General features: G+C 33.8%; 7 protein-coding genes and 2 long non-coding RNA genes across 17 annotated transcripts; 7 read left to right on the top strand and 2 right to left on the bottom strand.

Moving 5' to 3' along the window:
* The first annotated feature begins 11,350 nt into the window (after positions 1-11,350).
* On the top strand, positions 11,351-19,715 carry LOC149424967 (uncharacterized). 4 transcript variants are annotated; one of them, XR_016305658.1, is made up of 9 exons: positions 11,351-11,700; positions 11,785-12,058; positions 12,674-12,872; positions 13,067-13,240; positions 13,696-13,903; positions 14,542-14,712; positions 15,099-15,288; positions 17,262-17,412; positions 19,496-19,715. XR_016305658.1 is itself a non-coding variant. In XM_089650879.1 (9 exons), the coding sequence occupies exons 1-9, from the start codon at positions 11,563-11,565 to the stop codon at positions 19,633-19,635; spliced, it is 1,641 nt and encodes a 546-aa protein (XP_089507005.1). In that variant the 5' UTR covers positions 11,351-11,562; the 3' UTR covers positions 19,636-19,715. The 4 variants fall into 4 exon arrangements, 3 of the variants coding, with proteins under 3 accessions (XP_089507005.1, XP_089507008.1, XP_089507007.1); XM_089650879.1 differs by having other exon boundaries at positions 13,696-13,899; XM_089650882.1 differs by having other exon boundaries at positions 11,351-11,680; positions 13,696-13,899.
* A 1,616-nt stretch (positions 19,716-21,331) lies between these two features.
* LOC149424968 (uncharacterized) lies at positions 21,332-40,530 on the top strand. Its single transcript, XM_089650883.1, has 9 exons — positions 21,332-21,639; positions 21,738-21,996; positions 22,352-22,568; positions 22,994-23,170; positions 24,721-24,927; positions 25,057-25,227; positions 25,312-25,501; positions 39,257-39,407; positions 40,253-40,530. Exons 1-9 carry the CDS (start codon positions 21,493-21,495, stop codon positions 40,384-40,386), a joined length of 1,653 nt encoding a protein of 550 aa, XP_089507009.1. The 5' UTR covers positions 21,332-21,492; the 3' UTR covers positions 40,387-40,530.
* Positions 40,531-45,140: 4,610 nt separating this feature from the next.
* On the bottom strand, positions 45,141-50,592 carry LOC149424969 (uncharacterized). Its single transcript, XR_016305659.1, has 5 exons — positions 50,334-50,592; positions 49,786-49,869; positions 48,139-48,207; positions 47,810-48,040; positions 45,141-47,725 (listed from the first exon to the last, which is right to left on the bottom strand). It is a non-coding gene; the product is annotated as an uncharacterized LOC149424969 (long non-coding RNA).
* Positions 50,593-53,000: 2,408 nt separating this feature from the next.
* LOC149424970 (uncharacterized) lies at positions 53,001-62,590 on the top strand. 3 transcript variants are annotated; one of them, XR_016305660.1, is made up of 9 exons: positions 53,001-53,344; positions 54,387-54,660; positions 55,406-55,617; positions 55,706-55,882; positions 55,993-56,199; positions 56,339-56,509; positions 61,368-61,557; positions 61,652-61,802; positions 61,937-62,590. XR_016305660.1 is itself a non-coding variant. In XM_089650884.1 (9 exons), exons 1-9 carry the CDS (start codon positions 53,216-53,218, stop codon positions 62,071-62,073), a joined length of 1,644 nt encoding a protein of 547 aa, XP_089507010.1. In that variant the 5' UTR covers positions 53,001-53,215; the 3' UTR covers positions 62,074-62,590. The 3 variants fall into 3 exon arrangements, 2 of the variants coding, with proteins under 2 accessions (XP_089507010.1, XP_089507011.1); XM_089650884.1 differs by having other exon boundaries at positions 55,406-55,613; XM_089650885.1 differs by lacking the exon at positions 53,001-53,344 and adding an exon at positions 53,455-53,904 and having other exon boundaries at positions 55,406-55,613.
* Positions 62,591-65,456: 2,866 nt separating this feature from the next.
* Positions 65,457-82,013, top strand: LOC149424971 (uncharacterized). Of its 2 annotated transcripts, XM_089650886.1 has the most exons (9): positions 65,457-65,703; positions 71,105-71,369; positions 73,290-73,533; positions 74,304-74,477; positions 76,989-77,189; positions 79,307-79,477; positions 79,865-80,057; positions 81,051-81,201; positions 81,677-82,013. In XM_089650886.1, the coding sequence occupies exons 1-9, from the start codon at positions 65,581-65,583 to the stop codon at positions 81,823-81,825; spliced, it is 1,671 nt and encodes a 556-aa protein (XP_089507012.1). In that variant the 5' UTR covers positions 65,457-65,580; the 3' UTR covers positions 81,826-82,013. The 2 variants fall into 2 exon arrangements, with proteins under 2 accessions (XP_089507012.1, XP_089507013.1); XM_089650887.1 differs by lacking the exons at positions 65,457-65,703; positions 71,105-71,369; positions 73,290-73,533 and having other exon boundaries at positions 74,440-74,477; positions 77,027-77,189.
* Positions 82,014-87,160: 5,147 nt separating this feature from the next.
* LOC149424972 (uncharacterized) lies at positions 87,161-97,684 on the top strand. The gene is made up of 9 exons (XM_089650889.1): positions 87,161-87,504; positions 87,592-87,877; positions 89,328-89,517; positions 90,831-91,007; positions 92,915-93,115; positions 93,419-93,589; positions 93,724-93,913; positions 94,842-94,992; positions 95,601-97,684. Exons 1-9 carry the CDS (start codon positions 87,385-87,387, stop codon positions 95,771-95,773), a joined length of 1,659 nt encoding a protein of 552 aa, XP_089507015.1. The 5' UTR covers positions 87,161-87,384; the 3' UTR covers positions 95,774-97,684.
* Positions 97,685-97,826: 142 nt separating this feature from the next.
* LOC149424973 (uncharacterized) lies at positions 97,827-101,817 on the bottom strand. Its single transcript, XR_016305661.1, has 2 exons — positions 101,603-101,817; positions 97,827-98,256 (listed from the first exon to the last, which is right to left on the bottom strand). It is a non-coding gene; the product is annotated as an uncharacterized LOC149424973 (long non-coding RNA).
* Positions 101,818-108,269: 6,452 nt separating this feature from the next.
* nmdyn-D7 (nucleoside diphosphate kinase homolog 7) lies at positions 108,270-124,156 on the top strand. Of its 3 annotated transcripts, none has more exons than XM_089650890.1 (7): positions 108,270-108,324; positions 108,998-109,281; positions 109,705-109,893; positions 116,765-116,963; positions 120,758-121,003; positions 121,656-121,766; positions 123,870-124,156. In XM_089650890.1, the coding sequence occupies exons 1-7, from the start codon at positions 108,322-108,324 to the stop codon at positions 124,005-124,007; spliced, it is 1,170 nt and encodes a 389-aa protein (XP_089507016.1). In that variant the 5' UTR covers positions 108,270-108,321; the 3' UTR covers positions 124,008-124,156. The 3 variants fall into 3 exon arrangements, with proteins under 3 accessions (XP_089507016.1, XP_089507017.1, XP_089507018.1); XM_089650891.1 differs by having other exon boundaries at positions 109,705-109,866; XM_089650892.1 differs by lacking the exon at positions 109,705-109,893.
* A 1,996-nt stretch (positions 124,157-126,152) lies between these two features.
* On the top strand, positions 126,153-223,840 carry LOC149424975 (uncharacterized). Its single transcript, XM_089648235.1, has 11 exons — positions 126,153-126,548; positions 181,999-182,247; positions 183,914-184,068; positions 190,709-190,905; positions 198,370-198,961; positions 200,050-200,256; positions 204,559-204,755; positions 205,644-205,807; positions 212,453-212,656; positions 214,789-214,956; positions 220,983-223,840. The coding sequence occupies exons 2-11, from the start codon at positions 182,151-182,153 to the stop codon at positions 221,519-221,521; spliced, it is 2,520 nt and encodes an 839-aa protein (XP_089504361.1). The 5' UTR covers positions 126,153-126,548; positions 181,999-182,150; the 3' UTR covers positions 221,522-223,840.
* Positions 223,841-240,444: the final 16,604 nt, after the last annotated feature.

Here is a 240,444-nt window from a genome sequence, read left to right on the forward strand (position 1 = left end):
AGGAAAAAAAATACAATTTATGTAAAATTATATACTATATAAATTTCCAATTATTCTGAGTAATACATATTAGAATGTTTTGTGAATATGCCGAGTCCTCTTATTACATATTATTAGGGGTACGTAAATTTCGTTTTTACGAAATAGATGCGATAAAAGCGAAATCTGCATTTTATTTGCGATAAAAGCGAAATTTGAAAATTAAATACTTTCGCACCTTTTTACGTTACGTGCTTTCAAATGTTACGCGCTAACAATTATTACAACTATGTTCAAAACAGACAGAGACGGCACGAGGTGTTGCACGAGATGAGGAGCGAGCGTATTTCTGGATCGTGTTTTGGTAGACGCGAGTCAATTGCGCCTTTTTTTAAAAAAAAATTTTTTATTCAGTGAATTTTATGTATTACAATTTGTGTGTACTTAATAACTCCCACACTAGGCTTATGCCCGTGTTGTGGTAGTCATAATACTATAAATTACAATAAAACCATATGTTGTAGTAATAAAAGGTAAAACATAATATAGAAGAAAAAAATAAATAAACATATTTAAGAAAATATAAAACAAAATATATATTTTTTATACATGCTGACATACATACATATACATATATAAATGCTCAGATATATATACATATACATACATACATAGACATACATACATGCATACATAAATACATTCATGTACAAAAAAAAAAAATATATATATATATATATATATATATATATATATATGTAAAAAAAATATGTATATATATATATATATCAGTTATCTGTTATGTCTTCCATTATTTGTTTTTTTTGTTTTGCATTAAATTTAACGTTCTTGATTTTAACAGTAGCTAAACATGTGTGATAATTCAAGGCATAAGCGATACTATAATTATAGAACATAGTAAGAGATTTAAAGTTGGTTATGTTACGACAGTAAATGTTGTTTAACAAAGCAATAGATATAATACAAAATACAAGGTAATTGATTTTGACATCAGTAAAATATTTGTGATGCTTGAGTGCAAAAGGAATAATAAAATAGTACAATACAATAATTGATTTAAAATTGGACATGTTAAAACTGTAATTATTGTTTAGAAAGGCAATGAAAAGATTGAAAACTTTTGAGTTATTTATGTTGACACCAGTAGAGCGTTTCTGACATTTTAGGGATAAATTAATAATACAAGAGCTGTAGTTGTGAATGTAAAAATTAAATGTACTCTTTGATCAATAGCTATTTTATGATGAGCTTAAGGTTTGATATAATGTAAGATAAGAAGAAAAAAATTCCAAGTAATGTGGGGAAAAAACAATGTTTCCATAAGTGTGTGATTTTAGTAGAACTAGGAAAAAATAAATTAAGAAAAATTAAAATAATTGGTAAATCTAAATAGTTATAATAGTTACTAAAGTAAATTCTAAGCATGTTGATTTTAAATGTTTTTGGTTTCTGAGAGAAGTGCCAGTTTTTCCGCATTAGAAACAAGAATGGCAGCTGTTCCAATGTCTCGACGTACATATATCTGCCCCCCTTTGATCCAAGCATATTTAAATTTTTTCTCTTTTGTCGCCTGGCGGGCCAGATACCATAAGTGGTTTCCGCGAAATGTCAGATGCTCTGATATGTACACTGGTGAGCTCGAACCGGCAATCCCCATGTTCAACGTAATAAGTTTCTCTTCAGGACAGGATGCTTGTTTGTCTAAAGCCTTAAGGTCCGATAATAGTTGGTCTCGGTAGTAGTTAGAGGTGAATTTGAATATTATCGGTCCATTTTTATGTTTTTGCGTGGTCCTGTAGGCCGCTTCAATGTTCGAGGTATCCACTTTTGAATTGATAGTTTTACATATGTTGTGAAATATGTTTTTCAAGCTTTAAAATTCGAGTTCAGGTTTGCTGCTTAGCTAAGAAGTAGTGTAGATTGCGGGATCGTGTTTTGGTAGGCGCGAGTCAATTGCGCCTTTAAGTTCGAGTTCAGGTTTGCTGCTTAGCTAAGAAGTAGTGTAGATTGCGGGATCGTGTTTTGGTAGGCGCGAGTCAATATCGCCTTAATATTCGAGTTCAGGTTCGCTGCTTAGCTAAGAAGTAGTGTAGATTGCGGGATCGTGTTTTGGTAGGCGCGAGTCAATATCGCCTTAAAATTCGAGTTCAGGTTTGCTGCTTAGCTAAGAAGTAGTGTAGATTGCGGGATCGTGTTTTGTTAGGCGCGAGTCAATTGCGCCTTTAAGTTCGAGTTCAGGTTTGCTGCTTAGCTAAGAAGTAGTGTAGATTGGTAGGCGCGAGTCAATATCGCCTTAAAATTCGAGTTCAGGTTTGCTGCTTAGCTAAGAAGTGGTGTAGATTGCGGGGTCGTGTTTTGGTAGGCGCGAGTCAATATCGCCTTAAAATTCGAGTTCAGGTTTGCTGCTTAGCTAAGAAGTAGTGTAGATTGCGGGATCGTGTTTTGGTAGGCGCGAGTCAATATCGCCTTAAAATTCGAGTTCAGGTTTGCTGCTTAGCTAAGAAGTAGTGTAGATTGCGGGATCGTGTTTTGTTAGGCGCGAGTCAATTGCGCCTTTAAGTTCGAGTTCAGGTTTGCTGCTTAGCTAAGAAGTAGTGTAGATTGCGGGATCGTGTTTTGGTAGGCGCGAGTCAATTGCGCCTTAAAATTCGAGTTCAGGTTTGCTGCTTAGCTAAGAAGTAGTGTAGATTGCGGGATCGTGTTTTGTTAGGCGCGAGTCAATCGAGTCCCCACCTTCCTCTTTCCCTTCCCCACTTACCTTCAGCCTCACAACACCCCCCAATTGGGGATGCCATAGTCTCACTGGCTCCAGACCGGAGCAGTTGGGACTCTTGTGAGGTAATCACTATAAAAAAAATAAAAAAAAGTAGTGTAGATTGCGGGATCGTGTTTTGGTAGGCGCGAGTCAATTGCGCCTTGTCAAAAAGTTCAAAGAGGATGGCTTGTATTTAAGCGATACTAACATCGTAACGTGCAAATACTGCAACGTGCGTTTGGAAGGAGAGAAGTTAGATACTTTGAAGAAGCATACGACTTCTGTTACTCATTTAAGAAAGAAATCTGATCCTGATCCTCAACCAGGGTCCTCTGGAATAAAAAGGAAATCCACAATAGTTGGTGCTTTTGAAGTGCAAAAGCGTGCCAAAACGGAAAAAGAGGAATTTGTGCTTGGCACTGTGAAAATGTGTTTGAAAGCAAACATTCCGTTGAATAAACTAGATCATCCAGCTGTTCGCAGTTACATGGAAAAATATGTGCCTGGCTCGGGTAACCTGCCTTCTGGAGATAATTTGAGACGTAAGTACGTACCACAGTGCGGTGTTTCGGAGAAAGATGAAGTGAAACAAAAACTAAAGGATCAGCCTGTAGTTGTGGTGGCCGACGAAACTTCTGACAAACAAGGCAGATGTGTCTTTGCAGTTTTACTTAAAACTGTCTCTTCAGAACCACAGCAGTCTTGTTTCTTAGCAAATGTAAATTTTTTAGACACTGCCAATGCTTCCACTTGTTCTCAAGCAATAATTGATACTTTGAAAGAATACGAAATTCAATACTCTCAAGTACATGGTTTAGTGTCTGACTCTGCAAGGTACATGGGTGCATGTTTCAACTTGCTAAAAATACTCCTGGGTGACCATGCACTGCACTTTCAATGCTGGGCGCACAAAGTGAATATTGTGGGTGACATTTTTATAAAAGAATTTAAGGAACTGAACTCCATTGTGGCCAAGACAAAGTCAGCCTTTTTGCATCCTAGAAAAATGAAAAGTTCCTATTTAAACTTTCTACGACAGCATACTCCACAATTAACTCCAAAACTTTACCCTACGCCTGTTGTAACCAGGTGGAATTCTTGGTTTAAATCTGTGATTTATTTGAATGAGTATATGCAGCAAATTATCGATTTTCTTAATGAATACGAAGACGACAATTCTAGCACTATTTACCTCAAAGAATGTTTTGAAAATGACATTCTAACCAGTAAAATTCAAGTTCAACTTACATTCGTATCAGAATTCTGTCCGAAAATTATGAAACTAATTGATAATTTAGAAGGTTAAAACTATTCGTTTGCACACATTTTGTGGAGTAAATTAGAATATTTGAAGTCCTCTCAATGTGAAGGCTCTTTTGGCGAAAAAACAATGAATATTTTATCAACCGAAAATTCTATCGATCACAGCATGATGTTGAAGACAGCAGCTCAAAAGAGAAATTGTTGGTACACATGGGGGGCCGAATCCAACAAATGAGTGCTACAAGCACATTGTTGGTACACATGGGGGGCCGAATCCAACAAATGAGTGCTACAAGCACATTGGCATTGTTATCGGAAGCAGAAAATGTGCCCTCTTCTTCTGTCAATTCAAATTCCATAGTGGAAAGCTTCGCAAAAATTCAAAGTGTACCACAAGAAGAACTAATTGACGAGTACTCTCATTTTCACAGACAATTACTTCGATTGGTCAGCCAAGAAGCTCCTGTGGATGTAATGCAAGTTTTAGTTACATCAAAATCTGTCTACCCTGGATTTGCAAAAGCAGCTATTCAATGTCACAATTGCCCTGTCAATAGTGTTGATGCCGAGAGGTACTTTAGTATCTACAACATTGTCGTAACTGATCGCAGGCAAACAATGAAAGATGAAAATGTAGAAATTACAACAAGGCTAGCCTTTGAGTTTTTAACACTGTATTTTTTTTTGCGAAATAAATGCGAAATTTTCTATTTTGAGTTTTTTCAACTGCGAAATCACGATTTTTTATTTGCGAAATTTACGTACCCCTACATATTATGCAATATGTATTACTCAGAATCAGACGCGGCCCGTGACTGTAATTACCAGCAGTGCATTTCACTTTTAAAATGTACCTAGTCTGTAATTTAGGTGAAGCAAATTAAGAATGGGAACACCTACTGCAATTCATTCTATCTTCTAAGTTGTATTTGTAAAATAACTGATTAAATAATACAAAATTATCTTGAAAATAAAGGACACTCAATTCATCGTTGAAAATATAGCAAAACCGTTTGATTTCACCGCGAACGAGTTCCAATGTGTTAATGTTGTTGCGTTAACATTGAACATTAGTATTTCTAAGCGACTCCATTCCAAACGCATTGGATTACGCATGATCAAAGTGATGCGAAATTCACTCGTCGTCAAAGCATTTCGATAATGCACGGATTGGTTATGTATCTGCACTGCTCTAACACGTAATTTGACGTTAAGAGTGTAATCTGTCTCGCTCATGTCACCGTTTCGGCTACTTCGGGCTGTCTCGATACTGCCCGACGCTGTTTTAGTAGTATGGTAAAAGTTGGTTTTGTGCATATCTGGGTATGCACGGAATGCGCGGAATTTTTTTACTAGAAGATAGCTCAAATAATGACCTGACGGGAATTACGAATTTCTTACATCGATCACTGGGGCACAGATGTCGTTGTAATTTGTTATGTGGAGATTGAAGACAAGCAGTGCAATGCACAAATGCACGTACCAAGGAACCGCCTCTGCTCAGAATATTTGGAAATTACTTGCATAATTTCTTTTTTGCACTTTATCAAATTAATTTTCTATATATTTTTCAAATCAGCATACAGTGAATTGCAAAAATTTTGCAATTAATTTTCTTCCACACTCAATGTGTTTTTGTCCGTTACAAACTTTTTGAAAACATCTATGGGCCCGTTCCCACTTCCGTTTTTAAAACGGAGGCGGGTCCCGTTTTAAAAACGGATGCCCTGGCGGCTGTAGTGGATTTATCGAGCTGTTCACACTTGTCCGACACGATTTGAAAACGGATCCGACATTTTTTGTCGGATGGATCGCTAGCGCAGCGCGTCCGTTTTCAAATCGTGTCGGAACTCGCTCGCTCATAGTTTTGTATGGAGCTGTTCACACTTGTCGTATAGTCGTTCCGGCAGAGTCCCCGCCACACCCCGACCCCTCCCCGCCCGCTCCCTGTCGCAAGGAAGCAGGCACGCTGCGTGCTTGTATTTGGTTATTTTGTTAAGTAAATAAATCAAAACTACAATAATGGTTAAGGAAATAAATCCCGAAAATTTAAAACCACTGGTCGAAGAAAGAGTATAGTAATATTTTATTTTTAACTAAATAAAAACAAAACACTTGGTGTACACAACTTTTGTATATCAAAATGTATATTTTAATTTTTTAAAGTTTACTTTTTTTTAAATTTTAAAGCTTTAATGAGATGCACGATTCACGGAAGAGCGTATTAGTTTAATAAACACATAATAAAAAATATTTGAGTTGTTATTGTTTTCTTACTTTAAAATATCGATAGCCTTTCTTCAGGACAAATGCACTCTCTCAATTTTGTATTTTGATATGTTAAGCTCTCTGAAACTCATTCCAGTAGGTGGTTAAAGGAAGTGATAGACATTCTCTTAAGCCATTAAGCGCCCTTGAGGTGATTTTATCACGGTGAAAACGGCGCTATATAAATAATCCAATCATTATTATTCTAAAATAATTAAAGAACTTTAGTTCATCACTTCTCAACTCACCAATTAACACTTGGAAAATTCCTACAGAAAATCTTTCAGCTATGATTGGGTGTACCCAAAATTTTCTTTTCTCTTTTTTCCTTCTTTTTAATAAGTACCACATGACAACAAGAGCTTCATCGTCGTCCATTGCGCACCATTACTAAAGAATGAGCAAATAAAATGTTTTGGTTGAATCGACAATTATTTGTTTTCGTAGAGTATGATCCGGTTTTAAAACGGATCCGTTTTTAAAACGGAGGTGTGAACAGGGCCGTAAAGCATCCGTTTTAAAAACGGACCCGCCTCCGATTTGAAAACGGAAGTGGGAACGGGCCCTATGGCTTCATCCATTTTGGCTTGGACGGATGCTTTGTTAGGATTTTGTTCATTTAATGGCGTGGATCTGGAGTGCGGGCGTTTTGTTGCTCTCGGAGTGCAGCCTACAGATTCTACTGTCTCGTCCATTGATATGACACCAAAATCCTCGAGCGTAACTGAAAATTTAGTTAGTATTATTATTATGTTTATAATCGAGACAAATCATTATAGATGGAAGAATCACTCATCAGCTGTATAAAATCATTCTCAATTTTACTTTATACATTCAAACATAAACATAATTTCTACAACCGAAAGTGTCTGATGATAGTATCTATAAAGCCATATTATAAAATTTTGAAATAAAATCACAAACCAGTTTGTTCGTCCAGATTTTCCACATATTCTTTTGATGTTCCATCAAGGTACTGAACGTCATCATATGTAAGTGATTCATCACAAAAATCTGGAGAATCATTTTCAGTGTCATTGTTTGGTAACTCGACGTTACCAAATGTTTTCCATCGTTTTACACATTCGTGTAAAAATGATAAATTTTTCATTAATGGCCATTCTTTGTGACCTGATGCTCCTGATCCAGATCGTTCAAATTTGCATCGTTCTTTTGCAAATCGACTCCGCAAGGCAATCCAACGCAATCTAAATTTAAAGTTGGCCTCGCCTCGGAAGAACTAGCGCTATTGATCCCTTCGGCACCTGTGCGTAGTCGGGATACACGCCAAACGCGCGCCCAACATTTGTACACGGTTGACATTTGTCACATGAGAAAGGGTCGCTTCTACGATTCGTTCTTAAGTTCAACAGCTCGGCTGTGGAACGAACTGCCGGCCTCTGTGTTTCCTCCTTCCTACAACATGGGACTCTTCAAGACCCATGTTCACTCCTTCCTCTCCACAAAAAGACCCTCCACACAGCATCCCCAAAGATGACATAGGCCCTGAGGGAAATTATTTTCTTCAGGGCCTCCTGTGTGGAGTTAATATGAAAAAAAAATCAAATCCTAGAAACAATAATTATAACTGTTTGTACAACTGTATTCCATCCAGATTATTTTATATAAAATTGTAGTGACGTGTATTCAGCGCACTACTAATTGAAAATTATATAAACATATGTAAAAAAAAGTATCAATTGATTCACATTTAAAAAGATAAGGAACTAGAGAGCCTTTCGATAGTTAGATTATTACTACAAAACGCAAATTCTTTTAAATGTATAAAGATTGTATTCTCTGTTAAATTGTGACGAAGTCACTTTGAACATTTTTTTCGTGTCAAATTAATTGATCATTAAACAGAATTCAAACATTCTATATGTACTTACGTATCATCTTCCCTAACAAAATAACCTAACTTTTTATTTGCGCATACAAAACGATGAAAAAATGGGTAAATCTCTGATGTTAGTAATGATATATAGAAGTATTAATATTTATCAAACATATTGTATTACACTCACTTGATGCTTTCAATTTGTTACCAATAAATAACCAGGAGTTTTCTACGACATTTCGGTCTTTATAATCTTTTTCTTTCTTGTCATATAAATGACGAAATTCCTCGACCCAAGAAATCAATTCTGCCTCATTTATATTCATTATTTTTATCTCTTTCGTCTTCAGCAAATTTATATATAAAATTCGGTAAAATATCTATTAACTCCGCGTAAATACTTGTTCACAAAATTTTAGTTCGATCCATGTTCGATCGAAAATACAAAAATCTCGGTATGTATGTCAGCTTTCTGGATAAATAAACCCATAAATAAACCAATCACAAACCACTCTCGCTTCCTGTAATCCGTAACCGTAAAAGATAAAGTTGGACCATCTTTTCGGTTATGGAAAAAAATAAGAGATTATTGCCATCTATTATAAACGGATACACAGGTTTCCTATATTCCAACTTCTACGGCCTAGGGCTTTACGGCTTAGGCTCAGTTGCATCGAAAATAGTTAAAGTTACTTTTTAGTTAAGGTTAAATAAAAGTAACTTTTTTATCATTTCTTGCTTAAATGGGTTGTTTCAACTTCGTTTAAATAAAAGTTAACTAAATTGTTACAAAATAGTTACTTTTATTTAACCCAGCGATGTTGAGAGTTTAAAGTTAGATTTTGGTCAATTTTAGTTCAGCTGTCATCCGTCACCATCTTTCAAGGAACGAAATATTGTTTGAAGAAAAAATAGTTGAAAAAATGTCCCACAATCCGGGTTTTGATAATCGATTGATTTTAGAATAGGTGGGAAATAGAAAAAAGAAACAATTTAAACCACGAACCGATCATTTTCTGTGGGAAGAGTTGGATTTTATCGCCAGATTTCGTATGTCGAAAAGTATGGTTAGGCAATTAACATCACTCATTGCTAATGACATCACAACGTCTACAAACAAGTAAGTTTATTTAAACTAATGTATCTACTAAGTTCTATTGATAATATACTAGCATAGTTATATTGTATGTAACTGACAAAATAATTTTTTTGTCATTTCAGAAATCATGCTGTTTGTGCTGTGGACCAGGTTCTAATAACATTGCATTTTTATGCAACAGGAACGATGCAAAGATGCACAGGAGACATCTCTGGGGTGCATAAAAGTACTGTCTCGCGTGTAGTAGACAGGGTTAGCAGAGCAATAGCCCGCCTTCGGTCACAATATATTGTATTTCCTCAAACAGAGAATGAAATTCAGCAGTGTGCCAACGAGTTCTACAGCATTGCTCGATTTCCCAACACAATTGGTGCCATCGACTGCACCCATATAGGAATTCTCTCTCCTGGAGGGAACAATGCTGAGTATTACCGTAATCGAAAAGATTACTTTTCATACAACGTGCAAGCAATAGTGGATGCCAACTGCAAAATAACCAACATTGTGGCAAGATGGCCAGGTTCTACGCATGACAGCACCATTTTTAACAATTCCAGAATTAAAGGAAAACTGGAAGATGGGCTCTATGGAGCCAGACACCTAGTTGGCGATCGTGGTTATGCGGTAAAACCGTATTTATTAACCCCACTGGCAAATCCTGTTTCTGACGCTGAACTTTTGTACAATGAAAGCCAAATCAGGACAAGAAATGTTGTAGAAAGGACTTTCGGGATATGGAAAAGGCGTTTTCCTGCAGTAGGAACGAAATTGAGAATCGATGCCACAAGAGTGGAAGCCGTGATTGTTGCCACAGCGGTGTTGCACAACATATGCACTAACAACAATGTCACAGAGCCACCAGACTTTGTCACCATTCTCCAAGAAATTGACGGAGGACATTTTCCTGAAAATGTTGGACAGGGTAATAATGACATACAACAAAATCTTGTCAACAGTTATTTTGCTCATTTATTGTAATTTTTTTTGTATAAAATAATGTATTAATTAACTTAAAAATAAAAAAGATTTACAAATAATAATAGAAAGAAAGAAAATAAATGTTTTAATCTATTGTAACGGGGAAATCATTCTCCTTTCGGTTTTCCTCTTTCAATTTTTTTACTTCTAACTCGTGTATATGTTTCATGTGTTTAATTTTCAATTCAAAAATAGCTTCACGACGCCTGTCTTCATGTTTCATGTGTTTAATTTTCAATTCTAAAATAGCTTCACGATGCCTGTATTCCTGTTCGTGAAGAATTTTTTTGTGCTCGAGGTCTAAATCTGTAGACGAATCTACAGATTTTTTTTGTGCATCCGCCAACTCCATGAAATTTCTGCGGACATCGTTTGGCGTGGATAGTTTTCTTTTTCTTGATAGGCCTAAAAAAATATTACATTACATTAAAAACGTTAGATAGTAAGTATTTAAGTAAGTAGATAGTAAGTATTTTATCTTATTATCTTAAGGTTAAACGCAACGCTCGTAATATTCTACGTGTTCATAGATGGCGTAATTAATTAATTTGATCAAAATTCGCTTTTTGCAAGGTATTGCTTTACAGTATTAAGACAAATTATATGTTTGCGCCCGCATATACGCAATATGAATAAATAGTTTTGTCTTTATAAAAACTAATTCTATCGAGAAAGGCATGCAAATACAATATTGGATTGAATAATCGGTACAATATTGTATTTGTATGCCTTTCTCGAAAGAATTGAGTTTTTAAACGAACAAAACTATTGATTCATATTGCGTATACACGGGCGCAAACAAATGATTTTTCTTAATATTGTAAAGAAATACTTTGCAAAAGCGTATTTTAATAAAATTATTTAATTAACGCCATCTATGAACACGTAGAATATAACAAGCGTTGCGTTTAACCTTAAGATGTTAAGATAATAAGATTCTATAATACTTAAGGCACAACTAAACTCACTTTTCAGGGATGGTGTTATTGGTAAGCGTTTAGTCGCTACACCTTGATACTCCGATGCACAAGGGAGTGGGGGATCTTATTATAAACGGGCCTTTATTCGCTACTACCACTCTCGCGAGAGTAAACGCTCCATTCGTAACCATAACATAACAGCCTTTTCAACCATAGATTCTGAACACTCTATGCCCTCTGTCAATCTTAGTGGTTTATTTATGATCAGATCTGTCAAAAATAATGTGCAAACGTTTTAAATAATAATATAACTTATCGTAGTTTTCTTATTATAATGATGGGATGCCAGTATTTATATGCGTCAATACTGTAAAGAATAATATTTTGCGGTTATTTGACAGTGATATTGGGGTTATGACCTAAGGAGGCTGCAAAAAATATGGCCTCAAAAAATAACAGTAGTTTGGAAAGTTCATGTCGACTCTGTGCCGATTTATGCAACCGTGATATGGATCATCTCTTTTCAGACGATAAAAAATATTTGGTGCATTTGATTAGTAAATATTTATCAATTAAAGTATGTCCCCGCAGCCGTGCAACGAAAAAATAATAACAATAACCAAAAACAAAATATTATTTTACAATTGTTTTAATGTTTTAGATAACAATGGATGATACCTTGCCAATCCAAGTGTGCGAACCATGCAGAATGCAAGTATTATCTTTTGACGAATATGCACTGAAATGTTCAGCCACACAGATTTCATTATCTTTGATTGCTCGTAGAAATAATGAAATTAACATTGTTGATCCTAATATGGAAACAGTCAAAGTAGAATTAAATACGGATATTAAAGATGAAATTATGGACGAGTCTTCTATAAAATCTGAACATCAAGATAATTTCAGTGATGATGATTACATTGTTGCAAAAAGTATGTCATTTTAATTATTATGTATTATTACATTACTAAATACCTATATTGTTTTTGCTGTTATTTTAGTCACAAACAATAACAAAGAAACAAATTTTGGTAAATCTTTACCTACCCGCTGCTGCACTTTTAGGCACAGAATATGGAAATCACACTCTGCTACGACATTACTACAAGAAACAACTATTTACTTGTTCAAAATATGTTCTTAGCTTCGGTTATTTATATAATTTGTGCATATTTAGATTCAAACTTTCGCAAACGTTAATCCATACTAAAAAAATCCAAAATGGCGTCACATATATAAGGGAAATTTTGAACTTTGAATAAAAATGGTACTTTACTGCATCTTTTACCATCTCTACTAACGTAAATAGTTTTTCTCGTAGTAATTCAATTGAAAGGAAGTGTAATTTCCGTAATCTGTGCCTGTTAATAGTGCGGCACATATTTACCAAAAATTTTGTCCATAAGGAAGAATTATTTTTTAGGGCAATCTCAAAATGGTTGATCCCTGTTTTTTTTTTGTGTAGCTAGACATAAAATAAGTGTGTATTATAACAATAAGCAGTGAATAAAGAAGTTAGTAATTAATTATGGACATTGATTATTTAGGTACGAAAAGAAAGTACAAAAAGAAAACACAAGCAATTAAAAGTCTCAACAGAAAGTCTTTACGGGAGAAAAGAAAAACTATAAAAGGAGTTTCTTCAGGTGTAAACATCAATCTGTGTAACATCAAAATTGGAACTGGCGGGAACAGGATTGATAAGAAGTCGAAACCATGCGCTGCTCTTAATAGTCCCTTGATTAAGTAAGTTAGCTGCATTGACTTGATATTATATAATGGGGTTGTTTTCTGTTGACTAATACGATGATAGACATTCAAATGAATGGACTAGCCAATCAGGGAAAGGAGAACAAATATATTTTATATTTTTTTAAATTTCTTAGTACTGTAATTTTAGCAGTTTTACGAAAGATTAATTGTACATTATTTCGTTTCAGTTTTGAGTGTCATATCTGCAGTGATCATTTTTCGCAATGGCATATTCTACGTAAACATACAAACCAGATTCATAAATCTAAACCAAAAGTTTTGTGTCTCTGCAATAAATACCTAGGCTCCGTTAAAACTATATACCAGCACATTAAAAAGCATGACAGTAATTCATGCCACAAGTAAGTTGCATATACTACTATTTAATCAGCACCTAAATGCTCCAATTTTCATTTACTGCATCTTAGAAAATTTTTTTACCCATCATTCTAACTAGGATAGGATATTTCACCACCCCTGAGTAAACTGTCGACTAGCACTACTTGTCGAGTAACATATATTATCTGTTTCACCACTGCTAAGTAACGCCACCTGTAAAGTAAATGTCTGTTTAAACTACTATGTAAATGGGAGCTACTTTACTGTGGTGAAACGGTGGCCGGTTACCGTCCTGTGTCAAAAGATACTTGGTGAGTAGTTACTCAACGGTTTACTCAGAGGTGGTGAAATATTCCATTAGAATAATAATGATTTGACAGATTCTTTTTCGTGGTTTCCTATTATTTTGGAAATGTTGGCAACCATCAGCCAAACTTTCCCAGTTTTAAAGGGTGATAATAAATCTACTATTTTGCAGGTGCACCATGTGCAAGAGTACTTTCTTCTCTGAAAAGAGATTATCTGAACACATGTCCAATCATGCGAATAATCCAGTTTCTGAATATAAATGCGACCAGTGTGACAAAAGTTTTGCCAAAATTTATTTTTTGAAACGTCATATGAAATATCACACTCCTAGAGAAGAGAGATTCATACATTCCTGTGAAATCTGTGGAACAAAGTATGTATGTATTAATACTTTAATGTTTACATAAATATATTATAATATGCACGCATTATAGGGAGTAAGTAAGAGACAGCTGCTCATAAGGATAAGGGGAACAAACTATCTCAACCGCGGAGCGGGGTAAGTGGCATGGGAATGTCCCTTTCAGTGATTTGTCAATAAATGAATATGAAAATCTACAGGCAACTTGCACTGTAGAATAAATATTTAGTCTTCAAAAATAAAATCTGCTTATGAATAAGTAGTTCTTTTTACAATGGTTCGCGAATTGCTCGCTCCGTAATAAATGTAATTGCGAATCTCAAATTGTGCAAAAAAAAATTGTTTTCTGAAATCGAGTATTTAGTTAGACAGTTTTAAAATTTTTATTTAATTTGCTCATCGCAATAAAAAAGAATATGTGAAATATGAGAGAACGTCTGACGGTCCAGTTAGAAACAAACATTTAAGCCTTACCATGAAAAGTCCTACAACGAACTGCATTGCAAACCGTTACCTTACTTTAGCGAACTTTGCTTCTCTACGAAGGATCTGGTTGTTTCGATGTGCGTTCGTCGGTGGTCAACTATGCGTCGCTTTTCATATTTAGTTGTATTTTCAAACAGAAAATAAATATTATTGTTTTTTTTTTTCTAGATTTGGAACAAAATATGCAGTTCAAGGCCACATTAAAGCTGTCCACGAGAAAGACAGACCATTTGTGTGTGACATTTGTGGGAAATCATTTAATTTAAAAATGAATCTAAAAAATCACATTCTCACACACGGCGATGGGAGACCTTTCGCTTGCCCCCATTGCCCCAAAACGTGAGAATAAAATAATATACATTTTTGACGTGATTTGTGACACTATAAATTCAAGTAATTATTAGTTAGTCAATAAAATGTGTGATTTTTAAAATTTATTTTGACACCTATTACTTAATTCTGACTCCATTTGATACAATTTGTTAGGCACATTCAGCAAATTTTACAAGTTGGATGCTATCTGCATCATTTTACATAAACTGAGTATTGCTTTCGTCCGTTATTCTTTACAACAAATAGGTTAACCCTTTCAGTGCCGATCACTCTCATGGGAGTGGCATTCCTACGGTAATCATCGAGTGGCACACAAAGACGGCAGTAAACGAGTTAAACCCTTTTTCCCATATCTGTGTGGTTAACAACTCTCTTTCTTTTCTTCATTATAGCTATAGATCAAGTTCGGGTCTGAAGAGGCACACCGATGTTCACGATGGTATAATATATAAATGTACAAAATGTCCATCTTCATTTACATACAAAAAAACGCTACGCGAACACATGTATATGCATGTCGATACTTGCAGATTTATTTGCAGTTTCTGCAATAAAGGATTTAAATGGAAAAAATCATTTGACGTAAGTGTTTTTATTAATATTTTACACTTTCAACCAATAATTGCACCGTGCGTGGGAAAACAGTTATGTCAGAAAAAGCAGAAACATTTTTATATCAAACAATTTGGTAAAAAAAAACCTATATTTTGCTAAGGAAGGTGAGAAAAGTCCAAGAGTTTTGTGCATAAAAATGTATATTTCTATTAAAAAAATTATATTTCTGTTTATTGTGAAGTAAGAAAGCATTACTTATCTATCTTCTCCCCCCGACCCACAAATTACTGGTGTATCTTCAATGACTTGCTATTAAAAGGAGAAGTAGATAGGGTTTGAAAATATTTGTTCTCTTATAGCCAATTTAGCAAGAAGTCACAGAAACAGAGATCTATAATCATTTTGGGACTTTTTGATGAGTGAGTGTGATAGTGTCGGTAACCTGCTTCTCGTACTCAGATAGAGGTGTATATATTGTTTACATGTGTGAGGAAGAAGATATATGTATGTAAGTGCATGTATAAATATGTATGTGTGCATGTATGTATGTATATATGTGCATGTGTATGTATATGTATGTATGCACATATGTGTACTACATACTTATATTTGTGCTTATTTATAGAAATCTTTGGCAATTTTGTAAGTTATTGAAAACATTTTTTTTCCAATTTTCTTATTTTTTTTTATAATTCTACCAAAATATGTTTACACTAGACTTAAATTCAAACTAACTATTCCTCCATTGGTCACCATGAAACAGGCATCTGCCTAGTATGGTGCTCTAATGTATCTTCTCTAAATAAATGTATTAATCATGTAACATGTACTTATAAATAAATATATATTGAGGTGTTTTTTCACGAAAACTGCGCTATATAAATTAGCCAAATATTATACACAAATTTTGTAATGGTTTATTTATATATTAACCCTTCATATTTATTTATTCATTTATTTTGAGAGAGATTACACATTGCATGTTCTAATCATAATATCGACTGTCTTCTTGTAAAAACGACTGAAAATCCTTCAAGTCACATTTATTTTGAGAGAGATCACATATTCCATGTTCTAATCATAATATCGACTGTCTTCTTGTAAAAATGACTGAAAATCCTTCAAGTCACATTTATTTTGAGAGAGATCACACATTCCATGTTCTAATTATAATATAGACTGTCTTCTTGTAAAAACAACTGAAAATCCTTCAAGTCACATTTTTCGGGAATGGCCACTTTTCAGTGGTTTCATATAGAGTAATCTTCAAAGTACAACATGGTAAAATAGTTTTTGATACTAAAAATTAAATAAACATATAATTTTAATAGATTATTTCGAGAAAATCGTAGATGAAATTACTAAACCCTCAAATCTCTAATAATTATAAATACATAGAATACAAACAATATTTTACACCAAAATTTTGAAAAACAATTAACTACTTTCATTGACAATCTAAAGATTTTTGATTGGTTTTATGAATTTGTAAATATTCATTTTTATTGTCTCTTGTAAAATTTTCTTTTTGTGGCTTGAATCGAACCAAAGTTGATATTATGGGCAGGTTTAATATATGTAGAACCTATTATGGGCAGGCTTATTGCCTGGTGACAATTTCTACCAACCAATCCTTAGGCTATCTTTTAATCTTGAAAGAGATCACATCATTGTCTTTTTTAACCACTTAATGCTAGGGTTTTTTTAAAAAAAAAGTATTTTAAAAAATCAGGTTTTTTTAAATTTTTTATTTAAAGTTTGTACATTTTTCAATTAAAATACAAATAAGAACGAAATAAGCAGCTCAAAAACACGACCGATCTCAACTGCAGGCAAATTCAAACTAAGTAAAATACATAAAATAACTTTCACAAGTGTTACTTGTGAAATTTAGGTCGAAACTCGGGCTAGCAGAAATTGGAATGCATTTAGCGCATGAGCGTGACTCGTTTAAAAGCATGAAGCGGTTAATAATAATATGTATGAAAAATTTATTTCAGGCCCACTTAAATAACCACACAGGCAAAACACCGTTTTCATGTCCGTGGTGTCCCAAAGCCTTTGCCGACAGTTCAAATTGCAGAATACATAAAAGAAAAACGCATCCAGTAGAGCTGGCGGATTACGAAGCTAGAAATGGAATAAGTAATAGTAAGTTTTGCCAATAATTCATGTACATTTCCATATCTCACTTCCAAAGTGTAACAATTCTAAAAGCATAGATCTGAGATAGTTAGGAAACAAGATTTTGGGCAGGTTTAATTTTTGAAGACTGCAATACTGTATTAGTTTATTTATTTTTTTAATATTAATGATTTTTTAGAGGTTTTCACAGAATTTTCGTAGTTGTTACAATTTGGATAAATGTATTACTTTTGATAGTAATATGCATTTCCGCATATTACTATAAAAAATCAACAATATGTTAGTAATTTTGTATTAACAATTATTGGTATTATATGCACTTAGTCACTATTCAGATATTCAATTAGCTATAATGACTTATTTACTGTACAAAGCATTACAAAATAGGTGGAGTGTGACTTCTAAATCAGCCCATCATCCCATGGATCGGAAAGCAATCGACATAAACCAATTTTATATGAAACCGAAGAAGAGTCCCAACTGCTCCCTACCTTCTGGGGCTAGTAAGACTATAGCATCCTCAATTGGGGAATGTTATGCTGAAGGTAGTGGGGACGGGAAGGAGATGGGAAGAGGAAGGTGGGGAATTACTTGGATGTTCAGATTCTGGTCACCAAACATGGCTAAAGCCATTTCAAGCAACTTTTCAATTCTGAATGGTGTTCTTGACTACAAATGTATTATCGCAATGTCGGAACACATGGTCATAAAAATCATAATATTTCTGCATTTCATCATTGTATATTATCAAGGCAAATATTCAAAATTCTGATATTTTAGGAATTTACTAAAAGTTTATCAGGAAACAGCTTGCAATCTCGTTTTTAACCGAAATACCAATAAATGAAGATATGTTTAATACATTAGTAATACTCATTTTTCTTCATGCACAAGAGGCCCAACTGCTCCCAACCCTCTATAGCCAGTTGGACTAAAAGTAGTGGGGAGTTGAAGGACATGGTGAAGAGGGAGGTGGGGGAGTACCTGTCTATTCAGATCTGGGCTAAAGTCATTTCACATTTCATTTCACAATGTTACAATTCCGAATGGTGGTCTTACACCAGGGTGACACTTAGAGTATCTTTCACTCTGGAACATGCCGTAAGCATGCATACAAATAAAATTTACTTGCGCACGCCGGGATTTGAACCCACGAGCTTCGGATTACTAGTCGAGAGCCTTACCCCTCGACCACAGAGGTCGTCGAGATAAAATATAAACTGTTCCAAGAAAACTTTGCACGTCTTTTATAATAAGTCATTAAACTTTTATTGTTGACAACATTCTCGACTCCTCGCATGCTTAAACTGAGACTAACGTCCTTAGGACGGGTTGTTTCAGTGAATTTGAACAATTCATCAAATTTAAAGTTAATTTTTAAGTTCTGTGAAAGATGTTTTCAAGTTCTGTTATTATTTCAGTTCTGTCAGCAACTAGCCTAAAATGATATGATAGCAGAACTTGAATAGGACTTTCACAGAACCCAAAAATGAACATTTAAATTTGATGAATTTGTTAAATTCTGTGAAACAACCAATTAAACTTAGGACGGGTTGTTTCGGAGAATTTGAACAATTCATCAAATTTCATCGTTCATTTCCGGGTTCTGTGAAAGTCCTATTCAAGTTCTGTTATTATGTCATTATAGGCTAGTTGCTCGACAAAACTGAAATTAAAACAGAACTTGAAAAAATCTTTCACAAAACTGGAAAATGAACGTTGAAATTTGATGAATTGTTCAAATTCTCCGAAACAACCCGTCCTTAGTGTTTAATTGGTACGCGTTATTTTGTGTTTAGTTATTTTTGTTAATCTATTTTTCCCAACAGTACGGCACTGGTTTTGCCCCAGCTTTACCGTGTCCTAGTAATGTCAATATTTTATTTTATTTATTTACGTTAAACAGATATTATACAATGTCAGGAAGTGTGAGAGACATAGCGGATGGTAAATGTGCTAGAATAAAAAGGTAGGTACTAAGTCAGTGGCGACATCAGTTTCCATTCAAATTGCGTGGAAGGCATTTCTGGTGTGTATTATCTATTCAATGGGTGCACTTGTGTAAGAAATTTTTTTTTTTTTTTTTCAGAAAAAGTAACAAGCCTTGTTCCAGTTGAAAAGACCATAATTCGAAGTATCCAGTTTGATGAAGTTGTTAAATCTCAGACCTTTCCAAATATTACACATTTGAATCTTTTCAATGCAGATTCTGATTCATATTCTGAATGATGAGAAGCAAATTATCCAAAACATCTCCCCTGAAAAGAAGTGCGACAAAGTTTTATTTATATTTCAAATGTTTATGTTGATCATCTAAATAAATAATAGATATTTATTTTTAAAAAATTGTGTTCCCACCTGTAATGAACTACTCATGTAATAATGACCATAAAATTTCTGCCGCAAGGTTGAAAGGACACTATTTAATATAAACGCACTTTATAAGGGAAGAGTGGATCTACCCTTTACCCTGATTCTGCTTTCATTTTGGGAAAATATTGTTATACAATATTTTTATTATTGTATACAAATTTCTCTATAAAGGTCCTAACTACATGTACGTGCATTAAAAAAAGTGATACAAGTCTTCCTTATCTTGTCTTTCAAGGATATTTTATTAAAAAGATGGGACTTTCACCATTGTCGAGTCCTCTATCCCGACAAAACCTAAAATGTACCTTTAATGTCCCGATTTAAACCTGCCAAATACGGCAATGCTGTTTAGTAATGAACGTTTTCCACGACCATGCTGACTACGAGGGAGTAGATCCCTCCATGCACCTGGAAGAGGTCTCGGGGGCCGAGGTGACGGCAAGCAACGACTCGGTTCGTAAGGGAAGTTTTTTTTATTTTTTGAATACCCCCATGTCCCTGTGCTACCGAACCAATGCCTTGTTTTGCACTGTATCTCAATGCAATCAATTTAAAAAAAATAGAATACTCATTTTTGCATATTTGGAAACAGATGTGAATCTCAACATTGTGTTCTTTTTAATAAATGTAGTCGTTCATAGCAATCTTAAAAAACTGTGTTGGACAACTTAACATTTGGAATGGCGAGCTCCCGCATTGTGTGCCAAGGGTAAAAATCCCACGAAGCGCACTCAACAGATATAAATTTTTCATATCCAATGGGTATTCAACTGAATATTTAGAATTACTTCTAAATTTTCTACGATCTGTTTATATTAGATTGCCTGTGGCGGCGGCGTATGTTAGGTTTTTATACAAATCTACAGTTTTATTCCGAATCAATGCACACTTGACATTCAAAACAAGAGGAAGGTCACTGCCAAAGTCTGATTTCGAAAAACTCTGTGTATGCCCGGGCAACGCTGGAGACTTCAGCTAGTTTAATATTTCTTTTTAGGTTTTTAGTTAGAAAATTGCTTTTAAATGCGTTTTTTGTAGACTAATTTTTTTTAAATCGAGGGGCGGATTAAAAAAATCTGTTTTACTAAGGTTATGGATTGCCCCCAGACAACCCAGGGTAAGGGCCGCACCACAGATTCAGCTTCGGGGACACACATCCTAAATGCGTATAATAGATAATAAATCATGCTTACGGCACTGATAACGGATTTTTTTTGTAACGATTTTGGGCAGGTGAAAACCTTAATAAATTACAGTTTAAACACATTTGTTTACTTTGTAAATTATGAAGAGCCACAAAGATAATGGTTTTTACAAATACATTAATAAATTGTTATTTTAATTATATCTTACAGCGGTTGACGGTGAAATTTTCGTGGCTTGTCGCTGCTTATTACGAAAGGGATTCCTCTTTGTTGTGTTCCAATAAATTGAGAGTAATAGTAATGGTCATAGACGCTTACATTGTCATCCTGATTTTATTGCACTGTAAACACTTAAAAACCATAGAAGACTTCTCGGAACGTGAGTGGTATATCTATGCTCGAAACTGTCACTTGATTATGAGAGTATGTGTGTGTCAAAACAAAAAATAGACTGTCTTGCGGAAGGTGTATTTATTAAAATTCGATAAAAGAGTTTTTCAATGTATAAATTAGGGTTACTGTAGTTGAAAAATTATATGTACCACTAGTGTTTTGAAGAAGTATAAGAATGGAAGACATGTCTTCAGAAAATAAACGGTATTCAAAAAGTCCGTGCCGTCTATGTGCCAATCTGTGCAATCAAGATATAGATTACATTTTCTCAGATGAAAATAAATGTGTGGCGGATTTTATAGAGAAATACTTATCTATCAAAGTAGGTTTCGTTATCTTGTTACAACGCAATACTACAAAAACTAGTTTTATACATCTGTTGGAACTTTACATCGCAATATTTTGCTTTGTCTGTTTTAGATTACAATGGAAGATACCTTGCCCACCCAAGTCTGTGAGCCTTGTAGGATGAAATTGATATTGTTTAATGACTATGCACTCAAATGTTTCACCATACAAATCACTTTGTCATCTAAATATCTGGAATGTCATGATATCAATACTGATTTGGATAGTGTGAAAGGAGAATGCATCACAGATAGTTACGATGATATGATGGAGGACTCTTCTATTAAATCAGAAAATGAAAATGACAACTTGGATCCGGACATCCCAAAAGGTAATGATCTTTCACCCTACAATAACATCAATCTAAATACTTTCCTAGGTACAGACATAGAGCTATATAATTAGAGGCGCTATTGCATACTAATATCTATTCGAAACATATTCCACTATTAGCATGTGAGAACCGGTGCACGGGGACCGGATTCGGTAGTTCCCGGTCTTTGACTATTGGAGGTCAATTGGAGGTAAAAATGTTTTCGCTTTGTGTCATATCAATGCGCCCAGGACGCAAATCTAATTAAATCTGTACCATATTATAATGTATGTATTTTTTGTAGACTCTCCTTACAATCCAAAGGTCCTAAAACCTAAGAAGGTTCAATTTACAGGGTGATTTATGTTTTTAGATAAATCAATAAGAAAAACACACCGAGTGAAAAAGAAGTTGAGAATAAAATCCGCTAAAAATAAGAAGAATTCAGCCAGATGTAAAATAAAACCCATTCAATCAATGAATGCTGATTTCGAAGTTAATTTAAGTGAAGTGAAAATTGAATTCAATGAAAAATGTGATAAACCAAAAGAGCCAAAACCAAGTTCTATAAGTAGGTGTACTTTCATCAAGTAAGTCGGATATACAAATAGATATTATCTTATATTTAATTACAATTTGAGGTTTAGTCAATAAGTAGAGACATTTTAATTACTATTATTATTAAACTTTAATTGAAAGTAATAACGGCTGACAAAATATCCAACTACACCAGCACAACAGCTGATTCGAGAGTTTCAGATTACCCGCCATTAGCAACCCATAATACTAGGTTTTACAAAATTATCTTGTTAAATACGAAAAAATGGATTACTTAAAGTTGCAGCGCGGTACCTTACCATCATGTCCGAATTATAATAATTTACCTCAGTGTCTTGCACAAAACTGCAAGCAATGAGGACCCACCTGTCTATAACTACTATTAAAATGAGGACCCACCTGTCTATAACTACTATCAAAATGCAATAATTCATAATTTGACTATCTTCTATTTCAGTTTCACTTGCCATGTCTGCAATGAAGAGTTTTTGCAATGGAACAGTTTACAGAAACATACAAATCAGATACACAAAGACATACCAAAGATTATGTGCATCTGTGACAAATACCTTAGATCTAAAAAATCTGTGTACACACACATAAAGAGACATGATAGCGACGCATTCCAACACAAGTAAACTATATTTCTTATTTTATTAGAATATCCAAAATATTTAATTTAAAAATTGAGGAGTCAGGTGAAAAACAAAACATGGACAAGCTGTTTTTTCTGCCATCACCTTTGTGGTATCTCCAATACCTTATTTATCTGCTGTGTAAATATTCCTTATTTAGGTTTTACACAGACGGAGCTACGTGCAAAAGTTTGAACACTCGTTACAAGCATTTCAAAAAACTTTAAAACGCAAAACTACAATTTTCTTGTTAAGTTGTTATTGCATCCAGCTCCTCAATATTGTCATCACTTGATAAGCTATATATTTACAATGTACAGTTTCTATGTACCGATCGTTCCCCAATAATCGTTTATTTCTTCCAGTGCCGAATTAATTTCATTGATTGTTCCTCTGTGTATCGCTTTACCGCATGCATCGTTTAATACGTGCTATTTTTGTACTAAATTTTCGTAGCTAAATTATTAATTTCAATTAACGGTACGCAAAAAACAACGACCGGAACATTCGAAATTTTTGACATTAGTCTTTATTTGTCATTATGTTGTTGCGGTGTAAAACATGCCGGTGCATGCGTCCGATCCTTTTACTGTGAAATCTTTGAAATTTACTGAAAATCTTTGAAAACTAGAAAGACACAATGACATTAAAAGGTGAGTCCTGCTATGGTGGTAAAGGGTCGGAAGAGAGGATCTGTGTTGTTTTGCATCAACAGTGATGGAACTGGACATAAGCAACCCCCTCACACATCGGCAAATCGCTGAAGCCTAGGTGTTTCAAGAATATGAAGGCTTTACCTGTAAAATATTACGCAAACATAAAGGGCATGGATGACTGCCAACATTTAAAATTTGAATTTAATGGACCTTGTCACAGCAATGAGCAAGAACCAACGAAATCTCAAGTGGCACGACATTTGCGTGAATGTAGCATTTTTCTATATTCCCGCATCCATTGTTTTCCAGCAATCATCGTTTTTACAATAGGACCCTTCAAAAATGTTTCATTGTGTATGCATTTTCTACCTGTCTAGTAAATCCAACATTAGGACAGTATCTCATTCTATGCAGAGAGAAGTTTGTTGATGTTGACAATCTGTACTGACTTTTAGGTGCACTGCATGCATTAGCTCATTCTATGCAGAGAGAAGTTTGTTGATGTTGACAATCTGTACTGACTTTTAGGTGCACCGCATGCAGTAGCTCATTCTATGCAGAGAGAAGTTTGTTGATGTTGACAATCTGTACTGACTTTTAGGTGCACTGCATGCAGTAGCTCATTCTATGCAGAGAGAAATTTGTTGATGTTGACAATCTGTACTGACTTTTAGGTGCACTGCATGCAGTAGCTCATTCTATGCAGAGAGAAGTTTGTTGATGTTGACAATCTGTACTGACTTTTAGGTGCACTGCATGCAGTAGCTCATTCGATGCAGAGAGAAGTTTGTTGATGTTGACAATCTGTACTGACTTTTAGGTGCACTGCATGCAGTAGCTCATTCGATGCAGAGAGAAGTTTGTTGATGTTGACAGTCTGTACTGACTTTTAGGTGCACTGAATGCAGTAGCTCATTCTATGCAGAGAGAAGTCTGAAGAGACACTTTTTATTGGAGCACTCCAACGCAACCCCGCCTGAATATAAATGTGAGGACTGCGGCGAAATCTTTCCCAAACTTCATATGTTAAACCAACATAAGAGGAAGCATTTATCTAATGAAATAAGGAACATCCGTCCTTGTGGCGTTTGTGGAAAAAAGTAGGTATTATAATATAATATTGTGTACTGTTTGTTCTCTCCATATAATAATAGCATTTTAGAGTAGTCGGCTTTGCTTGTTGATTACAACACTGGATCATAATAAATAATTTTGTAATGTTTCGACAGGTTTAAAACAAATTCTAATCTGCAAATTCATGTTGACGCAGTTCACAATAAAGAGAAATCTTGTGTCTGTGATATTTGTGGTAAAGCATTTTCAACCAAAGGTGGTTTGAAATCTCATAGAGCCTTGCATACTGTGGACAGACCCTACCTCTGCCCTCATTGTCCCAAAACGTGAGTTAAAATAGACTACAAGATATAGCAATATATTACCACATTTGTTCTATGTATTTACACAAATGTTTGTTTATTTTCAAGCTATAAGTCAAACATAACTCTGATGCGACATAAAAACATCCACGACGGAATTACCTACAAGTGTTCAAAATGTCCTTCTTCATTTGCATATCAAACCAATCTAAGGGAACATATGCACATCCATTCGGACATTTGTAGGTTTGTGTGCGGCTTTTGCAATAAAGGATTTAAATGGAAACAGCCGTTTGAAGTAAGATTTTTCATTGTTTCATTAATCAAATTGTTTGCATCACAGACCAAGAAAACCATAGTCGGGCCCATAAGAGTGAGGGGAACAAACTAAGTGTACGAAGCGGGGAGGTGGCATGTGTGTGTGTGTCTCCCTTTTTAATGATTTGTTAATAAATGAGTCCTAGTTTGCAGGCAACTAGTATTGTACTATCACTATTAAGTCTTCGAAAATAAAATCTGCTTATGAATTACTTTTTACAATGGCATGCACATAAATAATACATGTAATAAACTTACTTTCGAATCCTATACCGGGCGATAAAGGTCATGTTTCCAAAATCTTATATTTTGTTACAGTAGTTTGACACTTTTACGAATGAATGTTATAATTTAATCACTTAACCAGAGATGTACTTTATTTAAAATAAATCCATTTCAAATGGAAATGCAAAATGGGTATTTTCCATTTTGCATTTTAAATGCTTTTCTAAAAACCATTTTGCATTTTAAATGCTTTTCTCAATGCATTTTCCATTTTAAATGCTTTTTTGCAACATTCTTCCTACTATCTCCACTCATCTTTTTTTCATAAGCCCCAAATATCAATCGGTCCTCAACCTCGCTATGAGAGATAATTTACATTTGTCAAGTTGTTCTCGGGTAGAAGCCCTGGCAATTGAGTGATACCATTACAAAAAATACTGATTCAAATACTGAACATGGAGCCATGACGCTGTAATATTAAATGTTAGATAGCAGTTTCTATGTTTTTACGTTGGCAACATTTATCCCGCGCAATTTTTTTGTGGTTCATAATCCGTAGTCGTGGCATTTTTTGATTTACCATCATGTAATTGTTTATTTATTTACCATCATATATTCGTTCTACATTGATGTCCATTATTAAATGACAAAACTGTTTAAAAATTTTATAATTATTTTAATTGTTTGACCCGAGAAACCATTTTGCATTTTCAATGCATTTTGAAAATAGGTATTTTGCATTTTGCATTTGAAATGCTTTTCTAAAAACCATTTTGCATTTTGCATTTTCAAATGGAAAAGTTTTGACCCATTTCCATTTTGCATTTCAAATGGTTTTGGGTACCCATTTTGCACATCTCTGCACTTAACTCATTTTTGCATCACTACGTAACCCGATTTGATAGTACATATCAGACGGTTCGGTTAAAAACTCAACATTCAGACCTTGCACAGAAATGTCCCACAATGGACTGCGTAAACCGTTACGTTACTTTAGCGAACTTTACTTTTCTGCGCAGGGTCTGATTATCTGATGAGCTCTTGGCGGTGGTCTGAATACAACTCGTCGCCTTAGAGGATTATTAGGAGACAGGATATTGGATCGTCTTAAACCATATAGAACAAAGTCAAAAAACGTTACATTTGAGAAAACTATGGTTTAATATTGTGTAAATACAACAATCACTATGGAAATAAATCATAGGCTAAATTTAAGATAAAGGTTTAGCTTGAGCTTTGAAAATATGTTTATTACTCCAGAACATTTCTCAGACCAATTAAAAAAATATTTAAAAACTTAGTTCACTCTGGCTGGTTATATTATGTGACAGGTGTGTTGACTCGACCCCCTAATTGTCCTAACTCGCTTGAATGAGGTTTTTATACCTCCTTCTCTCCAGCGTTCAGTTTCGCTTTTGCAAAACGATATCGTGCTGGGCCTAGCTAACTCTGAATATTCCCCGCCCCTGTGGTATCGCACACAGTAAAATAAGGCCTACGCTTTGGGGTTGATCTACAATAAATCCCTTAACTTCACGTTGTGTGATTTGTTAATTCGAAGCCCCCCCCGCTATGGGGTGGTAGGTATTTAATGTCTCCTTTCTGTGGTAACTCCCGGTTCTTTTTAGCCAAAGCGTGGGGAAAACGTCCATCGACCCTCAGCGAGTTCTACAAGGAACGAGTACGTGTCTCACCTAACTTTCGAATACTGGACCCTATTACTAATCGACCTAACAGCTTATATCATATCTTTACAATTTCCTTGTATCCCCGCCCTTACCTAATGTCCCCGTGTTTATAAATTCTAGATTGTGACATAGAACCGAACCCCCCCCCCCCCCCCCCTCTTGTGTACGGGCTATTAAACCCTTCGTTGAATAGTGTGTTGTTTCCGCATAAGTACTGGGACTCTCTCGTCGACCTCTGTAACGATGTACTAAAACTAGATAAATGGATTTAGCTGTGGTTAGTAAACTTTGGGTGTTGCGGATGGAAGTGGAAACGAGAGAAAAGGAGATGGGAACGGATTAAATGACGAGAAAAAAAAGGTTTTTTTTTTGCAAACTGGGTCGGCACCTCACTGCCCCAAATGAAATGGTCGCTATTCTTCCAAATGCAAAACCCCAAGAACCAATACGTGTCTGGCTTTCCCCGAGGTCTGGTCTAACTTCTTCTTATAGTCGCCTTGACACCTCCGGACCGCTCACGTCAGAGGGAGAGGTAATGCACCTGTTGGAATATCCCAAATCACCCCGCCCCGCTTCCTCCAACGGACTACTTTACTGACTGTAAAAGGGGAATTTTTCATTGCGTCCCTTGTCATGATGCTAAACGCGTGCATGTTTCAAATAGGTTTGTTCTGGTGAGGCTTTCAACGTCCACTAGCCGCCAGGCCTACTATCCACCTCACGAAGGTTGCTGCAAAGGATCTCGAGGGTTTTCCAGTCGAGTTGCATCAACCTCCGGGTAAACCCCGCTTTAGTATGTGTTCGTCCTCCGATTTTGAACCCTCGTTCATCACGCCGACGTCCCCTCCACGCGATTTTGAAAGACTTGGAGCCCGTTCAATTAAACGCCTTCGCAGCGAACCAAGGCCCAAACATTCCAACTTGACATTAATTTTCATACTGCCTTCTCGTGTCCTCTCATCCGACCCGGCTCCGCGAAAAGGGATGACCTCCCGAACTCTTCGTGATTCTCCATACAACGTTGACGCCCCGAAATCGCGTGATGAGGAAAGTAGAAAATCTTCTGAGCCGAGGAAGTTGTGTGCTTTCCCAAGACAGCTTACGGACAACATACTCCAACGGTGAGTTCTAAGCCGAGGCCAAAGGTATTTAGGAATTTGTTAGTGAACATATAAGGTTATACAAATATTATTAATTTTATTTTTTTATTTGTTTTGAGCATGAGTTGGTTGCAGCTAGTCGCTTCCATGTTGATTTGAGGTGCCTCTGCGCGGCTGCCAACTCGGTAGAATGTACGACTTTTGTCGTCAGGCACGGACGTCGAGTGATTTATGGGGTCCCTTTTTTTCCTTTTGGGTCGTGTGTCGCCACTAACTGCTTACAAATAAGTAGGTCATTGGCCTCGTGCTAAACACAGCTGTTAGAAGCAAGCAAACAGTTCTAAATGTGATACTATTTTATCAGTTGCAGCCCCATCTTCGTCGCAATTTTAACGTTCTGGAAATATATATTCATGCAAGATCACTCACCCAAAATCGTTATATTACCAGTCCAGTCGGGATATCGACGACATGTACATTAATCCACGTCCAGGGGCTGTAGGTAGGATGTAGAAGCCCCTAAACCGTTAAGGGTTCGTATTAAATTCGAAATCGATTATCTATGTCACCCGTCTACTCGCCAGTAGGAACTATAACCATATTGTATCTAATTTTTCTAGCTAAAATTTCTACTTTCATACGCCGCTCCGTAGATAGCACATAAATTACCTGATACTAGAATTCGGAATGTTTAAGCGGATCATTTCTTTCAATAGAATGGTCTCTTCCTCCCTAACCGTAAATTGATAGTTGACATGCATCGGTATCTGTTGGCCTCCACTGTACCTAATCTAGATATCTCTCCCTATCGACTATTTTAGAGTATCTAAGTAAGTATTTGCCGAGATCTACCCAGAACCCCCTTCCCCTCCCTAGAACCTTTCATATATTATCTGCCACGTTCACTTCGATTTTTTCACTCAATTCTTATATCGTGTAGACCGTTAAAACCTTCCCGTGTTCGCAAGGAAAACACTGTCTATACCCCCAATTCAAATGAGCAATTTACCCTACGTTTTATATATTGGAAATTAATTATTATTAATTTTGACCAGAAGGTCCACATGTGATTTACGAATGATGTATTTAGCTCTTATTAAATTCTATTCTCCGAGTAAATTCATTCGCCGCGTTTCTACACGATTTTTATTATTATTTCTTTTTGATCAATGTACGCTGTCTCTTCAATTTCACAATAAATTTAGAACTTTGACTTAGCCGTTTTCGTCTGGTCATTTGATAATTATTATGGTTCTCTATTTTTTTCTCCTCTAATGGCACACGCGTTATTATTAAACATTACCGCAGTCGAGTTTCATCGTTTTATATTAGTCTGAACCAAGAGACTCCAACCCGTGAATTTAGTATCGTCTAATTATGAGTTTACCCTTTTTTTTTGGTTGAATCTAATTAAATTTTAAAACACTTCAATTATTTCAATTAATATTAAAACCACAACTTCACTATATTTAAAACTCTATCAGTTTAGTTTAAAGATAGCACACCAAACTGTCGCGACGTTAAGTTATCGAAGCCCGACTCCAACCAAGTTAAAACGAAAAAGCCCTGATTTCCTCCAAACAACGCTATTTAATAATGTTCTTTCGAATAAATCGACTTAAAATTTGTGCGACTTTCGCCTTTATGAATTCAAGGTTTCACTTCCCGTTAAGTTTAGAATTGCATAACCCCGTTTCAGGATTTTTGGCCCCCGCCTGCCGAGTTGAGGTAGACACCTACCCCCCTGCCGAGACGGGTACAGGCGCGTACTCGGTGGCCTGACTTCCGAGCGCCCTCTCGTAAATGATATACGGCGATGTAGATTATTGCGTAAAATTATTTGATTATTTTTTCTCGTACACGTGTTGTGTCCGTAATATTGGTTGATTTCCGGCCTATAGACTAGGTGTAGCTCATTTCTATATCGTTGTTTTCGAAATCTTTCCGAGAAATTCGCTATTGATATCGATAATATAATCGATAAATTATCCCAACTAACGGAAGCTTTTCACCTATTATGTCCAGCGCTTGCGCAATCCAGTATCCTTCCTTGTGTGCTGCCTTCTAGCATTTGATTGGTGTCTACACGATCCGTGGGTGATCCCAGGACACATATACCTTCCTCTCGGTGATGACATACGTAGGCATTCGTTCCAAAATTTGATTCGACACGTTTTTTGTAATTTCGCCTACCTGTTTTGACTCTTTTCGTGATATCCGCCGCATATCTTCTGGTAATTTTTCGTAACCCATCGCTGTCCACTACCCGAGTCGGTGACACCTCTTCCATCATGAGCTAAACTACCTTTCGGGTTTCTTTTCGATTCCTGGTCCTTCCTTTTCGGTGATCTACGCCCAGTACATCCCTGTTTTTACAGTTTTTTTGCGTCTAGTTTTAGCCCAACCCATATACCCCTTTCTCGCTCCATCCAGGAATTTCAATATATTATCCTCGTAACTTTGTTTACGCGCAAAAAAAGGTCGTAAAATTTTGATCGTTAATCAAAGACTTCGTGACCCATTAACTTTTATGTCTTTTCTTAATTACCCAACTTGCATCTCCCCCGTGTTAATATAATTAGGCAATTTCGGCCAAACATCCCATCTTAAGTTAAAATTCGTGTCCATTGTCAACACTTGAAATAGCACTCAGAACCTCAGCGATCGTAAACAATTCTCTCTATGAGGATCACCTCGTAATATGTCTTCTGGACCAAAACATTCTAAAAAACCATCTTCTTTCGCCAAACCGTCACCCCCCTGTTTCGTTATCGCTGGTTGGGTATCGCTTCGTTTCTACCTTAGAATGCAAATTTATCGTCGTTCTCCAAGTGCCCTTACACGCATCGTGAGACCGGATCCCAAGGTTAGCTCAACAGTAAATCAACCTAGAGTGTTTCGTGTCTTTAGACCGCCCTTAGTCTCCGTGATTGGCGAAAAATTATTTAATTGATTTTGGGAATGATCTGATTCGTTGAGCTCCATCACGCCTCTTTTCAATTATTACGTGGTTAACACCTATTACCGACGTAGGTTTCTATAATAAAGCTTCTAGTATGTCCCAGAGATGTCCATAGTCTGTTCGTTTCTCCCTATTCTCTGAACGTATTTTAATTTATGAAAAAAAAAATTCTTTACGTTCCTTTACCCCAAACAGGTCCATTACAGCCTCCCTTTAGTAAGGATTACAGCGGATAAACACGTTTTGGTGTTTATTTGGTGAAATCATTACTAACAATAGGTTTAGATTGACTCATTTTTCTTCCTTTTTCAAATTTTTTTTTTCGTACTCCAAAGGTTGCGTACCCCTTACCTCCCTAAGAGGAGATGTTCCTATTTTCCCTAAATGCAAAATAAATTCTAGAATGGGTCTTTTCCTTTTTTTTTCTTTCCAATCTTCCGTTAATTTTTGGCTTATCTGCTTCCCACGAAGTTCGCCCCTGTACGTGTCTTAACTCAAATGCCTTTAAACAAAACGTAAGGCACAATGCCATTCATAAATCTGCCGCCTCCTACCACTCGTGATTTCATTAAGACGAAACACGGTTTCATTTGTCACAAAACTCGTAACTTTGCTTTATATTCTAGGCGCTTCGTCAGTAAACGTGTTTCCTCTTAACTACACATTTATGGCTAAGTTTTTGTTGCACCCCCAAAGGGTCGAAGCAAAGTTCTATGGGTACCTGACTGAAGTCTCGGTTGTATGTTTTTTTTTCCATGATGGTATGCACGCAACATGAATCTATTTAAAACGCGTAGCTATTTTGCATGTGGTTTTTTTTTTCCTGTTTTTTTTTTTTGAATTCTCGCGTGACTATAATTTTTTTCGTTTTCTTTAATAAATAATAATCCGTATGTGTGGCCGGTTATCAATAAGCCTTGATAAAACTTGAATTGGATTAAATCTGGTTTATTGAATTGGACACGCAACCTCCCTAAAACTGCACTTACGTGTCCTAGATGTTCATCGAAATTTCCGCACAAATATATGACTAAGTCATCCAAGTAGTAGCTTTGCGAGACTACCTATCTTTTGTTTTAATATTCGTATTGTACCGAACGTGTTTTGTTTACTTGTTGAACTAATTGAAACGGATTTATTTATTCTTATTCACAGAATTTAGTCACTATTTCACGCTGTAGTTTTCTCATGATATCACTGTTTTCACTTTATTCAAATATTAAGTTAGATTATATCCAATGGTTGTAACTATTCACTTCACAAGAACACTGCATTTATTTCACCGAAAACATCCGTTACGTAACGAACTTAAGTATTTTGATAGTAATCACCGGTAATGTTCACTGTAGGTTTAATGAACTCGTCGTGGTACGCAAACGTATTGTATCCCTGCTTGTACTCACTACGTTTAATTTAAACCTTTTCGAAAACATAACAAAATAATTATTATCTTCCCTCTTTCACAATCCCGGCTGTCCCGATTCGTAACCAAGTCAAATCTCACTAGTCTTCGGTTTACATTATTATTATTACTATCCCACACTTTCTCCCTCTTTATATTGCTTGCTAGGTATCGAAAAACCGTTGTCTACCGACCATTTTGTAATATACACATTCCGAGACTACCGATGTCTGCACGCACAACGTTTCCAAACTACGTCGTACAAAAGCTCATACAATATCTGTTATCTGTTATCACCACCCATTGCGAAGTTTAACTCTATATTAAGAGGATAGACGGATCCCTTTTGTATGAAAGCTTGTATTTTCGAAGCTGTTTCCTTCTAAATGTTCACCGATTAGGTTTCCCCTTAATATCGCTCTATCCAAAGATAACAAACCGTTTTTACCTAATACAAGTGGTCTCGTAAATGCTCGGTGGATATTTTTTCTTTCTAAGATTTATGACCCGAAGAGCGATAAATCTACCACCGGCTGTAGATCCGTTAGAGTAGGTAACCTTTTTTTCCCACTATTGTCCGGTGCCTTGCCGTCTCCATCGTAAGTAATTAAATCATAAATGACACTAGAGTCTAACAGTGCGTCCAGCTTAATTTTTGTTCACCTGTCTAGACTATTTTACAACTGACCCACATTCGTTTCGACCTATTTTTTTTTCTATTCGCTCCTGACATGTTTTTTTTTCCATTTTTTTTTTTCTTGAGACACCATACTCGTACCTCTATCGCTTATAAGGTCAATGAAGCCACCCCAACTTGTAAAACTCTCGGCTCCTGGTTCTCAAGGCACCAAATGTGTTGACTCGACCCCCTAATTGTCCTAACTCGCTTGAATGAGGTTTTTATACCTCCTTCTCTCCAGCGTTCAGTTTCGCTTTTGCAAAACGATATCGTGCTGGGCCTAGCTAACTCTGAATATTCCCCGCCCCTGTGGTATCGCACACAGTAAAATAAGGCCTACGCTTTGGGGTTGATCTACAATAAATCCCTTAACTTCACGTTGTGTGATTTGTTAATTCGAAGCCCCCCCCGCTATGGGGTGGTAGGTATTTAATGTCTCCTTTCTGTGGTAACTCCCGGTTCTTTTTAGCCAAAGCGTGGGGAAAACGTCCATCGACCCTCAGCGAGTTCTACAAGGAACGAGTACGTGTCTCACCTAACTTTCGAATACTGGACCCTATTACTAATCGACCTAACAGCTTATATCATATCTTTACAATTTCCTTGTATCCCCGCCCTTACCTAATGTCCCCGTGTTTATAAATTCTAGATTGTGACATAGAACCGAACCCCCCCCCCCCCCCCCCCCTCTTGTGTACGGGCTATTAAACCCTTCGTTGAATAGTGTGTTGTTTCCGCATAAGTACTGGGACTCTCTCGTCGACCTCTGTAACGATGTACTAAAACTAGATAAATGGATTTAGCTGTGGTTAGTAAACTTTGGGTGTTGCGGATGGAAGTGGAAACGAGAGAAAAGGAGATGGGAACGGATTAAATGACGAGAAAAAAAAGGTTTTTTTTTTGCAAACTGGGTCGGCACCTCACTGCCCCAAATGAAATGGTCGCTATTCTTCCAAATGCAAAACCCCAAGAACCAATACGTGTCTGGCTTTCCCCGAGGTCTGGTCTAACTTCTTCTTATAGTCGCCTTGACACCTCCGGACCGCTCACGTCAGAGGGAGAGGTAATGCACCTGTTGGAATATCCCAAATCACCCCGCCCCGCTTCCTCCAACGGACTACTTTACTGACTGTAAAAGGGGAATTTTTCATTGCGTCCCTTGTCATGATGCTAAACGCGTGCATGTTTCAAATAGGTTTGTTCTGGTGAGGCTTTCAACGTCCACTAGCCGCCAGGCCTACTATCCACCTCACGAAGGTTGCTGCAAAGGATCTCGAGGGTTTTCCAGTCGAGTTGCATCAACCTCCGGGTAAACCCCGCTTTAGTATGTGTTCGTCCTCCGATTTTGAACCCTCGTTCATCACGCCGACGTCCCCTCCACGCGATTTTGAAAGACTTGGAGCCCGTTCAATTAAACGCCTTCGCAGCGAACCAAGGCCCAAACATTCCAACTTGACATTAATTTTCATACTGCCTTCTCGTGTCCTCTCATCCGACCCGGCTCCGCGAAAAGGGATGACCTCCCGAACTCTTCGTGATTCTCCATACAACGTTGACGCCCCGAAATCGCGTGATGAGGAAAGTAGAAAATCTTCTGAGCCGAGGAAGTTGTGTGCTTTCCCAAGACAGCTTACGGACAACATACTCCAACGGTGAGTTCTAAGCCGAGGCCAAAGGTATTTAGGAATTTGTTAGTGAACATATAAGGTTATACAAATATTATTAATTTTATTTTTTTATTTGTTTTGAGCATGAGTTGGTTGCAGCTAGTCGCTTCCATGTTGATTTGAGGTGCCTCTGCGCGGCTGCCAACTCGGTAGAATGTACGACTTTTGTCGTCAGGCACGGACGTCGAGTGATTTATGGGGTCCCTTTTTTTCCTTTTGGGTCGTGTGTCGCCACTAACTGCTTACAAATAAGTAGGTCATTGGCCTCGTGCTAAACACAGCTGTTAGAAGCAAGCAAACAGTTCTAAATGTGATACTATTTTATCAGTTGCAGCCCCATCTTCGTCGCAATTTTAACGTTCTGGAAATATATATTCATGCAAGATCACTCACCCAAAATCGTTATATTACCAGTCCAGTCGGGATATCGACGACATGTACATTAATCCACGTCCAGGGGCTGTAGGTAGGATGTAGAAGCCCCTAAACCGTTAAGGGTTCGTATTAAATTCGAAATCGATTATCTATGTCACCCGTCTACTCGCCAGTAGGAACTATAACCATATTGTATCTAATTTTTCTAGCTAAAATTTCTACTTTCATACGCCGCTCCGTAGATAGCACATAAATTACCTGATACTAGAATTCGGAATGTTTAAGCGGATCATTTCTTTCAATAGAATGGTCTCTTCCTCCCTAACCGTAAATTGATAGTTGACATGCATCGGTATCTGTTGGCCTCCACTGTACCTAATCTAGATATCTCTCCCTATCGACTATTTTAGAGTATCTAAGTAAGTATTTGCCGAGATCTACCCAGAACCCCCTTCCCCTCCCTAGAACCTTTCATATATTATCTGCCACGTTCACTTCGATTTTTTCACTCAATTCTTATATCGTGTAGACCGTTAAAACCTTCCCGTGTTCGCAAGGAAAACACTGTCTATACCCCCAATTCAAATGAGCAATTTACCCTACGTTTTATATATTGGAAATTAATTATTATTAATTTTGACCAGAAGGTCCACATGTGATTTACGAATGATGTATTTAGCTCTTATTAAATTCTATTCTCCGAGTAAATTCATTCGCCGCGTTTCTACACGATTTTTATTATTATTTCTTTTTGATCAATGTACGCTGTCTCTTCAATTTCACAATAAATTTAGAACTTTGACTTAGCCGTTTTCGTCTGGTCATTTGATAATTATTATGGTTCTCTATTTTTTTCTCCTCTAATGGCACACGCGTTATTATTAAACATTACCGCAGTCGAGTTTCATCGTTTTATATTAGTCTGAACCAAGAGACTCCAACCCGTGAATTTAGTATCGTCTAATTATGAGTTTACCCTTTTTTTTTGGTTGAATCTAATTAAATTTTAAAACACTTCAATTATTTCAATTAATATTAAAACCACAACTTCACTATATTTAAAACTCTATCAGTTTAGTTTAAAGATAGCACACCAAACTGTCGCGACGTTAAGTTATCGAAGCCCGACTCCAACCAAGTTAAAACGAAAAAGCCCTGATTTCCTCCAAACAACGCTATTTAATAATGTTCTTTCGAATAAATCGACTTAAAATTTGTGCGACTTTCGCCTTTATGAATTCAAGGTTTCACTTCCCGTTAAGTTTAGAATTGCATAACCCCGTTTCAGGATTTTTGGCCCCCGCCTGCCGAGTTGAGGTAGACACCTACCCCCCTGCCGAGACGGGTACAGGCGCGTACTCGGTGGCCTGACTTCCGAGCGCCCTCTCGTAAATGATATACGGCGATGTAGATTATTGCGTAAAATTATTTGATTATTTTTTCTCGTACACGTGTTGTGTCCGTAATATTGGTTGATTTCCGGCCTATAGACTAGGTGTAGCTCATTTCTATATCGTTGTTTTCGAAATCTTTCCGAGAAATTCGCTATTGATATCGATAATATAATCGATAAATTATCCCAACTAACGGAAGCTTTTCACCTATTATGTCCAGCGCTTGCGCAATCCAGTATCCTTCCTTGTGTGCTGCCTTCTAGCATTTGATTGGTGTCTACACGATCCGTGGGTGATCCCAGGACACATATACCTTCCTCTCGGTGATGACATACGTAGGCATTCGTTCCAAAATTTGATTCGACACGTTTTTTGTAATTTCGCCTACCTGTTTTGACTCTTTTCGTGATATCCGCCGCATATCTTCTGGTAATTTTTCGTAACCCATCGCTGTCCACTACCCGAGTCGGTGACACCTCTTCCATCATGAGCTAAACTACCTTTCGGGTTTCTTTTCGATTCCTGGTCCTTCCTTTTCGGTGATCTACGCCCAGTACATCCCTGTTTTTACAGTTTTTTTGCGTCTAGTTTTAGCCCAACCCATATACCCCTTTCTCGCTCCATCCAGGAATTTCAATATATTATCCTCGTAACTTTGTTTACGCGCAAAAAAAGGTCGTAAAATTTTGATCGTTAATCAAAGACTTCGTGACCCATTAACTTTTATGTCTTTTCTTAATTACCCAACTTGCATCTCCCCCGTGTTAATATAATTAGGCAATTTCGGCCAAACATCCCATCTTAAGTTAAAATTCGTGTCCATTGTCAACACTTGAAATAGCACTCAGAACCTCAGCGATCGTAAACAATTCTCTCTATGAGGATCACCTCGTAATATGTCTTCTGGACCAAAACATTCTAAAAAACCATCTTCTTTCGCCAAACCGTCACCCCCCTGTTTCGTTATCGCTGGTTGGGTATCGCTTCGTTTCTACCTTAGAATGCAAATTTATCGTCGTTCTCCAAGTGCCCTTACACGCATCGTGAGACCGGATCCCAAGGTTAGCTCAACAGTAAATCAACCTAGAGTGTTTCGTGTCTTTAGACCGCCCTTAGTCTCCGTGATTGGCGAAAAATTATTTAATTGATTTTGGGAATGATCTGATTCGTTGAGCTCCATCACGCCTCTTTTCAATTATTACGTGGTTAACACCTATTACCGACGTAGGTTTCTATAATAAAGCTTCTAGTATGTCCCAGAGATGTCCATAGTCTGTTCGTTTCTCCCTATTCTCTGAACGTATTTTAATTTATGAAAAAAAAAATTCTTTACGTTCCTTTACCCCAAACAGGTCCATTACACAGGTTACATTATTACTGGCTGGTTATATTATGTGACATTGAATTCATTAGTGAATTCTTCGAAAAAAAATTGTCCGAAGCAAGTTCTATGCCATCAACGCACTCATCATTTGCATTTTCTAAATCTTCTTTTGTACACGTAATGTAATTTAAAAAATGGGTGATGAATCGGTGGAACATACTTTAATAATGAGACCACGTCATTCTTCTTTGTTTGTGTAATTTGGATGCCCTTGAGGGTACAATCATCTGAAATTCACTGAAATTTGACGGAACACTCCGAAACATCGTCATTTCTGCTAAGAGTCATGCGAGCTTGTCATGTGGGAAGGCCATCTTGGATACTAAGTTAGTTTAGTGTGGCTGGAGAACTAATGGAAAAATGCTTGTCTCTGATTGGTTCACGGTGCTGAAAAACTCTCTATGATTGGTCAAGCAACATAGTTCTCTCTGGTACAACTAGATTATGATCTGGTGCCTTCATAGGCCCTAAACTCAAAAAGTGAGTTAGTAGAAATGACCAAATAGCAAATTGTTCAATCTCCATTTTAAAACTAAAAACTATAATTAGTCACTTTACTAAGAATTACTTAAGCCAATGTAACCTTTAGCTTTACGAAAATAGCTTCATCTTAAACACCTATTATAATGTTCCATTGAACTAAAGAAAGAAAACCTCCTATCCTAAAATTTACTAATAGGTCGTTCGGACAAATAAGCACTAGGGCGACGAACTGATGTCATGCTTTATTCAATAAATGGTTGTCATGTGATTCGCTCTAGCTCATCGAAATGAAATACGACATGTCTATATCTTTCTTGGTCTGTGTTTGCAAGAATTAAATATGTTCAATATTCTATTCATTTATTGAATATTTTAGGCACACTTGAACATCCATACTGGTAGAACACCCTATTCATGTCCGTGGTGTCCTAAAACTTTTGCAAATGGATCAAACTGCAGAATTCATAAAAGAAAATCTCATCCTGTGGAACTAGCAGAATATGAAGCCAAAAATGGAATCAGCAATGGTAAGTTCTGTAGAATTGTGCATTTTGTTTAAAAACTCTACTTATTTCACATTCGTTTTTGGGTCACATAATTCCTCTTTCTGGCAGGTTTTTTTTGCTCTGGCGCTACGCTATTCCGGGCCAAAATTAAGGTTCCACGCGAATTTCTTTTAAATCGCCTATATCTTCGACAATAAATAAAATATTTTATTAAAAATTTCTACGTATTAACTTAGCTTACCCAAGCTATAAAAGTATTAAACGAAAATCGAATATTATTTGAAAAGCAATTTAATTAACCTTGTAATATGTTTATTACGATCTGCCTATCGGTATCTGACCATACCTGCTTTCTTTAAACTTGCCCGACATCCCTCCCTCGCTTGCACATAGGAGTTGAGTGGGGAAGAACGGAGCTAGATATTCGAATCGGATTTCACAGTCATAAAATCCCTCATTCCAGGAATTGAATTATTACAATAACAAAGAATATACCATTTTTTTGTAGAAATGCCGATGTAAACGAAAGGCATGAAGATAAATATAAAAAGAAGAATTGCATTACAATTCGATAATTATGTACATATAGTTGTGACCTTTACAAAGAGATTGGTATATAATATTCTTATAAAAACATTGAATAATTCCGTCTTTTCTGCCAGTGAGCCCGGCGTTAATCATCAATCGACCGATTGGGTAGAACTACCTTTCCCGGCCAAAGTGTGTTAAGTATCGGTTGCATATTACTACTAGGTTTAGGTTTAGGTTTAAGGAAGGACCTTGAAAATATGTATTCACCCCACCAAAATGTGATATACCGATGTCAATATTAGTTTTTTCCAATGTAATTTTTATTTTTGTTTCAGAAAAAGTTAAGTGTATTACTTCACCTGAAAATGTAGTTATTCGAAGTATCCACTTCGATGAAGCATTCAAATCTCAGGTTTTTCCGAAAATTGATCATTTAAGTACTTCCAAATCAAATATTGACTGTTGTTAACAAAAAATGTCTTTTATCTGTTTTGATTCAAATAAACTGAGAATAAATTTACTAAGGATGGGTTGTTTCGCAGAATTTGAACAATTCATCAAATCTCAAAGTTCATTTTCAAGTTCTGTGAAAGATTTTTAATTCAAATTAATTTTTTTATCACTATCCCTTATTTGTATTTAAAACTGGCAATCAAAGTTTTTTAAACCATAATATAAAATATATTAAAACAAACTATAAAGTCGTACACAAAAAACTCGGGCTGCTGGTCTACACTACAGTTTTAGGTTTCAAATAAAAAATAATGTAAAATTTATCAACTAATCATTTACAAAAATACCAAGAGCTTTGAAAGGCCGGCAATACGAAGATAAAAAGAAAGAAGAGAAAGGGGTGACTTCATTGTAGTGATGAGTCCTTCATGCCCAAGCCGCGTAATTCAGCTAGCTCTTTTTGATGAGTCTTATTCATACGACTCCTGGTAAACTGTACCACGGCTCAATTGAACGCTTACCCTTTTCTATCAGGAGATATTTTAGAAAAATAGCACCATTAAAATGATCCAAGTATTAATTGTTATTACATACTCAGAGACGTGAACTGCATCAGACGTAATGTACCTAGACCAGCGGTCGGGGAACTTTTTTAACCATTACCCCAAAATATTTTTGCGTAAGTCGATATTACCCCTTCCCCCCATTTTGAAAAGAAGATAATCAAATGTATATTTAAATAAACATTATTTATTGAATTAATTTACACGGAAAATAAAAAAAAGTTACATGCAAATAGTAAGTATGTAATAGACAAACAAATTTTTTTTTCTCAAATTGGATCAAACGACGGCCGACGACAAATCGACGGCCGGCATAGTCCAGTGGTAACGCATTGGACTGCCATTCCGAAGGTCGCGGGTTCGAACCCGGCGTGCGCAAATAAATTTTATTTGATTAATTTGTGTTATTTCACAATTAATTAATTAAAAATAATATATAGTATATTTGCGGCACGTTCCAGAGTGGAAGATACTACCAGTATCGCCCTGGTGTAAGACCACCATTCAGAATTGAAACATTGCTCCAAATGGCTTTAGCCGTGTTTAGTGACTAGATCTGAATAGCCAGGTACTTTCCCACCTTCCTCTTTCCCTTCCCCACTTACCTTCAGCCTCACAACATCCCCCAATTGGGGATGCCATAGTCTCACTGGCTCCAGACGGGAGCAGTTGGGACTCTTGTGAGGTATTCACTATAAAAAAATAAATAAAAAAATTGAGATTTTTCAGGTTTCCCTTTCAGTTTTTGGAGAAATGATGTTGCTTCATGTTTGATACAATTACTTTAAAATTGGAACTTTCTGATGTAAGAGCAATTTGAATACAGTCTTCGGCGTTTAATCGATTTCTGTTCTTCGTTTTTATGTTCATTAGAGTGGAAAAGCCTTGTTCACAAAGATAGTTTTACCGCCTCCTCATGTGCAATTTTGAAAGCCTTCGTAACTTTTGACATCGAAAAAGACGACAGATTGGCTTTGCTCTCAAATTGAATATGTGCTTTAGTATTAGATCGAAGTTGAAGTGTTGTTTCTACCAAACCCAGAAGTTCTTCTGGTATGTTAGCAATTTCACATTTAAAAGGATCTACAACCCAATTGAAAGTATGTATATAATTAATCATTATTATTAATCAACTTTGTAAATGGTCACATGATGCAGGACTATTAATAAATGCTAAAAAAACCAAAGTTATGCATATAAGATCACCTAATGCCAGATTTCAATTTAATCCTAATATTATTTCTCATAATTTTAATTGCATCCATAAAAATATCCCGACTAATTGTAAATGTGAAAGCTTAGAATTAGTTACGGAATATGTCTATTTTGGTGTTATAGTTGATTACTTTTTCAAATGGGACAAACATATTAAAAAAACCTGTAAAATACTCAGATCAATTGCTGGCAGAATGTACACATTAAATTTTTTCCTATCAATTGAAACACATAAAATAATTTATATGTCAATGGCAGAATCTATTATAAGATATGGATTAACCATATGGGGAAATACTACTATAACCAATCTGAAAAAAGTCCAAGTTGTACAAAACGCAATTGTAAAATTACTAGTCGTCCCTAATATTTTTAAACAGAGACATAATACAAAGTTGCTGTTTCAGAGTGCCAAAATTTTACCTGTTAAGGCTATTCTACGGCAAAAAAATCATAATTCAGTATATATTTACCCCGCAGCATAAAGAAAGATTAGAACATAAATACAGTACTAGATTCACGCGCAATAACGGGTTAATAGTTCAGAAATTTAATAATAAATACGGACAGAGAACGTTTGAATACAACATACCGAAGATATTTTATTTATTACCTGACACTATAAAGCAATGTAAATGTATGAATAAGTTTAAATATATGGTGAAAAATTGGCTATCGGAAAAAAAATATTTACTTTAATTTGCATGAAAAAATTGTTGATTCTGTAGATATAAGATGTAAATTATAACTTATAAAAATGTATATGTAACTAAACTTTAAGCACCTGTTGACAAGCCAATTCAATTGGCTTAGCAGGACTTGTTTGTTGATATGTATTAACTATTTATTCAATACAAAAAAAATAACGATTTGGAAAGTAATCAGAGAAACGCTCTCTGAGTTTGGTAAGATGTTTTATAACTGTATCCTTGATCTCATCAAAAGTAATATTTTCGTCTTCCAAAATAGCAAACTAGAAAAATTTCCTTATTACCCAAAAAAAAACATTTTTACCCCATTTGGGGTAATTTACCCCGGTTCCCCGACCGCTGACCTAGACCTACTAACTACCTAGCACCTTATTTATCTCGTGTTACGAGCAGTGGCAAGCGGCTCTTGACTTTTGGGTGTACTAGAGTGCTAATATTATAAAAAATGGCATTTCTTATGTTGTTATAGCTGAAAATGATTTTTTATTTTTTTTTTCGAAAATCGATTTTTTGTATGAAGATTTTCAGGAAATTTCAGTATAGCCGTGCGCCGCACGGAATTCCTAAAAATCTTCATACAAAAAATCAATTTTCGAATAAAAATCTTTTTCAGCTACAACAACATCAATTAAGCCATTTGTTGTAATATTAGCACTCTAGTAACCCAAAAGTCACGAGCCGCCACTGGTTACGAGGCGGCTTGCTAGTAGCAAGAGTCATTCATATGCTGGGACCCGTAGCGGGGGAGCCATATGGTGCGAGAACAGTACTTTCTTATTTTGAAAGAGCTCAGAGATCGTATGCTCTGAGCTCTTTCAAAATATTATCTGGACATTGTAGTTACCCTGGCTTCGAAGAAATCTTTATCACCAACAAAAATATAAGTCTCCGTGAAACACCTTTTGCATCCAATCCTAGGAAACACTTCCTTGCAAATAGAGTAGTGGATGCATGTAACAAACTTCCACAACATGTCATCGATTCTACTAATATAAACCAATTTAAAGGTCGATTAGATTCTTATTTGGATAGAATAAATGATTAACTTATTTTAAATTCTAAACAACTCAATTCTATTAAATTTATTGTGAAGTCAGATACGAGTGCATCAGCCGAATAATGCTGCCTGCTTATTAAATAATAATAGTGTCTTACGATGTTACTTATTATATTCATGTATACATGTCTTACAGCATTCAGTTTATGTCGATTGCTAACCGACCTGTGGGACAACAGGCTAAAATTACCAAGAAGTTATAGCAGATGGGTAATTTAAAAAAATTAATATTATATATTAACCTTAGTAAGCCTGAAAGTCAGAATCTTTAAATAGTATAAAACAAAGTTGATATCCGCGTCTGTCTGTTTGGGCGCTTAGTTCTTTTAAAGTACGCAACAGATTTTGATAGGTTTTTGATTGATTCACTATCATCTAAATAATTTGTTCTGAAGGTTTATATTTATAATATATGGATGTTATATTTATAGAAAGTAGAGAAAGTCGATGTTTTGTAATCAAGTTCACTAGATCAATATCTTCGGGCTTTTTCATAAATAACCACTCACTAGATCGATATTTATTGGACAATTTGTATAGCGCCGCTTTTGGGAGATATCACCTCAGGGGTGCTTTACAGTTGATGTAGGTATTACAAAAAATATAAATATTATAAAAATAAAGTTAAGTAAAATGAAGTACAGAAACAGGTGACACGAAGATAGAAGATGGAGACTGCAGCAAGAATCCTAATATCTTCGGGCTTTTTGCACTTAAGCAAATTGTGTCCTCTATTTAACCATAGACATTCGGAGCCTACCCCAATTCACTAGCCTAAAATATTATTTTAAAAATAAAAATGTTTGAAATGTCAAAATATTCCTTCACAACAAGAACAATACATCTGAGAATGTGCTGTCCTGCGAAAATGAGCTTAAAGTGTCTCTCTTTAAAGCTCATTTTCTCAGGACAGCACATGTGAGGTGAAATCTTGTTCTAAGATGAACAATCAATCCATCATAAAAATACACTAAAATGACTTGAAATTTGAAATCCTTTTAATAAAGGCAGAACATTAATAAGATTATCAAATATGAAATGTGAATGTGTTTTTTACGACACTATCGAATTTTGACATTTCTCTGCTTTTAACAGAAAAATGAAAATCACAGTAGATTTTTGAATTTCGTTTTAATATGAGTTACATTTATACGTATATATTTTATAAGACATTATATTTAAGGTATTATATTCCTTGACAGAAAAGAGGATTTCTTTGGCCTGATATTAATTCTTACTTTGGTTGTTTTGCATAAAATTTAAATTTCAATGCAAGTTTTTTTGGAAAATGATTCATACATATTGTATATTAATACAGATTTTACAGAAACAGGAAGTACAACAATATATAAGCACGAAACACATTTAGAAGATGTACCAAGACAATATAAAAATACATAAACAGTAAATACAAGAATATGTAAGTACAAAACACATTTTAAAAAAGGTGTTGAAAGATATTCATTATGATGTCGAGTAAGTAAAAAAAAAAAGAAGCTAGACAAATAAAATAAACTAATTAGGACAACTATTTCTTCTTATATTTAGTATACTTTAAAAAACATTGTGTGGCCATTTTCTTCATGGAATCTGGTCCCTTATACGGTATTTTGTCTTTGCCGCATAATTTCTTATTGATGTCTGCACACCATGAATTAATTATGAAGGGCACAGTGAATTTAATAATTGCATCTATCACAATTTCTTTATGCCCCTCACAATTAATCCAATCGAAACATACATATTTGGCAATAGTTTTTTTGATAATGTGCACAAGATGAATATTTTCGCAGTTATGATTTAGTACATACTCGACAACATAATGAATTTCCAAAGCGTTAAGGGCAAAGCTTTTCGTTGGATAGTTATAAAATCCCTTTGCCATGCGGTATTTCCTAGTTAAAATTAAAGAATTCATGGGATCATAAGGATCACCAATGCAAGATGACTTGCATTCCTCACAGCCTTGGATAACTCTCAACACCTTTTTTAATAAAAATACTGCAACATAGGAGTCAATACTAAATTTTTGTATGGAAAATGAATTGCAAATCTTCCCAAATTGGGCTTCTACATCAGGTATAGTTAAAAAGGAAGTTACATTTGAATTTAAAGTGGAAGAGGTGGAATGAGTATAAATAAAATCAGCAACATTAAACAAAAGAATGTTAGCATCATCACCTTCACATCTGGCACCAGGTGAACGCGGAGACGCTAAATTACAAATCAAAAGTGATTTATATGAAGCCGTAAACAAGGTAGCGGACGGATTTTGGACACCACGACTTCGAATATCCCTGAAAAAAATTTCCAATGGGTCTTGGTTCAGGTAGCCACATTTCAAAGACTTAAAACCCTCATTTTGCAGAAAATTCCACAATTTAGTAATGCCATTGATGGAAAAAGTCCAATTAGTTAATACAGGAGCTAAAGTCCTAATGTTCGCGCCTGTTGTCTGATGGACATATTTCATCGTGCTTATTATTTTCAATGACTCATTCCACAATTCAATATGTGGGGATTTTTTCGATAAAGCCACGCAATATTTTTTGTCCCCTTTGGGGTGTACTGATGTCCCATTGACACTATCGAATAAGAAACCAAAAAATTGCAAAATTCGTGCTGTCTCCAATGGATGTTTAGTAAATGCCTCTGGGCATAATTGATTAAATGTTTCCAGTGCGGCAGACAGTTTGTCACTAAAAACTTCTGAGGCAAATTTCACTTTCATTTTCTTAACTTTTTCGGGTATGATGTGGCTTTCCGTTATTCGGTACATCCTTTTAAACATTTCAGCTGGAAACAATTTGTAAATCGCAACCAAATTGTCCCACGAAGCCAACTTTTTTATTCCATCCTCATAAAAAATCATGTCTTTATCTAAAAAATTATTACGAACGCACTTCAAAAGATGAGGTGCGTCGAATAAGGGAAAAATTATATTTTCATTTATCATGAAGTATCCACCCCTATATTCTGTATTATTCCTTAGGCAACTTATTCGAGTGTCTTCAAGCAAGGCTTTTACCACCCTACTGTTAACAGTGCCTTGGTCGCATACTGTTGCAACAGGCTTAAGACCACACTCCAACAATTTTCCTAAAGCAGTTAGAAGAATTTCTTTCAAGTCACAATAATTAGTTCCACTTTCTGAAAACGAAAAAAAAACTGGCATCTTGTAGGGAGTAGTAAGACCTTTAATCATTAAGACTAGAGCGCGATCAGCAAATTTTTTTCTTCTCACATCACCCGTGTCCACTAACCCTTCAATGTTTCCACTATTCGCATTGAAGTTAACACGAGGAAAAATACTCATCTCATCAAACATTAATATGCAGTATTTATTAATATTCTGCATAGAATCAGCTTTTTTTTTCAAATGGTCAAATAAAATTTGATTAATTCCCGGTTTGAGAGATAGTGAAGCTAACTCTTTATTCAGGGTCAAAGGCGAAGGTAATGCAAAAATTTTGGACAAGTATCGATAGCATTTTGGTCCTCCCTTATATACAGCAAGTGCCAAAGATTTATCTGCCTGACTATATTTTCGACGTTTATTTTTAAGCGGGTTAAACGCTTCTGACAAAATGAATTTAGAGAGAACAGGTTTTAAATTTGAAAGAGAATATTCGAAGCAGGAACTATTTATATAACAAGTTTCAATATCGAGACGGTTTTTTAAAAAGCAAGTTTTTTGTCGCACTTTTCGTAGGTGATGCCTGGTCCTCAAGATCTCCATTTTCAACATCTTTGTCGTTGGAGAAAGGGTAGCAGTTGGCCCAACGTATCTTAAATTGAACCTACTTTTACCTATAAAAAACACAACATTTGATTACATTATTCAAAACAAAAGCTACCAAAAAATTATGATAAAAAAGTTATAAATATGCTTACGCAGAGAAACATCGTTATTCCGTGTAGCTACAATACTGCTGGGTCCCGGAACACTTATATCTGAAACATCGTTATTCCGTGTAGCTACAATACTGCTGGGTCCCGGAACACTTATATCTGAAACATCGTTATTCCGAGTAGCTACAATACTGCTGGGTCCCGGAACACTTATATCTGAAACATCGTTATTCCGTGTAGCTACAATACTGCTGGGTCCCGGAACACTTATATCTGAAAAAAACAATTCTTATTGAATAAATGATCTACATATTAGACGAGCAAAACTTAGAACACTATTTCCTTTCACTTAATATAAAACAGATATCTACCTTCATTATCGTCTGACACTGTTTTGACAGCAACAGGCACACCGCTGCATTCTGGGAAGAAATTAGGCTCTGAAATAAAAATGTTGGTTAAATAATATGAATAAAATAAAGGTGCAAAAGTTTGAATTTGAAGTTTTGAATACATGTAGGATAACGAAAGATTTTTTAAATATTTATGTTGAGGGATCAGTAGGATTTATAGGATCTGTTAGGAGTTGTACCGAGCCGAACCCTCTAGATATGAAAATATCTGGAGTCGGTGAATTATTTTCCTATTTAATCTCTGGTGAGTTGACGTGTTGTTCTTGTATTTATTTTGCTTATATAATGCACTTGCATAATGTTGATTGACTAGATGATCATTTGTGGAAAAGTGTGTGGAAGGGTTTAGTTTTTCCTATGGGGAAGATTTAACCCGGACATAAAATCGGTAGTAATTAAATAGGTAGGTAATACCCCTTCACACAGGGCGATTTTAGTTGATCAAATCAGAGTTGAATGACACTCCGATAAGTGTGAACAGCCTTTATTAAACAGAGTTGATCAAATTTTGGTAAAATTTCGATCGCGCTGGCCTCACTTATTATGAATATTTTTTAAATAAAACATTTAGATTCACCTTAATTACTGTACGACACAACTTTTTGCATTCGGGGCGGTGGAAAATATTGCAATAAAAATTTCAATTACGTAAAATTAAAATTAGCTTTCGTTTTGTGAAACGAGACCGTCCATTTTCTAACTTTATTGTCAAATGTCATTTTGTTTTGTTGGTATTTCTGTTACTATAGGACGAAACGAACGGCTAGAAGTGACTAATAAATACTAATTTGACGGAATTTTTTTACATTGAAAAAAACGCCCGCGCGTTTATGACTCTAGCCACTTCTAGCCGTTCGTTTCGTCCTATAGTAACAGAAATACCAACAAAACAAAATGACATTTGACAATAAACAAATAAAGTTTGAAAATGGACGGTCTCGTTTCACAAAACGAAAGCTAATTTTAACGTAATTGAAATTTTTATTGCAATATTTTCCACCGCCCCGAATTCAAAAAGTTGTGTCGTACAGTAATTAAGGTGAATCTAAAGGTTTTATCTAAAAAAATATTCATAATAAGCGAGGCCAGCGCGATCGAAATTTTACCCAAATTTTTAGTTGAGCAACAAAAGTAGAAAGCCCGTCTACTTTTGTTGTTCAAGTATGAGTAATCGTTCGATTTTCCCGCCGAATCGAAACGTATGAACATGTTTCAAGTCGCTTGCGATTTTTAGTTCTCTGCGGTCGAAAGTAACTGTGTCCTGTTTCTGGATTTTTTTAAAATTTTAAACAACAGTACATTAAATTGTTCTTCTGAAACTCGCAAATGATTGCGATAGCCTTCGGTATCTTCTAACTCCATAACTTAATATGGTGTTAGAAGCACCCAATTCGTTTTTCCTTATAATCCATTATCTGGCCCAAATACAACTATTTTTGCGCTTTTTCATATTCAGCGATAACTTCACTTGACGCCATCTTGATTCAATATCGGTTCGAGTTAAATTGAAACGTCTGAACGATATCTTGCTCATTTTTTGTTGTTCAACTAAAATCGCTCTGTCTGAACGAGTATGTCGATGTAATATATTAGACATAATTGTACCTTGTAAAATGGAATCATGATCTTGGAGTGCATCATTAAACTCGCTGTACAATCCTGGCAGAATTCTGTCGTCACAGGTACGGTCTGAAAACGAAAATATATTCAAATCTGAGGTTAAATTAAGGGTAAAATTCGGTTTATGGGAGTCACTCGAATAACCGAAATTGAACTTGATTTAGACTAATTTAGGGCTGGGGAATCCGAATCTGTAATTATTAACTGTATTATTATATGGCAACACTTTTTATTTTTTGGTTGGCACTTCTGAAATGTGAGACTAATAAATAGTCACTAATTTGATTTTCTTATGTCATAATTGATAAATAAAACATGGTTTCTATGTATTGCGTACGAAATTTCAAAACCCTATAACTCAGTTAATAGTGCCGACCCCCACCTAATTCTTACAGATTCGGATTCCCCAGCCCTAAATTAGTCTAAATCAAGTTCAATTTCGGTTATTCGAGTGACTCCCATAAACCGAATTTTTTCCTAAATTAAGATGAGTTATACAATACATTAGGAACAAACAAAGAAGAGATTCGCACCTATATTTTTGTTATAATCACCGGCCATTTTGTTAGAATGCATTGCCCACACTGACACACTGGCTAGGCATAAATAAACCACTCGTAAATAAACTGAAACCACTCACTAGATCGATATCATAAATAAAAAACTCTCTAGATCGATATCTTCGGGCTTTTTGTATGGAAATGATCAACTATCTGACTGTATCTGAGTCAGGGCTATATGGAAAAATAATTTTGAATTGCTGTATACACAGAACCGCATGGCCATAAATCAACCAATCACCGCATGGCAATCATGGCATAACTGACATAACCGTAGATCAGCGTTGCCAGGTCCAGATTGCAATATTTCCCTAGATTGAGCTTAGAAAAAAGAAAGTCACTCAAACAGTGACCACCGATGAGAATATTAATTTAAGTGAACTTAAAGTAGAATTCAATGAGAATGAGAATAGTGTAAAAGTAAAAGAACTAAAACCTAGTTCTCTAAGTAATTGTTCCTTCATCAAGGGGTTATTATTAGCTGCATCTTTATATTGCATGACTTCATTCCAAAACTCTACAGTGGAAGTCAAGGATTCACATTTAATGTGAACTATGTTTCTCCATTGAGACACCAATTTTTTAATCGATATCATTTTTGTTAGTTAAAAAATTGGTTTTTATTATTTTCATGTTTCTGTAAAAATAAGCCAAATAAATATGCTATGTGCTAAAAGCATAATAGTTATGCTAAACATGGAGTAATTATGCCAAATTTAGCATATAATATGCTAACTTGGCAACACTGAAACTGTACCCATAAATATACCACTCTCACTGTACCCAACTGTACCAAACTGTAAAAAAAAATACGATGTGATTGATTACAGAACACTGCAGTTTCAGATCCCGGTGACCGAAAAGGAACCGGGTACTTTTCTAGTTGTTCTTGATGGCGAGGTGGGGGTTTCTTGAGATTTGATTTAGGAAATTTTTACTAGACGAAAATGAAATATTTGGTTATGGTTATTACTGGTTAAGTAAGTGAATCCTTGCTAAAATTTAAGCGTGCTCATTCAGCCGATTAATCCTCTCTAACCACAAACGAGTAGTTCCAGTTACATAATATCATCTATGACAAAAGGGTATCAAAAATATCCAATCCCCTATAAGTTATTTTTGAGATATTGGTAAAAAAAACTGAAATGACTGTACAGAATTACCAATTAGTTCAGCAATTATTTATTTCATTTGTGGAATAAAGCCATGCAACTAATATCTAACCTATTACACGTCAGTTGATTGATTACAGAGATATTCCTATTTTAATTGTGGATGTGACCACTTTTTATACCACAATATATGGATTTACCTGAAATTGATACTCATCAGCAAGGATTTGACCATTTTGTACTAAAATTTGAGCTGCAATCGTGATTTGCCAACCAGTGGCGTCTAAAAAATAAAACACGCCTTTGAAAAAATATTTATCTAAGAATTTTTCTTTGAAATTTTTGCCGTCAAGAATTTGAGTAAAAAATATTAAGGACGGGTTGTTTCACGGAATCTGAACAATTCATCAAATTTCAAAGTTGGTTTGCAAGTTCTGTGAAGGTATTGTTCATGTTCTATCAATGTATCATTATTGGCCAGTTGCTTCATAAAACTGAAATCACGACAAAACTTGAATAGAACCTTCACAGAACTTGAAAATCAACTTTGAAATTTGACGAATTGTTCAACTTCTGTGAAACAACCCTTTATAAGACTTTTAAAAATATATTCATTTAGATAAAAAAATATCGATTCTGAATATACTTTTATATTTTTACTCTCAGAATTATTTAATCGTTTTTGAAAATGATTGGTTTACTGTGCATACGCTCCATGATTGGTCGAACGAAATCTGATATCAAATGTAATCTGTGTTAAGTTTGTGTAACGTAATAATTAAACATCTCTTTCTGTTACATGCATACTATGATAACGAGAGAGGGGGTCGTTTTACAGTTATGAATTGTGTAGTTAGGTATGTTGATCTGAGATGATTTGTCTTTTTAGTTTTATCGATTGTTTTATCTTACAATAGACATTTCGACATTTTAGAAAGTCTTTTTGAATTTAAGGCGGTAAAATTGAAGCCGTAATATAATGCAACTCGAAAAACTAACGTAGCCTTGTGATTCAAAGCCAGCCGAGTTAATGAGTTGTTCAAGACGATTCTTATAGAGAATGAAGAGAATGGGGCCTAGGACAGAACCTTGGGGAACTCCAAATTCGATGGTAGTTTCAGGTGATGTACATTCATTGAAAATTACTGAGGCTACTCGTCCAGACAGGTACGATGTCATCCATTGGAGTACATCACCTCGAACGCCAAATCCAATGCAAAAAAATAATGGTAATATTCAATCTAAAACAGTCTGGTAAGTTTAAGAGGAAATTTAAAAGTTCCGATGTGAGAACATATTTGTTTTCAACGTTTAGTTCGTCATAATTTCATTAATAATTCTTCAAAAACTCGTATTATTAAAAAGGCCCAAAAAAATGTTTCTTTGACCAACGTCTTAAAGGAACCGGTTTCTCAAAAAAAATAATATCTAGCTTTCCAGTGACCGTAAGTCACCGGAACAATGTAACCAACCGGGACAGGGATGTAATATCGACCATCTCTAATCAAGATACAATTTTCGAGAAATGTCAAACAGTCAAAAATATAAACAGTGGCCGTTCATATCATATTCTTAAAATATATTTATATTATAGCAATACTACCTACTTATTGAGAAATCAATATTTTAAAAAATATTAATATATTTCCCTCGTTAACACTTTTTTTTCTCAGTGTTAATTAATTAGCCCTTAGGATTTATACTGCTATAATGTCTTGAAACAGAAAAATAATATTACAGAAAATGTCTTCAAGGTGTTTGGAAAGTTCATGCCGTCTATGCGCCGATCTGTGCAATCGTGATTTGGATCACATTTTACTAGAAGGAAATAAATTTGTCCTGGATTTGATCGACAAATATTTATCAATAAAAGTGAGGCTGAATTACTGAATACGAGTTTGCATTGCTTATGGTTATTATTAGTTTCATGTCTACCCCTACCGAGTCCGAAAAACAGAAATGCAACCTTGTGAAGCTGAACGGATTTTTAATTTCACCAACTATTTAAAATATGGGTTGCTTTTTCAGTCGCACAGGTATCCTGTCATTATCAAGTAGCTAGAACTTGTAAACTAAGCTACTTACTCTATTTGCCAAGCTATCAAAGCCACTCATATGGCCTATCTTGTATAATCTACAGTTAGTATAGGATCCCTTAAAGAACGACCGTCACCGAGATGTTTATTTGATGAAACGTATTTTATATTTAATTTAATATGTCAATAAATATATTGCATACCGGTTGCCTAGCAAATTTTAGTCCAGGGTATGATTAATTAATAATTAAAAAAAAAAAAAAAATTAAAAATTGCACCGGTTTGATTATTATAAAAATTCTATACCAATCGAAAGTATGAAACCCATAGAATATGCAAACGTTAGGTTGCCTACTCTTTTCCGGTCACAACTCTCAGGTTGCCATGTATAAACAGGTAAATCGAAAAAGCATTTTGCACCAGTCTGATTATTGAATAAAAATTATATGAAATTAAAGATTATTTCATTATGAACACGATGGTATAAGGTTGCCTGCTAAAAATCAGTCCCGAATTCCGGTTGTCGAATTTTGAAAACTAAAACTTTTTGAAAACTAGCCGGGAATTCTCGTGTGCGACTGAGAGGTCCCAACCAACCATCCCATGCGATAGAAGAGGACAAAGCATAGCAGCTGTCCGTCCATTAAAACAAAGAGAGTGCGCATGCTATTTGTTCTTGAAAATGAAAAGGGTAGCGATCGACTCGTGCACTCTGTGCACTCTAGACTAGATGGTACCTTGCACGAGTCTATCGCTATCCTTTTCATTTTCAAGAACAAATAGCATGCGCACTCTCTTTGTTTTAATGATTGTGTAAGGTACCTTAATTAGCATACGTGACATGATAATATTGCGTCGATTTGTTTTGTATGTTTTAGATATCAATGAATGACATTTTGCCCATCCAAGTCTGCGAGGCCTGCAGGATGAAAGTCATATCGTTCAATGAATTTGCACTCAAATGTTCCGCCACGCAGATCACTTTGTCTTCAATGTCTCAGGAATATAAGGAAGTTGATTTGGTCGATCCATTTTTTGAAACAGTTAAAACAGAATGCAACATAGATATTATTTATGATGACCACATGATGGAAGATTCTTCTATCAAATCAGAAAATGAAGATAACCGTTTGTATCAGGATAACCATAAACGTACGAAATTCTTTTATTCCTTATCCAACTGAACTTATCTCAACAGCGGATGATGTAAATAGTATCTTCATTATTAAAGACAATATTAGCGATTTTTTTGTTATTTGTTTTTGGGGTATTATGCCGTGTTGCGCTAACTCCTTCTTTAGCCAACGTTTCGGACAGCATTGCAGTGTCCATCATCAGGGCAGATGTGATATTTGAGGTTGTGTTAAAATGTGAGCAACACGGTATCACAACCTCATACATAAGCTCACATTTTAACACAACCTCAAATATCACATCTGCCCTGATGATGGACACTGCAATGCTGTACGAAACGTTGGCTAAAGAAGGAGTTAGCGCAACACGGCATAATACCCCAAAAACAAATAACAAAAATACTTTTGGCCGTGAAAATCTTAAATCATAATATTAGCGATTCTCAAACGAAAATTTGAAACAGAAAATAAAAATAAAAATACGGACGCGTCAGTATCACTAATATTGTCTTCAATAATTAAAATATTACAATTTGATGTTTTACTCATTAAGTTATTTAAAAAATAATTAATAAAAAGTAAATAGTATTTAGCAGCCCCTACTCGCCTACTTTTAAATATTAACTCCGCACAGGAGATCCTGCTTTGGGAATGCCACTGGCGATGAACCTCTAAAACCCGCTTTTCCCCGGCTATGACTGCAAGGGATGCTGCATAGAGGCTAGAAAATGAATCAATAATATTAATGTGTTTGATATTTTTAGATAAATCAAAAAGAAAAAAGTCTAAAATAAAACACAAGTTATCGATCAAAAAGAACTCAGTTGGACGAAAAAAGAAAGTCATTCAAACAGTGACCACCGATGAGAATATTAATTTAAGTGAACTTAAAGTAGAATTCAATGAGAATGAGAATAGTGTAAAAGTAAAAGAACTAAAACCTAGTTCTCTAAGTAATTGTTCCTTCATCAAGTAAGTAAGTTAAAAATATTAATGATTAATAATGTACCTATGCTCTGGAACTTATTTAGTGTAAAATGACTTATCTTATTATTGAATTTCAGTTTTATTTGCCATATCTGCAATGAAGAATTTTTGCAATGGAATAGTTTACAAAAACATACAACTCAGATACACAAAGACATACCTAAGATTTTGTGCATTTGTGACAAATACCTTAGATCTCAAAAATCTGTGTATACACATATTAAAATACATGACAGTGATTCCTTCCAGCACAAGTAAGTTGAAAATTAAAAATGAAATAGGCGCAATCATTTACTAGCATAAGATATTTCACGAGGACTTTGTAATATGTAAAACATTGTAAATTATGTCAATTTGATTACAGATGTACTCAATGCAGTAGTTCATTTTATGCAGAAAAAAGTTTGAAAAAACACTATTTGTCCGAGCATGCTAATACCAATCCGCCTGAATATAAGTGCGAACACTGTGGAGATAATTTCCACAAACTTTATATGCTGAATCAGCATAAAAGAAAACATTTACCAAGTGAAGTGAGGAACATTCGGCCTTGTAGCATTTGTGGAAAAAAGTAGGTATTAACGGTTCCATTACAAAACAGATCACAACATAATCTTGTTACACTACACAGTACGGCGATGAGATAATAATATAATGTCGAATATAGCTGTACATTACAAAATTAATGCTCAGTAATATTATTTTTCTAGGTTTAAAACTAATTCTAATCTTCAAATTCATATCAATGCAGTCCATAAGAAAGAGAAATCTTGTGTGTGTGATATTTGTGGTAAATCATTGTCAACCAAAGGTGGATTAAAATCTCACAGGGCCTTGCACAGCGGCGAGAGGCCCTATCTCTGCCCTCATTGTCCCAAAACGTGCGTAAATAAAATTTCAATATTCAAGCAGTGATTTAGACCTATAAATACTAACTAACTTTAACCCCTGGGGCTAGAGCCCTGCATTTGCAGTGTTGAATACTCGTGTCCATGCCCGGTACGAAGCACAGGAATTGCAGTGCCGACCTCATACATTCATTTTGCCTTCAGATATTACCTCTACTGGGTTAGTTAAATATACAAATAGAAATGTAATTCTATCAAATCATATATTTGACCATGGTTTGGTAAAACCTAACATGCTTTTGAAAAGTAATATACAGTCATTTTTTTATTTATTTATTATGTGCATCTATATTTATTTATTTATTTAGAATTTACGGCACAAGTGCCATTTACATACAAAGCTTTTATTTTATTTTTTTACATATACATAGTGCAGTATTAAATTTTGATGAGAAAAATTAAAGAATTAAATTTAGTTAAAACATAACAAATAAAATAACAGTAAAGAAAGAAGAATAACATAAGCCTGTTATGTAGTGACCTCATTAAAATAAGGGGCGTTAAAATGTGTTATTAGTGCAGCTTTATACTATATTTTTTAAAAGGTTTACATATATTTTTTTGGCTTTGCCTGTCTCACTAGGAAATCCTTTATATTATATTTTTTCAAAAGGTTTACATATATTTTTTTGGCTTTGCCTGTCTCACTAGGAAATCCTGTATATTATATTTTTTAAAAGGTTTACATATATTTTTTTGGCTTTGCTTGTTTCACTAGGAAATCCTGTGTCGAGACAGACTAGTTTACAAATATTTTATAATAATAAAATAAAGTACATTTTTCAATAATATTTGAAAAAATCAAATCAGGTTGGTAGGTAGTGGTAACAATAATGAGATAGAGGATTATATTTGGGTGAGGTGACTAATTATTGCACAACCTTTTTCGATGATCCATTGTTTTGATCAGGATTTTGTATTTGTTAATATTATTCGATTGTCTTGTATTTTCAGGTAGGTTATTGTATATTTTATACGCAATGTATATGAAATTTGTTTGACCGAATGTTGTGTTTTTATGAATTCTTTGGTTTTGTGCCTCGTGTTAACAATATTTTGGGTATTTTCATAAAATGTATCTGTTTTAACAGATGAATTAAGATAGTTTTTGTGTAAATTTGTCGAATATCTAATACATGGAATTTGTATTGTTTCATAGTGCTTTCACACAAACGAAGTATTGAGTATTAAGTATTCTGCCTTCTTACAGACTTCCCGCATCCCTGTGTATGTGGATTGCTGACTTTTTAAGGGATAGGTCGATTCAGGCAGTTGCTGACGGTTTCACCTCTTTCTCGCACTCCATAAATGCTGGCGTCCCACAGGGATCGGTTCTGTCTCCGACTTTGTTTTTGTTGCACATCAATGACCTTTTGACATGTGCACCAATTCATTGTTACGCGGATGACAGTACAGTTCATGATAGCTTTTTGTTTGACAAGCCCCCAAAGGGCACACAAACTCCAACGGCTCGGAGGGCTTTGAAGCAGAGAATGGACGGTTATCTCGAGAGTATTTCCTCCTGGGGTAAAAATAATCTCGTCGAATTTAATGTTTCAAAGACCCAATCCTGTCTGATTACGTCTAAAAGGGATCTAAATGATAATCTAGTCTCCTTCAACGGAAGCAATCTTCCGAACAGGCCTTCCATTGATATGCTTTCTGTAACTATAAGTGAACAGCTCAGGTACAGGGGCTCCATCGAAGCCAGAGTAAAGTTGGCCTCTCAGAAGCTGGGCGTACTGTACAGGGCCCGCAGATACTTTAATAGTACACAACTGCTGACCCTGTACAAATCGCAAGTGCGCCCTACTGTCGAATTTGGCAGCCATCTCCGGTCCGGAGCCCCTAAATACCTGAAAAAAACCCTTGACTCTGTGCAGAAACGGGCGGTCCGTTTGATAGATTCCCCAATCTTAACAAACGGACTGCAATCTTTAGAGCACAGGCGTCAGGTAGGTATGCTGTCCTTGTTCTATCGGTATTACAATGGAAGATGCTCTGAGGAACTAGCGTCATTGATCCCTTCGGCACCGGTGCGTATTCGGGATACACGCCAAACGCGCGCCCAACAATTGTACACGGTTGACATTTGTCTTATGAGAACGGGTCGCTTCTACGATTCGTTCTTAAGTTCAACAGCTCGGCTGTGGAACGAACTGCCGGCCTCTGTGTTTCCTCCCTCCTACAACATGGGACTCTTCAAGACCCATGTTCACTCTTTCCTCTCCACAAAAAGACCCTCCACACAGCATCCCCAAAGATGACATAGGCCCTGAGGGAAATTATTTTCTTCAGGGCCTCCTGTGTGGAGTTAATAAAAAAAAAAAAAAAACATAATTAACCTCAGCATAACACAGGGAACTTGCAGATCCTGCAAGCAGCAACTGATCGCGGACGCGAGCGATCGCCGCGTCCAGACGCTGCACAGGACGCCAAGGCCAATCAGAGAACGCTTCGATGTGAACACGTTGCTACAAGTTCATACACAACATCTGATCGCCACCGTGCACGGGATCGCGGACGCGCTTTGATCGCGGCGGTTTGTTCGGGCCTTTAGAGATTTAAATTTGTGAGGGATTGTTTTTAATATAGAATTAGTGTTATTATTTATTTCAGTTTGTAGTTTGTCTATGAAGTAAGTCCATGCATCATCAGCGCTGGGTATGTGTACATATTAAGTTGTGCCAATAATTACTGGAAAAGGATTTTCTTAGATTCTTATAATCAACTCGTTTTATGCAAGAATTGTATTTTAATTTTTGTATTTTTAGATGGTGTGTTTAATGAAATCATAGTTGCATAGTGGTCAGTAATGGTAGATTCAAAAACAATTGTTTTATATGGATTGTTTGTTTTTATCATAATGTGGTCAACACAAGAGCTGGATTCTTTGGTGACCCTAGTCGGGTGATTTATTGTAGATATCAATCCATGGTAGCTAAGTAGATTTAGGTAATTTTGGCATTGTGGGTGTGAATTATTTGGTAAAATTATTACATAATTATTAATTTTATCAGAAGATACTGTTTCATTATCTATAATCAGTCTAGCCATTTTTAAAAACAATTTACAATAGAGCTTTATATTTTATATTGGGAGCCCCGACACAATGGCTAAAACTGGGAGTTTGCCCTATACCCGATAGTAGTACGTAGGTAAGATATATGATTTCTGACAGTTTGAAAATAATCACTGTAAAGTGATTTCTCAACAACAATTTACAACAGTTAGGAGCAGGATATGTATGGTAAGAGCGATTGGGCCAGTGTTCGATATGTGTCAGAGCTCTTTGGCAACCTAAATAATTTTACACAAGTCATCAGAATGTTTAATATATATTATTTTGTCCGTGGCTGATTTCTTTACCAAAATTTTTTCGTCTTTGTACCAAACGTACAAAAACTTTTTTCCCTTGCATATATTTTTGGTTTTCCATAGAAGTTCTTTGAAGTTTTAAGAATAGCACTTATAATTTTTTTTTCGCAGTTAAAAGTATTTTAAGATATCATGGTGAATTTTTTTCGGTTTACTAGTATTAGGTTTCTTTTGCGAATATCCGTGAATCTGATACAAATTTTCGGGGGAGCTCCGGGTCAATTGTCGGGAATCCTTTTGGCTTCCAGGATATCGTGGAGAAGAAGCTCTATACCTACAGCCACTGCCAGCTTCTTGACGGTCTCCGAGGGTTGTTCACCTTCACATGGTGGTATTCCTGCGACTTCTAATGCATCCTCCTTTGAAGTCTGTTCGAGGCTGGCCAGGCGAATTTCGAATTTATTTATAATAAGTTTTTTTTCATTTAATTCTTTTCTTAAGTTTTCTACCTCCGATACTAAATTTGCAATAGTATTCATTTTTGTAGTGAGGTCGTCATATTGGCTGCTGATAAAATCTCTAGAAGTTTGTGCATCTTTGTTTTCGTTGTCTATTTTTTGAAACAATTCTTTTTTCATGGTCGCAAATTTATTCTCCATCTGCTTCATGAAGATTCCAATATTGGTCTCACTGGTGTTAGGAATATTCAGTCGTAGACCTTTGCTCCTAGTTTGATTCTCGGCCATAGCTGTTCTGATACTACACTGCAGCAACTGTCAAAAATAACCTCAACGATACTCAACTATATTGAATAATGCGCGGCACAATTTTTTATGTTGCACTTGTGATAGTGTATTATTGGTTATATGGTTCGTAATAAATATCACTTTGTAGGTTTTTGCAACTTGAACACTTTATTTCTTCACTTCTTATCAATTTATACGGGAGTAAAATAAAAACAATCAAAAATAACCTCAACGATACTCAACTAGCATTAAAAGTTATAAAAACCTAACCTAGTTTTACGTTAACCTAACAAGCCACAAAATGAAAACTTTACAGGAGATGATAAAAACGAATATTTACAGATTCGTAAAACTAATTAAAAATCTTCAATTTTTTATGAAAGTGGTTATTTTTTTTTCAAAATAGCAATTGTATTTATAAATCCGAAATATTTGAGGGTTGACTAATTTCACTTACAGTTTATTTTAATTTTTAGTATTAAAAATGCCTTAATCAGCATAAATTACCATGATGTACTATTCTATATGAAACCACTGAAAAGTAATATTCCCAAAAAATGTGACAGGTTTTATCAAAACACAGTCGAATGGTATTGGCTACATGTCGGTTTTACCAAAACACAGTCAAATGGTATTGGCTACATGTCGGTTATACCAAAACACAGTCAAATGGTATTGTGTATGTGTTGGCTTTAGCAAAAAAAAAACCTAAAGGTACATATTATTATTATTACAGTTTCTAATTTTATACATTTGTGGTTTTCTAGCTATAAATCCAACTTTACTCTGATGCGACATAAAAACATTCACAACGACGTGATCTATAAATGCTCAAAATGTCCATCTTCATTTTCATATGAAACTAATCTACGAGAACATATGCATATTCATTCAGATGTTTGCAGATTTGTTTGTGGCTTTTGCAATAAAGGATTTAAATGGAAACAGCCTTTCGAGGTACGGATCTTCATTATTGTATGATGGATAAATCAAATGTTAAAGTAATAAAAATTATTTTATATTTATGTTAACGTATTGTTTTAAATGGCAGGCCCACTTAAACATTCACACTGGCAGAACACCCTATACCTGTCCGTGGTGTCCTAAAACTTTTGCAGACGGGTCAAACTGCAGAATTCATAAAAGAAGAGCACATCCTGTAGAGCTGGCGGAATATGAAGCGAAAAACGGAATAAACACTGGTGGGTTTTTTAATACTTCCTAAAACTCCCTCCTTTTCTCATTTATACATATATAAAATATCAAGTGTAGTGTAGCTTTTAAAAATAACTCCCCCCAGAAAGCTTCAATTTTTATGAGGTGTTTTTTGTTTCAGAAAAAATAAAGCGTATTGTTTCATCCGAAACAACAGTCATTCGAAGTATTCATTTTAATGATGTTGTAAAATCTCAAACTTTTCCCAAAATTGATTATTTAAACCCTGCCAAATCGGGTGTTGATGAATCAAAATGAAAATAATCACTTATTTGTAATGGAGAGACCAGTTATTAATCCTAGGAAGGGAGATAGTGTCGTATGGATTAACTAGAAGAAAATTATCTTTCAAGCACTTTAGTCATAAAATGTGAAAATAATTATTGAACTTGAAAATATGTAGTTAATTGTTTTTATCTACCTAGTTTAATTGCAATTAGGAATGCACATTTTATCTAGAGTCAATGTTAATGAAGACGTTAAAGAATATGAAATTTCACATTATTTCACAATGCAAGAGCTAACCAGAAGAACTTTATGAATATACCCATATTTAAAACTGCTTTTAGGCAAAGGAATAGTGAATACCTCTACACTAAGCTCTATAATTCACTTCCACCAGCCATAAAGTAAACAGATTAAAAAAATAAGTCATAGGAGCTGAAACAAATAGTATTAATATACCATAGTCTGGCCTCAGCGTGGGAACCCCCAGTGAGAAAAGGATTGAAAAAAATGTTATGAATTACCTTTTTATCTTACGATAAATTTTTATTATGTAAAATAATATTGAAATTAAATAAAAAATTAACATGACTGGTCTTTATATTTAATTTCTACTTCTAACTTTTCATTGTTTGAACCTCAATCCTCATTAGGCTCTGCCACGCGTACACTTGGGAACAGCAGTACCACGTGCCTGGATTAGTACTACGTGTCCAAAGTGTATGTATGTGTGGCAGAGCCTGTTCTTCCTAGATGTTCATAGATCCTATCTCAAAATGAATGAGATTTTCAAATAATTTTGAACATTTTACGAACTTAATAAAAAGTTATTTTTGTTTACAGCTTATTGTTATATACGATTTTATATTTTTGTTGTGTTCCCACAACAAAAAAAACAGTTTTCCAACTCGTTGTGGAAGGAGATTTTAAATAATAGGTTCTTTGTGTTAAATCAGGGATTTTTTAATACTTCGCGTATTATAATGGTGACTCGATAGTCGACCTAACTAGAAGCTGGCTAAATGAGATCTGAAAACACCATGTTGGTCTGGGAGCATTCTAACTGGTCCTGGCGACTACTGGCTACTAGCTGCCATCTTGCGGACTTTCACGCAAGCTCTATGCATTGCCCTCTATGAGTGCATTTGTGAAGCTCTTACTTCCCAACAATTTTCATGGCCAAAAGTATTGTTGTGATTCTTGGGTTATTATGATTTATGGTTAGACGTTCCTAGTGATTGGTTTATTTATGCGTACCTAGTACCTACCATCATGGCATCTACTTCAATGAAAAAATGTATTAAGTGGTCGGATGATACAATGTTTAGATTTATGGATCTATACCAAAGCCATCCCTGTCTTTGGGATCAGAAGCAAAGAGTTTACAAAAATAGAAACGCCCGTGACACTGCAATTAATAATATTATTTTTGAAATGTTACTGTAACTTAGTAGTTATTATTATTAAATAGCACATCTCTGAATGTTTGCAAAAATATTAATTTTTACCTGAATAACAAATTTTAGGGCATCAACTATTGCAACGAACAGTTCTTTTATAATCAATTATATCGTATTTTTGGAACTCTGTACATATAAGCCAGACTTGAAAAAGAATCCCCCGTTTCCAGGTATCAGCGTATTTTTGTAACTTACCGCCGCGCGCATAACTGTATCCTGTTTTTGAATTTTAGATAACAGTACATCAAATTGTTCTTCCGAAATTCGCAAATGATTGCGAATCTCTCTCAACATAGTGTTAGAAGCACGCAATTCGTTTCTCCTTATAATCGATTTTCTGGCCCACATACAATGTTTTTTGCGCTTTTTCATATTCTCGAATTCGTTCCGTTAAAGGTCCGAAATTATAGGGACACACGCAGCGATAACTTCACTTGATGCCATATTGATTAACAATATCGGTTCGAGTTAAACTGAAACGTGTGAACGAAATCTTGTTTAATTTTTGTCGTTTAACTAAAGTCGCTCCGTCTGAATTAGGGCATTAGGGTGGACTATATCTAAGCAATGGGGTGAGTGGTTTATGGCTATAGGGAGTGGTTTTTATTTATGGCTATGGGTATATTGAGTAGAACAGTGTTCCCGAAGCTCCGGATTTTTCGGAAAATCTCCCGATTTTCCACTTCATCTCCCGATCTACCGTATTGGCATCAATATCTCCCGATTTTTCTAGACTCGCCATTATGCCATTTACATATGACTGGTTTTCCCAGTACCACCCAGTACTAACTGAAGTCACCGCATCAAAAAGCTCGGCCGTTTTACAGTGCTTTCTTTTCTACAAGCCCATTGTTCGATCCCTTCCCATATGTTTTCTTAAAAGCCAACGATAACAAATAATAAAGGGAATGTCGAATGTGTGATGGTCTTTATCGTGTGTCCGGTTGTTCGCGGCCTGTGAGTGGTATATCGATGGTTCTGACCAACAGGCAAATAATTTATTGTCTTTGCAAATTTTTGTTTTATAAAATTCAACTAGGTATCAAATTAATATTTGCAAGTAATTGTTACTAAACTATGTACCTACTATTTGAGTGACAGGCGCAGTATTTATATGAAACCGGGAGATTTGAATATTTATTATCTGCATACGTTGCTTTACAGTAAATAATGTTGAAATTGATTCAGTTCTTTTTCATGATAGTGTTAGTTAAAAAAAAATCGAATAATTATTACTGGACCCTAAAGTGAATTGGCTGCTTTTATGGAAAGAATTCATTTTAGAGCTTTTTTTTATATTATTCTTTATTTTGGCTTTCACCTATTAGGAGTAATCTTAGCCATACACAATTAACATTTTTCTAATTAATAAATACAACAAAATTACGGAATAAAATTGATTGCACATCATAAACATAACATAACGTAACATAAATAAACCAAACATAACATAACTACTTAACATAAACGGTACAGAGCTGGTAACAGTAGGTTATCACAAAATGATAAAAATAGGAACCTGTGTACAATATAAGTGGGCGCTTTTCGATATTTAACCAAAGATTTTTCTAAAATTAGTAGCGTTTTTTTTAAACAGAAGTATGAAATTGGCAATCTTATAAACAAACACAGCATATGGGAGTAAACAAATGTGATTATAAAATTTTTTAGAGCTAATTATGTAATTAATTAATAAAAATAATTCGACTGGCAACATTCTACAATTATTATAGATATTACATCAATGGATATTGCCCGTTAAAATGATAATTATTATGGTTTTAACGGGGCTATTTATATATATATTTTTTTTTTTGTATATTTTCTGTTTCGGAATAGATACCATTATTCGGATTATTGATAGGGGAGGATTTTATTTAAATTATTTCTAATTTTCTCATAATTTTTGTGTGAAAAATCTCCCGATTTCGAATTTTTAGGTTTGGGAACACTGAGTAGAAATCATCTGTCATGTTGACAATTTTATAACAACAAACAATTTGTAATATAAATAAAATTTATATTTAAAAGTATCTTAATTTCTGCAATCGTATTTTCCTGAGAATATAACAATAATAAAATGGCAGTAGATATGTCACAGTATTGTCGACTTTGTGCTGAAATAAGTGATGTGAAAGTGAATGCCTTCCAGAATGGGTCTGTTGATTTAGCGGATACTATCTTCAAATTATTATCCATAAAAGTAAGTATTACTCTCCTCAAAATGTTGAAATATCGTCGAAATACGTAAAAAATGTGAGAAACAGATATATTCCTTTAAAATAAAGATTTGAAAAAGTTTACATGTTTTGTTAAACAATTTTGGAGGCCTAACAGTATTGACAACAGGACTCCTAGTACGAATACATCGATGCAGGTTTTGGTAATTATTCAGGATCGCTGGCAACGCTTAATACGATTTTTGATTAATTTTCAAATTCTGATATTTAAAAATTTCAGAGATTTAAAAAATTATTAGCACAAAATTTCTAAAACCTTTTGATTAACATTAACTACTATAAAAGGAAACTGTTTGCATTTGGGAAATTTTTAATTTTTAATTACGTAAAATGAAAATTCACTTTCGTTGTATGGGATGAAAGCCAAAATAATTTCTGTCGATGACATTTTCTTATGTTAGAATTCCTGAGACCATACGACTGGCTAGAAGAGACATTATTACCATTTACTCTATGCAAATTAGCTAGGTACTATTTTGGCCGAACTCTGAAAATAAAATTAAGGTATTTAGGCATGTTTTATGAATAAATAAATATGTTTAAAAAAAGGTTAGGTTAAGTTATTCTATTATAGGTTAGGTTAGGATAGGTTATGTTAGGTTAGGATAGGTATGGTTAGGTTAGGTTTTATATGTTTGGTTAGGTCAGATCACAATCTGTATTTGTAAATGTAAGTATGTATGTTAGTCGTAAATCTCTAGTTTAAGCCGTAGTTGTAAGTCATATTATAGCGGTATTATGTAAATGCCCACTTGGTCATAAAAATATGTATAGTTTAAGTCATTAGTTAAAAGTCTTAGTTGTAAATCACTCGACATTAATCTTAGTTATAAGCCACTAGTTATAAGTCTCTATCTATGAAACTTAGTTATAAGCCAAAAGTAATTAGTTATAAGTGTAAGTGATCAATGCATAAATTAAGTTGTTAAGCGCCCTTGAGATGATTTTCTCACGAAAACGGCGCTGTATAAATAATCCAATCATTATTATTATTATTATTAGATCAGGTAAGTAGAGGTTAGGTTAGGTTTTTTTACATACCCCCAAATACTGTGTTTTGCTGCAAATTTTGAGATTTTCTCTGCCGAGACATATAGACAGAATGATAGCCAGAGCAGTATTTGTTTTAAATATCAGCAGTGATGATTGTTTAGCATTTTACATTAGCCCGTGACTATGAATGTATTCTTCGCATATTGCCAGAAGTTTCCCCATTGCTCTTACCGACGGAGCTAGTATGACTATGTCGTCTGCATAACTAATATTGTTCATACATACATCGGCAATATTGCATCCGGATTTCACGTTAGGGCAAGTCTACCACTTCTGAGGTCAATGGTTAATATAATAATAATAATAAGAATTTATTCCAGAATGTATGCAGGGGTAGTGCAATGCAATACATTCCATATTTGAAATAATATACATAATAAGTAATAAAAATAATAATAAGGTTGGTAATAACATAGGTGATTCCGACAGGCACAAAAAAGCGGAATTTAAGTGAAAAAAGATAAAATATAAACACAAAAATGAGCGTGAACAGCCGTTTATGGGGGATATTTGCACATCTCCCGTCTCCAGAGGGCCATCAGAGGGGACTCCATCCAGGCAACCATGGCAGCTTAAGATTTGGCTGTTATCCATTTGACCATAAATTACTATACTGTGTGTTATTTTATTTGTTTTTGAACTATTTGATGAGTAATTTCACCAAACCGCATATTAAACCTACACCCATCTCTGTAAAATATACCTTTTTTACTTATAGAAAGATTATAGAGTATAATAGTTTATATACACCGCAATACCAATATTCCCATTTAAATCTGCACTACTGTTTCAATACTTGTTTTAGCGGCGTAAACTCACGCACACTATCTTACTTACAAATCGTTACCAAATGGAGAATGAAACAAATAAATTATTGTTATCCATTAATTATCATGTTATCAATTAATTATCAATTATCAATTAGTTATCAATTAAAATACAATGAACAAAACAAATATATTTCATGTAGAAAATGTACAGTATGTATTTACTGGTGCAAATTATTAAACCTACCTTATACTGAACAATACTATAATCTAACCATGAATGTTTTGGAAATATTTTATTTAAATCATTATGTCTTTTAGTTTCATAGATGATGACAATGATATTAATTTTTGTAAAGTAAATAACCTGCGTGAATGGTTTCAAAAGCAAGATTCAAGGAAATGTGATACAAGTAAACTTAATTTGGTTCAACTAAACATTAGGTCAATATGTAAATATTTCGACCTATTTCATGTTTATTTTAAAGACTGTCTAAATCACGTTGACGTACTCATGCTTTGCGAAACGGCAATTCGTTCGGAACTTGTTAATCTTTATGATATTCCCGGATACAATTCGTATCACTATTGTAGAAAACAAAAATCCGGTGGAGGCATCTTGTTATATATAAAGAATAACCTTTCCTTTTCGCAAATATTTCTGGACACCAAATTTTTTGAGAACGTTTTTGGAATATTGACACTTCCAAATAAGAGCACTTTAAATGTCTTAGCAATATACCGACCTCCGAATCTAAATAAGCTATCATTTTTGTCAGAAATATCCTCTGTGTTTGAAAACAATATTAAATCAAATGAAAGTGTAATATTTTTCGGCGACATAAATTTAAATTTATTAAACAAAAATGATCCTATCATAATAAATTATGAAAATATTCTTACAAATAACTATTTGAAAAAATGTATAGATGGCGTCACTAGGGAAGTAATTGTTAAACAGAAAATAAATAGTTCATGTATCGATCATTTCTACGTGCGAATAAGCGGTAAACTGCCCGCTGGATTAACCAGTACAATCTTCGCATGTGTATGTGACTATAACATTGCCGATCACAACACAACAGCTATAAGTATACGCTATAACTCGGTAGATAATTTAAACTCAAATGATTATAATAAAGTTAAAATTCTTTCGCAAAAACTGGTTGATAAACATATTTGTAATTATGATTGGAAATCGCTTCTAAAGGAAACCGAATGTTCTGTTATTTATTTGAAAATTAAAAATTATTTTGATGACTTGTATAAAAAAAGCACAATTGAAATAAGCAAAAAATCAAAAAACCGACCGCATGCCATAAATGAATGGATATCTACTGATGCACTTTATAAAATTAAAAAAAGAGATTTTTTATACAAACGTTGGAGAAATGCTCCAACGAACAAATACTATGAAAAAGAATATAAGTGTTTTCGAAATATTTTAAATAAATTGTTAATAAAATTAAAAACCTCATACTATAATGATAAATTCAAAAATATATTTCAAGACTCAAAAAAAACATGGGACGAATGTAATCAAATTTTAGGAAAGAAATGTAAAAATGATTGTGACCAAGTTGCATCCAAATATTTGATGAAAGATCGGACCGAAGAAAGCGTAACAAATGACTTTGTTGATTATTTCTCTGACAATGTTTGCAATATGTTACATAAATGTAATCACAGGACAACTGGGTTTGAACCAGAGGAGATGCCTCAAAGCATGTACCTACCTAGGGCTAAAATTGCTGATATAGAAAACATTGTGAAGCAACTTAAAAGCTCTTCACCTGGAATCGATAATATCAGAATGAGCGATATTAAAAAACATATATTAACATTAGGTCCAATTATAACCCATTTTGTAAACAGAATCTTATTTGAAGCAAAAATTCCAGATGATTTAAAATGTAGTATTATCAGACCCATTTATAAAGGAGGTGATCACACCATTTTGGGTAATTATAGACCAATCAGTATTTTGCCATCACTCGAAAAAATCCTTGAAAAATACATTCAAATTAAATTAATAAAATATTTGGAAGATTTTTCTATTATTGATACTAACCAATATGGATTCCAAAAAAAAAAGGGCACTGAAGTGCTACTTCAAAAGTTTGCCAGCTTGATAAATAATAATTTAAATAATAAACATCATGTATTAGTCTTATTTATAGATTATTCCAAGGCATTTGACACTATTAACCATAAAAAATTGTTGAAAATACTAGAAATCATAGGAATAAGAGGGAAACTTCTAAAGCTATTTGAAAATTATTTGAACAACAGGTGCATGCAAATAAAGCTTTTGAACACTTTGAGTAAAAAAAGAAAAATCTTAGCAGGTGTTCCTCAAGGTTCCATATTAGGTCCTATTTTATATATAATTTATGTATCTTTTATTAAATTTATTTTTAAACATGTAAAACACTTTGTGTACGCGGATGATACTGCATTGGTGTTTTCTTGCAGTGATTTGCAATTATGTATTGAACTTTTACAAAAAGATTACATTGAACTTTTAAAATGGTCTCACGACTCTGGCCTAATCATAAATGCAAAAAAAACTAAATTGGTACACATTAGATCACCCAATGCCAAGGTAAATACTATTATACCCGAAATTAAAACACACAATTCAGATTGCCTACATGTTGGTATCCCTGCGTTGTGTACATGTGAAAATATTGAACTGGTTAAAAAATATGTTTATTTAGGTGTTATTATTGATTGTTTTTTCAAATGGGATTTACAGATAAATAAAGTCTGTGAACGACTGAGATCTATTATTAGTAGATTATATAAATTAAAATTTTATGTTCCAATATGCACACTTCGAATAATTTATTTATCACTAGCTGAATCTATCATAAGGTATGGAATTACAGCTTGGGGATTTTCCTCTAAAACAAATATAAATCATGTTCAAGCAGTTCAAAATTCTCTTGCTAAATTATTAGCTCATAAAAGTTTATATGAACAAAGGCATAATGTTCCACACCTTTATCAAAATCTGAAAATCCTCTCGGTAAGAGCAATTATGTGGTATAAAATAATTTTTCAGCACATAAATAGCCCTATGTACATAAATAGACTGGAACACACTTACAATACTCGATTTACATTAAATGAAGGACTAATCGTACCAAAGCATGTAAACAAATATGGAAAAAGAACGCTAGACTACATGATACCAAATTGTTTAAATATGTTACCTGCAGAAATCAAAAAATGTACAAATATAAAAAGAAATTTTTTGTTGAAAAATTGGCTAGCTGAAAGAAATAGTTTGTACTAGACTCTAATACAAACTATTTCTAACTGCATACGCTTTAATTGTTTTTTGTTTTTATTTTTATTGTATTACACCTCTCATGATATGAATGTATACATTTGATATAATCTGTTTAAGTTAAAAGCACCCAATGACAAACTACTTTAAAGTAGTTTATTGGGACTTTTTGATTTTTGTATATTATTTTTGATATTTAATAAAAAAAAAAAAAATAAAAAATATTGAAATTAATTTTTTTTCTTATAGATGAACGCAGATGACCCTCTGCCAATAAGTGTTTGCGAATTGTGCACATCTACAGTTCTCTCATTTGAGTCATTTGCCATGAAATGTGACAATGCACAAACACGGCTGCTACGCCTTCTTGAGCCAAATGTTCTGTTGGAGGATCCGATGTGGGAACTTGACCTATCTATTAATGCAGATTCCATTATAAAGCAGATTAAAAGTGAAATAGATTCAGTGGATGACAAAGATTTCTCTGACGAAGATAGTATTCCTGTGTCAGTGTGTACGTATAATTTCAGGATCCTATTTCATGTTTATTACCCTCTAGTCTAAGGTTAAATCAGTGTTCAAATTGTCCTTATAATGAGGAGCCCCTGTCAACATTTTGAATATATTTGTAGGAGTCAGGCTATGTTCGTGTCTCCGTACTTTGCTGATGTCTGTACCGCCGCCTGCCTACCGAGTGAGACATGATAACACGTCGAACAGTGTATTTTTTAACATCTGAATTATATGATCTTAATTTACGCCTTAAGTACTAATAAAATCCCTTATCCTACTGCTACCGCTGACGAGTTTTCCCCCCGTTGAACTACAATAATTTAGCCCAAACTCCAACGCCTTCTGTTGAACTCGCCGTTGTGTCAGCACTCCTCTATCCAGATGACAGTGAATTCTATGTATCAACATACTAGTGGACATTGTCTTGTTGAGTTTGATGAATTCAGTATAGTGCCTCATGTCGGGTGCATGCACCGATAATCGTTTATTGTCCTTATACTGATTGATAGCTGACTAACTTAAATTCCAGTATAACCTTTGTACATTTTTAACAATAACAATACAAGTATTTCTTTTAAATTTTGTTTTTTCTATACTTTTGGCTTCCTATGGGACCAGGGAAATAATAAAATAAATAATTACACCCTCATTCTATAGTATTAGGGGTGGTTGAAAAGTAATCAGCCTAGGCAAGAGATGGCGCCACCAGTATCAAATCAGTATTGTTTTTCGTAAAACCTTCAAATGACTACCAACTGTAAAATTTTCACCCAACTGCGTCGTTTAGTTTGTGTTTGACAGTCATTAAAAGTGAACAACTATTACAAAAATGAATAAAATCGAATATCACGCATTGATTAGATACTTGTTTTTGTAAAATAACACGAGCAATGAGATCAATACCGAATCGTACGATGTTCATGGGGACCATTCACCTTCATCTTCTATGTTAACAATTAAATATTGGACAGCTGAATTTAAACGCGGTCGTAAGAGCATCCAAAAGAGGTCACGCCAGAAATGGTCGATAAACTGCATGGAATGATAATCCACGATCGACAAGCGACTAAGCGCGAGATAACTAAGGTTGCGGGAATCTCAGCCGAATGGGTGCTCAACAGATTATTTGGGAATAAGGAAGCTCTCAGCCAGATGAGTGCTGCATTTGCTCTCAGTTGACAACAAAATCGATCGTCTGACTATTTCGAAGAAGGTTTGGCGATGCTCAATCAAAATAAGAAGGACTTTTTGCACTACATCTTTTTTTTTGTCTTATTTTGATCCGTGGACGAAACATGGATTCACCATAGCACCTGAGACCAAGGAACAGTTGAAACAGTGGACTGCTCCTGGCGAATCAAAGCCAAAGAAGGCCAATAAGTTCTTAGCCACAGTTTTTTGGGATGCACACAATATCTATCTGGAATAAGGCAAAACGATCACAGGCGTAGATTTTTTGGACTGATTTGAAGCAAAGTTGGCAGTATTTGTCGAAAAAAAAGCACTCTTCCACCGGGACAAACAACCGTGCTGAACTGCGCAGTCCAATGTCAAAACTCCCAGTTTTGCGCTACAAATTGGTTTCTCATCCACCATATTCTCCAGATTTGGCCCCTTGTGACTTTTATTTATTTCAAAACTTTAAGAAATGGCTTGGCGGTAAGAGATTTGGAATTCATCGCTGAAACAAAGGTCTATTTTTAAGACTTCGATAAATCGTATTATTGAAGGGCATCGAAAAATTGAGAATCATTGGACAAAGTTATAGGGATAAAAAGTCACTATGTTGAGAAATAAATTGAGTTTTGCCCATTAAAGTTGTTTTTTTATGCCTAGGCCGATTACTTTTCAATCTCCCCTCTTATATAAATCAATCCATGAATTTGAAATTTATAATAACATTTATGTAAATACTTTGTAGATTCCTCGAACATGGCAGCTAAATGTACTAGGAATAAAATCTATCCTATTTATGATATAAATCCGAAAAAGAAAAAAACACAAAGAATAACTAAAGAGGAAAAAGATGATATTGAATACATTCCCGCGATGCTGATACCGAAATGTAAAACAAATGCTACCTCAGAAATAAATGGAAAAAAAGGCATCAAGATACCCAAAGAGAAAGTATCCAAAAAAGTTTATAAATATCCTAATATTGCAAAGTAAGATAAAGAAAAGTATTATTAATTCATAATAGTCTTTAAGCAAAATGCATGTTGTTTATTTGATTCATTATTTTGAATGCATTGAAACATTGGCGTATTTTCCCAAACTGAAAATTTGTGGAAGTTTTGGAATTTATTTTTCATTCAATCATTGTATTAAAAATGTGTAATTTTCATTTATAATTATTGATTTTAAAAACAATCTAAAACAACACATTCCGAAACGATTCCAACTGGCTACAACGTCATCATGACATAGAAAATGCCAATCTCTGGTAAGACGCCTGTCACCAATTTATTCATCAACATAAAAATAAAATAAAAATTCCTTCCTTATCGTAATTTTTTGTTGTTGCAAAAATCGGTGAAAAAACCCTTGGGTTGCTTCAACTTCCATCAAATTTGATTGACGATAGATGCTATTTAGAATTTTTCACATTTAAATGGGTCCCGTTAACCACCGATTCTCAACCCGTTTAGTGTTGTTCGGCCTTCAGGCATAACAACTAAACTTTGATAACTGACCACAAAATTTGATCTGAAATTGGCCGAGAATCTGATGCCGTTCAAATGTTAAAACATCAAAATATTGCTAATAGTCAATTTGATTGTGAATAAAATGTGACGGGGGTTCAAAAGTCCTAATCTTATACTTATTCATATCATCTTGTGGAAAAACAGCTAACATTACTAATTATAAAATTTCCAAATTAATATCTACCATGGTAAAAGTTTTTTTTTTCATTAATTGGATTATATTTTTCAAGGTTGATTTGTCATATTTGCTCTAAGGAGTTTAGTTCTCTAATGCGCCTCAGTAATCACACCAAGGACATTCATTCCACGTCCATTCATCTTACCTGTATTTGTGGACTCATCTTGAAGAATAATTCTATATTTTATGCACACATAAAGAGACACAATTCTGAGAATGATACCAAGTAAGTCACAAATTGATGATTCTTCATTTGTCATTTTAAAATGAAGTTTAATTGATGGATATTTTTTGCTAAATAAAATAGTGATCAGTGGGGCGTATAATTATATTGAAATTAACATTTATTTTTTATTATCTACCTAGTCATTTTCGGATTTTTATTTCGTTCAGGCTTTAAAAATAGCCTTTTTGCGAAAAAAAACGAAATATTAGACACTCTCACAATTATTGTAAACTAGCAGTTACAATAGTTGTAATTGGGCCTAGCAGAAAAAAAACCGCTCCCGGGTTTTTTTCTGCTAGGCCCTGCGGGCGGCACTTACTTAGAATTCGCCCATTTTAAGTGATATTAACAACAGTTACATAATAGATAGATATCAGGTCATTCACAGAGAGAGGGTCAGTATATATAGTTAAAACACGGAGCAGGAAGGAGTTAATGTATAATAACATGCTAAATTTTTCGCATAATAAGAATGACAGTTGTTTAAATAAATGAAATTTTACGTATTTGTGATGGATTATTTCAAATAAAAATTCTTGTTAATTATATCTGCTTTTATAAACATGTTCTCTTATTTCTAAAATTTCTAAATTATTTATTTGCGATGCTTTATATCCTGTGTGAAGTATTTTAAGACCTGAAAAAAAATAGCATGTAACCATAAAACAATATATTCATAAGACAAATAACATTTCATAACGGCTATTCTAATAAATTGATAGTTGAAATACTAAATAAAAAAATTAAACATATTCTCTTCAAACGGTATTTTTACCCTATTTCTTAAGATATAAATAAACAATCAGGATTAAAGCATCGCAAATAAATAATTTTTAAAATTTTAGAAATTAGAAAACATGTCAATATAAAATCAGATATAATTAATAAGCAAAAAAAAAATTATAAATAATAATGAAAAATGCCATTGCAAAGTTTAAATAAACTTCCTGTAGAAATCTTCTTATGAAACGCTTAATGGTCAAGTAATTTTGCATATTTAAATATTCGCGCCAGTTATTTGGTATGTTCTTACACCGCCAGAGGTGCGCTCTGGCGGCCAGCTATTGCCGCGGTGCGTATTGGCTATATTGAATGAACGCGTGCTTTTTTCGTCAAACGTCAAACGTAATCACGTAATTGTGGATAATTTTCACTGTAATGTAATTAATCCAATGGATTACGAACTTTCTAAAACATATTTTCTTCGATATTATCCAAAAATTGTATGAGCAGAAACGATATTTTTGAAGAAATATCGTATTACATGTGGCGATTCTATTTCAGTATGCAATCGTGTCTTAATTTTTAATGTCTTATTTTTCTTTTTGTATCCGGTCACCTGCAAACCGAAATGAACCTTACGGTTGCTTAAAATTGAGGGGCAGATTTGTATTTTTTGCCTGCAGACCCCCTATGCAGAATTTATCAGAAACACACAATTTTAATTTGACCAATCAGAGGGCCTACATCGTCCAGACGCTGGGACAACAATACTATCAGATATTATTTTTAAATAAAGTTGGATAGTCAAGAAATGCCCAGAAGAATCCCCGCAAAAAACCCAATTCTTGAAAAATTTTAGAAATTCCCCGCAATTTGGGGATTTCTCCACCAACAGGGTTGCCACCTGATGTAAATAGTTTAGACCATAGATATATTGCTAACGTAGACTGGTTGTGATGTATCAGCTTATTCAGTCGTGGTGGGTGGTGCTTTATACATTTTTAAATGATGATTTATAAATTCTCAGTTTAAAAAAACTTTTTTATTCAGAATTAGCGTTTGTTGATCTATATGAATATATATATTTTTAAGCCATAATATTTTTCACTGCAGTTTTTTATTGGGGTATGTTGTGTGACTGAAGGGAGTGGGGAAGAGGAAGGTTGGGAAGAATCTGGCTATTTAAATATTTTTTTAGATTAATAAAATAAAATTGTTTAGAATAATGCTCTTCTCATAAAAAAATCAGAAATATGTCAGGAAACTTATTGTGTGCATGGGCGCCTGCATTGATGATTGAAAATAGTCAAATAATGTTACTTTTGATAATTATTAATTAAAAAAATTGTTGCTACAGTATGCCCTTCATTACTACAGTGTCCTGTCCGTTCGTTCACCATACAAATACGCTACAGTAAATTAAAACTACATTAACCCCTTCAGTAATCATTTAAAAATTAAAAATGGAAAAAAAAAACACCTTTTTTTTATCAATGAATTTTATTTACTCAAAATATATATCCTCATATAAAAGCCATATTCGGGCCTAAAATGGAACTGAATATTGATGTTGTGGTGCATAGTGTGAAAAAATAATAATTTTTTTTCTTTAGTATGAATTTCGAATTCTGGCACATAATAGCCGCCCGAGTATACTCGGGCGTGGTCCTTAAGAGGTTAAAACATAACTAAAAATATTTTGCCCCCCCCTAGAAAATTTTCTGCGGGCACCCATGATTGTTTGTGAATCTCCTTTGCATTTTATTCATATATGTTGTGTTATTTAAGGTGTGGACATTGCAATGTTATATTTCCTTCGAGGAAAGTACTGGAAAGACACTTTAAAGGGCTGTCTCCAGAGTACCATCAATACAAGTGTGATCAATGCAACAAAATGTTCCCCACTCCCACATTTCTGAAAAAACACCAAAAAAAGCACCTTCCCAGAGAAGAGAGATGCAAATTCTCATGCGATACCTGCGGAGCTCGGTTAGTATTGCCACCAACACTAATGGTATTTGTTATGTAACATTCTAATTTTGTGAACCTCACAGCATGTTTCTTCTTTGTTGTCCTTGTGGCTGAGCTCATGATTATCGTGAGTGGCGTGCATTGTTCTATGCAGGGTCGGCCTTGTGCAGGCGCCAAGGAGTCAAGGGACTGATGATACCTACACCTAATACAGCGCTCTTTTAATACGGTGCTTCAGTGTTATGGTGATATATTTTAGTATGCATTGGTAAATTGCTGACTGTCTTGATTCTGGTCAATTTTCATTAAGGGTATAGAAAAAAATTCATAATCTTTCATAGATTTTGGATAGACATAGACACACTTTTTGCAAGTTATCCTTTAAAATATAAAGATGAGTTATTTATTTATAATATTAGCGTTTGTACAAATGCAATATGAATATGAATAAATATAAAGTCATTAAGTAGTCTGATGATTCCTGTTTCAATAAAATGTAATGTATGACTTCTTCTCCCCAGTGCAGCTGTTCTTAAGCCAAAAATGTAATGAATGACTTCTTCCCCCCAGTGCAGCTGTTCTTAAGCCAAAAATGTAATGAATGACTTCTTCCCCCCAGTGCAGCTGTTCTTAAGCCAAAAATGTAATGAATGATTTCTTCACCCCAGTGCAGCTATTCTTAAGCCAAAAATGTAATGAATGACTTCTTCCCCCCAGTGCAGCTGTTCTTAAGCCAAAAATGTAATGAATGACTTCTTCCCCCCAGTGCAGCTGTTCTTAAGCCAAAAATGTAATGAATGACTTCTTCCCCCAGTGCAGCTGTTCTTAAGCCAAAAATGTAATGAATGATTTCTTCACCCCAGTGCAGCTATTCTTAAGCCAAAAATGTACAGATATTTTCTTGTTCTCACAGTTTTCATAAAAAAAATAACCCCCAATGTTTTTTAACTCGATTTTACCAAAAATCTCACTTAATGACTTCTTACATCACACTGATAAAATTGCCCTTATATAATCTCAATTATTTCAAGAAAGGTATACAAATACAATATTGTATCAGTGATTCAATTCAATATTGTATTTGTATGCATTTCTTGAAAGAATTGAGTTTGTATACGGACAAAACTATTTATTCAAATTAAGAATGTACAGGCACAAAAAAAAAACATCTAAATATTTTTAAAAATAATTTGCAAAAATGTTTTTTTCTAAAATAATTAAATTAGCACCATCCATGAAAGAGCAGATTATGAATTCTTCTGAGGACAATTTTTTTTAGTTTTCTAGAAATGAGAGGCTGATTAAATTCAGTGTCCTTGCCAGTTTGAGGTGGTTTTGTTTCACCATGACGAGGAATAAAACCTCTTCATCTAGCAGTGGATGGAATATGGCTTATTTTACTAATTATTTTTATTATATACCTATACTATGTGGCAAGTAACACACTCTTTATGTTTCCAGTAAATTCTTAATATAAATGTTGTCCATGTATGATAAACATAGACATTCAACGAATAGATATAGGATTGGGCGGCGTTTTTGTTTTTAAAAGTTGCGACAAATACTACATTCTACATTATGGGTGTGACTGAGATAACAAGATCTGCTTACTATCTTGCACTAAAATGAATACTATGTATGTAATGTATGAGACGACCTACCGCCAGTAGGTTGTCCTTTTATACTTATGTGTTGATACATTCGCTATCTCGCTTTCTCTAATGGTGCTTAAAATCTTCAGGAAACAATTGAAATAATATGATTTATAACAACTCAATTTCTGTCAAACTTGTTGTGAAATCAGATATGAGCGCATCAGCAGAATGCTGCCTGCTCATTACATAATAATAATAATAAAAATAAATTTACCCAAATCAAATGTTATTCATTGGCTTTCACTAGTGTTTGCCGTGTAATGGAAATACAGCAAGGTCATTTTGGCACTCATTTATGCAATTTGGTTAGAGTTAGGTTAGTTTAGTAATAACACCATTCAATTGAAAGTACGACAATTAACATTTCTTTCGCTTGCAACTTTGAGATCTCTGCAACAAGTCTATAAGTTTGTAATGACATTGCTTATATGTGTGCAATTCTTTGACAGCTGATAAATTAGTGTTTATTTTTATTTTTAGATTTTTATCAAAGAGTCTTGTTGAAAAACATATAAGTTTTATCCACAAGAAAGAAGTTTTCAGCGTGTGCGATGTTTGCGGTCTTCCATTTGCAGGTTACGGACAAATGATGGCACATAAAAGAATTCACATAAAAGAAAATCTCATCTCTTGTCCAAAATGTCCAAAAAAGTTTGTAAAAACATAATTATTTTTCGGGAAGATACATATATAATAATTAAATATACCACTGTTTTTGTGAAAAATCACCTCAAGAGGTTATCATTATATATTATGTTTTAAAGTCACAAAAGCAAGAGATTCAAATCTGAAAAAGTTCTCACATTGGCAGATGGTTCTTCTAACATATCGTTGGCATTCTTCAAAATAACAGTCAAAGTCCAAATTTTAAGTTTAGAGAAATAAATCAGAATACATATAATCAAAATAAAATTCTGGATTTTATGAAAAATGGACTTTTTGAAAAATTTTGACGATATTATACTGTGTATATAATATTACTATATATTCTGATTAAAAAAAACATTCTAGTTTTAAATTTTGAAGTTATACTTTCAGATTGAAACATCAGTATACTTTGAAAAGGCACTTGGCAGACTGCCACGCTAGCACCTCCTACAAGTGCTCTAAATGTCCGGCCATTCTGAAGTCTAAAACCACCCTTTACCTCCATCAGAGAGTTCATGAAGATTTTTGCAGATATGTTTGTGGATTTTGCAACAAAGCTTATAAACGCAATAAAGCTCTGAAAGTAAGTTAAGTAGCTCTAGTAGTCATTTTCTAATTTTTTAAATTTTTTTAAATTTATTTATTATTTTTTTAATTTTTAATTTTTTTTTATTATATCTAAAAAATACGATCGGTCAGTGGTAAATTCTCAGTCAGTGAGTGAGTTCAATTCCTCGGCTGGCCAAGTCCTCCATCCCGACACGATTATTTCCGCTTAATGTGATGGTAGGAGATTTGTGAGGTTATTCGTAACTTCGGAATGTTTTTCTTTCATTATTAAAAAAAACGTTTTTTTTCTTCATATTGGTCACTTTTAAAATACCTACTGTAATGGCACAAAAACAGCATAAAACTTATGTTCTTTATCACAATAATGCTGCACCTCTAGCACCGTTACCTTTGCCGACGCCGTGCAGTTTCTGTGGAAATTTTAAAAGCCCCCAAATGACTTACCATTGAAAAAACAGCAACAAAATATTAGTAATTTAATTGAATAAATATGTTTGGTTTTTGCCTGCATTGAAATAATAACACATTTTATGAAAACATTTTCGAGATGGAGTGGCTGTAACGCTGTTTTCTTCAAGACTGCAGATTTTTTCTTCATGAACAATGTGTTATTGTTGTAATTAAAATCAAAATTAATTTTCTCGATTAACTTTTACCATCAGAAAACTGATATTCTTCAAATCAAAGTGATTGTATATGAGATAATCCAACACAATGTATGATGATTTGAGATTTACACGGCCAAATGTATTAACGTGATTAATTTTTGGGGTATTATGCCATGTTGCGCTTCCCCCTCCTTTGGTCAATGTTTCAGACAGCATTACAGTGGCATCATCGGGGCATATCTGTCCTGATGATGAAAACTGCAAGGTTGTTAGAAACGTTGGCTAAAGGAGGAGGAAGTGCAACATGACATAATTCCATAAAATCACAATAATAATATGATGTTTTATAAAAATGTATTACATCACTTTTAAAGAATAATTTATGACCTTTCTTTCAGTGTCACATTAACCGTCACACTGGTAACATGCCTTACACTTGTATGTGGTGCCCTAAAACATTTGTAGACAATTCGAACATGCGAGATCACAAGCGGAAAGTGCACAAGAAAGAATTGAAAGAATATGAAGCAAAGCACGCTCCCTCTACTGGTAAGTATATTACATTGTTTTAGGTTTATATATTGGCTTTAATTTTTATTTTAAATTTTGTTTTAATTGGTTATAATTCACAACAATTCTTTTTTCAAAAGTTTTTCTTTTATATTTTTAAATAAATCTATGTATTTAAATTTCACTTTTGTTTTCCGTAATGAATGAATGTAAATCTAGGAAGCGGAAATTAACCCACTTCCCGACATCCGATCCAGTTGAAACTCGGCAGTTAAAGACATTTGAAAATGGATGTTATTGTAGTAAAAAACTTTAATTTTTACGGGTTGATTTCTTTTAATTATTTTTTACCACACTGAAGCGTGACGTTAGTCTAAGCTCTTACTGTTATGGTTTATTCTTTTAAAGTGAAAAATATAAATCTAATCAATATGTACACAAAGATCGTAGGTAAAAGGTTAATTATGAATAAAGAATCTGTTTTACTGTAGTCATAATATTTTCATGTTTTCAGGTGCGGTGAGCAAGAACGACAGTTCCATTAAAACAACAGTCATACAGAATTATTCCATAAAACCTGCATTATCCCATCGCACCATTGTGATTCCTAATATAGACATTCAAACCCTTCCAATTACGAGCGATCCAGACTTCAATACTTAAAAATAATACAAGCGGAGGGTAGTTATGTTTAAATATAAATGTACCGATAAAAATAATTAAATATAAATATAAAATGTACAAATAAAAAAATAAATAATTTGCTGAAATTTATAATTCTTGATTTCACCTCCGGCAAGTTTAGTAGTATGTTTGTTTTATTATTGTTCTCAATCAATGGTGCGGAACATAAAGTCAGTAATAAATAAATATATTTTAATAAATCATAATAATTAAAATAATAGTGTAATTATTTACTCCCGCCCAATTTCATTCCATCACACCCGATAAAAATGTTTTCTGACTCTTAGTTACTCCCATATAGATCAGAAATGCTTCTTTCAGGCAGATATTATAAACTTCGGCGGGTAAGGAATCGACAAACCGAGTGCTATAAGACCCTGCACAGAAAAACCCCACAATGGACTGCATTGCAAACCGTAGGTTTCTACGGCACCCGATTTATGTCGAATGAGAGAGCTGATTTAAATATATACATTCATGTCAAATCCTTAACATCTAATGTTGTCGCTAGCAAAGTCGACTTTTGTAATTGTACAGAATCTTCAGTTTTAAAATTGTTAAATTCGAAAAACAACAAAAAATATGGTCATTACTTATTGATAAAAATCACAATATTATAATTAATTGTAGAATTGAAAAAGCGCAAACCTTGAAAAATCATGTAATCTTACTTTGCTTTATTGACAAGATTAATCCTATGAAATACATATTCCGGTTTGATCTCCGACAGAAGTAATATTTAAAAACTTTCATGTGTACAATGTACAAAAACTTTATTAAAAAATATTTTATTTAAACTAAAAAAAAAACCTATATGAATACTCCACTGCCCAACATAAATACTCAACCACGGCAAAAAGCCTAAGTATACTGAAATATTAAATGTCATGCTACGAAACTATATAATGCTCTACTAAATCAAATCAAATAATGGAAATTAATATATTTAAAACAAAAGTAAAAAGATGGCTGAGAGAACAAAGTGATGCAAACAATATGAAGATGTTGTGAAGACAACTAAAATACCCACAAGGGATGAAGAGATTTTCAAATTCCCCACAAGTTCCTTTACCTCCAAAATGAAAGAAAATTCTATTGATATTAACATTTATTTTTTATTATCTAATCATTTTCGGATTTTTCTTTCGTTCAGGCCAAAATAGCCTTTTTGCGAAAAGAATGAAATATTGGACGTTCTCACAATTTGGATATATATTTTTTAAATTTGGTTGGATTTTCAAAATGGGTGGACATTTGAATGTGCTGCAAAAAAAGTATTCCTTAATAATTTTATTTGTATAATAATGTAAAATATGGAAGTACCTACCTTCCCCAATAAAATCACCCCCTTATTTAGCCGGTTATCATATCTGTTACCTAGTAAAATTAAAAAGGTCTATTATAGCCTTGTACATTAACATTTAAACTACTTGATTGAAATCTGGGGAAACGCAAATGAAACATATTTAAATGAACTACAGGTAACACAAAACAAAGTAATCAAAAAGCTATTTCACTTCAAACCTAGAACATCCACAAAAAAAATTATGTTTGGAAACAAAACTGTTACCATTAAGAAAATTATATTAATATAATACATATCTCCTTACATACAAAATAAATAATAAACTCATACATACAAATACAGAACCCATTTAAACGTCCCAAGTACACATACACTTTACACGGCAACATAATAAAAGACATTTAAACACCATACATACTCATTATGGAAAGCAATCCATTGGTTACGAGGGGAGCAACATATATAATTGCCTTCCAGACAAAATTAAAAATGAATAAAGTGTAGTTAGATTTAAAAAAAAATTGTTTACTTTTATGCTCAATCAACAAAACACTGAAAGTGAATAATATTGTTATTTGATGTATTTAAAATGAAAAAAAAACACAGTTAAAAGTATAAACATTTAACGGAAATAATTTTGAACAGCTCTACCGGCCACTAAATCTGGGTTAATTCTGTTAACCGCCCCCGGGCCCACGCTCAGCAGCAATTCCACCATTAATTAGTCCTAAATATAGTTTATGATAAATCAGGTATTCTGGAAGATTAAATTTATCATCTACACACATATTGTGAAGCACTATGCATGCATTGATAATTTTGGACGTCTTTTTGGGAATATAATGAAGAACTCTCTGTTTACAAAGGCAACGGAATTATTTTTTTCATATAATTTACCAATTAAATAACGAAATAAAACTTTAAGTCCAAATTAAGAAAAGAAAAAAAAAAATATATATATATATAACAATATAATAGAAGCAGTTCTGATAAAATGCAACTTATTAAATATACATCAAGTGTTTTTTTTTTAAATTATTTTCTGGGTTTACATTCAAACATTTTTATTTTTAATATAGATCATATGGGTTACATTAATACATAAATATTTTATGTATTACTCACTTTGTAGTATCTATCAGAATCATATGAATTATTTATTGGTAAAGAGAAAATATTTCCAAATTTGTTGATAAGGCTTTAACGATATTATATCTGTTTTGAACATAAAAAAATCTATGACTCCCAATAGTGAAGGTATGGTGGTATTTCAAGAATACCCATAATAATATTTATGGCTGGAAAATAATGATGTTCATCGATTGAACTGATTTTCCGATGCGTTGAATTGATTTGTAAATCTTTATTCTTCTTCTTGCAGCAGCAACAGCAGATCCCGGAGCAGAATCCCGGTTTCTTCCCACCGCCGGGGACGTCGCTGTGCTTGGTGCCGACACTGACACGGTTCGTTTCGGACTCCCGCTTCTGGTTAACTATCTCGTTCAGCAGTTGAACCTGGAAAAATAAATGCATTGGTCAAAAAAACTTGAAACACAGTTCTGCATAGTTCACAATACGAGCCCAAATTACTTTTTTGTTCTTCTTTATACTTACCATATATTTTTTATATGGAAATAATAATACGGATCATATTTAGAAAGCCCTTCAGGCATCCAACAAATTCGCTTTTCCAGTCTTTAAGAGTCCTTAATGTCAGGCAATAAACCAATAAGGTAAGCCTAAAAGCAATATATGTATGTATGTATAAAAACCACAAATTTATATCACCCATAACTATGGCACGAGAGCAAAAACACAAGGGAGACTTTTGGTACCGAAATATAGGATAACCATTTTTTAAAGACACCACATGTATACAGCGCCTCATGCATATAACAAACTGCCACTACAGACCATAGTAATAACTAATATGTATTCCTTCAAAAACATAACTGAATGGCTAATGAGAAAAGATCACAAGGAAATTGAACTTGTTGTTCTTATAGCTTTTTCCACAGATTTATATAATATATTTTTTCTCTGTAGCATTTTCACTTTCTATTTTTTATTTCTTTTATATTTCCTAATCATTGTCTTTGTAACAATATGACCAAAAATGTACTGTTGTTTTTCTTCTTTTACAGACTACATACTTAATTATCCTTATTAATTTTACTCCATCAATATTTTAGCAAAATTAAATTAAATAAATATGTCAATAACGTGGCAATAAAATATTTTTATTGTACATTCCAGATGTCCCACCTACCTCAGAACAGGTTACATTTAGTGAGGTAGGTTAAATTATATAGAAAATTAATTATGGTAACTGTAACGTTTTCTATTACACGTAAATAAACTGTAAATCAAATCCACAATAAAAATACGACAATGTAAAGCTCATTCAATAGGTTTTGAAAAATCACTTGCACTGTTCACGGGGTGAAATTTCCTTCGAAACGAGATAATCTTTAATATGATTTTGATATTTGCAAACCGAGCACAAAGCATGTGAATAATACGGCGAGGACACTACAATTGCACCTTCTTGCTACACAACACGAATTCGAATGCTGTTGAATGTTGTACTTGCGACAATTTACAATGCAACAAATCATCTTCTTCTTTTCAAGTGTGGGTAAGGCTGTTTTTAAGGAAGGAAATGGATAGTATATGATGGGAAAAATGGTAGGTATTATCCAAAGCTGTTTCAATACTAAACAGTAACTAAACTACTAATATTACTGTTTTATTTTTTTGTACAAAATGTTAAATTTATATTTCAATAAACGTCGATTTATCGGCACTGAACTAAAAAAAAATCCATATATATAAATAGTCATAGTAATAGTAGTAGTAATAGAAATAAGAGGAGGCCTAAGAGTCATCCCTGAGGAACACCAATTTAGAGGAACGAGTAATATGAAAAAGCCAATAAAACAATAATGTGACATACACTAATAAGCAGAAGGCCAGATCCTACTACACAGTCCTTTTGTCACAGCTCCGGCTTCAGAGGGAGAATCCTTCACATCTCTGTCGCTGACCACACTTTGGCCATTGCCATGGCCATAGCCCTTACTCTCTGCTGGTAATCTGGAACACAATACACATTACGGTTATTTAAAATAGTCATTAATTATCAACACTTTATTCTACTGTATCGTTTGCAAGTTGCCTAAGATCGCCCACTTTAATTTCCTTGTTGAACAATGCTTTTCCACTTCTTGTGGTCTTGTGTTGCATGGAAACCCAAGGACAGTGATGTTCTGTAACATTTGATATTAATCCACACTTCCAAACGTACAGTAGAGTAGTTAACTAGTCCATACACTAGACATAAAATGTAAAATTTTATAGCTAAATAAAATATGCTTTGAAAAAGTCCATTTCTAATTTTTTCTTTGTAAATCAACATCAAAATTCCCCGTGAAATCATTGAATATTTTTAAGTAGGTACATACCTACTTATTTATAAACCCTATATTTTATGTAACATTTTCATATTTAAAAAACTGAACAACAACCAGAAATGCCAGTCTACCGAGATTTCGGCAAAAATATACCGATAATCGTAGAAAATCTTTCGAATTCAGTGATTATGAATTATGGGTAATTTTTCTCAAAAATCACAATGTGGGGAATTAGTCCTTTTCGAAATTCTCTAGCCAACCCCCATATTATTTATGTAATTAGAAAAAATGTGGGGAAAATATTGTGTGGAATCATATCTCTCCCCGAAGTTGCCTAGCTATCCCCCACCGAAAGATTTAAAAAATGGGGGGAATTATTCCCGTTTGAAATTAGCAAACCACACCCCCCCATGGTTGTAAAATCTTGTGGGGAATTATTCGTCCCTCCTGAATTCTCGTGGATTCGAAAAATTTCGGGAATTCATCGCTGATTTAGTACTTATAAATATTTTGACGATCTACCGATTTTTGCCTCAAATCTGCCGATTTTTTCACCCAAATCTACAGATTTTCATTTTCGCGGTATGGCATCACTGATTAAAATGCCAAACGTCATCTGTCAGTGAGAAACAAATAATATTTTATTGTTAATTTATTATTGCAGTCACTATTGTTGTATACAAATGTTTATTTTGATTTTATTATGACACGATGGGAATAATATTAGTTTATTATTTCACAAGTTGTACCGCTTACCCTAGCTTACGCTAGCAAAGTGAAAGCTTTGTTTGCCTATGGTAGGATTTGTGGGGCTGTAAGATGGTAGATTTAACACAATATTGCCGCCTTTGCGCGGAAATCTCCGATTTAAAAATGCATTCAATCCGGGATGACAATTCGAAATTGTGGAATTCGATTAATACATATTTATCAATAAAGGTGGGTTATATTTAACTTCGCATTCAGTCCTCTCAGTGTGCACAAATATTGACATTTTAGTGACACTTATTCATTATTTTTCTCCAGATAAATGCCGAGGACTCTTTGCCATTAAGTGTGTGCGAACAATGCAAATTCACTGTGGAAGCTTTTCAGCAATTTGCATTCAAATGTTTCGCTGCCCAATTAGCGTTACAATCTCTGCTGGAGCAAAAAGATATAAAGTTCGATGAGTCCGACATTGATGACCCTATGATTGATGACCTTTTGATTGCAAACGCCACGTCTGACTACGATGCAGACACGCTGGATGGTGTTAAGCGTGAAGTGGTTACAGAGAGTGATGCTTCCGATGAACATCCTCTGGCAAGAAGTAAGTTTATTTAACCAATCAGCACTTTGGATTACTGACCGTTGTATTTCTTAGAGACGCTGTCAGATGGTTTAAAATCCAAATAAATGGAATATTTATTTTTTTACATTAGCTTCACACAGGAGGCCCTGAGGAAAAATATCCCTCAGGGTCTGTCATCTTTAGGGATGCTGTGCGGTGGGTCTTTTTAGGAAAAGCAAGGAGAGAAAGAGGTACGAGAGGTGGGTAGGAACCTGGGCTCAATGTTTCCAGGAGTGACGGGTGACGGGTGTATGAATCCATTCCTCCCACGGCGGTGAAAGGCGATGGGTTGGGGAGGTCAAAAGGTCTCCAACCAGTCTCTCCCGATCTGACCTGCCACACGGTAGGCCGGTAAGTCCAGGCCGGTAGTCAAGACCTAGACAAACCTCACCCCGTGAACCCGGCCACCCCCTCTGAATCACTAAACGTAGCGAACCACTTGGGGTGAACCACGGCAGGGGTGTTGGTTATCCAATAAATGGTTCCAGGGGCGGCGGTACCCATACCCGCCTCCAAAAGGTGATGCAATACAAATACCCTTTCAAATTTTATTATTACAGAAAATTTTAAAATCTTAAATCAAAAATAATTTTTTTAAATATTTATGTTGTGGGATCAGTAGGATTTATAGGCCCTGTTAGAAGTTCTACCGAGCCGAACCCTCTGGTATGAAAATATCTGGAGTCCGTGAATTTTTTTTCCCATTTTATCTCTGGTGAGTTGACGTGTTGTTGTTCTTGTATTGTTTTGTATTTATTTTACTTATATAATGCACTTGCATAGTGTTGATTGACTAGATGATCATTTGTGGAAAAGTGAGTGGAAGGGTTTAGTTTTTCCTATGGGGAAGATTTAACCCGGACAACAAAATCGGAAGCATAAAAAAATTACATATAATGTTTGATGCAAACATAAAAAGTCTTACAAATGGCTCACCTTAAGTATTTTCGTACATCAACTTAAAATATATGATCTGCTGATTTTCTCCAAATACACGATAATATTATTAAAAAAGTACAGAATTGTTTACAGTAATTTATAAAGTTAGAAATAGTTCACACATACTAAGAACCTAATAACCTATTTTGTGCATGTAAATAGTTGTTTTTTGTAATAATTAAGTTGAAATGAAGTACAATTTTCACAATATGTGCCTTAAAGTGCAGCGGTTAGGTAAATATTTACTGAAAGTTATAAAGGTCCATTAAAAAGAATAAGTAAAAATTAGAAACGAACAAATTATTCGTCGAAATATATTATTTCAGTAGATTTTTCGCATCGCAACACTAGTTTTTTGATCGAGAATTTGGATCGATTCAATTAAATATTGTGCTTTTTGATCTCTGATATCACAATTTTTTTTTCATCTCCTGAGTGAAAAACGAGGCCAGCTTCAAGAATTTTTATTGAATTTTATTTATAATTTCAGCTGTTATAAAACTGAAAAAATATGGCATAGTAAAAAAGGAGAAGGATCCTGACTTTGAGCCGATCTCTAAACAAAAAAAAAACAAAAGTTTGGAAACCGACCTTAAACAAAAGAAAATGAAGAAAACTAAAGTGACTCGAAAATATGAATATAAAACAAGAAGGGGACTAACTGACTACACATACTTCAAGTAAGATTAAAGTTGGCACTCATTTTTATTATCAATTTTGTAAATTATCAAAAAAAAATGACTATATTTATATTTTTTTTATTTTTGGAATAATTTAATGAATGAAACCTTAAATTGTTATATTTTAACAATTGAAAACAATATTAAGGACTCAAACGAAAAATGTGAAACAAAAAAAGATTAAGTCTCAGCTAAGAATTGAACCCACGACCTCTTCCTTGCCGGGAAAGTGCTCTAATGCTAATTTGACCATACCAACTTGTGTCATTTTTAACTGTTACATACATAGACATATGAATATTAGTAGACCTGCCCTAAGTGATTAAAAGCGTATTATCCCCACTCCCCATACCGGTTCCATTGGAGCCGGCTGTGCTCGCGTATGGCCTCAAGTAAAATTTGAAAACGTGACGTCATCATTCTTGTGCGAACTATGGTCGAGGCATCATCGGTTCATTTTACGAAATAACACGGCAAAATGTTGACTTGTACTATGAAAACTTGTAAAAATAGATGTGAAAAAGAGAATAAACCCAATTGTCGTATTACCTCCCATATATAAGCATTATTTTACTTTATTTTAAGCATATTCACATCGTATAATATAGATCAGTTTTAGAAACATATACTATCACATCGAGAAATGTCTGGACGCGAAACACAAAGCTGGTTGGTTGCTGGGAAGTAAATTATGAACATTTATAAAAGTGTCTTAACTAAATACTTAAGCGAAATATTCGACTCTGAAAAAAGAACCGAATTTTTTTGCCGAATTTGGACTTCGCAAATTTGTTCATAACGTGGCGACTAATTTGCGCTCCCATGTAAAAATGTCTATTCATTCAAAAGCAGGTTTTACTTTTAAGAAGTAAATGGTGATATTATAATGCGAGATGCCTATTTACTGTCAGATTGATTTATTGACGAATCACAGTCAGCCTTACTCCCTTCGTTCTTCAACAGTTGATTTTACCCCTCGCCATTATCTTCTCGTCTATCAATTCCTATGTCTGTGGTTACATACTTCGACTGAGAGCTACCAACATTATCTTAATTTTCATAATGCATATATTTATTAACCTTCTATTTTTTTTGTATGATTTCAAGATTCTACCCGAACTAAATGCAATCTAGAAAGAGTCTTTGATAAATACATCCATTTTTATTTTAGTGTGCGACATCTATTGACTTTTCTACAAATCTAGTATGAATATTTTTATTTTTCGAACAATTAAATGAATAAAACCTCAACTTCTAAGATTTACCTTATATTTATAAAAAAATATTATTTATTTTATATCAATTTGTTGAAGGTATAAATGTCACCTGTGTCCTAAAGAGTTTCGGCGTTTGAACCATTTGGAAAGTCACACAAAGGGCGACCACTTAGCCAGCTTGAAGATCTTGTGCACCTGCGGAGAGTACCTGACCAGTAGAACTAATGTCATCCGCCATATACGAAATCACACCTCTCCGGAATCTGATAACAGGTCTGCATTGCCAACTTACTTTCTCACAAAAATTCTTTATACCTGTACATCGCTCAACAAATCGCCTCATACACCCACCATATTTTTTATTTATCATTTAAAATACTTGTCTTGTTCTGAAACCTTGAAATTTTTATTACAATAACATAAAAATATGAGCTACAAACCCAACCCTTGTTAAAATCATGGTCTTAATTTGTGATACATTAAAATTAAATAAATAAAACTGAAGCCAGAGAATATATGCGGTCTATTTCAATGAAATGATTACCCTGATCCGAGTCAAAGAGCACCTGAGACATCTAAATAATAATGGCTTCTGCCATTTTGAATGCCAACCATCTCATTGAAAATGACCATATAATAAAAACACAGGGGTGAAGTTACTTCATAAAAACGGAATAGAGATCAGACTGGATAACTTTGAGGCACTAGAGTTAAAGAAAGTTAAAAACATTAATAGCAAAGTCATCAACAATCAAATCAACCTAAATAAAAGCGCAGTACTTAGGTTGTTCCTTACTGACAAAGAGCACTCTCTTCCCAACCCCCTACCTACTACTATCTCCCCCACTGGAGCTCAGCCATATATTTTGCAACCCCACTTGAAAGCTTAATATATTGATAACACATGTTACTTCTAGATTTTAGATTTTATTACAGTACATATTATTATACTGCCCTCAAGAAGTTAGGTTGTAGCGAAACCCGGTCGGCATTAAGTATGACAAAATGAAATTGGTGGGTTTTATTTTAAATTATAATGTCACATCACAAATTATCTGCTTCAAATGAACAAAAAATATGTTGTGTTGGTTTGTTCCATATCCGGATGTTGAACAAAACAATACTAATAATTTGCCAAAAAAATGGCATTCTCTGTTTTCTTTCGTATTGGTTTGTTCCACAACCTTTTTAACCAATGACATCGAGTCAGTCGCCTGAAACATTGTGGACAAAGAACAAAGCAATAGTTCTTGTCACAAAAAAAAATAGTGTCAGTTTGTTCTATGTCCATAATTTGTTCTACATCTAAAAAAATGGAAAATAGTGTGGCATTTTGTGGATAACACAAAATAATGTAATAGAATCTAAACAATGTACAAACTACAAGATATATTAATGAAAATAATGATATCCCAATAGAATATATCTTGTACATACCAGTACTTTCAACACATTTGTTTAGTTTGCAATGTTTTCTGTGTATTTCAAATTCGCTATGTACATCCTATTTATTAATTTTTTAGAAACTTGATAAAAATTATCTTTCCGGTGTACACATTTAAAAAGTACATTACTATTTCAAAATAATTTTTTTTTTACTAAACATGAAACATGTTGTCAAAAACGCTAACCACATGTTTACGTAATTTTCTAATCCAATTGTAGAAAAATTGAGAGAACTCGATATTTAGAAAACAGATTCGTTTTGTTTGGGGAATTTGTAAGAAAACTATAACTTCACTTTTATCTAATTCATATAATAAAAAAATATTTTAAAAGTTAAACTGATTGTTACGATAGCGCCGCGAAATATGAATTATTTATTCATTTTGGCTACTTTTAGGATTTTATTAATAGCATCTTTTATAAATATTTGAGGCAAACTGGAAAGAATTATTATGTCAAAAAATTACATATTTCCGCGTGATAGAAAAAAAGATAAAAATATTTTTATTAAATGTGGACGGCCGGTTATATATGACTGTAAAACGCTGGAGGGTTTAACCAAAAGCAATCGCATAAGTAAATATGTCAACATGTAATGCTCGTTTCCTGCAACTTGTTTAAATGGTCTAAAGAACAAACCAATATTCTGATGGCGATATGCATGCCTTTATTTTGTTTTGTATTTCGTACAGACGATTAAATATATTTAATATTGTTATGGTTGTTTCTTCAAGGTGTGTTTCTTGCGATATTCTGTTCCCGACATTGAGAGCATTCAAGACGCACCAGAGATCCCTTCATCCTACTAGCACAATGTATAAGTGCGACCAATGTCCTAAGGAATTTAAAAGACTTTGCCATCTCGATAAACACAAAGTATCACATCTTCCTTATGAAATAAGAGCAATACACAAATGTGAATTGTGTGATACCAAGTAAGTATAATATTGAGGGGAATTACTACACCTAGGTAACTATAAATTCAGCTTTTTGAGTTGGACACAAAACCCATACAACAACACATATTATGACGTCTTTGTGGCATACACGGGCGAGGAAATAGGTTTTGTGTGTAACTCGAAAAACCTGATTTCAAATTTACCTAATTATAGTAATTACCCCGTGACATAGTGAAATATTGTAACATGGTATATGTATCTATAAAAATAAATATTATGTTGCAATTCATAATTTACCTGGTCTAATTAGCGAGAGTAGTAAATAGATTTATTTTTCAGATTTGTGAATAAGAGTCAACTTAAATCTCACGATGATGTTGTGCACAAGAAAATAGTGTCATATGTGTGTCACATCTGCGGACGTACATTTCAAACGGCGTCCAGTCTTTCCTACCACAAATCTACTCACACCGACGAAAGGGATTACGCCTGCACCAAATGCCCAAAAAAGTTTGTATATTAAATATTTTCATGACAATATGGTGTACTTATTTCTGCATGTTCTGTATTCTGTCTTGGAATACATTTATTTTATGTTATGGTCATTATAACATATAAAATGATTGGCACGTTTTTGTTTTCAGATTTAAAACTAAATACCGTTTGAAAGTGCACAACGACTGCCACAGCGGTACCTCTTACAAGTGTCCGCAGTGTCCATCTCTCTTGAATTCCAAAGCCACCCTCCGCTGTCACATGAAGGTCCATGAAGATATCTTCAGATACAAATGTGGTTTTTGCCAAAAAGTCTACAAAAGGAAAAAGGCTTTAACTGTTAGTTTCCATATTTTTTTTTTTTATGTTATAAATTGACCATCTATTTTTAACATTTCTTTTTTTATATTTAACGACCACCCGTCAGTCTGTAGAGCCAGTGGGTCTATGTGTGCTGTTATGTATGTTTGTATTTATGAATATGTTTTTTTAATCTTTTTATTATTCTTCATTAAAAAATGCCAAAGCAGTTTGTCAGCAAGTCTATTTAACAATATTTATTATAGCACATTAGAGAAAATAGAAATAGAAGTGACTACAATCAAAGGTTTAGAATGCAAAGATAGACAGATAGATAATAACACAGGCAACATACTCACAGACATACACACACACACAATGGCACACAACATATACAAACACACTTATAGGCATATTTATACCTATTCATGCATTAAACCTCTGGAAAACTGGATCAGAAAATTCTCAGATACCCTTGAACACTGGCCAAAAATTCCAGCTAGGGCGAAATTTCAATGTCGCCAGTGCACAATCGGTTTATTGGCGGGGAAAAAAATTCTTGTCACTGGTGCATGATCGGTGTTCCAGAGGTTAAATTGGCCACCTCTTTTAAATGTTGTTTAACCCACTGGTGTATTTCACAATTAAATCATTTAAAATCATATTTAGTATACTTGCGGCACGTTCCAGAGTGGAAGATATTCAGTATCGGCCTGGTGTAAGACCACCATTGAGAATTGAAATGTTCCTTAAAATAGCATTGCCCACGTTTGGTGACCAGATGTGAATAGCCAGGTATTTCCTCACTTTCCTCTTACACATCTCCTTCCTTCTCTACTACCTTCAGCCTCACAACATACCCCGATTGAGGATGCCATAGTCTCACTGGCTTCAGATGGTTGGGAGCAGCTGCGACTCTTGTGCTGTTTCATTTAAAAGAAAATAAAGTGTATATTTTTAATTTCAGTGCCACATGCACAGGCATACGGGAAACAGACCCTATGTCTGCCTCTGGTGTCCAAAAACCTTTGTGGATAATTCTAACCTGCGAGACCACAAACTGAGAATGCACAAAAAGGAATTAAAGGAATATGAAGAAACCCACGGCCCTCCTAAAGGTAAACGTATTATACACGATGTACATTATTCATTGTTCTGGAGTTAATTGAAACTTAATTTAACTTTGCCTAGTCATCATAACAAACTGAAATTCTCAGTCCTCTGGCATATTCTGTCAGAAGGTCAGAAGATTTTCATTTTGTAATAAAATCCAAATCAATGGACTATTTGTGGACATATCCGAAAACTAAATAATGTTTTTGAAAGGTGATGAAATAAGCTTTCAAATTTAATTAAACAAATATTTTTTAAATATTAAAATATTGAATGCAAACATCAAAATATGGCTTGCCTTACGTTTTTTGTAACTAAATGTCTGTAAATGTATGTCATCTCAATTTTTTGTGGTAACACATTTTTTTCGGTACCATTGGTTTCATAAAGGTGCAAACTTTAATATGTATTTCTGTGGCTAACCTAGATTTGAATATTAAGCGTGGTGTTTTCTCTTTCTAACACTGTTTAGATCATATTTCCCATCATGACAGTAAGGGAGACAACAATTTCTAAGACACCATATGAGTTATTCCCAAAAAAGAATAAATGAACCCAAATTTCAAGATATTTTTTTACTCTGTAAGATAATAACTATGATCTTATATTTCAGGTGCTGTTCGTAAGCTGGAAAATATAAGTGATGTACCGACAGAAACCACAGTTATTAAACTGGTACCAAAAAGACTACCTCCAAGTATGGTTGTCCTTCCCAAGCAGTTGGATATTGAACCACTTCCAATGGAATTCTTTCCAGATTTTAATACTAATTTTAACCAACCATAGTTAAAAATGACTTAATCAATACAATTATTAATAATGTGCTTAAAAATAATTAAAACAAATCTAATTATAAAGAGATAGTTAAATTTATTGATAGATGTGTCGTAGTTGTAAATATATAATAAGACAACGGTATTACCCATTGTTTTATTGTTTTTGGGTGTTGTTTTTTAGAACTCCATAAAAACTCTGTTTATTGAGTTTTATTTTGTGTAATAATTTTATTATTGTATTGCGCTATTATATCACTTGGTTTTCATTGCACTTTCTAGGCATTGTAACTTTCATATGTGTCATTGATATTATTTCATATCAGAATTGTATAAAATAGTCCCAGAGAGAAGTTGTTCTTGACATTATCGTTCTGGTATCTTCTGTCTTTTTAAATTTCAGCTTTGTTTTAGGTAATAAATGAATGCAAATCTTGTTAGCGAAATTTGACCTGCTTCCCGGCATCCGGTTGAGCTGAAACTCGAGAGATATACTTGTTGATGACAATGAATTCCTTTTGGTGGCCATCATGTACACTCGATCGGATGACATTTCAGCAGTTAATATACAAAATAAATGTCAGTCCTACCCGATCGGCATTTGGCGAGGTGGTAGAGTTGTGATCTCCTGTCCTTGAGGAGGACGGTTCAATCCTCAGTAAAACAATTTTTTTAAAGTTTTGAAATATATTAAAATAGATATATCATAAGTAAAGTTTGTTTTTTACGGGTTAACTTTTAGTTTTCATACAAGACGTGTGAGAAGGAAGAAGTCGATGACGTACATACAAACCCTCTCTGGGACTACTATACTCTACAGGGTTCCACGATAACTCAACACAGTGACAATTCAACACACCTTTAAAAAGTAATATAAAGTCATTAGAAACGATGAAAAAAAAATTAAACCTAACCTAATCTAACCTAACCTACTTAACCCAGTTAATAAAGTTTTTGTTTCATCACTTTCCATGGCTTTATATAACTTTTTAAATGTGTTCTGAATTATCATTGTGATAATTTATCCGGTCACCACTGTACAGGTCCTGTACATCATAATAATAATATTTTTATGATTTGTATAGTGCCGTTTTTGTGCAAAATCACATCAAGGGCGCTGTACAAATATATAAAACATTTCTACAAATGTACAATTTTATTCATATTTATTTAAATTTTGTACAGGCAGATAATATACAGTACCATACTTACCTGGTAGGTTACTTGAGATTAATACTGTTTATTTACACCGATTTAAATTATCATACGCAATAAAATTAATTAAATAAAATTTAAATTATCATACGTTTTGCTGTTTGTACTATTTTTGGTGGAAAGATTTATTGAAAATTTGGTGAAAGAAAATATACATAAAATTTATTTGTTTTCATTTATTTACATACAAAATTTTTTTTTGTATAAAACTAGAGGTCTATTATAAAATTATATAAAATTTTATATTGTTATTATACAATTCAATAAATTAATAATCTTCTTAGAAATAAAAATATATAATTGTATTTCCTAAAACAATTCATATTTGTACATACACTTATTTATGACGTAATTATTATTGAACTTAATGATTGTACAATGTTTTCGGATAATCTTTTTACTATTTAATGTAGACTATTGCAAATTTCAAATGAGGTAGAGGCAAATTAATGATGAGTGACTGGTTATTAAAATGAATAATTATTTAGGTTGTTAATAAAAATGAGTATGTTTCTTGCGATACTCTCGTTTTATTTCTTATTCCTTTCGATAAATTAATGATTGATTTTGGAATTACAAAGTTAGGAGAGTTGATATGTTATCACTTAATGCAAATTAATATATTTTCAATGCAATATCACAAACACAACTAAGAGATTTACATAGTTATTATATTTTGTTAAGGGGGTATTCCACCATCCTCTTGATAGCTTATCCGCAGGATAATGTATATTTTCGATTAACAATTTATTTATTTATTTATAAAGACTGAGTTTACTATTCGGTACTCAAACCTATGAAAAGAGGCGATATATCAAATAAGTTAGCTGAGTTTTGTGTTCTGTTGTGACTGTTTATTTATCAATACGAGGTATCCTGTAGATAAGCTATCACGAGGATGTGGAAATACCCCCCAAGCGTTATTTAAATAATATGAAATCTTTGTACATAAACTATTTTCGTTTTATTATATAATGATTTAGGTAGGCACTTGAAGTGTATTTAATTAAACATATGATCTAGATATAATCAAATGGAATGTAGCATATCCTTCGCACCAGTAACAGAGGTAACTGAGGGAGACAGACAACGAAGAATACCGTCAAAGGACTTAACAAAATAAATAGGGCTATCCATACGAACATGACCCATAAAGACGCTGCAGCCATCATTTTTAGCGAGATGTACATCCGGTTTCATTGTAGCATGATTGAGAAATCTGGAACTTCACGTTCCAATAGTTCTGGATTGCACCACCATCCCAGAGGTCTGCTCTGCTACCTTGAAAATGTACAAAATAATTATTCCCTCTGTTAGTTAATGTAATATTACTGGTCCAGGTTAAATGTTCTGATTTAACTCTGGTTAAAATAAACTTCTAACATCATCTTGTGTCAAAGTATTAATCTTAATAAATTAATTATTTAAGACAATATTAGCGATTCTTAAAAGAAAATTTTAAACAGGAAAGTCTGAAAAAGGTATGGTTACATCTGGGACGTGAACGCAGGACCCTCTCCTTGGCGTTGTTTGACTACTACTATTCTATACTCTTCTTTGGCACAAAAATCTGGGTTCGATTTTACGTATGACACACAAGTGGCACCTAATAATCAAATGCCAAATCATTTTCATCACAACAATCCATGGTCAATTTCACATTTGGCCACTACAAAAGTGGCACCTAATAGTCAAATACAAAATCATCTTTATCACGACAATTTGGGTTCAATTTTACGATTGACTACTACAAAAGTGGCATCCTAAGATTAAATACTAAAGTTAAACCCAAAAATTTGTTATTACTTAAGTTATTGTATCTGTTATCAATTTTTAGCTAGGTACTTCTGAAGTCTAAAACCATTTTATTTATGAAAATGTTGACTTAATTTTTCCTTTAGCTTCCAGCAAAGTGATAACTAATAATTTTAAGCCCAAAACGGTCTTATTGACGAAAATCTGATATCCATCTACTAGAAAAAAGCTACCTACTAGAAAAGTGATGAAAAACCTAACAAAAAATTAAGTATCTAGTCATTTTTAGTGTAGGGCACAGGTATGCGGTCTGTGTACCTCTGTTCTAGGTGCACTCATGCCAAGAACATAAAAAGCCTAGGTTCATGGTTCATGATACACAGCACTCTATGCTTAAAATATTTAGGTAGGTACTAGCCTTATCATCTTTGAAAAAGGTTGGTAACTTCTGCTTTCAAATGGACACAATAAACGCATGGAGAACGATGAAATGATTAAATTTGTTTGGTTTTATTTCTTACTAGGTAGACCTACCTCAACACGCATAAATTTGACTCGACCTGCATAACTGGGCTCAAAGGTGGAGTGGACAAAATGATCTGTTTATTATTATAGCTCAAACATAACCTTGCTTATTAAAGAAGCAGTCATTTTGTCATAGTGGTATCTTTTGACATCTAACCTAATCTTTAATTTGCATTGAATATCTTTGAAAGATTTTTAACATCTGAATTCAGAAAAATGCTTTATTGTAGTTAATTGCTCTCTTTGAATAAGAAATTAGCATAATATAGTTAAGACATTATGATTAATTATTCGTTCAATCTTAATCATTGAGGACTGACAAACCCACTGCCCACACCTGACCTGTTTTGTGCAATACCTGAGTTGTTTGTATTTGCTCGAGGTATCCATGTATAACCATGAAAGTGTATGGCGAAGGTAAACTTGTTTCAAGGAGGCTGACACGACTGGTAAAATTAACCACTTGATGACAATTTAGATTCAGGGTTTTGGAATTTTGTTTTTGATGTTTAACACAATGCGTATTTAACCAATAAGTTGAAGGTTGTGACATGTACCTAATTAATAAAAAGTCAAATTTCGTCAGTCAGATATCAATGTTTTTGTCCAATAGTTATTGTACTTTTGAAAGGTTTATTAATAATTGTAGACATATCGGTGCAAAATAACATCATGTTTTTAAATAAATCTATTATAATGTCACTATTGGTTTGGGCAATGAACTTGGAAGAGGAAATTCACACCATTCCCGACTTCTGATCGACTTAAAACTCGGCATATAGACTACTTGTCGATGACAATGCATTTTATCAACTTTTGGTGGCGTTCGCGAACACACACGTATTTTTCTGAAATATACGAAATAAATCTTGGTAATATCCAATTAAGATTTGGCTTATGTGTAAGAAGTGTTACTTATTTTATTCAGTCCCTGGGTAGGAAAGTTCAACATTCAGTCAAACCATATATTGGTGAACGGATAAATCATCAAAATGATAATTCATCACATCTTTAAAAAGTTATATAAAGTCATGGAAAGTGATGACACAAAAACTTTATTAACTGGGTTAAATAGGTTAGTTTAGGTTTAAATTTTTCATTTTCATCATTTTGACTTTATATCATGACATTTTGACTTTATACCGGTCAGTGGTTGAGTGGGCATAGCGCTTGGGTCTCACCCGAGCGTCGCGTGTTCGATTCCTCGGCTGGCTAAGTCCTCCATCACAACACAAGCAAAATTTTCGGCTTTCTGTGGTGGTAGTAGGAGATTTTCAAACATTGTTGGGTTATTCATAACCTGGGAATGTTTGTCTTTCTTTTAAAAAAAAAAAAAAAATAAATTAAAAAATATCACTTTTTAGGTGTGTTGAATTGTCACTGTGTTGAGTTATCATGTAACCATATATATTTAATTGGCTACCAGACAGAAAGGTCAAAAATTCAACGTCGAAAATTGAAAATAGTTGAATTACATGTCATAGTATAAAATAAAGTGGGTATCCGCGTCTGTCTGTTTGTGCCCTTAGTTCTTCTAAACTACGCAACGGATTTTTATAGAGTTTTCATTATTCATTAGAGATTTTTTTCCGGAAGGTTTACATATATGATACATGCATTTTATATTTATAGAAAGTAGAGAAAAGTCGATGTTTTATGATCAAGTCATAAAATATATTTTCTGGCACTACATTGATAACGCTGACTAAACCATATGAGATGCATCAAAATAATGTAACACGGAATTATATTTCTTAAAAAAACCTACAGAAAATTCCGCTGTGGTATATGTCTATCTTTTAAGGATAACCTCCAGCAGCAGGTACAAGTCAGCTAGTATAGAAACAAAAAATGTTTTTTACGGGATGTCTTATTTTTTCCTACCTCCAAAATATTTATGAAATAGAAAATAATAATAACTGTTATTAATGTATTAGACACTAACGTATTCTCTGTAGACAAATTAGGAAATTATTACGAAAGATTTATTATAAATGTATGTAACAAACCGCTGTTGATAGGTAGGTACCGCATAACGATGATTATTATTATAATCGGCCGAAAATACAAAAAGTAGTTTTCAATTTCATAGTGATTTAGAATCATTATAAAATGGTTATTGCATTTATTGCAACTCATTGTAAATTATGAAATGCATTTTCCGTCCGCATGTAGTATGTTTTGTTAATAATTGAGGGATTGCCCAATTTCCTGCAAGTACGACAAAACCGATCATTTCTCAGAGATTTTGTGAAAAATTGATGTAGTTAGGTTGTAGATATCTACCCACATATTCTTTACCAGTCTGCTGACATTTAATAAAATGCTAATATAACAACAAACTTACCAAATCAATGATAGTAATCCCTTTTAAAAACTGAATCAGTCAGCAGTAGTAATCCTTTGTGTTCTCACTCCACTTTGTTTGCATAAAGTACGACCTTCGTTCAACGAATTATGTTTTATAGACACATAAATATTTGAGCAGAAAAGTGAAGAAAAACGATAATTCCAGTTGGATTCAAGCAACACGACTGCCGAAGGAGTTCCAGTCTCTGTTGCGTGGAGTCACTTGCCGCTCGACGGTATACGTCTCTTTCTCGATTGCCCTGAGCGGTGCGGCGAGAAGGCGATGGCAACATCTGACATCACAGTTTTATGCAACAGTCTTTATGTATTTGTGACGCAATGTGTTGGTCGGCAGGTCTCCCCACTTCCCGCCGAGGCAGGGCCGAATTTCTTCAAATCTTGACCTACTGTACTAAACTTTTCTTGTCAATGAGGTCGAGTCAGCATTTTGTTGTTATATTGCCCACAGACTTAAAAATCTTATAGTATTCAAATTAACAATATATCTATAACCAGAATATATCTCTGATAATGAGTCACTTTACTTCACAATGCCTTCCAAGTGCTTCCAAGTTAGAAAGGTGCAGATACCTACCTACTAATACCGATTTATATCGTTTTAAAGCAACTTAGTTCATATTAAGCCTTTCTTACTATCAGGAGGACAGCGCATTCTCGAAAATATCCAAAAAAAATTTAAAAGCTGATTTACGATAAATGTCGCAAGTTAGCATTACAACTATATTTTCTTCTTTTGGTGAATTTAACAATAATAAATCCAACATTCTTTAATTATCCTGTTTTATGCCTAAGTTACCAACACTTATTACAAAATTTGTGGCGTTCAACTCAAAATTTCAACCAATCAGTTTTCTCTCCTGCAGTGTGATTCTCACAGTTCTGACTTTAGTTTAGTTTAAGTAGGTATGAACCTATTCACATAATATAGTATAATTAGTATAAGTGTATATTAAAATATGATGACAGCATTTAAAACCTATCCTAAATACGTCGCAATATATTTTTTTGTGATTTCGCCTTCAAATTGGGTTATCTTACGTATTCTAAAATAAATTAAAACTTGCTAAAACGAGGTATTTCTACTGAGGAATCGTAAAAATTGAAAAACTGATATCGGCTTTTAGAAACAAGCCACATAAATTTCGCACTGATCTCAAAATTAACAAATTATTATAAGCAATAATTACTCGCCTGAAATATCCATACTAATTGAAAATATCTCCCGAGTGAAAATAAATGCCGCTGACGGGAATTGAACTCGCACCTTCTGATTGCCGGTCAGGTGCACTGAATCACTAAGCTACGTCGGCTTATTCCCAACCCGCCAAATAATTCAATATGTACTATATTTTTTCACCTGTAAACAACTTAGTAATTATTGCTTATAATGATTTGTTATCCTTTATGTGCTATGCATTAAAAACCTTGTCTTATTCTCTTATCTTACATTAGTTTACCTTTAAAAAATAAATCTCAAATTTATTTTACTATTCCTAATTAATTTCTAATATTCGTTTTTTTATTCTCGATGCGGTCCTCTTTGCCCAAGTTCGTTCTAAATCTTTCACGCTATTGGACTGGTTTGTCTTTAGAATGTGCAGTTCTATGTTCGAATGGGCGCAACTAATATATTTTTTATAAAATTATATATTTGGCACCCGTTTACATGACTATTAAGAATTACTACGTAATACAAAAATCAAGAAAAGAATATGAACTTTGTTACCAGTTTTATTAAAATGTGGAGGACGTGGTTTGAAGTCTGCGAAACGCAGGAAAATATAGATTTTATGTATTTCAATCTAAATTAATAACATTATTTTCTTTAGGCTTTAGAAAAATAAGGCACGTTATTGATACCTCCATGTCATAGAAAAGAGAAGTAGTTCTGTTTTCAAACACTTTTTGCTTCGCACACTTGCATGGCACAACATTGCAGTTTTAAACATGCATGTGAATGGAAGTTTGGAAGGGGTAAAAGCTGTTCATTATTCCACTAAACGCAATAATTACCATAGTTGAATTGTTAATTAACCGTTGTAAAAAGCATTTTTTTAATTTCATACATTTTGTTTTATTAAATAGATACCGATTACGTTAGTCATTTATCGATTTATACCTATGCATTCGCATGGATTAACCTAAATAATTTTACTGGCATTATTTGTGTTGTCAAATAGAGTAAATATCACTGCGTTTCTTGGCGATGACGATTTAAATATAGTACTTGATAAACAGTGAAAGACACTCTCAGTATCGGCCCTGGTGCAAGACCATCATTCAGAATTGAAACGTTGCCAGAATGGCTTTGACAATGTTTGGTGACCAGATCTGAATATCCAGGTGCTTCTCCACATTCGTCTACCCCATCTCCTTCCCCTCCCCACTACGTTTAACCTCACTACATACCCCAATTGCACGGAGAAAACTTACTGATATAAAATATTGCTAATTATGAATCTCTTCAAATTATTCGTATTCCGGTTAAAAACAGGACTGCAGGCCTTTAACGAATGAATAGGCTGTTTTCCCAATAAACTATCAGTAAAAAACGAAGGTGTTATGGCGATGTTGGAACACGTGTTCATAAATATTCTAAAATATCAGCAATACTCATTTTTCTCCATGTGGGGATGCCATAGTCTCACTGGCTCCAAATGGTTGGGAGCAGTTGGGACTATTGTACGGATTCACATAAAAAAGTACCTAGGTACTTACCTATATATTTTGTATTTGTTTACAAGTGTAATATAAGCCCCTTAGGAAATGTCGCAATTTCACTGGCCTTTAATAATCATAATCTTGCAAGTTACAAGGCCCTAAGTGATATTTCACAATTTTAATACCGACGAATCTACTCGATTAGTAGGTACCTAACCTACCTACATGCTAGCATACAAATCATTGATATGATTTCACAACCCAAGAATCAATCGGGGATGTAAATTGGTTGGCTGAATTTTGAGATGAAAGTGAAGGTACATATTTAAATACTTTATCGATATATAAATATTAGGTGGGTACTTACCTAAATTTTATTTTCTTTTAACGTTTTCAATTTTACAGTTGCAATTTGCATACATATACTATAAAAAAATTACGTAAGTACCTCAATCTAATTTTTCAAATATTGTTCTAAAAACGCTTATAAACAATAAGTAAGTACCTAACTACTATAGCAACATACGTTTATAATCTTTTCTAATCGAAAACATTTCGATAATGTGTCAGCTGTTATGTAGGCATGTAGATACATATTTTCCGATTCGATAAATAATTGCAAACGGTTTAAATATTTTCATATATTTTCAGATGCTGATATTTTCCATTTGTGCTTGGTTTGTAATTTATATTGTTAATTACGTATCCTTTCCCCCTGAGTAAGATATCTAAGATATCCCAGTTATTTTCATTAAGGTGTTTTATGTTTTTCTGTTTATTTATGTTTTTTTCTACACGTAACATGATTTTTATGTGGAAACTTCACTGGTTAATGCAATAAAATTGTAAAACTGTTTGTTTCCCCAAAAATAAAGTAGATAGTAAAGTAGTAAACAGTAAAGTAGGCCTTCATGGATTATCAACTCTTCTTGATCGTGTAAGTCAGCCAAGATCTTCCGATTGTACCTCTAAAGTCGAAGAAGTCACAATGTTCAATTGATATTTATGCATCTCGAATTGGGATTATATTACTGATTTCCAAATATTTTTTCTGATAATATTATTGTTTTCACGTGATTAGTAATATCAATCCCGACTATTAATATTTTTACTTACTTTGAGTTTGACGTCCTCGTGTGGTAATGGGTAAAAAAAGTAAAGAAGTTATCTGACTTGGTGCAGATCGGGTAATTGTAATTACAGATGTATCCTGCGAAGATTGTTTTCCACTTTCGTTCTTGACCACGCGTTGATGTTTTTCGTTCTATTTTTGTTAGTTTTCGTGTTGGTACTTATCCATTTACAAGGCTGTCCTTCCGTTTAAAATTTAATGGTTCCTATTTTAATAATAAACCTTATTTGTCAGAGAAACGTTTCCATTTAATCATTACGTTATTACCCAACACACATTACATATTAAACTAAAATATGTAGGTACCAACAAGCCGGTTGAATAAAGGTTTATTCACAACAACCAACCAATAAGTACCAATTTCTCCGACAGTGATGATTTTGAGATAATATTGTTTTTCCGCACACGACCTCAATTTGATAATCGGTGGAAAAAAGTGAAGGCTCGAATCATTGCACCATGTTGAATAATTTGTCAGATTTTATGAGCTTTAATTTGAACACACATTTTAAGACAAATTCTTACGACTAAATTCGAAAAATTAGTTTAGAGTTGTTATAATATTTCACCTTCTTTGTTTTCTTTTGTTTAAAGAAATTATCATCCCACATTATCATCTTAAAAAAATAGATTTTTGAAATGTATTTAGAAAAGAGACAACTTAAAAAATATTGTGCATAAATTTCATAAATATCTAATTGTCGTAAGTATTTGAGGACACTCTCCGGCGTGCTATTACTTGAAGGAGCAGGTAAACGTTAGCCTAGCTGCTCTGCCCCTTCCTAAAACTCTCGGCTTTATATACAAAAACAGCCAGAACCAGATACCAGATGACTTGAAGAAAATTAACTATTTTGAACATTCGCCACATGTATGGCTACTGCAGGAAATATTTGACAATTTTGATTTTAGGTACTTTTTAAAATAAAAAAAATATCACTATATCAAAATATTTTGGAGAGCAAAAAAATATATAATTCAAGTTCGTACAGTAGCCATAATCATACTGAACTCAAAATCATCAAAACTCAAAACTGAACAAAAGATAAATCTACTCAGAAATAACGAAGCTGACATAACTTTTTTCGAGGGGATACGAGAAAGCTGCTACGAGGGAAACATAAATTGTGTAAAATAAAATTTACATGCATTTCAAGAGATATTTACATCAAAATCGTTTATAGGAACATAAAAAAATCATAAAAAATACCTAATTTTTCTGCCGTCCAAAGTGGGATGTTCCATTAAGTCTTCCTTGACTTTTTCTACCATTTACCAAATACTGTATACCGCTGTGTTACTATTAAAAACTACATTACACCGACTTTAATTGACTACGTAACTCATTCCAGTGCAGATAATGCGTTAAGTCTTCCTTCTTCTACCACTCAAACCACTCTCTAAACACCCCTGGCGCTAATAAGAACAAACTTTGTAATTTACATCGCAATCGGATGAATAGTATAGGAACGCGTACAGGACAAACAAAGAAACATTCATTTTTATATATTATGTAGATGAAAAAAGTGAAGTGACCATAGACATATGAATATTAGTAGACCTGCCCTAAGTGATTAAAAGCGTATTATCCCCACTCCCCATACCGGTTCCATTGGAGCCGGCTGTGCTCGCGTATGGCCTCAAGTGAAATTTGAAAACGTGACGTCATCATTCTTGTGCGAACTATGGTCGAGGCATCATCGGTTCATTTTACGAAATAACACGGCAAAATGTTGACTTGTACTATGAAAACTTGTAAAAATAGATGTGAAAAAGAGAATAAACCCAATTGTCGTATTACATTCCATATATAAGCATTATTTTAATTTATTTTAAGCATATTCACATCGTATAATATGAATCAGTTGTTACTATCACATCGAGAAACGTCTGGACGCGAAACACAAAGCTGGTTGGTTGCTGGGAAGTAAATTATGAACATTTATAAAAGTGTCTTAACTAAATACTTAAACGAAATATTCGACTCTGAAAATAGAACCGAATTTTTTTGCCGAATTTGGACTTCGCAAATTTGTTCGTAACGTGGCGAGTAATTTGCGCTCCCATGTAAAAATGTCTATTCATTCAAAAGCAGATTTTACTTTTAAGAAGTAAATGGTGATATTATAATGCGAGATGCCTATTTACTGTCAGATTGATTTATTGACGAATCACAGCTTCACTCCCTTCGTTCTTCAACAGTTGATTTTACCCCTCGCCATTATCTTCTCGTCTATTAATTCCTATGTCTGTGGAAGTGACAGTAGCCTTTATAATACGTCCATGTAATAATATTTATATATGTTTTTGAGTTTTATATAAATTAGTATTTTTTCATTGTACAAAAAAAACTACCGGTAAGCTAAAAAACAATTGTAAAAAATTCCTCTATTTTTTAAATCAGATTTTTTTATATTGTCAATTGCATTTGTTGGTTACTAATATTAAAATGTGAAAAATTCTTACATCTGCTTTCAAAACCAGTAATTCTTTCTGGTATACAAAGCGAATCTATTATATTCATAAATTTCTGATAACAAAACAGTTTTTTTTTCATACTATACTCGAATTTAAAACCCGCGAAGACTCGCGGCCGGCGTGACGCTAGAAACAGCCAACCAAGGTAATGCCAACCAAGCAGGACGTTTTGAAGGGATATTTTTTCAGTTTCAGATAAAGTAAAAATAAAATTGCGTCTGTATGAATACATTTTTTTCAGACATAATATTTTTCACCGGAGCTTCTAAAAATGGTATATACATAAAATAAGTTTTCAGATTCCCTTCTTTATCGGCTGTTTCAAAACAATAATTGTCTTATGTTTCCTACCCTGCTCAATTTGACAGATCGTAACCTAGTAACCGCCAAACAAGTATGTTCGAGTTGTTCAAATCAACGAAATTATGGTAAGTTTGAATGATAACGCCGGCTGATCATTAAAATATTGAGAATATAACAAGATAAATACAGTTGCATACAGCATAAGCGTTTTTAATGAATCCTATCTAGTCAATCTGGCTTGAGTTTCTTTGTTTCATACATTACAATATTGATTAGTCTGTATTATTGTTCGTAAAAAATCTCAATTATGTGTAAGTAAGTAAGTAAAACAATCGATCAAGTGATAATATCAGTTCTAAACTGAAATTCTTGCTGAAAATGATTGCTATTCCATATTCTATTTTGTCATGAGATACCGTGGGGGTTATCAAAATTCTATATTAAAATATAACCTATCAAAATATACCGTACTCAAACTTGTGTTCACTATTGAGGAGCTGGATGAAATAACAACTTATGATGAAAATTGGATAAACTTGTCGAATTGACTGAAACATGTTAAAAGTTTTTTAAAAATATAATATTCACTTGTAACTGGTGTTCAAACTTTTGCGTGTAGCTCCAACTGTGTGAAACCCACGGAAGAAATATTTACGCAGCAGATAAAGAAAGGATTAAAGATACCAAAAAGGCGATGGTTTTTAATTTAGAGTCATAATTCTAATAAAAATATTATGATATCAAAATTATTAAAGACACAGGGAAAAGTTACTTTATTTTGACTATTTATTGTTACAGGATGATACCAGTGGTAAAGAAAAGTATACGTTTGTTGGCGAGTGGTTGGACCCTGAGCTGTCCACCGCTAAGCAATTCCTCGTGCACTTCTTCCCTCATGATAACTCCATCAGCCTATTTGACATCAAACTGAAGAGAACCTTCTTAAAACGAACCCCCATAGAAGATGTGACACTGAAAGACTTCTATATCGGAGGGTCTGTGAGAGTGTTTGGTCGTCAGATAAATATCAACGATTTTGCATGTGAAGACACAAGGAAAAAACTGGACAAGTCCACTGAAAGGTATTTTTTTGTTTATTCAATAAATATTTAACATACACAATGATGGGCTCATTATTGTATCTGTCTAAACAGAAGCTTATTAATTTGCTTGGTAAAGTTGCATTACTCGGCTGCAAACTTTAATAAGCTATTTTTTTTTTTTTAATAGCACTTTGTAACATCTAAATTTGCATTTGTGTCTAAATTTGTTCAAAATTCAAGTAACTGATTAATTAATTTATTTTTTGGAATAACTTAGTGAGTAAAACCTCAAATTGTAATATTTAATTATTGAAGACAATATAGGGTTCGAGTCCTAGATGTGACCGAATCTTTTTCTGATTTTTCCGTTTCAGATTTTAGTTTAGGAATCGCTAATATTCTCTTCAATGATTAATTTATTGATGACAATGTTTCAGATTAATGAATTGTTATTGTTTTCAGGACATTTGCTATGATCAAACCACTTTCCAGTGTTAAAGTGGGAGAAATAATACAAGCCATTGAGCAAAAGAAGTTTAGGATAATGCAAATGAGAATGGTGGAACTAACCAAAGACAGTGTCCCTTTGGCCTTTGAAAGCTTGAAGGATGACCCAGATATTCAGTATGTAACTAAGGAACTAACTAACCAGTATGTATCTTAGAACCGACAGACAACTGCCGTATTATGGCAACTTTGTACAACTACTTTTTGTTATTTTAGTTTATTTTGAAATAATTGAAATATCTGCTATTTTGTAGTAAAAATAATAAATAAAACCATCTCGCATTTTCCCGATGGGTAGGAAGTTAGGATAGACTGCCGCACAACTCTGTCTTGGCACACAATTCCTGCTTCATTCACATTTGTATGCTATCTCATACACACTCTTCTGTTATTCTGACTCTTGACATGACCTAACCCAAGTATTTTATTCATGACTTGTCTTCCTCGGACCTCACCGACCTCTTCTACTTTTAACTTATGTGTCGTATGTAAATTATTTTATCCTTATACTGGTTTATATCCAATTTAAATTCCTAATAGCTCAGTGAAATATCTCACTCTCACAATATTAATCCTCAAAACCGTGTCCGCTGTCATTTCTATGGTATATTAATTATCTTCTATCTATATAAATAAAAATGTAAATGTGTGTTTGTTCAAAATCTTAAATCTTCGAAAGTTCTTCACCAATTGAATATGTTTGTGCTTTTATATACCTATGTTATATAGATGTCACCTGTTACAAGGAAAACATGCATTTTGAAAAACAGTTCCATCTGTTGGACAAACGTGCTTTTTTGAAAAAACAGCTCCATATGTTGGGCAAACACACTTTTTTTTAAAACAGCACCATCTGTTGGACGTAAAAGCATCACGCGCTATTGTTTCACTATCTGCACCATAGACATATGAATATTAGTAGACCTGCCCTAAGTGATTAAAAGCGTATTATCCCCACTCCCCATACCGGTTCCATTGGAGCCGGCTGGGCTCGCGTATGGCCTCAAGTGAAATTTGAAAACGTGACGTCATCATTCTTGTGCGAACTATGGTCGAGGCATCATCGGTTCATTTTACGAAATAACACGGCAAAATGGTGGCTTGTGGTATGAAAACTTGTAAAAATAGATGTGAAAAAGAGAATAAACCCAATTGTCGTATTACATTCCATATATAAGCATTATTTTACTTTATTTTAAGCATATTCACATCGTATCAGTTGTTACTATCACATCGAGAAACGTCTGGACGCGAAACACAAAGCTGGTTGGTTGCTGGGAAGTAAATTATGAACATTTATAAAAGTGTCTTAACTAAATACTTAAACGAAATATTCGACTGTGAAAATAGAACCGAATTTTTTTGCCGAATTTGGACTTCGCAAATTTGTTCATAACGTGGCGAGTAATTTGCGCTCCCATGTAAAAATGTCTATTCATTCAATAGCAGATTTTACTTTTAAGAAGTAAATGGTGATATTATAATGCGAGATGCCTATTTACTGTCAGATTGATTTATTGACGAATCACAGTCAGCTTCACTCCCTTCGTTCTTCAACAGTTGATTTTACCCCTCGCCATTATCTTCTCGTCTATTAATTCCTATGTCTGTGATCTGCACAGACACACTGAGCCACATGAATGCCTGGCAGGGTACAGCTAGTTATTGAATAAAGTTATTATTATTTATTGTAGTATTGTAGTTCTCCTAGAAAATTATTCAATATTACATTTTCATAACAAAGTATTTTAATCAGTTTATTTGGAGTCATCTGTTGCAATTTACTGGAACTATTATTTATTTATTTATTACACGCCCTAGTGGGCTTTTCTTTAAACAAAAATACAAGAATTTTGTATCAGAGTAAACACTTAAAAATTAATACAATAAACAAGAATGTAAACATAATGGCACAAATGAATCCTCACGCATATAATTTAATTTAAAAGATTCAACAAAACAAAATAGTAGAAGCGGAGAAGTTATATGGGTACATAGGTCTATTTGTGTCTAGAAGAATAAAAGTGATAGAATATACAACATTTATACTGATTAGTTTTCAAATGAAATATATAAATTATTACTTTATTATTTATTAAAGAGTTCATAATTAATTTGTTGTATTGATGTATGACAGCCTCCGTAGTCGAGGGTAAGGCTCTCGACTAGCAAGCTGGAGGTCGCAGGTCAAATACCGGCGTACGCAAGGAAATTTTATTTGATTAATTTGTGTTATTTCACAACTTCAATTAAAATAATATATAGTGATTTTTTTTTGGGGTATTTAGCCGTGTTGCCCTATCTCCTCCTTTAACCAACGTTTCGGACAGCATTGCAGTGTCCATCATCAGGGCAGATCTGTAGTATATAGTTTATTTTCGGCATGTTCCAGAGTGGAAGATACTCTCAGTGTCGCCTTGGTGTAAGACCACCATTCAGGATTGAAACATTTCTTGAAATGGCTTTGGCCGTGTTTGGTGACCAGATCTGATTAGCCAGGCACTTCCTCTTACAATTCAATTCAATTTATAAATTAAATTTAAAAACATTACAAAATTGTTAATTTGAATTCGTTTTTAAATACATTTTTTATGGAAAATTCTGTCATAAATGTATACAGTGGGTATATCAACTATAATTTCCCATCTCCTTCCCCTCCCCACTACCTTCAGCCTCACAACATACCCCAATTGGGGATGCCGTAGTCTCACTGGCTCCAGACGGTTGGAAGCAGTTGGGACTCTTGTGCGGTTTCACTTAAAAATAAGTATTCCTCCAATCACTGACTACTGTTTTATATTGGTTTCTTCTCTAAATAGTACAAAACAAAGTTGCTATCGGCGTCTGTCTGTTTGTGCGCTTAGTTATTCTAAACTAGGCAACGGATTTTGATAAGGTTTTAACTATCATTTAGAGATTTTCATGTTATAACGAGCATGAGGGGACCGACTAAATTTACTCCTTATAGCCATTAATCGTTATGTTCATTTAAAAAAAAATCATATGCACTTACCTACCTGCCTCTACTATCAATATATTCGCAAAAGTACAGTATATTTTCAAAATACGAGTAGGTATTACATATAAAAAAAAATAATTAGAAAAATACACTTTTATAACTAAAATTATTATCAATTATTCAAAAAATTTCGCTTTCATGCTTCTGAATTTCCTCTTCAAAACAATTAACGCATTATAACTATCATCACCTGGTTCAAGGCTTCCAAAAAAATCACCAATTGTTTTATTGTAACTAGCTTGTGCGTATCCTACCGCTTGTAAAATCTCACTTGTCATAAATAACTAGCTTGCAGGATTATTTTGGCTTTCGGTTGTAAAATTTTACTTGTCACAAACCTGTGATGCACAACCCGCGGCCCCATTCTTGCAGCTCGCATGTCAATTTCATACGGCCCACATGGCTGTAGAAAAAAATCTAAATGTTTGGGGTAATTCTTGAAAACCCTGGCTGAGAATTTTTTTGTTGATAGTGTTTTTGTTAATTTACGCTGCATTTCCTAAGTGGAACCAAATTTAAGGAACCGGTTTGACAACGACAAAATTCAAAAAAATTAACAGAAACCTTAACTCTTGAATTTCGCTGTCATTCTGAATTTGACGGCCGGCATAGTCCAGTGGTAACGCATTGGACTGCCATTCCGAAGGTCGCGGGTTCGAACCCTGCGTGCGCAAATAAATTTTATTTGATTAATTTGTGTTATTTCACAATTAATTAATTAAAATAATATAAAGTATATTTGCGGCACGTTCCAGAGTGGAAGATACTACCAGTATCGCCCTGGTGTAAGACCACCATTCAGAATTGAAACGTTGCTCCAAATGGCTTTAGCCGTGTTTAGTGACTAGATCTGAATAGCCAGGTACTTCCCCACCTTCCTCTTTCCCTTCCCCACTTACCTTCAGCCTCACAACATCCCCCAATTGGGGATGCCATAGTCTCACTGGCTCCAGACGGGAGCAGTTGGGACTCTTGTGAGGTATTCACTATAAAAAAAAAAAAAAAAAATCCCCTCCCTTTAATGAAAAAAAAACAAAATCCGCTTGTAGGTCACGGCCTGTTTGAGAAATAGGCAAAGCCTCTGGCCATCTGCTGAAAAAGTTGTACATTACTATCATAAATTTACCCCGTGCCCGATGTAGGTACTCGTCAGTAGGTACCCTCATAAACATATTTATTGGGTTTTTAAAACAAAATTGACGATGAGTTGTAATACAAAAGAAGACGAAAGAAGGGAACGAATTTCGCATGACTTTCGCAGATTTTATGACCATTTTATTTACATTGTGCCCGATGGATAGCAATAGTTCACATAGCCGAAAACCTTACATACGTAGTGCCATAAAAATATGAATCCGTTTCTAACGGAATAGGAAATTGTTGAATAATTACCAACTTTTTTTTCAGACCCAACGACCCATTCATATGTTCAGAAATGATGTTAACAAAATTATTTGCTCTGTATATTAGTGAATCAACCTCGTTATTAAAGTCAACAATTATATGAAGATAAGGCTGAACTAAAATATCGTTCTGTAATTGCTCATTATAGCCCTGAACTCGCTATTGCCGTGATCATTATAACCGAGTTCGATTGTATAATACATGCACATTATATTTATACAAAGTAGAGAAAAGTCGATGTTATGTAATCAAGTCGTAAAAAAAATATTTTCAGGTGCTTACATTGCTAACGCTAGTAAACCTTATGAGAAATATCAAAATAATGTACTACGGAATTGTATATCTTAAAAAGGTCTACAGGAAAGTAGACAATGGAATATGTCTATCTCTTAAGGATAACCCCTGGCAATGCCGCCTACACGTTGGCTAGTAAATAGTAAATTAATGCCGTTGAATTTTCGTAGTTATTTTGCCATGTCTTTGTTACTTATGTCAATATTTGATGATAGATCCCTAGTTTTTTAGTTAGAAAACCATTGGAACTTATAAAAAATATGTAAAACCATATCTCACAAGTAAATATTCATAAAAAATACTACGGTCAGTAATTTAAATTGGCTTAATTTTATACTACAACTAAATAATTAACCATCACGCCGTTTCTCCGCAGGGATAGGCAGAGAGGATGGACCGCCAAACAACTCGGTCTTTGCACAAAATTCTTGCCTCATTCACATTCATACATCGTCTCATACATACTGTTCTATTATTCTGACTTTTGACATGGCCCCACTCGAGTATCTGATTCACTTGTTCGTGCTATGTCTTCCTCGGGCATCCCCGACTTCTGCTACCATTCGCATTTGCATCATATATCCTCCTTACACTCCTATCTTCGCTCATTCGCTCTACATGCCCAAAACATCTAAGCGTCCCTTTCTTAATCTTACTCATTACGCTTACATTAGCCTTGCACTCTTTGTGGATCTCCACATTCCTCACACGATCAAACATGGTTTTACCACACATACGCCTCGGGGATTTCATCCATCATTTCAACAGCATCCAAACGGTGGAAATCTTCCGGTTTATGCATACAGATCTGAAAATTATCTACAAAAAGAAGAAACATCAAACAATGGAACAAATTCGTTTTTCACTGGTAGCCTCATAGAAAATAGAAACAAGGGAGATGGGCCATGAATCATTATTAGTATGAAAAAATTCGCACAACGCATGTCATCAACATCATTCATCCATTTATTGCAGCGGCGCCTCGCCTTTGTTTCTACCTACACACCTGTAAATGATATTTCTATTTCATTGGCTGTGCCGAATAAATTCTCCGTACAGTTTGGTCGAAGCTCGGCGATAGTCTATGCTTTATTCCTTGTTTAAGAGACTCAAAATAAATCAATATTTACTCTTAGTAGTAATAGCTGCATGATTATCTTCAAAATATATAAAAATCACGTGTCACTGTGTTCGTACACGCTAACCTCCAAAACTGCCGAAACGATTTTAATGAAATTTTGTGAATGTTAATGGTTGGTCCCAGCTTGAAATATAAGATAGTTTTGGACCCATAGCTGGCGCTGTTGTCAAGATCTAAAAAAAAAAAATCATAATTTTTTTTTTTTTTCAGATTTCTCATCCAAAAATACATACAGCCACATATTTTAACTTCCCTATATAGCAGGCGGTCTGTGGCAGGATAACGTATTATGTTATAAAATGCATTTCAAATGGTTGAGTTCATTGAGTTCATTCTAACTGGTTTCTAATCTTAATATATTGCAGCCTGCATATGTTTGTGCTCGCAAAACTCGAAAAGTAGACGACCGATATCGCTGACAATTTCAAAGTTTGTGGTTATTAGTGCCAGGAGTGTTTAGAGATGTTTAAATGGTAGAAGAAGTAAGGGACATCCGAAAAATACTTGACGCAATATCTCTTCACCGTGATGAGATACGTAGTTGAATTAAAGATGATGTAATGTAGTTTTTTTAACAGTAACATTGTGGTATAGTAGTGAATGGTAGAAGTAGTCAGAGGTGCTCGAGAAAGACATTAGCAATAGCGAAGCATTGCGGGGGATCCACTAGTAACGGTTCCGTGATATTTCTTCAAAATGAAAATTCAACACATCTTTAAAAAGTGATACAGAGTCATTAAGAGTGATGAAACAAAAACTAGGTTTAATAGTTACCTATGTAACCTATTTAACCTAGTTTTTGTTTCATCACATTTAATGTCTTTATATCTTCTTTTGAAGGTGTGTTGAATTGTCATTTTTTTATAAACACAAATTTAAATGGAATTGATGGGTTCCATGATAACTCCTCAAAATGACAATTCAACACACCTTTAAAAGAAGATATAACGTCATTAAATGTGATGAAACAAAATAGGTTAAATAGTTAAATTTGTAATGATGAAACAAAAACTAGGTTAAATAGTTACATTTGTAACCTATTTAACCTAGTTTCACTTTTCATGACTTTATATCACTTTTTGTAGGTGTGTTGAATGAGATACCCGGTCACCACTAGTATGTAACATTGTATATTTACAAACAATATTTTATTTCAGTGGAATAGTAGAAAATTTGTCAAGCGGTCCAGTTATCGCCATGGAACTTGTCAGCGAAAACGCCCTCAGCAAATGGACCCAGCAAATGGGGGACAAGGACCCTGTGCTGGCCGAACCAGGCTCCCTAAGGAATCAATATGGAATTGATAAAGTGCAGAATGCTGTCTATGGTTCAACCAGTGCTACAGAAGCATTGAAAGTAAGTACGGTTACATTTTTTTTTTCAACATTAACTGCACACTGGAGGCCCTGAGGAAAATTATTCCCCTCAGGGCCTTTGTCATCTTTGGGGATGCTGTGTGGAGTGTCTTTTTAAGAAAAGGAAGGAGAGGAAGTCCTGAAATCGGAGTGTCTCCCCAAACCGGCCTCTCCCGATCCGGCTCACCACGCAGTTGGGGGCAGGCGCATGCTCCGCCAACACCTGAACACATCTTACCCAATGAACCCGGACACCCTTGCTAAGTAACCAAACATAGCAAACTATTTGGGGTGACCTACGGCAGAGCTGTTGGTTATCCAATAAATGGTTTCTGGGGCGGCGGTACCCATTCCTGCCTCCCAAATTGAAAATATAATTCATAACATTGATAATATAATGTTATTATTGTTTGTTTAAAAAATGATGCCACATAGAAGTTTTGCAATTGTTGAAGTTACAATATACAACTGATAGATCTATTGTAACCTCTCACCTCTCCCTCTTTCTCATAGACAGCAAATAATGCAACAGAAATGTGGTTATAATCGGGGCCGGTCCTGTGCAGGCTGGAGCACTCCACTCCGGGCTCTGACTTGCCAAGGAGCCAAGAAGCTAAGGTGCTTATAATGACCCAACATCTTACACAGCGCCCTTGAGGTTTTTATTTGCACCAGGCGCCGTTCGGATCAGGGTTGGCCCTGGGTATAACGGAGCTCTCAGTAGCAGGTCCATATTCATCAATATCTTAACTATTCATTTATGTGAGCAGATTTGCATATGCCACAGCAAGATAAATATATTGACAGTGATTACCATTTCAATAGTTGAACAGGAACACCTTGGCATTAGTCTTATCTGAAATATTACTTATTTCAATATTAACTTTATGAGTTATCTGATGTTTAAATCCCATGGAAGGATTTGTGTAAAATGGTCAGTGGTTGAGTTTTCATTTTGCATAAAATGTTGTAAATTGATTCTCCAGGCATACCGCTGAAAGATTAATTGTGACAATATTGAATTGCAGTGGCGGTTCTTCACAAGGGGACGATGGGGTACACCCGAAACCTACTTAAAGAGAAAAATAGTAGAGTTTGTCTTCATCAAAATTAATGATTTCTTTATACATAAAACCAATTAACATTTGCAGAAATATAATAGAAAAATTTATTTTGGATTTTTTCAAGCTCGAACGCGAACTTCCTTGTAGTTTACTAAAGCATACAAGCTTACATATACAATAATATATAACATATATACATATAACATACATATATGCACAGTCAGGGGACGTCACTGAGCTTTTTCGCTTGAAATTATTTTAGATTCGTTCCTTGGGAATTCTACCCTATTGCGCATGCGCATGTGAATCTCGTAGAGTTTGGGGACGGACTTTATAATCCCCTTACAAGCATTGGGCAGTTTGCTAGTTTCGGGCAGGATTCGCCAACATTCAAATTAACGATAATCTTGCAAGATATGAAGATATTTTTAAATACGTCTATTTGAATTTGGCTCAATTATTGGCGTGGTTGACTCCAGTCCCCAGGAAGGCAGGTTCAATCCTCAGTCAAACATATTTTTTTAAACTTTTAAAAGACAAAAACTTCACAGCAGTTAAGGGGAACGGCTTTGAGGAGGACTCGATTGTGTTTTTTGTTACGATAGCAGAATAAACACATATTAACACACTTTAATCGGGAAGAGTATTTCTACCCGTTTGGTCGATTGATGCTTAACGTCGGGAAGGGTATTTCTACCTTCTGCGCCCGCCTCATTTCAATGGCAGAAAAGAAGAAATTATCCTATGTTTTTATATGAATATTATATACCAATCTCTTTGTAAAGGTCCCAACTATATGTACATAATTATCAAATTGCAATGCAAGTCTTTTTTTTGTATTTACCTTGGAGTCTTTTGTGTACATCGATATTTCAACTAAAATGACATATATTATTGAACACCTGACACTTGATAGATATTGCGTTTGAAGATCAACGAAATAAGTAATTTAGATAACATATTCTGTTATTCTAATACTTCGATTCCTGGAACGAGGGTTTTTATGACCATGAAACCCGAAACAAATCTCTCTATCTCTGTTCCGCACCCACTCAACTCCTAGGTGCGAGCGAGCGGAGAGTGTCGGGCGCATTTAAAAACAGCAGGTATCGGCAAACACAGTTAGGCGGACCATAATAAATATTTACAAGTGCATGCCAGTTTTTAAAAAGCAAATTGTCCTACGTTTGTGTTCCGAGGAGATAATATTTATATTTGCTTTTTCAAACCTTTCAAAATGGATTCTGAAAATTACGAAAGTGATGATGAAATCGTCGCAAATAATTTATCTGCCTGTTCTAGTAATTATTTGCCTGAATTCCATAGTGAAAGAGAAGAATCTAGTGGAAGTGAAGGAAATTCCTTGTAGGAGAAGAATGTCAGTGATGCCATTACAGTTCAGTGATTCTGAAGAAAGTGATATGGAGGAAGAACAATGAAATATTAGATGAACAATTTTTACACCTGGACTGTAACTGATTATATAAAGGTGATTAGAAACTTAAACTTAATAGTGTATGGTGAAAAACAATAAACAATATCACGTGAGCAATACGAGAAGAATTCTACGCTTTTTGAAAAAATAATTTCATTTGAAAAAATAACCAATATTATTACCACGTTCTGATGGTTTTGGTCCGCTGTACCGTGCGAGGGGCAATTGCACATGTGGTATTTCAATGGGTAATAATGTGTTACTCTGAGATACTTACTAGAGATTTTCCAATTGTTTTTGTTTTTGTAATGATTTGGGCTTGATGAAAATATAATAATTTGTAATTTTATAAAATTGAAACCTAGTTTATACTTAAAAAATTGAACCCTAATGACCCAACAATGACTTTGTTTTCGATTTTTTAAGTTGCATCAGAAATAATACTTGGTTTTCGGCTAGAAATTTTATAGCTTGGGTATGCTGAGTTGGTTTGTAGAAAATTCTATTAAAATATTTCCATTATTTTCGAATTTATGGCGATTTAAAACAAATTAAAGAAATTCGCGCGGGACCTTTATTTTGACCCCGTTTTCAGCGGTCTGCCGGCGAAAAAAATAACCCGATCAAAGTGTGTTAATAAAATAGTTAAATTGTAGTAAAAAAAACTATTTTACAGGTTGATATTTTATTATTATGTAATATAAATTTGTATAAATTTAGAGAGAGAGAAATGTAATTATTTTGTGTTTACACAGCTGATTAGGTGCATGACTCGTCTGTAAACATTTTTGTTTGAGAAATTTTATAATATATTCTTCGGGTAGTGAGATTTCAGTACACAAAAAAAATCCGATCCCCGCCATTGAAGAAGTGTTGAGCCGCCACTGTTGAATTGTATCTACTAACTTACAATATTTTTATGATCAACATCATTATCGTCTCGGCGCCAAATCCTAGGGTAGGATTTGGCTTCTCCACAAACGCTGTCCACTGGCTGCAGTCCCTTGTCATTCGCCTCCAGTCCGCCATCCTTCCCTTCCTGTTCCCATCCTCCTACACGCAGTCTATTCTCCTCCTCCTCGGTCTGCCTCTGGGCCACTTCAAAAGACGCACCCACTGGGTCATAACTTTGGACGTCCTATCTTCCGGCATTCAGAATCTTTTTCATGTTCATGATTCATCTTTATCTTGAAGGATCCATTTTATACTGTAGATCCAAAGATTTTCGCACAATCTTATGCTCAAATACTGGTAGATTGGTCAACAATTAAATGTATATTGTTTCTTTGCTTACAGGACCTGTCATATTTCTTTCCCACTGGTAAAACAAAGTCCATGGGTCCTCCTGCAAATGCCGTTTTCAGCAATTGCACCTGTTGCATTGTCAAACCCCACATCCTGAGGGAGGGGAGGCTGGGAAGTGTTCTGACGGCCATCGCCCAGGAGGGATATCACATCACAGCTCTGAAGATGGTCTACATGGAGAATGCTAATGCCGCAGAGTTTTATGAAGTTTATAAAGGAGTGGTGCCAGACTATATGGTAACAACAGTTCCATGACAAAACAGAATATAGTGGTCCCAGAGAGAGGTTGTACGTCATCGATGAAAATTTTTCCTTCTAGCACATCTTGTATGAAAACGAAAAAGACAGAAGATTTTAGAATGATGAATTCACGTATGACCTCTCTCTGGGTCTACTATAGTGAAAAAACAGAACATTGAAGAAAATATAAAGCCAACAATAAAACTAATCTCACCTATTATTTAATCATAGTTACCGGTAATAACAACACACTAATTATTCTTCAATAGATTAATATTTTGGTTTGCACTGTACTTTAGGTAATTGCAGGTTTTCAATGTACTTTAGAATTTACTAGCAATCAGTTGTGCCCAAAGTGGTTTCAAATTATTATTTGCATTAAGCACAGCACTATTTTTATTCCATCCTGAACACAACCAGTTTGGAATGGAATTTTTACATTTTAGATCCAATTAATACAGCATATTTTTATGCTGAAACTGGTATTTGTAAATTGTTATTAGCTTTGTGCTAATGTTCACAAATATCTACTTTAAATTAATCTAGTATTTCCCAAGTCTCTCAAATTAAACAACATTTTAATAGAACTATGTAATAACTTTGTTTTTTTTTTGTTACTCTGTAAAATGAAGTTATTAATTTGTTTCAGGGAATGATTGTGGAACTGACTTCTGGTCCTTGTGTGGCTCTGGAAATAGTTGGCCCTCCCGAAGTCAATACTCCCGTGGAATTCAGGAAACTAGTCGGCCCTGCCGATCCGGTGAGCTCATCAATAGGTTCTTGCTATTAGCATAGTTCGATAGGAATTCTTCACTTCTTATCCAATTTTAAGAGATTTTTACTTTTAATAAGGTGTATGGTTCAAAAAGATAATGGTATCACTGTCAATATTTTTCAATGCCTCATAATTTGTGAAATATAACATAAGTAACTAATGGATTTGTATTTACGGAAATTATTTTTACTAATCTGACCACATGTTTCATTAGCTATTAACAATTAAAAGCTGTGTGAAAAAAGCCTCTTTTACAGATCCTTGTTTGCTTATTTTTAAATCTTATAGATTTAGTTGTTTTTAGGATTTTCTTGAGTCTTCTTTAGGTTCTCTTGGATACTTCTAAAAATCTAAACAATTCAGTTAGATATTATTTTGGATTTCAAGAGTTCTTACTCCATGGCTGTAATTTTTATTGGGATTGACTTCTAACAAGAATCTAACATGAATTTTCACTATAAGTTTTAACAAATCATTCATAATATTAAAATTCCTATCTACTTACCTACACAACTTTTAGAGTCTGGGAGCTACTTTTTAAATTAGTTTGCATTGGATATACTTCTAATAAGAATCTTACAAGAACCACTTTTCGTGGTAACATTGCTTTTAATTGTTCAAAATTTTTGACATTAACACACTTCAACCGGGAAAGGTAGTTCTACCCGTTCGGTCGATTGATGCTTAACGCCGGGAAGAGTAGTTCTACCTTTTGCGCCGGCCTCATTTCAATGGCAGAAAAGACGGAATTATTCAATGTTTATATATTAATATAATTGTTTAATTGTTTTTGGTTAACTGGAGTATGTATATATAACTTGAATGAGAAACTATACTTTTTTGGAACAAGTATAAAATTTTATTGACACCGTACAACAATGTATTCCCAATAAGTAATTTCCCGCCAACGGATTGAGATGTTCCTTTCAAAGAAGTTTTTGCAGAAGAGATCGGCGATGGCGTTACAATGCGTTTTATTAATCTCAGTTTGCTGGAGGGAGAAAAATGATAACCTGCCATCTGTCCCAAAAAGCCCAAACCATCTGAACCACAACCAAACTCAGGTTCAACCTCTGGTTTGGATCTTAATTTCAACAATTATATACCAATCTCTTTGTAAAGGTATGTACATAATTATCGAATTGTAATGCAAGTCTTCTTTTTATATTTATCAACTTGCCTTTCATTTACATCGGTATTTTAACAAAAGGATAGTATATTATTTAGATAACATATTTTGTTTTTGTAATAATTCAATTCCTGGAATGAGGGTTTTTATGACTGTGAAACCCGATTCGAATCTCTATCTCTGTTCCTCCCCACTCAACTCCTATGTGCAAGCGAGCGAGAGATGTCGAGCATATTTAAAGAAAGCAGGTATGGGCAAATACCGATAGGCGGACCGTAATAAACATATTACAAGGTTAATTGAGTTGCATTAAAAATAATATTCGATTTTAGATTAGTACTTTTATAGCTAGGGTATGCTGAGTTACTATGTAGAAATTTTTATTAAAATATTTTAATTATTTTTGGGGATATGGTGACTAAAAATAAATAAAAAAATTCGCGCGGGATTTATTTTCGCCCGGAGACAGTGTAGCGCCAGTGCAAAAAGTAATCGCCAGAAATTTGTTTTATGGAAATAATAATATTATTTATTCTTCTTAATTGTTATAATAATTATTATTTTCACAATTCACAATCATCTAAAATTTTAATTTTAAAATCCTAAATTTGCCATACGATCAACAGGTTGGGAACCCTTGCTATTTGAAGACGAAATAGCATTGTGATACATGCAGACAATGAGATAAGAGATAAACCGTTAAAAGTGTGTGGTGGGCGTGTCTGGTTCATCCGATCTCGTGTGAATTTTCCATTACTTATAGTGAAATTGATTCTGATGAAACCTTTTCAAACATCCAAATTTTTTCTTGATCAGAAGAGAATCAATTTCATTGGCTTGTCTGACGAAAGGTTATATGTCAAAATAGGTGACATCTGTTATCTTTCAAATTGGTACAGATCACAGATTTTGTGTTGATTGTCAATACTTATAATTTATTAAACTGTTTATATTTTCAGGACATAGCCCGCCAGCTCCGGCCCAACACACTTCGGGCCAGGTTTGGGAAAACCAGACTCCAAAATGGAGTTCATTGCAGCGATTTACCTGAAGACGGCCTGCTAGAAGTGGAATACTTCTTCAAGATATTAGATTAATAAAACCTTTGTACCTACCTACCAGGAGCGTGTAGTCCACGGAAAAGAAAAGATGTCCGGCTTCTATGAACTGCACACCCTATCTACTTACCTACCGATTTACTTAATATTTTGTATATTATTGTGATCTCTTTGAAAAAGAAATGGAATTTGTGCTATCTAGTTTTTGTAACATTAAATAAATACATGTGTTTTATTATTAATTTATGGTGTTTTTTTATTATTATTTATTGATTGACCATCGATTAGACAATTTAAAAAATTTAAAATATTAATGTATTTAAAAAAATCAATCCGTAAAAAACAAGTTTTTTTTTTTACTATAAATAAATCTATTTTCAATTTTTGACCTAGTTGTGCAAACCCTTTGGCCGGCTAGTAGTCAATTGAACCTTCCTACCCCGGGAACTGGAGTCTACCACGCTAACAACTGCTCCAAATCCCGATTGGTTAGGACTGATATATTTGTTTCGTATATTAACTGCTGTCATGTCATCCGATTTCAGAGAAATGTCCGCATGTGTATATGTGATTGCCACTAAATCTGTACAGGGTGCATCGGCACGTACCCGACAAACTTTAACCAGCTATTCCTTAGCATATTTGGAGTAAAAAATCTCATGTGCACTTTGCTGTCCGGTAATGTTTTTTTTTAATAAAAAATTTACTATTCATATTTTCACCACATGTCACCACTGTTTTATCCTTTGTCAAAGTTTGAAAACCCATCTGGCAATATTTTATTCGAATTCCGTTGAATAATGCCCGTGTGTACCTATATTGGCGCACTTTTACAATCACAACGAAATGGCACGGCACCATTAGTGTCATTTTTAACTATTATTATTTAGTGAGTGCGAAAGAGCGAAGACGCTTTTCGACATACTTGCTTATAACAGCTGTTGAACACGAAAAGCAATGCCAATGACAGTGATGTAGAGTGGAAATTTTTAATTTTTTTGTTTTTAATTAAAAAAAAAATGCTACCGGACAGCAAAGTGCCCATAACATTTTTTACTCCAAATGTGCTAAGGAATAGCTGGTTAAAGTTTGTCGGGTTAGTGCCGATACACCCTGTATACATAAAAATGTTTGTTTCTTCAAAATCTTAAATCTCCGAAAATTCTTCATTGATTGCTTTGAAATTTTGACACAACGTTGCATTCGAATACTCATGTGTTTTCATATACATATATTATATAGATGTCACCTGTGTCAGGTAAGAACATGTTAATAGTGCCATCTCTTGGACGTAAAAGCAACACAAGCTATTGTTTCTCTATCTGCACAGACAGACTGAGCCACAGCAACGCATGGCGGGGTACAGCTAGTGATAAATAATATGGTTAATTTCCGCTTCTAAAATTTGCATTCATTCATCACCAATAACAAAAATGAAAATTAAATAGATGTTTGTAAAAAAAAGTTAAATTCAAATGATGTAATATTTGTCCATGACAAATTTGAAGAAATATAAAGATTTAAAATATTTATTTAGAACAATTAAAAATTGCTTGAAAAATATAATGAAATTATGGTAAATATCAAGTAAAATATAAATAATGTAAAAAGGATCTAGTTTTTATAAAGGAATCCTTAATACTTCAACAAGATTCCAAGAAACTTCATAGTTAAATAAGAATTCATTAGGTTTTAGTTCATTAATGCATATGAGTACTCTGATGATAAATTTTAATTAAAAAATAGTATAATGGCTCCTAAATGTCCATCCTGTAGTATTTTGTTGAAATCATAAATAATCGTTCAGTTAAAATGTGCAAAAAATCATGGAAATATTTGATAATAATGCGTAAGTACTTACCTACCTACAAATATTTGTAGATAAAGAAATCTAGGTGTACCTACCTATTGCAGAGGAAATGGTCCACTCCACTAAAAAATCCAGGAAAGTTAAATAAATTTTGAGAATTTTATTTTTTGGAAAAAGAAGGTAAAAAAATCACCTTGATACCCCAAATTCCCCAACCCATAATTTTGGTTCAAATCCGAGTGCGTTTATATCCCATACCTAATGAAATATTTATTTTATAAATCCACTCCGTTTTTATGCCTAATCGAGTTCAGTCCACAAGTTCGCGAATCGGCCCCTCTCGTAAGTGTCACACAATGGTTCTTCACTCTTCACCGAGTGCTGCGTGCTGTTAGCCGTCAGTACCTAACCACCTAGTTAGCAGTTAGCACTCGGCCGGTAAGCTGTCGACTGCGAACTCGACGGCTCGTGGTTACGCGCGCAATTCAAATTTAAAACCATTTCAAACCGGTGTTCGAAAAAATTGAACTTTACGAGTTCGAAAACTTAAAAATCTGTGTAAGATTAATTTGAATGGTTTCACGTTCCAAAATCAAAATTCAATTATTTTAAAAGATTTTTTAAAGTAGTACCTAACTACACACATACTTTATTTCCTATTCGTGTTGGAATAAGTTTTTGTCTGACTGATTTCAAATGTTTTGTAATACCGTGTTAAACGTTGTTTTATTTTAAAAGTTTTTGTGCCGACGAAAAATTGGATACACGAAGTAAGTATGGTTTTAGTTCAGTAATAAACATTTTCTGCGACGGTATATATATTATAATATAATAATAATAAGGTAGTGACAATCAATGGGTATTTTCAAAACATCGAGTTATACAAGCATTGTTAAATTTATTCGAAGAATGCGAGAGTGAATTCTGAAAGCAGATACATTCAGCTTATAAAAATATTTTTACTGAACTGGATTGGTGCAGTGACATTGCATTTCTCTTGCAAACCTTCGGCCCACATCGAATACCTTTAACGGTCAATGGACTGCTTAAGGTTTTTGCTCGATAAAATTTCCAATGCACGTATTATAAGATAACCTAAAGAAGATGTTTATATACAATATACGAGTAAGTACCTACCTACCTCTAAAAAATAGGTATCATCCTTCCAGATTGAGGGAGTTAAGTTTTATTAATGTTTTGTTAGTAAAAACTACATATACTCTTATACACACGGAAAGTTAAAAAAAGGGTTAGCCGAAAGGTTTCTCGTGTTAACTTTGGTCAAATAAAGCAGTTTTTTTAAATTTTATATTAGACTACGTAGGTACGAAGCAAAATACATAATTTAAAGCTATTGAAAGAACACAAAATAAATTCTTACGCTTTCTAAGTTTTAAAATGGATATTCCAGCAATTTTGTTGAACTACAACACTCTTATGATTTGAATGTGCTTAAAGGATTTTCACCGACTTGGTATTTCCATATAAAATTCTAAATTATGCATTTGATAGTCCAGAATTACTGGCATTGATGCACTTTCGGATTCCACTACGTAATAGTAGAAGTCGGGATTTATTTCAATGAAGAAATTCTGGGACTAACTACCATAAATGTTATATGGAGGGAAATAATAATGTCGAGTTAGTGGACATCTTCAATAACTCACCAAATAAATACAAACTATTGTTACTGGGGCAGTTCAGTTTTGTAGAAGAAGTAAGAAATAAAACTATATAATTGTTATGATTACCATGTAAAATCCACTAAACAGGGTGTTCATGAATTAAGTAAATAACTTACCCACTTAATGTGTTTTGAGAATGGTTATTTGTTTCTTTATTTGTATATGTGAACTTGAAATAGTTTCACTACTGGATATAAAAAAAAAATGATTGACAAATTAATGACGTGATAAGAAATATTGTTTTCAACGTAAATATTCTATAATAAATCGTAGACTTAAGAACCTTATTTTAAGTAGCATTACAAAACAAGAGTGTTATTTACAATATATTAAGTAATGAAATGTTGTGTTATCATTTTTTCCCATTAATTGCTAATACAAGAACTTTTAGATAATGATCCTAACCACCTAATTGTTGTATATTGATAACTTATTGGCTATCAAAATTATATTGAATGGTGTATTTAACGTTATTAAACTTAAGTTGTCGTAAAAGTTCATAATATTGCATATAGTGCCAAGGAGCTTCTTACACGACTAATCGTTTTTTCGGTTCAGGAAGGATTCAGTATTTTTAAAATTTATCGTGTTTTCAAAATGGTCTAATTTATAGAAAAATAACCTTTTTAATATTTGAATATTTATGGCATTTTTTTTTATAATTACCAGAAAGCATTATTTATTGACGTTTGAACAGCCATACAATTAAAAAAATAGATCATGGATATCTGAATTTGAATAATATATTTAAATTTGGATTTAGTTAACTTTTTTTTTTTTTTTTTTTTATAATGAATACCTCACAAGAGTCCTAACTGCTCCCGTCTGGAGCCAGTGAGACTATGGCATCCCCAATTGGGGGATGTTGTGAGGCTGAAGGTAAGTGGGGAAGCGAAAGAGGAAGGTGGGGAAGTACCTGGCTATTCAGATCTAGTCACTAAACACGGCTAAAGCCATTTGGAGCAACGTTTCAATTCTGAATGGTGGTCTTACACCAGGGCGATACTGGTAGTATCTTCCACTCTGGAACGTGCCGCAAATATACTATATATTATTTTAATTAATTAATTGTGAAATAACACAAATTAATCAAATAAAATTTATTTGCGCACGCCGGGTTCGAACCCGCGACCTTCGGAATGGCAGTCCAATGCGTTACCACTGGACTATGCCGGCCGTCAAAATTAACACTATTAATGGACAACGAATAATGAAAGAAATTTAATTATTTAAGGTTTGGTTAACAGATAAAAAGAACAAAGTCATAAATAGTTTAAAAAGTCAACCATGAAAAAATAATCATTTTGACATTACAAGATTAACACAAGAGGTCAAGGACGTTACAATATAAGGTTGTTTAGTAAAAAAAAAAGAATTAATTTAAGATTTTTCGTACTATCAGCAGAATTTATTATTTTTTAAAATATTAATTCAGACAGTTAAAAATGTATGCATCAGGCTCATTATTTAATGTTTATTGTCGCGTCGTGGAAACGGCATTCATATCGTGAACTAATAGTGTGATAAAGCGAATAATATATTAAAACATCGTGCGGTTTTCATATCAAACGCGTGAATTGAAACTGTTATTGTATTAAATCTAATCTTTACTTATTTGTTATCCTTTATTTTAAAATATTATTGATAACTTTCGATTGTTTTGTTTTCTCCATTTTTTACCCGACATATTAATTCCCAATTATAATTACACATCGTGTTACTCACTCCGCAGTTTTTTGTATACTTTACAGTTCTTAATAAAATAATAATACATTTATATTGTGTCTTCATACTACTAACAATACCAACGTTAACATACAAGTTAGATAATATATTAATTAATAGTTATATCATTATTGTTTACTAAACTTATCAGTAAAAGCAACACACCTTAAATTTCTAATTGCAACATCTTTTCCACGTGCAGGTGTGTTTCAGTGCTTTACTCACGAAGAAATAATTTTATATTCAACGAGCGTTTTGTACACTACGAAACTTTTTCAAATAAAAAAAACCACGGTTTATTCATTCATAGCTTTTCAATTGATTGATGTGGTAACCGAAATAAACAGAATAACGGTAAATCAGATCAATGATAAAACAGATCGCTAAATAAGGACAGTGATTTTTTGGTTGAAACTCGATACAATGTAACATGTAAATTTTTTGGTTTTGTAAAAAATAATTAAAATATATTGGTAGGTTCGGTTATTTTTATTCACTATTCTGTTCTATCGCTGTTGCATTAAGCACTGTCGATCGATAAAGTATTTATCGATATCGATAACTTGTCATCGTTTCTGAACACGACTGCAGACTAATGTACAAACAATCGAAAAAAACACTGTTCTTTGTTCATTGGCGATCTGCGGTCATGTTCAGGAACGGTGAAAAATTACCGACATTATCGATAAAACTTTTATCGATCGACCGTGCAAACACCCGTTTTGATTTTTTTTGGTTTGTTTTATCATTGTCCTGTTAAAACATAAATCATAGATACCTAATATATTTAATTATGTTTTGTTGATAATTTGAAACCTAATGATTCTGTAGATATTTATCAAAGTGAGTAAGTTGATACCTGCCTTGGGATTCGAACCTGTTAGAATATCAGCCAAGCATTCTACCCAAACGATCCGAGCCAACGCGCAACGCCACGACTATTATCAGAAACATATTCCAGGTTAATTAATACCTGCATCATTTTTTATTATCTGAAAGGATAATACATAATTAAAACGCACTGTGATGTGTGATTATGGTTTATGCGAAGTTAACCTTTAAAAGCACTGTTAAATAACCAATACGTTTACATTGTTTCGTTGATGAGTTACAATAAGAATCTTATTTATAAATACATTTTTTTTAATTTTCTTTCGTTTTCGGGAAAGAATGAATGCACTCCATTGATCCACTTCTTGACATCCGATACTAGGCAGACAGACTCGTTGTTGATGACAATGCATTATATGAACTTTTGGTGGCAATCATGTACGCGGACATATACCCATTGATCTGAAATCGGGTGACGTTACAACAGCTAATATACGAAATAAAAGTTCCTACTCGACCGGAATTTGGCGAGGTTGGTAGATATATCGATGCCAGTTCCTGGGTAGAAAGGTTCAGTCCTCAGTCAAACCAATATATTTTTTTAATATTTAAAAATAGATATATGACCGGTCAGTGGCCGAGTTGGCGTCGCGTTTGGGTGTAGTGTGTTCAATTCCTCGGATGGTTAAGTCCTCCATCACAACACGAGCAATATTTTCCGCTTACTGTGATGGTAGTAGGGGATTTTCAAATATTGTCAGGTTATTCGTGACCTGTGAAATGTTTGTCTTTCTTTTAAAATAAAATAAAAAATGGTAAAAATTCTTTGTTTTTCGTCTTTAAGTTTTAAGTCTTTCTAGACGAATCCAAATATGAACACCTTAACAAAAATATTTACTTTTGTTCCGAGTAAATGTCATATAGTTAGGGTACTAAATTAAGGGAATGGCTGCAGTGGGTCGGATTCTTTTGGAAGATTTGTTTCGGTTTTTGGTGTCCGCAGTGAATGATTCCACAGGGTAAGACTGAAACTTGCGAAACTCAATTAATTTAGAAACCCCCATCCGTTTTGACTCTCCAAGGAGTAACCAGATGGTAGTTCACTTCTGTTTAGGGTTAAGCCAGTAAAAATAAGGCTGGTGATTATCTATCTATATAAATAAATATGTAAATGTTCGTTTGTTCAAAATCTTAAATCTCAGAAAGTTCTTCATCGATTGCTTTGAAATTTTGACAAAACGTTGCATTCGAATACGCGTGTATTTGTTTATATTATATAGATGCTTTTTTGACAAAACGTTGCATTCGAATACGCGTGTATTTGTTTATAGATGCTTTTTTGTTTAAACATCAAACTGTTCAGTGTAAAAGCATTATTTTTTACAGCTAGTAAATAATATAAACCAAATAAAATGCAGTTTCGCTTTGGCCAAAGGGCAGATTCAGGGCATGTTATGACGCACGAGCGTGGCACCAAGGATCTAAGGTTCAGTGAATTTTGTAAATTAAAATATTTAATACACAACCGCGGTATTTGACATAACTACATTAAAAAAATGATATCAACTCTTTATTGTTGATTTTCTGCGTAAAAAAAACAAAACTAATTTTTTTATTCTAAATTTATTATCTAATGCATTTACTGTCATTATTTTTATGTTAGAAATTTAGTTTTTATCAGCTATTTTTTACGTTCGTTATTCAGATATAATACGTAGGTCGGGGTCCTACATAACTGTAACCGATAATTACGTGCTTGTTATGATTTTACAAATATGTCTGAGACTAGTTCATAATATTATTTAAAAACCACGTTTTTCTTTCCGCTTGGTATGCCATTGTTAAGATTTTATTGTCGATAATTTGCCCGTTTGCAACAAGCGATAAGTGATTCTAATAAAAGCAATTGGATTTGCACAATCGACGGAAACTGAGAGAAAATGAACCCAGTAGTGTTAATAATAATTATGGGCATAAATTGTGTTAAACGCATGTTTAACACAATTTTAACACAAGACGCGCGTAGACTAATTATAATGAATGCATTTTTATAATTACGTAGACGTGTTAGACTTCATTATTATTATAATTTTTTATAGTACGTAATGTAAAAATTATTTATGGATTGCTATTTATATTATATTTAAAAATAACAACTATAGTGGATGTAATAGACTGTTCGTTTTTTTAAAATAATCTATTTGCTTTCATTTTTGTTTTCAATGATGAATTAATGCAAATCTTGGAAGCGGAAATTAACCCACTTCGCGACCCACTATTTTTTAACGTTTTAACCCTTCAGTACTTTCAACATTTTTGTTCAGTTTGTATTTGTTTGTATTTTACGTAGAAAAAAATACTGCCTTACAAACTAGATAAAATTATCTATCCGGTGTACGCATTTAGAATACTATATTCTGAATATTAAACTTTAATATCAAACGTAAAAAATGTTGTCAAAAACGCTAACCACATATTTTAATGTTTATACTTCAATCGTTGAAAAATTGAGAGAACTTGGTATTTCGAAAACATACTCATTTTGTTTGGGGAATTTGTAAGAAAACTGCAACTTCACTTTTACCTCGTTAAAATAATAAAAATAATTTTTAATCTTAAGCCGATTGTTACAATAGCGACGTGAAATATGAATTATGCATTTTGGCCATTTTTAGGATCTTATTTATGGCATCTAGTGTAAATATTTAAGGTAAACTGCAAAGGATTATTATTTTTCTTTATAAAAATTACGTATTTCCGCATGATAGAAAAAAGACATGGACGCCCGGTCATATATATGACCCTAAAACGCTGGAGGGGTTAAAAATATTTTTAAATTGGACGTATAATAGTAAAAAAACTTTGTTTTTTACGGGTTGATATTTTGATTTAGATTTTTTTTAAATATTTTGTTTTAACAAATATTACTATTTCTCGTTTTTTTTGAGGTTCGACCAGAGTTTTTAACAGATCAAATATGTTGGGTCCTAAAACAACCTTTCGTCGACGAAGTAATTATGAGACAATTAAAAAAAATGAAAATGTCTGCTACTTATCGAATTGAGTAAAAGAAATCTGTCAAAAAAATATAGGCACCTGCGTACCCCTATCTATTATTTAATAATTGTATAATTCAGGTACACTGAACAAAAAGTCCCCAGAAGTGTGATTTTTACCGATTTTAAAGAAAATTGGTGTTGCCAATTTACAGAAGACTTTTCGTCCCTTAGGTCTCAGTCCAATTAAATTGATTATCTGCTGAAGAAAGAAAGTTGATATATGAAATTGTTTTGTCAATTTATACTGAAGCAAGAAAAAAATAGATTACTACAGGCACACGGACACGCCCAAAACACGAATCTATCGGTATATCTCTTCAGTGTCCAGGTAAATGAAAGATTATTTGTTTTCCAAACAATTACTGTATATAATGCTGTTTTAAGGCGGTAGAAATATTTTACCTATTCGTATGACTCATCAATTTATAAAATGATGAAAACCTCCAATCTTTTCTAAGATTTAATGAGCTGAATAAGTCTTTCTGAAGACACCTATGAAGCAACCGCTACCTAAATGCATATAGATTTAAGATGATTTTTCAAATTGGATTCGTGTACGAAGAACGTGTTCATTTATTTTATGTGTGGAATGGGTGAAACGAAGATTACATACACGAAATGTCCTTGGATTCTTGGCGATGAACGTGCCAAGACAATGGCGGTCTCTTCAGGTTAACAATTAAATAATATAAATATTTTAACTCGTCTGTCGTCTGCTGTCGTCGATGTTGTTTTACATTTTGCATTTTTGCATCTGGTATTTTTTTTGCTATAAAATATTATTAACATCAGGTTTAAGCAGGGGTGGATTTACCGGTACTCTAACTAACTCAAGTTTAAAAAAATATATATTTCATTTATCTTCGTTGTTTAAAAAAATCACCGAATCGCTTGTAAAAATACGACGTGGCAAGCTTTATATAGCCCAGACAACATTTTTCAATTATTGATTGATGGATTCCGAAATACAAAAGAGTCAACTTTCTAGAACTGTTTACAAGTGTCCATAAATAAGTCATACTCGTCAATTATTTTGTACCACTATTAAATTTTATACAAATGATAACTACACAGTCTACACACATACCTGACATCATCATTCATCTAAAAACAATGAAACATGACAGAAAAACCACCTTGTTATACATCCACTAGTTTCCTTAATTGATACATTCGGTTTTTAGGCTTAATTCGTAATTTCTAAGTTGAGTGTATTGTTTAAAAGATATATTATTTTTTTTATTGGTGGTGAAAATTGTTCTCCCGAATTGTTAAATCCGCCCCAGGTAATACGAGAAGTCCGGGTTGACATCCTTGTTGAAACCCGTTAATTTTATCAATTTATGTTTTTATTGAATACGTCAATCCGACGACAACATCACTTTATATGCAAAGTTTTCAATTCTAACTGAGGATTTCAAAGTCAACAAAAAATATAAAAATTCCATCAGCTGTGTTAACTAGTAAACAGTAATCATCAACCTATTCGATTAGTGTTAAATATTGACTTAATTCGAAATGTGTGGATATAAATTACATTTGCATGTTGTTCGTTTAACCGTGAGCTCGTATTTTCAATGTAGAAAGTCTAAACTATCAACAGAATTATACATTGCAAGTTTCAAGAACCTATTCAAACAGCTGCAAATAATCATCTGTTCTGTTTAATTTAATTCTGTTTTATGTTATGCATTAGTTTTATAATTGTTCTGACCTCATAATTTGAATAGCGGTGAATATAAAATAATTTATAGGTAACTGCGGCAATCTAGGTAGGTACATAATATTTCAGGATATGACTCTCAGGCGCGTGTAAGAACTAAGTGCGTTTATTTGACGGCTTACAGTAATCACTCTTGTTGTGATTGCATAAATATACATATATAACATTATAAACCTACTACAAAATAAACATTGCCTGAATAAAAACAAACCAAAACCGTTGACTCTGTGCAAAAACGGGCGGTCCGTTTGATAGATTCCCCAATCTTAACAAACGGACTGCAATCTGTAGAGCACAGGCGTCAGGTAGGTATGCTATCCTTGTTCTGTCGGTATTACAATGGAAGATGCTCTGAGGAACTAGCGTCATTGATCCCTTCGGCACCGGTGCTTAGTCGGGATACACGCCAAACGCGCGCCCAACATTTGTACACGGTTGACATTTGTCATATGAGAACGGGTCGCTTCTACGATTCGTTTTTAAGTTCAACAGCTCGGCTGTGGAACGAACTGCCGGCCTCTGTGTGGTAAGTTTTTAGATTTTCACGGCCAAAAGCATTTTTGTTGTTTGTTTTTGGGGTGTTATGCCGTGTTGCGCTAACTCCTTCTTTAGCCGACGTTTCGGACAGCGTTGCAGTGTCCATCATCAGGGCAGATCCAGTAGATCCGAAGATGTGTAGATGATGATAGATCTTCGGATCTACCGGATCTGCCCTGATGATGGACACTGCAACGCTGTCCGAAACGTCGGCTAAAGAAGGAGTTAGCGCAACACGGCATAACACCCCAAAAACAAACAACAAAAATGCCGGCCTCTATGTTTCCTCCCTCCTACAACATGGGACTCTTCAAGACCCATGTTCACTCCTTCCTCTCCACAAAAAGACCCTCCACACAGCATCCCCAAAGATGACATAGGCCCTGAGAGAAATTATTTTCTTCAGGGCCTCCTGTGTGGAGTTAAAATAAAAATAAAAAAAACTAATTAAAGATACATTCAAAAATATTATAAAATTGCCCACCTATGGGTAGACACTGTAGCAATTTATGTTATGTTAAAAATAACCTATTAACCGCCTCGAGAAGGTGCGTTCTTCACTGCAGATATAATGCGCGAAATTTTTTTAAAATTTGTTTAAAAAAAAGTTTAATTACTTTTATAACAGGATTTAATCTGCCGTGGTGGAGGTACAGTAAAGTTATGGGTTGATAAGCAAAGCCATAATTTACATGTATTGAAGTTGGCATCGAAGTGCATATTCGCCAACGGATTTCGACATTATTAGGTATCCAGGGCCGGCGACAGCTAATCTGGGCCCCAAGTCTAGTAGACTATACCGGGCCCCCTCCCCAAAACTTACCGGGGGGGGGGGGGGGGGGTGAGATAACAATTAATAAGTTGCTTACCTGCTAGGAATACTACTTCATTTCCTTTTCTTATACCATTATACCAATCATTCGAATTTAGCATAATTATTCAATGGAAATGTTTAAAAAGTTATGGTGAATACTCAAAATAAAATACTTGTTTTTCTTGTTTGTGTGTATTTACATATTCTTCGTTAATCAAGATATCTTGAGGCTAAATTAAATTATTATATTTGAAAGACAGAAAACAGGTAACAAAAATAAATATTCAATTTTCAAAACCAATGGAAAATAAATTAGGAGTACCGCAGTGATCGATCCTTGGACCCCTATTGTTCATACTCTTTAAGTCTATATTAATGACATGGTGAAAATATTTTCAAAATGCAAAGTACGACTATTTGCCGATGATACACTTATATACTTAATTGGAGATAACTATAAAGAACTAATAAATATTTTAAATAATGAACTAGATGATGTATCAAGATGGCTAAAAATAAATAAGCTTAAATTAAAAACAAAATGTATGGTGATTGGAAATAAGAAGACATTCAGTGAAAGCAAAATTAAAATTGATGGTGAAATTATTGAAAATGTTACTGAAATCAAATACTTAGGAGTTATATTAGATTCCAAACTAAACTTCAATAGACATGCCGAATATACCCAAAAGAAAATTGGCAAAAAGATATCTTTTTTGGGAAGAATCCGGCCTAAAATTTCCAGAAAAATCGCCATCACCATTTACAATTCAATAGGCCACTTGCATGGATTTCATAACGACTTGGAAAAAATCGTGTGGATAGATCTTTTTACTAAGATTACGAAAATGATAGTAAAATTTTGTAGAAATGTACATTTATTATTATTTTTAAATAAATAAATCCATTATTTGGGCTCGTGTCGTCACCACATGAAAATGTCCCGTCTACTGAAAATGTTCCTATTAATTTTGTAAAATTCCCCACTGATTCAATTTTTTTATATGGCATCACTTTGATTTCAGGCGAATTTTTGAATTCTTGTAGTTGAAGTGCTTGTAGCTTGAGCTGTGAGTGGCACGCTCTGAGAGCGTGTTCACACACATGCGTGGGATGACGTAATTCAGCATATCACTCGCCATATATTCCAATTTGGAATGTACGGCGAACGTTATGCCGAAATACGCTATCCCTCGCATATTATAGCTGTGTGCTGTGTGTGAATACGCTCTGACAGTTGGGCCTACGGAGCGTGCGGGCCTGGGCGCCCGGCCCACGTCCGTTCCTAGTGTCATTGGCATTTTTTAGTAAAATATCCGGGCCCCGTCCCGGGCCCCCCTTAGGCCCGGGCCCCAAGTTTCGGACTTGGCTAACGTGCCCTCTCGGCGGCCCTGTAGGTATCTATCCTATAGGTATGTTTTCCTCAGCTGGGATTTGCAAAATTTATTACATAACCTTACCTGTGTGTGGTACCGAAAAAGAACATATATAGTCAGCCTAAATGGCACAAAATAAGTGAAAAACCGGAGGTCAAATTCTTAGGACACATTGTAACAGCGGAGCTCAATGATGATATGGATATTGAGCGGCAGAGAAGATCACTGTGCATCAGAGCAAATATGATTTCTCGACGATTGAACAAGTGTAGCCCAAAAGCAAAAAGGCAACTTTTTAACAGATACTGCACGAGCCTATATACCTCGGAGCTATGGACCAACTTCAACAAAGCATCTCTAAAAAGAATGGAAGTACAGTACAACAATTCCTACCGAATACTTTTTGGGCTGTCCTGGTACTGCAGTGCCACTGAGATGTTTGTAGAAGGGCGTGCTCCTGGATTCCGAGCACTAATGAAAAAACGGATCACCAGCTTTCGAACACGACTAGCCGCGAGCGAAAACGGTCTTGTGATGGCAGCACTGCACTTCTGGCAGGGACCTATTTACAAGCGATGGAGCCAAATCCTGATGTCATAGATAAAAAAATATTTTTTTAAAATGTTTTTTCTTTTTAAAAAACTTTAATCATTATGTTTTTTGTATTACTATTATTATTGTCTTTTGTTTTCGTTTATTTTGTATGTATTATTTTACAATATTTTTTATATTTACTTTATATATATTCTATGTATAATATGGAGCTCGTGGGATTGCACCACCCTCCCCGAGATCTGGAATAAAAAAAATAAAAAAATAGTTTATTAGTTTAACGGCTGTACATATTTTGTTGAGATAATTAAATGTAATATGTTTGCATGAACCAGTAAAGTTTCCGCATTAAATTCTTATTATATACAGAAAAACATAAATAATTAAAGAAAAACATAAAGTGGAGTTGACAGACTAAGAAAAAGAAAATCTAAAAAAAAAACAGATTAAAAATACACGGGTAGATAATAATAAAAAAAACATTATAAACAAAATAAAAACAGAATAATGTAAATGAGAAAATAATATAAATTAAATTAATTGATGCTGTCAATATGTAATTACATAATTATTATACATGAACAAATAATATAGAAACATAATTTCGACGCCGGAAACGCAAAAGGGCGAAGGCGACAATTTAGTCAAAAATGATTTAATCATATAGGTTTTGATTAGAATTTTTTCTACTAAAAACTGTATGATTAACTCATTTTGACTAAATTGTCGCTTACGCCCTATTGCGTTTCCGGTGTCGATATGTCCTTGGCGTACAAAATACTGTATTTAAAGGCCGGGGAAATATATTTATATGAATACTCGTAATAGATCAAAATTAAGGATCCAGATAAAAGTATAAGTATGTTGTAAAAATAATATCTGAGCCCACACGAGATTAAACAAATTGGAAGATATTCTCAGTCTCGACATTGTAAGAGAACACTGACTTTAAAGAAACATTGCTGGATTTGACTACATTTTTACTGACAGTAGTGCACAAAAGTGTTTAGATAATGAAAGATAATCTGATATTATCCAACCGCCATCTTCTTTCTTTGTTCTACCGAAACAAAACCGTCTCTAAATGTGACTAAGTGACCAGCTCAGATTTGAGAGGTCCATCGAAGTTAACAGGTTAGTCTCTTAAAAGCTGGGCGTACTTACTGTATTGTACTGCAGATGGTACAACTGCTAACCGTGTACAAATCGCAAGTGAGTCCCATTGTTGAATTTGGCAGCTACCTATGGTCTGGAGCCCCAAAATACCTGAAAAAACCCTCGACTCCTGTAAAAAACGGGCTGTCTGTTTGATAGATTTTCCTATCTTTACTAACAGATTGCAATCTTTAGAGCAAAGGCGTCGGGTGTGAATGCTGTCCTTGTTCTACGGGTATTTAAATGGAATATTCTCCAAGGAACTAGCGTCATTGATTCCTTTCGCACCGGTGCACAGTCACATGACAGTTGACACTTGTCACAAGAGAACGGGTTGTTTCTCGGCTGTGGAACGATTTTCCTCCCTCCTACAACATCGGTCTCTCCAAGACTAGGTTCACTCCATTTTTCCACAAAAATACCCACCGCACAGCATCTCCAAAGATAACATGGGACCAGAGGAAATTATTTTCCTCAGGGCTTCCTGTGTGGCTGTTAGGATTCCTTCTTAATGTAAAAAATAAAAATGAGGGATGTTGACCCTCGTGTCTTTCGTGTTGACAGTGTTGACACATACATTTTATTTTTTTCGTCTGTTTTTGGACACTGTTGCCATGTCCAATGAAGAAAGCAAAAAGTTCTTATATGAAATCGATTTTCCGTTAGCTTCTACTTCAAAGCAGAACGCCCGGAGTGTTCAGTGAGCCAAGATAAGGTTCAGTGTGCGCTCTGACCAGTTTCCTTGGCCGGGGCGAGGACCAAAACCCAGCCTACTAGAGTCGTTAATCGAACAAAACAGAATATCATAAAATAATAGCTTGAGTTAGTTTAGGTCGGTTAGGTTTTTTGTCACTGTTCTATTTGGTCACTGATCAGTTCTGTCACGGTTCTGTTTTGTCACTGTTCTGTTATGTTACCGTTCTGTTTTTGTCACGTTGTGTTTTGTCACTGTTGTGGTTTTTGTCACTCTTCTTTTACGTCACATTTCTGTTTTGTAACTGGTCTTTTCAGTCTCTGTCACTGTTCTGTTTGGTCACTGTTCTGTTTTGTCACCATTATTTTTTGTTAATATTCTGTTTTGTCACTATTCTGTTATGTCATGGGAGCTTCAAATTTGCCAATCATTAAACAAACGAACTTATCGACTTATTATTTTTTTATCATTTCGTATTGCATTTATCAATCTTCTCATATTACATTCTTGATTTGTTTGAGAAACAAGGTTGAAGGCTTATAACATTCACCTTGGTCTCGCACAAAAACCCGTATACGATTAATGATAGGCTTTTGGAGATGTACAAAACCTGTATATTTATAAGTTTTATTGCATTCACAAATTAAAGAAATACACGAACCATGCTGTTTTGATGAGATTGAGGCTTCAGATGAAACGGCCTTTTGTCCCGTTTTTAACAAGATTAATCAAGTTTAGGGACAAGTATACACAATAACAATTTAAAAAATTACAAACGTTTGTAAATATTAAAATAAGTTTGTTTTAAACACTATTTACCTATATGCAGGAATAGTACAACAGCCACATTAGTTTTTATACTTACAAATACTTAAAATTTTGTAATCTTCTTCCATAATGTATTGGTGCATAACCGTTTTATGGAGAACATGAATAAATAAATAAATAAAAAATATAGAAAGTAAAAAACAGTATATCTCATATTTCAACAGAGTATAATATTTATAAAACAAATGTAGATCACAAGGATTTTACTCGAGTAATATTTAAAAAATCACAATTGTTGTTACGCTTATCGTCCATAAACTTTCTCCAACTACTTGAACTGATCAACGTGGTTCATTAATTTTATCTATTGTAATTCTATGATTTTATATATCTATTTTTTTATTAATTAACGTCACTTTTCGGGGCTTTTACATTTTTATAGTTAATATATATATATTTTTTTTATAGTTAATACCTCACAAGAGTCCCAACTGCTCCCGTCTGGAGCCAGTGAGACTATGGCATCCCCAATTGGGGGATGTTGTGAGGCTGAAGGTAAATGGGGAAGGGAAAGAGGAAGGTGGGGAAGTACCTGGCTATTCATATCTAGTCACTAAACACGGCTTTACATGTGGAAATTAAGAAATAAACATTATTTATTTAAACTGAATTGCTTCATTAACAACATTTTATATTTGTTTAAAGATAGATTGAAGATGTCCACTGACTTGGAATAATTGTTTCCCTTCATTAGTATTCTGGGCAAAGAGGAATACATATGATAGTTAGTCCCAGAATTTCTGCACTGAAATAAATCCTTACTTATAGTATTAAGTTGTGGAATCCGGAAACTTATCAATATATATATATATATATAATTATATTACTATTTTACCTACTAGCTGACGTGTACCAGGTTTTGCTCAATTTTTCTCTACTTTATATTAATTTAATATGATTGTATTATATATTTAAACCTTCCAGAAGAAATTATCTAATGATGGCGAAAACCCTATAAATATCCGTTGCGTAGTTTAGAAGAACTAAGCGCACAAACAGACGGACGTGGATAGCGACTTTGTTTTAGGTTATTTAGAGATTAAAGATACCTACTTACTTTATGGCGCCTATCGGATTGCCTTTAGGTTATTATAAAACTGTACCATCGCCCCGACTGCGTAATTTACTTATTACAGTTGTACCTACCTAATTTCTTTCGAAATAATTTAAGTACAGCCTTTAATTATTTTCAGTATATTTAAATTTCTTCAAGATTTCTTTCTTAGAACAATTTCGTATTTTTAATTACTTACCCCCTTTCTAATAAACGTGTTTTAATTTTACAAAACTGATAAATAACCATATACCTTATAATAATGGTTATTTATCAGTTGTGTAAAATTTAAAACACGTTTATTAGTAAGGCCTTGTTTTGGGATATTTACAGAGTACATCTTTATAAAATTTGATGTACAGATTTACAGAGTACATCTTTATAAATACAGAATGCATAGTTTAATGTTAAATTATCTAATGATAGAGATACCGAATCATATATTACAAGATTTCTTGTTTTGGAATTTTTAACATTTGTGGAGATGATTTCACGTACGTTTTCCGCGGAGGAAATTTAATATGTGTACTGTTTCAGAAATTTAATTCAATAGCGTCATTCCTCTTGTATTGTATCGTCGTTAGGTATTTTAAACAAGTCGTGGCGACGATTATGGCTAAAGCTTTAGTATGTTGTAATATACGTATATTACTACTACACTATTAGAACTAAAGCATTTAACCAAAATTAAAACTTAAATACAAATAATTACGGAAAAGAGAGCGTGTATTACGGTGACATTAATTAAAATTAATAAAAATACACCTTTATCAAGGGTCACAGATGAATCACCCAGTTAAATAAATAACATTTAGTTTGGCCAACGTTCCTTGCGGTTGCTATCACCTTTCAAAACCTCAAATTGAAAATAATAAGCAAAAGACAAAAGCATTCATTCAGACCGCAGCTGAAAAACAAGCGACAATATTCACTTTATTGAATTTCATAATCAAAGTAGAAATCAAACATCTAACTGTCGCTTTTCAACGAAGTACTAATTTTAGGCGTGCTGCTGTTAGTTCCGTGGTAATATCTCCTTCTTTCTCATAAACGGTGAGTCCAACACAAAGAGAGGTTATAAAAGAGCTCTCAGTGGCATCACTTGTAGTTGAATCGTTTCAAATTAGATTTGCATGACGATGACGTATTTAGTGTAGGACAGCGATCAGTTGAGATCTCGTATTTTGTATTCTAGAAGCGATTTGACGTTAAACTTTCCCTTTTTCATTTGTCAATTTGGCACGGTGATTTATTTGTTCAATGTAGGTACCTCGAGCTACAGAGTTATGTAATTTCAGAAGCTGCCCGTCATTATTCAATAATTTTATTCAACAAATGACGATAAATAATAATATTAGAAGGTAAACAAATGAACTTTATTTGAAATTCTTTCGAGTTGAATTTTGGATCGAGTTTTAATTTCACGGCCACTTACGTGCAATTCCATTTCAGTAAATTTTCATGAAATTATGAAATGCGTCAAAGAAGGTTGGTAGGTAGGTGCACTTACTGTGTAGGTGAAAGACCACTATTATTTGTTAATTGACGCATTTCATAGCATACCAGTGGGAGGGATATATTCATATGTCCATCACTCCTGGATACATTGATCCCTAGATTCCTATCCTCACCGCATACATTTTTCCTTCGCAGAACTTTCTCTCCTTCCTTTCCTTAAAAAAGACCCTCCGCATCCTTGACATAGGCCCTGAGGGAAATTATTTTCATCAGGACCTCCTGTGTGGGGTCGTGTTCCATTCGAAAGACATTCGAAAATTAATTATTAATAATATAGTAAAATCATTTAACTTATTTAAAATCCGGAAACTTTTTCCTCAAAAATCTTGCTGCGATCAATGTTTTCATTGAATTTATTATAACCAGAAAAACCCAATACAAAACAGGACGTTGGTCAATGAACCTCACAGCTAACAATCTTTACGACATTTTTTTAATTCTATAAAAATTGCTGGCGTTTGTTTGTTATTATTTATTATGTGGGTGGCCGAATATAAATAAAACGACGCCGTTATTCGTAAACGCAAAATATTTATATTATTTGTCTATCACTGGGTCTAGGTCATTTGTCTTAGTACAGGCCTCAGATGAATCGAGCTTCAGCGAAGTGAAAGCAATAACTTGTATTGCGCATTACCGAGAATTATAAGTTGTCAGTCATAATGAATTCATAAAGCCTAGATTGCCCGAGACCGGAGAGGGAAGTAATTTGGTTCATAATATCTAGTAATAATAGCAGAAATACTGCATAATTTTATTAATAACCTATCTAACAAAATGCGTATTGTAAATATATATTTTTTTAATTCACAAGCTTAGTGTTGTCATGTGTTCATATCTCATCTCATGAACAGTGTCGGGACTTGGGACAGACGTACTGTTATTTTATCAGATTGTAAAAATGGAAGACATGCGATCTATACCTATTATGGGTATCGCTTTGAAAGACATCCACTGTCGACACTTCACTTAACACTTTTCCGTTTAAGATCGTAGAAACCTGATAAGACGGAATGCTGACAACACAAATCAAACGTATTTTTAATTTTCATTAGAAGTTTACGTTATTAATATTGAAATTTATTGATACCACAACATTTTCATACAAAATATTAAGTAAGCACCTACAGATTTTTACGTAAAAAAAGAAAGTTCTAGTTAGTTTTAGATTACAGATTGATTTATCTATCCTAAAATATTGTATAATTTACCCGTTTTCTAACTACTTTCGTCAATTCGTTTAAATACCTACAGTACCTACACAGTTCAAAGTTCAACTATCTCCAATTCGACGAATTCAAATAAAATATCATTAGTAGTTGGTCATTGAATTTTTACAGGATAAAACGGAACAGTGACAAAACAGAATATGATAATAAATATATTAGCTTAAGTCAACATCGAATCCCGTCTAGCTTCAGAATCAAGTATCGAAAAAAATTGGAGAAAGAAACTGGCCCCAATAGTTTTCATTCCGATGGACCAATATCGCACGTATACGTACTCAATAAATGATTTTAAAATTGGTATTCTTTATTTTCTCTTACGCTACTCTCTTTTTTAGTTTTTACAACGATAATTATTAGCCTGAAACACCTATATAAATTGAAAAAATCTTCCGAGAAAAAATGCATGCCACCAACGGGAATTAAACCCTCGGCTTATTCAAAACCTGCCAAATTATTCAATATGTACTGGTATTTTTAATTCAAAGATTATTGCTTATTAGATTTTTTAACTCTCTTATTGTTTGTATTTGTTACAATGTTCTCACTTGAATCCTGTATATACCTATATATTTATATTCTCTAAGGCGGTGGTTCTCCATTAGTTTTTCCTGAACCCCAACTAGCTTACCCCTTGTGGCCAAAATGATAAATAAGTAACAAAAATAGTGTTTCGCTATTTATTACCTTTACAATCTTAATCTTAATTAACGGCATAATAATTCTAAAACTAATGAATATAACATATTGTTATTAATGTGATAAATGCACACGTCTCTCTTCGCATAGTTCGGAAATATCAGGTTGCTTTATGTGAGCTTTATATAATTATTATCTTTAGATCAGTTTTTTCACCGCTTTTCTACAATTTTCTGTTTTGTCACTGTTCTGTTTAGGCATGGACCAAAACTATGGGAAATAGGCCCTTCAAGTCAGTGGGTTCATTATAACAGATGGCAACATAACTTTAATGTCAACACTACTTCTCTTGCCGCAAATCTTGCAGCATCCATAGTTCTCAGGTCAATGACACGTTTTTCTCGCGACTACCTTCTCAATAACAGCTCTTTGAAATGTGCTCAAACACATCTTTTGTTAGCTCCGAGTCTGAGCTCAGATATTGTGATTAGTTTAAGTGGAAACATAATAGGTAAGTACTAGGTACCTATTGGTTGACTTTACTGTTAAATTAGATTAATTAAAATATGTATAATTTTTTTCACACCCACCGTTTCAATGTGAAAAAAGTGAACAGTTTTTCTTTCTTTTAAATATGTACATCTATTTGAAGTTCACGTTTGTTTTCGGCAACGAATAAGATGAAGTCTTGGAAGCGGAAAATAACCCACTTCTCGACATCCGATCGAGCTGAAACTCAGCAGACAGACTCGCTGCCCATGACAATGTATTCTATCAAGTTGATGGTAATCACGTACACACAAGCGGAAATAATATTCACATTTATATCGGATATAACGAAATCGGATGACATTACAGCAGTTAATATACGAAATAAATGTTAGTCTTACCCTATCGGGATTTGGCTCAGGTGTTAGCGAGGTTGACTCCAGTCCCTGGGGTGGAAGGTTCAATTCTCGTTCAACCAAAAAAAAAATATTCTAAAATTTGTTTTACGGGTTATTTTTTTTTATTTGACTGGGAGTTCCATTTTGTATCGCTTACGAAGAAAAAATTTCATGGTGTTGTCCACATGGTGCTGCACTTTTCTAATGGTTTTAAACTTAACTAACTTTCGCGTAATCTATTAAAATGTAATACTCCTACAGTGATGTCTATATATATTACATTGAATGAACAATATTAGCATTAATGGCATTAATCAAATCACACAACTTCTATAAATGCTTATTTAGATTTCTAGATATATTATTGTGAGCATTAAAACATTATGCATACGTACAAAACTTAAACAAATTATTTGCACATATTGGTGGTACCGATAATTCAATATTATAATAAATTTTATAAACGTATGACTAGAACCAGAGGCGGATTTACAGTCTTGGCCGCCCTAGGCCCCAGACCATGTAGCCGCCCCTTTCTCAGTACCCATCATAGGTGTGGCGAGGGCGCCTGCGGGGCATGGGGGCGCGCTGTGTGCTGTGTGTGAACACGCTCTTGCATATCGCTATGTCGTACGTAGAATATTTAGGTACTTAGGAAGAAATTTCTTGTTATCATCTGTGTCTTTTTTGTCACGATTGGCCGCCCCTAATATCTGGCCGCCCTAGGCCCGGGCCTACATAGGCCTAAGGGCAAATCCGCCTCTGACTAGAACAATGCTTATATTATGTTGGTTCTCTACAATATTTATACAGTTCAGGTCTGTCTACAAGCAGCGAATTGCATGCGCAATCATTTTGTGTAAAGATTTGCGCAAAAAACACGATACATTGCGCGGCGTCCATATGACAGCGACTTGCATGCGCAAACAGTTGGTGCAAACAATCATGTGAAGTGAATGCAAGCCTTTTTCGGCAAAATAGAACAACGTTTAGTTTTTGCAAGTCGTTTGCGCGGATACCATTGCTCCGTTTTCGTACATGCTTACTTGTGCAAATTAATTAATTAAAGATGGAGCTTGTTGACGGACTTTTAGAACTGTTATAAAAAATATAAAAATCTTATAATAATGAAAATAATTATGTACCTACTCGGACGCTTCAACGTTTTGAATTCCTTAACTTATTAATAATACAGCTTCAACTTACATATTCTAGAATTGTGAAGTAGACATTCAGGTGGGAAAAGTATAGAACTTGATATGATTTATTCTTTAGTTTCGTCTTCCACAATGTTATCGTAAACTATCTCTTTCGTTGTTGGTATTAAAAAAATCATAAACTAAAAGGTATTTAACTATTAAAAGTACGCTTGTAACTTCTATGCAAATATATCGACCGTGACCTGAAATATATGATATACTCGTATTTATATGTTTGCATGTAGGTGCGGTACTTATACATATGTTTAATAATACATGCAGTATTTAGGCCCCAATAAATAACTTCAATTAAAACTACTCGTAAAACAACCAGGTAAGAAGACCACCTCAATTAATCGATTAAAATATATTTAAACGACTAAATTTGGAATTAACTCCTTACAATACATTGCACAGAAGCAATACAACGCATTACCCTAATCTAAAACATCCGGCAACGAACAAAAAAAGATTGGCAAAAGCTCTTAAAAGCTATTTCCTCAGCAGTTTTATTAATGACTGACACATTCTTTCTTTGGAACTCCAAAATAACTTCTGAATTTATTTATTTTAATGTATTTATGTTGTCTTTCCCGAAATGAGGTTTGTAAACTCGCTGGGAATAATACATTATAAATTTGTTATCATTTTGTAATGTATTATCTTGTAATAAATAAAATAATTAACAGCCATTCGTCACCTAAACGGGTAAACTATTAAAGTTGCGATTGGTGGGATAATAATATATTACATTCATTCGTTGATGTCTAACTCACTTGAGCATCAATTCTTTTGACGAGGTTGGTTGGTGTTCACCAAGGCACTGGCTTTGTATCTATTCTTTGTTCGACTTTCGCCTACAGTTTGCGAGGGGGGACCAATACTCGGAACACACACACATATAGAATCATAATGGAGTAGCATACAACTGATTCATACTACCTTGTTTAGAATGCATCATTTATTCTGATGGGATCATCAACCATATAAATATTTGCATAATATTACCTCAGTTACTCACACTTCAAACCTGATAAAAAAATATCTACCTCTTACCCTAAAAAGGAGAATTAAGTTAAGTTAGACCTTTTCACATTTGTTTTCTAATTTTAATAGGTACCTACTAATATAAAAAAGTATAAGATTTTAGTAAAATTATGTGTAGTACATACATAAACGTGATGTCGTGTCAGATATTTGTGGTTATATTCAAAACATTTCAATTTCTGCATATTATGATTAACCAGGATGCCGCCATTTTTACATTGTATTCCATAAAAAATATCCGACTCGTCGCAGTCGAGAGTCAACATAACATTAATACCAGCGGCCATTATTTTTAAACATGTATCAGAACCAAATTGACACTAACTTATTTGCCTACACTCGTGGATAACAGAACGTAGCATTTGCTTTTGTTGAAGTTCATCGTTTCTTGAGTTTGTAAACCCATAGAAATGGACAGATATTGAAAAGTCCAAAGCCATGACATATTTATGGTTGTTGCAATCAATCTGTAGGTTCAGCTTTTAGAACCAGTTCTCATTACCCAGTTCTAATTTGACCTTAATCGAACTGCCAATACCTATACAGACCTTTTTGACATATCCAAAACCTCCCCCTCTCTCTATCCGAAAAGTATTTCTGTAAATTTAAGTTTCTACTATTTTTGTTATTTAACTAAATAATACACCTAATCGATTGTTACCTTATTATTGCTCGAAATGTATTTAGTATGTTTGTACACCTAGACTACTTGTACTACAGGGTTTTCCAATAAGAGGTATTATTTTGAATAGCCCGCTATTTCAGTAGATGTTACTTTTGAAGCTGTCATTTTTTGACATTTGACAAGTAAAAACTACGCCATTAATAAAAAATGGAACGATACATGCTTCAACAACGCACTGAAATTATTAAATTCACTTGAGTGAATAAAATGCAAATCATCTTGAGTGATGAGGCCTATTTCCACCTGGGTGGCTTCGTCAACAAGCAAAATTATCGCATCAAGGGCTCGAAAAACCCGAGAGTTATTGTTGAAAAGCCTTTCTATCCTCAACGTGTGACTGTTTGGTACGGTTCATGGTATGGCGGAGTCATTGGACCTTACTTTTTCGAAAAGGAGGCTGGAGCAACAGTTACGGTGAATGGATTGCGCTATCGAGAGATGATCAATGATTTTATGGCCGGAATTGGATGCTATTGATCTGAACTGAATTTATTCATATGGTCGTTACGCCTGGACACACTGATCCCTAGATTCCTACCGAACCCTTATCCCTTTACCTTTACAGAACTTACTTTACTTAAAAAAAGAATCTCCACACAGAATCCCTAAAGATGAAATAAGCCCTGATGGAAATTATTTTCCTCAGGGCCTTTTATGTGGGGATAATGTAAAAAAGTCCAACGGGCGTTAAATAAACGGAGATATATTTAATTATTGAAGACAACATTAATCACTCTCAAACGAAAAATGTGAACCAGAAAAGACAGAAAAAGAATTCGGTCGTATTTAGGAAATGAACCCACACCAGACCTCTGCCTTGCCGGGGCATGACCAAACCACTGAGTTAAATCGAACATATCATCATTTTTAACTAAATCACACTTTGACTAAGAACTACCAACATATATTTTTTGGCTGCTGTTTGAATGTAAGATTGCAAGAAAACGAAAAATGTTAAACAGAAAGATGTAAAAAAGAATTCGGTGGAATCTGGTAATTGAACCAAGAACCTCTGCCTTGCCGGGGCATTGTTCTCACCACTGAAAGAATTCGAACATATGAACTTGCGTAATTCTCTATATTATTTAAGAAAAGTAAGAAAACTATTAAAAATTATTAAGAAAATTGGTTTTTATGAAACAATTGACAACCAAATATTATATTCTCTCAGTACAAAATTAGATATATATATTTTTTAATAAAAAATGCATTAGTAAAATTTCAGCTAACAAGGAAATAACAATTAAAATATCGTTAGTTATTTATGCATGGATTGAAATATTTGCGTAATTATGGTGTACGATACGTGAAATAAAATTCAACAGCGCAGTTTATATTGTTATGGTGACTTGACAGTATTTTTAATAGTCAAAAAAGTCCAATTAAATATCCGCATCAAGGGGGAGAAAAAAGGTTTCCTAATTTACTACAAATTGGTGTTTCAGGTTTCAGGTACTCAGCATTGAATTTAAAATTACAGACTTTGATATGTGTGTCGCTTATTCACAATGGATTACAATAAAAACACTGAGAACTTCAGATTCCTCATGCATGAAACACGAGATAGATACAGGGTGTAACAGTTAATTGATAAAATAGAACAGTCGCAAAGCAGAACACGATAAAGTAATGAGTTAAGTTGGGTAAGATATGATTTGAGATTTTCACGGCCGAAAGTTCCTCCTTCTTCAGACAATGTTTCGGATTGCGTTACAGTGTCCACCATCAGGGCAGATGTGCATTGTAACGTTTTAAAATAAATCAAGATATTAGGTTAGGTTTCATTTGTAAGTTTTTTTTTTTCACTTTTCTTCAGTGTTCTGTTTTTCATTGAACTGGTGCGGTGTAACAAGACGTACGACGTATGTAAAGGCATAGTTGTAGCTTTCTTAGGGGGGGGGGGGGGAATTTTATAGGGACCTCTACTTCCGACCATTTTTTTCAACCCCCCCCCCTCGCACGAATTGGACGTAGGTACCCGATGAACTTTAACCATCGATTCCTTAACTCATTTGGAGTCTGGCATGTCTTGAGACACCCTGTATATAAATGATTGTATATAACTTACGTACTTTCAAGTTTAAGAGCCTCCAAACAAAATAAATGACAGACTGCACACTGTAGGTTTTTATTCAGCATTCATCATCGGGCGTGCTTGAGACGTGTTTTTTATTTGTTTCGATAGAAAATGCATGATAAAATTAGTGTCAATAACTCATTGAAATATCGTTATTGATAATACAGATAACTTTATGTAAGTTTTTTTAATGTATAAGTGGATTAATCGCCGTAAATATGGAAGAAATATTATTTACAGTACGTATATTATTATAACGTAAAATAATAAAACATATATACGTTATACAAAATACATATTTTACTATACAAAACACTATCTCATAATATTTATTATTGTATTCACGAAAATCGTAATATTTTCGCATTTTGTCATTATTTATTATTATCAAGTTAATATATATAATGTCCATGAACACAGGTTTCGATTTAATAGGAATTTACTCAAATTTTATCAGGAAACGGTCTCCAATCCAGTTTTTAACCAGATTACCAATAATTTTAAGAGATTCTTAATACATTAGCAATACTCATTTCTCTCCGTTTCGGTTTGACATATTTTCACTTACACAGTATCGCTGCGGGAATGCTAAATAACAAGCAAGATTAAGAAAATTAAAATCAGGTATCTAAGTACTGTTTATAGTTAAAATATATTTTTTAATCGTCTTTAAATCGATTACCTTTGACGCGACGCGTTATATACTAGGCACTTGCTGGAAGTGATGGCAACATAAGGTATTACGGGACAACTAGGCATGAGTTGTAATTTACTTCGTAGTCTATGAAGGTACTTACCCACTATGTAGAATTGAAGTGTGGCAACCTATATCCTTGTTGTTTCTTTCCAGTCCATCATATGAATAAGCATATGAATATATCAAACTATACTCTCGTGTAAAGTGGCTTTAAGATGCCATACGGAGAAAAATGATCCTGTTAAAAAAGTGACAGCTTGCCAACTTCTTGATAAAATATTATTTTTACAAAATGGTTCCATGCTAACTCAACATAGTGACTATTCAACACACCTTTAAAAAGTGATATAAAGTCATTAAAAACGATGAAAAAAAATTAACGTAACCTAACCTAACCTAACCTACTTAACCCAGTTAATAAAGTTTTTGTTTCATCACTTTCCATGACTTTATATAACTTTATAAAGATGTGATGAATAATTATCATTTTGATGATTTATCCGGTCACCCTTTTCCGGTTTTTATCGGTTCCTTTCTTAATACATATCATGACGGAATGCGATAGTATCAGTATGTCAATATCAATATCAGTATTTGTATGAACACGTATTCCGCCGTCCTCATAAAACATTCGCTTTTGACTGATGCTTAGTAGGAACTCTTTCAAATCTTTCGTTATAGGCCTGCAGTCCCATTTTAAACGAATAATTTCAACAGATTTTTATGAATTAACAGTAATTCAAATAAGTAAGTTTTCTCCGTACATCACAAGTTGATTTTTATGATCTCCCTGTTGCGGTTGGGTTTTTTGGGATGTAGCTGCATTCCTGATTCAGAATCCTGCTTGTACAACCCAACCTTACAAAAACAAAAATAAGAATACAAGATAAAGAAAGATAAAAGAAACATAAAAGGTACGAGTAACTACCAACTTTTAACTGATCGTTTAATCTTAAAGTTCAGGGTGCAAAATGCATTGCTTATAGCGTAGGAATGAATAGTAGCAGTACAACGGTAGATGATAAACTTAACGTACGTTAAAATCTACGCGTTAATATAATTATTCTATAAAAATACACTTTATGCATGTTATGCTTTAAAATATTAAGGCGATGCACTACGTAGTAATGCAAAATCTTGTGTTTTTGGTTTGAAAATTTGGTCGCCTAGAAATGTTTCAGATGCTTTAATTAAATACTGCGAGTAGAATACATATTGGCCTTTAAAATAATTGAGTAATTTTTTAAATAAGTCTTTTTATAAAACTAGAAAAAAATGATGTATAAGGCCTATGAAAACTGCTTTAAAGTTCAAAATCTCGTACTTACGAACCCATTTTCGGTTATGTTTTTACTTTATAATGTGGAAAATTAAGTTATTTATAAAATTATCTGAAAATTTTTTAATATTTATGCCTGAACATCCACAAAATGAAATAAAAGGCATTTTTGGCCATGTTTTTTTCATGCATAAATCAAAACAGGCGGATGGTATAAAACGGGAATTTAATCCTTATCGCCATCTAGGTAAGGGGTGTTATTGATAGCGGCTCGATTTAAAATATTACACGACGTAGAGCATAGCCTTAAGACCAATTATTTGTTTGCGCCTGTACACACTTAATATGAATATGAACAAATAGTTTTGTCCGTAAAAACTAAATTCTTTCAAGAAAGGCGTACAAATACAATATTGGATTGAAACTTATTGAATATTACGTGTGTGCAAACGTATATTTCGTCTTAATATTTTAAAGTATAACTTCCAAAAAGTGTATCTTAGTGACAAATTAAATTAACGCCATCTAATAATGCGTAGATTATAACGTACGTTACGTTTTCGATACTCAAGTGGAAATATGCTAGGCACAATTCACGTCTCGGAGTTAACCGTTGTAATTCAAACCCTCCTGGCTGATAAAGAGAAACAGAGGCCACCCACACATATTTACCGAAAAGAAGAAGAAAATGTTAAGGTGTACGCTGATAGTTCCATGTTCCATTGTAAGCTCTCCCTCATAAACAATACATTAAACAGAATAGTTTATAACGGCATTCTCGACGACAGAACCAAGTATTATACATAGTTTTGGGTAACCAAATAAAAAGAAACAGTGACAAAACAGAATATTATAAAAATAGTAGTTCTGTGAACAGTAGACCTCGCTTAAAAATAAACTGTTTCTAACTTTTTCTTATTTAATAAATCGTAACCAAAACTTTCTCTAAAATCATAAGATTTGTACGTAGGTACTTAAATATCTACCCACTTAATTATAAACCGTAACATATTTTGTCATTTAGAAAAAATTGAAATAAGCAATTTGTCTAATGGGAAATGCAACCAATCCAAAGATTTTTTTTTTTAAACTTTATTAAGGCTGATAGGAACCATAATATTAATTATTCCTATTTGACAGTTCGTTGAAAAATCCACACTCACGCAAACTCTGGCGGAATGACAAAAAAAAAACAGTATCCACCATCTTGAAATGGAAATGGAACGTATAAACAAATTTACAGACAAATTTATTATATGTATTACAATATATTCGTAGTTTACTAAAAGATTATTAGGAAACCTGTTAATTCATTCGTTAAAGTCCTGCAATCCAGATTTTTACCGGATTACCAATATGATTTGAAGAGATTGATAATAAATTAGTAATACTTATTTTCTCCCTGTACGCACAGTCAGTAATTGGATAGGTTAGTTTAGGTTATACAATTTTAAGTTAGGTGTATATGCTTGTTGTGTTTTCTATCACCACCGGCCCTTCACTTTTCAACTTCTGTGATCAATGAAATATGCATCTTTGCACGCTGGTGAACGAAGTCTCCATCCGACAATAGCAATCATGAAGCCTCTTCAACTATAATAATTTGAATAACTAGATAAATAATGACTGAGTGTTCGCTTATTGGAAACGCCTCCATACATCATAACGGATTTTGCACGAACATTGAACAGTGACTAGACTTGTATAACCTGATTCTGTTTTCTACAGATTAAATATTCAACGACAATATATTATGAAGACAGGGTGAATTTTATATCTTAATTGGCCACCATTTTGGTTTGGTATATTTAACCATAAGAAGGTACATAAAAAATCAATTCATAACAGAATTATAAATATAAACAACAAATACTCTTTTTAATAGACTTTTGAAACGGGACGAAACCGCGCGACCCCGAGTACATTCTCGCTCACACCTATTACGGCATCTCCTACTCTCCTACTGGTTACGCAAATTATTAACAAACTAAGCAGAGGCCAGCTCTATGCTACCTACCAAATATCACCACGGACGGCCTATATAAGCGAGAGCACGGCCTTGAATGTGCAGAGATCATGAGCCGTTCGAAGGCTCAAGACCTGATACTGGTAGCGAGATGTGTCGTCCCTTCCAGCGAGAAATCCTAGGCTGAAACCTGACATTGATAGTAAGATGTATAGTCCCTTTCAGTAATGTTGAAGAGTGACAAGAAAAAGTCTTTTTCTTTCGTACGTTTTCTATATTCATTGTAACTGTTCACTTGCATTTAGTGTTTTACAATTTTTATATTTGTTGTATTCTGAATTAAAAATGTCCACTTTTGTTATTATGTTATTGTAATTCTACAAGCATGGAAGTATGGCTTCTTACTTCCATGATTACAAGTCGGTTCAAGCAAGAATTTTGTTTATTGATCTACTTTCAACAAGAGTGAGAGAAAAGCGTGTGGAGCGCGCATGTTCATTAACTTGAATATTATTTTCTGGGCATTCAAAGTTTTTGGACTAACTTATACTGGAATAAACATATATGTGATGGCTTCATACACTCATTGAATCATTAAAGGTACACTCAATTTAGTGCCGATAAATCGGCTTATATTGAAATATTATTTTTGCAGTTTCATACAATATACATAACATTATAGATTATATACCATTGTTTACTACGTAATTTAGTTGTATGCTTTAGATTACCTACCTTGCTATGTGTAACTTGCTCTGAAGTAGGTGACAGAAATGTACAATAACGTATTTGAGTGTAATATTATTGACAGATTAGGTTTGAATAAATATTGTGTAAAATAAATCACAACAATTTGTAATCGATGGCTATCAAGATTGTGGAGTTTGCAATGTCTCAACAATGTGCTATTTATTTATGGTTTTAAAATAATTGAATCACACCTCTACACCTATAGATATATCCTAATACAATCTTTATACATATGTCTACTCTACACCTATGTCCTATTACAATGGTTATACATATTTGTTTAAATGACAAGATACTTAACTCATTCATCATTTTCTTGATTTTCGTGTGTCAATTTTCCTTCAGTATAATTCTTATAGCTCTATTTTATTAACAATGTTTTTCAAAAAAATATATCCTCGGTCGTAAAAATACGAAGAAAATTTCTTGATTTATTTGGTGTTCATCATATTGATTCTAATTTTGAAACTTTGCTTACAGTGGTAGATACGGGCAACGTAGATACAAGACGGTACGTAGGTAAAAGTTGTCACAAGGTGCGTACAGTTCGCAAAATTAGAGTTGATGCGAACAAAAGGTACTTAGAGATGTGTGTAGTGTGTCTGTATCTATGCTTTTGGCAGCAATATCCGTGCGAAGCGTTACTGAGAAACAAGTTTTTTTTTCGTTTGAGCCTACCTATTTTTATTAGAGAAAATGGGACAATAAGCGTACCTATATGACGATCGAAAATTATTATTAGAAAAGCTTTTATGGTTAATCAATAAATTTTAAGTACAGTACGCTCGATTTATTTATTGTGTAAAACAATCCTATTTCAATGGAATTTGGTTATGTTAAGTTGAAAATCACGTTTGAAGTAAAATTCGAACTGATAAACATACACCAATAAAGATATTATATGAGTACGTTTTTTGTAATAAAGATAATGTTAAAAATGTGACTGCATGACCATTTACTAATAAAACATTAGTCATTCAGAATATATCTAATTACGTGTTCAACGCAGGTGGCCTCGTCCGAATAGACGAGATTATTATTTTGGAGAACTTATGTTCCGAATTTCTCATATCTAGAGACACCCATTCATAGCTTTAATTTTTAAGAAATGTAGCATTAATTATTGAAAAAATAGCTTTTATAGCTTTAATTTTGCGTTTTCATAGCGCTTATAGCTAAATAGAATAACGTCAAGGAATGGGAGTCGGCAAGAGGGGAAAAACAATTAAATTAGCAAAATCACTTGAAACATGTTTATTGTATTATTGATTGAAACTCAACATGGCACATGTTTATACAGTAGAGTGTGTCATGTTCGTTCTTCGATCTGTCAACACAAGATTATAGCGACTAAAAAAATCTTTTTTATTATTGCTAAAAACACAATTTATTGCTTTAATTCGCGAAAATATCGTTAATCCTATGAATGGGTGTCTCTACTCATAACATATTCGTGCTTTAATGATAGCGTGTTATGATATTCATCAAATCATTCCTTATAGACCTCCATTCCCAGGTATATAATTAGTGTAATAATTTTGTCAGATTTTTATTAAATTAACAATATTTCATATCAGTAAGTTTTCTCAGTATAAGTCACCCTGTACAATCTGTACATGTATGTAGGAATGGTTTTTATGCATTATACATTGTATGTAGCAACATGCGACAAAATATAACAGTTTCGTAAGCCAGGATGCATGGTGAACGGATAATTCAATACGTAGCCCCTTGTATTTAGTCTAAGCCGCACAACCTATTAATTGTATCGTTATAATATCACGGTGATAATAATATGTATAACACACAACAAGTTAATAACGACTTTTCTAAATTCGTTAGCTATTAGCTGGTGGTAAAACAACGTATAAAAGTATGTCAGTTAGATTATTTCGATGGATCTACCTATTGATTGACATGGCAACACAGAATGGTTCGTCAGATTCATTTGACATTAAAGTGACCCGATAATATTGTTTGATTCTTGTAGACTAGTTTTAATACCTTGCTAAACGACGCAAGAGAATTGAATTGAAAAATAGGTTCCATGTCAACTCACACGGAGAAAAATGATTAAGGATATTTTTTATCAAGTTACTGTTAAAGATGTGACTGCATGATCATTACCACAACATATTAGTCATTCAGAATATATCTGAACACGCATTCACGCAGCTGCGAATAAATGTAATGAATACGAATAAATGTAATGGAGTAGATGCGAAACTATTGCTATTATTAAGTTCCTTATATCATATTCGTGTTTTACTGATAGTTAGTTATGAAATTTGTCGAATCATTCGCTAAAGGCCTCCAGTCGAATTTTTAAGAGGAAAACGAAAAATATGACCATGTTTTTCATAAATTAAAAATATTTAATATTGGTAAGTTTTCTCTGTGCAGGACAATTGGTTGCAATTCAAGACAGTTTTGAAAAGTGATATTGAGTCATTAAAAATGACTGAAAAAATTCAGCCTATTAACCTAGTTTTTTCATTACTTTCATGACTATATCACTTTTCAAGAGTGTGTTGAATTGCAATAGTTACTGAAAGAGATTATAGAAAAAATACGCCATATTGAAAAACCAATATGGCGTCTTTTTTTTACATGGATATTATCAGAAAAGGTCATGCAAATATCAACCTTCTGACGTTCATTGTTTGAGAACTTTTTGACTGCTTGGAAAACATTTTTTTCCCACAAAGGTATGGAATAGGTACTCATTTTTTTAGGTGATAATAAAATTACTAAAATCGAACAATTTTAAGATGACTCACGGTGCTTTCTTTTGAAATATATTAAATCAGCATGATTTGTTTTTTCAATTCAGCGAAGACGGAATATGCAACATGTGTCCATTTTGGACTTTGTTGTTAGTATTGATAAGCAATTGCAATATGTCTCCACCTTTGTTGTTAGTATTAATAAGCACTTGCAGTTGCAATATGTCTCCACCTTTGTTGTTAGTATTAATAAGCACTTGCAATATGTCTCCACCTTTGTTGTTAGTATTAATAAGCACTTGCAATATGTCTCCACCTTTGTTGTTAGTATTAATAAGCACTTGCAATTTGTCTCCACCTTTGTTGTTAGTATTAATAAGCACTTGCAATATGTCTCCACCTTTGTTGTTAGTATTAATAAGCACTTGCAATATGTCTCCACCTTTGTTGTTAGTATTAATAAGCACTTGCAATATGTCTCCACCTTTGTTGTTAGTATTAATAAGCACTTGCAATATGTCTCCACCTTTGTTGCTAGTATTAAGGCGATGCACTACTTAGTAATGCAAAATCATGTGTTTTTGGTTTGAAAATTTGGTCGCCTAGAAATGTTTCAGATGCTTTAGTTAAATTCTGCGAGTAGAATACATCGTAGCCTTTGAAATAATCGAGTATTATTTTTTAGATAAGTCTTTTTATAAGCCCAGAAAAAAATAATGTATAAGGCCTATGAAAACTGCTTTCAAGTTCAAAATCTCCTACTTACGAACCCATTTTCGGTTTTGATTTTATTGTATAATGTGGCAAATTAAGTTGTTTATAAAATGATCGGAAAAAAATAAATATTTATGCATGATCCACAAAATAAAATAAAATGCACTTTTTGCCATGTTTTTTTCTTGCATAAATCAAAACAAGCGGATGGTGTTAAGCGGGAGTTTAAACCTTATCGCCATCTACGTAAGGGCTGTTATTGATAGCGGATCGATTTAAAATATTACACGACGTAGTGCATCGCCTTAATAAGCGCTTGCAATATGTCTCCATATTATCTGTATATATAGAAAGAAAGTTTCCTCGTTCGGTTCTTACTGTACATTTGAAGTCGAGGGTTAATTTATTGCAAAATAATTTATGCAAGTTCTTTGTTTCAATGAGCCTCTTGCTGGTATTTTCAACTAGCTTACAATAATTGATGTGAATTGATTTTCTGATGATTTTTTTTCGTTTTTATTTTAAATATTTATGGGTTTTTATAGCGTTAGCGTTGCGGAAGTGATTATTTTTGCTAAACATTCCACAGATGTATTTATTTTTATTGATTGACGTTGTTTTGAAATCATAAAGTAATCTTTTATTTATTTAATAATTGTAAAAGTCGTCGAAAAAATAACACTAGAAGTTTATTTTTTATAATATTCATTACATTTTATGCAAGGAATCTTTTCACTGTCAAGCTAGGAAGGTTTTCCTGTTTTAGGACAGTCAAATTAACAGGTTTTCAAATTATCCTAGAGGAATACAGGATTTAAGAATAGAGAATATAAGTATGTAAAAGCGAAGATAAATCTAGGCGTTCGCGATAAATAATTATCAGATTACATTTTTTTAGTAATATTTCAGAATCAGTCCTGCCTAGATGTAATAACCATTTTGTTATTTTTGGACCAAAGGATGATAATTCACACAGTTTCAGCTGAGAGGGGATTTTGTTATATATTTTAGGACCGAGATATGAGAATCGTTTTTGATAAGTTGCTCTGTTGCTTGTTAGAATGGAAAGGTCAATTCTTTCCTTATTCTGGTTTGATGTTTATGTTCGGCTGTTTCATTTTGTTTTTAGTGCTTCCCATATTTGTATGAATGTGTATTTGAATGGAAAAAAATGTCGCCACTGACTAAGTACCCTTTGTACCGTTTATTACACTCGCCTGACATTGTATATCGCCACCTCATTTGAATTTTGTAATCATGTATCAACACAGTTTCGTATTGGAAAAGTTGCTAGATTTAGCAGACTTTTGGATCACGATACCCGCTCACGTCGCATTTCTTGTGTTCTTTATTCTATGGTAAATGCACTCTGTGGAACACAGACATAGGAATTAATAGACGAGAAGATAATGGCGAGGGGTAAAATCAACTGTTGAAGAACGAAGGGAGTGAAGCTGACTGTGATTCGTCAATAAATCAATCTGACAGTAAATAGGCATCTCGCATTATAATATCACCATTTACTTCTTAAAAGTAAAATCTGCTTTTGAATGAATAGACATTTTTACATGGGAGCGCAAATTACTCGCCACGTTATGAACAAATTTGCGAAGTCCAAATTCGGCAAAAAAATTCGGTTCTATTTTCAGAGTCGAATATTTCGTTTAAGTATTTAGTTAAGACACTTTTATAAATGTTCATAATTTACTTCCCAGCAACCAACCAGCTTTGTGTTTCGCGTCCAGACGTTTCTCGATGTGATAGTAACAACTGATTCATATTATACGATGTGAATATGCTTAAAATAAAGTAAAATAATGCTTATATATGGAATGTAATACGACAATTTGGTTTATTCTCTTTTTCACATCTATTTTTACAAGTTTTCATAGTACAAGTCAACATTTTGCCGTGTTATTTCGTAAAATGAACCGATGATGCCTCGACCATAGTTCGCACAAGAATGATGACGTCACGTTTTCAAATTTCACTTGAGGCCATACGCGAGCACAGCCGGCTCCAATGGAACCGGTATGGGGAGTCTGGATAATACGCTTTTAATCACTTAGGGCAGGTCTACTAATATTCATATGTCTATGCTGTGGAACCATTTTTAGAAATTTTTGTATATACCAGGGGTTTACAATTAGATAATTTAGAAATTTTAGATTTTTTAATAGTGAATTTAATATTATTAATAACCAAATCCTTTTTCTAATAGTGAACGTTTAAATTGTTTCCTCACTAATACCTAATTAGTTACCCGTCCCTCTAATCCCCTCCCACCACTTATTTTTAGAGTTGTGTTTATATTTAGGTACTTATAAAGTACTTGTATGTCATTTTAATTTATATTATACTTTGCACCTGAAGAAGGAACTACAGGTTTAGGTGTATAATTAAAAACAGTGTTTTATTGTGACTTAATCAAAGAATAAAAAATAACACAAGAAGTGCCCTGTGGGCTTGCTTCTTGATCCAAATATTCGCTAATCGAAGTTTAAATTTCCAACACAAATGCTGTTGAGTAAATGGAACATTTATTTCCATTTCAATTTGTATGCACGATTCTTCTAGTATTCAGAGTGGAAGATACTACCAGTATCGCCCTGGTGTAAGACCACCATTCAGAATTGAAACGTTGCTCCAAATGGCTTTAGCCGTGTTTAGTGACTAGATCTGAATAGCCAGGTACTTCCCCACCTTCCTCTTTCCCTTCCCCACTTACCTTCAGCCTCACAACATCCCCCAATTGGGGATGCCATAGTCTCACTGGCTCCAGACGGGAGCAGTTGGGACTCTTGTGAGGTATACACTATAAAAAAAAAAAAAAAGTATTATTGTTTATTTTATGGATATTTAATTATTTGGCTTATTTCAACACCCATGAAACCTATGACCCGTGAGAGCTGTACAAATCCATATTTTAAATATATTACGTGAATTTGGTTACGTAATTTGACTGCGCACTAACAGATGTTAACGTGGGCTATTTTTAAAGATTCGTATAACTTTAAACGAAGTAATGAACGATTTTCACGGCTCATAAAAAATGTTCAATTTCAAAGTAAGGAAGGAAAATGCGAAATTTTCGAAGTGATTAATTATTCTTTGAACAGACAATCCATCTGATTGGACTGCTAGGCCTAATATTAGAAAAGTCTGAGTAAATTGGCGACATCAGTTTTCGTTCATATCCAATTTTGTGTTCAGTAATTAAACCATTTAAAAAAATCATGTAAGTGGCTCTTCGACCAATCGGAAATGAAATTCAGGGTTATGTCAAGAATACTAAATAGTAATCGTGAGTCCCTTACAGGTTCCTTGGACACTCGGTATTCTGGTATTCTGCTACGGAAGACTAGATTGGTTGAGTTGTATTCAGGGACGTACTGAGCCGTGGCATAGCGGATTAAATTGGATCTGATAAGCAAAGGGCATCACTATTATTGTCCTGTAAAGGGTGACACGATGCTCTTTCAATTACAAAATTGGTCATACAGTCTGACTCGTAATTCGCTAATCGGTACCTACGGTCATTCAAGAGATCGAGCGGTACACCAAATTATAGCAATCTGTCAATTAGTGACCTCTTGTATTGATCGACGTATTTAACGTTCGGCGGCTTCGTTAGAGTTGATCGTGTGGTGCAAAAAATCTACGGATTTAAAAAATATGTTTGTTCATTTTTAACTTTTTCCATCTGACTTGTACCCAGCTTTGCTCGGCGTTGAATGGTTTGGAGTAATGTTTTGAGGCTGTGAATTCGAGTATAGGTACCTGAAAATTAGGTCTATTTTTAAGGTGGAAATAATATTATTCTAAAGAATTGCAAAAGTTTACTTTTTATAAGTTTTTGTTTCACTTGGTTCCTCGGAAGTCCTCGACTTTTATCCACCGTTCATTACTAAATATCACATTGTTACTATTAAAAAAACTACATTATATCTACATTTATTCGACTCCGTATCCCATTCTATGGCAGAAATAATGACTTAAGTCATCCTCGGACGTAACCGACTTATTCTATAATCAAACCATCTCTAAACACTCGTGACACTAATAAGAACAACATTTGAAATTTAGAGCGAAATCGGTCCAGTAGTTTACGAGTCTAAGAAAGAAACGTTATTTTATATTTTTATAAATGTATTACACAGTTAGTACAGAAGTTTTATAACTTTAACTGTTCAACTAGGAAGTTCATGTTTTGGGACAGTCAAATTAAAGTATCTGCATAATAAACTTATACGGTTCACAATTCTTTGAACGAATTTCGGTACTTTCTTGTAAGATCTACATTGATACACATCAATAAATCTATTTTCAAGCACAGGCGCTAAACAAACGCCGAGGTTATGTTTCATTTTACATTTGAAGAAGATCTATGCATTGTCTAGTATTTTTATATACGGCTATAAATTTTTTTATTACTTGCTAGAGCAATCCCGATACAATACATAAATGGGAGTTAATATGTAAAATTTTACATAGGTGTTTTGAAATTAAAATTATAGGTTTCACGTACAATACAATCCAAAAATAGAAAAAGAGAACTTAGGTAGAACAAATAAACAAACAAGAAAAAAACAAGACAGAAACAAACAAGGATATACACATAACCACAAAGCCAAGCTAGGAATTTACAAAAAGGTACTTCTCCAGTAAGATATTAAATTAAAACATGGTTAGGAGGAAAAATATGGGTTTAGAATCGTTAGCATTATTTAGAGATTATGGTTATGTACAGTAATGTGAGGTGGAAGCGATAAAATTCATATAATTTGAAGATACGAGGAGATTATAATAAAATAACAGTGTTTTGTAAACACGCAGTAGTATTATGCTCAATATTTTTACGGTAAATAAACTGCTACTGTATAGTAATTTAAAAGTGCAAAGAAAAGCTAGTACTTCCATATCATAAACACGGTACACAATCGTTATGCAGTATGTAGTTTGTACTGAGTCATCGAATTTGGGGGTCATAAAACAACAAACTTTTGAAAGATCCGGGTTTGATAAATGTCGAAGTCTTCTTTCGTAGAAAAAAAAACTTTTACAGCACGAACACCTACTAACTGACAGTGGCGTGCATCGCTTATTCATCAACAAGACTTAGTGGGCATTGAAAATGGATTAGTTAATGTAGCTGGTTTGAATTAGTTATGGATGTATGTTATTTGATCTTAGTTAAGATTTCAAGGATATTAAAATATCTCAAGTATGAGGCCGTGAATTTACAAAACATGAGATAATTTGTTAAAATGTGATTTTCCTATACAAGCATCTATAATTGTATAGAGATGATTTTATTATATTGTTATATATGTTATCTCAGGTTATACTGCTTATATTAACTTCCATTATTATTTCACTAACTATTTTATCTTAACTTTTCCATCCAAATTTATAATACTCTTATCTCTGTAGGATAACCTACACTTTCTATTATGTCTTTTATATTTTTATTTTAGTTATAGTTATGCATGTATCAAATAATATGTAAATGCTCGTTTTTATATCCAATACGTCTGTCTCGACACAGGTACATCCTAGTGAGCTAGATATCGAAAAACACCTGTAAAACAAATTTATATTGATAATAATAAATAAATAAAAAAAAAAACTATTATTTCAAACAAAAGATGATAGAAGACTTTTTTATTTTTTTTTATTTTCCGACTTTATGTCCGGGTTAAATGTTCCCCACAGCAAAAAACTAAACCCTTCCACACACTTTTCCACAAATGATCGTCTAGTCCAAGGCTGCCCAACCTTTTTAGCAGTTGGGCGAAATTGACGATTTTGGGGGGGGGGGGGGATTAGATTTTTTCGTCGCTGATTCTCGTTCTGAGTAACCTAAATAGCGATAAATCGCCGTCGTTGGCAACACTGGTGACCGCGCGCAAGCTGCATTGTTTGTTTTACCGCGGGCCCGCGACACTTTTTCAAATTGGCGGATTGGCGGGTTTTTTGAAAATGTTTCACGCGGGCCACTTATAATTCGTTCGCGGGCCACATTGTGGCCCGCGGGCCTGGGGTTGGGCAGCCTTGGTCTAGTCAATCCACATTATGCATGTTCATTATGTAAGCATAATAAATACAAAACAACACGTCAAATCACCAGAGATCAAATGGGAAAATAATTCACCGACCTCAAAAATATTTATATCAGAGGGTTCGGCTCGGTAGAACTTCTAATTGGACCTATAAATCCCACTGATCCCTCAGTATAAATATTTAAAAAAACTTTCGTAATCCTACATGTTTTAAAATGACCGATTTTTGCATTTTTATGTATAAAATCTTTGACATATCTAATACGCCTAAATTTTGAGTGAGAGAGCTATGTATGATGCCAATAGCCGAAATTATTATTATTATTATTGTTAGACGTAACATTGATTACAGATTCAAAGAATCCAAAAATTCAACATGACTCTCGAGTAGATATTTGACAGAAACGGCGCCAAAGAAATAATCCAAGTACATATTATTATTATTAATAATTTTTATTACATACTCGACAAGTTAAAAATCTAAAAAAATCTTTACAAGGTTTTTTCCTTAATTTTTGTTTGCTGTTTTTTCTTGGGGCACAAACATCTTCCCAACCATTATGGACAGCACGCCACTGATAATTATTTGAGTGGACAAGTCGCATGTCTGCACTCGTCACTTGTGAAAATATCAGATACCTTATAATATTTACCGGTTTATTTATTCAGCTTATGATTGTTCACAACAGCGCATCAATTTTTTTATCAAAAAATATGCAAATTATTCTCATTTTAAGTATTACACAATTTTATCCGTAAGTCATTTAGAGCTAAGCAAATAAGTTCACAGTGTTAAGTTGCTATTTGGTTATGTTTTTAGGAATTATGGCTGTTGAAATTCAAAATAAGTATTTATATGATGTTAATTTAAATTCATGAGGACTAGTACTGAATCGAATATTTCATTGTCAATTCACAACTTGAATACATATTATTAATAATTAGTTAAGCGTAGTTCAAATATTTAAATCTGAGTAAAATTAGCCATGAATCTCTAAGGTCATCTGTGCAATTGAAATTATTATAAGATACGCGTATCATCGTATGACAATGAGATTTATTTGTGTGTTCGTTATTACCTTGATAAATATTTTTTTAAGGGTACCTAGTGCGTGAACTATGAATACATTATGATTTAACGATGTTGTCCCTTCAAATTGTTAAAAAATAGCAGTAGATGCAAATAGAACAAGGGCGTTTTGCAGTGTAGGTTTTACAGTATAAAAAAAGGTTCTTGGTTTTGAAGAGCCTATTTAACACACCATTGATCATGGCACGTATGTATCTACCTATTGCCATAAATTATATAGGTTAATTATTTTTTTATGTTGATAAAAAAAAAGTTTTTGTCTGAAATCTGTCGAGGTTACACCACAAATATTTTCTAAAATGTAAACTGTAATCATTAAATCCACTAATAAAGTGTTTGATGTTCCACATTCCGGCGCACGTACCTTCTTCTGTGCTGTGTTTACGCGTGACAGAGCGTTCGAGTCTTTTTTTGCTCAGTAGGTATCATACTTTAACGTCAATATAGAGACTGAATCTTCTATCATCAACAGCCTTACAATTATTTGCTTTTTATGTTAATGCTGCATAAAAATGTGTTAATTATACTCAAGAATCGGTCTGCGGATTTTCATTACATTATCGATAGACGTTTTCTTGGAATTATTGCATAATATTCACAAATTGCATTTAAAACGGCAATAATTTACTGACAACAAGGACTGTGACTTAAAAATAATTCATATTTATGACCAAGAGGTTATTATATATATAATACTACTAGTGGGCCCGGGCAGACGTTATCCTGCCACAGACAGCCTTCAATATAGGGTTAAAATTTGTGGTTGTATGTATTTTTGGATGAGAAATATGAAAACATATATTTTTTTTTTTTTTTAGATTTCGACAATCGACAATCCTATCGGTTCCAAAACTATCCTATACTTCAAGCTGGAGCCAATCATACATATTCACAAAATTTCATTGTAATCGGTTTGGCGGTTTTGGATATTAGCGTGTACTTACAACTACGGCTTTAAATTAGAAACAACATATTTACGTTTACAAATACGCGTTATGATTTTTAAATTACTGTTATCAAAATTAGCAATATCATCTTCAACCAATTTTTCCCATTAGCGACCTTTTTATTTTCTGTGTCTTGTTCTGTTTCATGTTTCATTTAGATTTATAAGTATTACCTTCTTATTCAATAATTATATTACATTGATGGGTATAATTTCATAAGTTATTCCAATAAAATTGAATAAAAATTCTACACTTCTAGAAAAAGTCAATAGGTGTGTAAATAAAAATAATTGAGTGTTTTCCGTGACACTATTAGTTAAAAATAAATTCGTTAAAACGTTGTTAGCATTAAAAAAGATAACTGCCAAAAATATGGGAAAAATTATTAGAAGATAATATTTTAAAAGGTGAGATCGACAAAAAACACATAAAAAAATTAGGTCACAACTAGGTAGAATGGATTGAAACGTTGTCCTGGTAAGACTGACTCTCAGTTGCGACCGTTAAGTTTTTATTATCTGTGTCTTGTTCTATTTCAAGTTTAGTTTAAGATTTATTAGTATTATCTTCTTCTGTAATGATTAATATTACATTGATGGGTTCTTTCAAAAGTTATTAATATTCACTTGAAATGTTAATAAATGCAGCGCAGTTTAGCGTCCCGTAGTTACCAGCTGAGTAAACCACCGTAACAATAAAAATTGACTCCAGTGTTCAGTGTAATTCGCTGGACTTGAAACATGAATTCTAACTTTGATTTATTTGTACAAAATTGCTGCAAAATAATGTACCTACCAATTTAATCAAGCACATATAGATTTCCATAATAAAAATAATCCTTTCTTATTTGCTTACTCTATAATACTATGTTTAATTTTATATATTTTATAACTACATACTTTTTATATTCTTTTTTTATGTATCTATTTTACTTTAGGGAAATCAACAGTTTACAATGTGGTTCATTCATACATATGTAATTTACCTAACTGAGAAACCAAAAACCGACCACCATAACACGGGCATGTGCCTAGCATGGTGGTCGAAAAATTCCTCAATGCATGTAACTAATAATTTCATTGAAAAAAAAAACTTTAAAAAAAAAATCACTTCAAGTGCGCTTGAATGACGTTAGGAGTCGGGCAGTGAGTTGAAAAATTGGACTTATGATCATATCGTTGGCTTAATATGGAAATGATATAAGTATCCTTTCAAATTGGCGTAACGACCACGAAGATCAATGACGTATACATATTCCGTAACTGCAATGGTATAAACATTAATTAGTGGCCACGACTGTACATATAACGTGATACCTCCATTAGCTTGAAAGTAGAACATAAAGGTTGAAATAAGCCATTAACTCTAAATTTTTAATATAGAACTATCTACCTACGGTATACGAGTTCTCGTAAAACTATCGTCAGATTAATTAGGTTGCAAAGCTGTGATTGGCTGTTGAAAGAAATTGCAGTGATTGATTGATTTCAATTGATTGTGATTTTGCAAAAAATATTGTCGTTGATTTGTACCAAATCATAAATAATAATTAAAATCATTTTTATTACAGGATGTGGGGAGGTTAGTTCAATCCCACACGTCCCATATTGTCAAACATATTGATAGCAATATAGAAATAAGTTTTAAGTAAATCTAAAAAATGTAGTCAATCCAAATAATATAAAAATAAATAAACAATTATAAATAGATATGTCGGGCGTGGTCTTGAGTTAGCTTGGGAACCGGGGCTCACTCAGGAGTGGCGCTTGGTGCTGGTAGGCTGCGGTTATCACCGTGTTGTCGGAGGCCATTAGCCGCATCCTGGCTCCAGTGATCCGTAGACTCTCCATGCCGGCGAATCCATTTAGTCTTAGTTCTGTAAACATTGTCGATGCGCTGCATTATCTTCTGTATACAAATATAATTCTACAGGCGTTATTGTATTGGATTTGGAGTCGTTCCATCGAGCAAGTTCGGTATTGCTGCATTTGTAACATCTTCGGGTAATTATATTAAACATTATGCTGATACTTCTCCTTTGTCGTTCAATATCACCGTCATCTGGTAGGTCTTTATTGTGATATGTCACAAGTTTTTAAAAGAAAGACAAACATTCCCGGGTCAAACCTGATAATATTTGAAAATCTCCTGCTACCACCACGGAAAATGTTGCCTGGGTTGTGATGGAGGACTTAGCCAGCCGAGAAATTGAACACACTACGCCTGAGTGAGACCCAAACGCGATTCAACTCAGCTACGGGACCGGTTTTCTCAACGACATTTGTGGTACAACGTTAATAATAATATTTGGATAATTTATATAGCGCCGTTTTCGTTTTCGTTAAAAATCACCTCAAGTGCGCTGTACAAATACATTTATTAAATCGTGAATACTAGAATTACTGTTACAATTACTGGTACATTTAATTTTATAAGCATAATTACCCATGTTCAGGGACAAATTATACCAGTCTGAAGATGGTTGAAACCGGTAACAATCAATAAATAAAAAAGGTTTAAATTAATTCAATATATCATATATCGTAATAGTGGCATTCCATCACGAATTGACACCATCAACAAGAGAAATATTGAAATAGGTCTCGTAATTCAACTTCACAGAATTTCAACAATTTTACAGAGTTCAAACCTAATTTTCTATATTTTTTATTATTTGTAATTTTTGTACCATTATGAAACAATAACATAAATTAGCTTTGAAATTTGAATTGTTCAACTTCTGTGCTGTGCTCAACAATTGGCTTTAGGATAGTTGTTAATTATTTTATTTTCTTCGTGCATAAACTTTAATTTTGTAAACTATTGATTTCACCTAAAAACATCCCTCTATGTGAATTATTAACTTATTCGAGCTGTGCATCAGTTGTTAAATGATTGGGTTGGATGGAATTGAGTCATCGTTTACTTCTGCATACCTGGCAATGGGACTACCTACCTGGCTTGATGCTTATATATCTGCGAGCGTATTGAAATGTTTGGCGGATCATGCCGGGAACAATGGAGATAATGAATGATCAGTTTCCGCCGTGATGTTGTGACCTATTGAAGCCTGTGCCGATATTTCAATGGCAAACTCTTTGTTGGTACAATTCATCAGAGCAGGAACAACGGAATATTATGGTGTGCAATCGGAAAATGGTTTGAATCAGTGCATGTACGATGGGTTAATGTGATTAGTTTCGTTATGCAAATTATTAATGTTTTTGACATCCGGCATAGATTAAATTGCATCTAACCTAATTAAAAATATATGACCTCCATGACAGCCGGAAACTTTCCTCCTTGGTTATTGTGCTAAAAGATGTGCAAAAAAATAAAATCAAATCAAATGTTTTTTCTGATTAATAATATTCCATTTGTTGGTGGAGATCGTTTTTTTGTTTTGTTTAGTTACTATATCCGATTAGCCAGATACTTCTTATACTTCCTCTTCTACATTATTGTTCATTTCTCTTCTTTCTTCAGCCTACTGCATAGTATTCAGCATAGTCTGCAACCTGGCAGGCAACGGACGCGTGTAACTGTACGTTAGTCGCACTAACACGTTGAGACCCGAATACAAAACAGGATAAATAAAACGTTGCGATGGAGGAAGAAGTTGATCCGCATGACTACATATCCAAAGCTAAGAAAGAAATTGCTGAAATGACCGCATTATTCGATGAATCAAGAATCACAAAAGAAACAAAAATAGAAATCTCGAAAAAAATGAGCTCTATTATGGAAAATATTTCGCATATGGCGATAGACCTAGCAAAACTGAAAGAAAAAAATACAATGCTGAAGGAAATGCTAAAAACTAAAAATGAAAGAGTAACGTACGCGTCAGCAGTAAAAACCAACTATCACCAAGAAGAGATTGAAGAAAAAAACTTTCCAATTATAATAACTTCATTAAATACGAACCAAAATCAAGACCAACTTAAGGAAACAATACAAAATAAAATTAAAATATCTGCTCTGGGCATCGGAGTAAACAGCATGAAAAAAATAACTAACAACAGATTAATTATAACTTGCCCTAAAAAAGAAGATGCAACCAAACTGAAAAATGAAATAAACAAAATATCAAAAAAAGACATTACGGCAGAAGAAATACAAAGAAAAAAACCGTGTGTAATATTCAAAGGAATACAAACAAATTACACAAAAGAAGAATTTTTAACAGACTTAAGACTCCAAAATGATGACATTAAAACAATGACAGATCAAAATCCTGATATATTTCAGGTGAAAGCTATCACCGACAACAAAAGAAATAAGTCCCACAATATAATTGTCGAAACAAATGGAAACATGAGAGATTACCTTATAAGAAAAAAACGTGTCAACTTAGGATTCTTGAGGATATATGTTGAAGACTGCTACCCTTTAACGCAATGCTACCATTGTCTAAGATTTGGCCATACTGCACATAAATGCCTAGATAAAATAAAGGATCCAAGATGTATGCACTGCGCCGGGGACCACCAATACCGGGAATGCAAATCTCTGGACTGCCCCCCCAAATGTGCCAACTGCTGGGATTCTAATCAAAAGAAACAAAAAAATTTCCCTACGGATCACCTACCAAATAGTATAGCATGTAAGTTTAGAAATTATATGTTAAAAGTTGCCAAACAAAAAATTGATTACAATGCAGAATAAATTAACTATTTTAATTAAAATCAATAATTTAAATATTCAGCCTGACGGCATAGTGTTAAACAAGTCATTTACAAATCATGAGTCACTGCCGATTGCTTATCAGCGGCGGCACTCTTATTTTAAATATATTCAGACGACAATAAACAAAAATAATAATAGAGGTGTTGCAGTACTCATTCTGACGAAATTCATTATTGTTAATATTTTAGATTACCCAATATTTCTTACAAACTGCATTCAAATTGAAATAAATATAAAAATGACATATGTAAACCTACCTTTCAATCATTACTCAAATAAATACTTAGGTATAGTAACCAGGGAGGTTGTAATAAATTATCATATTAATAGCACAGAATTTGAACTAATTATTTTATAAAATATTGCTTTAAGTAATTATCTAGAAGAAGATAATGAAGTAGATTTTTTAAGAACTAACGACCTACAACAGTGGATAAATATTAAAAAAAGTGATGTAGGGGAATTAATTTGTATTCATGTAAATATCAGATCATTATGTAAGAATTGGGATGTTTTACATGTTTATTTAAGAAATTGTTGGGAGCGTATAGATATTTTAATGATTAGCGAAACTAATATACAAGCTGACCAAATTAATATGTATGAGATTCCGGGCTATTCAAATTACAACTATTGTCGTAATAATAAATCAGGTGGGGGCATATCTCTATATATAAGAAACAGTATGGTATTTAAACAATCACCACTAGAATCAAATTATTTTGAAAATGTTTTTGGTGTAATTACTCTTCCAAATAAACAAAGTTTGAGTATATTAGCGATATATCGACCACCGAATCTTAACAAACTATCTTTTATCAGGGAAATTGAATCTATTCTGACGGATTTCATAGGCCTTCGAGACAATGTTTTGTTCTTTGGGGACACTAATATAAACTTGATGAATTTTAATGATCCTGTAGTAAACTCATATGAAAATATTCTTGCAAGCAATTATTTGATCAAATGCATAGACGGTGTGACGCGGGAAGCAATTGTTAGCGGGCGCATAACACAATCATGCATAGATCATATATACGTTAGGTACAGTAACGGGCTTAAACAAGTGGACTCGCTATCATCGTGCGTATGCGAGATTTCCATAGCAGATCACTATATGACAGCCGTTAATATTAAATATGATGTGCAAAAAGAACCATTAAAAAACATGAAAAAGATAACAATTTTGTCCCAAAAACATATTGATAGTCACATCCGAGAAATACATTGGAATTCTTTACTTAATGCACAAGAAAGTACCTTTTTGTATCATCAAATTAAAAATAATTTCATTAATTTATATGAAAAAAGCACTGTATCATTTTTTGAAAAACCAACCAAAAGACCACATGCGATCAAAAAATGGATAACTACAGATATTTTAGAGTTAATAAAAAAAAGGGATTTATTGTTTCGAAGATGGAAAAATTCTCCTTGTAATAAAACTTATGAAAATGAATACAGGTACATGCGAAATAATGTCAACAAATTAATTACTAAAAGAAAAAATTGTTATTTTAAAGATAAATTCAAACGTAGTTTCAATAATACTAAGCAAACATGGGATGAAATAAATAAATTGTTGGGAAGAAAAACTAAAAGTAATTGTGATGAAGTCATCTCACGATATGTGTTAAAGGAACAGACGGTGGAAAGTGTAACAAACCAATATGTAAATTATTTCTCAGATAGTATAAGCCAAATGTTGCACAGATGTGATTTTAAGGCATCCAATGTTAATCAAATAGAATTACCTCACAGTATGTATTTACCAAAGGCAACTCTCACTGAGATAAAAAATATTGTTAAGAAAATGAAAAATTCAAAATCCTTGGGAATGGACAACATAAGAATGTACGATATAAAAAGACATATAGATATTTTAGGACCTATTATAACGCACTTAGTTAATAGACTTATTATAGAAGCTGAATTGCCAAATGATCTTAAATGTGCTATTATTAGACCTATATACAAAGGAGGAAAGCACTCAGAAATAGGAAACTATCGACCTATCAGTATAATGCCTGCACTTGAAAAAATTTTTGAAAAATATATTTCCTTAAAATTAAATAAATACTTAGAAAAATTTGACATTATAGACCAAAAACAATATGGCTTTCAAAAGAAAAAAAGCACAGAGAATTTATTACAGGACTTTTCAAATTATATTAATAATGAATTAAACCATAAAAGACATGTTTTAGTACTATTTATAGATAACTCCAAAGCGTATGATACAATTGACCCACAAAAATTATTAAAAATCTTAGAAGCAATTGGAATTAGAGGTAACCTACTTAATTTGTTTAAAAAATATTTATCTAATAGACATATATGTGTAAAAATATTAGAAAAAATGAGTGGGAGGAAAAAAATCTGTGCTGGAGTCCCGCAGGGGTCGATTTTGGGTCCAACCCTTTATATTATATTTGTATCAATAATGAAAAAATTATTTAAATATGTAAGACACTTTGTATATGCTGACGACACTGCTCTTGTCATATCTGATGAACAATTATCCATTGCAATTAAATATATGCAACATGACTTTACGTCCCTGATAAAATGGTCACATGACGCAGGTCTAATCATTAATACCAAGAAAACTAAATTGATGCACATACGGTCTCCACATGCTTCATTTCAGATTATGCCTAAAATAATTTCACATAACTTTATATGTATTCATCAAAACATTTTACAGCCATGTATGTGTGAAAGTATTGAACTGGTAAATGAATACGTTTATTTGGGGGTGACTGTTGATTGTCATTTCAAATGGGATACACAAATAAACAAAACTTGCAAGCGGCTGAGAGCGATAGTGGGTAGGATATACAAACTGAAATGTTTCGTTCCGGTGAATATTTTAAAAATTATTTACCTATCACTAGCAGAATCAACTTTACGGTATGGTTTAACTACTTGGGGTCACTCTTGTAAAACTAATTTAAACCACCTGCAATCAGTACAAAATTCTATGGTTAAGTTATTAGCTCAAAAACATATTTTTTCACAGAGACGAAACATATCATTGTTGTATCGGAATTTAACAATATTACCGGTGCAGACCTTATTATGGTACAAAATATTGATTCAACATATATCTGAGTCTGATTATAAAAGGAAAGTGGAACATGAATATAATACAAGGTTTACAAAGAATGAAGGAATGCTTGTTCCAAAATATAATAATAAATACGGACGGCGAACCCTAGAATTTAACGTGCCAAAAATGCTTAATATGTTACCCATTAATATAAAAAATTGCGATTCCACAAATAGATTGAGATATATGCTGAAACAATGGTTACTAAATAGAGATAGTTTATATTAATTTATGTGTGTTAATTGTATAGTTATAGTAATAATATTATTTTTGTATACATATATGTAATTGATCATTAACATCCTGTTGACAAACTGCTTTATTGAAGTTTAACGGGATTGTAGCTTGAAAACCAATAAAAAAAAAAAAAAAAAAAAAACTTCATCATCACCAGCTCCAGACAGACCAAAATTTGAGAATAGTTGTACAGTGGTATGGGTAATGCCGCCCTAGAAACGATTTATTGGATAACCAAAACGTCGACAGTAGATTACCCCAAGTGGCTAGCTATGTTTGGTGACTTAGCAGGGGTGCCCGAGTAAGGTTTGTCCAGGTCTTGGCGGCGGATGGGTCTGCCTTCCTACTGCGTGGCGGGCTGGAGAGGGAGAGACTGGTTGTCGGAGACCCTTATTCCTTTCTAGCCAGGCTCTCTCAACCCAAGAGTATAACAGATATACACGGAGAGTTATGAGTAATGACAATTTATTAAGAATCCCTTCAAATCATTGGTAATCCGGCTAAAACCGGGATTGCAGTCATTTGACGAATGAATTGACAGGTTTCAGTATTTTTCAGTAAATTACGAATATATTACCAAAATATTGGAACACGTATTCCGACACACAGATTATCAATACTCATTTTTCTTTGTGTACGTCCGTCACTCGTGGATACACTGACCCCCAGATTACCCACCTCTCATAGCTGTTCCTTCCCAGAATTTCCTCTCCTTCCTTTCCTTAAAAAGACCCCCGCACAGCATATCCAAAGATGACATAGGCCTTGAGGGAAATTATTATACTCACGGCCTCCAAAATCCCGCTAGTAATGTGCCTTTAGCTATAATTAATTACCTGTAAATGTTTTGGGTACATTATGAGGTTACTAGTACCAAGTTACTCTTTCTCGAACTGAAAACAAATGCCAATTATTATTGATGGATAATTTATGAAATGATTCAATGCATGTGTTAAGTACATAAATACAGGGTTTTCCAATAAGAGGTGTTATTTTGATATTCAATCGTAAAAGATCAATAGTTTCGTTGCTTGTGTGGCACGTAGCGCCGTTTTGTTGAAATACAACATTGTCCAGATAAATACCATCCAATTTCGGCCATAAAAAATATTTAATCATCTCTCGATAGCGATCCATTTACTGTAACTCACTGTCCTCATTTTCGAAAAAGTAAAGTCCAATGACTCCGCCGGACCATACACCGCACCACGCTGAAGATAGAGAGGCTTTTCAACAATAATTCTTGGGTTTTCCGAGCCCCAGATGCGACAATTTTGCTTTTTGACGAAGCCACCGAGGTGGAAATGGGCCTCATCACTCAAGATGATTTGCATTTGATTCACTCAAGTGAATTTTAATAATTTAAATTGCGTTGTTGAAGCGTGTATCGTTCCATTTTTATTAATGGCGTAGTTTTTACTTGTCAAATGTCAAAAAACAACAGCTTCAAAAGTAACATCTACCGAAATAGCGGGATATTCAAAATAACACCTCTTATTGGAAAACCTGTATAATGCCCTGAACTCAACATGCTTCAAAAACACTTACAAAAATAGGAAGTTATCACGAATATATCTAGAGTTTAAAATTATTGACCAATATCGAATCATCATTAATACCTAGTAGCTTCTGACTGCCTAAAATGAATTATTTTCAATGATAATTCATTCACTATGGGCACAAGAGGTCATATCAAAATTTTAACACATAATATTATATTCATATTTGTTTTATACTCTACTAGCAGACGTGCACCCAGCGTTGCTCGGGGTTATTAATTGTTTGGAATAAAATTTTCAGGATGTTAATTCTAATGTACCTACATGAAAACTGGGTGCATTTTTAAAGAGGAAATAATATTATAATATATTAAATAAAAATTTTAGTATTTTAAGTATTTTTTTCACTTGATCGTGACCTAGGGCGTTCTCGTTTACCTCTACCATCCACACACACATCATAAACTCGTCTTACACATCTTTCTTAGTTCATCACGTAGGCCTCATTTCACAAAAAAAATTTTTTCAATCTCCAATCTTTTTTCCAATCCACTGCTTGAAGTATCATTAAATCTTTTTACTTTTTACTTTTAAAAAACAATATCATATCGACTTAAACTTGACCTCGTATTTCGACCCAGTGTCGATTAAGTCTTTCTTGGGCGCCCTCGAATTTTTCCACCATTCACTACTTTATACCATAATGCTTCTGTTAAAAAAAACTACATTATGTCGCCTTTATAACATCATAATGCGTTAAGGCGAAGCTTAATGCTAAATCAGTATTTCGATTAATCTTTACAACGAATTGGTGTACATTATGCATACCAAAAATATGCGTTAGATAAATTGAAGATTTTCCTTTCATTTCTCTTGAGTAGAATAAAATTAATTACTCACTAAAAAATATAAATGTAAACTACTAAAATAAATATTTTTTCACTAGAAATGTATGAACGCGTAAAGGAAACTACTTTAAAAAAATACATTATTATAGCTAAGATTATCTGTGACAGTTTCACTTGATTATTTTTTTTGCTTTCTTATAAAACTATTTACAAAATAAATAAAAACCAGTTTTGTGCTTGAAATCTGAAATCGAACGTTTCTAGACTCCGTTTGTCAAGCGATTTTAATGCCTATTACCTACAATATAAGGTATACCAAGAATATACATTTTTTTGGCTTGTAGCTTCCTCTTAAGTCTTCCCCGGGCGTCCCCGATTTTTCTACCACTCAAACTGCTCTATAAACAATATTACTGACACTAATAAGAACAAGCTTTGAAATTTATATAGGAGACAAACAAAGAAACATTCACTTTTACATATATAGATTCATAACAAACATAACACTTATCGTTAATATTTATCACGAGCTAATACGTGTTTATTATCAATTAGTGTGACCTAGAGAAGATCACTATGTTTATCGGTTAGGAGTAGCAATCCTTGAACATCCCCATCGAATATTATTGAATGATTATTTGACCTTAATGGTAAGCTTTTAAGTGACCCCTTACAATTTTCCGGTTCGTTGACTTAGTCCAAGGGAAAGGTCACGTCGCATATTGTCACAGTTTGTTATTCAGTGCAGTGAGTAATGAAAGATGTACATTCAATCCTAATAATTCAAGGGAAAGTGTTGCAAGAAGCATGACCAGAAATTACCTGATATGATTTGAGATTTTCATGTCCAAAGTATTACCGTGATTTATTTTTGGGGTATTTAGTACAGCATTACAGAATCCATTACCAGGACAGTAGAGAGGTGTGTGTTTATCTATGTAGAAGCAATATCTTAGGGTTCCAATTCTCTTAGGGCTGGCATTTCAGTATAATTATTTGTTAAATTTATATAATTTTCGGCGTTTAGTTTTGATGTAGCCATGACGTACCGGAAACCATTAGGTTAGCCCCGTCGTACCTATTAATATGAATGGAGTTGTTATGGATTTCAATTGTCTTTGTGCGTCTTGGGTCTTCCCAGAAATTCTGAAACAAATCCAAAGTAATGGCTGTTTCCAATTAGGTGCTCGGTGATTGCCGATTTTTCAGTACATATATGAAACCTATAGTTACCTTCATATAAATTTTGTACCTACACAAAAATATTAACTATAAGTGACGGTTATTATGTCACACAAAAACATGGTATTTCAATAAAATATAATTTTCACGCAACCTTATGAAGGTTTTAAAATAACAATGAAATAGATTTTTTTAAATAAATAATCGCCAAATAATAATAATAAGTTCAGTTCCAGCTATTTATACGCTTCTCTGATTTAGCATTTGTACCCACCTACATTAACCTTCAATTCTATTTACACCATTTAATGGCATATGTGTTATTTTGAAGTAGAGCACTAAACAATATTTTTTATTGCTTTAGTGCGTTTGTTTGTTTTTTTTTTTGCTAGTCTGAGCAATACGATACCCGGAGGTTTAGCACTGATGATCGAAAAAGTCTTTAGTCAGTTAGCGATATTTGCGAGCACGGTCAAGGATTGATAGTATCAGACAAGCTTCGGTTATGTTGATCGTTACGCAAAATTACGGTTCGGTTTTCTAACGAACGGAGTTGAACAAACGAAGCTGTAAGAATTGAAAGAATACGCGGCGAGTTGAATCCTTTCGGGTCAATGACGCTACATTGGTTCTGATTTGCAGAAACAAAATTTGTTCATGTAAGAAGATTTGAATAAGATCTCATTAACTAATTAACTCCCTCTTTAGTGATAAAAATTAAATGCGGACTGCCAATGCACATTTAGGTTAGTATTTCAATTCAACATTGCCAATGTATTAATATTTTTACTAAACTGTATGACGTTTGATAATTCGTAATGTGTTAGAAAACCTCCAGTATTGCCACACCTATTGTGTCGACTTCTATTTATTGCCTCATTAATATCGGTCTGGATATCAATAGCCCGACCATTTTCAAGAAATCGGTATAAAATCGTCGGTAGTTATGCCTAACGATCCGATATTGTAAAGTAATCGATTTCACTGTGCTAGCGCCCTGATATGATACTAGACGGTCTCCGCGGTCGAAGGGAAATGCTCTCGCTATGAAATTATTTTAAACTAATTTGAACCACTATCGGTGTATGTGCAGTTATTATATCGATGGTGTGCAAAATTAGTTTCAAACATGCGTTCTTTACAATATTTTTCCTGTACGTTTAAATCATTTTAAAGAGATTGGAGAGGTGAACTGAATGAGACAAAAAAACATTCACATGACTATCGAATTGAACCGCGCTTTTAAATTTAAACTGAATTGATAAACTTGGCTAGTCACCCAGTATCTTAGGCAGTGGCGGAGTAAGAGGAGAAGAGTTTTTATAAGTTATTTTTTCATGTTGTTGATTATGACTTAGGATGCACGTAAAGTAGCAAAACACAGTAATTTTACAAATTATATTATAGAGTTTTATGATGTCTTGACTGGAAAGGTCTCTATATATGATTCGTGACGCAGGAAAATTTAACTGTAAAGCTGAAATCAAAGCAAATAGCAAAGACTTTCGAACGGTTGCCACTGGGGTCATGAAAATGAAACAGATTTTTCACCTGGAATCTCTAGAAGAATGCAATTACTTTTATCTCGCAATGTGCTTTGTGAGCAAGAGTAAGAACTAGAAACTAGGGCAAGACAAGATTTTTATGCAAAGCACAGAGGATAACAAATTATTATAAGCAATAACGCAAATATAAATTGAGAAAATCTTCCGAGTAAAAATAAATGCCGCCGACACGAATTGAACTCGCACCTTCTTATTGCCGGTCAGGTACACTGAACCGCTGTGCTACGTCGGCTTATTTGTAACCGCCAAATAATTCAGTATATACTAGTATTTCACTCAACAATTATCACTTTTTAAAATTTTACATTTTTATTTTATTTTGATTTTGAATATAATATGTAGGTACTTAGATGTAACAAGACAGCTGCACAACACCACTACGAATATCTAGACTCAAATCTATTTAACTCTTTACCGAATGCAATAAAAAGTAATGAAAGTTATGCGAATTAAAAAAAAACTAATGTACTCGTATATAAAATATTATTATTATTTTCTACCTTTTCATTATATTTTCAATCAAAAGAATACACGAAAACTTGCCAAGCACAGATTTGGAACTTGTCACTATCAAAAACAACTTGAATTATCAAAAAAAGTGTTAGGTTTTCAAAACGACCAAATTAAGATAAACGGAACTATGTAACAATTATTTTAATAAAAAATAGATTGAGCATTTGAAACAATAGAATCGGTTTTCAAATTATGCAATAAATTTTTGTTGTCATTCTTTACCGAGAAAATAATACCTAGTGGTGTCATCCATTTTCCGGAACATTTTTCAACAAATTTGCAGTTACAAAAACCTGTTTTTTTTTACTCGCAGCTATTAAATAAAAATACTAAGCATGATGTGTATATATGTGAAAAATATTACAATGAATAATAATTTTAGTTCGATTAAATATTTACGATGCTTATATTAAAAAAAAAAACAAAACCGTTAATGTAATAATTAATTTTTGAAAATTCATGAAAATTATATTTTGATATTTATAGACTTTGAAGGAAAAAATAATTTTGAAAAATATCTGTCACGGAATGCTTGTATATGTGAAAAATCAAAAACGATTTTCATTGAAGGGAGTGAAAATACAAGTAAACTAGTCTTTGTATTTAAAAAAATAAAAAAAATTTTAAAAGTAATGTATCAAAATATATACATTTATAAAAAGCGGTAATGTTGTATCGTAAACAAACATTTTTTTAATTAATAAATAATACATATTAGTGAAAACATTGATATTGAAGAAAGCCTTACTGCACAACAACAAACATTACTTTGGAATAAAGAAACATATTTGAGATTAGATCTAGGACAACAAAACATCCCACAAAGTATACTCTTCGATGAGTCTTCCCGGCACAGACTTTTGGCGGCCGGGCCGAAAGAGCCTACGAGTCACGAGGCCGGCCGCGGCCGTGCAAGATCGTCTTGCTACGCAAGAGTCGGTTTCCAGAAGACGTTTCATACGAAAAATGAATACTAAATATCTTTTAGTAACTATTGAAAGATTCATTGACATATTATATTTCTTTATTTCAGTTTGGTGAGACCAGAAACGGACCCCTGTATGACGATGAAGCCAGGATAAAGAAAAGACCGATCACTCATCTGAGAAGTCAGATTAGAAACGCCAAACAAAAAATACTATTTATAACTAATAAGGGATAAAAATAGAAAAACAAGCTTTCAAGATGTGGTTCATAAAGGCCTTTTTTGGGAGGATCACGAAAGACCTCAAGCAGAAGGAGCTCCTCCCTTTGAAGATATTATTCTTCGTACATGCATCAAGTAAGTTATAATTTAACTATTGATTATTTTCCAGTAATTCTGATTCTGTTTGCTTTAATAAAAATCTACACTGTGCAAGTCACATTTTTCGTAGTACCTAAGCAAAGCAGATGATTTGTACATGCGGTCATTAAACAACGGAGTTCCGCAGGAATATATACTAAGACTACTACTGTTCCAAATTTATATAAATGATATATCCCAATTTGATTTATTTTGCATTTTTCTACTAAGGTGAAGATTTAAACATCTTACTAGAAAATACACAAAGAGGCTTAGAAAAAAATAACAGTTGGCTCCAATCAAATATCCTAACTACGAATGTTAAAAAAACTGGATACATGATTTTAAGCTCAACCCGTAAAATCATTCCTCCTCATGTATCCTTAAAAATTGAATATATCAACCTGCAAATCCTGATACACGTGTAATATCTTGGGCTGTGCATCGATAAACACCTAACATTTAAACAGCATATTCATATCACCAACTTAAGTAGCGTATTTAGCCTTTATCATATCTGTTACCAAATAAAATTTAAAAAGGTCTATTATAGCCTTGTAAATTCACATTTAAACTACTTGATTGAAATCTGGGGAAATGTAAATGAAACATAAATAAATGAACTACAGGTAACACAAAACAAAGTAATCAAAAAGCTATTTCACTTCAAATCTAGAACTTCCAAAAAAAATTATATACGGAAACAAAACTAAAAAAATTAACATTAAGAAAATTATATGAATATAATACATTTCTGCTTATATACAAAATAACTCATACATACAAATACAGAACTCATTAAAATGTCCCAAGTACACACACACTTTACACTGCAACACGATAAAATACATTTAAACACCATACATACCTTTTTTTGTTATTTGTTTTTGGGGTGTTGTTATGCCGTGTTGCGCTAACTCCTTCTTTAGCCAAAGTCCGAAACGTTGGCTAAAGAAGGCTATTAATCCAGTATGCAACTGAATAGAAAAATCATTTATACAGGGTGTCCGGGGGTAAAGTTCACAAACTTCGGGAGGTGATTTTAGATGATGTTAGGAGTACAAAATGGTTCCATGATAACTCAACACATTGACAATTCAACACACTTTTAAAAAGTGATATAAAGTCATTAGAAACGATGATATTTTTTTTATTAACCTAACCTAACCTACTTAACCCAGGTAATAAAGTTTTTGTTTCATCACTTTCCATGACTTTATTTTAATTTTTTAAAGATGTGATGAATTATCATTGTGATGCTTTATCCGGTCACCATCGGTTATAGATACTCCACGTGATTTTAATCGAATTTAATCGCAATTTTAAAACTTTCTGTATTTGACTTGCAATATCTTGATTTTACAATCAGAATCTTTATCTGACCATCCTTTATAATCCCACGTGACTTCTTTTAATCCCAATATTAAATACTTCTTTATTTGATTTGTAGTAGGTATCTTAATATTTCGATCAGAATCTAAACTGACTGGTTTAAAGATGTTCAACTCTTTTCGTTCTGAATTCCTACTTGAGCATATGTCATAGTTATTGACTTGACTTGAATTCGTTTAATCTTAATTTTAAATATGTCTTTATTTAATTTGTATTATATTAATCTTACGATCAGAATCTAAGATGTCATAAAGGATTTTCTCTTTGGCAGCTCTGTTCGTTCTGTACCCGTACCTGACAATCCACATGCGGGAGTTAGGCATCAACGTGGAGGAGACTGCCATCATGTCCGCCGTGACCCCTGTCGTGGCCATCGTGATGCCCCCCCTGGCTGGCATGGTGGCTGACAAGATTGGCAACTTCAAAGTAAGTATTCATCTTTCAGCCCGATTGGGGCCTACCTTAGATTATATAAATAAGGGATATGAGTAGGGTTGCCAGATGTCCGGTTTTGGACCGGACAGTACGGTTTTTTGAACGGCTGTCCGGTCAATACCAAAGCGGACAATAGAATGTCCCTTTTTTAAATGCTTGACATATATACCTCACTCATGAGATAATTTACAGAGTAAAAGCCCTGAGCGATTCTGGCGGGTGGTTGCAAGACTTGCTCAAGTCTGTTGAAAATGGTACAATATGTCTGCAGTGTTCCCGTCTCCAATGCCTTCGTAGAAAGAGTTTTTAGTGTAATGGGTAATGTATGGACTGACAAAAGAAATCGACTAGGTGTGAATACTGTAAATTTTCTTCAATTTGAATGTCAGTTGCACTGAATTTAAAGATACAATTTCAGGCAATAAACGATTATTGAAAGCAGTAGCATCTAGTGCCAAATGTGTTAAAGGTTGATTTTTTGCATAACAATAGTAATAATAAATATAAATTTTAATATTTACTAAGTGTTTCATTGTGTTCACCCTCAGAAATTTTCGGTAATTTTCTCTGTTTGTTTTGGCTAAAATCAAAGGGGTTTATGATTATCAAAGGACCCTTTGATTTTCAACAAATTGTACCGAAAATAATCAAAGGGGGGACCTTTTGATAAAAAAATGTTCGGTTTTTTTTATCTGGACAATCTGGCAACCCTAGATATGAGCTATCAACAGTTATTAGTATGAAACCGCGCTCACTATTAAGCTATGTCGCCAATATAGTTCACCGGCTCCAACTGGTCTATGTTGGTCATGGATGGCTAACAGAACATTGAAAAAGTAAAGATAAAAAGGCTAAGTTAGCCTAATCTATTATTTCATCATATTCTATTTTATCCGGTTACCCAAACTATTGAAAATCAACCCCTCCTTTGTTTCTACCTACACACAAAAGGATCACTCTACTTAATAACGTAATGAAAGAAGTGATGCAAAATCACGTGTTTTTGTTTTGAAAATTTGATCACTTAGGACGCGTTATTTTACAGAATTTGAACAATTCATTAAAATTCAATGTTCAAGTTCTGTGAAGGTTCTATTCAAGTTCTGTTATTATTTCAGTTTTGTGAACAACTGGCCAATAATAATATAAGAACAGAACTTGAATAGAACCCTCACAGATGGTGAAAATCAAATTTGATGAATCGATCAAATTCTGTGAAACAACACGTACTTAGTTATATTTGCTACAATCCAGCAATTTTCTTATAAGTCTTTAAAAAAAATATGTATGTATAGTATTAGGTCTAAAAAAATGTTTTAATCCTCAAAATCTGCTAATTAAGAACTCATTTTTGGGAATGATTTAATTATGTAATATTACAAATAAATTCTTAAGGTTATTGATAGTTAAACATTTTAATATTTGTGCGTCAACTTCTCAATCCAAAATAAACTGCTGTAGACCTTTCATTTTGGCGATGTTTTTCTTTAGCATAATCAAAACAGGCAGCCGGTGTTAAGAGATAATTTCAACCTTATCGCTATCTGTATTCGAATGTTATACGTCGATGTGGACAGCCTTCTGATCTTATTTTTCATGCAGGTAGCATTGAACACAAATAATTCGCACTGATTAGCGAAGAGTCACTATGCAACAGCAATTTTTATTAGCATAGTCTGGTAAATAATTACTCCTATTAGAGTTTAAAAAATATCAGTCATATATTCCCGAAACAGCATCAAATTGATAGGTAGGAGACAACAAATGTCAAACACAAGCGCAAGAAACTAACAAATATCTACATTTAAAAGGATGTTAGATCTAATGCACAAAACACGATCACAAAATCAAACACACTTATCGTCATCTACGTACACGATAAAATTTGGAATTAATTCCTTACCATACATTGCACATAAGCAGAGATGTGCAAAATGGGTACCCAAAACCATTTGAAATGCAAAATGGAAATGGGTCAAAACTTTTCCATTTGAAAATGCAAAATGCAAAATGGTTTTTAGAAAAGTATTTCAAATGCAAAATGCAAAATGCAAAATACCTATTTTCAAAATGCATTAAAAATGCAAAATGGTTTCTCAGGTCAAACAATTAAAATAATTATAGAATTTTTAAACAATTTTGTCATTTAATAATGGACATCAATGTAAAACAAACATATTACATGATGGTAAATCCAAAAACACCACGACTACAGATTATGAAACCACAAAACATTTGCGCGGGATTAGTTGTTGCCAACGTAAAAACATAGAAACTGCTATCTAACATTTAATATTACAGCGTCGGCCATGTTCAGTATTTGAATCAGTATTTTTTGTAATGGTATCATTCAATTGCCAGGGCTCCTACCAGGGAGCATCTTGACAAATGTAAATTATCTCTCATAGCGAGGTTGAGGACTGACTGATATTTGGGGCTTAGGAAAAAAAAAGAGTGGAGAAAGTAGGAAGAATGTTGCAAAAAAGCATTTAAAATGGAAAATGCATTGAGAAAAGCATTTAAAATGGTTTTTAAAAAAGCATTTAAAATGCAAAATGGAAAATACCCATTTTGTATTTTGCATTTCCATTTGAAATGGATTTATTTGGAATAAAGTACATCTCTGCACATAAGCCATATAACGCATTACCTAGTAATCTAAAACTTCCGGCTACGAATAAAAAACATTGGCAAAAGCTATTAAAACCTATTTCCTCAGCAGTTTTATTAATGACTGACACATTCTTTCTTTGGAACTCCAAAATAACTTCTGCGTTTATTTATTTTAATGTATCTATGTTGTCTTGTCTTTAATATAATGTTGTCTTTCCCGAAATGAGTTTTGTAAACTCACTGGGAATAATACATTATAACTTATTATTTTGTAATAAATAAAAAATAAAAAATGTTTTATTACATACAGTATTGAATTTAGTCTTATGAGTATTTTTAATTCCTTTCCAATATTGAGCTTCCATTTGACGGCCTCCGTGGTCTTGGGGTAAGGTTCTCGACTAGCAAGCGATAGGTCACGGGTTCAAACTCTGGCGAGGGAAAATAAATTCTATTCGATTAATTTGTTCTATTCCACTAATTATTCATTAAACATAATGCATAATATATTTGCGGCATGTTGCAGAATGGAAGCTACTCTCAGTATCATCCTGGTGTAAGACCGCCATTCAGAATTGAAACGCTGCTTGAAATGGCTTTGGCCGTGTTTGGTGACCAGATCTTAATATCCGAGTACTTTCCTCTTCCCCATCTATTTCCCTTCCTCGATACGCACAGTCTCACAACCTACTCCAATTGGGTACGCCACAGTCTCACTGGCTTAAGAAGGTTGGGAGAAGTGTGGTTTTACATTAAATTGACGGAAAATAGTTGACATAAAACGATAAAAACACACTTAATGTTACATTAGGTGCAACTGCAAAAACCCTATTTAGTTTGAGATAACAAATAATAAGACTTTGTAACCAATTAAAGCATTACGCTTGAATCACAGAGGAAGCTGTAATTTTTTTATCGTCATTACAGCGATTATAAAATAACACAAAATGATCTTATCTGTGTAATAACTATATTGTTTACTTTATGCCTTTAAAATTGTTTGTAAAAAAACTCCGTTGACGTTTCCATAATGTTACTATTGACGTCATAATATTTGCTTTTACATTTAAAAATATTTTTGATTGAATTCCTTGGTGACATTTTTATAAATAATCAATAATTTATAAATCATTGGCAATAGTGTGATATCCTTGATTAAATAAAATAGTTTGATATCCTTGATTAGTCTATTGGGTTATATGGTTATACTCATATATGGCGTTAGCTGTCGACTATTGTAGAGACCGATGGGGATACGGAATACGTGTTACTCCAACATCGTGACAAAACATTGGTATTTTACTAAAAGTGAATCGGTATACCTATCAATTTATTCGTTAATGGCCTGCAATCACGAATAATTCGAAGAGATTCTTAATAAATTAGCAATATTTTTTAAAAGTAAGTTTTCTCCGTGCAAGTGTTTTGTTTAAGCCGAAGTTTTATTTAATAAGAAATCCCTCGCTCAACAAACGGCTAGAGTATTTACAACATTTAGGAGAAATTTGAAATTTAAGAAAGATCTAGGTCATAATTTATTAATTCTATAAGTATATTCAAAGCTAGGTTGGTACCTTGAAATCACAAATTTAAATGACTTTAAGTCCGTTTCGTCGAATTAAGATCTCCGTTGATCGTTTTTAAATGTGAAACCGAATAAAAGTCCCAAGTCATGCTCCCGACCATGTGGAGCCAGAGAGACTATGGGGTATCTCAATTGGGGTAAGTTGTGAGGCTGAAGGAAGTGGAGGGGGATGAGATGGGGTAGAAGAAGATGGGGAAGTACCTAGCTATTCAGATATGGTCAATAAACACGGCTAAAGCCATTTCAAGCGTCGTTTCAATTCTGAATGGTGGTTTTACACCGGGGCGATACTGACAGTATTTTAGACTTTGGAACCTGCCACAAATATATTTTATATTATTTTAAATGAGTAAATTATGAAATAACACAAATTAATCGAATAAAATTTATTTTCGCACGCCAGAGTTTGAACACGTGACCTATCGCTTGCTAGTTAAGAACCTTACCCCACAACCACGGAGGCCGTCAAATGTAAACTTAATATTGGAAAGGAATTAAAAATACTCATAAGACTAAATTAAATACAGTATGTAATAAAATATTTTTTTATTTATTTCAAAATAATAAGTTATAATATATTATTCCCAGTGAGTTTACAAAACTCATTTCGGGAAAGACAACATTATATTAAAGACAAGACAACATAGATACATTAAAATAAATAAACGCAGAAGTTACTTTGGAGTTCCAAAGGAAGAATGTGTCAGTCATTAGTAAAACTGCTAAGGAAATAGCTTTAATAGCTTTTGCCAATGTTTTTTTGTTCGTAGCCGGAAGTTTTAGTTAATCAAATAAAATTTACTTGCACGGAGAAAAACGGCTTTTTTTAATCAAGATGTTAAAAATGTGATTGCGTGACCATTTCATAATAAAATATTAGACATTCAGAATATATCTGAATAAAAATAATTGACGAGATGTGAAAGTTTTATGATGGTTTATTATGAAATTTGTCAGTAAGTTTTCTCTGTGTGGCACGTCGGGATTTGAACCCGCGACCTCTTGCTTGCTAGTCGAGAGCCTTACCCCTCGTTCACGAAGGTCGTCATTGCTTAATTGGCCAAGTTAATTCGATGGGGAATGATTATGAATGCTTTACACGAGTTTTTTTCGTAATTTGCCTTGTCCAATCGGCGCGGCCGGAGTCCGGAAATGATGTAGGTATGTCCGTCAATGGTCCGATCCATTTACTAATCCGATGAGTCTCACAGGTCGGCCTGATTATCCGGATTATTTAAATAATTTAGATTATTTGCGCATTCGGAATTCACGGAAATCACGAACATTATTGTACCCAGTTGGATAAAGGACAGGATGCCATGCTGACGTAATACTTTTGTTGGGTCGTTTTAATAACTGCATTTTACATGAGATTTGATCAACACATCGCGGTGTTGAAACGCATCAAATTCAATTCACAATTTTATTGCTGATTTAATCTGTGGCCGAGGGGTAAGGCTCTTAACTAGCCAGCCGGAGTTCGCGATTTCAAATCCCGGCGTACGCAAGTAAATATTATTTGAATATTTTAAGTTATTTCAAAAAATATCTACTAATTAAAAATAATGTATTCTACAGGGTTTTCCAATAAGAGGTGTTATTTTGATATTCAATCGTAAAAGATCAATGATTTCGTTGCTTGTGTGGCACGTAGCACCGTTTTGTTGAAAGTAAACGTTGTCTAGATCAAAACCATCCGATTCCGGCCATAAAAAATCATTAATAATCTCTCGATAGCGATCCATTCACCGTAACTGTTGCTCCAGCCTAATTTTCGAAAAAGTAAGGTCCAATGACTCCACCGGACCATAAACCGCACCAAACAGTCACACGTTGAGAATAGTGAGGCTGTTTAACAATAGTTCTTGGGTTTTCCGAGCCCCAGATGCGACAATTTTGCTTGTTGACGAAGCCACCGAGGTGGAAATGGGCCTCACCACTCAAGATGATTTGCATTTGATTCACTCAAGTGAATTTTAATAATTTCAATGCGTTGTTGAAGCGTGTATCGTTTCATTTTTATTAATGACGTAGTTTCTACTTGTCAAATGTTAAAAAATGACAGCTTCAAAAGTAACATCTACCGAAATAGGGGGTTATTCAAAATAACACCTCTTATCGGAAAACCCTTTATATGTATTTAAAAAGGAGTTGTATTATTGTGATTGATTTTTTAAATATTATCCCGTGTTGAGCTTCCTTCTCCTTTATAAAATGTTTTAGCCAGCCTTGCAGTGTTCTTTATAAAGCAGTTTTATATTTAAACGAGGAGCAAACAGAGAGGAGTAGTGACCGACTGTTGAGAGATTGTAATTTTAGATCCGCTCGACGTGATCTACCTGATATTGCGTATACGCACACCTACAATGTGACAAAACGGTAAAAATTCCATTATAATTTTATTTTTTAATCATTCTTCACTTTCTCCTGCAGCTCCTCCTGTCAATGTTTTCGGCGATGGGCGGTGCGGCCGCCCTGCTGCTGCTGTTGGTACCCGTGGGGCGGGTGACCGTGACCTTCCCGGCCAGGGCTGACCTGGTGCTGGGTTGTCCCGCCCACTCGCTCAACGTGTCGGCCGCCCAGTTCTCCTGTGACCCGATACATCCATACGCTTTTGATGTAGATATGAGGTGAGAACACTTATATTGCCTTAGATGGGATAATTCAAAGTCTCAAATTAATCGTACTAAATAATAAAAATATAATAATTGTCTTTACCTTAACCTATATGAGATTTATTAATTCTTCTGTCAAAGAATGGATAAGTCGCTAAATAAAAAAATAAAATTCTTCATAGGAAAGTAATAAAATAATGTCTTAGAATGTTCATTTACTAGTAGTTACTACTCGGCTTCGCCTGAGAGTTAGTATTTGTTTTTTTTTAATAAACAATTAAGTTATTGCAAGAAATTCACACATAGGTCTGCAAATTTAATGACTCTAAAGCAAGGTTCAAGAGTTTTCCTTGCTACAAATTTACAAATAAACAGATTTAATGCCTTAAAGTTTCCATTCTTTTAAATTCAAAATTTCAACTGTGTTAATCTCGGAATATTGGTTTATAGAAATATACTTTTAGCCATCAATATATAAACCACCATTCAGAAAAAATAATATGAACTTACTCTCATGGTAATCTAAGCGTAATTTCACAGTTAGGACACATTTCTTCGTAGTGTGCGAAATATTTATTATCAACAAAAAATCAACTGTCAAAATAATTTTCTTCTGTCGCAAACTGTCGCATTACCATTACATTGGTGTTTCTAAATAAACAAAGATTTAAGTGATGTGCTGGATAAACAGAATGTACCTGATTCATTTAATTTCTTAAAACTGTGTGTTGAACCAACTGTTCTTACAAATCGCAACAATATTTGATTTAGCAAGAATTGTTTTTGTAGCCCTAACTAAGAATTGGTAGCATTTTGTTGAATTAAGATTGGAACATTTGGATAAAAGTGATTGATATAAGAAAACATGGATATAGAACTTATCTATTTACAAAGCAAGCAGCAGGTGGGCACCTACTGGATTGACCTTATAGGAGTAAGAAGCTATGCAAAAACAAGTGTCAATTGCCAAGATAATGTTAAAAAAAATCTATTATCATCAATTTAAAAACTGACCAAGTCTAATTGCAAAGGAAATGTTGTGAGAAGAAAAAAATGGGATGGGGAAGGAATCAAAGAATAGGAAGATTAGGAAGTATCTACTTTTCTGGCTATTTGATGTGATCAAAAAACCTACCTATTTGAAGCATTGTTTTGCACCTGGGCGATACTTGAAGTGCCCTGCACTTTAGATCGCATTGGGATGTTTGATTATTACGTAAACATCCGTACCATAAGATAGTTGTTGTTTTCTCCGTCGACGGGTTTAGAAATAGCGTCCCCTCAGTCCAAAGCTAGTTTCCATTATGTCAGGGAGGTTGTCTTAAATATCACGAAACTGCATTTATCAAGGTTTGAATGGGATTTCAATTAACTTCAATCATCTTCTGAATCGCTTCCTACAAAATGTTTTCTGCTTTAAATAGCGCCATTCAACACAGCTGATAAAAAATATTCAAACTAATTGGTGCTAAAAACACTCATCATCTTCTTAAAATTGTCAATTTATCTGTTCTTGAAAAATTTTAACGATATAATTATGGTGATAATTTATTTATACGTGCACCAAATGACAAATAATATGAAAAAAACAGGTTTATGTTCTGTATATAACAAATATTTATAGAATGACCTTGAATTTTACTTTGCAGAAATTTTGCCGCTTGTCAACCAATGTATTAATATCTTAAAAATTTCACTAGCGCAAAAAGCAATTAAGATCTTGATTATAATAAGACAATAAAATTGCAAAAATAGATAGATTTTTGTTCTTATAATTCTGTGACTTGCTTCTAAAAGGGCTAAAAGTCAGTTCGATAAAACATATATGGTGAAAACTCGATGTGGTATTTGTGGTATTATGTGGCATTATATAAAATATATTATATTTTTTGCGATTTCGCATCATAATTGGTATTCGAATTTTAAAAGAAGCTTTCGATTTAGAAAAAGGATTTATTTATTTATTTATTGCATCTCACTATACATAAAACACTTTTATTCACATAAAAATCAACCTCACTAGGACTAAGCCTGAATCGAGGTTAACAATTTACATTTGAGTCAAGCAAACAGAAGAGTTCACAAACATAAAGTAATTCTACATACAAACACAAAATATATCAAAATTAAAGAAAAAATGAGTAATAGATGTGTTACCAGATGGGTAATTTGACAGTATATTGTAACAATATTTGAACCATAACTAATCATTAATTATTATTTAAAAGAAGAACCAGAGTAGATAATAAAAACAGATAGGGTGACATTCAGTTTTTAGTAAATGGGACTTATATAGGATATTTCGACTTTCAGGGTAATGGTTACCTTTCTTACCATTTTAACAGTTTTAAAAGTTTTTTTACCATACTTAATACTGCTTTTATTAAAGGATATATTTTTAAAAACATTTTTCATTGTTTTTTTGATATGTTTTGTTTGACTGAGGTTTGAACTATCTTCTCGAGGGACTGGCTCTTAACTGCTGGGATCTTTAAAAATGTCTTTAAAACAAAAAAAAAATAAGAATGTATACAGGGTGTCCGGGGGTAAAGTGTGCTAACTTCGTGAGATGATTCTACATGATGGTAGAAGTAAAAAAAGATAAAAAGCTCGAAATGATAATGTTTATTTTCCTATAAAACAATTTTTTTTTTTTACTTTTGAACATTGGAAATTCGAAAAAGTTTTTTTAATTTTTTACTTCTAAAATCACGTAGAATCACCCACATGAAGTTAGCGCACTTTACCCCCTGACACTCTGTATATATACGCGGTAAAAACTGAGTCAAATCCCTTTTTTTGTTGTTTGTTTTTGGGGTGTTATGCCGTGTTGCGCTAACTCCTTCTTTAGCCGACGTTTCGGACAGCGTTGCAGTGTCCGTCATCAGGGCAGATCCGGTAGATCCGAAGATGTGTCTACCGGATCTGCCCTGATGATGGAGACTGCAACGCTGTCCGAAACGTCGGCTAAAGAAGGAGTTAGCGCAACACGGCATAACACCCCAAAAACAAACAACAAAAATGCTTTTGGCCGTGAGAATCTAAAAACTTACCTGAGTCAAATCCCGTTTGGGTAGGACCGACATTTATTTCGTGTATTATCTGCTGTAATGTTATCCATTTTCAGAGAAATACGTATATGTCCGTGTGTGTATACGAAATTGTCATCAAATGTTTATAGAATGCACGGTCATTGACGAAGTGGTTCAATTTGCATTCACTCATTCATGAAACAAATTCTGAATTTAAATAGATCTATTTAAAAACAGCAAATTCTTCAAAGGTCATGTCATATTTGAAAAACTGACATTGGCCGGTTCATCAGCAAGCCACAGAATTTTTAGCGAAAATCCCAGAATTAGAAAAGTAAAATTTGGAAAAATTGGTACAAAACGCCGGTTAATTAAAACAATCTGATTTTGGAATAAAAATAAGACCTAAGACCTAAAGACCTAATAAAAATATCACAGTTTTTATAATGTTGCTAGAGTACATAGTACATATTCCATCTTACTAAGAAATGCATCAATTTCAAGTACATAGGCAATAACTAATGAAATCGAGTATAAATTCAAGTACCCATCAGCAATAACTACTGAAATAGAGTATAAAATCAAGTGCATATAAGTAATAACTAATGAAATCGAGTATAAAATCAAGTACACATAGGCAATAACTAATGAAATCGAGTATAAATTCAAGTACATATAGGCAATAACTACTTAAATAGAGTATAAAATTAAGTATATAAAGCTAATAATTAATGAAATCGAGTATAAAATCAAGTACACATAGGCAATAACATTACTAATGAAATCGAGTATAAATTCAAGTACATATAGGCAATAACTACTTAAATACAGTATAAAATTAAGTACATAAAGCCAATAATTAATAAAATAGAGTATAAAATTAAGTACACATAGGCAATAATTAATGAAATCGAGTATAACATCAAGTACACATAGGCAATTACTACTGTAATCGAATATAAAATTAAGTAAATACAGGGTGTCCGGAAACTCGTAGTACAAGCGGGAAACTGGTGAATCTACATCACATTTGGAGTCGATTTTGTAGTATATTTTTTTTTTGAAGTGAAACTTCTTTAGGCGCGTAATGGATTTTCGATGGACGGAGTAAAACCGAGTCAGGATCGACACGAAAATGCGGGTACCCCCACCACCGCTCACCGTTCACTGTCCCTCTCTCACCATATGCGCTTGTTGAGGTGGGGGAGCCGCTCACGAACGTTCTCTCTCTTCTCTTCTTTCCTCTCTCTCAGACACCAGCGAACTGCGCCACGCCAAGCATCAGCTGCTTGGTTAGTATACTGCGTCGTGAGTGTAATACGAGTGAAATACGTAATTGATTGTGGTTCATACGGTTTAACAAAAGAAGTTTCACTTCTGTCTTGCGTAGGCTTGACACACCCACTTTTTTATTTGAGCTTTCGTTATCGAGTAAATCGAGTTTGAAGTTGATTTTTTTTTTTTTTTAATCATTCTTATAAATTATTACTGAAGATCAAAGTATAAAACTAATTAAAACTATTTGAAAGTAAAACAAATGAAGAAACTCGGATTTGAAGCATTATTTTGAAATCACCCTTCATTTAACCCGGTGTAATCATAAAATATTTCTGCTCTGCAGGGTTAAAACATCTGTTATTCAACCCTAAACACCAGAAAAAACTTTAACCCTAAAATAGCCGAAAAATATATTTTTTTGGTTTTTTTTTTTTTTTGAAAATGCACAAATCAAAAAACTTTATGTTTTTTTGGGTTCCCCATGTGGTGTAGATTCTCCAGTTTCCCGCTTGTACTACGAGTTTCCGGACACCGTGTATAGGCAATGACTAATGAAATCGAGTATAAAATCGCATTCTCAATAATGTTTAATCACGAAAGTTAAACACAAGAACATCTGATTAAACAATAAGCCATAGAGTATTGGTTGTTATGATAATATTGAGAACAGAAATTATATTTATGAAACAATGTTGGTGAATAATGTTACTAGTATATTTACGGCACATTCCAGAGTGGAAGATACTCTCAGTATCGCCCTGGTTTAAGAACACCATTCAGAATTGAAACGTTGCTTAAAATAGCTTTGGCCGTATTTGGTGACCAGATCTGAATAGCCAAGTATTTCCTTACCATCACCTTAAGTCTCATAACATATCCCAATTGGAAATGCCATAGTCTCACTGGCTCCAGACGGTTGGGAGCAGAAGGGACTTTTGTGCGATTTCATAAATAAAAAAGATATTATATATTTATATAAGACATTAGCGTAGTAGCGTGTAAGGAAAATATTTGTCCGATTTTCCGTAAAAATATGTACTTTGGCCTAATAATTGCTAATGACATATCTGTTTTATTTGTCAAATTCTAACCTTTTATATGGCAAACCCGGAATTAAATACCCCGGGGCATGAAAAAAATAAGCCTCAACAATTTTAGAATCAAGCATATTAATTTTCGGCAATAATACCAATCGTTTCTGGATAATCATAGAAATTAAATTAATATATATGCGATTGGTTTTATACTTTAATACTGGTATACACATGAACGATAAAAAACGACTTTTAATTTAAGAAATGTTTACTATTTTTCGTTATGTTATATTATGCAGATCTGCCTAGTAAACATTGCATTGAGAAGTTCTAGGGATGTTCAACGCAGCAGCTCAATTAATATGAGATATACGCGTATTATTAAATACTATCGGAGTCGCAACAACAGCGCATTAAAATAGCCCTTGGGTTGTACAAGGCATTGAACGGTCTGGCATAGCAATAAACATAACCATTTTACCAATATGATCGCTACATACATGACTAATGTATCTAAAATTTCATAATGTAGACAATATTATCAATAACCTCCAGAAGTAACGCTTAAGATCATAAATTAATGCACGAGTACAAAGTGTATCGGAATCATTTCCTATCCTTATCCTATATTCCTATTCCTCTCCCTTTTACTGTATTAGTTTTAAGGCATAAAAAACATCTCTTTTTGGCTTAACCTTATTCATATTGTGATTATAAAATCCGTTTGTTTCTTACAAATAAATCTCCCACTCTTGTTGTAAATTTTAAAGGCAGTCCATTTTACGTCTTCAGTCCGCATTCTTGGAATGAACTGAAATAAAATTTAAGGAGTGTCACTGGTATTGCAGTATTGAAAAATACCAAGAAAACCATTTTCATTACGATTTATAAAATCACCATTCATAAAATTTACCGATATATTTTTAATGCAATGAAAAACGCCATTGAGGTGATTTGATTACTTAAACGGAAAGTGAAACTTAATTTGAAAATTTTATAAAACGTTTTTCAAACTATAAAATTATCGGTACGCACCATATTTTATTTTTCTAGACGATGAATTAGTAACTTCCCGAGGGATCCCTCTAGAAACATTTGGGATTTTAGTTATACGTTAATCAGAAATAATAAAAATAAACAAGCTAGTGCAAAGTCGAATATTATTTATACATGACTTCATCACTTATGTCGTAAAGATTCCCACTTTATTTTAGAGATTTGCTAGAGCAAATTTAACCGCAAGTGTGTCCAATACCCCAGGGCAACGCGTCGCATATTTTTGTGCACGGCTGCTTTACTTACGTCATTTTCTGGCTTTATTTTAGGTTGGTATAGTCTATATATATAGTCTGCTAGGTCTTTTGGTTAACTTTGAATGCAGCAACGGTTGATTGAACCGTGACTGCATCTGACTAATGATGGTGACTGGCCATCTAGGCTGTCAGAGTTCTTCATGTGACCTATTGTCTTATAAACATTATGACGCATTGCGCAAAAAAGCGGCTAGTAAAAACAAGGGATAGTCTGAATTCTTAACAAATCAGTGTCGATTTTGAAAATGACATAATTACAATAATTCTCTGTTAAAATATTGTAATAAGGGTTGGCACTTTATCGCTGAATTCTACACACATCAATTAAATTTGGGATCATTGAACCAGAGTTACGCTGGACGCACAGACTTAGTATTTTTGATGATATCTACATATAATAGTAATGAAAAACATCGCTATAATATGTTTGCAAGTTTTTTTTTTTTTGGTACAAAATTTTACATTTCATAGAACAATCCAATATTGAGGCCATTTCTTGAGTTCTTTCCGTCAATATGTGAAGGTATGTTTAAAGTAAAATGTGTAGGGCAAAGCTTGTGTGAAGTTAAAACTATTTTAAAGAGTTTTGCAACGTAAGTAGGACAAACTAAAAGGACATCACCCTGACTTCTAACTTATAGATTTCAATAGTTCCAATGTTTTTTTCTGGAAATAAGTCGATTATCTTTTTTAATGAACTAGTTTATCAGATTATAAAATATAAACCAATAAGAGTAGCTACTTACTTCTAACACATATTTTTTACAGTTCCTAGATTGTACGATTTCTAACATAACATAATAAAACGTGTTTTGTTTACAGGTTAGAGATTTGCGGAGTGGTCTGCGAATGGCCATCAGGAAATAGCTCCATGAACTTGACCAACGCTGAGAGCTATTTCGTCCAAGTCCGGAGTCCAAAGGAAGAGTCCACCGAAGTGTTCAGGTACACCCTAACTTCTGAAGATCTCCCAGGAGACTCTTCTCTTCTGGACCAAAACAGCCAAAGGATAATCCAGGATAGTCAACGATACACAACCTCAGTTCGCAGAATATCTCACACGGCCTTGTTCTTCCCAACTTATGGGATGTACGGATTGAACTGTGAATCCACCGACGAGAACTCTACCGAAATCATGTGCGCTTTCGGAAACACTGAACTTTCCAATGAAACAGATAAACTTTCAGATACCGAGAAAGAGTTTAATTTCATGGCCAAAGTGATTCCATTGTCAAAAGTATCGATGGATAAAATAATCCCCCTCTCGTTGAAGAATGAAGATCGACACCTGAAAACGTTTGGAATTGAGAGACTATCGGAAGATGAAGCCAAAAAGAGATTGTCAAGTATGACGAAAAAGGAGCAACTTGAGATAAAGCTGTCTAAGGCTTCTTGCTCAGACTTTTATGCAGAGGTAGGTGTTTTTTAAACTCCCGCAATATTTTCTTAAATTCAATTTACATCACCGGGTTTACGATCATGTCAAATACGAAATTGTACTCTGATCCCCAATCTAATTAAATGTGTTTTCTGCATACGAGATTCGCATTAATAATAATTTGCTTACATAAAGATATTTAAAAATCATTATATATTATCAGGGCAAATGCAGGTGCAAGAACACGCGTTCCGATTTATTAAGAATTTACTAAAAGTTTTTAACCGGATTACCAAAAATTTTAAGAGATTCTTAATAAATTAGCAATACTCGTTTATCTCCATGTGGAAGGAATTTGGGAAACTAAGATGACGTTTATGAAGTTCCTACCTGGCAATTCCGATATTGTTACTAATCATAGGTCAATCCACTTCAAGCTACTGTTCATTACACCGTATTCGTTTTAGGAAAGGAAAATAACTATTCACGATGTACGGTTTTCCCATAAATTAAACGTGTTTTTTTTTTTTTAAATTGTTTCAAAGTGCGTTTTTTGCGGTCAGAATCCACGACGTAACTATTAGGTTTATTGTAAAATATACTACAATAAAAAATCCATTGCATCCTAAAATACACTGATAATTATTATCTGTTTCTCCTTCCAAAACCATTTTATAAATAAAAAATGAAAGTTGTCCTCAAAAATTAATCTTGAAAACAGTAAATTAGGCAATTGTGTTTTATTGAACGGAATATATAAACTATTACACAGCCTCTTTTTATTTAATTTTTAAAGCGTGATTTTAAATATTATTTGTCGTTCAACTTCAAATTTATTCGATGTTTCGCAGCTCCTTCCATTCGCCTTTCACTTTATTAAGTGATTATTTAGCTTTATAATGGCTATTTATGTAGAAAATTAATTACTGAAATTCTGGAATATGTAAATGAAAATTCTCGTACGTTGGGTCGTAGAACGTAAAATTAAATAAATAGTTTCGTGATAGTTAGGTTAGTATAATAATAGCTAAGGTTAGTTAAGATCATGTTAGGTATTTTTTCACTTAACTTAACTTTTCGTCAATATTCCGTTTAATCACTGTTATTTTATGTTATATTTCTAGCAAGAACGTGAGATATCCGTGGAACTAGTATTCGGAAAACAACAAGTCGAAGGGGTAGTTACTACGCCTTCTCCCGAAGTGAAGAAGCTCTCCGTTTCGTCCTGCACCCCTCAATGTCTGGCCTCCACCCCTCGTCAGGGACTGTGCTCAAACCTCAAGGAGGAAGTGGAGCTGGATCCAGCGCTCACCTTTTGGTCTTATATGGCGGTAAGTACTAAATACAGGGTGTATCAGCACGTACTCAACAGAATTACACGCGCAGCATTACGAATTATACTCATAGACGTCCAAATTGATAGTACATCTACGGAAAGGGGAACAAACCATGTTTCGCCTAACGGGGTGGCTTCACTGCTCTTCAGCGGTCAACGTACTGATGTCGTAGTTTATTCAAAGCATTCTCGAACCCTCCTGGCTCCAAAAATTTGGTCACGTGGTTTGCCTCCAGCACGTCGAAATAATACCATCATTTTATGTTAGAGCAAGTCTATTATGTTTGTATGCCTATGATTGTACATAATCGTGTCTCGTCACGTCACGAGACAACATGGATTACGCTTTACCTAAGTTTCCTTTTAAAGGTCTTAACTTTGTCATTTTTGGAGATACCTAAAACTATTTTTGCTCTCATAATCAACCCCTTAAATATGATACATTTTCATCTATTAAAATGGGCGATAACCTTATTAAAAGAAGAAAAAAATTAGAGTAAGTAGTTTGTGTGCGTATGTGTATGTACCTATATGTAGCTGAGAAATTGTGCGTCAGACGTATTTAATGGTATAAATTGTTATATTTTCTGTGACAATAAGTAATTCTTATGTCAATTTTACGTGTACGTTTTTAGACGACTTTAAATATGTTGTTAAATTGTTATATTTATATATTTTTTGCTGATATATTGTAAAATTTACCAATTTATATTGATAGTTTTGCTATACATGCAGCCTTACCAAAGAACGCGTTTTAAATTTTACACAACTGATAAACAACCGTTTAAGATACGTAAATGGTGGTATATCAGTTGCGTTAAAATTAAAACACGTTTATTAGTAAGGCTGTAAATCTGTATGCAGTCATACTGACGGAATAAAACGTTTTTGACAAGATTTAAATACTGGAAATAATAATTGATGATATATTTTTATGTTGGTACCGGTAATGCTAAAATAGTTTTCCATTGAAATTTCGTTGAAGGTTATGTGAAAAATACCTTTCTGAAATAGTAAAATATCATTGCGTGCGCTGTCTGTGATCTTTGAACAATTAAAAAGATAAGACATCAGATTCCGTGCATCGCAATCATTACCTGCAGGAATTAAATTACTATCAAGCACGTGGGGACTTAACAACAATTTTGCTTCCCCAAATAACGCTACATGTGTAGTCAATTATTCATATTCCTCAACTAAATGTATCTAAATTTAATGTGTTCATAACACTGATGCGATAATCTCTCGAAATTGATCTAGGTGTATCGATTTGAAAGAAAACGGATATTGTGAGGCAATGAGTCTTTCATTGCGAGCCGTACAATTGAGGGAGCTCAACTCTACTAGCTACTCTTTTTTGTTATGAGATATTTTTGAAAAATAGTCGCTGAGTATGTAATAATAATTCTTAATTGTTATTACATACTCAGCGACGTGAACAGTGCCTGATAGTCTGACATGTGGGCTTGGACACATGTACCTACACCTACAAACTGCTGGGAGCTGGGAGCCGTATTAGGGGAGCCGTATCAGGGGAGCAGTACCGGGGGAGCCGTACTGGAGGAGTTGTAACGAGCGAGTCGTATCGGGCGAGCATAGTATTCTCATACGCTCATACTCATTCTCAATTTGGGATGCAGGTATCTGTACCGCCGCCCCAGGAACCATTTATTGGATAACCAACACCTGCGCCATAGGTTACTTCATGTGGTTCGCTACGTTTGGTGACTTAACAGGAGTGAACGACTTTATGAGGTGAGGTTTGTCTGGGTTTTGGCGGCGGATGCGTCTGCTTACCAACTGCGTAGCAAGAGTAGAGAGACTAGTTGATGTAGATCTTTTGACCACTCCAACAGGTCTTTCAGGAAGTTGGAGTGATGAATTCATACGTCTGTTACTCTTGGACACTCTGACCCCCCAGATTCCAACCCACCCCCTCATACCTGTTTCCTTCCGAGAACTTCCTCTCCTTTCTGTCATGGAAGAGGAAAACCCCTTACACAGCAGCCCCAAAGATGACATAGGCCCTGAGGAGAATTTTTCTTCCTCAAGGCCTCCTGTGTAGAGATAATGTAAAAAAAACACTCTGAGTTTAATTGAGGCTTTATTCAATTGAGCCGTCATTTAATTGAGCCGTCATTCAATTGAGTCGACTCTTTGAACCTTACGAAAATATTGAGCTGGTACCGTGGCAATAATAAAATGAGTCATGAGCCATAGCTATTCATACTGTCTCTTTTGGCTACCTCATTGACAAATAAAATTGATTTTCTGTTCAAGAAAGAAGTTCGATATAAGAAGCACGCGCGTTTTTTCAATAAGAAGTAATAGGTCGCGGGAGGATGGCATTCCAAGGGTTAAGACGATAATAAAGCATACGAGGAGAGAATGGACCGTAAAAGAGGGAAGCTCAAATCTAAAAAGTGACACATTTTTGCATCAATATGCATGAATAATTTGGTGACTAATAGAAGAAAGTGATCGGTGAAAATAAGCTCTAACGAAATAAGTACACAAAAACTGATGAATTTTTCGAGAACGAAAACGAAATCTTATCATATAAGTTATACTTACGATAGGAACTTGTCTCTGGCTTACAAAAAAAACATTTTATTTTATAAAATGCCAAACTTTGTTAGAATTCGACTTGATTACAATTCTCCCGCCTGGAATCCACATTACAATATGCACGTTATAAGCTATTAAAATTATACAAAATTAATTCTTACGTTTTCTAAATTTTAAAATGGATATTACAACATTTTTGATTGAACTACAACACCCTCTTAAATAACCTGAATATTATTAAATTGTCAGATAGAAGGATTTATACAGATTTGAATTTCTATTTAAAATATATGATGCATTTGAATGAGCCCAAAATTACTTGGATTGATAAGCTTTCGGATTTCATTACGTACTACTAGAAGTCAGGATTTATTTCAGAGTTGAAGTAGAATTCTCGGAGTAACTACTATAATATATTATATCCTACCTATTGTACAGATTTCTAATCGAGTGAAATAATTATGCCGAGTCAGTGGACATCTTAAATTTATCACTAAATAAATACAAAAGATTATTACGGGGGCAATTCAGATATGTAAAAAAAGAAAGAAAAAACTGTATAATTTGTATTATTCCTATGTAAAATCCTCTAAAAGATCAAAAAAAATTACGAAGACATTGAAAACGATTAATTTACATAATGGACCACTCATTATATGCAGTTGTAATATAATTATTTTGCCGCAGCTTGCTTCCACTTTACTACTAAAATTTCTTCGCCGCCGGTAACATCACTTATTCAATTACCAATTATTTCTAATATCAAGTTCGCGACAAGAACAACGGTAACGACCTATAATTGGAACTTCAGAGCCTTAAGCGGAAATGTTAGCCGTTGTTAGTTACGTTACGAGTAAGTGCCTATTCCTGTTTTGTATTCCCGGAAGCAGGATTGTAGTTACCTATTTTACATAATATTCATACAGTTACTCTATTCTTCGTTTTGCGATGTTTATCTCCAGTGTACGGAAGAATACAAACTATCATCTAAGTTAAATAATGTCGTATTTCTTCTAATTTTAAATAACTGAAGGTGCACATTCAAAAGATATTTTTTTAAATTCAAAATAATTTACCGATTAGATTGATTTGAAGAAAAATGACAAATGGGTACCGTACATAACAATACAAAAAACTTCCATTTTAACCTTTTCCTTTTTATAATGAGTAATGAGGTTTATTTATTTTGCGTACATCACAATAATGTAACGTTTTACTGCGATGTCGATATAAACCACACGATTTAAATGCTTACAAATATACCTAATGTACGTGGTCTGTGTTATGTGCTCTCTCTTCCATTAGTCTTTTCAAACAAATACCGCATAAATTAATTTTTAATTATCACAAACAATAAAAATACAAATGTCAATGAAAATAATAATAAAAATCCACAAGAATCAACAAAATACATAAAACAGAAAAATTAAAATCTAAAATAATCGTTTACATAATAATAGATAATTTGCCAATATCCTCCAAATCAATGATAATACTATTAATAAAGATAAAAATGCATAAAATTGTAGTTAACACTAATTTGTAAGCTGGGAACAAATAGTTCGCACGTACGGCGTTTGACCCTAACCTAACCTAACCTACTTAACCCAGTTCATAAAGTTTTTGTTTCATCACTTTCCATGACTTTTTATAACTTTTTAAAGATGTGATGAATTATCATTTTGATGATTTATCCGGTCACCCTATATAAGTAGTATTATATCAACAGGTTCGTGTTTTCATTGGAATAATCGGAGGAACAGCCTTCGCCATGTTTGAGGGTGCCGTGATAGCCATCCTCAGAGAGCATGAGGCGGACTATGGACTGCAGAGGATCTACGGAAGTATTGGAGGAATGATTTCATCTCCTCTCTCAGGGTTGCTGATCGACTACGCCAGTAGGGATAAAGGATACACGGATTTCAGGTAAAATATTAATGAATTTTCGGAACACTAACAACAAATCAAAATGAAAATATCAAACTGTTAACTATACATTCAGCCCTTCACAATTATATTTTTGAATATATAGCCAGAGTGGAAGATATTCACAGTATCGCCTTGGTGTAAATCACCATTCAGAATTGATACGTTGTTTGAAATTGCTTTAACCGTTTTTTGGTGACCAAATCTGAATATTTAGGTAGTGCCTTCACCACTACCTGCAGCCTCACAACATACCCCAATTGGGGATGCCATAATCTCACTGGTTCCAGACGAGAGCATTTGGAACGCTTGGAGTACCTGGCTATTCAAATATGGACACCAACTACGGTTAAAGCCATTTTGAGTATGTTTAAATTCTGAATGGTGGACTTTCACTAGGGCGCTACTGAGAGTATCTTCCATTCTGGAGCCATAAGGGATGGAGATGGGAAAAGGGAAGGTTGGGGAGTACCAGGCTATTCAGATCTGGTCACCAAACATGGCTAAAGCTATATTAAGCAACGTTTCATTTCTGAATGGTGGTCTTTCACCACAGCTCTACTAAGAAAGTACCTCAAATGTATTCCATATTATATTATATATTTATTGTGAAACAACTCAAATTAATTAATGAAAAATTACTTTAGTACTTTTTACTGATTTTAATACATAATACTATTATCAGAATCAGAAAAAAAAACAACTTTAATTTTAACGGTACGCTCTCTTTATAGTTATAACTCTATATGTTTGTAAAAATACCCCATTTATTGTAAGTCAAACGAAGGTTATGTGTAGTGAGATACAGTTACCGTTAATGTATTAAATTACGCTCTGTTTTTTTTATTTCGTAATACAATAAAAATATCCTGTCGTTATATTTGACAGGCCGGCATTTTACCTGTATGCAGTGCTGAAGGTGGTGAGCGGAATACTGATGATGACCATCAACCTGGAGTTCAAGTCTCCGGCAACGAACCTCATCAAAGACGTGGTATCGGTGCTTAAAAATGCCGAGATTGTCGCCCTGTTCGTCGCTTGCTTTGTACTTGGTATGTTGTTCTTTTATTTTATTTTATATACAGGCTTATCAGCACATACCCGAAGGGTTAGAGAACCGGCGAGGAAGTAAAAAATGTAGATGGCATTTTACTTTCCGACATTTAAAATATTTATTTTATCCAGATATAATATCTATCTCACTGCTACGCCACTGATCACACTGCGTATCACGTGACCCGCTAGGCTACTACCAGTGGCGACGTGTGTTGGAATAATATATATTATTTTTTTACTGAGGAAAAAATCATCGGTCAGCAAAATTTCAAATACATTTTTTATTCCAGATATGCTCAGGAATAGCCGGTAAAAATAATTCGGATACGTGCTGATACACCGTGCATGAGTTCACTGTCAGAAATTAATACACATATTTCATTTGCACCAGTGTATAAATTACTAGGTTTGTGTTGTTTGAGTCAACTCTTTGCCTAGACACAGTGATTTGAAATCGAAGATGGACTGTAGTTCTTTCAGCTAAATTTTAGATAAATGATATAAATAATGTAAATATAGCCCATAAATTACATTAAAACTCTAATCAAATGGCCTTATATAATGAATGTTGCATAATGACGTATCTACCTGTATTTCTGAAAGATTTCTGTATAAAGATTGCCTTCAAGAAGAAGTTAACGGAAATTTCGCATCTAGGACTTGAACCTATGAGCCTCTCCTTGCATGGGCGCCGCCGTTTTTTTCTGTTTCAAAATCAAACCCAATTTCTACCGACAAGTTTCCCGTCAACTCTTTCAGATTTTAAGTTATAAAATTTTTTTATTTTTAAAAGATAATAATTATTTATTTGTTATGCCGAAACGTTAATTATATGAAATTCCTTCGATAGAAAAAAATCGCAAAGGAAGCTCCGAAAATTATTAAAAACACGTTTTGTTCTGTTATTCAATATGTTACAGGTACGAAAAAATTCACAGTGTATCTTTAATACAACTAAAGCATTTGTCCAGAGTTTCGTGCTCTATTTCAAACGAGTCATGTGTTATTAAATATTTTCATCATTTTTGTTTAATTATTATCGTATTTTAATATTAACGTTCTCTCTCTAACATTTGTATTTACATATCTCCCCTTCAAACCATCTTTCAACGCACGAGGCCTTAAGAATCGCTAATATTGTCTTCAATAATTAAATATTACAATTTGAGGTTTTACTCATTAAGTTATTTTAAACATAAATACTTTTTCAGACATTTCAAGGTACCTACACAGTTTGTGTAATTGGAGTCAGCGAAAAATATATCGGTCCACCTTTCGACCTGACTTGTACACGCGAAATCGGACACTGCATTTTTTACGACGAAATTGGATACTGTTTTCTTGCAGTAAAGCAGTACGGTAAATTTAGTTGGGTCGCGAAATTGAAACCTGTATTTATTGCCGCTGCAAAAATTTGTACACATAATAATGTCCCCGAATATTTTGATTTACAATTAAACAATTCAAATATTATTATTAATAGTCATTAAGAGCAATTAAATTACCTACATGATATTGAAAAAAATCATCAGTACATTTACATAAATCAATGAATATCAAACTCTATTTTTTTTTAATGATAAACTAACGTTTATAAGACAAGGTTTTATGCATAGCATAAAGGATAACAAATAATTATAAGCAATAATTAGTCATCCGAAATACTAATACAAATTGAAAATATCTCCCGAGTAATTGAATTGAGGAATTGAACCCGTGCCAATTGCCATGCCATGTCCCATGACGGGTTTAATTTCCGTTGGCGGCATTTATTTTTACTCGGGATGACTAATTATTGCTTATAATTATTTGTTATCAAACTATAAGACTGGGAAGGTGGTACAATGTAGATTGATCCATAAAACAACTTCTATAGATTGATAACTTCGAGCTTTTTGTATGAAACAAATCGGACCTAAAAAACCATAGATATGCCAATATATAGACAGTAAAATTCTCATTCGGAGCCTACGTATTATACTAGAGACCAATGAAAAACTTTGAATGTTTATTACATAGATTTTCAGAGTTTTTCATTGGTGGATATAGTTAGGCATAAATATGACGTCACAATATTTCGGCTCCAATTTTCGATCGGAGTTATACCCCCCTGGACTGATCTAGATCCATATATATATATATATATTATTATTATTAACTGCTCTTAAAGATTTCAGTTTACAGCCTTTATGTTGTGCATGTAACGGAGTTGTCAATTTATATATTTTTAAAATCAATTTAATAGTAATATTATTGAATACATATATGTATTCAATAATATTACTATATATGTATTCAATAATATTACTATTAAATTGATTTTAAAAATATATAAATTGACAACTCCGTTACATGCACAACATAAAGGCTGTAAACTGAAATCTTTAAGAGCAGTTGGAAATGAATAATAATTCTAATAATCTTATTGCTAGTTTGATAAATTACAAAAGAATATAATCGCTCACCACTTCTGGATATGATTAAGCCGAGTTCAATTATTAGAAAACACAGAAATACAAGTTGGCATAATAATTATGCAGGGAAAAAAATGTCTGAGACATCCAAATTATTTACTTGGAAACACTTCTTACTTTAACGACCTTTAGTCAAATTTAAACAACAGAATAAGTGGGGAAACTTTAAAGGCTTATCAATAACCATTAACAATTTCCAACATTTTACTCAATAGGATGATAAATATATAGTCAATTCTTTTTTATCATTTATTCATAAGTATCTACATTGAAATAATATAAATATATCGTATGTAAATGGCCTAACCATAGTTTGATAATGCATTCAGGTGAAACAGCTGTCACGCGTAGTAACAATAATAATTAAAAAAATGAGTTTATTTATAAATAATAGTCTTTATTAATTGAGTAATAATTAATATATCTCAATAATTTAAAGTTTTATATATATATATAAAACTTTAAATTATTGAGATATATTAAAAAGGTATGATTTAAGATTTTCACGGCCAAAAGTATTATAGTGGTTTGTTTTTGGGGTATTATGCCGCGTTGCGCTACCTCCTTCTTTAGCCAAAGTTTCAAGTTCAGCAGTTCTTGGTATCCGGTAATTGACGACTACACCAGAACTAAAGAAAAGCAGAAACGCAGAAAAACCACTTTAAAATTATACGTTACTGTCAGCTCTTAGAAGGTTGGAGCTGGCAACACGGTATCACATCTTCATAGATAAGCACACATTTCATCACAACCTTAAATTACACATCTGCCCTGATGATAGACACTTCAATGCTGTCCGAAACGTTGGCTAAAGAAAGAGAGGCAAGAGGTGCGGCATAATACACCATAAACAAATCACTATAATACATTAAAATATATATAACTGGAGATCTACACGTACATATCCTTGCTTTTGTAGTAGTGTATAGGTGGATACAAAAAAAAACTTTTTTGTTCGGATGTAAAAGAGACCACTTCCATTTTTTTAATGTGTTTATTAAAAAAAGTTTCTAATTTTATTAGTTTTTTATACCATCTCAAAACCGGGTCATTACTTCTGCCCCATCCTGTATGATCGCAAGATTCAACCAAATGCAATCTAGGTAATGTCTTAGGAGATAAATAGCTCCTATTTTTATTTTTAATGTGCGACATCTATTGATTTTTTTACAAGCGACAATATCTTTTCTAATTTTCTTTTCAAAAAATCGCTAACATTGTCTTCAGTAATTAAATATTACAATTTGAGGTTATACTCATTAAGTTATTCAAAAAAATAACTTTAAATGGTTTGTTTTGATTTGCTGCATTTACATTTAAATACGGTGGTTTCTTTGTCTTCCAAAGATTATAAAGCACCGATGCACTCCCACAGAACAAGGGTTTATGCCTACGCGAATAATTTGCATCAAAGGGTAATGAACTGTTTCGTGGTAAGGTGGTAGCCTTTGTAAGATGGAGTTTAAAATTGACTAACGTTGGATGCAGGTATCTTGTGGCGGTAAGGTACTGGCATTTGACATTGAGTCGGGTTCGATTCCCATCACAGCGCAAAAATAAACTTACATGAAGGTTTTAAACTTATTATGTTCTAGCGCAGTCGGTGATAAATCATGGGGTTATTATATTGGAAGGTTTTCTGAAGCTGAAATGATTCATAAAAAATGTTTGCATCAGGATTTCAAAACAAGAAATTTACCCTTCGAAAATTGAAATTTTACGATATCCATGTGTCTAAAGACACGTCATATTCATCCTAATCAAACAAAAAAGTGGCAGAAATTCCGTGCCTCCGTGGTTTATGTCTGGCGTGCCTAATGTGGCACAAACTCCGTGCCTCCGTGATTCAAACCCTGGCGTGCCTAATGTGGCACAAACTTAGTGCTTCCGTGGTTTAAACCCTGGCATGCCTATGGTGGCACAAATTCCGTGCCTACGTGGTTAGAACCCTGGCGTGCCTCATTAAAGGTTATTTGATTAATCTGTGTTATTTCATTATGAACTAATTAGAAATAATACACAGCTTATTTGCAAAATGTTCAAGAATGGAAGGTACTCTCAGTATCGTCCTGGTGAAAAACATTGCCAGTCAGTGCCAATTCCTCTTCTGACTAAGTCCTCCATCACGACACAAGTAACATTTTGCACTTAGTGTGGTGGTAGTAGAAGATTTTCAAATGTTGTCAGGTTATTCGTAACTCAGGAATGTTTGTGTTCCTTTTTAATAAAAAAATAATAAGAAATAAAAAATAATTTCTTAAAATGGCATTAGCCATGTTTAGTGACCAGATCTGAACAGCCAGGTACTTCCCCACCTTACTCTTACCCATTTCCTTCCCTTTCCTACTAGCTTGAGCCTCACAACCAGAGATGTGCTTTATTTCAAATAAATCCATTTCAAATGGAAATGCAAAATGCAAAATGGGTATTTTCCATTTTGCATTTTAAATGCTTTTCTAAAAACCATTTTGCATTTTGCATTTTAAATGCTTTTCTCAATGCATTTTCCATTTTAAATGCTTTTTGCAACATTCTTCCTACTATCTCCACTCATCTTTTTTTCATAAGCCCCAAATATCAGTCGGTCCTCAACCTCGCTATGAGAGATAATTTACATTTGTCAAGTTGCTCTCTGGTAGGAGCCCTGGCAATTGAGTGATACCATTACAAAAAATACTAATTCAAATACTGAACATGGGGTCATGACGCACAGTGGGCTGAAAATCGCCTTTCATAGACCTAGAGACTTGAATTTTCAAGGGTCTTTTTTGACTAGAAATGGATTCTGCTGATCATTACTATGCTATAAAATTTCGTATGAAGCAATGAAGGAGTTATAATTTTTTAAAGAAAAATTTGGATAAGAATATAAATAAGGATATGGTGGCCAACCTTATGATTCCAGAGATAGCCTCACTTTTAATGTCAGTGCCATACAAATTTATCTTAAAAAAATGATAACGCCTTCATTTGTACACGCAATTGCTTCATACAAAATTTTATAGAATAGTAATGATCAGCAGAATCCATTTCTAGCCAAAAAAAAAATACCCTTCAAAATTCAAGTCTTTATGTCTATGAAAGGCGATTTTCAGCCCACTGTGTGACGCTGTAATATTAAATGTTAGATAGCAGTTTCTATGTTTTTACGTTGGCAACATTAGTCCTGTGCAAATTTTTTGTGGTTTCATAATCTGTAGTCGTGGTTTTTTTGTATTTACCATCGTGTAATATGTTTGTTCTACATTGATGTCCATTATTAAATGACCAAGTTGTTTAAAAATTCTATAATTATTTTAATTGTTTGACCTGAGAAACCATTTTGCATTTTCAATGCATTTTGAAAATAGGTATTTTGCATTTTGCATTTAAAATGCTTTTCTAAAAACCATTTTGCATTTTCAAATGGAAAAGTTTTGACCCATTTCCATTTTGCATTTCAAATGGTTTTGGGTACCCATTTTGCACATCTCTGCTCACAACATACGAACATACCAATGACAGTCCGTGACTTTTCAGAGAGCTACAGCGGTAAGATTGTAAAATATGAGGTTACCGATATTCTTGTAGTTAAGAAGATTTTCAGTGTGAAGCTATTTTTTTCTAAGTAAAAAATTGAAAAGAAAAATTCTGCTACAACATCAATAATGTCGTATTTTTCAATTTACCTACTCTAGCTCTCTGAAAAGTCACGAACTGCCAATAGATCATACCCCAATTGGGGATGCCATAGTCTCACTGGCTCCAGACGGTTGGGAGCAATTGGGACACTTGTACTTCATTCACATAAAAAAATTCACACAAGCATTTTGAAAATGACTCTAAAATTCAAAGCAAAATCGAGTTCATTGACCAGGGTTTCAATCACACACAATTGAATTGTGTATTTCGGATTATTTTTTGTCAAGTTATACGATGCCCATTTTTTTCAAAAGCAGAAAGAATGACGAAAATTCCCGCTTTACAAATATCCTGACAATATTTGAGAAATTCTTATTATCATTATTCATTTTAAAATGTTTTGTTATTTTTCTTAATTTTTTTCTATGTTCTATTTTGTATGGAACCACTGTCTGTATTATCTGGATTGGATATTATTTTTTGGAGGTTATGTGATAATTAATCGATGAATAACCAAATTATTGATTCATATGTGTTGTTTTCCAGGGTCCATTTGGGGCTACATCGAGAGCTTCTTGTTCTGGCTGCTGCAGGACTTGGGTGGGTCCAGGAGTCTCATGGGCGTGACCATCACGGTGGGCGGCATCGCGGGCATTCCCCTGCTGGTCATGTCCGGCCCCATCATACACAAAATAGGACACGCCAATGTGCTGTTCATTGGCTTCATATTTTATGCCGTTAGATTGCTGGGTAAGAATTTAAACCAATATAAAAGTAAATAAAAACTCACGGGAAGCAAATACGTGGATCCCCCGTAATGCTTCGTGATTGCTAACGTCTTTCTTACAGAGGATACAGATATATTGCGTTAAGTATATATCGGGCCTCCCCGACTTTCTCTATCATCTCTATATATCCTGGCGCTAAAAACAACAAACTTTGAAATTTTCAGAGATGTTGGTAGACTACTTACACATACAAACATATGCAGACTGATTAAACCAATTTGAATTTACCTCAACCATTTGGAATGCATTTTATAATATTAGACGTTGTCCTGCCACAGACCGCCTTCTATGTAGGGTAGTTAAAAATTGTGCTTGGATGTATATTTGAAATTATTCTGACACACTGTACTAAAAAAAATTAATTCATGTACGTGTAAATTAAATATTTTCATTAATATTGATTTAAAAAACGAAATAAAACCGCTTATTCATAAACCAACCATGAAGGTAATATTTTCCTCCGTGGTGACGTCACTAACGCCACCCACAAATACATATCGTTTGGCGGCAAATCGAAAACGACATATTTTAAATCGATGCAGAAAATGTTTTTTCCGACAGTGAAAAACCGCGATATGCATTATTATTGCCATTTAATAATTATAGTAAATTATTAATTCTTAGCCTAAAAGCCTGTTTACACGAGGTAAGTGTTTTTAGTAAAGTGATTTTAGAGATACTTATCACTAAAACGCACTGTTTATGCGCGGAAAGTGTCTTCAAATGAACACTAGCCTCGTGTAAACAGGCTGTAAGGGGCTTAATGAGTTCATTTTAGAATGTGTTATAATTCAAACATAGCCTGCGGTTGAACTCAGGCCTACTCCAACAGGAAGTTATTAGGAAAATTGATTAAAGCTATGAAAATGACTACAGTACCAACATTATTATTCTAGTTCTTAGTGCCGGACACCTCGTTAATAACGCCATAAAGTTAAATGGGTGAAAATTGATAAATTTATATCTGTGACTATAAACTGTGAAGGTATGTTGGTATCTCACAACTCACAAGGACGCATAACTGGGTGGCGATTTAGTTCCCCTGATTCTCAAAGTAAATACATTTTTTTTAAATATATGGTCGGTGGCCGATTTGAGATCGGGTTTGGGTCCCACAAAGGCGTAGTGTGTTCAATTCTTCGGCTGGCTAAGTCCTCCATCAAAACACAAACAACATTTTCAGCTTACTGTGGTGGTAGTAGGAGATTTTAAAATATTGTCAGGTTATTCGTTGCCCGGGAATGTTTGTCTTTCTTTTTAAATATTAAGAATTATTTTATTGGGATAAGTTCTAAAAAATTGAAAAAACAAATAAATTCCCAATTTTGAATGGAAATACAAACTTTAATATATTATGTCACTTCATATGTAATTTATGATACTAAACAGGAGTTACTTTGTTTTTGATGATCAATTCTATAAGCTTCAATAATTCAACGACGCTTGTTCTTCTGTCCGACAGGACACTGCAAATGTCCGACCGGACATTTATTCTGTCCGACTGGACATTCTCAGTGTCCGACCGGACCTTCCCTCTGTCCGACAGGACATTTCCAGTGTCCGACCGGACAATTCCTCTGTCCGACAGGACATTTGCAGTGATCGACCGGACATTTTCTCTGTCCGACAGGACATTTGCAGTGGTCCGACCGGACTTTTCCTCTGTCAGACAGGACATTCTGAGTGTCCGACCGGACTTTTCCTCTGTCCGACAGGACATTTGCAGTGTCCGACCGGACATTTCCTCTGTCCGACAGGACATTTGCAGTGTCCGACCGGACATTTCCTCTGTCCGACAGAACATCTGCCCAAGAAATATATATTTTTTAAATACAGCCAGCATATGTTTGTATGCGACCGATATTGCTGAAAATTTAAAAATTTGTTGTTATTAGTGCCAGGAGTGTATTGAGATGATAGAAGAAGTCTGGGATACCCGAGGAATACTTAACGCAATATCTCTGCACCATAATGAAATACGGAGTCGAGTTAAAGTATCAGAATCAAAAAAATGAACGTTAAATCTTTTACACATTTTAACGGTAGCGGTACTCCTAGTTTGTTTTATTAAGTTTGTTTTGTTGTTGTTTGCAGGTTATTCGCTGATCTATAACCCGTGGATGTGCCTGATCTTCGAGGCGCTGGAGGGCGTGACCTCTTCGCTGGCCTTCACGGCCGCCGTGACCTACGCGGCGCGCCTCTCCACCACCACCACCGACACCAGCATCCAGGGCCTGCTGGGGGGCATCTACTACGGAGTGGGTTAGTACACACCCACATCCAACCATAGTACACACGTCATGTGCAACCATATTGCACCTACCACATTAAACTGTATTGCACATTCCACCTACAATCATAATACACACATCATCTGCAACCATAGAAAACACACCATATACAACCATAGTACACACACAATGTGAAACTATATTGCACATACCACATGCAATCATAGTACACACCATATTCAAGCACAGTATATCCCACCTATAACTATAGTACCTACACACCACTTGCAACCATACTACGCACACCAAATTTATTTATTTATTTATTTATTGGATGATTTTTATAGCGCCGCTTTTGCGAAATATCACCTCAGGGGCGCTGTACAGTTAATGCAGATATTACAAAAAAATATATAAATATTACAAATTGAAATTGAAATTAAGTTAAATAAAAAAAGTACAGAAACAGGTGACACGGAGATGGAGAATCTGCTGCAAGAATCCTAGGTGGAATGCAATAGTATTGCTCATACCACATGCAACTCTAGCGCATCCCACCTAAATTCAGACAAAAAATTCAACCACAGTATATACTTCTTACAACCAAAATATGTACCTACAAACATCACTTACAATCATAATACACAGATCACTTTCAACCATAGTACATAAATCACAACCATCTTACACATACCACTTTCCACCACAGGATACACACCATCTTAGAAATATATGCCACTTATATCGATAATACATACATACACCAAATTCAACTATGTTACATCCCACCCACGATCAAAGTAAATTCAACCGTACAACAGTACAGTCTGCAACCTGGCAGGCAACGGACGCGTGTAACTGTACGTTAGTCGCACTAACACGTTGAGACCCGAATACAAAACAGGATAAATAAAACGTTGCGATGGAGGAAGAAGTTGATCCGCATGACTACATATCCAAAGCTAAGAAAGAAATTGCTGAAATGACCGCATTATTCGATGAATCAAGAATCACAAAAGAAACAAAAATAGAAATCTCGAAAAAAATTAGCTCTATTATGGAAAATATTTCGCATATGGCGATAGACCTAGCAAAACTGAAAGAAAAAAATACAATGCTGAAGGAAATGCTAAAAACGAAAAATGAAAGAGTAACGTACGCGTCAGCAGTAAAAACCAACTATCACCAAGAAGAGATTGAAGAAAAAAACTTTCCAATTATAATAACATCATTAAATACGAACCAAAATCAAGACCAACTTAAGGAAACAATACAAAATAAAATTAAAATATCTGCTCTGGGCATCGGAGTAAACAGCATGAAAAAAATAACTAACAACAGATTAATTATAACTTGCCCTAAAAAAGAAGATGCAACCAAACTGAAAAATGAAATAAACAAAATATCAAAAAAAGACATTACGGCAGAAGAAATACAAAGAAAAAAACCGTGTGTAATATTCAAAGGAATACAAACAAATTACACAAAAGAAGAATTTTTAACAGACTTAAGTCTCCAAAATGATGACATTAAAATAATGACAGATCAAAATCCTGATATATTTCAGGTGAAAGCTATCACCGACAACAAAAGAAATAAGTCCCACAATATAATTGTCGAAACAAATGGAAACATGAGAGATTACCTTATAAGAAAAAAACGTGTCAACTTAGGATTCTTGAGGATATATGTTGAAGACTGCTACCCTTTAACGCAATGCTACCATTGTCTAAGATTTGGCCATACTGCACATAAATGCCTAGATAAAATAAAGGATCCAAGATGTATGCACTGCGCCGGAGCTCACCAATACCGGGAATGCAAATCTCTGGACTGCCCCCCCAAATGTGCCAACTGCTGGGATTCTAATCAAAAGAAACAAAAAAATTTCCCTACGGATCACCTACCAAATAGTATAGCATGTAAGTTTAGAAATTATATGTTAAAAGTTGCCAAACAAAAAATTGATTACAATGCAGAATAAATGAACTATTTTAATTAAAATCAATAATTTAAATATTCAGCCTGACGGCATAGTGTTAAACAAGCCATTTACAAATCATGAGTCACTGCCGATTGCTTATCAGCGGCAGCACTCTTATTTTAAATATATTCAGACGACAATAAACAAAAATAATAATAGAGGTGTTGCAGTACTCATTCTGAAGAAATTCATTATTGTTAATATTTTAGATTACCCAATATTTCTTACAAACTGCATTCAAATTGAAATAAATATAAAAATGACATATGTAAACCTACCTTTCAATCATTACTCAAATAAATACTTAGGTATAGTAACCAGAGAGGTTGTAATAAATTATCATATTAATAGCACAGAATTTGAACTAATTATTTTATAAAACATTGCTTTAAGTAATTATCTAGAAGAAGATAATGAAGTAGATTTTTTAAGAACTAACGATCTACAACAGTGGATAAATATTAAAAAAAAGTGATGTAGGGGAATTAATTTGTATTCATGTAAATATCAGATCATTATGTAAGAATTGGGATGTTTTGCATGTTTATTTAAGAAATTGTTGGGAGCGTATAGATATTTTAATGATTAGCGAAACAAATATACAAGCTGACCAAATTAATATGTATGAGATTCCGGGCTATTCAAATTACAACTATTGTCGTAATAATAAATCAGGTGGGGGCATATCGCTATATATAAGAAACAGTATGGTATTTAAACAATCACCACTAGAATCAAATTATTTTGAAAATGTTTTTGGTGTAATTACTCTTCCAAATAAACAAAGTTTGAGTATATTAGCGATATATCGACCACCGAATCTTAACAAACTATCTTTTATCAGGGAAATTGAATCTATTCTGACGGATTTCATAGGCCTTCGAGACAATGTTTTGTTCTTTGGGGACACTAATATAAACTTGATGAATTTTAATGATCCTGTAGTAAACTCATATGAAAATATTCTTGCAAGCAATTATTTGATCAAATGCATAGACGGTGTGACGCGTGAAGCAATTGTTAGCGGGCGCATAACACAATCATGCATAGATCATATATACGTTAGGTACAGTAACGGGCTTAAACAAATGGACTCGCTATCAGCGTGTGTATGCGAGATTTCCATAGCAGATCACTATATGACAGCCGTTAATATTAAATATGATGTGCAAAAAGAACCATTAAAAAACATGAAAAAGATAACAATTTTGTCCCAAAAACATATTGATAATCACATCCGAGAAATACATTGGAATTCTTTACTCAATGAACAAGAAAGTACCTTTTTGTATCATCAAATTAAAAATAATTTCATTAATTTATATGAAAAAAGCACTGTGTCATTTTTTGAAAAACCAACCAAAAGACCACATGCGATCAAAAAATGGATAACTACAGATATTTTAGAGTTAATAAAAAAAAGGGATTTATTGTTTCGAAGATGGAAAAATTCTCCTTGTAATAAAACTTATGAAAATGAATACAGGTACATGCGAAATAATGTCAACAAATTAATTACTAAAAGAAAAAATTGTTATTTTAAAGATAAATTCAAACGTAGTTTCAATAATACTAAGCAAACATGGGATGAAATAAATAAATTGTTGGGAAGAAAAACTAAAAGTAATTGTGATGAAGTCATCTCACGATATGTGTTAAAGGAACAGACGGTGGAAAATGTAACAAACCAATATGTAAATTATTTCTCAGATAGTATAAGCCAAATGTTACACAGATGTGATTTTAAGGCATCCAATGTTAATCAAATAGAATTACCTCACAGTATGTATTTACCAAAGGCAACTCTCACTGAGATAAAAAATATTGTTAAGAAAATGAAAAATTCAAAATCCTTGGGAATGGACAACATAAGAATGTACGACATAAAAAGACATATAGATATTTTAGGACCTATTATAACGCACTTAGTTAATAGACTTATTATAGAAGCTGAATTGCCAAATGATCTTAAATGTGCTATTATTAGACCTATATACAAAGGAGGAAAGCACTCAGAAATAGGAAACTATCGACCTATCAGTATAATGCCTGCACTTGAAAAAATTTTTGAAAAATATATTTCCTTAAAATTAAATAAATACCTAGAAAAATTTGACATTATAGACCAAAAACAATATGGCTTTCAAAAGAAAAAAAGCACAGAGCATTTATTACAGGATTTTTCAAATTATATTAATAATGAATTAAACCATAAAAGACATGTTTTAGTACTATTTATAGATAACTCCAAAGCGTTTGATACAATTGACCCACAAAAATTATTAAAAATCTTAGAAGCAATTGGAATTAGAGGTAACCTACTTAATTTGTTTAAAAATTATTTATCTAATAGACATATATGTGTAAAAATATTAGAAAAAATGAGTGGGAGAAAAAAAATCTGTGCTGGAGTCCCGCAGGGGTCGATTTTGGGTCCAACCCTTTATATTATATTTGTATCAATAATGAAAAAATTATTTAAATATGTAAGACACTTTGTATATGCTGACGACACTGCTCTTGTCATATCTGATGAACAATTATCCATTGCGATTAAATATATGCAACATGACTTTACGTCCCTGATAAAATGGTCACATGACGCAGGTCTAATCATTAATACCAAGAAAACTAAATTGATGCACATACGGTCTCCACATGCTTCATTTCAGATCATGCCTAAAATAATTTCACATAGCTTTATATGTATTCATCAAAACATTCTACAGCCATGTATGTGTGAAAGTATTGAACTGGTAAATGAATACGTTTATTTGGGGGTGACTGTTGATTGTCATTTCAAGTGGGATTCACAAATAAACAAAACTTGCAAGCGGCTGAGAGCGATAGTGGGTAGGATATACAAACTAAAATGTTTCGTTCCGGTGAATATTTTAAAAATTATTTACCTATCACTCGCAGAATCAACTTTACGGTATGGTTTAACTACTTGGGGTCACTCTTGTAAAACTAATTTAAAACACCTGCAATCAGTACAAAATTCTATGGTGAAGTTATTAGCTCAAAAACATATTTTTTCACAGAGACGAAACATTTCATTGTTGTATCGAAATTTAACAATATTACCGGTGCAGGCCTTATTATGGTACAAAATATTGATCCAACATATATCTGAGTCTGATTATAAAAGGAAAGTGCAACATGAATATAATACAAGGTTTACAAAGAATGACGGAATGCTTGTTCCAAAATATAATAATAAATACGGACGGCGAACCCTAGAATTTAACGTGCCAAAAATGATTAACATGTTACCCATTAATATAAAAAATTGCGATTCCACAAATAGATTGAGATATATGCTGAAACAATGGTTACTAAATAGAGATAGTTTATATTAATTTAGTTGTGTTAATTGTATGGTTATAGTAATAATATTATGTGTGTATGTATGTAATTGATCATTAACATCCTGTTGACAAACTGCTTTATTGAAGTTTAACGGGATTGTAACTTGAAAACCAATAAAAAAAAAAATAAAAAAAAACCATAATACAAACACCGTATTTAACTGTTGTTTATTTCACCAACAATCATATAACATAGAACACATTCAACCATCTAATACATACAACATGTAACCATCTTACACACCCCACTTACAACCATAGCACACACACACACACACATACTATAGGCATCTTACACATACCACTTATAACTTACCTTTCAGCAATACGCAAGACATTAACATATTATCACATCTACTTTCACTTCAAGCTAATTATAGGAAGGTACACATATCCAGACACAGAGTAGTTTTGTAATGATATCCAGACATTCCAGGTTTCAGTTGGACTTCTCCTTGTAACATTGAAATTCTCATATTTTAGGTAAACTTTTGTTTTTGTGCTTTCATTAGTTCAATCAATCAATCTATTTAATCACTTGTTCATTTGCAATATTCTTCTTTATATTTTTTATACCTTCTGCGATATCCCGATGTTCTTACTAGTACTATTATCATTTCTGTTCCAAGAATGTTTCTGTTGTGAGAGATACAAATGTTTATATAACTTATTCTTATGTTTCTCCCATTTTAAATATTTCAGGAAAAGGCGCAGGAAGTCTCGTGGGTGGCTACCTCATGAAGGCGTTTGGCACAAGGCCTACTTATCAAATATTCGCCTGCGCAGCTGTTATAACGGGTTGCGCCTACTTCCTATTCAACAAACTGTACCTCATGAAACGACCGAGAAGAGAAGCCAACGACATCTGCAAAAAATCCTACAAACCAAAGAAAACTGACATCCCAGACGTGACCATGATTAACGGCAACGAAAAACTGCGATTGAAAGATAAGAAGACAAATCTATACTCTGCAAACGATCCTTCCAAGATTAGTAGTAATATTTATCAAATTGGGGACGAGCAAGATGATAAAACGGTGTATGCAAGAGAGTCAAGCCGTACACAGCTGACGCAAGATGGCAGTAACGGCTACGGTTTGGACAATCCGACATATCAGGACACAGAAACGCCACCTAGTTCCAACATCGTGAAACGAGTAGTTAATGGCGCTAGCTTTGAAACCGAAAAGGTAGATGGCGATACAGTACAAGAAAAAAACATAAAAAATAGTGAAAAATGAAATCATTACAGTAAAGTGAAATTTTTAGAAAAAAAATGTACACAGTATTAAAAAATGATATCTTAATTGATTTTAGTTACGTATACAAATTTATTTTTCCTACTAAAGGTTGCTAAACGTCTGTTTTGGGTATTTGTTAGTAGAGTAGTTAATCTACTATTTTGGTTGTAATAAATTGACGAATAAGCACGAATTTGAAAGAGGTAAAAGGAAAAATATTTTCTGATGTGTATTTACAAAAAAATACATTAATAATTAGTTGCATATTAAAGTATTATAGCTTAAAAGCTAATTGTGATCGTTGTTTTACTAAAAGGCTGTAAAACTATTTGCAGAGTTTAGGAATATAAAAAAATACTTATTGATATTATAGATTTTGTAATTACATTGACAGTTTGTTGTAGTCAATGGTTTGAGTAAAAGTTTAAGGTATAATTTATGTGCGTGTTAATTTGAGTAAATTAAGCTTTAATATATATATACTTTCATTTTAAACACTATTTTTTATATGTATAACATTACTGATTTTATCACTACTTAAGTGCCTACACTTATGACAAAGTCTTCCATTACTTAAAGGACGCAAGGCTTTTCCAAGAATCCCGTTTAAAACAAAAATGATTTCAATTAACTAACCATCACCCGTTTAATCAAAACCTCCTAGATCACAAGGCCGGGACTCTCATCCAAAGCAGCCTCCTACCTTGTATGAGATTTTACAAAAAAATTCGTTGTAATTTTTTTTTCGATATATTTTTATTTATTGACACATCTTAAAATGTTTTAGTTTATTTAAAAAAAAAACTTTTTTTGAGATTCCCATACAATTTAGGAGGCTGATTTGATTGAGTGTCCCGGCCTTGTAATCTAGGAGGTTTTGGTTTACTCCAGGGGTAGGCAAAGTGGTTGGACTGACCAATATCTCGGTCTTGGCACACACTCCTTGCTTGATTCATATACATGCATAGTCTCATACTAACCCTTAAGTTATTCTGACTCTTGACATAGCCCGACTCAAGTGTATATGGTTCACTTGATTGTGCCATGTCATTTTCGGGCGTCCCCGACTTCTGCCATTCACATTCACAAAATTAATTTTATCTTTCTCTGAACGCAGTGCCATTACCTTACAAAAAAAACTGAAATTAAAGTACTAATATTTGTGAATTGATGTCTATTAATGTAATTATTACCAGTGATATGTTGTTATTATTAAATATAAATAATACATGAAGGTTAAACCATTACTTGCATCTTTATTTTTTACGTTGAATCTAATTTTTTTATTACAACCACGTAAATATATATTTTGCCTACCGAGATTGATAGTCATTTGCTGTTTGCTAAAATGCTTTCAAACTTATTCATTGGTTGATTTGACAAAAAGTGTGAATGACAAACTTTGTGATGGAACACATTTAAATAGTCGTAATTTTGGAAACACTACTTCATTGTCTTCTAAATCAGAGCCAAGTGGCGCCTGACGCTAGTAAAGACCTGAAGGGCGCTGTGTTAAGTGCAATGATGCGAATACATTTTCGAGCAGAAATGCGAGCCAAGCCACAAATTATGGGAAAGGAACGAAGCAACATAGGTTCCTGATAAACTTTCATTAAAATACGAATGTATTATCACAATGTCGGAAAACCTAATATTTTCGCATTTCGTCATTATATATAATGCAGGCGCATGAACACGTTTTTGGATATTTTACGAATTTACTAATAGTTTATCAGGAAACAGCCTGCAATCCCGTTTTTAACCGGACCACAAATAATTTTAAGAGATTCTCAATAAATTAGCAGTAATCATTTTTCTATGTGTGAGAGATTTTTTTACCAACGGGTTTGTTTTAACCGTAAGAATACAGAGTTTGCATATATTCAGTTAATTTTATGTGGTTTGATGTACGTCACCAGGTTAAAAATATATATTATTCAAGATTAGTGTAACAAAAAATTAGGTAGCTTATAAAAGTATCGAAAATATGTGTAAGCATTTTGTATTTTTTTAAAGGCAATAATATTTGATTTTTCTTTTAAAATGTTTGTGATCTGCAACCCACCTGTAAAGTGTTTGAGGGATAGATTTTTCAATAAAATATTTCAGTTTCTTAATTTTACACTTTTTTACTATTGTCTTATTACTTAAGACTACTCACAGGTTTTTATAGCAGGTATATAATGTTTTAGAAAATATATTATTTAGTTATTTCTTGTAAATATGTTAATTAAGGCGATATCCAATTGACAAATAAGATAAAATCCAAATTGACTATTGTTTCTGAATTGGGCTGTAGTCATCTTGTATTATAATTCATTATATCCCGTATTTATTAAAAATTAAGAGAATAGAATAATATATAGTATGTGTTGTTAAATATTTGACGACATGTAAAAGTAGTTTAAAATTTCACTAATAAAGTAATGTGACGGTTGATTAACAGTGTTTTAATAGTAAAACTTTCGTTTGAAGATTCTCATTGAAGATCAAGATTTATTTTATTTTTTATTTAAGTTTTAATCCAGCAGGACTGGGAGGATAGTGCAATCCCAGTCTGTCATATTACATGAAATGCAGTAAAACAGGGAAACAATAAAATAAAGTAAAAAACTATAAAAATGGAAATAAGATAAAACAAAAAGAAAAAAAAATATATTAGGCAGGTACCTAAACATAAAATTAAAAACTTCTTCTAACTCAGCAAACTTATTTTGTGGCACCATTTTAATTAAAAATTAATAAAATACTTCGTTTTAACCACTTTTATTGTTTATTACCAACATGTTTCATGAGCAACGCTCACTTCTTCAGGGTTTTTAATAAAACTAATTATAAATAATAGACATAAACAATGGTGTCAATAGATAAATAATAGACATAGACAATGGTGTCATTAAAAAATAATAGACAAAAACAATGAAAACAATGAAAAAATAAAACGGATAGGGGAAAGAGAGGCAATATGGAACATTTTACAAAGGGAATAGGTTTAATATTGGGTCATTTAAAAATAATTTTCGATTGTTAATAATATTCAATTTTGCATTCACACTCTTTCTAATCTCTAAAATTTCTAGTTTATCTAACTGGATGCCATTAACATTACAATGTATTAATTCTATTCCAGTATTGAAGTTAAAAGTATGACTAGTTTCCAACAAATGGTTGGCAAACTCCGAGAAACTGTTATTATTTAAAGATTTCATATGTTCTTTAATCCTTATTTCAAAGTTTCTCGAAGTTTTTCCTATATAAAAGAAACCACAATCATTACACTTCAATTTATAAATTCCAGATTTTTTCATTTTTGAATCTCTGTCTTTATTATTTACTATGTAATTTTTAAGTTTATTATTTGCATAAAATACAGGAAGAATTTCATTCGGTACATTTTTTGTTAAGGAATTAGAAATTTTATTATTAAAATACATAATTTTCCTCCATTTATTCTTTTTCTCGTCCTTTTGTACAAGATAGATGTATGATTTAGGAAATTTATTCTTATATTTTTTATTAAGAATGTTTTCAATTAAATTGGTGTTATATCCATTATTGGTTGCAATTTGTTTAATGATATTGAGTTCCTTTGAAAAATTGTTAAGAGATAGGGGTACATTAACTAGTCTATGAATCATAGAATGGAAAGCAGACATTTTTTGAGAAAATGGATGATTTGAGGTGTTATGGATTACAATGTCTGTGTATGTATTTTTACGAAAAATATTAAATTCAAATGTGTTATTAATTATTGAAATATTTAAATCCAAAAAATTTTTACTCAAATTTTGGCAAATCTCTACGGTAAATTTTATGTTTTTATGGAGTTTGTTTAAGAAATTAAGAAAAATATTAAGTTGTCTCAATGTACCTGTCCACACACAAAATACATCATCCACGTATCTCTTCCAACAATGTATGTATTTTAATAATAACGCACCGCTGTTAAAAATTTTGTTTTCTAAATTATTTATAAATATATCCGCGACCAAAGGGCTGGTACTAGCACCCATTGCCAAACCATCTTTTTGTTTGAAAATATTGTCATTGAATTGAAAATAGTTTTGTTTTAAAACAATATTAAATAATAAATTTAAATCCTGAGATAAGTAAGTGGTAATAAAATTAAAATATAAATCAAAAATAAAATAGTCATATAAATAGGTAATACAATAAAAAACAATTAGATTAAATTAAATGAAACCGTCCATCAGGGAGGTCGCCGCATCATCTGCATCCATCGCTCATTGAGTGGGGAACTGAGCCACTCGGATGCAGCAACAACGATGATGTTAGTTGACTTCCGAGTCCTACCCCAGAAGCTGTCTAGTCGCTGGCGAAGAAAGGCGGGGAATAAGTGCACCCTCCCTTCAGTAGTTGCATGAGCTGCCTGTATGGATTATTGTAGCACACCCTCAGCTTGTCCCATTGCGCTGCTGGGTATTGTGTCCACAGCAATAGCAAATATATATGTTATAATAGCAAATGTATTTATGATGTTACCACACAAAGTAAGTGGTAATATCATAAATATGATGCAGGGCCATGAAAAAGGACTCTTACTTGTACTGGCAGATGAGAATATTTCATCGAAAACATCTTCTGCGGAAAAATGTTAGGGAGGATAGGACAGTACTGAAAAAAACACAGATGAAGCAGTATACCAAAGCGTGTTTTAACTTTTAGGCACCATTCGATTAAGCGAATTATCAAATTTACGTAACGAGGCTGATAGATTACGCTATTCAACATATCGCTCGCCATATCTCCTTACAATGGAAATTTATAGCTAGCGATGTGCTGAAATAGACAAAGCCATTCGAATATAGCTTGGTCTGTCACAGGCATAAAGGATTGATTTCATAAGAACGTGAAAATAATAATTCATTTTTCTTATTCATAAATATGTATTTCTCACAATTATGCATTATATAAATATAAAATAAATTTTCATTTAAAAGTGTTGGAATACGTTTTGTTCAAGAAAATCTGAATAAAATATATCATTAACTTTAAAAAAAAGACATCAGACCAAAAATATTTCCTATTTGTGAGGAGATGGTTTGCATTATAAAAAGATTAATTATTACATAAATGTTATCTAAGTAAACAATCTTCTAAATATGGAATTACAACATTTCTAAAATATTATAATCCGATTCTTAGAAAATGCCTGGATGATAACATAATTTGAAGGATTAAAATTTAATTCTTCTGTTTTAACGTCACGACTTCGTCAAATATTTTTCAGCTGAATTGAATAACGCGTTACATGTTAATCTTGTCAAATTGTGTAGATCTTCCTCTGAAATGTTGAATCCCAGCGATCTCTTCGTTTTGAAGTGCTGTGGATACGTAATCTTGTGCCTAGCTATCGATTTTATGATCAAAGCCCCGACATAAACTATAAAGTACACGCTGAAATACAAAGGAAGATACCAAAGCTTTTTTCCCAAGTAATAGTAACTAAAACGATTGGTGACACGAGTGTCTTCTACTTCTGGAGCTGCGGTAGTCGGCGGTGGAGGTGGGGGAGTAGTTGTATGATGATGATGATGGTAAACTATGTGGTCATGATCATGATCATCGTGGTGTGGGTGGTGATCCTCGTAAATCAGTTGTGGATAGTTGTCCGACTCATGAGTGTCTGGTGGAGATTCAAATTTAAAGTCATCGTGATGATGATCATCAGACGAATCGAATGACGGCGGTGGTCCACTGTCATCGGGTGATGGATACGAATACGAATTATCACTCGGCGGACCAGACGGCGGAGGTTTACTGTCAGGAGGTGAATATGAAGGGATTGAATCGTAACTTATAGAAGGAGCATTCATATAAGGTTGCGGTTGGGGTGGTGGCGGAGGGGGTGGCATTGGCACCGGTGGAGGAGGCATTGAAGGCTTTTTAGCATCATCCGGTTTGTGCGGGGGGAGGTAAGGTTGCGCTGGGTTGTATCTGTCTTCAGCCTCTCCTGTGGCCAAGCGATAGTTGCTACCGGAGTTATCGGAGTTGGAAAATCCGGTGTCTGGTCTGCGGTAGGCAGGGTAGTAGCTAACCCTCACGGGGAGGCTGGAGTCAGCGTAGTTAGACCCTCCTCTGATAGTGCGTGGTTCGTCTATTGTCACCTCAGCAGGTTGCGATGGTTTTCTGAAATTATCAGAACATCAACTAAACATTTGTTTGAAAAATGATTAGTACCTAGTTATCTGTACGATATTGAAACACATTACTCAAATTGTACGGTAAATTATTATGTATTATCATACAACTGTTTTTCATAAATGCGTGTCAGACATGTCGATTTGACTACTCAAACATTTACTGTTGCAAATTATTATCGTAAGTAGAAAAATCTACAACTTCATTGTTTTTACAGCTTCGTAAATAAGTTGTTACTAATAAAACACAAACAGCAAGATGTTTTAAGCGAATTACTACGACAACGTGAGATAGATATTTTACTCTCAGAAATGTTTGAGGCACCCCAAAAACTTCAAGACTACATCTTCAAGACTCTAAGAAATATATTGGACATACGAGTAGTTAAATTAAAAATGCGCTTAATGCACTTGTTCAATCAATGCTTTTATATAATATATTATGTTGGGGTTCTTGCCACAAAACTACCCTAGAGCCTTTAAATGTTGCACAAAATTATTTTATAAGAAAAGTTTTTTGTATTCATCAAAGTGAAAGTAAAATTATGTCAATAAGGCGGTTGTACACAATACGGCCCCTCTATAAATTTTTCAACAACACTATTACTGCCAAAAGAACCCAACAAGTGCGCAACACTAGATTGGGTTCTTCTTTAATGATCAGTCGGTGAATACCAGAACATCCTTTGGACAGTTTTTCTTATAAAGCTCTGTTGCTTTATAATATGCTTGGTGAAAATACAAAAACTATAGGTTCGTTAAATGTATTCAAGAATCTGAGAGTGGTGATGTTTGTTGGATTGCCCATGTCGTGGTTTCTGTCATGAATCACCTTAGAAGCCCCATATTCGATGTCATCCATCTGTGTATGTGTTATGTGATTTACTTATTTGATTGAATATAATTGTAAGGCTGCTCATCTCGACACAGGAATTTCGCAGTGAGATGAGCAGCGGAGGAAAAATAAATAAATATATAAAATCTCGTTTAACATTCTTACATTAAATTTACTAACAATGTGAGATCGACAGGCCAATCAATGGCCATATCAATGACCGAGTGGTTAGAGATGTTGTGCCCGTAAGGGAGAGATCCTGGGTTCGATTCCCAGTTGAGACCGTTACCTTATTATTTTTCTGTGTCTTCTTCTATGTCTTGTTTTGTTTGATGTTTCGTTTAGATTTATTAGAATTATCTTCTTAATAATACTTATTCCATGTTTTTATGTGTTTTGAAGTGGAAAATCTTCGAATGGTGTGCTTCGGTATATTTCAAAGTTTCCGCTACATTCTACAATTGAATACCTCCTAAAAATGGAATAATAATAATAATGATGTTAAAAAGATTTTTTAAATATTTATGTTGAGGGATCAGTAGGATTTATAGGCCATGTTAGGAGTTCTACCGAGCCGAACCCTCTGATATGAAAATATCTGGAGTCGGTGAATTATTTTCCCATTTGATCTCTGGTGAGTTGACGTGTTGTTCTTGTATTGTTTTGTATTTATTTTGCTTATATAATGCACTTGTATGATGTTAATGAACTAGATGATCATTTGTGGAAAAGTGTGTGGAAGGGTTTAGTTTTTCCTATGGGAAAGATTTAACCCGGACATAAAATTGGAAAGTAAAAAAAAAATTCAGCTCGACAGAGTGGTGTGTGCAATGCTCTGCCTGCCATAAAAGATAATAATAATGATCTATAATCATTCAGGATAGGCAAAAAATAGTTTTACTCGTATACCTTCATATTCAAAATACAAAAATGTATTTTGAATATGAACATTAGAGTTTGTTGAAAATAATGAATATGATACATAGTTGAATAGCGGTGTATTAGTTATACGATGTAAAGCCACTAGTTCACGTTGAGAAACTAATATAATATAATAATAATAATATTGGACAATTTGTATAACGCCGCTTTTGTGAGATATCACCTCAGGGGCTATTTATATTACTAATATATAACAATGTCCAATATATTTCTGAGTCTTGAAAATGTAGAGTCTTGTAGTTTTTGGGGTGCCTCATTAAGATCAAATGCATTGGGCCAACGTTGACGCCAACCCGCCAACGTGTGAAAATTTTTGTTGCTCTGTGTGTGTTAACCGATAATAATCGTGTTGGCCGGCCAACGTTGGCGGCCAACGCGTGCAACGGCCAATATACGCCAAGTTGTCCTATACACGTTGGGCCAGCGAGAAATTCAAAATAAATAAATAAATATTTGACCTAAAGTCCTATGTATGATCATTCTTTTGGGGAGGCAATTCAATTTCTAAGTTAACGAATTCGTTCCACTTGCAGCGTCTTTTAGGTATATACATAGCTTTTACGTTTTAATATAACTGTCCAAAAATAAGATATTTTTATTAACATATTTTTATCTATGATTTTTAATTGTGCGATGATAAAAAAGTGTTAGCAAATAAATAAATAAGGAATTAGATGTTACTAACTTTTTCAGTTTTTGAGGTTCAGGTTCGGCGGCCATCCATGCGTCGCTGTCAGCGGAAACCGATTTGACACTTTCCACCACCGTGTATTCCTTACTGTCTGCTGGGCGGTATGGCAGAATTGGTTTCCTTGCCTTCACTGGCTTACTCCTGGGTTCCGCGGTTGTTCTTGGTTTAGGGGTAGTTTCCAAATCCTGATTGTGCTTTATAATATCCCAAACATCTTTAACATCCATGACGTTCTCTTTGGTGGTAGTAGTAGTAGTAGTAGAGGGTGCGTTTGTAGAAGTTCTGTATTCAACGGGAGTTACATAAAAACGATGTGGTATCATTTCTCTAGTTAGCATTTCTTTAACAGATAGCATTTTTTCGCTTCCAGTTTCGTTTTTCCCTTCTCTGAATTCCGCTATTATTATGTCTGGAGATCCTGTTGTCGTCGTTCTTCTTCTGCCGTAATTAACAGCGGGGGTTTCATCATATCTCGCCGGTTTTTGTGGTCCTTCATCAGGTAGAGGAGTTGGTAAAAATGGTTGGAAATTTCTTCCCTCGTATTCAGAGGCAGGTTCGGGAGTCACAATATATACATCGGGCTTAAAGGCTTTCACAGAGGCTGCTGCGCCATATTGAATAACCCCCAAAAACAAAACCAAAACAATTAATTCGGCCGTGTAAACTTTCACTTTATGGTTGCGAAAGGATAAGTACATTTTTGTAAATTTTTAAATCAATTTTGTAAATTTTTTGGGGATTGAAAAAAATCACACACTTTCGAAGCGTTCGCTGGAAAAGCTTCCGATGTAATGTCGCAATGAGAAGCCTTCTGTGACAGGCTTCATTCACACGTCAAGTCAACTTACCCTAATAACAAGTAGCGGTACTCCCAACTACCGGACAATATCGGACTCTCGACTCGGTGTCTGTTTGACCACGACTCGTTAGACCTAGTTTAATGGCGTTACATATTTGTGGAATAGGACTCACATTACGATTTGTTACATTTCATGTTAGACCTTTTTATTGTGTACACATCCAATTGATTTTGAATGCGGTCAACTGTAATGAAAAAATAAAGGTGAAGAGTACTTTTTCAATTGACGGTCTAATTTAGTATGTAACCCGTTATGAATGTTTTAGGGACCTAGACGAATAATTATTATTACTAGTGTAGACTTTAAATGTTTACGAAAACGTAACAATTGACATTTTACAACAGCCGTAAAACGTGATAATCAAACGCATATTATTGCTTTGAGCTAATGTGACATTTGGAGACCTTTGTTGCCACGATGAAAACAAAAGTTTGCAATGATTAAGCCCTCCAAATTTCACGTATTAACACGTCAAGAAATTAGTTTTTGTTAATTAATTGATCACCTGTACAGCAAAAATCGGAATTCATTAATAGTACATATATTTATTATTTAATTTGCTGACGATGGGATAACACATATGTACCAGCTTAAATTGCATTAACTTTCGAAACACACGAAAAACTTACTTTTTGCTAAAGCATTCGTGATCAATATTAAAAAAAAAACAAATAATTAAGACGCCAATGGCAACGTAACTAGGCTGTATAAACAAGGCAGCGCGGCTAAGTGAGGCGTCACGACGCTCACCAGCGAGCGCCCGTTATCCGAATGCGACGCTATATGGGGCACTTCCTTCAGACAGAATTACGGTTCTTTCTAAAGTTTGCGAACTATTTATTAAAGGATGTCACTTTTACAATTTGAGAAAACGTATTTTTATATTTATAAATGATATTTTCACAAATGTAATCTTTTGTGTGATTCAGGTTAGGTGGTCTGATTCTCAACACTTCTCTGTCAAAAGGCCACCAGGTTATAAATTAACACTAAGCCAATATTTATATTATATATGTAAAAATTGTTAATAAGTAAATCAAACATTGTTAAAAATTGACGTTTTTTAATTCTGAGATATTTTATTGCCAACGCATATATGTATAAACCTTTCAGCACACCTTCCAGATGAGTCAGATTACGTTTTTTATTATGTAATGTATTTCACGTCTTAAGAATTTGGGATCATGGATTAAGGTCAGTTTCTTCAAGCTTAATTATTGCAATTGGTATAAACTCAGAACAAGCCATGTGAAAATTTATGGCATCAACAAACACGTTACAAACAAACTTAACTAGCTTTACACAACACTTATCGGCAGCTTATAATTATTTTCATACTACGATTCCATCCGGCCACCAAACTCTGTGCGATACGTTTGCTTCCATTCTTACTAAAATTGGCAATGAATTTGTTACAAATGATGATGAATTTTAAATTTGTAATATATTTTAATAATTATAAAATAATTATTGAAGAAGAAGATAATTCTAACATCTCTAAACGAAACATGAAAGAATCAGGAAATAGCAAATATATTTTTGTGACCGTTATCAATGTATGTATAACCTTAAAAAGTAAAATAAGGTTGATTCAATTAAAATTTTCACATTCTTTAATAGAAATCAATTTTGGGGTTTCACATCTGCCAGACTTCCCTTGAGGGTATTTTTTCATGCCGATGTTATATGGAAAACCGATCAGCACGGAATCTCTGCGAAAAAATAATAAAAATCACCAATTAGACTGCAGAGGCAATGCATTCTAAGAGACAGGGGACTTAATTAGATAGCCGAGACAATGCATTCTAAGAGATAGATGACTTAATTAGACAGCCGAGGCAATGCATTCTAAGAAACAGATGACTTAATTAGACAGCCGAGGCAATGCATTCTAAGAGACAGATGACTTAAGTAGACAGCCGAGGCAATGCAGTCTGACAGCCATATGACTTAATTAGACAGCCGAGGCAAAGCATTCTGAGAGACAGATGACTTCATTTAGACCCACACACATTTCTTAATTCCTAATGCGAACTACTTTAACACATTAACACACAAAGTAACTCTTTTCATCCCAGCTAACTCGACAAATATAAATTTGGACTAATTTTTACTCAAATCGCAAATAAGCGAGCTATTTTTTTATAGTAAAAGATATTCAGGGAATGCATTGACGAGGGACCAAACATTTTCTGGGGAATCGAATATGTTCAAGAAGTGTTTTGCATTCTTTCAGATACTCAGCGAATGCATTGACGAGGGAACAAACATTTTCTGGGAAATCGAATACGTTCAAGAAGTGTTTTGCATTCTTTCAGATATTCAGCGAATGCATTGACGAGGGACCAAACATTTTCTGGGGAATCGAATATGTTCATGAAGTGTTTTGCATTCTTTCAGATACTCAGCGAATGCATTGACGAGGGACAAAACATTTTCTGGGGAATCGAATACGTTCAAGAAGTGTTTTGCATTCTTTCAGATACTCAGCGAATGCATTGACGAGGGACCAAACATTTTCTGGGGAATCGAATATGTTCATGAAGTGTTTTGCATTCTTTCAGATACTCAGCGAATGCATTGACGAGGGACAAAACATTTTCTGGGGAATCGAATACGTTCAAGAAGTGTTTTGCATTCTTTCAGATATTCAGCGAATGCATTGACGAGGGACCAAACATTTTCTGGGGAATCGAATATGTTCATGAAGTGTTTTGCATTCTTTCAGATACTCAGCGAATGCATTGACGAGGGACAAAACATTTTCTGGGAAATCGAATACGTTCAAGAAGTGTTTTGCATTCTTTCAGATATTCAGCGAATGCATTGACGAGGGACCAAACATTTTCTGGGGAATCGAATATGTTCATGAAGTGTTTTGCATTCTTTCAGATACTCAGCGAATGCATTGACGAGGGACAAAACATTTTCTGGGGAATCGAATACGTTCAAGAAGTGTTTTGCATTCTTTCAGATATTCAGCGAATGCATTGACGAGGGACCAAACATTTTCTGGGGAATCGAATATGTTCATGAAGTGTTTTGCATTCTTTCAGATACTCAGCGAATGCATTGACGAGGGACAAAACATTTTCTGGGGAATCGAATACGTTCAAGAAGTGTTTTGCATTCTTTCAGATATTCAGCGAATGCATTGACGAGGGACCAAACATTTTCTGAGGAATCGATTATGTTCAAGAAGTGTTCTGCATTATTTAAGAAAAGCTTTGGGATTTAGTTTCAACTTTAGAAAATCTTTAGTCAGTATTAGACTTACGTCTATAAGTATATTGTTGGCATTGAAAGAGTACCTATTGACATTTCTGGTTACCGGAAAAAAACAGATCGTGGTAAAATAAAAGGTTGGGTTAGCTTATGTTAAGGTTATGGTTAAGGTAGCTTATGTTAGGTTAGATAAATTCTTATCTTTACTGTTTTGTTTTTTCATGGAATCGACTTTTATATAAATTTCTATTTCATATAAATATGTTATGTAAGGCTCAACCGAACGTTTACTTACTATAGAGGAACAGACAAATAAAACTACAGACGCAAGTATCTTCTTGAATATATTTTGAATGGCGTGCAAGTAACATTTTTTTCTTCTAATTTTTGCATTTTTTGACAACCCTGCCAAGCTTAGATTATAATTATTATATGCGTTTAATACGATTGTGAAACTAGGGCGCTTCACGACGCAGAAACGTCATCCGTACTCGCCAGAAGTAGAATTCTCCCGGTCAATTGTGATTAGTTAGCGCTTCTTGAGGTGTGGACTTTGTTCATTAGGCGCCTTAAGTCACATGGGACGACCATTCCATCCTCACGACTCATCTTTCACCTCCAGATCGGGGCAGTTTCCTTACAATCTTTAGCGAGTCGCTTTGCTTGAATGACAGTCGTATTTCAGAACCCGGTGAATGAAAACAACAACCCGCGTAAAACAATACATTCCCTTTAAATGGACAGTAATTTGAAGTCGCTTTGAAACGAAATTTCTTACAAAATGTTAGGTCTTTCTCGATATGAAATAAGCGTGTGATTTAAATGACACATTAGCTTGTAAATGTGAAGTTAAGAAAGTGCAATTTTACTACAACAGTTAACATTTTAAGTTTGTAAACAAGGTGACAATAATTATTATCTATGCCAGTGTTTTCTACAATGTTGATTCTCAATTTGTTTAAATTGACTACTAATCTATGACATTGAGGCATTTGTTGTTCAGTGAGAAGGATATATAAAAGGTATGCTGTGAATTGATTGTTTTTTTTTTTAAATTATGATAAGATTATCTTTGGTTTCAGTGTCATTAATTTTAACCCCTTTGTTTTAGATAAAAATGAACATGGATGAATACAAGGAATCCATGCTTTCGAAACGCAGCATTTTAATTGTACTGAGCTTTGTATTGCTTCTTCAGTCACCGGTATCAGCGCGGAGTGCTCCTTCAGAACAGTCTACCACCATGTCTCCCTATCCTATTGCCACTGCTAATCCAGTTCCTCGTAGGCCACCAATGACAAGGTAAATAGTTACTTAGAATCTTCATAATGTAAATGTAGGTCCTGCAATGAAAATTTTAAATCAATAGATGTGATGCCACAAGCTTAAAAACACACAGAAAATTCAAATTAAATATTTTATAATAAGTGAGAGTATCGGTTTTTTTTCTAAAGGTATGTATTTCATTTTGAAATACTTCAACTAGCGCCATTGATTTCTCAACAAGTGCACAGTCGGGAAACGCCAATGAGCCAAACTCGAGAGGGGGTCGTTACCATCCACATGTGCTTTTACACATACGAGGCGGTACCCAAAAGAAACCGAACTGATGTTACGGGTGGCTTAGTTTTGTAGCCTTTTACCAGTCAGTATGCCCAGCACTGCCCTGGAAAAGTTGCCCTTTCGGCTGGTATGAATTTTTTGTGACTGTTGTGTTGTGTGCTCGTCGTTTTTGATGTGGCTGATTTTGAGTTCCAAATGATCCAAACTTTTTATCCAAGGTCGTAACAGGTGATCAATCATGGTACCATGGATAAGACACTAAAACAAATCGACAAACAATCCAATGAAGGCTCCAAATTCGCCTTGCCCCAAAACTCTCGTCGAGTGAGATCAAATATCAAGACAATGCTGATTTGGTTTTTCGATGTGAGAAAAATCATCCATTCAGCGTTTGTTCTTCGTTTGTGGTTCTCAAATTTGAGTTTTTGCCGTAACATCATCTTTGTAGGCCGTTTTTAAAATTTCAACATTTTCACGAAAATCAGCCATTGCAAAAACGACGAGCACACAAAACAACCATCACCAAAAAATTAACACCTGCCGAAAGGACGACTTCTCCAGCACAGTGCCCAGCATACTGACTAAGGAAAGGTAGGTACGCAGTGTACACGGACTAACCGGCATAACCCGGTACTTTAAAAACTAAGCTCCCCGCAACACCAATTCGGTTTATTTTGGGTACTCCCTCGTATATGAGTATATGGGCCGAATATACCATCCGTATTAAGTATCGCCCTGGTAAGATACCATGTAATAGCAGAACAGAAACTATGCTTGAAGTGGCATAAATAATCAAATCATAAAATCCAGGAACTGGCCGAATATCAATCAAATTACCTCTTTTTCCTTTTTACATAAACCCCACACAGGAGGTCCTGAAGAAAATAATTTAATTTGGAGTCTATGTCATCTTTTGAAGAAGAGGAAGTTCTGGGAAGGTAAAAGGTATGAGGGTTTGGTAGGAATCTAGGGATCAGTGTATCCAGGTGTGACGCGCATATGACCCTATCCCCACTACGACACAAGGCGATGGGTCGAGAGACAAGTTGGAGAGGTCAAAGGGTCTCCCCAAACCAGCCTCTCCCGATCTGGCACGCCATGCAGCTGGTGGGCAGGCCCATCATAAACACACCTCACCCTATGAACCCGGGCACTTGTGGCACATTGCTAATAGTTAAATTATTTCTTATCTTTTCATACATTCAATTTCACGTAAGGGTTAAGCCTTAGTAAAGTAATGTTTTATTTACTTTATTCTGTGAATGTACATCCAATATTTAGTAATTTACATTTTTAATTATTAATTTTTCATCATTTTATCCTTTTTTTGAGAAACCCGAAACCCAGAGCCATCAAAAATATTATAAATTATTATTTGTACTTTACAGATACAGTGCTAAAGACTATTACGATGACGAAGAAGATTCTCATCCACCGACTTCATCATTCCCCACATTGAAGGAACCGTATTTTTCCCCCCCTCAGTTGTTGCTGACCCTGATGAGGACCTTGACAGACGTTCTCAAGATAGTCAACCAAAAAAAGTCAGAATTCTTAGCGAGAAACTCAACGAAACTAAATAGGAGGATTATGCGAAACAATACCAGGATCGCAGGAAGCAGAGTCGGTCAAAAGATCAGTCTCAATCAAACGGTTATTCGGCAGTCCTCAAATGAAAGCAGTCAACATTCAGGTCGAGGGCTGGATCCAGGGGTTGTGTATGATGATCTCCCTGATTACAATCATGACCACGATGAACTACCGCCACCCCCGTCTCCCACACCAGTCGCAGTGACTGAAGGATCAACCGAAGTCATCAAACAGTCCAGGTACTCTGACCCTTGGGACGGATACTATGAATTCATCATCACAGAAGGATCCTTCAAATTTTGGAGTGCTTTTCAGGTAACATAATTGAAATTTATTATTAGCAATTACTTTATTCTCCAATTAAATAATCTGCAGGAATTTTAAAGATTCACTTGTAGACAATCAACAATGATCTGAAAACAAAATATCCTGGTCCTTTTCAACATTCGTCGAAGTATTTTCCTTCTGCTCCACCCAAATATTTATCTATTTGAGGGAAACCCAAAATTCAGACCCTTAGTTTGGTGATTTCAAAAATGTATTTAAACATTTTCTCATTTCAATTACAACGGATTACGTTATTAAGTGAAGAAAAAGCTTTATTTTTAAACAAAAAATTATTCAAACTTTTATTTAATTTGAAAATTTTACCCTGAAGAATCGTTAGCCAAGCGAAACCGGTTTGTTAGTGAGTGTTTGTTTCGTGTAATAAAATGTTGAACCTCAAAGTGATTATATGTTGCTAATGTAGTTGTTTTAAATACTGGACTTTATCCTAATTAATACAATATCCGTATAAATATTTTAATAGAAAACTAATGTTTACAAGACATAAGTTTAGTTCACCTGACAGGTGCTCTGGCCCCTATGCTGCTAAGTTGGTTTATTTTTAAACCGCAAAATAATATGATAAATACTAGCATTTTAAAGATTTCCGTCGGCGGCTTTTATTTTGTCTCGAAAGATTTTTTATATTTATGTGTGTGTTTCAGGCTAATAATTATTGCTTATAATAATTTGTTAAAATAATATCGACTAACACATAAAATAAAAACGTCATTTGCAATCCACTTTTGTAACTAAATTTGTAATCAAATTTGTACACGGTTGACATTTGTCACATGAGAACGGGTCGCTTCTACGATTCGTTCTTAAGTTCAACAGCTCGGCTGTGGAACGAACTGCCGGCTTCTGTGTTTCCTCCCTCCTACAACATGGGACTCTTCAAGACCCATGTTCACTCCTTCCTCTCCACAAAAAGACCCTCCACACAGCATCCCCATAGATGACATAGGCCCTGAGGGAAATTATTTTCTTCAGGGCCTCCTGTGTGGAGTTAATATAAAAAAAGTCAATAAAGGTTGTCTCGATAGATAGTTGGCTTTGAGCAGTGAACCGGTTAGCGAAAGGTCTCGTAGTTCAAATCCTGGTAGCGCCAACTATCTTTTTTCTCGGGTGATTGTTTTATATGTATCTACTTATAAATCGATCATAAATTATCACACCTTTTACCGTAAGTAAAAGGTTTTATATAACGGTTTGGGGGCATTGATTCCGAGTAGAAAGAAATAATACAAACTCGTATTTCGTAAACTGGCTGATGTGTTACCATTGTTGGCAAATCGTGATTTTTCAATCGTCACCTATATTATTTATTTAGTTAAACACTAAGCAAAGGTGCTAAGTATTTTTCCAAAAGGAGTGTGCCGGGAAGTAGCTCTAAACACTACTCACTGACCTAGTTGTTACAGATAAAATTACTAGACAGTGATTTAGAATTTAACGGTGTATTAAATTCAAGCAATAATATTCTGCATTCATCAATTCAAAAAGTTTATGTTTGGTCTTTCATTTTCTACGTATATATTTATTTACATTATTCTGTACGATAATTACTACGATGCTATTACATCTCCAATCAATGATTGGTGATAATATTTTGTTATTATTCATAAAAGTCTGTAGCTTCCTTCACGGTCCGGGTGATCCACGAGAAGGGACGAAATTTTGTTTCTTTAGTAAGTAGCTGCATACGTTTGCAGCAAAGGGTCAAAGGAATGTATGCGGTGATTTGTGAACTATTGTATATTCGTTTTGATTTTTTTATAAATGCCCAAGAAATTACTTGGTGCGGGGAATAATTTTTGCCAATAATGTAGTTCGAGTTTCCAAACGCAAATAATAATAATAATAATTAACATAAGCTATTCCTCTGATGGGAAGTATCGAATGCACTTCAATAGTTACAATTGATTTCATACATTTTCCTCTTTTGACCATTTAATTTAATGATTCATTTGCAAGTTATGCTGGTTTCGTGTAGACAGAACCAATGATAACAAATTAATATTTTTTATAGTGTAAATGTCAATACAAAATCACCTACATGGCGCAAATTTATCATAATTATATATAAAGAAACATAAAAACACGTGTTCACCACGTTTTCTTTGACTAATCTCTTCTTGATGATACGTCAAAAATTCTTCTGGCTGAATTTTAGCATCTTAACAATGATCACGATTCAAATAAATAAAAAATGTCGTACCTTTGTATATCTTGCATCAAATGTTTAATTCAAATTGTAATTTATTTTTTTAACTTCCGCTTTAGTTTGTCCGGGTTAAATCTTCCCCAAAGGAAAAACTTAACCCTTCCACTCACTTTTCCACAAATGATCATCTAGTCAATCAACATTATGTAAGTGCATTATATAAGCAAAATAAATACAAAACAATACAAGAACAACACGTCAACTCACCAGAGATCAAATGGGAAAATAATTCACCGACTCCAGATATTTTCATATCAGAGGGTTCGGCTCGGTAGAACTTCTAACAGGGCCTATAAATCCTACTGATCCCTCAACATAAATATTTAAAAAATCTTTTGTTATCCTATATGTATTCAAAATGACCGACTTTTGCATCTTTATATATATTTTTTTTGATAGATCTAATACGCCTAAATTTTTAATTAGAGAGCTAGGATAATGCCAGTAGCCGAAATAACGAATGGTAATATTTTTATAGTCTGAGAATGCCAAATTCTTTTTA

Source organism: Hesperophylax consimilis, chromosome 3 (genome assembly GCF_061612785.1).
Source record: "Hesperophylax consimilis isolate HC1 chromosome 3, BYU_Hcon_1.0, whole genome shotgun sequence".
NCBI lineage: Eukaryota > Metazoa > Arthropoda > Insecta > Trichoptera > Limnephilidae > Hesperophylax > Hesperophylax consimilis.

Bases quoted from the DNA above. Each gene is read 5' to 3' on its own strand.
- LOC149424970 (XM_089650884.1), top strand. From the start codon at position 53,216: ATGTCTTCAAGGTGTTTGGAAAGTTCATGCCGTCTATGCGCCGATCTG. The intron at 54,661-55,405 runs GTACGAAATTCT...TGATATTTTTAG, and splicing joins GTATCAGGATAACCATAAAC to ATAAATCAAAAAGAAAAAAG. The intron at 56,200-56,338 runs GTAGGTATTAAC...TTATTTTTCTAG, and splicing joins TGTAGCATTTGTGGAAAAAA to GTTTAAAACTAATTCTAATC.
- LOC149424968 (XM_089650883.1), top strand. From the start codon at position 21,493: ATGGAAGACATGTCTTCAGAAAATAAACGGTATTCAAAAAGTCCGTGC. The intron at 21,640-21,737 runs GTAGGTTTCGTT...TGTCTGTTTTAG, and splicing joins AGAAATACTTATCTATCAAA to ATTACAATGGAAGATACCTT. The intron at 25,502-39,256 runs GTAAGATTTTTC...TGAATATTTTAG, and splicing joins AATGGAAACAGCCGTTTGAA to GCACACTTGAACATCCATAC.
- LOC149424975 (XM_089648235.1), top strand. From the start codon at position 182,151: ATGTGGTTCATAAAGGCCTTTTTTGGGAGGATCACGAAAGACCTCAAG. The intron at 190,906-198,369 runs GTGAGAACACTT...TTTTGTTTACAG, and splicing joins GCTTTTGATGTAGATATGAG to GTTAGAGATTTGCGGAGTGG. The intron at 214,957-220,982 runs GTTAGTACACAC...TAAATATTTCAG, and splicing joins GGGCATCTACTACGGAGTGG to GAAAAGGCGCAGGAAGTCTC.
- LOC149424971 (XM_089650886.1), top strand. From the start codon at position 65,581: ATGGCAGTAGATATGTCACAGTATTGTCGACTTTGTGCTGAAATAAGT. The intron at 71,370-73,289 runs GTACGTATAATT...AATACTTTGTAG, and splicing joins TAGTATTCCTGTGTCAGTGT to ATTCCTCGAACATGGCAGCT. The intron at 77,190-79,306 runs GTTAGTATTGCC...TTTTATTTTTAG, and splicing joins TGCGATACCTGCGGAGCTCG to ATTTTTATCAAAGAGTCTTG.
- LOC149424967 (XM_089650879.1), top strand. From the start codon at position 11,563: ATGGCCTCAAAAAATAACAGTAGTTTGGAAAGTTCATGTCGACTCTGT. The intron at 11,701-11,784 runs GTATGTCCCCGC...TTAATGTTTTAG, and splicing joins GTAAATATTTATCAATTAAA to ATAACAATGGATGATACCTT. The intron at 13,900-14,541 runs GTATGTATGTAT...TTTTTTTTCTAG, and splicing joins TGTGAAATCTGTGGAACAAA to ATTTGGAACAAAATATGCAG.
- LOC149424972 (XM_089650889.1), top strand. From the start codon at position 87,385: ATGGTAGATTTAACACAATATTGCCGCCTTTGCGCGGAAATCTCCGAT. The intron at 87,505-87,591 runs GTGGGTTATATT...ATTTTTCTCCAG, and splicing joins ATACATATTTATCAATAAAG to ATAAATGCCGAGGACTCTTT. The intron at 87,878-89,327 runs GTAAGTTTATTT...TTATAATTTCAG, and splicing joins TGAACATCCTCTGGCAAGAA to CTGTTATAAAACTGAAAAAA.
- nmdyn-D7 (XM_089650890.1), top strand. The intron at 109,894-116,764 runs GTATGTATCTTA...ATTTTATTTCAG, and splicing joins ACTAAGGAACTAACTAACCA to TGGAATAGTAGAAAATTTGT. The intron at 116,964-120,757 runs GTAAGTACGGTT...CTTTGCTTACAG, and splicing joins GTGCTACAGAAGCATTGAAA to GACCTGTCATATTTCTTTCC.